The sequence below is a fragment of the Manis pentadactyla genome, chromosome 4 (assembly GCF_030020395.1).
Source record: "Manis pentadactyla isolate mManPen7 chromosome 4, mManPen7.hap1, whole genome shotgun sequence".
NCBI lineage: Eukaryota > Metazoa > Chordata > Mammalia > Pholidota > Manidae > Manis > Manis pentadactyla.
Window position 1 is genome coordinate 106,960,850 of NC_080022.1, and position 243,793 is coordinate 107,204,642.

The window sequence follows — 243,793 nt, forward strand, 5'->3', positions numbered from 1 at the left end:
TAGTAACTGGTAGGCATTCTGGAAAGAGACTAAAAGTAGAGCTAAGAGAATCTGTTAATGGACTGAAAGAGGGGTAAAGAGAGAGGAAACAAGAATAACATTTCTGGCCTGATGACTAGAGATGCTATTTCTTACATAGAAATGCAAGGTTCAAGAAAACCAGCTGAACTTGTTGTAGTTGACATGCCTTTTAGATTTCCAAGGAGAGATAGCAAGTAGATAAGTGGATTTACATCTGGACTTCAGAGAGATTTAGACTGGAGATATAAATTTGGTAGTCATTAGCATATAGATGGTGCTTCAAATTATGAGACTAGATGAGATCACTTAGGAGGTGAGTGTTGGTATAAAAAAGGAGAGGTCCAGGGCCTGACCCTGGGATATTTCAGATACAAATCTTGGCCTTATTGATGGAATTTGTTAGAGGATGAGTATGAGGAAGGTATTCTGGGACCACTGACCCATAAATGACTAAGGGGCCATTATGGGACATGACTATTTCCATAGATAGAATATCAAGTATATTAAAAGCAAGCTCTTATAGTCTCTAAATAATGTTATATTTATAATGTCTGCATGAAGCTAATTGGATAAAGAATTAAGTAATCTGTGAATAAGTATTAGACATTACTAATTTGGCTAAATTAAGTCAATTCACAGTCCTCACCAATCCATTTTTTCTTAATCCCACTTTTTCTTTTAAAAAGAAAATTTGAGAACTGAATTGCCTTAATTCCCCATTTCATTTTACCTGGTTTAGACTTAGAGTCTCTACAGCCAACATTAAAGGGTTGATCTGTTTATTATCTGGTTAATTTGAGTTGTTTAAGTAGAGAAAGCTTTTAACTAGAACACCAGATTTTGCCTTCAGTCTTGGTCATAGTAGTCAGGTACTATTTACGTATGTTTATAAATTCCTATAATTTAGGAATTTGGGTAATCAGAACATACAGCTTGAGACACATAGAAAAGTATTACTCTATTTGAGATGTGTTTGAGTGAATGAATGAGGAAAGAAGTAAAAATACACTGCTCAAACCATCCCTAATGATTAGTATGCATCAAGACCAAAGAAACTGAGGTACTTTCTATGACCTTAACTTAGTGAAAAGAACTGACCTTTCTAGTGCACACACTTTGCTATCACACATCTGTATCAGTATGCTTGTTAAAAAGCCCATAAAACTCATATTAGATAAATAATCAGAAACTGATTACAACAATATTTAGATTAAAACCCCATTGAGAATGATGTCATCATGATAGTGGAAGAGGAAACCCTGGACTCTCATTCTCTCCAAAGACATACCAATTCCACAGCAATACTTAGATTAATTCCCTTTGTAAGAAATACAGAAACTGGTTGATAGGCTCCTGCATCCTCAGTGAATGTGAAACCAGCCACATCAAAACTGGTAGGAAAGTTGAAGAAACTCTCTTGCCATAATCCCTACCGCCAGCACAGTGCCATAATGATCAGGAGGAAACCCCCAGCTCCCAGCTTCTCCAGTGTGACTTGGACCTCACATCCAACATCTCATCTTTTTCAGATGATGCCCAAGGGACTGGCTTCTATCTTGCCTGTCCTGGAGCACTGATGGAAGTCTGCATATGCTAGACCCTTGGGGACTACAGAGAACTAAGAGTGTAGTTTGAACTAGTGAGTAGACACTTGCCACAGGAGGAGACCTGGCTTAGTATAGAGTGAGCAGGTTGGGGGGAAAAACCCAGCTCCCAGCTTCTCCCTGGAGAGGGAAAGAGTTGGACAATGTATTAAACATTGAACCTTTTCTGGGGATTGCCCAAGGTATGGCTTCTGTTTTATTAACCTGGCATATTCCAGATGACTGGGAGCCACTGAAAACAAAAAGAGTGGTTTGAACTAGAAGACAAAACACTCTCCAAAGTCCCTTCCTCCATCCCAATATAGAGTTCTGACAGAACCCATCAAAGGCATAATCTAAGCATCTGGAAGCCACTAAGAACAAAGATGGCAGTTTAAACTAGCATGAAGATTTGAGAAGCCCACAGGAGCTCTGGCCAAGTTGACTGGTGAAAGTCTTTTGTACAGTCCAATGCATGAAAAAGGAAGGTAAAAGATTTCTGTAATGCATAGATACCACTACAGAGTCAAGAAAAATAAGTAATTGGGAAATACAATCCAAACAAAGGAATAAGATAAAATTCCAGAAATTGACCCTAATGAAACATCTGACCCTAATAAAAGAGATATATGAATTACTTGACAGAAATTTTTAAATAGCCATCATAAAAATTCTCAACAAGCTCAGGAGACAAAATGCAGGAAAAAAGTGAAAATATCAACAGAGATTTAAAAAAATTAAAAAGTACCAGACAGAAATTCTGAAGCTGAAGAAAACAACTGAACTGAAAAATTCAATAAGGGGTTCAGTAGCATACTAGGGCACAGAAAATAAACTCTATAAACTCAGATACAGGTAATTTGAAATTATCCTATTAGACAACAAAAAGAATGAAAAATAATAACGAAAGCTTAAAGGGCTATGATTCATCATCAGGCTAATATACATATTATGGAAGTCCCAGGAAGAGAAGAGAGAAAAAAGATAGAAAAACTTATTCAAAGAAACAGTCACTGAAAACTCCGCAAATCTGGGAATGAAATGGACATCCAAATCCAGGAAGAACAAATGATACCAAATAAAATGAACCCAAAGAAATCCATACAGAGATACATTATAATCAAATTATCAAAAGACAAAGACAAAAAGCAAATTTTGAAAACTTCAAGAGAAAATAAACTTGTTATGCACAAGGGAAGTCCCATAAACTGTCAGTGGACATTTCAGCAGAAATGTTGCATGCTAGAAGGAATGGGATGATATATTCAAAGCACTGAAGGCTAACTTGGAATCCTATACCTGGAAAAACTGTCCTTTAAAAATGAAGCAGAGAAAAAAAAATGAAGCAGAGATTAAGAATTTCTCAGATAAAATCTGAAGGAGTTCATCACCACTATGCCTGACTTACAAGACATATTAAAAGATGATCCTCAACTTAAAATAAGAGGACACCAAAAAACAACAAAATAGCATTACAAGATATAAAATTGGTTGGTAAAAATACATATATAGACAAACATAGAATACTGTTTACTGTAATGGTAGTAGGTAAATCACTTTTAATTCAAGTGCAAAAGTTTTTAAAAGTTTAAAATTAACTATTTCTAAAAAATATGTTAATGGATATAGAGTATATTATCTAAAGAGATATATAATATTGTATCATATGTATGATACAACATATGTAAATTTTGGCACCAGTAACAAAGTGTGGGGAGAGCATTAGTAAACTGTAGAAATTTTGTGTGTGATTGAAGTTAAGTCACTATCAGCTTTAAATAGATTGTTATATCTCTGAGGTATTTTATGTAAGCCCCACAGTAGCCACAAAGAAAATACCCAAAGAAGTTACACAAAAGAAAAAGAAGAATCAAAGCACATAAATACCAAAAAAATCAACAAATGCAAAAAGGCAGCAAGACAGGAAAAGGACAAGACAAGCAGAAAAAAATTAACAAAATGACAATAGTATATTTTTCCCTGTCAATAATTACTTTAAATGGAAATGGATTAAACTCCCAAAGCAAAACACATCAAGTGGCTGAATGAATTTTAAAAACTAGATCTAACTATATACCATCTACAAGCTTTCATTTCTGAAACATATAAATGAGGACACACATAGGCTGAAGGTGAAGGGATGAGAAAAGGTGTTCTATGCAAATGGTAACCAAAAGAGAGCAGAAGTGCTGTACTTACATCTGACAAAATAGACTAAGTCAAAAATTGTCACAAGAGACAAAAAAAAAGGCACTATATAATTTAAAATGGTCAATTCATCAGTAAGATAAAAATTATAAATAGCTATGCACCCAATATCAGAGTACCTAAGATATAAAGCAAACATTGACAAACTAAAGGGAGAAATAAAGAAAAATAAATACAGTAATAGTAGAAAACATCAATGCCTCACTTTCGATCATGGATACAGCAATCAGAAAGAACATTAATAAGGAAATGGAAAACTCGAACAAAGCTATAAACCAAATGGACCTAACAAATATATACAGAGCATATACCCAATAGTAACAGAATTCACATTCTTCTGAAGTGCATATAGAACATGTTCATTGCAGCATTATCCACAATAGCCAAGATATGGAAACACCCAAACATCTACTGACAGATAAATATAAAAAGAAAATATAGTATATTTATACAATAGAATATTATTGGGAAATATCATTTTTAATTTACAAAAAAGGAAAACCTATCATTTGTGACAATATGGATGGTTATAAGGGAAATAAACCAGTCACAGAAGAACAAATACTATAATTCCACTTATATGAAGAATCTAAGATAGTTAAATTCATAAAAGCAGGGAGCAGAATGGTGGTTTCCAGAGGCTGGGAGGAAGGGGAAATAGGGAGTTACTATTTATGGTCATAAAGTCACAGCTATACAATATAAGTTCTAGACATCTGTTCAACACAGTGTTTAAGGTTAACAGTATGGTACTGTACACTTAAAATTTTTTTAGAGGGTAAATCTCATGTTAAGTATTCTTACCACAAAAAAAAGGAAAGGAAATAGAAAAAGGACACATGGAATCTTTTGGAGGTAATGGATATTTTATTACCTTAATTGCAATGAAGGTATCATCAGTATATGCATTATTTCCAAACTCATCAAAATGTATTCATTAAATATGTGCAATTTTCATATTAAATGTACTTCAATAAGGGTGAAAAAATTACCAGAAGGAAAATTGCTAAATTCACAAATATGTGGAAATTAAACAACACATTCCTGAACAACCAAAGGATCAAAGAAAAGGGAAATTTAGAAAACATCTTAAGAAAAAAGAAAACACAACAACCTAGAAAACAATGGAATGCAGCAAAAGCACTTCTAAGAGGAAATTTTATAGCTATAAATGAATTCATTGAAAAAATAGAAAGATTTTAAATAACTTAACTTTATACCTCTAGCAACTAGAAAAATAAGAACTAAGCCCAGAGTTAGCATGAGGGTAAAAAAAGTAATAAAGACTAGAGCAGAAATAAATGAAATAGAAAATAGAAAAATCAATGAAACTAAGAGTTGATTTTTTTGAAAAATTAAACAAAATTGATGAATGTTTACCTAGACTAATAAGAAAAAAAAAAGGAGATTCAAATAAATAAAACCAGAAATGAAAGAGGAGACATTTCAACTGATGCCACAGAAATAAAAAGTATCATAAGAGACTACTATGAAAAATTTTACACTAACAAACTGGGTAACCTAAAAGAAATGGACAAATTCCTGGAAAAATACAACATACCAAATTGAATCATGAAAGGGAAAGTCTGAGCTGGCCTATAACAGTAAGTGATTAAGTCAGTAATCAAAAAACAAGTTAGCAAATAAAATTCCAGTACCAAATGGTTCTCTGGTGAATTCTACCAAACATTTAAAGAAGTAACACAATCCTTCCCAAACTATCCCAAAAAACTGAAAAACAGTGAACACTTTGAAACACATTCTGTTATCCTGATACCAAAAGCATTACCCCAATAACAAAGGCAGTCAAAAATATCACAAGCAAAATAATCATAAGCCATTATTCCTGATGAATATAGATACAAAAATCTTAAACAAAATACTAGCAAACCCAATTCAACAGCTCATTCAAAGTTCATATAATGATCAAGTTGAATTTAAATACTGGAGTGCAAGTATGATTCAATGTATGAAAATCAATTAATGTGATATATCACATTAAGAGAATGAAGAATACAAATTGTGATAACCCCAGTAGATTCAGAAAAAGAATATGATAAAATTCAACACCCTTTCATGATAAAATTGCCCAGTAAACTAGGCAGAAAGGAAATGATATAAGCATAATAAAAGACATGTATGGAAAGCCCAAAGCAAACATTACATTTAATGGTGGAAAACTGAAAATTCTTCCTCTGAGATCAGGAATAAAGGAAGTATGCCTACTCTAGACCCTTCTATTCAACATAGTACTGGAAGTCTTAACCATAGTAACAAGGCAAGAAAAAAAATAAAATGCATCCAAGTCATGAATGAAGAAATAAAATTACCTGCCTTTGTATACGACATGTTCTTATATGTAGAAAACCTAAAGATTCCACAGAAATCTGTTAAAGTGATAAATGAATTCAGTTAAATTACAGGATACTGATTCATGAAAAAATCAGTTGCATTTCTATAAAATAACAATGAACTCTCTGAAAAGGAAATCAGGAAAACCGTCCCATTTATAATAGCCTCAAAAGGAATAAAATACTTAGGAATAAACAACTAAGAGATGAAAGACTTGTAGTCTGAAAACTATAAAATATTGATGAAGGAAAAGAAGGCACAAACAAATGGAAAGATATCCTATGTTCATGGTTTGGGAGACTTAAAATTGTTTAAATGGCCATACCACCCAAATGGACATTTTATTTTAGAAAAAATAATTCTAAAATTCATATGGAGCCACAAAGGACCCTGAATAGCCAAAACAATCCTGAGAAAAAAGAACAATGCTGGAGGTGTACTCTTCATAATTTCAAAGTTTCTATGAAGCTATAGTAATTAAAACCATATGGTAGAGGCACAAAAACAGACATAAACCAATAGAATACATTAGTGAGTCCAGAAGTAAATCCCTACATATACAGTCAATTTATCCCTGACAAAGATCAACAATATATCATGGGGAAAGAATAGTCCCTTTAACAAATGATGTTGGGAAAACTGGATAGTGACATGTTAAAAATAAATTGAACCTTTTTTTGGTTTAAAAATGGATTTCTGGATTGCAGACTTAAATATTAGACCTGAAACTGTAAAACTCCTAGAAGGAAAGCTTCATGACATTGATCTTAGCAAAGATTTTGTGGATGGTACCCAAAGCCCAAGAAACAAAAGCAAAAATAGACTACATCAAACAAAAAAGCTCTGGCCAGTAAATGAAAAATCAACAGAGTGAAGAGGCAACCTATGGAATGAGAGAAAAAAATTGTAAGCGTATATCTGTACAGGGCTTAATATCCAAAATATATAAGGAACTCCTATAACATGGTAGCAAAAAAAGCTAGTAACCCAATTTAAAAATTGGCTAAGGACTCAAGTAGACATTTCTACAAAGAAGACTTACAGATGGATGGCAAGTATAGGAAAAGATGTTCAACATAACTAGTCATCAGGTAAATTCAAATCAAAACCACAATGAGATATCATCTCACACCTGATAGAATGGCTATTATCAAAAGAAATAAGACAAGTGTTGGCAAGAATGTGAAGAAATTGGAACTCTTGTACACTGTTGATAGAAATGCAAAATGGTGCAACAGCTATAGGAAAAGTATGGAAGTTCCTCAAAAAATTAAAAATAGAATTACCATATGATCTATCAATCACACTTCTGGGTATTTCTCCAAAAGAAATGAAATAAGGATCTCAAACAGATATTAACACCCCCATGTTCGCTGCAGCAGTATCTCAATAGTCAAGATGTGGAAATAACCCAATGTTCACTGATGGATGAATAGATAAATAAAATGTGGCATAAACATATTATGGGGTATTATTCAGCTTTTAAAAAGAAGAAAATTCTGAAATATGTGATAAAATGGTGACCCTAGAAGACATTATGCTAAGTGAAATAAATCAATCACTATATGACAAATACTGCATGGTTCCACGTATATGATGTATCTAAAAGAATCAGACAGAAGGAGTAAACAGAATGGTGCTCTCCAGGGGCTGAGGGGATGGAGAAATGGAGAGCTACTAATCAATAGCTATAAAGTTTCAGATATGCAAAATGAATAGGTTCTAGAGATCTAATATGCATCATACTTATAGTTAACAATGCTGTATTGCACAGTTAAAAATTTAAGAGAGATCTGTATTGTGTTCTTACCACAATAAAATTAAAATTAATTTTTAGAAAGAATCCATTGACTTCTTCCTACCAACCTGAAAAAAGTTTAGATTCTTTGACCTAGTGTTTAATGCCCTCTACAGTCTATTAATAGCTTTTCTCACTTTACCTAGCTCCCACTATTCCCCTAGATGACTGCCTTCCTGAAGTTATTGCCTTTTCATTTTCTCTGTCTCATCTTGACTTTTCCTATGTCTTTTCTGTTACTCATACTATTCTATGCTCCACTGAAATAACTTTCCTACTCAGCTCCATCTCTATATATTTATGTTGCCTCAAGGCCAAATCTAGCCCTTTTTTATCCACAAAATCTTTTTGGAGCACCAAAACTGAAACAACATTTCCCTTATCTGAATGTTGGTAGCAGAATAACTATATTCTTTTCAAGGCATTTTCCATTTTCTACCTTGTTCTATACTTACTTCCTCTACTAATCTCCCTGAAAACAAAATCCAACTCTAATTCATACTAAGTGTTGAAAGTATCATCTTGGTGGAGAAAAAGATGGTGGAGTAGGAAAGAAAGTCAGAAGCCTTCTCCCAAATACACATAAAAGAAGAAAATACATCAAATACAACTAAACCTGAAAACAACCTGAAGACTGCAGAACAGACCTATACCTTGGGAATAAGAGAAGACCACACAGAAAAGGGTAAAGCGGCAGAGCCATGATTGAATGGGAACTAAACCCTCCACCCATCCCAGCCCACAGGTGGGAGAAAGAGGAACAGATCACAGGAACACTGCACAACTGGCCCTGGAGACCTACTCTGGGAGCATGAGTCCACATTACACTGGGTTCTGGTGGTTAGCAGGGCTGGATACCAGGAACAGCTTGAATACTCTGAGAGGCTGAGACTCCAGACACTTGGGGAGGACAGTCACACTCCACTGGTCCTGAGACCCAAAGTAAAGCTGGCAGTTTGAAAGCTTTGCCAGCAGTGAGATGAGTGCCAGAGAGGAGAGGATTGGACAGAGATCTCTCCTCAAGAGAAAGGGCAGGCCGACAATCCCTCCCCCACCCTCCCTCAGCCCAACAGATTTGGAACTCTTGGGAGCCCAAGAAACTCCATTCCCCTTGCTGGCAACATAGACCTGAGGCTTCTCCCTGTGCTCTTCCTCCCTTCCAAACCACTCGGCCCAGCAGTAGTGTCAGACTTTGCTGCCTGGCAGGCAGAAGGAGACTCTTCCAGCTTTCTTGCCCCATTTCAGCACAACTGTGGAGGTGCCTTCAGGAGCCAGCCCCAAGAGCTCCCTCCTGCCGATGGGTGTCCAAGCCTGGTGTTGCACATCATGCTCTTACCCAGAGATTCACAACTAACAACCCACCCCATTAACCCTTCAGCCCCACCACTGCTGCAGGGCAGGCATAAGGCAGCCCCACCTGCAGCAACCCCACCAGAAGCTTCTGCTTGGATCACAAAGGTAGCTGAGACAAATTGTCAGATCTGCAGACAGACAGAAAACCCACTGCACATCAGCAACAGCTGGGGCTCCCAAAAAGTAGAACAAGGCACTGGAGAGTAAAGAGCCTTGAGTTTCTGGGCACCATAAGATACCTCCTTCATAAAGCTATTACTCTGTAGGTCAGGAAGCATAGCAGATCCATCTAATACAAAGGAAGAAACACAGAAATCCTGACAAAGTGAGGAGGCAGAGGAATATGTTCCAAACAAAACTATAGGACAAGACATCAGAAAAATGGTTAAATGAAATGGAGATCACCAATCTTCTTCATAAGGATTTCAAAGTAAAAGTCATAGACATACTCACTGATTTACATAAAAATATTGAAGATCTCAGGGAAGACTTCAACAAAGAGAGAGAAGAGCTGAAAAAGAGCCATGAAGAGCTGAAGAATACAGTAACTGAAATGAAACATACAAGGAAGGGATTAAAGAGTAGATTACTGCAAGTAGAGGAGACACTCAATGAGATATAAATTAGAGAACAAGATCACAGCAAAACTGAGGAACAGAGAAAAAAGGATCTCTAGGAATGAAAGAATGATAAGAGAACTGTGTAACCAATCAAAATGGAACAATATTCTCATAATAGGGGTACCAGAAGGAAAAGAGAAAGACAAAAGGATAGAAAGTCTCTTTGAGGAGATAATTGTTGAAAACTTCCCCAATCTGGGGAAGGAAATAGACACTCAGGTCATGGAAGCAGAGAGAGCCCCTAACAAAGGGAACTCCATGAAGACAACATCAAGACATATAATAATTAAAATAGCAAAGATAAAGGATAAGGAGAGAGTATTGAAAGCATCCAGAGAGAGAAAAAGGATAACTTATAAAGGAATACCCATCAGGTTCTCAGCAGACTTCTCAGCAAAAACTTTACAGGCCAGAAGGGAGTGGCATGAAATATTTAATGTACTGAAACAGAAGGAACTTCAAGCAAGATTCCTCTACCTGGAAAGATTGTCATTTAAATTTGAAACAGGGGTTAAACCATTTCTAGATAAAAAAAGTTGAAGGAATTCAACACCACTAAGCAATCCTTCCAGGATATGTTAAAGGGACTGCTGTAGATGGAAATATTCCTAAGGCTAGATAGCTGTCACCAGTGAAAATAAACCCACAGTAAAGATACGAGACCAACTAATTGCCAATCAACTATGAAATTCAAACAAAAGAAGCAAAACCAACTATACACAAAATCAGCCAAGGGATACACAAAAAGTGAAGATTATGACATCTAATACATAAAGTATGGAGGAGGAAGAATGATTATTAAATTACCTTTAGATTGTGTTTGAAATAGAGCAATCAGCAACTTAATATAGTTTGTTATATAGTAAGGAAGCTATCCTTGAACCTTTGGTAACCACACAACTAAAGCATACAATAGACACGCAAAAAAATTTTTTTAAGAGAAATGTAACCACAAAAGTAAAGAAAACCATCAAATGACAAGAGAAGAGAATAAGAGAGGAATAAAGGAACAGAGAGGAGCTATAAAACAACCAGAAAACAATTAGTAAAATGGCAATAAGTATATACCTATCAATAATTACCTTAAATGTAAGTGGACTGAATGCACCAATGAAAAGACATGGAGTGGCAGAATGGATAAAGAAACAAGTCCCATCTGTATATAAGGGCCTCATTTTAGACCTAAAGACATACACAGACTAAAAGTGAAGGGATGGAAAAGATATTTCATGCAAATAATCATTAGAAAAAAGCAGAAGTAGCAGTATTTATATCAGACAAAATAGACTTCAAAACCAAGAAATAAGAGACAAAGGAAGACATTACATAATGATAAAGGGGTCAGTCCAACAAGAGGATATAACCATTATAAATATCTATGTACCCAATATAGGAGCATGTAAATATGGGGAACAAATACTAACAGAATTAAAAAGGGAAATAGAATGAAATGCATTCATTTTAAGAAATTTCAACACACCAATCACTACAAAAGACAGATCAACCAAACAGAAAATAAGTAAGGAGACAGAGGCTCTGTCTCCTTGAACACTCCATCCAAACACAGCAGGATACACATTTTTCTCAAGTGTACATGGAACATTCTCCAGAATAGATCACATACTAGGCCACAAAAAGTTCCTCAATAAATTAAAAACACTGAAATTGTATCAAGTAGCTCCTCAGACCATAATGGTATGACACTAGAAATAAATTACACAAAGAAAACAAGAAGCCTACAAATATATGTAGGCTAAATAACATGCTTCTAAATAATCAGTGGAACAATGACTGAATTAAAACAGAAATCAAGCAATATATGGAGACAAATGAAGACAAAAATTCAACAGCCTGAAATCTGTGGGACAATGTGAAGGCAGTTCTAAGAGGGAAATATATAGCAATACAGGCTTACCTCAGTAAAGAAGAACAATCCCAAATAAACAGCCCAAACTCACAATTAAAGAAATTAGAGAAAGAAGAACAGATGAACCCTAAAGTTAGTAGAATGAAGGACAAAATGAAGATCAGAACAGAAATAAATAAAATCAAGAAGAATAAAAGAATAGAAAAAAATCAATGAAACAGAAGCTGGTTCTTTGAGAAAATAAACAAATGGCTAAAACCCTAGCCAGACTTATCAAGAAAAAAAGAGAGTCTACACACATAAACAGAATTAAAAATGAGAAATGACAAATCACTATGGAAACCACAAAAATACAAAGAATTATTAAAGAATACTATGAAAAATTATATGCCAATAAATTGGACAACCTAGAGGAAATGGATAACATCCTTGAAAAATACAACCATCCAAGATGGACCCAAGAAGAAAAAGACAAACTGGACAGACTATTCACCAGCAATTAATTGAACTGGTAATCAAAAAACTCCCAAAAAACCAAAGTCCAGGTACAGATGTCTTCACAGGTGAATTCTACCAAGCATTTAAAGAAGAGATAATACACATCCTTCTTAAAGTATTCCAAAAATTAGAAGTGGAGAAAATACTTACAAAATCATCCTATAAGGCCAGCATCCCTCTAATACCAAAATCAGACAAAGACACTGCAAAAAAAAGAAAATTATAAAACAATATCCATGATGAACATAGATGCAAAAATTCTGAACAAAATATTAGCAAACTGAATTTAAAAATATACTAAAGAGATCATTCAGCATGACTAAGTAGGTTTTATTCAAGGGATGCAAGGATGGCACAATATTCATAAATCAATCAATATCATACAGAACATTAATAAAAAAATAATAAAAGCCCATGATCATCTCAATAGATGTTGAGAAAGCATTTGACAAAACTCAACCTCCATTCACTATAAAAACTCTCAAGAAAATGGGGTAAGGATATGTACCTCAACATAATAAAGGCCATATATGTCAAACCCACAGCCAACATCATGCTTAATAGCAAAAAGTTATAAGCTTTTCCTCTAAGATCAGGAACAAGACAAGGATGTCCACTTTCACCACTTCTATTCAACATAGTACTGCAGGTTCCTAGCCATGGCAATCAGACAAACAAAGAGATAAAAGGCATCCAAATTGGTAAGGAAGAAGTTAAACTGTCACTATTTGCAGATGACATGATATTATACATAGAAAACCATAAAGACTCCACCAAAAAACTCTTGAAACTAATAACTGGATTCATCAAAGTTGTAGGACACTAAATTAATACACAGAAATCTGTTGCATCCCTATATGCTAACAAAAAACTAGCAGAAGGAGAAATAAAGAAAACCCCATTTACAATTGCATCAAAGAGAATAAAATCCCTAGGAATAAACCTAACACAGGAAGTGAAAGATCTATACTCTGAAAACTATAAGACACTCTTAAGAGAAATTAAAGAGGACAGTAATAAATGGAAATCTATCCCATGCTCATGGATAGCAAGATTTAATATCATCAAAATGGCATCCAGCCAAAGGCAATTTAGAAATTCAATGCACTCCCTAGCAAAATTCCAAAAACATTTTTCAATGAACTAGAACAAATAGTTCTGAAATTCATATGAAACCACAAAAAATCTCAAATAGCCAAAGCAATCCTGAGAAAGAAGTACAAAGCCAGGGGGATTACCCTCCCTGACTTCAAGCTCTACTACAAAGCTATAGTAATCAAAACAGTTTGTTACTAGAAGGACAGACCCATAGATCAATGGAACAGAATAGAGAGCACAGATATAAACTCATGCATATATGGCCAATTAATATATGAAAAAGAGCCATGAAAATGCAGTGGGGAAAAGACAGCCTCTTCAACAACTGGTGTTGCAAAAAACTGGACAGCTACATGTAAGAGAATGAAAATGGATTATTGTCTAACTCCATACACAACAGTAAACTTGAAATGAATCAATGATCTGAATATAAATCATGAAACCATAAAACTCTTAGAAGAAAACCTAGGCAAAAATCTTTTGAATATAAACATGAGCAACTTTTTCCAAACATATCTCCTCAGGCAGGGGAAACAAAATCAAAAGTGAACAAGTAGGACTACATCAAACTAAAAAACTTCAGCAAAGCACACCATCAGCAGAACAAAAGGTCATCCTACAGTATGGGAGAACATATATGTCAATGAATCATCTGATAAGAGGTTAACATCCAAAATATATGAAGACCTCATATGCCTCAACACCCAAAAAATAAATAACCCAATTAAAAATGAGTGAAGGACCTGAACAGACATTTCTCCAAAGAAGAAATATAAATGGCTAACAAACATATGAAAAGATGCCCCACAAAGTTAATCATCAGGGAAATGCAAATTAAATCCATGAGATATCACCTCACACCATTTAGGATGATCACTATCCAAAAGATAAGAAATAACAAATATTGGTGAGGATGCACAGGAATGAGAACCTTCCTACACTGTTAATGGGAATGTAAATTGGTGCATTGGCCATGGAAAGCAGTAAAGAGGTTTCTCAAAATACTCAAAAGAGAAATACAATTAGACCCAGAAATTCTACTTCTAAGAATTTACCTGATTCAAAAAGATATGTGGATTTGGATTAAAGATGAGACAGAGGCTTCCTCCAAAAACTGGATACAATTAGAAAATATAGTTGGTGCAACTAATCCTGAGAGAGCAACAGGAAAGAGGACGGCATCAGACTGCACACACCTGGAGAAAAGAGCAGACCTCACCGAATGAGGTAACGTACCAGAGCTGTGGGTCCGCAGTACCCAAGCCCCTCCCCCACCCCAGCTCACCGGCGGGAGGAAGAGAAACGGAGCAGGGAGGGTGTGGAAGGGTTGGTACTGTTGAATACCTAGCTCCAGAGATCTGCTCTGGGAGCACAAACCTACTTTTCAGGGTGCTTTCATGAGACTCGCATGACTACCAGGTTGGAAAGTTAATACAGGCAGAGTTCCTGGGGAGACTGGGATTCCGGCTGCTTGTGGAAAGCAGGGATCCATATCTGGCTGCTCTGGGACAAAAACTTATACCTGTGTGACCGGCCCACTGGCTCAGGCAGTGGAGACAGGCACAGCGGCCGGGAGGGAACAGCTCTTTCCTCCCCCCAGTACCGCTCCCCTGCGACCCCGGACATTGCTTCAGGGACTGAGCAGCTCCAGAATAGAGCTTCTGGACACTAGAGGGCGCCATATACAAACATGAAACGTCAAAGGAACCCTGTACAGAGTAGAATTATTAATACAACACCTGAGAAAGAGATAAGTGATATGGACCTCATGACTCTTCCTGAAAGGGAGTTCAAAATAAAACTCATCAACATTCTAATGGAGGTATGGAAAGACATCCAAGAACTCAGGAATGAATTCAGGTTGGAGATCAAATTGTTGAAGAGCATGATGGAGGGTATTAAAAGCAGGTTGGATACGGTGAAAGAGACAATAAATGAAGTAGAAACTAGAGAAGAGGAATATGAAGAAGCTGAGGCACAGAGAGAAAAAAGGATCTCTAAGAATGAAAGAATATTGAGAGAACAGTGTGACCAATTCAAGTGGAACAATATTTGCATTATAGGGATACCAGAAGAAGAAGAGAGAGAGGAAGGGATAGAAAGTGTCTTTGAGGAGGTAGTTGCTGAAAACTTCCCCAATCTGGGGAAGGACATAGTCTCTCAGGCCATGGAGATCCACAGATCTCCCAGCACAAGGAACCCAAGGAAGACAACACCAAGACACATAGTAATTAAAATGGGAAAGATCAAGGATAAGGACAGACTGTTAAAAACAGCCAGAGAGACAAATAAGATCACATACAAAGGAAAGCCCATCAGGCTAACATCAGACTTCTCAGCAGAAACCTTACAGGCCAGAAGGGAGTGGCATGATGTATTTAATGCCATGAAGCAGAAGGGCCTGGAACCACGATTACTTTATCTGGCAAGATTATCATTTAAATTTGAAGGAAGGATTAAACAATTTCCAGATAAGCAAAAGCTGAGAGAATTTACCTCCCACAAACCATCACTACAGTCTATTTTGGAGGGATTGTTACAGATGGAAGTGTTCCTAAGGTTGCATAGCTGTCACCAGAGGTAATAAAACCACAGTAAAGAAACTAGAACAGCTATTTATGAAGCAAATGCAAAATTAAATTAACTATCCCCAAACTCAAAAAAGGGATAGACAAAAAGTACAAAATTTGATACCTAATATATAAAGAATAAAGGAGGAGAAATAGAAAAGAACCTGTAGATTGTGTTTGTAACAGCATACTAAGTGAGTTAAGTTAGTCTCTTAGATAGTAAGGAAAGTAACCTGAAACCTTTGGTAACCACGAACCTAAAGCCTGAAATGGCAATAAGTACATACCTATCGATAATCACCCTAAACGTAAATGGACTGAATGCACCAAACAAAAGACACAGAGTCACTGAATGGAAGAAAAAAACAAGACCCATCTATATGCTGCTTACAAGAGACTCACCTCAAACCCAAAGACATGCACAGACTAAAAGGGATGGAAAAAGATACTTCATGCAAACAATAGGGGAAAAAAGCAGGTGTTGCAGTACTAATATCAGACAAAATAGACTTCAAAACAAAGAAAGTAACAAGAGATAAAGAAGAACATTACATAATGATAAAGGGCTCAGTCCAACAAGAGGATATAACCATTATAAATATATGTGCACCCAACACAGGAGCACCAGCATATGTGAAACAAATACTAACAGAATTAAAGGAGGAAATAGAATGCAACGCATTCATTTCAGGAGACTTCAACACACCACTCACTTCAAAGGACAGGTCCACCAGACAGAAAGTAAGTAAGGACACAGAGGCATTGAACAACACACTAGAACACATGGACCTAATAGACATCTATAGAACTCTACACCCAAAAGCAACAGGATATACATTCTCCTCAAGTGCACATGGAACATTCTCCAGAATAGACCACACACTAGGCCACAAAAAGAGCCTCAGTAAATTCAAAAAGATTGAAATTCTACCAACCAACGTTTCAGACCACAAAGGTATAAAACTAAAAATAAATGGTACAAAGAAAGCAAAAAGGCTCACAAACACATGGAGGCTTAACAACATGCTCCTAAATAGTCAACAGATGAACAACCAAATTAAAATGGAGAACCAGCAATATATGGAAATAAATGACAACAATAACACAAAGCCCCAACTTCTGTGGGATGCAGTGAAAGCAGTCTTAAGAGGAAAGTATATAGCAATCCAGACATATTTAAAGAAGGAAGAACAAACCCAAATGAATAGTCTAACATCACAATAATCAAAATTGAAAAAAGAAGAACAAATGAGGCCTAAAGTCAGCAGAAGGAGGGACATAATAAAGATCAGAGAAGAAATAAACAAAATTGAGAAGAATAAAACAATAGAAAAAAATCAATGAAACCAAGAGCTGGTTCTTTGAGAAAATAAAATAGATAAGCCTCTAGCCAGACTTACTAAGAGAAAAAGAGAATCAACACACATCAACAGAATCAGAAACGAGAAAGGAAACATCATGACGGACCCAACAGAAATACAAAAAATTATTAGAGACTACTATGAAAACCTATATACTAAGAAGCTGGAAAACCTAAAGGAAATGGACAACTTCCTAGAAAAATACAACCTTCCAAGACTGACAAGGAAGAAACACAAAATCTAAACAAACCAATTACCAGCAAAGAAATTGAAGTGGTAATCAAAAAACTACCCAATAAAAAAAAAACCGAGGCCAGATGGATTTACTGCAGAATTTTATCAGACATAGAGAGAAGATGTAATACCCATTCTCTTTAAAGTTTTCCAAAAAATAGAAGAGGAGGGAATACTCCCAAACACATTCTATGAAGCCAACATCACCCTAATACCAAAACCAGACAAAGACCCCACCAAAAAAGAAAATTACAGACCAATATCCCTGATGAATGTAGATGCAAAAGCACTTAATAAAATATTAGCAAACCAAATTCAAAAGTATATCAAAAGGATCATAGAGGGCAAGCACCTCAACATAATAAAGGCCATATATCATAAACCCACAGCCAACATTATACTGAACAGTGAGAAGCTAAAAGCTTTTCTGCGATTGGGAACAAGACAGGCATGCCCACTCTCCCCACTGTTATTCAACATTGTACTGGAGGTCCTAGCCACAGCAATTAGACAAAACAAAGAAATAGAAGGAATCCAAATTGGTAAAGAAGAAGTTAAACTGTCACTATTTGCAGATGACATGATATTGTACATAAAAATCCCTAAAGACTCCACTCCAAAACTACTAGAACTGATATCGGAATACAGCAAAGTTGCAGGATACAAAATTAACACACAGAAATCTGTTGCCTTCCTATACACTAACAATGAACTAATAGAAAGAGAAATCAGGAAAACAATTCCATTCACAATTGCATCAAAAAGAATAAAATACTTAGGAATAAACCTTACCAAGGAAGTGAAAGACCTATACCCTGAAAACTATAAGACACTCTTAAGAGAAATTAAAGAGGACACTAACAAATGGAAACTCATCACATGCTCTTGGCTTGGAAGAATTAATATCATCAAAATGGCCATCCTGCCCAAAGCAATATACAGATTTGATACAATCCCTATCAAATTACCAACAACATTCTTCAACAAACTGGAACAAATAGTTCAAAACTTCATATGGAAACACCAAAGACCCTGAATAGCCAAAGCAATCTTGAGAAGAAAGAAGAAAGTGGGGGGATCTCGCTCCCCAACTTCAAGCTCTACTACAAAGCCATAGTAATCAAGACAGTTTGGTACTGGCACAAGAACAGAGCCACAGACCAGTGGAACAGAATAGAGACCCCAAATATTAACCCAAACATATATGGTCAATTAATACATGATAAAGGAGACATGGACATACAATGGGGAAATGACAGTCTCTTTAACAGATGGTACTAGCAAAACTGGACAGCTACGTGTAAGAGAATGAAACTAGATCACTGTCTAACCCCATACACAAAAGTAAATTCGAAATGGATCAAAGACCTGAATGAAAGTCATGAAACCATAAAACTCTTAGAAAAAAACATAGGCAAAAATCTCTTGGAAATAAACATGAGCAACTTCTTCATGAACATATCTCCCCAGGCAAGGGAAACAAAAGCAAAAATGAACAAGTGTGACTCTATCAAGCTGAAAAGCTTCTGTACAGCAAAGAACACCATCAATAAAACAAAAAGATACCCTACAGTATGAGAGAATATATTCATAAATGAAAGATCCAATAAAGGGTTGACACGCAAAATATATAAAGAGCTCATGCACCTCAACAAACAAAAAGCAAATCATCCAATTAAAAAATGGGCAGAGGAGCTGAACAGACACTTCTCCAAAGAAGAAATTCAGATGGCTAACAGACACATGAAAAGATGCTCCACATCGCTTGTCATCAGAGAAATGCAAATGAAAACCACAATGAGATATCACCTCACACCAGTAAGGATGGCTACCATCCAAAAGACAAACAACAACAAATGTTGGCGAGGTTGCAGAGAAAGGGGAACCCTCCTACACTGCTGGTGGGAGTATAAATTATTTCAACCATTGTGGAAAGCAGTGTGGAGGTTCCTCAAAAAGCTCAAAATAGAAACACCATTTGACCCAGGAATTCCACTTCTAGGAATTTACCCTAAGAATGCAGCAGCCCAGTTTGAAAAAGACATATGCACCCCCATGTTTATCGCAGCACTATTTACAATAGCCAAGAAATGGAAGCAACCTAAGTGTCCATCAATAGATGAATGGATAAAGGAGATGTGGTACATATACACAATGGAATATTATTCAGCCATAAGAAGAAAACAAATCCTACCATTTGCAACGACACAGATGGAGCTAGAGGGTATTATGCTCAGTGAAATAAACCAGGTGGAGAAAGACAAGTACCAAAAGATTTCACTCAAATGTGGAGTATAAGAACAAAGGAAAACTGAAGGAACAAAACAGCAGCAGAATCACAGAACCCAAGAATGGACTAACCGTTACAAAAGGGAAAGGGACTGGGCAGGAGGGGTGGAAAGGGAGGGATAAGGGCACGGAAAAAGAAAGGGGGCCTTACGATTAGCATGTATAATGTGGGGGGGTGCATAGGGAGGGATGTGCAACACAGAGAAGACAAGTAGTGAGTCTACAGCATCTTACTACGCTGATGGACAGTGACTGTAATGGGGTTTCTTGGGGGGGACTTGGTGAAGGGGGGGAGTCTAGCAATCATAATGTTCTTCATGTAATTGTAGATTAATGATAATAAAATGAATAAAATAATAAAATAATAAAATAAAATAAAAAAATAAGATATGTGCACCGCTGTGTTTATTGCTGCACTGTTTGCAGTAGCCAAGATATGGAAGCAGTCTAAGTGTCCATCAGTAGATGAATGGATAAAGAAGACATGGTACATATACACAGTGGATATTATTCAGCCCTAAAAAGAAAAGAAATCTGACATTTGCAACAGCATGTATGGATCTAGAGGGTATTATACTCAGTGAAATAAGCCAGGTGGAAAAAGACAAGTACCATATGATTTCACTTATTTGTGGAATATAAAAACAAAGCAAAACAGGAGGAACAAAACAACAGTAGAATCATAGGCACTGAGAAGTGACTTGTGGTTACCAAGGGGGAGGGGTGGGGAAAGCTAGGGGTGGCGGGTGACAAAGATGAAGGAGCACAATAATTTGAAATCACAATGTAAGTTGGTCACAGGGAAGGTAGTACAGCATGGATAATACAGGCAATGATTCCGTAATACCTTGCTATGTTGATAGATAGTGACTACACTAGAGGGGATAAGAATTTAATATTAGGAGTAACTGTTGAACCACTATGTTGTATACTTGAAACTAACGTAAGATTGTATAGCAGGAATACTTAAATAAAAAAAGAGTATCATCTTATGTGGTAAAAATAGTGCTTGAATATAGTAGGTACTCAGAAAGACATTTGTTTAGTGAATGAAGCCATCTTGGAGAACTTAACATAAGGAATGCATTGAAAAAAACAATTTCTAGTAGAAAATAATTTATGCTTGGCTTTGGCAAGCATAAATAAGTATATTAGCCAAATTTGTGAGCAATACTTTTTCCTCAGAAAATTCCTTAACTTCTTCAACCATCTTCAGTCCAAAAAAACCAGGTCATATCTGCAGACTCTCTATTTAGCAGTTATGCTAGCCAAAAACAGTAGATAAACCATTTTAGGTTCCACTTTTGCTTTCCTATAGACACAGCCTATGTGTCACAAACAAAGAACTTAAATTCACACTGCTGCACCTTCGTTTAGACAGCCGTCAGCTCCACTTCATCCCTGAGTGCTGCCTCAGTCATAGGGGGTGGGTGGGTGTGTCTTCAAATTACTAAAAAATTAGTCAAGTAAACAGTCAATTCCTATGTAAGGAATAATTGACCATTACACATTTCGACAATGCACTGAACCATCACACAAAGCTTCAGTGTAAAATGTTTGAATGACTACTTATGCCAGTTTTTTCCCTTCTCTGCTCCTCCACCTTTTCCCTGCCCTGCCCCAGCACCTTTTCCTGCCAAGGAGGCTTGCAGGATTCCCTTGCTTCTATTGTATTCTATTCCTTATTTTCCATCTTCTCATTTGGAATAAAGGCTTGCTATGATCTCGTTTTAAACTTTGTGTTGGACCAAGGTGGCCATTGGTTGAAGTGGAATAAAGTGAATTCCAGTCTGGAAAATGATAATGCTGCTTTCCAGCTTCTCATCATCGTGTATTCTGCCCGCGTTGGCTTCAGAATATTCTCCAGTTATTTCCTTTTGGCAGCATCATCTTAGTGCACTTAATAAATCTGGACTTATGAGGGTGTAGAGTGGCCTTCCCAACATTTTTTTTTAATGTTATGGACATTGCTGTTTCCCTGAGGGAGAGCTGAGTCAAACACCTCCTGCTCTTTGTCATTTCTGGCTCTGCTGTCAGTTTCAGGCTTTGCTGCTCTTGGTGCTGTTTCAGGGCAGGCAGGGTATGTGTTCTTCTGCGTGACATAATTCAACAGGGTCCAAGGGAGTCTTGAGACCCAAAAATCTTCCCCCTCCTGTAAGACAATCAGTTTCACCCTTCAGATGTATTAGGTGCTTAAAATGCCCCCATTACTATTTATCAATATAGATTATTTAACTCAAATGTCACTTTCTCCATGAAGCCTCTCAGGCTTTCCTGCATGCATTCACTTTGCCTTCCCATTCCAGATGTAATAAATCAACCCCTTGTGTTGTTTCTACGATTAAATCTGATCATTTTCTATTATATAATTAGTTTTTTATGTTTCTGTCTCCCCTGCTGGACAATGAAAGTCTCAGAGGTTAGAGCGATAGCTCATTAATCTTTCTTTCCCCAGCATCTGACACATAGCAGAGTATAATGTTCCATGAATGAATATAGTGCCTGCAATTCTATCATACATCATTCTTTTGGATTCCTTTCCTACAAAGCTTCTTTTTAAATGCAAATACTCTTGGGTAGAATATCCTGGTGTAATACTAATTCAGTAATTATTATTGGTAAACTATTAAAGCATTCCTCTTGACAGGAACCAAGGTCAGGATTAAAATATTGGGGGCTGGGGAGTATGCCAACAGATGATTTAAAAGGGAGAGAAAAGGCCCACAAAGATTATCTACTTGATGATTTGAGTTTTTAGGCCAAGTCTCTCTCTCAACTCAAGGCTAATTTACTACAAAGAATTATGCTTTCAAAATTTTTGCCCAGGAGGATGTAGGCGTTCACTGTCACAATTTACCTAGAGATGCATTTGTATCTCCAGTATAACAGGGTACATGAAACCTTGCCTACAGCCAATATGCCCTTAGGCTGGAACCCAACAGTGATGAGCCTATAAAAATGTTCTAGCTCTTACCAAAATCCCTGGCAAGCTGAGAGGCTCTTTTCACAGCCAGCCCTCTGGGGGTCTCTGGTGACTCAGTACACCCCTGCTACACCCCAGCTCATTAAGCCTCTGACTTACACAGACAGACATTAATTACTCAGAATTTGCCTGTGTGCAAATGCTTATTTTGGATAACTCAGAAGGTTATTCTAAAGAAATACCATTAAGTTCCTAGTAATTTTGACTTGTGTTCAAAAAGCGTTACACAGGAAGGCCAGTCACTCCTTGACTGATTGGTTTGCTTTGCTCTGCCCCTCCTGGCTCCCCTCTCTTCAGGATCTTAGCATCTAAAAAGACTGTCTCCCCAAAGATTAACTTACTCACATATATTAGCACCCCTGAAAAAGGGCCCAATAAATATTCAAATCACTCTCCAATTGTCTCTTGTATTGCTGGCCTGATTTTTCTGAGCAACTACATTATGGTACTTACAACAGAGGGCTCACTTGAAGTAAGACAAGGGTGAAACTCTGTCCGTACTTCCCTCTTCACCACAGCTGCTGCTCTGGGTACCAGAAGGCTCCCTGGGACCATTGACTTAGGTATTTGAGCATAATCTTTTTTAAACACTAAATTCATCATTTTAATTTTTTGCCCCAAAGGGACAGCAGTTCTTCATAAATATCTGCATCAAATTTAAATTGTCCTATTAGGTGGTTGTCCTCACACTCACCCCTTGCCAAAATACTGGAATTAAGACTAATATTTGAGAATTAAACTGTAAAATCCACATATAATAATGAAGATCTGAAAAGTCACCTGATGAGATAACTTCTAAGACCATGAGATTGTACTTACACCTGATAGTAGTCATACGCACTACATCATTGTATCAGAGAGTTCTTTCGTCTTCCCTTCCTTTCCCTTTGGCATGTTGCCCACCTTTTTGTACCTCAGCTTCCTCCTCTTTAAAATGATAATAATATTATATATCTCATACGATTGTTGGGGGATGTATCAGTGAAAGATACACTTAACACAGTGTCTGGCTCATAATAAGCGCTCAATAAAATGTTAGGAACCATTATTATCATCCACTAAGAGACTATATGTTCAGACTGAAGCACCAACATGTGCCTCATACTATGAATAAAGTATGCCCATAAATAATCATGAATTTCAGAATGCCAGAGATAAAGAAGGGAGTCTAATAGAGAGGGAAAAACCCAGATAATGTGCAAAAAATTGGAAATCAAGATGATATTAGACTTCTCAACAATAACCACTGAATCTATAAAAAGATGGAATAATGCCTTAAAAATTCCAAGAGAGAAAGTGATTTTCAACTTGGAATTCTGTGTATAAACAATCTACCTATCTAGTGTGAGGTAAGAATGATATATTACCATCAGTATCCTCAGGAAGAAGAGATAAGATAATGCATCTGTAAAACAAAAACAGGATGCCATGAAAAGGGGAACTGAGGGAACAAAGGGTGAGAAATAGGAAGAGAAATAGAATTCCTGAAAAAAATTAAGATGGTTAATATTATAATTAAAAGTAAGTATTGGAAGATAAAGTGAAGAAAATATCTCAGAAAATGGTGGTGGGGGTGGGGGCGAATGTCAAAATAAAAGACATAGAAGATAGGAGAAAAGTAACAAATTTGTGGCCAACATTCAACTAATAGTAGTTCCAAAGAAACAGAAGATAGAAAAGGAGGGGAATAAAGTTATCGAACAGAAATACATAGCTTGCCAAAACTGAAATACATTCGCCTCCACATGAGAACAGTCCATCCTGTGTTTTAATTATGGCTGGGGGAAAAAACCCAATACTATGAATGAAAAAAGCATGTAGTCAGAAAAATTCAGAAGCATTCCAAGAGAAAAAATGCCCACATGACATACAAAAGGAAATCAGAATGACTTGAGACAACCTAATAGCAAATGCTGAGGAGCAAGGACAATGGAATAATGGAATAATGCTTTAAGCATTCAGATGCACAATCTATCCATCTAGTGTAGGATAAACATATTTTCAGACCTGCAGGTTAAAACCTTTATCTCCTTCATATGTTTTTAGATTTATCTACCAAGGATACAACCCAGCAAATAAATGTATGGTCCAATAAAATCAAAGCAGAATGAGATTTGGGATCCATGAGATAGGCTCTCTATTACAATTTAAAAATAAAGTAAAGCTCTCTTTGACAAAGGAGGAAAGTCCAGGCAGACAACAGTGAAGCAGGCCTGGAAGAAAAGGTAAGTGGGATGAAGAGGAGCCTGGTGTGTAAGGGAAAATGGAATGGACAGTTTGTATGAGCGTTTGAACTTTTGTAAAGAAAATTAATAAGAAGTTGGCACATCCATTGGAACATTTGGGAAAAATTAGTGATAGACACATAGAAAGCCAAGCAAATGAAAAATAAACCACATTCAGATCTTGATTTCTAAATACCATTCTCCAACAAAAGGAACCAAAGTCCTTGGGGAAATGGCTGATTCTAGAGCCAAGACACTGAGACGGGGCATCTTGTAGCTCTAGAAAGTCAGGAGGTGCTAAGAAAACACAAGCATGGAAGCACATCAAAGGCGTACAGCAGTCAACCTGAGCGAACTCCCAGCGGCCAAAGCTGGAACAAACTGAGAAATGAAATAAGTGTCCTAGAATAGGATTATAATCCAAAGTCAAAAATAAATATCTCTGAATTCACATTGATTTAAATAAATGAGAGAAGAAACATCTTTACAAAAGATGTTTATGGAAGAAACAAAAAAATCTCATGCGGACATATCCCCCCAAGAGATGAAGCTTCAGTACACCCCCTCCTTTATGTGAGCCAAACCTTATTTGCTTCCAGGAAGTAGAACATAGAGAACAGGGACAGTAACTTTACACTGAAAGATACTAGTAAATACGACCTTGGCCAGGTGATCAAAGGTAGCACAACCAGGGATAATTCGTGTTGATGACATGTATCCATGGACATGATGGCGAAAAGGGCAGGTCATTTTGGTGTCTGTCCTTCCCAAACACCAACTCCAATCTAATCGTAAGATAATCAAACAAATCCATATTGAGGGACATTTTACAAAACTCCTAACCAATATTCCTCAAAACTGTAAAGGTCTTGAAAAGCAAGGAAAGACTGAGAAGCTGTAACAAACTAGCTGAGGCTAAGGAGACATGACAGCTAAATGCAGTGTGGTACCCTGGATGGGGTTCCAGAACTGAAAAAACAAACACTAGGCAAAAGCTAGTGAAAACTTAATAAAATTTGAAGTTTACTTAATAGCAATGTGCTGATGTTGTTTTAAGAAACAACAGTGCTGATTCTAACAATGTGCTGTGATAATAAAAGATAATATTAGTGAAAAATAGGTGAAAGGCATATGGAAATGCTTTTTACTATCATTGCAACTTTTCTGGAAATCTAGAATTATTTCAAAATGAAAAGTTAACTTTTTTAAAAGCACTCATTAACTACAAGATATTGAATATCTGTATTAAAAGAAAATATAATTCAGTATACTACCTGGCTTTGCAGTAAGGAATACTTATACTGTTGTGATAAAATGACTCCAAATGCTGATTTAACCAAAATTGAAACATCACTGTGATGGAAGAATGCAGACGAGGTGTGTGAAAGAGACTTCACTCCCATTTACCACAGAGAGTCAATAGGTAACATGTAATAATAAACCAAGAGCAGTGTTAAGTATGTTATTTTCAAATATGGAAGTAAGTACCAGTAAAAATAGCTAAAAAAAATTGGAAGTTATTGGAATTAAGACCAAAGAATGGGATAAGAGACTGCTATTTTGTATCTATTGTTTCATTTGATCTTTAAAAATAAAAACAAAAACAAACCTCGACTCAACAAAACAACTTGGATTTTATCCCCTCATGGAATCAGAGAGAAGGGAGATCTAAGAAAGGAAATTATTTTCAAGTTTATCCAAGCAGTATCTAAAGAGTTATGCCAATCTGTGAAAGACATAGCCCTCCCATGCCCAGTATTATCCTTATTTTATGCCTAGTATTATCCTCGCATAGTAGGCCCACAGAAACATTTTAAACCAATGAAGTGAACATACGACTCGTGTATGTTTAGTGCCCACTGTGTGCCGGGCACTAAATATACATCATCTCATTCAAATTCACAGAACACTGAAATGTAAGTATTTATTTCCACTTACAAATTGTGGAATTGATGTTCAGCAATTAAATATTTAGCTTATTGTCACACAGAAAGGGCACACATGATATAAACACAGCTCCATCTGACACAAATCGCCTTAGTGTCCTTACCACCTGTAAGCCCCAAGAACAAGTAAAGGATCAGAAGGGAAGAACTCAAACAAGAAATAACCAAAAGGAAATAGCACAGTACTCATAGTCAACCCAAACAAGATGTGTCAAAGACCAGAGATGGAAAAGAGCAAGGCACACAAGAAATCATGTGGTGACTGGCTGCACTGAAGAATAAGAGCAAAAGGGAGAATGTTAATGATTCAAAAGCTGCCTAGTATCAAACTATGATGGTTGCCTTCACATTTAACCATCATTCTTTTAGCATTAAGATTAGAAGTAAGACTAAAGATAGGCTACCTGCTTCAGATCGCAGCTCTGCGACCTTAGCAAAAATACTGAATTGTTGTGTGCCTTGGTTTCATTGTTTGTTAAAATGAGGAGAGTAATTGTGTATTTCTCATAGCATTGTAGTGCAGATTAAATGAGATGATACATTACAATGCATAAAACTGTGTCTGGTGCATAAAGTACTCAATAAATGCTGACTAAGTTGGTTCATACTTGACTAGTTACAAAATAAAGTTGGTGCACTCTTCCAGCCTGGCCCAATGCATCTTTGTAGTGGAGCTGGAAACAGGAGCTATTGCCACTCTGTTTTCATGGAGTCAGGCTTAGCAACAAGAAAGGTAGGCTTTATTATCTAGCTGTCCTACAGCAAGCCCTGGTTGGTCCCCCTGAACCAATCCCTCTCTGTAGCAATGTGCTGGTGGGGGGAGAACAACAAGCCAGTATTGTACTACCACACATCCAAACACCAACTCTGTTACATTGCTTTTATTCATTTTCCACTATTTTATGTGGTCAAACAGTTTACCAGCACTTGCCATGAGCAGGGAACTCTGCTAAGCCCTGTGTCAAATATACAGATATAAACTTTGGTCCTCATTACCTCTTACTTGGACTTTTGCAACTTATTTCCTTATTAAATTTCTTATTTCCCTGCCTCCCGTCTCTTACCTGTATAGTTAAATTTATATTTTAAAAAAACTGTGTCTTTTTACAGTGTAAAATTTGGGTCATGTCACTTTCAGCTTCAAAATCCTTTGTAAAGGCCTTTTCCTTTCCAAAAAATGGTCAGACTTACAGACTTGTCATTTATGGTCCTCTGGCACCTACCCTGAATCCACAGTTTTTATCCTTTTTCATAGTGTTACTGTGTAACTCACATTGGCCCTGAATTGCACTGCCTCCAAGGATTTCTACACTCCATCTGAAATCCTTCCTGCCATCTCTACCTATTAAAATACTGTTTATCCTTAAAAATTAGCTCAAAAACCACTCTCCCCTTAAAACCTGCATTCATCCAATCCATCCATTCCACCAACAAATACCTGTTGAGCATTTCTTATGTTCCAGGTACCACACTAAGTGCAAAGGATTCACAGATGAATGAAGCAAGGCTCTTGCCCTTAAGAAGCTCACAGTCTAGTGAAGGGAGACAAAAGATAATCAAGTAAGAGTGATTTAAATAGAAATAAACTCTAGAGGAATCGTCCATGTGGCCTGGAGGATTCAGGAGTGATTTCAAAGAAGAGTTGGCACTTGGGCTAAGTGTTAAATAAGCAGGCATGTATTAGGCAAGCAAGGTGGTAACTGGCATGCAAGGTGGTGAGGACGGCATAAGGTGAAGAACAGGGCACGGGGCCACATGACAGCCTCAGAGATTTTCAATAAATAGGCTTGGCATGGAGAATGAGGAATGAGCAGGAGAGAAGAGCAGAGCTGGTCTTCTGTGCCACACTAAGGACACATACTCTTTTCTGAGGTCCATGGGAGCCACTTAAAAGCTTTAAATAAGGAAGTGATATAATGAAATTTCGATTTAAACATTCTCTGGCAGCAGGATAAAAGATGAATTAGAGAGGGGCATGATGAAGGAGGGGGGAGGCCTGGTAGGATTCCATTCCAGATTTCCAGTGAGATGAGAAAGGCCAGACTGAAGCAGTGACAGTAGGCATATGGTGGAGTGGACAGACTGAGAAATGGTGAAGGAAGAACTGTGAGGATTTGGTCAGAGTGTGGATGTAAAAGGATAATGAAAATACAAAGTAGAGGCTGACTCCCATAGCCACCCTCTCTTAGAATTCTAAGAGGGGAGGGCACGATTTGCTACATAAGAAATAATACAGAAATAAAAAAGAGTAACAGGTGCATATCAGCAGTAAATTATTGTAATTAAGAGGAGCAATTCACTGACTTCTTCAACCCAGAGTAACTACTTCAAGGCAATTTTCTGTGTCCACTTACACAAAGGACAGTAAGAGGCTTAAGTCTCTAAAAGGCTTAACTTTTGCTTCTCTAAATAACCTGTTAAAACATGTATAACTTAATAGAGAAGACTGTGCCTTATTCATTTTGGATCCTTCATGGTACCTCATTCATGAGTTTAATTGACTCCAAACAAAATGTGCCTGAAAATCCTGAATTACAAAAATGTCATAGAGTTTATTCTTTCCATTGGTCAAATGCACTGAATAGCCAAGGAATCTTTCATTTAGTTGTAGGTATCATCACTGCTTATGCCAATAAATTTGAGGCAATTTAAACACCAAATATTGTTTGATCAATATTTGACATTTATTGTGTCAAACAATTTCACAGTTGAAAATTCACCTCTAGAACACAACCACCTCTAAGATAGTTTTAGTGGTATACAAGGTTCAAAATAAGAATTTGCCAAGATCTGATAACAAGTAATTAATGGTGGCCTCTGAATCCAAAGCTGTCTAAACCAAGCTCCCAGATCTATATTCTGTTGGTATCCACACCACTTCTGAAGTACCAGAACCATTGCAAGAAAGAAGGGAATTTGAAAATCCGTACTGGACAGGAAGGCCATGTAAATCAGGTAGCAGATCACAAAAAGCAAGTTTTTTGTTCACTGCACATTTAGGCAGGAGGAGGGTAATCATTGCTTTAGGTGTTAGTACATAGATATAGTTGAAAACTATCTTTTTGCTAGAAGACAGTATTTGCAGCACCTAAAGTGGATGAAATACTAGTATCCAGAATAGCGGAAGAACTAAAAGAAAAGGATGGTCAACCAGTTAAAAAATGCATAAAAAAACATGAACCAGAATTTCATAGAATAGAAAGCACAAATGGCCATTGAACATACGAAAAGTTACTCAACTTCATTAGTCATCAGAAACAGATGCAAATTGAAACACTACATAGTATCAAATTTCAACAAAAATTTGAAAACTTGAAATCACCAAGAGGTAGGAAGGATATAAAGTAATTGTCAATCATTAGCAGAGGAAACACAAGTTAGTGCAACCACTTTGAAAAAGTTTGACATTACCCAATAAATGTAAAGATGCTTATATTTTGTGACTAGAAATTCGAGTCCTACATATGTAGGCACCCTAGAGAAGTTCTTGTACATGTGTCTATGAATAGACATGTACAAATGTTCAAAGAAACATTTATAATAAGAAAAAGGAAAGAAACACATATCTATAAATGATGACTGGATAAGTAAATTATGGCATTCAAATCATGGAGCTCTATATAACAGTAGAAATAAATTATCCATAGCATCAACATTGTTGAATCTCAAAAGCAAAAGTTTTAGAAAGAAGCAAGTCACCAAGAATACACACAATATGATATAGTTCATATAAAATTTGAAAGAAGAACTAAAGAATCTTTTAGAGATACATATGTAGAAAATTATATAAAAAGCAAGAAAATATCAACATAAAATTCAGGGTAGTACCTATTTCTGGAGTGTGATTAGAGAGAGACATTGTCTTGCCAATGGGTTTCAGCCCCAGGCAAGTTCACTATGGATTCAGTGTGACCAAAGAAAATGACACTAAAACTTTCACTGGGGTGAAAAGGTTATACCCAAGTTTATTTCCAGGTGGCAGGTCAGTCACTAGAATCCCGTTCACTCAGAGTGAGTCTGCAGGCAGCAAGCTGGTCTCTGCCTCTGGGCCTCTCTGTACAGTTGTCCTGCACAGCTGTCCTCTGGGCCTCTGTCCTCAGCACTGCCACCACTCCAGCCTCTGCTATGCTCTGCTCTCCTGCATCCTTGCAGCTCTGCCACCGTGTTGTGCCCAGAGCACTGGGCAGAGCTCTTTTTATAGAGTCAAATTGCCCACAGTTATGCAGTGGGCTAGTCAACCATGGCCAGGTGAGAATCCTGGCCACAGGAATTCTCATTTTATCTGCACTCCACCCCTCCAGGATTCTCTCCTCTCAATCTATGTGCCCTTAGTCCTCTGCAATCATCCCTGTGCAAGGAAGCTCGAACATTGTTCTCCAGCCTCTCCAGCAAAAAGTCTTGCAGACACACAGGCTGGACTCATGGCTCTGTCTCTGACCTCTGCCTCTTCGGTCTTAATGGCTGGAACTGCTGCTCTGGTTTCAGCTGTTGCCATAGCTCTAGTAAGATCCTATTGGACTTCCCATCTAATTTCCATTCATCTGCTCCTGCCAGTATTAAATCAACCCACATCTGGGTCCTCATAACCTTCATAGGGCCCTGTAAATTCTTCTTGTGAGTAACAGGTCTTATTTGTTTCCGGGTTCTCATTGCTTCAGCCTCTCCTAAGTCTGCTACTGTATGTGTCACCTCGCTTATGGGATGCCCTAAGTGAGGGGAAAGAATGGCCACTAGAGACCCAAAGAGTGATGTAGGAGCCATCTGAAGTACAATATTTCTCATCCCAGTAGTGAAAATCTCTTCATCTGGGCCATAATTGTCTGGACTATAGATGGCATTTCTTATGCCTAGCTCTCATAGCACCTGTTGGAGCTCAGCATATGTCTGCCATCTAACAGGACAGGATGGTAGATCACCCGGATTGGGCCACACAGCACAAAGTGCAGCCATAAGCCAGTCGAGGAGGGGATGACTCCCTGGGGTCTGATGTGCATTTTGTAATCGCTGCCTCATGGCAGGCTGCACTGTCAGGGAAGACAGCTTTTCCATCTCTGATCCCGACAGAACAATTCCATCCACCCCTATGTCCCACAGAGGCAGGAGCCAAGCTGATATTGACTCTGAGGGCTACTGCCTAAACCAGGAGCCCAAATCCACCAGCTCAGCCTAAGTATAGGGGCCGACCATAGAGTGCTCCACGACCTGGGGAGGGGGCTGCTCCTCTCCTTGGGGAACTTTCAGCTGATGGGTCTTTATTTTCTTTACAACCACTGGGTGTGCTTTCAATACAGGAGGGGCCAGTGCCTCCAGCATCACCCCTTCATCCTTCCCCAGCTCCTCCATTTCTGGGGCTGATGCCACTTTCTCTCCCCTCCCCCGAGTGCCTCCTCTGCTACAACCTTTACCTCTTCTATTGTGCCTCACAACAATGCCAACTCTGTCTTCAGAAGGTCTCTTACCTTCACCTCAATGCTTCGCAGCTGACGTTCTCATGCCACGTCCACCTGGGCTTCCCTCAGGAGTTCATCTTTTTCCTTGATGGCCTCTTCCTCCTTCAGAGCACCTGGCAGTGCTGCCATCTCATCTCCAATGACATCTTGCTGCCAGCACTCTCGTGCTACTGCCTCCCACATCAAGGCCATCTCCCTCCTCAGGGAACCCACAGAAGTTTGCAGCTCGCATTTCTCACACCACCATTTCTTGGGTCTCCTCTGTACACCTTTTTAAGACTGTGAGAAGCAGCCAACCCACAGTCCCCGCTGCCTCACGGGCATGATGCTTCTCAGAGGATCTGCTTACTATATCAAGAGCCACTCCTACAGTCTCAGGTGTCACCTCCACTTGCCTCCAGTTATGGGGTGGGGCCCAGTCCTCTAGGAGGCAAGCCACCTCAGACCACTTACCCACTGGGGGATGATCCACTGTCTCCCCATTCACAGGGGCAGCCCGCTGAAGCACCCCTCCCATAAGGGCAGCCTGTCTTTTTCCTTGGTGAGCACTGAACCCTGCCAATTTTCACCAATTGTCTTGCCAACGGGTTTCAGCCCTGGGCAAGTTCGCTATGGATTCAGTGTGACCAAAGAAATTGAAAGCAAAATGTTCTTGGGGTGAAAGAGTTACACCCAAGTTTATTTCCAGGTGGCAGGTCATTCACTAGAATCCCATTCACTCAGAGCGAGTCTGCAGGCAGCAAGCTGGTCTCTGCCTCTGGGTCCCTCTGTCCACACAGCTGTCCCACATAGCCATCCTCTGGGCCACTCTGCACAGTCATCCCACACAGCTGTCCTCAAGGCCTCTGTCCTCGGCACTGCCACCACTCCAGCCTCTGCTCTGCTCTCCTGCAGCCTTGCAGCTCTGCCACCATGTCACACCCAGAGCACTGGGCGGAGCTCTTCCAAACCGCAGGAGAGGAAGGTGATGAGCAAGCAGGAAGGGACTTTGTTCTCCCTGCTGACACACATGCCAACTGCCCATGACTACCTCAATTGCCATGAAAAGGGAGAAGAATTTGATCCAGACCAGAATCACACAGACATCCCCTGAGAGGGAACATGGGGAGATAGATTTAACTAATCTTCCTGAAAAAGAATTCAAAATAAAGGTAATAACCATGCTGATGGAGCTGCTGAGAAAAATGCAAGAGCTAACGGATAAAGTTGGGAGGGAGAATACAGAAATAAAACAATCTCTGGAAGGACTTAAAAGGAGAATGGACAAGATGTAAGAGGTCGTCAATGAATAGAAATCAGAGAATGGGAACGCAGAGAAGCTGAGGCAGAGAAAGAAAAAAGGATCTCCAGGAATGAAAGAATATTAAGAGAACTGTGTGACCAATCCAAATGGAACTATATCTGCATTATAGGGGTACCAGAAGAAGAAGAGAGAAGAAAATGGATAGAAAGTTTATTTAAAGAAATAATTGCTGAAAACTTCCCCAAACTGGGGGAGGAAATAGTCACTCAGACCACAGAAGCACAGAGAACTCCCAACAGAAAGGACCCAAGGAGGACAACACCAAGACACATAATAATTAAAATGGCAAAGATCAAGTACAAGGAGAGAGTATTAAAGGAAGCCAGAGAGAGGAAAAAGGTCACGTACAAAGGAAAACCCATCAGGCTATCATCAGGCTTCTCAACAGAAACCTTATAGGCCAGAAGAGAATGATATATTTAATGCATGATATATTTAATGCAATGAAACAGAAGGGCCTTGAACCAAGAATACTGAATCCAAAACGATTATCATTTAAATATGAAGGAGGGATTAAACAATTCCCAGACAAGCAAAAGTTGAGGGAATTTGCCTCCCACAAACCACCCCTACAGGATATTTTAGAGGGACTGCTCTAGATGGAAGCACTCCTAAGGCTAAATAGATGTCACCAGAGAAAATAAAATCACAGCAAAGAAAGCAGACCAACCAAATACTAACTAAAGGCAAAAAATAAAATCAACTACCCACAAAAGCAGTTAAAGGAACCACAAATGGGCACAAAATAAAACACCTAACATATAAAGAATGGAGGAAGAGGTATAAGAAGGGAGAGAAATAAAGAATCATCAGACTGTGTTTATAAAAGCTCAATAAGCAAGTTAAGTTAGACAGTAAGATAGTAAAGAAGCTAATCTTGAACCTTTGATAACCATGAATCTAAAGCTTGCAATGCCAATAAGTACATATCTTTCAATAATTGCCCTAAATGTAAATGAACTGAATGCACCAATCAAAAGACACAGAGTAACAGAATGGATAAAAAAGCAAGACCCATCTATATGCTGCTTACAAGAGACTCACCTCAAACCCAAAGACATGCACAGATTAAAAGTCAAGGGTTGGAGAAAGATATTTCATGCAAACAACAAGGAGAAAAAAGCAGGTGTTGCAGTACTAGTATCAGACAAAATAGACTTCAAAACAAAGCAACTAAGAGATAAATGAGGACATTACATAATGATAAAGGGGTCGGTCCAACAAGAGGATATAACCATTGTAAGTGTATATGAACCCAATAAAGGAGCACAAACATATGTGAAACGAATACTAACAGAATTGAAGAAGGAAGTAGAATGCAATGCATTCATTTTAGGAGACTTCAACACATCACTCACTCTAAAGGACAGATCCACCAGAAAGAAAATAAGTAAGGACACAGAGGCACTGAACAACACACTAGAACAGATGGACCTAACAGAAAACTATAGAACTCTACACCCAAAAACAGCAGGATACACATTCTTCTCAAGTGCACGTGAAACATTCTTCAGAACAGACCACACACTAGGCCAAAAAAGGAGACCCAGTAAATACAAAAAGATTGAAATTCTACCAACCAACTTCTCAGACCACAAAGGGATAAAACTAGAAATAAATTGTACAAAGAAAGCAAAAAGACTTGCAAACACATGGAGGCTTAACAACATGCTCCTAAATAATCAATGGATCCATGACCATATTAAAATAGAGATCAAGCAATATATGGAAACAAATGACAACAACAACACAAAGCCCCAACTTCTGTGGGATGCAGTGAAAGCAGTCATAAGAGGAAAGTGTATAGCAATTCAGGCATATTTAAAGAAGGAAGAACAATCCCAAATAAATAGTCTAAAGTCACAATTATTGAAATTGGAAAAAGAAGAACAAATGAGGCCTACAGTCAGCAGAAGGAGGGACATAATAAAGATCAGAGAAGAAATAAATAAAATTGAGAAGAATAAAACAATAGAAAAAAATCAATGAAACCAAGAGCTGGTTCTTTGAGAAAATAAACAAAATAGATAAACCTCTATCTATCTAGCCAGACTTATTAAGAGGAAAAGAGAATCAACACACATCAACAGAATCAGAAACAAGAAAGAAAAAATCATGACAGACCCCACAGAAATACAAAGAAATGTTAGAGAATACTATGAAAACCTATATGCTAACAACTGGAAAACCTAGAAGAAATGGACAACCTCCTAGAAAAATACAACCTTCTAAGACTGACCAAGGAAGAAACAGCAAATCTGAAAAGACCAATTACCAGCAACAAAATTGAAGTGGTAATCCAAAAACTACCCAAGAGCAAAACCCCGGTCCAGATGGATTTACTGCAGAATTTTATCAGACATACAGAGAAGACATAATATCCATTCTCCTTAAAGTTTTCCAAAAATCAGAAGAAGAGGGAATACTCCCAAACTCATTCTATGGAGCCAGCATCACCTTAATACCAAAACCAGGCAAAGACCTCACCAAAAAAGAAAATTACAGACCAATATCCGTGATGAATGTAGATGCAAAAATACTCAACAAAATATTAGCAAACTGAATTCAAAAATACATCAAGAGGATCATATACCATGACCAAGTAGGATTCATCTCAGGGAAGCAAGGATGGTACAACATTAAAAAATCCATCAACATCATCCACCACATCAACAAAAAGAAGGACAAAAACCACATGATCATCTCCATAGACTCTGAAAAAGCATTTGACAAAATCCAACATCCATTCATGATAAAAACTCTCAACAAAATGGGCATAGAGGGCAAGTACCTCAACATAATAAAGGCCATATATGATAAACCCGCAGCCAGCATCATACTGAACAGTGAGAAGCTGAAAACTTTTCCTCTAAGATAGGGAACAAGACAGGGATGCCCACTCTCCTCACTGTTATTCAACATAGTACTGGAAGTCCTAACCACGGCAATTAGACAAAACAAAGAAATACAAGGAATCCAGACTGGTAAAGAAGAAGTCAAACTGTCACTATTTGCAGATGACATGATATTGTACATAAAAACCCTAAAGACTCCACTCCAAAACTACTAGAACTAATATCGGAATTCAGCAAAGTTGCAGGATACAAAATTAATACACAGAAATGTGTGGCTTTCCTATACACTAACAATGAACTAGCAGAGAGAGAAATCAGGAAAACAATTCCATTCACAATTGCACCAAAAAGAATAAAATACCTAGGAATAAACCTAACCAAAGAAGTGAAAGACCTATACCCTGAAAACTACAAGACATGCTTAAGAGAAATTAAAGAGGACACTAACAAATGGAAACTCATCCCATGCCCTTGGCCAGGAAGAATCAATATCATGAAAATGGCCATCCTTCCCAAAGCAATATACAGATTCAATGCAATCCCTATCAAATTACCAACAGCATTCTTCAACAAACTGGAACAAATAGTTCAAAAATTCATATGGAACCACCAAAGACCTCAAATAGCCAAAGCAATCCTGAGAAAGAAGAATAAGGTGTGGGGGACCTCGCTCTCCAACTTCAAGCTCTACTACAAAGCCACAGTAATCAAGACAATTTGATACCGGCACAAGAACAGACCCACAGACCAGTGGAACAGAATAGAGACTCCAGACATTAACCCAAACATATATGGTCAATTAATATACAATAAAGTAGCCATGGACATACAATGGGGAAATGACAGTCTCTTCAACAGATGGTGCTGGCAAAACTGGACAGCTACATATAAGAGAATGAAACTGGATCATTGTCTAACCCCATATACAAAAGGAAATTTGAAAAAAATCAAAGACCTGAATGTAAGTCATGAAACCATAAAACTCTTAGCAAAAAACATAGGCAAAAATCTCTTGGGCATAAACATGAGCGACTTCTTCATGAACATATCTCCCCAGGCAAGGGAAACAAAAGCAAAAATGAACAAGTGGGACTATATCAAGCTAAAAAGCTTCTGTACAGCAAAGGACACCATCAATAGAACAAAAAGTCATCCTACAATATGGGAGAATATGTTCATAAATGACAGATCCAATAAAGGGTTGACATCCAAAATATATAAGGAGCTCACTCACCTCAACAAACAAAAAGCAAATAATCCAATTAAAAAATGGGCAGAGGAGCTGAACAATTCTCCAAAAAGAAATTCAGATGGCCAACAGACACATGAAAAGATACTCCACATCACTAGTCATCAGAGAAATGCAAATTAAAACTACAATGAGGTATCATCTCACACCAGTAAGGATGGCCACCATCCAAAAGACAAACAACAACAAATGTTGGCAAGGTTGTGGAGAAAGGGGAACCCTCCTACACTGCTGGTGGGAATGTAAATTATTTCAACCATTGTGGAAAGCAGTATGGAGGTTCCTCAAAAAGCTCAGAATAGAAATACCATTTGACCCAGGAATTCCACTTCTAGGAATTTACCCTAAGAATACAGCAGCCCAATTTGAAAAAGACAGATGCACCCCCATGTTTATCGCAGCACTATTTACAATAGCCCAGAAATGGAAGCAACCTAAGTGTCCATCAGTAGATGAATGGATAAAGAAGATGTGGTACATATACACAATGGAATATTATTCAGCCATAAGAAAAAACAGATCCTACCATTTGCAACAACATGGATGGAGCTAGAGGGTATTATGCTCAGTGAAATAAGCCAGGTGGAGAAAGACAAGTACCAAATGATTTCACTCATATGTGGAGTATAAGAACAAAGGAAAACTGAAGGAACAAAACAGCAGCAGAATCACAGAACCCAAGAAAGGACTAAGAGTTACCAAAGGGAATGGGACTGGGAAGGATGGGTGGGAAGGAGGGGATAGGGTGGGCAAAAAGAAAGGGGGCCTTACGATTAGCATGTATAATGTGGGGGGGGCATGGGGAGGGCTGTGCAACACTGAGAAGACAAATAGTGATTCTACAGCATCTTACTACGCTGATGGACAGTGACTGTAATGGGAGTTGTGGGGGGGACTTGGTGAAGGGGGGAACCTAGTAAACATAATGTTCCTCATGTAATTGTAGATTGATGATACTAAAATAAATAAAGAAATAAATAATTGAAAAATGAATAGTCAGTGAACACACATACATAACCACATCTAAAAAGTCAATTATTCAACAAATACATTCCATTTTTTGAGCCTATATATCAGGTGCCAGGCACTGTGCTTAACGTTTTTACAAACATAAACTAACTTAGTCTTCACAGCTAGCCTACCAAGTGGTTATTATTGCCAATTTTTATTTAAAAAAACTAGTCTGAGGGAGGTATGGAATTTGCCTACAGTCACAAAGCAAATCAAAGCCAAAACTTCAATTTAAGTTTTCTATCTGACTGCTAATCCCATAATACTCTTTTCTTTTTCTTTCATCTTCTCATCTTTCATTTAATTTTCCATCCTTCTTTTTCATTGTTTGAAGTTTTAATTTAACAATAATTTAACTCAAGTGCAAACAGTTTATAGTTTATACTGATTAATGCAACAAAATCAGCTTGTCCAGAATTGTTTGTGCTGTTTTTGGTAAGTGAACCACTGAACAAAATAAAGATTGAGTAGCTACAAATCCAGGGTGAGCTCCTCTAACTGCAAATGGGTCTTTCTCCGGCTGTGATAGATACTTACAAATGAGGCGTGTGTGTGAGATGGGAGTAGCAGATAGTGTTTCCTGTGCATGCAATTTCTTCTTCAGAGTCGGGCCAATCGAGTCTTAATTCCATCACTTCTGATTCCCCATATCGGAAAACAGAACTTCGAGAATTTTTAATCATTCATCATTCAAGCATTGATCGAATACTGATTGAACACCACTTTTGGGCGAGGAGCTGTATTAAGTACTAAAGATTAAAATAAAACAGACCCTTTAATTTTGTCAGAATGGCAGAGTAGGACCTGATTTCTCACAGTGCACATTATTTGTATTGGGATCGACAGTCTACTAATTGAGTTTCTTTTAATAATGAGGTTACATAATGAAAAATAAGTATTATGAGGGAAGTGGGATCTTTTTAGTGATGTAAATGTGGTAAATTCTGCTATGGATATTTATAAAAACCTTTATTCTTGTCATGTCTTCATGCTTTGAGAGAAAAAAACACTATAGTTGTTGCACAACTGAAACAGCTTCAAGCAGAAATGGATCCAATTGTGAAAATGTATGAAGATCAAAAAACTACAAGGTAAATGCAGTCAGCCAGGGATGGCTGGATGCTTTTCCACTGCCTGGCTGACGACAGGGTTTTAAGACAGGATCTGAGGTATGCAAACTTCCAAACAGAATGTGGCAATTACTCAGGAGCAGCAGGATGTCTTTATTTTTTTAGAGAGATTGTTTCAGTAATGGATAGAAATGCTTTGAGTTTACTCTGAGGAAAATGGGGGCCTCTGAAATCATAACATAGCTATGAAAGGCCTCACGTGATGAACAAAGACCATAGACAAAAATTATTTTATTCCTCCTCTCTTGCCTGCTCAGCAGTGACCATGGCGCTCATTCACTGGCCTCTGTGTTTTCTTCCACCAGACCAAAAGCAGTTAATAACATTATTAATTTCTTCTTTTACCAGGCATATTATCTTAAAACAATTCATATCGTGTGTGCACACATTCTCTGTGATTTGACTATTGCAGTCATAACAAAGATTTTGGAAAATTCAAGCAGGTGCTAAAAGAATTAGTCAAACTTATTCAATAAGAGTCTTTCACATATAAAGTCCCTGTTACAATTTATTGAATGTGTCTGAATACAGGGAGATGTGAGTAGGTGATCATTGGCAAATTCTTCATGGAGGCTGGTCTTGAGGATTTCCTTGAAAATGCTGCTTCCTTCATATTTGAAACCTCTGGTTGCATCCAGCAGTATATCAGCATTAAATATACCAGCAGAGAAACTGAACATGGCCCCAGAAGAAACTGAGAGGTATATTCTATATTTATTAGAAATGAAAGATTAATTCTAAAATAGGTAATGTGGTGGTGGGCAGTCTCACCTCACCCACAAATAATCATAAAGAAGAAAGTCTCTTATTTACAGATCAGATATTGGCCATAAATGGAGAAAAACCTTAATCAGAATGACAGATCAGTTACTCTCAAATGGACAACTCAGAACTCCGTCTCTGCACTACACTGAATGTGTTCCCCAAAACTCATTTGTTGAAATCCGAATCCCAGTGTGATTGTATTTGGAGGTGGGACCCCTGGGAGGTAAGTAGGTCATGAAGGTGGAGTCCTCATGAATGGGATTAATGCCCTTGTAAGATGAGGCCAGAGAGCTAGTTCACTCTTTCCACCGTATGAGGATGTAAGTTAGCCATCTGCAATCCAGAAGGTCCTCACCAGAACCTGACTATATTGGCACTGTGACCTGATTTCCCATCTCTAAAGCAGTGAGAAATAAATTTGGTATTGTTCATAAGCCATCCAGTCCAAGGCATTTTGTTATAACAGCCCTAACTGACTGACAAGCCCCTACTGAAGAATTATAAAAGAAATATTTACATAAGCAACATCATAAGCCCATTATTAAAAAGTGTGATATATTTTAGAAGTAATTAAAATATTCTGTAGAAATTTGGGGCCAAGGGAATAAATCAGACCTGGAACCTACCCCCAAATTATCTAATGACCTCTTAGGGAAGATAAAACATATAAATAACTACAACTCAAAATGGAAATTTTGGCATGAAAGATGATAGAGTTAAGCTCCATAGAATTTCAGGAGATGAGAAATTCTTTAAAGCTGGAGGAGTCAATGGAAGATTTATGAAGGAAGAGGCATTTGATCTGGGCACTGAAGGTTAGTACAATTTGGTATACGGAGAAGGGAGGAAAGAGGAAAAAGAAAATGAAGGTACAGAGGCAACATAGCTTTTGCAGAGCAAACTAGCTCTTTGAGTCTATGGAAGGCATACAAAGAACATTAGCAGGGCATTAGTGCAAAAGTTATGCAAAACTAAATCGCAAAGGACCTGAAGCCTGGTCACAACATGGTGTGAAGCAGTCGCCTCCAACTCCCCTTTTAGCCTTCCTCTGTTTCTGACAGGATCCTTTTCAGAAAGTTCCCATTTACGGCTCCCTACTCAATGCCATGGTCTTATTTAAATCAGACCTGACACCCAACACCTTTCTCCTTTCTTCCCCAAGATATTTCCCTTCTAGCTTTGACAGGACGCATGGCTACAGAGCAGCCTGAGCACCAAGTTCCCACTTTTGCAGATCCTACCAAGAGACTTGTGGTGTGGCAGCTTGCCAGGCCCTGATCACTTAGCCAGGGAAGCCCGCCATGGGGAAATGAATCCGACGGGCAGAATAAGCCACAAGCCTCCCTCTCCAAAGACACTGCTAGGGTGTCAGCGCTAAATTGTACCTGACATTTAATTCCAGCTTTGGGCAGTTCCGTTTGAAACTTGACTTCAGTGAGACATTGATCAGCCTGCAACTCTTCATGAGCTTTGACACAATCAATTTTCTCCAGTAGATTGGGCAATCATTAGCTGACTTACAGAAAGGCCTGGGTCACACACAGCTTTCTGCAGGCCTCTCGGAACTGCACACTGTGAGGAAATGATGAAAAATTTCTGCTGGCAAGTGACTGCCCCCCTTCTCTCCAGAATATAACCATCAAGAAACTATGAAGAGCTGACACACCTTCAGTCTCATCCCCTCAGAAATCTGGGTCTTTGAGAGGATTAAGAAAATCATCCAACTGATTTAGGAAAAGGGGACAAAATCGGATGAGACTCTGCTCACTCTAGGTGTCCCTCACAACCATGCCTTATTGGCCCAAACATCCTTAACCTACTCCCCACATCTTTACTTAGCTAGGACTGTCTAGAGAAGAAACAAAAATTAAGATACTTAACTGGTGAGGGTTTGTAGAGCTCATTGTGAAGTTTTGGTCAGTGAATGAAAAAGTACTCACTGGGTTCTTAGAAACAATGTGAAGACAAGGCAGGTTTTTAAGCCACTAACCTCCACCCTACCATGCAGAGCTGCCCTGCAACAAGACAGTATGGATAGCTTCCTGTATTATATGATTCATCAGATGCAAAAAGGGCTTGCTTCTCCCAAAACATGAACCACGTTATCAGAAACCGTGTCTATGTTTGCTCCCCACTTTGTACCCAGTGGTCATCTGAGTGCCTACCACACAGCACTCATTTAAAAAATAACGTTGAATGAATGGATGAATAATTCAGATGTCATAGTTCTGACGTGGGAGTATTTCCTGTGGTGAACATGTTACTAGAAATGTTTCTAGAAAGTTCCTATAAAAAATACTGGTTTATTTGCATACCTGTATATGTTAGTAAAGAATAGCATATGTTCAGTAACTATTTCCTAAGTGACTGAATCTTTATATTCAGTCATTTTGGATGGGAAAAAGGCAAATTAAGATAAAGAAGCAGTCTTAAAGCAATACTGAATCTGTGTCTCTTGAGACACAGGTCCAGTCAACAGGAAGCTAAGAATCACTTGGCTGGAGCTTTCTCAGTGAGCACGTGCACTCTCCTTCCTACCTGGGCAACTGGGGGCTTTAGAATCACACAGGCAGCCCCTACACACTGTCCACAGCTTGAAGAACTGTTACTTAGAGTGTCCACCCAGCATGCCTCCTGTCCTTCCCTACCTGAACCCGCAGGTCCTTCTGCAGCCTCATGAGACATTGCAGTTTTCAGTCCTTTGAAGGAAGATCTGTGGGGCCTGAACTAAATGGGCTCTGTATTACTTCCTCAAAGAAACCTGGCACCATCTGAGGAAGAATTAATGCACCAGAAACTGGCAGATGGTTCAGGCCAGGCTCAGCAGTACCAGGCACTTGGGATTCAAGAGAGTCTGGAACATAGCAGGGACTTAGTAGATATTCAATAAAACTTGCTGAGGGAATTGATTTTATTTCATTAGGTACTTAAAAATATAGTTTATTACTTGTAGAACAGATGTTCTCATAATATATGTCTTAAAGCAGCATGTCAGAGGGCATGAGCTTTAGGTTTAGAATTAAAAGACATAGATTCAATCCTGGCTCTGCCTTTCTTGTCCTTAACTTCTCTGGCCTCAGTTTCCTCAGTTACAAAGTGAACATGATGGTTTTGCTGCTTCTTTGCAGAGGTTTTGTAGGAATTAAACAAGATAATAAATATGAAAGCTCTGTGGAAAATGGTGGATGATGTGTAAGCATTTGTTAATATATAACTGGTAGAGTTTAACAGTACAAATAATCTGTATTTGAAGTTTAAATGGAATTGTTGGCACACAGTTTTGCATAAACTGCTGAAAGTCCCTAATTAGCATAATAAGCACACTGCTTAAAGATAAGGGGCACAGTAGTCCTGCAGACAGGATTCTAATCCCAGTCGTTCCATTCTCAGCATGATCTTGAAAAAGTCATTTAGATTCTTCAAGCCTATTCCTTCATCCTTTAAAGCTGATAATATCTGTCCTGTTTATCTCAGGTAATAATGAGTCAGTTCAGATGGTAGATAGGAATAGACTTTGAAAAGTATCAAGAAGAATAAAAATAATGAATATTTTGTGTTTTCTTTTAAAAATGTGGACTTTTCCCTTGACATGGTTCAATGGAAAAGCCATATATCCTCTGTGGATATAAGAATCTTCCCTGAATATGGATTCTGGTTCATAGACTGCTGCCTCTGAATATGGCTCTCTTTTTCACTTAGAAAGGCTAGGAAGCATGCTCATCAATATGGAAAATTTCAGCTATAAGTATTGGCCATGATTTATTCAAAGTGCTCAATGCAGTAGAAATAAATAAAATAACACCCTGTTATCCATGAGCATTCTCAGGACACCACTCAAATACAATGTCACCCTTAGAAAGGAACAAACTCACCAGCCATCAGCTACTACATCCATCAGGGTAATAATACCAGCAACTGGAACAACCCCAGCTCTTAACACAACTCAGGCTGGTTTCTTATTTACATCACAATCCAGTGCACGTTGGATGGTTCTCTCTTTTTTTTTCTTAATTAATTTATTTTATTTTATTTTATTTTTTACATGTATAGCACAGTGGTTCAACAGTTACCCATATTATTAAATCCTCACCCCCACTAATGCCACTAATACAGTTACTATCTGTCAACATAGGAAGATGTTACAGAATCATTCACTATATGCTCCATGGTGTACTACTATCCCTGTGACCAACTTATGTTATGACTGAGAATTTTTGTGTCCCTTTATCCTGCTCACCCTTCTCCCCTCTCCACCCTCACCCCTCCCCAAGGTAACCACCAGTCACTTCTCAGTGTCTATGAGTCTACTGCTGCTTTGTTCCTTCGGTTTTGCTTTGTTTTCAGATTCCACAAATAAGTGAAATCATATGTTATTTGTCTTTCTTCACCTGGCTTATTTCACTGAGGCTAATATCCTCTAGATCCATCCATCTTTTTGCAAATGGTAGGATTTCTTTTCATGGCTGAATAATATTCCATTGTGTATATGTACCACATCTTCTTTATCCATTCATCTACTGATGGACACTTAGGTTCCTTCCATATCTTGGTTATTGTAAATAATGAGGCAATAAATATAGGGATACATATATCTTTTCAAATCAGGAACTCCTAGAAGTAGAATTACTGGGTCAAATGGTATTTCTACTTTTAGTTTGTTGAGGAACCTCCATACTGCTTTCCACAGTGGCTGCACCAATTTACATTTTGGTGGCTTAAGCACCACTCATGGACATAGGTTGTCTCCCTTGTATGGCCCAGGCATGGTTCAGTGGTTAGATGGGAGGAAAAGAGAGTATGAAGAAAGGATATCAGATATTCACCATCTCAGCCCTGAAGAGACAAGCATCACCTCACAATTCATAGGCTACACTATTTACAAGGCTTACTGACTGTAGGAGAGACTGGGCAATGCAGAGGGCCACAGGGATAGTGGTGGGCACTAATAGTCTCCATAGGACTCCATGATTAGGAGCCCTAGTCCTGGTTCAGCAAACCACTTTCTGATCCCACAGGCATAACTGCCCCACAATCCACCCAGATGGAAGCACTCGGTGATGTCACTCTTCATTAAGATGGGATGCAGGTGGAAGAGATGGGATAGGCTGTGTGGACTGACCCATTACAAATGTCTGTATGCTACCAGCACCTGCACAGGATCTGTTTTATAACAAAGGAGCACTATGTATCTGTTGAATAATACAACAAAGAATGACAGGAGACAGTGACTATCCAAGGTGGATGTCTCTTTCAGCAAACATAGGCCTAAACTGTGTAGTTCTCAGTTAGCAGTCTAGGATTATGAAAGGGTCACTGGGGCTTAAGTATGGGATGAGATGGAGTGACCCTCCTCTTTTCTTGGTGGTTTTAATTTGGCTCCACAATATCTAAGCAGGTATAAACTACTTTCTTCATTGCCCTCCCAAATTTTTCATTCTTCTTCTTTCCTCTCCATTTCTGCTTCCCCTTTTAACCCCAGTTTTCTCCTTCATGTCCCCCCTCCTTGCTTTTCTTTCCATCTCCTCATTCTAACTGGCATAATGATTGGAGAAGATGGAGTCAAGGTTTGGCGTGTGGTTAATGTTGGACAAATGTGGGCAAAACAAAGTGTGGTCAGTCATTAAAGAAAATTCTTGTCCTAAAAGGGACTCTAAAGATTGTGGAATTCACAAATAAGTCATACAAATAGCAAGTTAAAGCATAATTACGATTTAAACCCTACCCATTTGTATTATTTCCTTAGGTATTGATATTTTATGTAAGATATTTTATTGATATTGATATTTTATGCTAAAAGGTCTGAAAAAGAATAATGCAGACCAGTCCTTTTTTTAATGGATGTTTAAAAATAAGCCATAGAAGAGAAATTGGCTTAGCTAAGGTCATACAATGAGTGAATGGCCAAGATAGTGTAGAACTGCACTGCCCAAAATAGTAACAGTAACCACTAGCCACATGTTGTATTGACCTCTTGAAATGTGGCTAATCTGAATTGAGATGTGCCATAGATAAACACACAATGAGTTTCAAATACTAAGAGGAAATAAGTATCCTTAGACTTCTCTGTAAACACATACACTTACATAAGAAATAAGTATAATGTTTCCTTCTAATTACATGCTGAAATTGTATATTTTTATTATTTTATGTTAAATAAAATATATTCTTAAAACTGACTTAACCTGTCATTTATTCTATTAATGGAGCTAGTAGAAATTTTAAAATACATTTGTGCTTCAAAACTTATTTCTATTGTACAGTGAACTAAATAAAATACAGGCCTTTTTCCTTGATGCAAGTTCTATTTCATGCCACAGTGCTACTTTCATTTGCTTTGTCAGTGTGTCCATTTGTTTGCTTGACCATTTTCTTAAGCACTTCATCAGTTTATCAACCTTAAATCAAAAGAAACGTAAGCAAAAGCAAAAGATCTAATCACTCTGTTTTACTCAAAGTATGGAAATGTTCTTCTAAACAGAAACAATTATTCAAGTGTACTGCTTATGTCGTCTAGTGTCTCCCAGTTAAGATTCACATGGCCTTAGAACATAAGCTCCATGTTTTTCAATCTTCCCCCCACGTCAAGGATTCTTCCAGGCCCAGTGTCTGCTAACTCAATAAGAACCCTTGCACAGGACCCCGCAAATGCTGGGGCTGACCACCTGGCTTCAGGAAGACCTGACCCATAGTTTGTGGAGTTTATTGGTATTGAAACAGAAAAACAATTGCTAGCCCAACTATTCAGTCTTTTTATATCATCTTTTTGTCAAGTTCCTCCTTAATAGGAATTAAAATAGGAAGGAGCTCATGGAGCTTGGAATTGGTATGTTTAGTCCACTGTTGAATTCTGAGGGAAATCTAAAGTAAAAGTTCCTCAAAATGGAAGGGGAAGAGAAAACAGAAGAGATTGCAGCTTTCTGCTACTGTTGTCTTATACTGTGTCCCTTTTCTTGGCTTCTTTATGCTCTTTTGTTCTGGCCTCACCCTCCCATCCTATTAAGTTCTGCATGATTGTCACTATAGGTTAGATGCTATAAAAGAAGAGTATCTATGGATGCAGCCCAAATCAGAAGCTATCTAGTATGCAAAGACCTTTAACCATTTAGGACTGTCTTGGAATCAGACAGAATCTGATTGGCCTCCTGATGTTGTGTGCTGTATTGTGGGGGAAAATACTGACCTCATACAGCCAGCCCTGTGGCATCATTTCCCAGTGACATTCAGGAGTATTCCTCCCCATCCTGCATTCAGAGTAAACAGAAAAGCCACCTTCTCAAAAAGATTGCTTCTGTGCACAGTATCCTAGAAACTTAAGCCTGGTCAGAGATACCTGATGAGAGACTAGCCTTTTTACTTTTATTGATTTCATCTCAGTAATCCTTGTTGTAATCCCTTAATAAGAGTTTCTCTGTGGTAAGGTTATGGGTTAGAGGTTTAGTTTCTGCCAAGGAAAATCAATATGTCATTAGTAAACTCCTCCCTTCTGAGTTTCTGCCTTATAGGTGTCTTTTGAATGCCCCTGTCAACTAGTGTTGAGGGCCCCTCTTACTTTTGCAGTAACTACAAATGGAAGAATTTTCTCAGGACATATGTTCTGAAACTTACAAAGGAAGTCGGGGTGTGGTACCTGAGAAGGCATTGACCCTCCTTCAGATGCGTCCAGTGGAAACATAAATGCTGTTCACTTAGCAACCACTCCTGCCCTTGAGCCAAGAAATGAAGAGCAGAGGTAATTCTGGAGAAGGGGAACCAGTCCTAACTTAGCTTTACTGCTAATCAAAAAGATTCCAGATTCTAAGGATAAACCAAAATCCTGCCCCCAAAAAACAGAACATATCTTTCCCGAACTGTCACCAAAGCCAAGTCATACAAACAACAGCAGCCACTTGGGTCCCTCCCCACTACCCCTGACTCCTCGTGCCATCTTGGGTATCATCAGCCATATTTTGGCCCAGACTCCAGGGGCTCCGGCACATTCTCAGACATTCTGCCACATAACTCCCAAGGGCAACTGTACAGGGGCTTTAATGTCTCCCTTTAACTCAATCACTTTATCAGTCCTTTACTTTGAAGAAAAACAAGAAGGAGGTGGAATGCGACAAGGTGTGTTTGTAGCAGGAAGCAAATGTTATGTCAGGTGACAGGCTCCAGGAAGGAGTGGGGAAGAAGAGGGAAGAACTGGTAATGAACCCCAACAAGCTGAATTACCAAAGTCAAGAATAAGTCCTGATTTTACAGAGGGTATAAAACACAGAATACAGAATATAAATCTACCTTTTAGGGCACTATTGTGAATTCAGCTCTCTTGTCCCCTCCATTGATTTATTTTACTGTGTAACAAATTACTCTAAAACTTAGAGCCTTAAAACAACAAATATTTATAATTTCAATGTTTCTTTGGCCTGGCTTAGATATAAATGTGGCTCAATTTTTTCATAAAGTTGAAGTCATAGGCTAGGCTATAGTCTCACCTGAAGGCTTGGCTTTGAAGGATCTACTTCCATGCTCATTCATGTGACTATTGGCAGGACACAGTCCCTCATACCAAGAATTCTCCTAGGCCCAGTGTTTGCTAACTCAATGAGAACCCCTGTGTAAGACAGGACCTGGCAAATGCCAAGACTCTCCACCTGTCCTCAGGAAGGCCTGGTCTCACTATTTGAGGTGTTTGTGGTTATTGAAACAGAAAAATAATTACTGGTCCAACTATTCAGCCTTCTCTCCAGTCACAATGTGCTTTTTATATGATCTTCATATTGAGGTCTCTCTGCAGGGATGTCTGATTACATGGCAGCTGGCTTCTCCCAAGGTGAGCAATCTAAAAGACAGCAAAAGAGTATTCCCAAAATGGAATGCTTTTTATAATCTAATCTTAGAAGGTTATAAAAGGAGGGTGTAACTTAGAAGTTATTCCAACACTTCTTCCATATTCTATTCAGTAGAAATACATCAGTCAGTCCAGACCACAGTCAAGGAGAGACAGTTACACAAGAGCATGAATACTTGAGCTCATTAAGACCATCTTGGAGACTGCCTGTCACATTCCCTATCATTGACCAATTCTAATGCAAAGGCTTTGGTGTTTATGGAACTTTATGGAATATGTTTCTTAAAGTTACAGATCAATTAGAGGTAAGATATAAAGAATACTACCACCTGATGATTTAGCCAAAAACAATTAGACTGAAAGCAATTTTGTTGAAACAGAGTGTTTCAACAACAATTTGGTCAAAATCCTAGTCACTTGAAAAAGAGAAATATAAAAGCAAATAAAAGTAACACCTCCCCAAATCCTAAAAGACAGTTGAAAACTCCTAAAGATTCATAAGGAGTTGCAAAAAATTATCTCCATGATGTACCAAAATAAACCATATGTTGAACCCAGATAGAAAGGCTATTTATAGTTCAACAAATTATTATGTTGGTCAAATTACTTCATAAGAAATTACATTTGGCCAAATTGCCAATAGCTGAATCACCCTATTCCATTAGAAAAAAAAATCATAACTTACTTTGTGGCAAGCTTGTTGCCAGCATTTAATATCGATTTCCAGAGTAAGTGATTAACGTTGGAAGACTAAGAGATGGTGCTAAGTAAAAAATTACCCCTAAAAACTTAGTGGTTTTAAGCAACAATAAAAATTTATTATTTGTCGTGGTTTCTGTGGGTCAAGAATTCAGAAAGGGCTCAACGGGTAGTTCTTTTCTAGGGTTTCTTGTGCAGCTGCAGTCGGATGTCAGCTTGGGCTCCACTCCTTTGAGAGCCAGAACAGTGCTGGAGCCACTTCTTAAGTGGCTTGATCTCATGGTTGCCAAGTTGGTTCTAGCTGTTGGTGGGAACCTCAGTTTCTCTCCGCATGAGCATATCCATGGAACTGCTTGAGTGGGGCATATGGCAGCTAGTTTCTCCTGGAATAAGAGATCTAAGACACGAGGTGGAAGCTGCAATGCCTTTTATGAGCTAGTCTCATAAGTCACAAGCTTTCACTTCCACCAAATTCTATTGGTCACACAGAGCCAGCTATGATGTGAGAGGACCCTACACGGGAGTGTGGATTCCAGGAAGTGTGGATTTGGGGGGCCTATCTTGGAGGCTAGCTATCATATAAGCAAAGAAGATAGTTTTCTACATATCCTACTCCCTAGAATTCTCTGTCTCATTACAGAGATAAGTACTCCTGTTATGATGGACTCTAAGTCAGGGTTAATTCAGGTTGCAGTCTGTGTTCAAGGTGGAAACTAAAGGTTGGTTTATGGGAAGAGCTAGCCTTTTTATACATAAAAACTGCTCCGTGGAATATTAGGGACATCAAAGAATGCTTTGCCCTAGTAAAATACTAATCCAACTGCTTGGTAAGTAGAGCTTAAATTCCTCTAGAAATGGGCAAAATGCTATTACATAATTAGAGGAAAATCTTAAAGTGCATACACCCCAGGGGGAGGCAACATTCTGGTTTAAATTTGCATCAAGGTGTGAATGATTGGTGACAGATCTTTTCCTGAGAAGAAACTTTCATAGAGGTTGGGCAACAAATAGAAAATGGAAAGACTCTAAAGAAAAAATGGGAGAGGCTTCCAAGGAAATGGAAGTCAAACCCCTGACATCACCATTTTTCCAGGACTCACACTTATCCCACAGCAGTTCAGAGAGAATTACAGAAAGCAGAATATAGTAGCCAAAGAAGTGTAATAGGTCCTAAAATAGAGTGCATTTAAAAACTGGTTTTGAAAGAAATGTAATATTTTAGGAAGTATAACTAATTTTTTTGCCCTTTCATGAATGGTCCTTTTACACATGCTATTCTGCTGTATTAGACCTTTAACAGCTCTCATGTAAGGCAGTATCAGTAGGAAGACAGAGATAGAGGAGATGGCATGGAGTTTTGTGGAGATGCAATCATAAAACCACACTTGGCCCAGATATAAATTACTGCCGCCATACTTTTACTGGTCCTTTACACCACCTGGAATTGTCCCAAATGGGCAGAAAAAGAGTACTAACCTTGGCCTGTATTTCCACAAATGATTAAAAGCTGGCTGTGTGAAGAGTGTTTTTAAGTCAAATCCCAGGACACTGAGCTTCAAGGAGTGTGGAGGGGCGTTCAAATGCTTCCAAGGTTCTGCAGTTCGGTGGCACCAAATATTGCTCAAGATCACTGAAAACCATTCCAAGGAAATAGGCCCCATTTGAATTAATTATGACTTAAGATATATAGCTCACAGACTATGATTTCCAAAAACATGGAGGTCGTAATACCTAATTCCTTTGCCATGTCTCCCTTTTTCCTGCTAGAACTGGCCACTATGCTACCATATTCTCTTTCTGCTAAAAGAACTGCTTCCATCTCTTTCCTCCGTGTCAGCCACATGCACAAGATGCCGTTTTTGTCATGACCGGTGAGTGCTCTCAGGAATGTCTTGCCCACATACTATACCAGGCAACCAAATGGTTTCATACTTTGACTTTAGATATGACATTTGTACAGTTAGAAATTCTACATACACCAAAAAAGAGAAAAGAGGAGGAAGGGGAAGGAAGGAAGGAAGGGGTCAGGATAGGAGGGGGAGAGGGAAGGAGCAGGGAGGGAGGCAGGAAGGGCTCTAACTGGGCAGAGAGCCTAGGGAATGGGTCGCAGTGCTTCCCTCAGCAAAGCCCTTCTCAGAGCAGGCCCTACTTGAGGGATGTTTGTGTCTAGCAAGAAACTACAGCATACGGAGCTTGGAGTGAGAACAAAAAATTTTAAATGTTGTCCTTTTGCCTTCTTCCTTCAACTAGGCTTTCAAGGACTGTATCTGTCTTGTTTACTGTTGTATCTTGGTAAGTAACAAAATGTCTAACCTTTGGTAAATACTCAATAAATATTTATGAAATGAATAAAGCTGGACAAGTAATAAATGAGTCAGTGGGTCAGTGAAACGTATTATGATTCTCCCTAACTGTGAAGAATCAGTTCTTCACAGAACCCTACAAATTCTCCGGAAAAGCTATTTTTCCAAACCCTAGTGTCCAGCTCTACACTGAAAATCCACAGAGATTCCCAGCATGCTTTCCCATATCCTCACTAACTGGCTCTGGTTCCCAGATACCTGGACACTTACCTTTTCCTTTCCCAACCTCGGATGATCCCCACAGATAAGACAGACACTTTCCTATCTCTAAGTGCAGAGCAAAATTAAAACATGTCTAAGAGAAACTAGAGTCCAGAAAAAAATACCTACTTACTTTACTATGCCCCCCACTCAAACCCTGATTTCAATCATTCATATATTCATGTATTAGTTCATTCATTCTTTCAACAAGTAATTGAGTGACTTCTCCATGCTATTGTCCATACTGATACAAAGACGCATCCACTACAGAACCTCCAGGAGTTATAATTTGGTAATCAAAATCTGGCAAAAAGGAATTTATTCCCAGTACTGAAGTGCCAAGTTACTCCTAATGCTGAGTTCCACTTCCATGATGATTACAGGGAAACCAACATTACAGTCTGCTATGTGCCAGTCTCTGTATTGAACACTTTCCATATGTCATGAAGAATCACTACTATGGAGCATGGATGATGTGCTTGGATACTGTTTTATTACATAGGGCCTGTGTGTCTGAGTCCTCCAGCTGCCCACGCTTACAGAGGCCCCTGGCTACTGTGAAGCCCAGAGCTGAGTCACAGCTAACAGAAACAACTGTAACTATCAAGTCACAGATTTTGCTTGTGTTTGCAGAATTGTCATCCCACCCAAGTAAATATTGATCTGGGATATTATTTAATGTTAGAAGAATGGACCCACATTATTCCCAGACTTTACAAGATAACTGACTTCAAGTTAGTCACAGGGGATAACTGAGTATCTGAGAATGAAAACAAATGAAATCAAGAATTAACTCACCAGCATAAGTCTTGGACTTCATTAAACTTTGACCAAATAAGTATATCTGTATCTCTTTTTCTTTTCTCAGCTGAGCATCTGACTTCCTTCTTCCCCTTTTCTTGCCCCATTTCCTCAGCTTTCAGTGTGGATGGTTGTTTTCATGCCTGAATTTGGGCACACTGTACACAGCTTACCAACCAAAATGCTTCTAGGTTTGGACACCTCCTTCTGAGTGTCAGGGAAGTTGACGTGGTTGCCTGTTGTGTGAGTTCTCAGTGTGCCAAAGTGCTGCACCAGATCACTCAGGGAAGAATATAAGATTTTCCAATGTCCAGATGAGCCAAAGAAATATGTTTGAAATTCCTGAAATACAAATTGACTACGTTTTGTGAAAAGATTCTCTGTTATAACTGAAACCTAGCAGAAGGGGGAGCAACCAGAGGGGATTTTCCCCTCTTTGACTTGAAGCCCCTGCGGAAATGAGGGTTCACCTTTAAGTCAGTCTGGTTGCCAATGAATTCAGCATGATTGTACTTCACATTTTAGATTCCATGAAATTTCTTTAAAAAAAAAAACTCTTGAAACTTGACCTTTGATGGTCATAAAATTTCACACCATTTAGCACATTTACTAGCACCTGAAATGATAAGTGAACATCTTGAGTCAGTTTAAACATAGTAAGAATCTGGTCAAACAGGACCCTTAGGAACATCACTAAGGTTTTATAATTAGCTTGAGCTGTCATCAATACATTATCTCTGTTGTCTTCCTGATTAATTATGGTTGTTACAGCCAAATCCACTGCCAATAAAATGGTGAAATAGAAGTATCTATCAAATGTTTATTTTGGATAGATGAACAGCTCTAAAAAGCACACATAACGTCTGAATGCTAAATTTAAGAGGTAGAAACAGGTTAGTTTTAAATTGGAGCCCCTCTAAACTAGTACTAACCATATCACAAAACCTATTCCCCACACCCTCCCTTCCAAAAGCACAAAAAGTCAAAAAGGAAAGAAGGATAAAAGAGTGATGTCAGAACTTTGTATGTTTTTTGTGTACAGATGGTGTGTACACCAAATAAAATCATAATCTCCCCATTATTTCAGAGTTTCAAACTATTCTTGTCCTATTTTTATCCCAACCAAACCCTGATGTACAAATACTTACAAAATCATAAAGCAAATCTATAAAAGGGTATTGAAGAACCGAAAAATTTCTCCAGATAATTCATTGTAGATTATTATCATCAGTAATATGTTCTAGCTCCTAAGCTCCTCTTCTACTAAATAAAATATTATATTTGAATGATGACGATGAGCACACAGCCCCAATCACAGTCTAGCTCTTTGTGCCTGGGACGATCACAAATAGAGCACTTCCTCCTTACTTCTATTCTTCAGGTGCATATAAAACCCTACGAGGAAATTCATCTAAGTATTAATAACAATTAACTATGGATAGTGAGCTGAAGGGTTATTAGTTTTTAATATTAAAAATTTTTTTATTAGAATAATGAATCATTTCTTAATTAACGGGGCAGAAAAGTCAAAAAGAATACACACACAAAAAAAAAACATGAAATTCAAGGAAAAATTCTAGACTCCAGAGTTCCCATTTGACTGGTTTTTTTTTTCCATCTAGATGTATGAGACTAAATTCCCTGGAACTGATCTACAGGGCTTTGTCTTCACACATGATGAAGGACTCCCAAGTCTTCATATGCACAGTCCTGAACTCTTTCCACCAACTGTCACCCATCAGGGCTCCTTGATGTGCTGTCTGTATGGAATCTGCCTCTGAATTGCCCTGGACCCACATACTTCCTCAGTGGGGATGAATGTAGGTAGCTCTAATCCCCTTTTCCCCATCTCCTACCAATGTGTGCAGCAAGGCCCCAAGTACATGACCTTGATCATTGCATTTATTCAACTTCTAGTGATTGGTAATATCATTCAGAAGGCTAGGCAAATTCCAATCTGGCAACAATATATTCCAGCTCTCTGTCTTTGAACTATAGAAAGAATAGGATACAGAATTCTTCATGCCCTGTCTTCAAGTCCTGGGGAGCCTCCCAGGTTCTACCTCTAATGTAGACACATGTAATATAAGGTAAAATGATTCTAATAATGAGCTTGTATTTGATCACAGAGAACATCTTCAAGTGCTTTGAAATCTTCCAGGATGGAAATATTCAATTATTAATAGCCCTTAAATAAAAGAGATAGGCTTTGTTAGATTTGAAAGTTGAACATTCTTCTTAATGGCCATACATGCCAGCTAAATGAGGTAGAAAGAAGTGACAGAAACAGACTCAGCAAAACACTGGATTTCAAAAAGACCTGTTCAGTTGGCTAGAGCTTTTTATTTTGTATTGTACTTGTTTTGATGTTGCTTATTCTAGAAGAAGTGGGAATTAACTTTCTCCAATGTAGGCTCAGGTCCTTTAGGACTTGATAAAGTGATGTGAATGACAAGCAGTGTTGCTGAAAAGGGTTCATACCCTAAATAATTTTTATATGGAGACCACTGGAAATAAAATTTTCTGTGCTTTGTATCCATGTTGGGCATCATGAAATGGATAAGAATATGAGATACCCTCTCCAAATTGCCTTCAGTCTTTTGTCTGATATGCCCAGTATGACTATCAAAGTATCTCAGAATATTGAAAGATCTTAGAAATTACTTTAGGATATTAATAAGCCTATGGATACTAAAACCAACTTTCAAATTTAGATGCCATAAAAGATGCATCTTAGTCTGGATCAGGAATGTTGGTCATTAGCCTGTGAACCACAGCAGGATTAAGACCTGATGATTATCCTATATTGAGAAAAATCCCAGTACGATGTAGGGTGCTGTGATTTTTTATCTTTTCTGGGTCTCGAATAAGGTGTTTAGGTTTCATTAAACATCAAAAGTAAATCTCTAATTTAGAATAGTAGCATCAAATGTTATATTATAAAAAACATAAATGCTACCTAAGACCAACCTTCAGGCTGCCTGGAGACCTTTCAAGACAGTGCTGCAAGAATCATGGCTCTAATGGAAGACATACAGAATGAAACACCTAGAAAACAGGTCTATGCTGGCCCACAACTTGTTTATGACCTCATGTAGGTCACCTCACCTCATTCAAATTGTCTGTACATGAATACCAAGGTCTAAGTGCTTATACACTGAATATGAGTATTCTACCTCTAATGGGTGACTCAGAGAAAAAAAATGGCCCTCTGGTCCCAAGTTACATATTTTGATTATGTGGTCATCCATCCCCACATTGAAGGGGAAGACAACTCAACACCTGGAAGAGTGTAAAAATATGTGTTTTATGATTGTTCAGAATTGGAGTAAATACCAACTTCTTATTTTTTAAAGATATTTTAACATAAGATTAAACCCTGCAATTTTTGCCTTAAAACAATTTCTTCCTAGTATTTAGCTTCAAGTATTTGTTAGATCATAAAGAAATATGTCTCTTTCTCCATCAAGAAAGCTCAGGAAAGAAGACTTCAGTTTCCAGAGTACAAGGCACCCACTTCCACAAATATTATTTGTGCTTTAGAAGTTAATGCATACAATTTGCCCCCAGATATTTTTTCAGAGGAAAACCCTGTCTCCATGGTAAAAAGAGAGAAGCCAGAAATAAGAGCAACTAGGGTTAATTCTGACTCTAGGTAGATTTTTGGTCTATACTGATAAGTTGGCCATCAAGATGGCTCAGATTTCTGTATAAATTACATATACTTCCACTAGATGGATGTAAGCCACATTTGGTGTAAATTAAATCATTAGCAAAAAGCTCCCAATAAAATATTAACTGAATAACCTTATATTTCTGATACTACAGCCAGAAGGACATCTGAAAGGATCGTACCATAAGGAAAGAATTTCTAATTATTAGCACAGAGCATCCTAGGCAACACTCAGCCAGGCATGTGTATAAAACCCTCCCACTCTTAAAGAAAATAACATTTGAATTAACCGTTCTACATTCAAGGAAAGACGCTTCCCAGAATTTCTAAATATGTGTATAATATTATATGTGTATATAGCACCTACTAGGAAAATAAATGACAGTTCAATTCATGAAATCCATGATGTTTTGATAGAAAATTCTATTTTTTAAAACTGATCTCTGCACTATTTTGAAGGACAGAATTTTTAAATGGCCTTGATTAGTAGATCAACTCTAGTTCAAATATTAGGCTTCCATGAAGCAGAGATCAACATAAACTGGAATAAAGCATTAAAGCACATCATTAGATTATGTGAAATTGACCTGAATGTGGAGAACCTAGTGTAGATGGGAACTGTTCACTTATGGTTAACAAAATCAAAGACAGGCCAATGGGACTGCAAATTGGTGTAGACACTATGGAAAGCAGTATGGAGGTTCCTCAACAAACTAAAAATAGAAATACCATTGTGACCCAGCAATTCCACTTCTGGAAATTTACCCAAAGAAAACAAAACCACTACTGCAAAAAGATACATGCAGCCCTACGTTTATCACAACATTATTTACAATAGCTGAAATATGGAAACAATCTAAATGTCCATCAATAGAAGAATGGATAAAGAAGAGGCGGTTCATATATACAATGGAGTCTTACTCAGCCATAAAAAGAATGAAACTTTGCCATTTGCAACGATATGGATGGACCTAGAGGGCATTATGCTAAATGAGATAAGTCAGACCAAGAAAGACAAATACCATATAATTTCACTTGTATGGGGGATCTAAAAATCAAAACAAACAAGCAAAACTGAAGTAAACTCTGTAGAGAACAGACTAGTGGTTATGACTGTCAGCTGAAGGTGGCTGAAATAGGTGAAAGAAAAAAATTAGAATGTTTGGTGTCTTGATCAGGGTGATGGTTACATGAGTGTATACATATCAGAATTCATCAGTCTTTACAGTAAGATTTGTACATTTTATTGTGTTGAATTAAAAAGAAATCAAAGAGTTCTGAAGGATGTGCTGGATAGCTAATATCAATACCACACAGCAATAATTATTATTTATTTAATCAGTGTGTGTTTGTATATACATATCATTCTAAACCATTTCCCAGTGACACTTTCTTCTTAATTACTCAATTCAAATGGACTCATGTTGGATTCCTTCCTGACCTCCAGCCAATATCCCTTTACTGTCACATTGTCCTTCCTTTCTTTCCCCATGCCAATTTTTCAACAGCCAGTATCTGATTTACCAACGCTATTCAGTTTCTTCCCTGTCTTGATCACTACTGATGACAAATCATAAGTTCCTTCTTTAATGAAGTTCTTCCTTTCACTGCTCAAAATCATGCAGAAGCTCACTAGTAAATACTGTTTCAAGGGCAGTCTTCTCTACCCTTCCAGATGTTTTATAATCAGTCTCACCCAATTCATCAAGTTGTACTTCCCACTAGCTCCAACATGTTTCCCCCATTGGTTACAAGTCTCTTCCAATAAATATACCCTATTTGTTTTCAGACTCAGTGGCTTCATTGTTGACTTCTGTCTCAATTGCCTCTCTATTCAGTTTCTCAACTAATTAAATTCATTCCAGTATACATAGATCATTCATTCAGCTAGGTAAAGAAGATATTCCAGATAAAAGAGCAAGAGTGTTTAGAGTGGGAAGAGACAACTGTTGAATGGCATAAGGTCATAGGATAGAAAGCTAGAAAAAGGTCGGGTCATAGTGATCACTGAGGTAAAAGCTGAGAGTGTATGTCAAACAAGGTACTTAAAGACTGTTATGATCTTTTCATCATTTAATTCTGTGCTTTTAACTTTGTAATTATATATATAAATTTTTTACATAAATACATAACTTGAGTTTTTTATGCACACTGGCTATTTTTATGGGAGTTTTTGTTCTCCACCCCCTTTTTTTGGACCCTTTTATTCCTATCTCTATCCAAATTTTCTTTACTCACACTCAAGAAACCCAACTATATAACCACTTTCTATTCATCTACTTTTCTAGCCTCATATGATCTTATGAATGCACTTACAGACCTATAAATTCACATACATACAAGGAATCTTTTAATTTTTTACAAAATGGGATCATACTAATCATATATTTTCTATATATTGTTTCTTTCTCATACAATTCTTTATTAAAAAAACCTTCAAGGAAACTGATAACTTTATTTTTTTTTATTTATTGCACACAATTACAGTTTGTGAATATACCACTTATTTAATTATACCTATAAGTATGGCTGTTTGTTTTGTTTCCAAATTTTGCCCATTCAGACAGTACTGAATAAATCTCCTTTATTTTGATGAGATAGATGTCCAGAACTGAAATTGCTAATTAAAGGAGTTTGTGTGTCTTTATTTTAATTTCTGATAAAATCATAATGCTTCCGACAGAAAAGACTACCTTTTTCCATACATCTCTTTCAGCAATTCTTACTATAGCTCTTTTTAAGATCTTGCCAACCTGATGGTCTAAATTAATATCTCATTATTATTTGAATTTTTATTTCCTTGACTCCTAGTGAATTTTAGTCTTGTTTCATAGGCTTGTAACTATTTGGATCTACCCTTGATTATTAGAATATTTAATTGTGAAATGTGGAACCATACAAAAAGTGAAAAGAAATTAACAGGCAATAATCTCCAGACTTAATACATTAACATTTGCCAGATTTGCTTCATATTTTTAAAATAAATAAAATTTTGCAAATAAGGTTGATGATTCCTTCCCTCCACCCACCTCACTACATCCATTCCTTCCCTTCCTTCCAAAAAACCAACAACTAGGAGTTGGTATGTATTCTTTACCTCAATGTTTTTGTATTTTTATCAAATACATTGGTTTAGATTTGCATTTAAAAAAATGTTTCTACTACTCTGGATATTACACCTCCTACCACTATTCTTTTCATTAGCACCTACCAGTTTTAACGTGTATATTTGACATAACAAAGTCTAAAGTTAATCAATACCTCTGTCCTCCAGAAAAAAGCAGGACCCCTAAGTGAGTGACTTATATATAGTACCTACTTCCCATACTTTGTGATTTTTCTTTATATATGTGTGCTTACTAATTCCTTTCCATTCTTTATCTTCTTACAGCTTCCCCTTCCTTCTAAGTCCCTTCTTTCTGAAAACCAATCTTCAGAAGTTCTTTTATGGAGATCTGTGAATAGTCAATACTTACTCTTGAATAAGACTTTTTAGAAATCTAGGTTGAAGGAATTTCTGGGGTTTTTCCTTAACTCTTAGGGTTTTAATCTATTGACTTCTTTATTTAATTTTTCTTTTGGGCAACTTAAAAATAAGAGTTGAAACTGTTCATTTTACTCTTTGTGATACAGTTTTACCTTCAGGTATGAGTATATTTTTCTTGGTCTCCAAGTTTCATTGCGCTTCTTCAAAGAAGTGTTGACATCTGGGATTTTTTGTTTGTTTGTTTGTTATCATTAATCTACAATTACATGAAGAACATTATGTTTACTAGGCTCCCTCCTTCACCAAGTTCCCGCTGACAAACCCCATTACAGTCACTGTCTATCAGCGTAGTAAGATGCTGTAGAGTCACTACTTGTGTTCTCTGTGTTGCACAGCCCTCCCCGTGCCCCCGCTCACACTATACATGCTGATTGTAATGCTCCCTTTCTTTTTCCCCGCCCTTATCCCTCCTTTCCCACCCATCCTCCCCAGTCCCCTTTCCCTTTGGTAACTGTTAGTCCATTCTTGGGTTCTGTGATTCTGCTGCTATTTTGTTCCTTCAGTTTTTCTTTGTTCTTATACTCCGCAGATGAGTGAAATCATTTGGTACTTGTTTTTCTCCGCCTGGCTTATTTCACTGAGCGTAATACCCTCTAGCTCCATCCATGTTGTTGCAAATTGTAGGATTTGTTTTCTTCTTATGGCTGAATAGTATTCCATTGTGTATATGTACCACATCTTCTTTATCCATTCATCTACTGATGGACACTTAGGTTGCTTCCATTTCTTGGCTATTGTAAATAGTGCTGCGATAAACGCAGGGGTGTATATGTCTTTTTCAAACTGGGCTGCTGCATTCTTAGGGTAAGTTCGTAGAAATGGAAGACATCTGGGATTTTTATTTGAAAAAAATCTTGGCTATTATTTATCTTTGAATATCACTTTTCCCTTGTCTTATGTAGCAATGGATGAATAATGCCTAAAAATCCCTTCAGTAGCAATGGATGAATAATGCCTAAAATTCCTTCAAGTGTGCCTATTCCCTGTAGCAAGAGGTCATCGTGCTGGTTTTCTTAGCTCACAAGACAGAGTAAGTGTCATTTAGACCCTCTTGAATCACTCTGGCACAGTAAGTTGAAGCAAATTTCCAAGAGGTTTAAAAACCCATTCACCCTCCCCTGTCTTTAATGACTTCAGTTTAGGGTCTTCTGTTTCCTTGACAACATACCTGACACTAAAACTGGTTCTCTCTTTGGAACTCTTATTATATAAACATTATCCTTTTAATTCTAACCTCCATGTTTCTTAATCTCTCATCCATATACCTACCCTTTTATATACTATCTGAGCAATCACTTCATCTCTGCTCTTCCAGGTATTCATGCTATGCAAAGTGCATTTCAGCTCTTCCCTTTCTTGGGTCTAGAGCTATATCTCCTATTGCCTAAAGCATATTAAAATTTTAACTTCCAGTTTATTGGACCTATTATTGAGTCTGTGCTTCCAAGCAGTCACTCATGTCAGTATGTACAAGGTGGAGATGCTCAGACAGCATGGGCCAAGATGGTGACCAGTATCAAAATCAGGTCAAGTGAAGGGCTTAGCTTGTCTGAAAAATATCTGTATTTCACTCAAACTAGTACTTTCCCTATGTAAAGAATTCTAGATTTTCAGTTTTCTGCCTCAGAATTTTGGGGAGTTTGACATGGAGGGAATATTAAATGTGAATAATATAGACTTTAGTTAAATATCTGAAGAGTTCCCCTGCAGGAAAATATTTGAATTCTTCATGCCACCTTGCAATAGAACTGAGGCTATGAGATGTCTGAGGAAAGGAAAAGGCTTCTGGGGCACTTGGGGAAGGGTCTTCCAGCATTTACAACTGACACAGATGGTACAGACACTCTTAAGAGGCAAAAAGATCCCCGTCACTGGAAAGGTTTTCATCTATGAAGAGGACGTTTATAGCAGACAAAGGTTTGTCTGGGATGTTTTAAAGGGGATTCAAGAATCATATAATTGTTGAAATGATTGAGCTTTCAGATTTCTTCCAGCATTGACAACTTCTAATTCCTTTACATGACCTAGATGTAATTCCATTTTATTTGCTACATACCAATGGTTGTTCAATGTTTTTGATTAGGTGAAGGTTTCTGTATTATTCGGTCCCCAAATTTCAGTGCCTTGTAACAGCAAACATTTATTTCTTTGCTCACTGTTGTGTTTTGTTTTGATGTGATTTCAAATCCACTTGTTTATGACTTAAATGAAGTTGTTTGAATCCACTTGTTTACAAAGACCAAAAAAAGTTATTTTGATATAAAAATGAAGTAAATCGTGTCAGAATATCATCATCTCCTGGATTAAGAACTCTGTAGCTCAGTTGCTGAGGGACCCCACTGGGGGCTTATTAATAAACAACTTGGCAAGGGGACATTTTGACTGTAAATACTGGGTTTGTGAGAACATCCCAGAGGGCTCAGTGTGGGCAAGGTAACTTTCTGCTGATACACAATAGCTCTCTCAAGAAGGGGGCAATTAGGTCCTGCAATAGTAAAAGCGACTTTGCCTGGTGAAGAAGCCCCTCTTCCTAGTCAAGACCAGCACCGTGATTCCCAAGAATGTGCTGTAGCAACAAAGGATTTTTACTTTGTGCTGGCAGCTGGATGTCAGCTCTCAGTTGGCTAAGTGTGTCTCCTGAATATCAATTTGTGCAAAGGTACACCTCAACACCTAAATTTGGACTCTATTCCTTTTATCTCCTTTTGCCTGGAGTAAGAATGTGATTGTTTTTTTATTGATTAAGCATATGTGATTTCTTTATTAGTTTATTAAAAGACATTATCCTGTTTGCTGTTGGCTTGTGAAATCCCCACCACAAACCTGTGTTAAACAGCTGGCAAAGACAAACTCAGTCTCAGAGCATAATTTTCCCCCAAACAAAACACTAGCATCACCCGAGGGTTGCAGTTTGGCTGTAGCTCTGCTCTGAGAACAACTCAGCTTTGGCGGCTCCACGGGTCTTCTCATTCTGGGACCCAGGCTGAACGATCAGCCACTAACTGCCACACGCTATTCTCAGAGTGGAGAGTAGAAGCTCAGAGAAGGTGGGGAGAACAGAGCCAAAACATACAACGTATTTAAAACCTTTGTTTGAATGTGGCTGTGTCATCTGCTTGTATTACACTGGCCAAAGAAGTTCAAATGGCCAATCCCAAAGTTAATGGAAATGGGAAATAACTTCCTCCTCCTATGAGAAAGCTTAACACTGGCAGGAAAGAGCCAGTAGTGTGTTGAAACCAGTCCATACTGGCTTGCAAATGCCAATTTTTTTATTTCAGGAATTTGTCCAGTTGGTTGTTAAGCCATCAGTATCTTGAAATTGACCATGTTGAAAATATTTATAACATGAAAGTTGGAAAATGCTGCAAATCAGACTTCTCTCTCCACCCAAGAGCCAGTTGTTAAAGGTTTACCAGCACACCACTAGAGGGAACCAATCGTTGTAAACAAACAAAACAGTCTACTACTGTTTTCTTGGCAACCAGTGCCTCTAGTAGCCCAACAGTAGCAATGGATGAATAATGCCTAAAATTCCTTCAAGTGTGCCTATTCCCTGTAGCAAGAGGTCATCGTGCTGGTTTTCTTAGCTCACAAGACAGAGTAAGTGTCATTTAGACCCTCTTGAATCACTCTGGCACAGTAAGTTGAAGCAAATTTCCAAGAGGTTTAAAAACCCATTCACCCTCCCCTGTCTTTAATGACTTCAGTTTAGGGTCTTCTGTTTCCTTGACAACATACCTGATACTAAAACTGGTTCCAGTTCTCACTTCTCTTAGTTACTTTGAGAATTTCCAGTAAAATACTTCCACACCTTTCTGTTTTCTTGGCACGCTCTTTGGCTGTCACCCCACATGAGCTCCCAGGATGGTTTCCAGGCTGGGCCCCCAACTTTAGCACATAGTCCCTTCCTGGGCTCTGATTGAGTCCAACAATTTCTTTCCTGCAGAATGGGCTGGATAGTGCTAAGTGCTGTCATTTAAGGAGCCCCAGGTGCAAAGGCTGGGCCTCCCCCCGGCCCCACACTGTCACCTGTGCGCCTCCCACACTCACCCCTTGGCCTATACCGTCAAGATTTCCTATGCCAGTGCCTGAAGTGAGGGGTTTGTGTGGATTCCCCCTGGAGACCATCCCACTCTAAGGACGATGAAAGGATTAAGGGGAAACCAACTTGAAAAGATCCCGATAGGTTTCGGCAGCACTGCCTCTGGGAAGCACCATGGCTGGGTTTCTGCACAAAATCTATGGCTATTCACCCCCTTTGTCCTTCCTCTATTGCTCCCAATTTCCCTCTCTGAGCCTTCACCTCCCCCCCAGCCTCCACCACCCCAGAGGGCTGGTTCCAATTGCAAGGCCATTCCCGCAACAGTCTCTGGCAACTGGAGTGAAAGGTGCCGACAAAGAGGCCCTCTCCACAGCTCCCTTTTCACAAGAAGCATGTATCCAATTAAAGGATTTTAATTAAAATGCTTTCTGTAGCATCCTGTTTCTACTCACTGTTATAAATTAAACTTGACATTCTCTGATTTAACAGGTGGGTAAGATTATTCTGAAAGCTGCCAGATGAGAGGAAATAGAAGCTAGGCTGAAGGAAACTGTGTGCCTGGAAGCATGAGCTTGTGTGTTTGAAATTGTGTGTGTGTGTGTGTCCGCACACTCACTGTGTACAAATATGCATTCATTCCTTTGCAAGTGCACAATTATGTGCACATGTGTCTGTCTTTAAATTCGTTTTAAATTGTTCAATTTTAAATGAAAGAGTCATGATACAAAAAGGGGGGACCAAAAGAAAACAGAACCTCTAAAATATTAAAATATCATGCAACGTCTTCAAAATTTGAGTCAGCACTATCCATTTGCACATTTCTCATGGATGACATTCTTTTCTGAGGATCATCTCAGAAAATTCTGAAACCTCCACTTGTTGTTTCCTAAAAGTGATGTTTTAATCCACACTACTCTTCAATGCAAGGGGAAAGGAGGAGGGATTTTTGGTGTTAACCATTACAGGTTCCAGCCATTACAGGTTCCACCTCTGCAGTGCTTCACAGTCAGTTCAAATTAAATGCTTCAAGTTCTTACAGATTGTGCATTAAACATTTGATTGCAAATTGGCCACTTCAAAAACGCCCTTTATCCAGCCAAAGTAGTTTACTCACAAACCCTATACATGAAGAGTATTACCTAAACTCCACCCATCCAGTTGCCTGTCATTCTCCCTGCCTAGACCTCTTCTCTCTGAAACTGCCTTTCAGATTCTGCTCCTTCTTGGCTTGCCCAAGACATTCTTCTTGACCAACTCAGACATACTTTCTGCTTCAAATACCCATCACACTCACTCATTTACTCAACAGGACCAAGCAACATTGCAGGTGCAACAGCAAATAATAAGAAAATAAGCAAACATAAAATTTGCTGCATGGTGGGTACATGTTGGGAAGAGAAAGATAATAAATTGAGGTAAACAGAGTGTTGGTGTTTTTATCTAATTCTGCTGTCATTGTTTAAAGTGTTATATGTTTATATCCCACTTTTCCTTCTGGATTGTAATTTCCTTGAGGAGGGGGGATTCTGTCTAACACCTAAGGATAATATTCAAAGTATTTAACAGCTAGTACAGCAGAGGAACAGATCGGTGAAAGTGGACCTCAGCCACCCTAGCACATCCAGCTGGACATCAGCCCTCACCTTGCTGGGTGAATTTCCTTGTCAATGTTGGGACAACTCATCAGACCTCCTGACCACCTATGAAGTATTTCCCAGGATAAAACAGCCCTTCAAACCTTATCTTTTCTGGGGAAGTCCTAAAATCACATCTTCTCCATGTTAAGCTCCTGAAGGAAATGTGCTTTATTGTATATTAGATCATGGAATTTGGATTTAAGTAGATCTGGGTTCAAATACTGGCTTCACCTACTGTTTGTCCCAGTTACTTAGTTAATTTAATTTTGTGAGGCTCAGTAACCTTAATTGTAACACGGAAAGCATAATACCAACCTTGCAGTGTTGTTATGGAGAATTCAGTGTAACAATGTGAGAAAAGTACATGGAACAGGCCTCATATAAAATTGATGCTTTGTGAATGACAGTGATTGTAGTTGTTGTCATTATCTATTGTTATCTAAAATGGTACAATCACATATTTGGTCATATAGTAAATTATAGATTCGCCTTCACATTTTTTGGTATTAAAAAGCAAAGTTCAAGTAAATGTGAAGATGTTATTGGCTTTATTAAATGATTCTTGAATCAGGCAGCAGCCTGTCTAGCAGGCAGAGAGATGATCCCAGTGGCTGTACAAAAGGAAGGCTTTTATAGGCAGGAGGATGGGGCAAGAAAGTTATGAGCAAAAGAAAAGAAAGGATTATTTCAGGCCAGAACATCGTCTTTTGGGGAGAAGGGATTGGCAGAGTTCTTGTCATACAGATTACCTCAGTGCCACGAATCAGGATATTCCATAATGACTATTAAAAGGTCACATTCTTGGGGTACGTTGAAACTGTAATTAAGTCTTAGCTATTGTGGGAGCAAATGACTCAGTTTCGTTTTTTTTGTTTCTTTTTTTTTTACAATGGAAATAAACAAATATATTTGTTTGGCTTATACTCCAAATACTCAGAGTTCCATTTTTACTCTGCTTCCACTACCTCCTATCCAGGAAAGAGAAGAGGTACCTACAACTCAAATATACAGTATTCTCACAGTACTGAAAACTCCTTGAGGACATGCATCTCATCTTCCCGCTCTTCTCAATCTTCACTTCCTCTCACTCCATTTCTATGCCATTCCTGGAATAAAACCCCACTCACAAGATGAAACAACGTCAAGATGAAGAACTGGAGAGGAGTAATCAGAGTGACTGAAGGAGCTGTGATGGGTGGGGGAGGGAATGATTGGATGAGTTAAGACTTTTGAGCAAGACTAAAAGGGAACATGCTAGAGCGTACTAGATCATAAGCCCATCCATCCAGTGAACACACACTCTTTCATTAGGAGGTAACTGCCTCAAGCTGGAAAGAGGGAATAAATAAATGCATCATTTTCCACGACATATTTTATGATTATGAAACTTGCAAGAGGTGATGAAAGCTGAAGTGAAGCTATGCAAAAATGAGAAAAGCCATGAAGGACTAATCTTACAGTACACTGAAGGGAATTAGAGCATTTGAGGTGTCATGGCAAAAAGCAACAAGCATTCCCTGAACTCCCTCTGTGCCAGGACTTGGGCTATGTGCAGATGGAGAAGAAAAGAAGTAAAGACAAGGTCCCATGCCTGAAGGATCTTACAAAACAGGAGAGGTGAGATGTGCTCACAAATGGCTACTGGGCAAGACAGAATCTGATCAGCAATAATGAAGTGTTATGGAAGATAAAAGGAGAGAGGGCCATGGCTTTGTTAGCTTCAAGGAAAAGGTTCCATTTGAGACGTACATTGAAGAAGAGGTAGAATCTGGGCAGTGGAAAATAGTTAAGAGACAGGCACACTGAAAGGGGACATAGGCCCTGTGGGGAAAGATTGAACGGAGGTAGATATTCAGGGTGATGAGGACCAGCCCCTTTTCTATTGCTAGGCTCAAGAATTGCTCCTCACTCACCCTACTTGGTGGAGGCAGGGGAGGGGAAGTCGTAGAAGAGCTAAGGTAAAGAAGAAAAGGTAAGTGACAAGGTTATGCAGCTACAAATAACAGGCGAGGGGAGGTTAAAGAAGCTGACATATAAAATCTCTGCCAACTCCAGAAGAGCCTTAATTTATTTTACATCTAAAGGAATTAACACCCTGCCCAACACACTCCTAAAACACGCTCAGACAGTAAAATGCCACTTCTGAGGGACTTAGTATCTGGTCCCACAAACAGGAAGAAACTAAATAACTAGCAAAGTAAAGGATAGCCAACACTGTTCAGTGAGTGAAGCAGGACAAGGGGATGAAATGAGGACTGAACATTAAACAAAAACACAAATAAATATATACTTAGGATCCATGATTATAGACTCTACAGAAAGAAATGGTGCAATGAGAGAGGGTGACGGACAGGTAACATAAGAAAGGCTGGTAAGGGTTTCTTACCCTTCGTATGGTGAGAGGTCTAAATTCACCTCAAATGCGACATTTAGGTCCTCAAATGCTTTCCCAGCACCAACCACCAACTCATTTTCCACCCCTTACAACTTAAAACACCACTTTCACATATATCACCTCTTTAAAGGAAATACAAAAGGATATGTAGAATAGCTTAGAAAACTGTTCTTGTAAAGCCTGAAACCAAGTTTTAAAGCACTGATGGTGTTAAACAACAAAAACTCAACTAAGTCCATTTGAAGATCTAATTGGCTTTATGAAGTAGTTGGTGAATCAGGCATGCCATCCAGCAAGTAGAGAGGTGCTCCAAGCTGGACAAAATAGAAGGTTTTATAGGAAGAGTGGTGGGACCAGAAGTTATTAGAAAAAAAAAGAAGGGATTTCAGGCAAGGTCACTTGGGCCTTTCCCTCAGAGAGAAGCACAGAAGGCTGTATCATGTAGATTACCTGTTTTCTGGGGGAGGTGGGGAGGGTTCATGTGACAGATTACCTCATTGCTGCTGACCCGAAAATTTGTGCCTTACGACATTTCTGAGGGAGGTTGAAACTGCTATTAGGTGAGGTATTAAGCCCCAGTTTGGTGAGGTGTCCTAGTAGAATTGACTCCACTTTGGGCCTGTGGTTTTCTTTTTAACACCTCTGTCTAAGCATGTTTAGCATGCACTGTCTAAGCACCTACCCTTTAAGTGCCTTTGGTGAAATGCATATATGGGTCAAAACATTTTCCCCCAAAGCATCCAAGGAGATAAACTTTCCTAAGAACTCTTCTAAAGATGGACAGTGTTTTTCATTCCATGGAAGTGTCCAGGTTTGACCCTTTGGTAAAAGATGAATTTGTTTAGCAATTACATATGACACCCTGTCAGTTCTTTTGGCCTTGAGAAAGAAAGACATAAAAATCTGTTTGTGTTTCCTCATGAAGGGGCAGAGTTGTTACCCATCAAAATCTTGCTATGAAAATACTGGCAGCAAAGAATAGAAATATAGTCCCAGACTATCAAGAGACAACAGTGAAGCTCAGGCCTGTACAAAAAACTTGCTCATCTGATGTGAAAGAACCAGCTGTTAAAATGCACAAGGAACTACAGAAATGCTTTGAAGTTAAAACAGAAAAGGTTTAACTACATATTTCATGCAGATACACACTAAGAAACTATTTTATTAAGGAAAAGAGAAGATCTTTTCAGGATAATTTCTTCATTTCTCAAATTTCCTTGCACCAAGCAGGCACACCACCAAACAGTGGTTTGCCCAAGCATAGTTTTAGCAACTGGTATTTTTAGACTTAGAATATGAACCTATCCTTACTCTGGGATCTCTGCTGACAGCTTCTCAGGAACACAGAAGGGAACAGAAATCCTTCCTCTGCTGGTCCTCTTGCTGTAATACAAGTAGAATGACTAACCGCCCCAGCCCTGGGACTGACCTAGTTTTAGCACTGAAAATCCTGCATTCCAGGGAGCCCTTCAGTCTGAAAAGAGCCAAGGTTGGTCATCATACTTATCAGAGGACCTCAGGTCAAGTCCTGACCCACCACTCGGCGGCTGCACCAGGGCTGGGGAGTATCATGAAAACGGAAACTGAAACAACAAAATAGGCTGACTTTGTCTTCACTACCATTTTGTAGGGACCCAGGTCTCGCCTGAAGAAAAACTTTAACCCAATTTTCATTTGAGACTAAAAAGTATGAAAATGACAAAATGGGAACAATATCTAAAATGTTTCCTTCTTCTACATCAATTAGGTATACTCTGACAAGAAAATATAAAACAAAGGACTCAGTCTTCATTTTAGTTGTTTTAAATGGAAAATGATTAGCCTTTCTGGTAAAATATTGGTGTATTGAAAATGTCTTAGAGAAATCTCGACTTTCTGTTCCTTGGGTAGGGGAAAGTGAAAATACAATTCCTCAACTGTAAATTGTACTTTGAATAAATGGAGAAATGGTGAAGAATAATCTAAACCAAATGCCAAAAATCAAATTACCAGATCCTATTAAGATTCTGTCTTATAATCAAGAAGAATGTCTGTAAACCAGGAAGGATACAACGAGCTCCCCTAAGAAGGAAATTTATTCTCAGAAGGAGAGAAGGCAATAAAAGATAATGCTAATCTCTCATTCCCAAATGTTGCTCCACAGATTAGATCCATCAGAATCACCTGGAAAACATGTTAAGACACAAATTCCAAACCCCAGTTCTAAGAGACACTGATTTAGATCTGAGTGGACCAGAGAATCTTACATTACCAAGCTCTCTAGGTGATTCTGATGAACAGCAAGTTTTGGAACCACTGACTTAGGCAATCAAAAGGTTGAAGTTGGCAAATTCACATGGATTATTTTCCAAACAGCTCATCTAGAGGCAAAAGAACTTGATGGTTAAGAAACTGGGTTCTCATGGGATATAATAGATCCTAAAGATCTAGAAAAAAATCGTGGCTTTGTAACTTGTTTAGCTACATAACCTTGGAAAACTAATTTCTCAATTTATCTATTTAAAAATGGAGATAATAGTTGCAACCTCTGAGAGATTTGTGAGATCTAAATAAGTAAATGCATGTCATGCTCCTAGAAAAGTGCACGCCCCATAGTAGGTGCTCAACATGTGTGAGTAGCTCTCATTAATGCTGAGGGAACTGGCAGGTGAGAGCTCAGAATCACCACCAGATTTTCTATCTGTATTCACACTATAAGAAAAGTGGCAGAAGATGAAAGATAGCTATACTAACTAATCTTCAAAAAGAGCAAAACAATGCTACCCAGAAACTCAAATGATTTCTAACAAAATTCTAGAGTAGATGTGTGCTTTGGATTATTATGAATACTTAGGGAAAAAAAGCACTAGAAGCCAGTGTAGTTTCATTCATAATAAGTAATGCATAAACTTCAATTACAAGGTATCTCAAGATGAACATATCAACAATGGAACCCTTAAAAAAAAACAGTGTATTTTATTTTATTTATTTATTTTAATTTTTATATAAGTGTATTTAATTTTACTTATTTTTCTTTGTTGATATTTTTTATTGCAGTACAGTTGATATACAATATTATACTGGTCTCAAGAATACAACATAGTGATTCAACAGTTACCTACGTTTTTTAAATCCTCACCCCAACTAGTATAGTTACTAAAGGGCCCCCACCCATAAGATGGCGAACCTCCTGCTTCTCTTCCGGGTCCTCGGTTCCCGCCGGCGCCACCTGAAGCCCAATCACCCCTCGCCCCCCTCCCAACCCCAGCACCTAGCCAATAGCCACCAGCCCCGTAGAAGTAACACCACAATCACCCCATGCCCCTTCCTATATAACCCAGCACCTTTCCCTAATAAAGCAGAATTCTCCGGTGAATTGCTGCTGTGTGTCACTCCTTTCCTTTCAGTTACTATCTGTCAACATAGAAAGATATTACAGAACTATTGATGATATTCTCTATGCTGTATTTTCATCCCTGTGACTAATTTATATTTTGATTGATTTTCCCCTCTACCATCTAACCAAAGTCTACCCCAGTCTTCCCCATGTCAGAAATGGTGCCACCATGCATGCAGAAACCTGGGAATCATCTTTCTCTAATCCCCCTCCTACACACACACCCATTCAGTTCATGAAATAAGTTCCATAAATTCTCCTTCCAAGAAGCATCTTGAATCTATCCACCTATCTTCATTCTCACTGCTACTGCCATGGTGCATCTAACCATTCTTTCTCGTCTAGAGCCCCACAACAGCCCCCCAAATGGCATTCTTATTTCCATTCTTGGTCCCTAGCAGGCATTCTCCATGCAGCAGCCAGAGCGGGCTTTAAAAGTATATTTCATGTCAGTCCCCTGCTTAAAACTCTTCAATGCCTTCCCACTGCACTCAGAATACTAAGTCTAAATTCCTTACTAGGACCTGTGAGGCCTTGCATAATCTGCCCCATCCCACCCACATCCCCAATTACTTCTCCAAGAGAGTTTCCAGCCACTCCCCTTTTCTCATACACACGGGCCTTCTTTCAGCTCCTCAGCATGTAAAACTCACCCCCAGGGTCTCTGGGCTTGCTGCTCCCTCCATGATCATGCTTTTCCCCATATTTTAAAAGGCTGGTCTCTTCTTATTTCCCCAGTGTCATTTTAAATGTCTCTCCACAGGAAAGCCTTCTCTGACCATCCTCACCACATTTAAATGTGACCATCTGTTATTCTATAGCTGTACCTGCTAATTAGCTTTGTACTGCTTGTCACAACTTATAATCACATTTGTTTAACTTACTTCCTTGCTTATCTTCCTGACAAGACTGCGAGCAGAATGAGAGCAGATACCATGTCTGTTGCACTCAGCAATACATCCCCAGCACTGTGTCTGCCTTATATTAGATTCTCAAATACATTTGATAAATTAAATGTATTAATGAAAGAGGTAAATTCATAGTCAAGGAAACAACCATACTTATACACTTGACTAATGGACATTTCTTTATAATGATGTCATGTATGGGGGAGTTGCTATATAATTAAAATATTTTACCCTTAAAGTACAATTTCAGGAAGCATTAAGGAACAGCGGCTAATGAGATGTCTCTGAAATCTTGCCATAGTTGCCTTTTACTTATTGTGAGGCCAACCCTATGAGCATTATATAACTTGAGTCTTCACTCTGACCCTGCACAGTACTTGGCCAGATCCACAAATGGAGTTAACTAAATTGGCCACCAGTGAAATGCTGACGTGAATAAAACAGTCACAGAGCAGGACAACAGTTAATGCGACCATTTAATGAACTTGGGATCAGTGTGGGGAGTACTGGGAGTGGGCGGGGCCGAGGTGGGTAGCTCAGCGGATGAAAATCCACATATGCTAGGGAGCCATTACCTTGTCTCTAAATTACTCCTCCCAGCAAAACCTACTTAAGAGTTGTTGGCAAAAAGCCAGCTGAACTGATGAGCATTCCACACCCACTCACAACTCCCCAAACCCAGGTTTTTGGCTGAGGTGCTAATGTGCAGTAAAAAGGCCAGAGGTGAGGAGGAGGAGAGAAAAAAAAGCCTGGATTATCCTTGACCTGTATAATCAGTCCCTGAAGATTTGGCTTAACTAGATTTGCAGAATCTCCTTTCCACCCAAGAGCATGTGAGAAATTCAGAGGAGATGGTAAAGTACCAGGAGTTGAGACACTGCCTTGTTAAGAGTGTGCAAACATCGACACAACTTCCATAAAAAGTGCTTTGTGGGAGACAGAGGATGGATATTGAGTACTTGTCAGTGGGAGCTCTCTAGCTGTGGAATTTTTTATAGCTCATTCAGTCACAAAAACTAGTATGATATATTTGGACAAAGGTTTCTGGAAACTATTTCCCTTCACCACTCCCACAGTTTAATTCTATGGTCTTCCCCTTCAGAGGAGTAGTTTGGCAAAGTATGATGCACAAAGTGGTAAAATCGGGCCTCCAAAGAGAGCAAAAGCATTAGTTTGTAGAATTTGCAGATTTCCACAGTGTAAATACAGGATTTCAAACTACAAGTGCGATGTCATAGAAGACAGAGTGGAGAAAAGGTGTGCAGAATCAGTAGTTGCAAACTGGTATGAGCCAGCTTCGTGATACCACTTAATGCACACATGGATTTTAGGAGTCAAGCAGCTTAAGCCCCAGTGCCGGGTCTGCCTCTTACTAGCTATGTGACCTTGGACAAATTACTTAACCTCTCTGACCATCAGATTTTTCATCTTTAAAACAGGGATAAAGCAAATAAAACACTGAGTTAAAAATACAGGTTTAAAGAAAGCAGTATCGAATATATGATAGACACTCACTGAATGGTAGAAGATGGTGGTATTACTGGTGATAATTTACTTCACCTAAAAGATCTGTAATTATTATAGAAAACTGATGAGTAGCCAAGGGTTCCTGTATTGGAAATACTCACACAGTAACTCCAAAAAATTCCAACAAACTTGACTGTTTTGGCACAAGGGCCACTAGATCTCCAGAATCTTTCCTGAGAATGAATTGAAGAAAGAAGGAAAACTATAACTCTTTACTAAAGATACAGTTTGAATTTTTAGAGCAAGAAATTTTTCATGTTTTAAATGTCTGGTTATTTTTAAGAAAATCTGTGGAGAGAAAATTCCAGAAGTAGCACTTTTAAAGTAGTAGAAATAAGCATTGAATGCTAAACTTGCCTGAAAATTGAAAATTCTACACAACTCATTTACCGTGATCTTCTAGTGTAGAACCAGATAAGATTCCTGGAAAATCTTAGTGGAACCTACGAACTTGGACAGTGGGATACAGTAAAGAGGTAGGTTCAGTGAAATCCGTAGAATGATTTAAGTATGTGTATAAAATCTTTCATACATACTTCATGCAATCTAATGGAAATCTAATTCAATCTAATGCAATCTAATGGAAATAGTGTAAATAAGTAAATAAAGATCACAGACAAATTGAAAACAAGATTCAGTTGAAAACTACGCATGGAAGGAAAAAATGTCAAGATAGGGCTCAATGAAATACATTAACCTTCATAAAATTACAGTTGGCAGATATCCAGGCTTATATAACAATAACACATGAAGTTTAGAAAATGACTGTAGTGTTTGCATAGAAGTCATACAAAAGTAAGGATTCTGGATGTTGAGTTTCAGTGACTGAGCAATGTGATCAGGAAAGGTTTACATTTCATAATTTCATTGCCCCAGGGATCTATGAACAGATATTTCACAGTAGGGAAATCAGATCATCTGCTCACTTGTGTGTGAATTCCCTGAAGGCTGGCCTGGGGCCAGAAGAGAACTTTGTGTGCAACCTCCAGGATGTCTGGGAATGAGTGTAAATGTCACTGAAACCCAGCTCCTTGGTAAAGTCCTGAGTGGCAGCAGCTCCCTTTGGATCAAGGCTGGAGGCAATGCCACCATTATGGTGTCTGAACATGTTTTGGTTCACACCTTGAAAACAGTGACATCAGTGGCCAAGACTCAGATGGCTGTGAGGTCCTCAACGCCTTGATCAGACACCTGAACAGGAAGCCAGAGCAGCAGAAGCTCTTTGGACCTGGCTTAGTAAAGTGCTTCAAAGCAGAAGCTCAATGACAAGAGAGGCTGCAAGAAGCCATGAAAACCAAGACTCAGCCTGATCCTGGTGTCAAAATGCATCTACATGTGTTTGCTGGTGAGGTCACTTTAAGAAAAACCCGGATACGGAAATCGAAATCGATTTAAGGATAAACCCGGATCCAATTATTCTTGTCACAAATGGAATCTTTCTCTATAAGAATAGCATTATTTTATTTATTTCATTCTCTGCTACTGTTACAAATAGTCTTTGGTTCAGGAAAACTAGATACATTCGCCTTTCATTGAACATACTTTCTGCATAAAATATGGTGTGGCTGTATGTAGAATATAATTAGTGGCTCCAAACACCTTAGTACACTGACTGACAGTGATCGCACTGGATGGGGTGAGGACTTGCTAACCAGTGTTGCGTATGTGAAGCCATCATACAGTTGTATATCAGTGACACTTCGAGAAAAAAAATTTGGTGTGGCTATGTTTAAATGACTTTAAATAAATGAAATACAAGTTGGTTAACATTCTATTTCAATAATATTTTCATCTAGGGACTCAACAGTTTTTAAAAATATGAGGATCAGTTCTATTTCAAACTGATTCATTAGGTGTGTTTTTATTTCTTTGGTGTGTATGTGCGTGTACAGGGGTTTTTACTATCATTAGCACTGTAGGGGAGGCTTCAATGCAGTTCAAGTTTCAGAAAGAGGTTCATAAGTGGTTTTGGTAATTGAGTTCGGTAATTCAGCCAGGGATTCCTGATTTAATTTATTTCAAGCCACTGTATTTGTGCATGTTATGTATATGGATGTGTAAGTATCAAGTGTGCATATGCAGTTATACATATCTTGATTTTTATGCAAGTTCATTTCACCCTATTACTAAGCACTCAACTTTGGGTTGTAGAAAGAGACTTCTGGCTGCACAGGGAAGTCTGAGGCTTCATGATGAGGAGAACAGTTCCCTGTGACTCAGACTTCCAAGGCAGCAGCCTGGGATGAGTGCCTCTCAATGGGAACAGAGCTCACCCCACCCAACGCTCTGGCAGTGAACCTGCTGAGTGGGCTTCTGTGCCCCCAATTCTGACTTCTTCCCGGGCTCCTTTTTGCAGCTTGAAGGGGGAACGCAGGGCAATTACCTCTAGCAAATTCATCCATTAATAGATATTTGATCATTTATCATGAGCCAGGCTCTATTCTAGGCTCTAATGATTCAACCCTGAACGACAAACACATACCCTGCTCTCATGGAGCCCACAGTGGTATCTTCACTAAGATACCAACCTCTTTAATTATAAAAATTTTCAGCAATGAGGAAAGAAAGATTTTATATACATACTTAAATTTTTGAATGATAGGATTTGCTAATATTTGAGGTTCATAGTTTAACCCTTGTCTCTCCCTAGTCAGAAGTCTATAAATAGCCATCTTACCTGGTGTTCATCATTAAATGAGATGATTTCAAGACAAAAGGAAGCTGGGATACAGACGATCATAGTTTAGGTCTACGTGACTTTTATTTCAAGTATTAAGACTTGCTTTCAAGAATTATTGTGTGTTAAAATCTATTAAGACACCCTGTGTGAATAGATAGCAGAATAGTAGATTTGGGGAGAAAAGTTACTTTTACTTTTTTATAAACCTATTCTTCCTCATTCCATTACTCAAAAATATTTCCTGAGCCATTACTCTGAGTTAGGCACTGTATCTCAGGTTTTATTACAAATGTTTTTGTATTCATTACCTGAAGTGATTCAGAGAATTATCCTGTGACATAGAGAAGACAATATTATTGCTGTCATAGTCCTGAGTTCTGAGAGTCAAAGGAACCAAATGCTTTCTCAGTATTGCACAGCTGCGAAGCAATGCCAGCAGGGCTGATGAGCACGGAGTCTGGAGTCCAACTCCATGGGATCAGATCCTACCTGCTGCGTGACCTGAGGCAAGGACATGTCTCTGTACCTTGGTGTCCTCACTGGTAAATGGGCACAATGATAATTCAGGTTGTGGTGAGAATTAAATCAAATGTTGCAAAGTAGACAGAACAGTGCCTGGCAGCTAGTAAGTGCTTATAAAGAGTTTGCCGTTATCATCGAACTCAGTCTTACGTTGCCAACACCTCTTCCTGCTGCCTCTGTCCATAACTCCTGACTGATTTCACTTTGCTCAGCATTTTAATTCCCTCAGATCAGAAGCACTTATATTTCACACCCCCAAATTCCCCTAATCAAAACCATTAGGACAAAAGCCTGAAGACTTGTGACCATGAACCAATACGGTCTAACAAATTTTGCTTCCCATAGGGAAAAAAAAAAGTTATATTTTCTAAGTCCATTCATCTTCCTTCATGGAAATTAAACCACCTGGGATTCTAGTAAGCATGATATTCTTTTCATTGAAGCACCAATTATTTTCTCTATATAGTAGAGGTAAATCTGCCTCCAAGAACTGATACATGCTTTAATATGTATTTAGATAAGGATCCCTTGAGAAGTTTCTTTTTTTAAAAGAAAGGTTTAGTTTACTTTCTTTTGGTTGAAGAGAACTTCTGTGATTTTTATTTTCACACACTGACCCCTTAGCCAGCAGTCAGTCAGCACACATTTCCTGAACTCTTATCTTATGCTAAGCCCTGAGATAAATACTGGAAATTCAAAGATAAGTAAGAAGTGGTTCCTGACATCATAGCCAAAGGGAAATTGCAGAGGCAGCTGCCCTCTAAATGGGTATCCACAATGTTCCTATGAGTTCCCTTATTTGAAGAAATCTGATTTGGAAGGAGCATTTGAAAATCGCCTGCTGAGCTCACTTCCTTTGGTGCTTGAAGCAAGTTGGAGGTGCCGAGAAACTGATCAATCTCATAGGTGTGACGACCTCCAGGGCCAACAGAAAATAGTGGATCCATTCTGCCTATAAAGCTGTAAAACTGAGGGAAACCCTGCAACCTCATTTCCAGGTGGGGAGCCCACGAGATCAGCTGGATATCCTGTAGGAGGGCTTTCAGGCCTGAGATCCATCTTCTCTTGGAAAAGGGCAACTTTCTGCTTCAAAGAAAATAGGCTTAAAAGGTTTTATGGAAAAGGTTCTGAAAGATGCTTGGCTATCCAAAAGTTCTTACAAAATAATGTTTCAATGAATTGAGTGTGAAAAAATCAGAAACAGATGGATTAAATTTCTCACAGAATACCCAGGGCTGAACAATTAACCAAAAAAAAAAAAAAGTTTTAAAAAGGCTAAGAAGGAAAACCATGTTTGACAATAGTCCAAGACCGAACTCTTAAAAGTGGATTTGGGTTTTTTGGCCTAACCCCCAGCTCCAGAACCACAACTATGGGCCCTGAGAGGAAGTGAAGTTTGTGTGCTGCGCAGCCTCCTCCAAACAGGAACCCTGGAAGATAGAGGCCGAAGCCCCTTAGTCGTGGAGGCCCGTTTCCCAGCATGCACGCCACAGACCGCCGACGCCGTAGGACTCACGCCTCCGTGCCTTTGTGCAGGCCCCCTCTCCCCAGGAGCCCTTCACTGCTGCGTTGAGCCCTCATGTCTCTCAAGGTGCTCCTCCAGAGCCAACTTCTGGGTGACATTTTCTCTGGTCCTTTTTCAACCAGGCCTCTCACACAGCCTGGCAACTGACTCCGGACAGCTGCCACCGAAGAGAAATCCTAGTAATCCACAAACCAAAGAAAGAGCCAAGACTAGGGAGCACCTCTGAGAACTAAGTCTGCACTCTAGGGCTACCCCACTGCACAACTCCAGGGACACTGCCAGCATTGTATTCTACAAGAATGACACCCTCTATGCAAAATGCAATTACATGATTCCTCCTGCGGTGCTTAAGAAAACACAACCTGCTATACTCATTCATGTCTCTCCCTCCTCACACTTAGTCATGTGCATTGATGGCCATGTTACCCAGGACACATCAAGGGCAGGAGTACATACCACAGTTTGAAGTGGAGAGCAAAGTAAGGTCCAGGAGTCTCCACTAAGAAGCCAAAATGTATAAAAGGCTATACATAGGTCCAAATTTTATGTAGGCCCATATTTCCCAAAGTATATTCTGTGGGATGTTTGAGTATTATACAAAAATGAGATTCTCTGGTAAAATTAATTTGGAATTTCTCCCAGATTTCTTATACCATAGAATATTAGTATTTTGTATTGTGAATTTCCAAAGTGAGACTGGAGAGAGAATTGAATAGGGAGAGAATGACCTTGTTTTCCAAACTCATTTCTCTGAGGAATCTATTTTTCTGTAAAGGATCGCTGTGGCTTTCTGAAAAACATAAAATGAGAAAAAGATGGCTTTCTGCCTTTTTACAGTAACCCACCTCAATCTGCCTGCCTCATTTTGATCCCATAATAGTTACTCTGCACCAGCTGTCCTTAAAATGAGGTGCATGGATTGGTTACAGGAAGTTTATGAATGCCCTGAAATTGCCCTGGAATGAAAAATTGTATTCATGTACACATTCTCAGCAGAGGGATCCTAGATATGAAAAGGAGTTCGAGACTCCAAAATAAGGCAAATTCTCCACCAAGCACCTCCCCAATATCTTGGTACAATGCAGGGAACAAAGTAGAGGAGTTCCTTTTATGCTCAGGTAAATGAACACGCAGAAACAAATGCAAGAACATTAATATTTATCTTAATATTATCATTCCCTGGTCTGAAACATTGAGTGATGTTCCTAACTTGGCCCAGACTCCTTTTCTAGCCAGAATGTGGAATTTTCACTTTGAAAGGATTGCTTTGGCATTTAACCTCGTGAGAACATCGGTTTCCAAGGCCCTCACCTCACTCTCAGCCATTTCGCCAGAAGGCTGGCTGGCAAGGGTGTGGATGGCAAATCCATTGGAGGGGCCCCCAGATGCCTTCAGTCATCGCAGAAATGGGCCTCATTGTACAGGAAAAGGATCCAAGAAAAAACGAGGGAGTTCAAAAGATCAAGATGCATTTTCATTGATCTTGGACTTGTAAGAGCTGTACCATCAATCACAGTCGTTTAAAAATTCCTATTAATGGTCCAGAGTGCCGGGGCTCCCATATGGTTTGTCTTTGTAACATTTGGTTTGGGCATCTCTTTGGAATCAGCATGAGAATCTGTCAGTGTCAGATTCAGACCTGTGTCTGCTGCCTCACTTCTAGGCCATGGTGTCAGGGAGGGAAGGAAGAATGTGTGCTTAAGAGCAGTAGATGCTTCAGAACAACAAGTATCGGGAAGGGCTTTGGGAAGGAACTAGAAGACTGAAAATCCCTTGTCCCACGGAGAAAACAGAAAGCTGAAGGGAGATCCAGCCAGGAAGAGGAGAAGGTCCTAGGACATGTCCTGGAACAAAGTAGTGAGGAAGCAGCATGCCTGGAAAGGAATTCTGCCCTGTCCCATCTATCCCAGATGTGCCGGTGGCACCAGGTGCAGGGCTGGGCCTGCTGATCCTTAGTAGGGAAGCACTGGCTCTTCGCAGGGCTGTGTGTCTAGGAAAAAGTCAGGTGAGAATGCAGGGGCACCAGGAGGCACAGCCCAGAGCGCAAAATCCTTCCGCTCTTGTCCCCTCCCCAGCCTTCCCAGGAGCAAGGCAGGGCACACCAGCTGGCAACAGGGGCAGAAAAGCCTAGCCCTGTGCTACCCAAAACAGAAGCCACTAGTCGTAGCTGTCAACTAGCCATTAGTTGAGCTGTTCTGTACCTGTGAAATACACATCAAATTCAAAGACTTGATCTGAAAAGAAGATTGTAAAATAGAGCATTAGTAATTCTGTGTCAATTACTTGTTTAAATGATAATTATGTTTTCATTTCTTTGGCCTGATCTTTTTTTAAATAGCTTTATTGAGATGTAATTGATGTATAAAATTTGCACACCTTTAATGGGTACAGTATGATGAGTTCGGACATATGCATGCCCATTTAACCATCACTACCACCAAGGTAATAAGTATATTCCGCACCTCCAAGTTTCCGCTTACCCCTTTCTTGTTTTGGCTTAGTTTGTTTTTTTTCTTTGTGGCAAGAACACTTAATGTGAGATCTACTCTCTCAACAAAAGTTTCAAGGGCACAATAATTGTTAACCATAGCCACAATGTTGCACAACACAACAGATCTCTAAAACTCATTCATCTTGCATAACTGAAACTAGGGTTAAATAAAATATGTTATGAAATTAATTTATCATTTTAACTTTTGATGTAACTACTAAACTTATTTAAATACATCACACACGTGAGTCACGCTGTGTTTCTATCTGACAATGCTTTTCCAGAGCATAACTGTATCAGTGCCCAACAGCTGCCATAACGAAATACTGCAAACGAGGTGGCTTAAGCAACAGAAATTTATCTTCTCCCAGTTCTGGAGGCCAGTAGTCAGTAATCACAGTGTCAGCAAAGCTGTTTCCTCCTGGAGGGCTCCAAGGGACTCTGTTCTATGCCTTGTCCCAGCTTTCAGAAGTTGTTGAAAATCCTTGGCATTTCTTGACTTGTAGATATATCACTCCAGTTCTGCCTTCAGTGTCATATGGCCTTCTTCTTTGTGGGTCTCTGTGTCTGTGTCTTTTCTATTCTTATTATGGACACTAGTCATATTTAGGACCCACCGCACTCCAGTAGGGCCTCATTTTAACTTATCAATTACATCTGCAAAGACTATTTTCAAACAAGGTCACATTCTAAGTTTCCAAGAAGAACATGAATTTCAGGGTCACCACTCAATATAATGGCTAAACCTGCCTTTTTAAGGAAACAGAAGCCTGTGTCTCCCCTCCATGAAGGATACACATTTTCTCATAGTGTGTGTAAGGTATACCTGCCATGTCACCTTCCAAACTCATATCATGAATCCCAAAAGAACTGCTATCTGATGAGGAGCTCGTTGAAGTAAAACACACTCAGAACTGGAAATCAGGAGACCTGGGTTCTGTTCCTGGCTCTATTATTAACCACCATGGTGGCCATCAGCAGAAATATTAAACCACTCTGAGCCTGAGTTTCCCTATTTCTGCAATGGAAATACAGCCCCTACACTCCCAAATTCACAAGATAGCTGTGAAGGTCACATGGGATAATTGTGAAAGTGCTTTTTATAGAGCTAATAATCTATATGTAAGCCTTTGTTACAGGCTGCTAACTCTGTTCCTTTCTCCATAGCTTTGAGAGCAATAGGAGACTCACTCTCAATGCTGGAGGATCTGAGATCTCTCAGCCTCTAGCACAGTTGGAGATGGAATCCTGCAAAATCCACCCTACCGAATTCTTTGCCCCAAGATCTGTCCCTTTCAGTCCAGTCTTCCCCCTGAGGCTAGACAGTTATTCATTTAAACATGTTTTAATTTAATCATGTCATTTACTCTTGCTTAAAAGCTTTTAACAAAAATAATATGTATTTAAATAAAGAATTAATGAATGACCAGGCTTGCAGGAGAGAGGGAGGTTGGGATGGTCTTCTCCTAGCTTCCTTCTGGCTGAGGCTCCAGGATTAGAATCAGGCAAAATAAACAGAAGATCTTAGTTGAAGAAAGATTTGAAAAATTGTCTGATGTAGGGAGGAGGGAATGGGCACTATGCTACATGGAATATATGCAACCATTCAGAGGAAGCCCAGGACAACTAAGCCAACTGTGAACCAGGCCCAATTGGCTGGGCAAAGAGCAGCAACTTCTGCAAGACCAGGTTCTAATGGCCCATCGAGAGAGGAGGCCCAGAGGGAGCCTGAATTAGAAACACTTGCTGTTTCTCATTAGGACTAAGAAAGTTATTTATTTTGTTTTTCCCAGACTGTTTTATTTGGCAAATCCTGGGTGAAATGGCATCCTCTTTTCCCAGGGTTCTTGAAGCTGCCTGTTTGTTTTTGCAATTGGCCGTTTTACAAGTAGGGGTCAGGGGCACTCACATGGAGACCTGATGCCACTGGTGAGCACGTGACTCTACTGAAATACAGGGCTTGGGTAGGGTGAGCTGAGCGGCAGAAGTACCTGGCTGAGGACAGCAGTGTATTTCTCACCTACATTACTGATTGCTGCTGTTTGCAGCTCTGCCAAGGAGCCTTCCAAAAGTCCTCCTCCCTCACTGTGCACTGACAATCTCTAAGTCAATTATGAATTTGTGTTGATGCCTCCCGCATCTCCAGCAATAGTCTCTACCCATACCACTTCCTCCCTAAAAATCCCAGTGCTCCAGAGCCAAACCAACCAGCCTGTTCTGCAAGAAGCTAAGCCTATGCCATCCAGGAAGGGTGACCAGTTGTCCCCAGTTTATCTGGGACAGTTCTGGTTTATATTTGTGCAGATATAATTGTGCCCCCTTTTCTCTCAAAGTTGTTCTGACCTGGGTAACAAGTTATAAGGACATTCTGTTTCCAAACTATGGTTTCTAAAGAGTGTTCTTTTGAATGATTATACCAGAAGATGTACAGAGCAATTAACTTTCCTCAAGCAATAAGTTTGTAAAACACCACATATCTTGTCTTAAAGAGTCACAGTTTGTTAGTAAATCAAGGGCTCTTGAGGAACCCCTGAGTAAAGTCCCTGTTTAACTTTGTTCAACCCAATGTTCCCAATATTTATTAAATCACAACCTTGATTTTTAATAAATACTTATTAACAGTTTCTTGGAAAGCAGTTTGGAAAATGCCTTTTTTTTTTCTTTTTTTCTTTTTCTATCATAATCTATTACTCCACTCAAAAGATCTGTACTAACAAAATATTTATAGCTTTGGAAATTTTTTTGCCACTTGTTAAAGGCTTGGTCATAGTCTCATAGATCATCTTTAATGTTCCTCTGAAATCTTAAATGGCAGCTAGGTTCTGTGCCAGCATCTGCCTCTTATAAAATGTTTCCCCCTTGGCTCTCATCAGAGAGAGTGAGATAGAATGGACTCTGAACATTTCCAGGTATGAGTAGTGGATGACAGAGGAACTGTAATCCAGAGATGAGCCTCTAACAATCCATAAACTATTATGATCTGCAGAATTATTTGATGACATCGATTCACCTTATTTGGGTCCCAAGACACAGTCCCCTTTGAACTTTTGGGGAAATTTTTCTTCTCATCAAAAGTGGACACAAAGTCATATACTACCCAGGAGAACTTTATAGAGCTGGACATTCCTTGCTGTATCAAATCATACTTACCTTCTGGCCTCCTGAATATCGAGGATTAAACTGGAAGAGTGAGCCCTGTTATTGGTATGAGTTATTCCTACAGAAATTTGTGGGAAGAACATTGGATGGAGCTGAAAGGTCCAAAAATAAGGCCTGCGTGGCTTTATTAAAGAGATAAGATTATTTCTCTGTGAAAGGTGAAGGCTGAGGATGGTCTATAGTTTGTTGTATAGAAATGATGTCTAAATTTCCACCAAAGCCAAAATAAGAGAAAATTGAAGTAGAAAACATTTTGTTTCTGTAGAAGGATGCTGGGAGAAACACTCTGGATATGAAATGATTCATTTGTTCACCAGTCACTTAATGAAAGTTCACTGTGGCTTGGACACTGCAGTCCACAAGCTTATGGAGACCAGGGAGAATAGTTCCATTTCTTTAGATACACACCAATTGGTTGGCAATACAACATGCAAATGAATGAATGCTGACTGTATGGGAGTTGTACAAAGAGGGGATTGAAAGCAGTGACATGTTGGGTCACATCTTAAAGGAGCAGGAGTTCTTTTTTGCAGACAGAGTAGACAAAGGCACTCTAAGCCAATTAAATTAACCAAGTATAAAACAGTGTAATGTTAGTTAACACAAAAACAAATGGGGAAGTGGTAAGAGAAGAGGCTGGTGCTAGATTGCCCAAAGGCACAGGGGTGGACAACTCAGGTCCCTACCATTCAAAAACTCTAAGATTCATGACTATTTTCCTCCAGGCTGTCACCAGCTTTTTATGCCATGGAATAATAGAGTAGCTCTATTAACCATATCAAAAGCTCAAAGTGGAAGGTCAAACCCAAGTGCAGATGAGAACAATGCTGATGGATTTCCTTGCCCAGTTTAAGAGGCTCCGTATGCTCACTAGAAACTAACTGCACCAAGGGCCAGGTCAGTGTGCACATACACCTCACACTGCCTTACAAAGAGGTTCGTGTAGGTTTTTCCTTACAAATGGATAAGTGACCCAACCAAAAATGCCCCCAGCCACAGAAGAAATCATACTGGTGTTTTGCCTGCCTGAAAGTTTCAAAATAATATGACACCTAGGCATCTTTAATGAGGCTGCTTATAATCTAAAGCCTCCAGAGGACCCTGGTGCTACACACTGGTTAAGCTAAGTGGGCATGAGTTTCTGCTAGACCAAAATTAGGGTTTGCCCCATGAAAGCAGCACTGCCCTCAAGAGAGCAGGTTGCCCCCAAAACTGAGCCCAGAACTAATTTAGCAGCCATGGCTTTATATAGTTCAATGGGGGAAGTGGCAGGCCCTGTGCTTTTCCATGAGCTAAGGTTTGGGACTGAGGCCCCCAGATGTTTGCAGAAGAAGCCTAAGCATCCATAAACACTGAAGTTGGTAAGGAATTGCTACAGGCCTATTCTGCCCTCTGGCCCATGCTTTCTCATAAACGTTTATGACTCCCTTTGGCTCAGAAGTCACTGTTTTCGTTTGAAATATTTGGTGACTTCTCCTAAAGATAGCCAGAGATCATGTCTGTGGCACTGAGACTCTCAGGGTTCTGGGGCTTTCTTTTCTACATTATGTCTCTGAACAGTTAATTTTTTTATTTATTCTTCCAGAAAATTTCTTACTAGCTCACTTTGATTGCCCCTGTATTGACAATTTGTCTGTTATGAGGGCTTGGCTTCATAGGCCCCCCACACTCAGAAAGGCCCACTGTTGGCTTAATTAGTTTTGAACAAGGAGCCCTACATCTTCCTTTTGCACTGGGCCTTGCACATTATGTAGTAAGTGCAACCAACAGAAATAATAATCTCTGGCCTTGGAGTAACACTTTTTTTACATTTTCAAAGTGCTTTCACATCTGTTATCTCATTTGATCCTCACAAGTAAAGAGCCAGAAAAGGAGATAAAGTGGTAAAGAAGACAATAACCTTTAAGTCAGAAGAAATCTGGATTCAAATCTGGACCCTGTGGTAATCTTGAGCTAGTGATATAATTTATTTGATCCTCAGCTTGCTCTTCTGCAAAATAGCAAAGTGCTATCTGCCACATTTAAGTTGCTGTCATAATTTTGTAAAATAATGTATGTGATAGTGCCTAGCACATGGTAGACACTTAATAAGTCCTTCCCCTCCTCTCTTCTAACTCTTTCTGTTGCCCAACTCCCCCAGTTTGCAAGACATAAAAATTGAAACTGAAAGATTTAAATGATCTGCCAAGTGTGTTATTCTGGGTCCTATGAAAAGCAGAAGTCAAGCTGGGATTAAATGTGCAAAGATTTTATTAGGGGAGACTCCTGTGTAAGTGAAATGGAGAGGGAGTCAGAAAAAACAATGAAAGTGCTGTCAGACCAGGAAGCCCTGAACCGGGAAGGAAGTCTGATTCTAAGTGAAAGGCAGAGAGAGAGGAAGTTGGGTGGAAGTGTCCTAAACTCCCATACCATCTACAGGAAGATCCAGCAAGGTCACTGGGAGTCCTTGAGGCAGCCAGAGTCCGCTGTCAGCTGAGTCCCACATGTCCCAGAAACTGTCTTGCCTTAGTATCTAAGCCACGCTCAGTCATTGGCTGGAACAGCTCATGGGAGGTGTGGCCTCAGTGTAAATGAGGTGGTGGATTTCAGGGTGCGGCCTTTGGTCAATTATTCTCCCTATGCTTGGAGAGCTGTGAGATGCATTTTCATGGCTACCACACTGGGTTGCATTCACACTGAGTTGGTGCCAAAGCCAGATCGGTCCTTGACTCCTATCTGTGAGGAATTCAGTTAGCCCAACATTTTCCTGGAATGTGGAAGAAATTGTTCTTGAGTCATTGCTTTCTCAAAGAGCAGGGCAGCTTTCTGTTGGAAACGGCAATTCTGCCTGATCCTGCACACAGAGGGTCTGTCTGTTGAAGATGCTCCTGTCTGTCTCTGTGAGGAAGCAAACTGTTTCCATAAAATGCTTCTGTTGCTTCTCAACTCAACTATGGGATTTTGGAGCCCAGGAGAGGAGGCTCATTCAGTCTGAGACATAACTCTTTGCATGCATTAAGGAGCATTCAGGAGAAATTATTCCAAAATTAAGTATCTTTTGACTGTAATGGTCCATGGAATAATTTTTAAAGAAAAGAAGGGAAGAAAACGAAAGCTGAAAATGGGCATGAGGAAGAAAGAAAGCAACTTCTTATTTACAAAGAATGTTCACACGCATTACAATGCTAACCCGTTACTCTGAGAAGTGGGTGGAAATAGGTTGGGTGATCTTATTAGTCCCATTTTTTAATGTGGAAATTGAGATTCAGAAAGGTTAAACCACTTGCCCAGATTTCTATAGCTCATGAAGAGCAGCTCTGGAACGTCTGCCCATCCCTAGTAAGACTGGGTCTACCCACCACCAACCAAGTCCTTCAAATGAATCATAGAAAATGTTAGTAATTTCAGCAAATGGCTTTTCTGGCCATCTGATGTCCTCCCCCAGCTCTGTACACTCCCTCTCAAACTTTCTTAGGGCTCTAGGGCCCAGAATATAAAATCACTGCCACTGTTCATGGGAGGGAGAAGGGAAGATCACAAGAAAGCCTCACAGTCAAGATTTATCAAGCATAAACAGATGGTAGGCAGAGCAGAAAAAGAAAGAAGGAGAGAAAATGAGGTCTAGTCCTAAGTAGGCATGAATCCAAATAAAAATGTTTTTAAAGTAAATTCAGTTTTACTTTGCTGTTTTCACCTAAGTAGATTTTAGTAGAAATTATTCAAAGGTTTGCCTTAAGAAGCAAAAAATTATTTATAATATAAGTTCCTCATTCACTCAAATGTCCCTAAAATGTCAGAATTTTAATTGCTTCGAACAAGACCTGACATTTGGTTTGCTTTTCTAGTACATTTTAAGATCTACCAATTAGTAGGGGTAAAAAAAAGAATAAAGGGTAATTTCTATTAACCCCTTAAATGAAAAATAAAAACAAATTACAATTTAGAAGCATTGATTTGTTTACCAAAAAAAAAATAACACACACAATAAGTTAGGCTTTTTCACTAAAACAAATGTAAAATGAGGTAAGGTTTCATCAGGTTGAAAAATACTAGAATAAAACACAAATTTCTTTTTTAAAATAGTATTTTATTTATTCTTAATTCAGACCAGCTCTTTTATATCTTACTTCCCCTTTACCATCACCCCCACAACTTCACACATACACACCCTGCTTAGTTAATCAAAATTAATAAATTTTACTGTGTTTGCATGGTAAATTTATAGAAGCCTGTTTCCATCATTGATGCCAAGTGAGAACATGAAGGCCCATAACAAAAATTTTAAATAGGCATGGTGTCTTTTTTCCCCACAAAATCATAGAACCAAAGCTTCTACAAAATTTGGGAGATCACTTAACAATATTCTTCAAAGATGCTCCTTCTACCTCCATAGGAACTCTCCTCTCCAGGGATAAGGAGCTCTTAGCAATGCTAGGAATCATGGCTTTATAAAATGACTAACTTCTAAAAAGTAATTTCTTTTACTTTAGGTTAAATCAATTCTCCACCTACTTAAAAATGTTATCCTAGCACCCATTTGTCTTCTCTGTTTCAAGTTATACATAAACAATTCTGTCAAACTCACATAACATCTACAGAGTTCCATCCCATTTCTTTAAACATGTAATTTGTCATTATTCTTTTTTTTTTTTTTTTAATAATTATTTTTTATTGAAGGGTAGTTGACACACAGTATTACATTACATTAGTTTCAAGTGTACAACACAGTGGTAGAACATTTATATACATAATTCTAGGTTCCAGCTATCACCCTACCAGGCTGTTACAATATCTTGACTATATTCCTTATGCTATACATTACATCCCGGTTACTAATTTATTTTACCATTGGAAGTCTGTCCTTCTTTTTTTTTTTTTTTTTTTTTGTGAGGGCATCTCTCATATTTATTGATCAAATGGTTGTTAACGACAATAAAATTCTGTATAGGGGAGTCAATGCTCAATGCACAATCATTAATCCACCCCAAGCCTAATTTTTGTCAGTCTCCAATCTTCTGAGGCATAACAAACAAGTTCTTACATGGAGAACAAATTCTTACATAATGAATAAGTTACATGGTGAACAGTACAAGGGCAGTCATCACAGAAACTTTCGGTTTTGCTCATGCATTATGAACTATAAACAGTCAGTTCAAATATGAATACTCATTTGGTTTTTATACTTGATTTATATGTGGATACCACATTTCTCTCTTTATTATTATTATTTTTAATAAAATGCTGAAGTGGTAGGTAGATACAAGATAAAGGTAGAAAACATAGTTTAGTGTTGTAAGAGAGCACATGTAGATGATCAGGTGTGTGCCTGTAGACTATGTGTTAATCCAAGCTAGACCAGGGCAATAAAACATCCATGTATGCAGAAGATTTCTCTCAGAACAGGGGGGTGAGGTTCTAAGCCTCACCTCGGTTGATCCCCAATTTCTCACCTGATGGCCCCCCTGCGACTGTGCCTGTCTTAGGTTGTTCCTCCCTTGAAGAATCTTACCCATCTCTGGCTAACCAGTCATCTTCCGGGGCCATACAGGGAAATGTGAAGTTGGTAAGTGAGAGAGAAGCCTTATTGTTTGAAAAAGTTAGCTTTTTACTTCTTTGCATATTTATGCCCTGTGGCTTCTATGCCCAGCATTTGTCTTGAGGTATCTTTACCACTTGGAAGAATTATGATACTCGGTAAATTTGATATGAGGCACGAATTCTATTTAAGGGTTGTAATTAGGAAGGAAGAAGAAAAGCTATAGAAGTAGCAGGCGGAAGAAAACATGGGAAGATTGATTATTTCTTTGATATATCTTCTTGTAGAGTAACTTCAGCATGTATAGGTTTTAAGCTACTACTTAAATTGCACACACACATTAACATAATAGGAGTATAGTTACATAACCAAAGCATATCTGTAATTACCAGCCATCTGCAGTGAAACCAAGAAAACCAGTTAGGCACCTTAGGCATTTGTGAAAACTTATCTATGATATGGTGGATATTGTCCAACTGAACTTGAACAGTCTGAGAGAAATCAGACAAATTAAAACAACCCATTCCTGGGGACTGTTAACATGACATATGTTCTTTTAACAGTAAATAGTTTGTAGTTGTAAGACTTTGGAGCACTACAATTTGCACTTCTCCAAATTCTTGGTTGAGTTCCAACAGTATAGATCCAGTCAAATTTGTTGTTTTACTGTATGCACAGGCCAGCTTAGATATCTCCTTCCTCATTCCCATGGCAAGTCCAGGAACTGGTGGGATGAGTGCATCTACAGCTGTAGCAGTGCGTGGATCTTTGTTGGGGTTTTTTGATGATCATTTTCTGGCATGAGTCTTCCAGAGAGTGCAGATGTTGGAAGTTCTTTTTCATATCGTATCTTAGTTCATTTTCGGGGTAGCCCAATTAGGCTTTGATCCTCTGTATAAACACAAACAGACCCTTTGCCTACACTTTTATATGCCCTTTATACCCTTGTGTAGAACTCGTTGGAGGTTACCACACAGGAACTGCCCTTTTTTTTTTTTTCTTTGTTTTTGGTATCACTAATCTACACTTACATGACGAATATTATGCTTACTAGGCTCTCCCCTATACCAGGTCTCCCCTATAAACCCCTTTACAGTCACTGTCCATCAGCATAGCAAAATGTTGTAGAATCACTACTTGCCTTCTCTGTGTTGTACAGCCCTCCCTTTTCTCCTACCCCCCCATGCATGTTAATCTTAATACCCCCCTACTTCTCCCCCCCTTATCCCTCCCTACCCACCCATCCTCCCCAGTCCCTTTCCCTTTGGTACCTGTTAGTCCATTCTTGAGTTCTGTGATTCTGCTGCTGTTTTGTTCCTTCAGTTTTTCCTTTGTTCTTATATTCCACAGATAAGTGAAATCATTTGGTATTTCTCTTTCCCCGCTTGGCTTGTTTCACTGAGCATAATACCCTCCAGCTCCATCCATGTTGCTGCAAATGATTGGATTTGCCCTTTTCTTATAGCTGAGTAGTATTCCATTGTGTATATGTACCACATCTTCTTTATCCATTCATCTATTGATGGACATTTAGGTTGCTTCCAATTCTTGGCTATTGTAAATAGTGCTGCAATAAACATAGGGGTGCATCTGTCTTTCTCAAACTTGATTGCTGCGTTCTTAGGGTAAATTCCTAGGAGTGGAATTCCTGGGTCAAATGGTAAGTCTGTTTTGAGCATTTTGATGTACCTCCATACTGCTTTCCACAATGGTTGAACTAACTTACATTCCCACCAGCAGTGTAGGAGGGTTCCCCTTTCTCCACAGCCTCGCCAACATTTGTTGTTGTTTGTCTTTTGGATGGCAGCCATCCTTACTGGTGTGAGGTGATACCTCATTGTAGTTTTAATTTGCATTTCTCTGATAATTAGCAATGTGGTGCATCTTTTCATATGTCTGTTGGCCATCTGTATTTCTTTTTTGGAGAACTGTCTGTTCAGTTCCTCTGCCCATTTTTTAATTGGGTTATTTGTTTTTTGTTTGTTGAGGCGTGAGAGCTCCTTATATATTCTGGACGTGAAGCCTTTATCGGATGTGTCATTTTCAAATATATTCTCCCATACTGTAGGGATCCTTCTTGTTCTACTGATGGTGTCTTTTGCTGTACAGAAGCTTTTCAGCTTAATATAGTCCCACTTACTCATTTTTGCTGTTGTTTTCCTTGCCCGGGGAGATATGTTCAAGAAGAGGTCACTCATGTTTATGTCTAAGAGGTTTAATTTGTCATTATTCTTAAGTATAAATACAAACCTGAACTGTGCCACCACTGTGGGATCTGTCTTTCCCTTCTTTAAAGTGGGGTTAGTGGGACCTACTTCATTACATGTGTGTTTACTATTACCAGGCATGATCCAGACCGTTGTGCTTACCAGTATCTATGTGCTGTTCACTTTCCTGGGGGCACAGCTGGACACATGTTCCAGTCTTCTTTGCAGATAGGAGAAGCCACGTAACCAAGTTCCAGGCAATGGAAAACAGACAGAAGTGGTATATACCACTTTCAGATCTTTTCTCTTCCCCAAAAAAATTTATTTTGTATGATCTTTCTTCTCTTTTCCCATCTGCCTGCTGAGTGGAAATAATTCCAAGGACCTAGAGGAGGCTGGAGCCACAAGACAGAACTTGAGTCTCCACATGACTGCATCCCCTCACTCCCATCTCCCTTCTGACCTACACAGGTATAACATAAACAAGAATAAAGTTTTATTATATAAAGTCACAGAGGTTTTGGAGTTATTTCAGTCATTAGCCTAATACTGCTATGTAGGTTAGGCTAATTCATTCATGTGAAAACATAGGCTCAGGTGCAAAATACTCAATAGATATTAGCTACTGTCACCACTAACAGCACCTCTATCACCACTACTGCAGTTACTCCTGCTGCAGAATGGAGTCCAGTGTATTATCTCACCTGATCTAGTCACTTCAGCCTGAAATTGAATCCATTATTGTAGGAGTCACAATATACTTTGAATTATATTGAAGTTCCAGTCAACAACTCTGAAAAGAAAGAGAACTGATATTTTTTCACAGTGCTTCTTTCAGCATAGTTCTCCCCCTTTCTGGGCTTGCAAGAACTGAAAATTTTGGATTTAAGAGTAAAAACAATAAGGACCACTGATAAGTTTGCTGAATTTCATTGTTGGCCCATTTTGAAGATTGGCAGTATATTTTTGAATCCTGATTCTCTCATTCAGTGTATTATTTTCCTCTCACAGCTTTTATATGAATGACACACAGTCCTGGGGTCCCTCAAGAATAGAGACCAGTCTACTCACTAACAGTATTTGAGTTCTACAAGCTTAGACTTTATTGTCATTCAATTCAGGCCTCACCATCTTATCCACAAAGTATCTTGAAATCTTTGTCAAATGTCACTTCAGTAGTATGATTAGCTAATTCTTAGCATTCTCTCAATCAGTTTAGTAATTTTGATAAAAATATTAAAATGGTATTTCTTTGGAATAACTTTTTTCTTAACAATCCTGGGCTGGCTTCTAGTAATCACTGTTGTTTTTTTAAACTATCTGCTATCTTTTCTAATCCATTTTGCTACCTTTCTTGCAAACCATCTGCTTATTAATATATTGCAGAATTTTGTCCAATTTTGACACACTATATTATTTAAGCTCTCTTTTTTCCAACTCCTTTTTCAAAATAATGACATTTGCCCATCTCCAATTTTTCTAGGACTTCTCTCAATATCCATGATTATTTAACCATTACCAATGACAGGTTCCTCATCTCATCTATAAATTATTCTGGAACCAAAGGTACAATTCATCTGGACATAAATAACTGAACTTAACCAAAGTCTGAAGCCTCACTCCCCTAGTCACAGAAAGCACTTGAGGCTATTAAATACTGTAACCACGATTACAAATATAATATGTCAGGAAACTTTATCTTATTTATGGAACATCTCCAGGCTAGCAAACCTGCCTGTCCATTCAGCTATGTGCTGTGAGTCTGCTATGTGCCAGGCATTTAACACATATAACTTATTTATTCACAACCATGAAAACTTTCAGAGAAAAAGATTAAAGACGGTGGCATGAGAGGTGAGACAGAGGCTTCCTCCTAAAACCGCATACAATTCAAAAATATAGTTGGTGCAACTAATCCTGAGAGAGCAACAGGAAAGAGAACTGCACCAGACTGCATACACCTGGAGAAAAGAGCAGAACTCACCGAACGGGGTGACGTACCAGAGCTGTGGCTCTGCGGGACTTGAGCCCTTCCCCCACCCCAGTTCACCAGTGGGAGGAAGAGAAATGGAGCAGGGAGGGAGTGGAAGCCTGGGACTGCTGAATACCTAGCTCTGGAGATCTGCTCTGGGAGCACAAACCTACATTTCATGGTGCTTTCATGAGACTCGCATGACTATCAGGTAGGAAAGTTAATACAGGCAGAGTTCTTGGGGAGACTGGGATTCCTGCCATTTGTGGAATGCAGGGATCCATATCCAGCTGCTCTGGGACAAAAACTTATACCTGTGTGCACCGCCCAATGGCTCAGGCAGGGAAAACAGGCACAGCAACCGGGAGGCGGGGAACAGCTCTTTCCTCCCCCCAGGGACCAGTACCGCTCCCCTGCAACCCCCGACATTGCTTCAGGGGCTGAGCAGCTACACAGATGACAGCTTCTGGACACTAGAGGGCACCACATACAAACATGAAACGCCTAAGGAACCATGTCCAGAGTAAAATTATTAATACAACTCCCGAGAAAGATTTAAATGATATGGACCTCATGACTCTTCCTGAAAGGGAGTTCAAAATAAAACTCATCAACATTCTAATGGAGGTACGGAAAGACATCCAAGAACTCAGGAATGAATTCAGGTCAGAGATCCAATCGTTCAAGAGCACGACAGAGGGTATTAAAAGCAGGTGGGATATGGTGGAGGAGACAATAAATGAAATAGAAACTAGAGAAGAGGAATACAAAGAAGCGAAGGCACAGAGAGAAAAAAGCATCTCTAAGAATGAAAGAATATTGAGAGAATTGTGTGACCAATCCAAGCGGAACAATATTCGCATTATAGGGATACCAGAAGAAGAAGAGAGAGAGAGAGGGATAGAAAGTGTCTTTGAGGAGGTAGTTGCTGAAAACTTCCCCAATCTGGGGAAGGACATAGTCTCTCAGGCCATGGAGATCCACAGATCTCAAAACAAAAGGGACCCAAGGAAGACAACACCAAGACACATAGTAATTAAAATGGGAAAGGTCAAGGATAAGGACAGACTGTTAAAAGCAGCCAGAGAGAGAAATAAGATCACATACAAAGGAAAGCCCATCGGGCTAACATCAGACTTCTCAGCAGAAACCTTACAGGCCAGAAGGGAGTGGCACGATGTATTTAATGCCATGAAGCAGAAGGGCCTGAAACCAAGATTACTTTATCCAGCAAGATTATCATTTAAATTTGAAGGAGGGATTAAACAATTTCCAGATAAGCAAAAGCTGAGAGAATTTACCTCCCACAAACCATCTCTACAGTTTGTTTTGGAGGGACTGCTATAGATGGAAGTGTTCCTAGGGTTGGATAGCTTTCACCAGAGGTAATAATACCAGAGTAAAGAAAGTAGAACAGGTAATTACTAAGCAAATGTAAAATTAAATTAACTATCCCCAAAGTCAGTCAAAGGATAGACAGAGAATACAGAATATGATACCTAATATACAAAAAATGGAGGAGGAAGAAAAAGGAGGAGAAAAAGAAAAGAACCTTTAGATTGTGTTTATGACAGCATATTAAGTGAGTTAAATTAGACTCTTAGATAATAAGGAAGTTAACCTTAAACCTTTGGTAACCATGAATCTAAAGCCTGTAATGGCAATAAGTACATACCTATTGAAAATCACCCTAATTGTAAATGGACCAAATGCACCAATCAAAAGACATAGAGTCACTGCAAGGATAAAAAAACAAGACCCATCTATATGCTGCCTACAAGAGACTCACTTTAAACCCAAAGACATACACAGACTAAAAGTGAAGGGATGGAAAAAGATATTTCATGCAACTAATAGAAAGAAAAAGTAGGACTTGCAGTATTTGTATAAGACAAAATAGACTTCAAAACAAAGAAAGTAACAAGAGACAAAGAAGGACATTACATAATAATAAAGGGGTCAATCCAACAAGAAGATATAATCATCATGAATATCTATGCTCCCAACATTGGGGCATGCACATAGGTGAAACAAATACTAACAGAATCAAAAGGGGAAATAGAATGCAATGCATTCATTCTAGGAGACTTCAACACTCCACTCACTCTGAAGGACAGATCAACCAGGCAGAAAATAAGTAAGGAGACAGAGAGGCACTGAACAACACAATAGAAGAGATGGACCTAACAGACATCTACAGAATTCTATACCCCAAAGCAACAGAATACACATTCTTCTCAACTGCACATGGAACATTTTCAAGAATAGATCATATACTAGGCCACAAAAAGAGCCTCAGTAAATTTATAAATATTGAAATTGTACCAACCAGTTTCTCAGACCACAAAGGTATGAAACTAGAAATAAATTATGCAAAGAAAATGAAAAATCCCACAAACACAGGGAGGCACCACAACATGCTCCTAAATAACCAATGGATCAATGACCAAATAAAAACAGAGATGAAGCAATATATGGAGACAAATGACAACAATAATTCAACAACACAAAATCTGTGGGATGCAGCAAAGGCTGTGCTAAGAGGAAAGTATATTGCAATATAGGCCTACCTCAAGAAAGAAGAACAATCCCATATAAGCAGTCTTAACTCACAATTAATGAAACTAGAAAAAGAACAACAAATGAGGCCCAAAGTCAGTAGAAGGAAGGACATAATCAAGATTAGAGCAGAAGTAAATAAAATTGAGAAGAACAAACCAATAGAAAGAATCAATGAAAGCAACAGCAGGTTCTTTGAGAAAATAAACAAAATAGGTAAACCCTTAGAAAGACTTATCAAGAAAAAAGAGAGTCTACACACATAAACAGAATCAGAAATGAGAAAGGAAAAATCACTACCGACACCACAGAAATACAAAAAATTATGAGAGAATACTATGAAAAATTATATGCTAACAAACGGGATAACCTAGAAGAAATTGACAGCTTTCTAGAAAAATACAACCTTCCAAGGCTGACCAAGGAAGAAACAGAATATCTGAACAGACCAATTACCAGCAATGAAATTGAACTAGTAATCAAAAACCTACCTAAGAACAAAACTCCTGGAACAAATGGCTTCACCACTGAATTTTATCAAACATTTAGTGAAGACCTAATACCCATTCTCCTCAAAGTTTTCCAAAAAATAGAAGAGGAGGGAATACTTCCAAACTCTTTCTATGAGGCCAGAATCACTCTAATATCAAAACCAGGCAAAGACACCACAGAAAAAGAAAATTACAGACCAATATCCCTGGTGAAAATAGATACAAAAATACTCAACAAAATATTAGCAAACTGAATTCAAAAATACATCAAAAAAGATCATCCACCATGAGCAAGTAGGATTTATGCCAGGGATGCAAGGATGGTACAACATTAAAATATCCATCAATATTATCCACCACATCAACAAAAAGAAAGACAAAAACCACATAATCATCTCCATAGATGCTGAAAAATCATTTTACAAAATTCAACATCCATTCATGATAAAAGCTCTCAACAAAATGGGTATAGAGGGCAAGTACCTCAACATAATAAAAGTCATATACGACAAACCCACAGCCAACATTATACATAACAGTGAGAAGCTGAAAGCTTTTCATTTAAGATTGGGAACAAGACAAGGATGCCCACTCTCCCCACTTCTATTCAACATAGTACAGGAGGCCCTAGCCATGGCAGTCAGACAACACAAAGAAATAAAAGGCACCCAGATTGGCAAGGAAGAAGTTAAACTATACCTGTTTGCAGATGACATGATATTGTACATAAAAAACCCTAAAGAATCCATCCACTCCAAAATTTCTAGATCTAATAACTGAATTCAGCAAAGTTGCAGGATACAAAATTAATATGCAGAAATCTGCGGCATTCCTATACACTAACAATGAACTAGCAGAGAGAGAAATCAGGAAAACAATTCCATTCACAACTGCATCGAAAAGAATAAAATACCTAGGAATATACCTAACCAAGGAAGTGAAAGATCTATACTCTGGAAACTAAAAGACACTCATGAGAGAAATTAAAGAAGATACCAATAAATGGAAACAAATCCTGTGCTGATGGATAGGAAGAATTAATATTGTCAAAATGGCCATCCTGCCTAAAGCAATCTATAGATTCAATGCAATTCCTATCAAAATACCAATAACATTCTTCAATGAACTAGAGAAAATCGTCCTAAAATTCAAATAGAACCACAAAAGACCTCGAATAGTCAAAGCAATCCTGAGAAGAAAGAAGAAAGAAGGGGGAATTATGCTCCCCAACTTCAAGCTCTACTACAGAGCCACAGTAATCAAGACAATTTGGTATTGGCACAAGAACAGACCCATAGACCAATGGAACAGACTAGAGAGCCCTGATATAAACCCAACCATATTTGGTCAATTAATAAATGATAAAGGAGCCATGGACATACAATGGGGAAATGGCAGCCTCTTCAACAGCTGGTATTGGCAGAACTGGACAGCTACATGCAAGAGAATGAAACTGGATTATTGTTTAACCCCATACACAAAAGTAAACTCAAAATGGATTAAAGACTTGAATGTAAGTCATGAAACCATAAAACCCTTAGAAGACAACATAGGCAAGCATCTCCTGAATATAAGCATGAGCAACTTTTTCCTGAACCCATCTCCTCGAGAAAGGGAAACAAAAGCAAAAATGAACTCATGGGACTACATCAAACTAAAAAGTGTCTGTACGGCAAAGGACACCATCAACAAAACAAAAAGGTATCCTACAGTCTGGGAGAACATATTTGTGAATGACATATCTGACAAGGGGTTAACATCCAAAATATATAAATAACTTACAGACTTCAACACCCAAAAAGCAAATGACCCAATTAACAAATGGCCAGAAGATATGAATAGACAGTTCTCCAAAGAAGAAATTCAGATAGCTAACAGACACATGAAAAGATGCTCCACATCTCTGATCATCAGGAAAATGCACATTAAAACCACAATGAGATATCACCTCACACCAGTAAGGATGGCCAGCATCAAAAATACTAAGAACAACAAATGCTGGCAAGGATGCAGAGAAAGGGGAACCCTCCTACACTGCTGGTGGGAATGTAAGCTAGTTCAACCATTGTGGAAAGCAATATGGAGGTTCCTCAAAAAACTAAAAATAGAAATACCATTTGACCCCAGAATCCTACTCCTTGGAATTTACCCAAAGAATACAACTTCTCTGATTCAAAAAGACATATGCACCCCTATGTTTATTGCAGCACTTTTTTACAATAGCCAAGATATGGAAGCAACCTAAGTGTCCATCGGTAGATGAATGGATAAAGAACAGGTGGTACATATACACAATGGAATACTATTCAGCCATGAGAAAGAAACAAATCCTACCATTTGCAACAACATGGATGGAGTTGGAGGACATTATACTCAGTGAAATAAGCCAGACAGAGAAAGACAAATGCCAAATGATTTCCCTCATTTGTGGAATATAACAATGAAGCAAGACTGAAGGAACAAAATGGCAGCAGACTCAGAGACTCCAAGAATGAACCAGTGGTTACCAAAGGGGAGGGGTGTGGGAGGGCGGGTGGGGAGGGAGGTAGAAGGGGACTGAGGGGCATTATGTTCAGTACACATGGTGTGGGGGACCACGGGAGAACAGTGTAGCACAGAGAAGGCACATAGTGAATCTGTGGCATCTCACTACACTGATGGACAGTGACTGCATTGGGGTATGGGTGGGGACTTGATAATATGGGAAAATGTAGTAACCACATTGTTTTTTCATGTGAAACCTTCATAAGAGTGTATATCAATCATACCTTAATAAAAATTTTTTTTAAAAAAAAGAAAACTTTCATAGAAGAAAGATGACCAAGGTCACACAACTAGAGGCTGAATCAGGGGTCAGGCTCAACTCTGTCCGCCTCTGAGATGTAGGCTCTTCCCACTGAGCCACACCTGCCTTCTTACCAGGACTCTCACTCTGCTTTCCCACCTATTGTGGCCTTCAATTATGTCATTATAATTAAGTACTTTATAATTTAATACTACTTTAGAGTGTTAAGACGCTTCTCTTTGGTGAAGAAAATAGGAACTTGTCAGAAACTGAGGTGCTTTCCTTGCTCTCATGTCTGTCATATGTTTTAAGCATTCACCAAATGATTGAGCATGTTCTAGCAAAGGAGCTTTGCCATTGTTTAACAAGCTTCACAGTGGCTTCTACTTTTATGTCAACCCCAATCTCACCCCCTATATTTTGCCTAAAATCTCCTTGATCGTGTTGGTGAGCCTTGATTCCTCTGGGTCCTTAGGATATGCATTATACTCTTTATGAGAAGTTCCTAGGTCTTGTATCAGCTCTGTTCTATGAGTCCCATCCTCCTAATTATCAGGGCTCATACCATGCCCTTCTTTGTGTGCAGTCCTGATGATCAACTGGAAGATTCTTCTTAGTGCCCTGCCCACCCTCCTTCAAGCCATTTTTATACCCTGTGGACTTACAAGCTAAAAACATAGCTGTCAAATAAGTATCCTTTGGCATCAGCTGATGAGCACTCTCAAGTTTCCCTTTACCTGGAGTTATCTTCATCTTTGGAAGGAACTGATGAAGTGAGGTACAGTGATTTCTGGCACAACTTCTGGATAGAGACTGCCTGGGCCCAAATACTGAGTTTACCACCTACTGCCTCTGTGACCTTGGCAACTTACTTAACCTCTCTGGGCCTCCATTCATTTATCTGTAGGAGGAGGATAATAATTCTGCTAGGAAAAAAGTTGGCTAGTAATTATCACCAAGTAAATCTTAATGTTGGCATTTTTTCCCTCTAAGTAAATGAAAGAATAAATATTTGAGAGTTGGGATCCCTAAAGGCTGCCATTACATTTGTACTATGGGAGTAGTTAGCTCTCCTGCTTAGCAGTAAGTGGCAACAGAGTTACAAGGTTGTAAATATTACCACATCAGAACCAGAGGCCAGAAGTTACAGACTCAAATGCCAGTCAAGCAGCCCAGATGAAGACTCTGTCAAATTGGAGAACTCATGGCCCTTCCAAAAAGAACAGCCCTATTCAGAACCCACATGAAACTGTGGCCTTGATATAACCAAATCTCCTTTTGCTTTTTTTCCCCAAGATATACCAAAATTCCAGACTTTTATGTAAAATCTGCCAATTTTTAAATATTGGCAAATTATTTCTTAAATATTTAACATTTCACGTGTTTACTAACAACATACCAGCAGTTTGCAACCTCTGGTCTAAAACCTGAAGTCTGAAGGCCCATGTGCCTAGTTACAGAAAGGACATGTAACCACCACATGCTGTAACTATGACTACCAGTAATCCCATAGACAGGTCAGGAAACTTTATCTTACTTGTGGAGCACCTCCAGGTTGGGAAACCTGCGGGTCTACTCAGCTATGTCCTAGAATCACCCTTTTTTTGCTGCAAGACGACTCTTGTTGGATTCCCCCAGAATCTCCAAGTCAAATTCCTGGCCCATCCCAAGATCCAGGCACTCACCAATGATCTTATTTATTGTGTCAATTACTGCTGGTGCTGAGATTAAGTAAGAACCTGGGGAAACAGATGCTGAACAAGCTGTTGCTAAGTCTATGTATGGTTATAGACATGGAGAGCCCCACCTTCACCCTGTGTGGCTACCAAAGACAGTGGGAGGTTACTGGAGCCAGCACCCAATGTGTTCATGGTCAGGTCTGCTGAAACCCACAAGACGCCGCATTTGGGGAAACCAGGGCTTGTGGCAGCTGTTGAGTAAGCCTTACTCTTCTGAGGATTTTGAGAAAGCTGCAGAAGCTTGGTAAGTTGCTAAAAGCCAAGTCTATCTTTGGAATCCAACACAAGTTTCCAGCAAACCTACCCATAAAGGCTTGAGGTAGGATTAGCCAAGATTTAATGCCTACAAGTGGAGAAATAAATTTTATTTCAGCAATGGTTAAAGTGACAAAATAAAAATATAATTAAAATGGAAGCAACATAAGTGTTTATCTATAGAGAACTAGATATAAATTCTAGAACATCCATCCTATGAAATAGTATACATTCAGCTATAGGATAAATGAAATGGATTTTAAAAAGCTATCTGTAAAGTAACATGTATGGTATTATTACTTCTGTGTTAAAAACAAAGAAAAAAAGGAAGGAAATAAAAACCTATATAAATGTATGTGTATGAGTGGGTACATGAGTGTGTGGACTGACTAGTCTTAAGAAAAGAATCTAGAAAGATACATACCAAACCATCAACAACAGTAGTATGTCAGGAAAATGTGTTTTATTTTTTTGACTACATTTTGGCATTTTACTTTGTTACAAGAAACAAGAAGTAATTTTGTAAATTAAAAAGTTAATATGTAAAGAAAACATTTAATTCTTATCAAATCATCTCATAATTAACTAGCACCTATTATGACTCCATTATTGTGCTACATATCATTGAGAATATAAAAGAAAAACTCCTCCTGTCCTAGGGTATTATAATCTACTAGGGGAGCCTACTATATATATATGAATAGTTTATAAACACTACTCAAAACCCAAGTAATTGAGCCATCCTTCCTTCATAAGTAAAAAAGAATTATCATTATTCCTATTTTACAGATGAAGGAAATTGAAACTCAGGGAAGCTGAATACCAGCAAGTGAGGGAGCGGGGAGCTGGGTTCTTTTTCTAAATCCAGGAATCTTTGTTACTGAATACTTACAAATAAACATCTTCTTTGGGGTTATTTCTCAGAGTGTCATGGCTGTGAAGAATGAATATTTCAATAAAAACTAATTTAAAATCATTTAAAAGTACTTGGGTGGAATTAAGACACTTGAGTTTTCACGTCTGATTTTGTCCACAAGTGGGATTTATCATCTTAGTACTGATCTTGCTTTTCACTTATTTCTTTAAACAGAATCTATTGCAAAGATTGACCAAAAATCATGGACAAGACTTAACTATCTTCCATAGGACATCAGAGATAGCAGAGACCCTAAAAATCACCACTTGTGACATCTCTATTTTTAAAACAGGAAACTCAAGCCTGAAGACTCTCATAGAAGAAAAGCCTGAAGGCTCTTTTACAGCTGACTTGTGACAGGGCTGAGACTTGAGTCTACTACCATTTCAGCATGCCCATGCCATGCTCCACCTCTTGAATCACCCAGTAAGACATCAAACTAGCATCCCTAAGTACCTCAGTTTATGACGCAGGGGTTCCCACCAATTGCAATCTGACCTAGACGAGATTCTCACTGTGTCAAATTTCCCAAGATCAGATTTAATAGAGCGCTAGCTGTCATGTTATTCTAATCATGTCTATTTTGAAACAACTTGTTATTTTCTATCAGGAAGACAGATGGACAAACACCATCCCAACCAACTTATTTACCAAGTAAGTGCCTATTATACAGTTCTCCTTGAGAGTAGGGCTCTTTGACACTCTAGGATGTGGATTATGATCTCCATTTTATAGCTAATAAATGATAGAAACAAAGGATCAAATCCAGGCCCTTTAAAAATATGTTTAAGACATGTTCCCTGTGTGCTGCTTTCCATGGCGTAGCAAGAAAAAAAAACACTGGATATGGCCCAAAGACTGCAGTTTCTTTAGAAGCCAAACATGCTAATAAAATCTGTGCTTCCAGGCAGGAGTCAATGGAAATCAGATAAGAGTACACTTCACTCTGTCATCTTCTGACCTATAAAAGTGAGTTCAAAGACTAGACTCCTGGAGAGTCACTACCTTCCACAGGAGTCTCTGCTCATTTCTCACTGTTGCAGATTTCTGGATCTTGTCCTCAGGCCAGCTTTACGCTATCCACTAATCACAGCAGCATTCCACTCTGTACTTGAACAGACTGTGAAATCTGTGCTCCCTTGGAACAGAAAATAGGTCTCAGACTTTAAAACCCTATACATCTCATACTCTGAGTTTCTTGAGGCGGACACTCAGGAGAGCTGAGGTGAAACAGATGCTCCTCACTTAAGTCAAAGGGTCGCTCTATCATCCTCCCACCACCTTCTTAATGTCTTCCAGCCCTGACCACGTCTACTGCTTCATGCAGTGGGAGAAAGGCCTGATGTTTTTTTGTGCAACAGCAGGTCCTGCGAGAAGTGGTGCTCCCAGAGTACAACTCTTTGCAAAACAGCATTTTCCGTGAGATAATGAGCTGAAATTAATATATAGCCCCTACTGTTTGTTCTTCTTTAATTATTTCTCTAAACAGAAAGGACTATGTCACTGATGGTATAAAATGCACCTAAAAAAATATTCTTCAGTAAAGCACAATTGAATCAAGGTGTGACATCCCCAAGAACAGCCAAGTCACAAAAGAGCTAGTCATGCTGGAGGCCAAGTTAAATAACTCATAACTTTGGGTCTCTGGGTCCTGCTAGCACTCTTGAGTTTGGGCTTATGAAATGCCTGAACAGGCAAGACGGCCCCTGTTGAATCTTGCTTGACTTGGCCCTCACATGGGTAACTCTTCTGTGACTTGGCTTTCCTCACACACCTCACACCTTCCCACAAGTGACCTTTTCACTCTGTGCTTGGCTTTTCTGTGGTGGGTTAAGTGTCAGCACATATTTGTGTCATTGGGTTCCTGGTGTGAAGATGACATGGTCATCCATGGTATTGCTGTCCAGATATGCAAGAGGGTTGAAGTTCTGGTTGGTTTTCGATAATCCTGTCTGGGATAATTATGGATGAAAAGGTTATGACAAGATGATGTGTGTCCTACCTGTCTCTGTGACACTGACTCCTGTAGCTCCTTGAACTGTCCAGGACATTTTATCAAACTGAACTTCTACTATTCAGTAGTTTCTGGTCCCTTGGACTCTGAATATTAGACCATATATTGTTATTTCCTAATATTCCAGATCCATTTCCTTTGCTATGAAATTTCCCAAAACTCCACAGGCATACTGCATCATATGGCATTGGGCTTCTGCATTTCCTTGGAGCTAACGACAGGCCACCCTGATTATAACCACTTGTAATCACCTCCATCATCATCTCCAGGAAGTCTTCCTTGGACTCTGGATTGACCCAACGGTTTCTTTTACATGCTTTTATAGCACTCATGTTTATCTCTATCACAGCATTTCCCCATTACAATAATTGTTTCTGTGTATGATCTGTCTCCACACCAGACTGTGAGCTCCTATATTGTATGCATTAGCTCTTGCTTATCTATGTATTACCAGCACCTAGCACTATGTCCTGTACAAAATAGAATACATATTGATGAGCAGTTGTTGAAGGTTTAGTTGAATGAGTTTGGGCATATATTATTTCCACACCTGTGAATTAATTCTGTTTGAGAACATCTTTTTATTACTAATATGACTTTGTCATGGTTTGTCAACACAAGTATGGTTTGTGTTGACACTCAAATAGAAGGATACACTTCCATCTGAACTTGTCACCACATAAAAACTAATTAATTTAATACTCCAAGGGTAACTTTATTTGCCAGGTCTGGTGAACGGCCATGTTGAGGGAGGTGACTGGTTTCCCCTACACTTCCACCTTACAAGAGCCAAGGGATTAGGCAGCCACTTTGGATTGATTTGTAGTTTGTTCTGTAGCTCAGTATCTTGTGACAGTATCTTCCTTAAATCTTTCCAAAAGGCTCTGTTGGGCTTCAAGGATGCTATCAAACCAAACTGTCCTCACCCTCTGTATCAACATTCCAGTCACACTGCAGCCACACAAGCATGCTCCTGTCTTACAGACTGGAAGCCCCAGAGATAATCCTTTCCAATCAGTTTGCTTGAGAACAGCTATATTCAGCCACGTAATAGAAGATGTCCTGAGTGATTGAGTCACCAGGAGTCATGTATCCTGGTGATCTGAGTAGAAAAATGAGGCTTTTCCTCTTTTTCTCTGGCATTTGTCCTGACTATTTTTTTTACTAGGGCCTTGATCTTCTTTAATCTGAGCATTTAAGGAAGCCCTTCCCTGGCCATATTTCAAGAGAATGAGCCTATGTTAGAATCAGGCTTAGAGAACTTTAAAGAGAATATGTAAGACCATATCACAACGAAGTGAAACCAGCATTTAGAAGACAGGCTCTCACGAAACCCCCTCAGACTAGCAGACTCTGGAAATGGGAAATGGGACCTGTAGCAGTCTGCTCAATGTTTCTGGGAACCATTTCTGGATGAAAAGATCGCTGACCTAGCTCTTCTCTGAAAAAAAGACTAGCTGGTAAGGGGACCTGAGACGGTGGTTGGCTTGTTGTACTGGATGCCTCACCCTGGGGGCATCCTCTCCGAGGAACCCCACCAGCAACATTCTGAGGTCAAGGCCTGCGCCCCGTCACAGGATTAGACGAAGCCTAGTTCCAGAAACCCACTTAAGAAGCGGTACAGGAATATTTGCTGGGTCTTTGAGGATTACATAGAACATTCCCTAACAAGGCTTTCTGTGCTCCTACTTTAGGTAGTAAAGTGTCATCTGAAGACCTGCAAAAACTACAGGCTGAGTAGAATGTTATCCTGACACTCCAGACATGGCTTCCATATGCATGTCTGTTTTTGTGTCAGTCTCAGCCTACTGATACTGATGTTGTCAACTAGAAATGCCTGGAGTACTCATCTAGGCCCCTACTACCTGTGGTGAGCCCCACAGACATTTCTCCTACCCAAGCTGATGTGGCTGGACTGACCCTTGTGGCTCCCATTATGATGGCAAGGTGCATCTCCACAACCATCAGGGAATTATGAACAAACAAGGTTTTTTCATACATCCTAGAGGGTTCACAGCATACCCAGAGTCACACAGCAGATACAGTGGGTAGAGAGGGCATGGACCTGAGCTCTGCCTTTATTGGGGTGCAGGGAGAGGGACCTAGGGTTTCGTGGGATCACTCTTTCTTTTAAAATATAAGAGCAGGAAGGGCAAAGCAGATGGTCAGTCTTGTGGTCAGTTACCTAGGTTACCCAGGACTTTCTAAAAGAGGCAACTTCACAGGTGGGAAGGACTTCTAATTGTGTTGTTGGCAATATGATTATTAAAGTTGGATGTCTTTGAAATGGATGCCTTGGCAATGAAAAGTTTAAAGTCAGGCACTTACCTTACAATCAAAAAACCTAATCATTAGGCACTTAAACTACAGTGTCATACTTGGGATTTTTTCTGGATAAAACCAAATAAGAGATGATTCCTTCCATACTATAGGCTTTCTTAGGGCAGGGAACATGACTTATCTATAGCATTCTCAGTCTTTCTAAGATGTGAATAAATATAAAAACATCAAAAAAAAAGCCTGCTGTAATTAACTAACTAACTTATAATGTAATATATTAATTAATAGTCTAGGCTCTGAATGAGACTGCCTGAGTGTGACCTTAGGTGAGATTCTTAGCCTCTCTGTATTTTTTTCTTACCTATTATATGGGCATGATAAGAATAATATCTATATCATTAGATTGTTATTAAGAATTAAGTAAGATGATGTATGTAAAGCATTTAGCTGGCATGTAATAAGCACTTAATAAATGTTTCTGGTTTTTATAGTCATTACCCCTTGAGAAAAGCTGATTCTGCACTTCATAAGTCCTCAAGATGTTTCAGGAGAATGAGAAGGAGGTCCTACTGAAAGATATTTCTTACTGATGAGCCGAATGTGCAGGGTAAAGTCAACTGCTCCAGGTTGCTTTGAGGAACATTCCTGAAGCTATGACTAGAAGTTAGCCTTACCTGTTCCTGATGGGTTTAATGGGGAAAGCACATTGTAGAAAAAAAGTGTAGATCAGCTCAGGGCCTTGAAGAAACTCCCTAAGGCCCAAGAGATGTGTCAACTTTTTTTCCTAGGCACTCAACTAGTTTCTCCACGTCTCCTGCAGGTAGGTGTGGCCCTTGGAGACCTAAGTATAAAATCAGGAGGGAGTCATGTAACTAATTCAAGATTCAACTTGTAAGTATCTCTCTTGTTCAAGTTTCCATTCTTTCTCCCTCTGCTACCTGAATCAAGAGGTACCAAGCCATGTGTTGAAAACAGTGGTGACTTAAGGAACCTGGTTCCTGGAACTACTGTAGAAGATCCACCTACCCAGGAAACCCATGTTGGTTTGTGAGATGAATGAGGAATAGACATTAATGTGTTAATATTTAAGGATTTATCTGCTATGTCATCTAGAGACAGCTCAGGTGACACTTACCAGGCGCGTGGCTAAAGGAAGGTTGTACACTGTGGCAAGAAGGTGGGAATTCCAAGAATACTCCTCATGGAGTCCAGAAACCTCTTCTAGAATAAGAACGGCTGGAGGGTTGGCATGGCAATCCTTTGGCACCCCCCTTTTGCCTCTTCAGCTTCACTGGGTGAAAATGCTGAAAAGGACTCAAATCTCTGGTTTTCTGTGCCTCTGCAAGGCCTGCCATAAAGTCTAATAAAAGCAGAAAGTGTGAGTAGGAAGCATCTGAAGTGGGAAATGCCGTTAGGCTGGCCCATAAAAGATGAGTGTTATAAGCAGTAAAATGAGCTAAGAAGGAAAACATGATGAATGTTTTCTAGGCCTTAAGAAGCAAGATCCCCTTTCACCATCCCACATGGCACTGCTGCCTGGCTGGAGAAAGCAAGGGGCTCTGTGCAGAGCCTGACTCAGAGGTGCAGCCGTGAGTTTACCCCCAGGGGCCCTGGTTTGTGGAGAGAGGTGGTGTGGCCATGTTGCAGGGGATGTAGCCGACTCCTCCACCACCTCCCAGCCCCCACTCATCCTTTCCAGAATGAAGATTCCCACCAGGACACTGGAGGGAATTCTGAACTGCCCAAGTTACAGAGCTGACACATCTCACATAAGAAAAGGGAATCCAGAATCATGGTGCCAGGAAAAGCAAGGAGAACATTTGATTTAGAGATTTTTGATTTGACTTAAGAGAATGAACATCCTCATCCCCAGCCCCACTGCCAGTAACTCATTGTCCCATAAGAGAGCCCTTGTCTTTATTGCCCTGCTTTCCACCCTCACACCAGGACACCCTCCTTTCTCCTTAGTTTATGCAGTTTCCATGAATTCTTCACAAGGCAACTCAAGTTCAACTTTCTCCATGCACACTTCTCTATTTGTTATAGTTCCTTTAAATATCAATTTTAGAAAAACACAGCAATGGAAAGGCCTGAGTTGGCGACTTATCTTTGATGCTTGCAAGCTCTGTGATTTTGTGCACATTACTAACTTCTTCGAGTTTCCATTTCCTTATCTATAAAATAGGGATTGAAATACAATCCTGTAGGGTAGTTGTAAGGATTATAGGACACCCTTGCATAAAGTATAAAATGTAATAAAAACTCAATAAAAATGTGCTTTCTTCTAAAATTCTGCAGCATATATGGTCCTTATCACAAATTCAATACTTTAATTATTCACAGTTTTATGTACATATATCTTGACTCTTTCACCAGGCTGAAATCTTGAAGGTAGAGATTTTCTGTCTCCACATTACAAAGACTAGTTGTGAGAAAATTGTAGAATACCAAGCTGTATTTCATATTTTTATTAATTATTGTTCATTATCAATCTGATTGCTATTCATTAATTGTTTTTATGATCATTAGTTCGAACCTTTTAACAAAGTCATGTGGAAGGGATGACTCTCATGTTCTCTCAAGGAAGTCATGAAAACAGAACTTACTGGGACCATGTGAAAAACAGATTCTGATTTGAGGAATCTCTAAATGGTTCCAGTCCCAGAAGGCCAGCAGTCAAGCTTCGTCAAATAAGGGTCAATGCTACAAAGCCCTCAGAAGACAAAAATACCTGGCCTCAGAGGATATAAGACTAGGAGAAAGTATGAGGCTATGGCTGCCTTCATCATAAACTGGAATAAGCAAATTCTAAGATAATATTTGAATTTGTACTAGCTCAAATGTCACTTTTGTAAGGTAGCCCTAATCTAAATGAGTCTTCATCCTCATTTCCTTATCATCTTATTATTTTTAATTTTCTTAAAATGATTTTTGCAATCTAAAATTGTAAGATTCGTTTTTTGCTAGCATGTTCTATATCAGTCCCCCACTAGCCATGAGGTCCTTGAAAGCAGGAACAAAACTAATTGCTCACTTCTATGTTCTTATGCTGAGGGCAGTGCTTGACACAAAGTAAGCATTAAATAACTATTTATTGAATTTAACCAGATGAATGGATGAAGCTAATCACAGGCATGTCTCTCTCTGGAAATCAGATCTCCAACTGACAATCATAAGCACAAAAGCATTGTGAAAATTTGTCTTTGTGGCTGGATTTCCTTTAGACTACTCTCCTTTAGCTTGTTGGATGCAAATTGGTACAGAAGAGACTTCTCTGAAATTCTCAGTGTACTTAGCAAAGAATCAAACATTTGGCATCAGCCAAACAGATCAGCCCTTCCATCTCAGGCTTCAGTGTTCCACTAATGATAAGACATTTCATAAAAGAGAATATTCGTCTTTTGTAAGAAGGTTCTAAATGTCTCCAGTTTTATTAAATTACTAGGTTTGAATTGAGATGCTATAACTTTCCTCCAAAACTTATTTTGACTTTTTAAATGTTATTTTGTTCTTAAACCACCATTCCTTCTATAAAAATTCTGAGCATCCTTCAAATATGCCCCTATCAAGCTCTACCTCTAATAAAAATAATTCCAGCCTCACCTTATGCTGAACATGTTCTCTGAATTTCAAAGCCTTTTATATCATTTGCCTCACATGTGCCTGACTGTCTGAAGAATGAACCCTTTCAAGAAAGTAACTATGACATGTATTGTTTTTTTTAACCCTCCATTATGTAATGGATGCTGGCAAGCTAGTACCTAATTAAATATAGATTAACCTGTCACAGAATACTATAGGAACTTTGTTATAATAAATCATTGTTAATTTGGGTCCCATTGATTTGGAGTGAATGATAATTCAGCCATGCAAACATTTTGCACTATCCTTGAAAAATGGGTTTGGTTGACAAATTCAACAGTAAGAATGAATATGTATTAAGATTCTATAATAGGCCAGGAACTTCCCTAGGCATTGAGGATGCAAAAAGGAACAAGATAGCCTTTCCTCAGGAAACATGAGCAAGGATGGAGCAGCTTTCTAATAGCCCTTTGTATGTAATCAATGAGCCAGTTATAATGAATTTTCATCATTTCATTAAAGGGAAAAGAGAAAGAGCATATTCTTTTTCTAGTTTGTATTAAAATTTTTTACTTTCTTAGTTACAGATAGAAACACATGCCTTAATTCAGATGTAGCTGACTTGGATTGTTCTAATTAATCCAAATTACCGAAATTTTTTGTACTTAATATTCTAAAACTATTATTGAGATTATTATCTTACTATTAAATGAAAATGTGGAAATATCTGTCAAGTTACTTGGCATATTTTGATTATCTATTACCTGAAACTTCAAACACTATTAGACTTGTGAACAGTATTTGGTATGCTGCTAAATCAGAAATACATAACCATAAGCTTCATATGCAGTTGTTTTTAGTATGCCATTATAAAGCCAATGGTTAACTGTGAGATTTCCAAACAGGAGTGTCTTATAAGTCTTGAGACATTTTCTGACCAAAGAGCCTATAATCCACAGAAGATACTCATCAGCCGTTGTCCCAGCTATTTTGGCAATGATCGGATAGCTAATGAAATGGACAAGCATGCCACTCTTTGAAGTTAAGTTTATAAAAACAAAGCAATGATCAAGGTTTTTGCTTCCCCAAACCAAGCTCTATTTCCAGTCAATGAGTGTGCTGGTCGATTACCCAAGTGCCCCAGATGAAGCCCTAAGTGAAGTGGGTCAGTGGGTTCCCAGGGTAACTGTCCATTAGGAAACACTCCAGGGTAGAGGTAAGAGCAAGAGATTTTAAATACTGGCTCTGCTGCTTCTCAGTCATATTTAAGTATCGCAGATCTTCCATTTGCAAAACAATACTTCCTGCCCTGCATCTCTCATGGTTATTGTGAGGTTCAAATAAGATAATATGGGAAAGTGCTTATAGATAGAATAGTGTAGGCACTTTATTAGTCTAAGAGCACATGTAGTGTGTAACAAGTCAAAATCACTCCTCCTGTGCTGTGATGGTGCATTCAAGGGAGAAGATAAATATTTATAATCAAACAGCCTCAGAGGCACTCTTACCTCAACCCCTTAGGATATATCTTCTTTCCTGATTGTCTAAATGCTTCACGGGACTACTGGAGCTCTAGCAGAATGACATACTAACTGCACAGACCCTGCGTTCAATTTACCAGCTCAGTCACTTACTACCTGAAGGTCATGGTCAAATACTTAACCTTTTTTAAGTTTTTTCCAGTTCTATAAAATGTTGATAAAAATATTACCCATCTAAAAGAATTGTGGGAGGATTGGATGAGATATTCATATAAAACACATGGTATATTGTCTGGCACGTAGATTTCATGAGGATTGCTATTAGAGTCATAGGTTTCTGCAGCTAACAGGAAAAGCAACATCCCAGTAGACTCAGATGTGGTTTCAAGACTTAGTTCCCTCTCTGACAGGTTCTATAATCCTGAATAACTTAAGCTCTCTGAAACTTGGTTACTAATTATAAAATGGGGATGCTAATATTTGCTTCATGGGATCTGTATAAAGACCATGCCAAGTAGTAGAGAAGACAGTGTTGTGTTCACTGTAGCCTAATGCAACTGCATAGGCTGCTATTTTACCCTATGAACAGAAACGCAGGAAACAATTGCAAAGATTTTATTTAGCGGCTTTCTGTGCTTGGCACTTAGAAACAGAGTTCCGTGCATAAGGGCAAATTTCTATACAACTTTTCTTCATACATATTTTACATAACCTTTTTATTGCCCCCTTTTTAATATTCATAATATTGGATTCCCCACTAGACACATAAATACAGTTATCTACAACACTCAAAACAAAAATCTTAATAATATCTGTATTATTTTACTTGGTATTATTTTCATTTCCACACCACTTAAAAAGTTTAGTTTGCACCAAACTTCACTTATTTTCTTAACATTAAAGGATTTGAGGGGGAAGGGAAAGATAAAGGAAAAAAAACCAAAACTTCAAAATGTAACGAACTATTTGATAAAAATGGATACCTAAAGGCAAGTGGAAGGATGTAGAAGGCCCGTCTGCAAATCCCCGGAACGTCACAGGATTTCTCCTGCTACAGGGGCTGGGGGGCAGGCCACGCAGGGCAGGGGTCTGGATGTGGCAGACGGCAGGCCAGGCCTCTCTTTGTCACCTCTGCTCCTGGTATCGGCCATCAGGATTCTACAGTCTTCCTTATGCACACTCCTGTTCCTGTCCCCTGCCGGGCTGCATGCTCTGGAGCTGGCCCTTTCCGTGTGCTGTGCCCCTCTTCTGGATCACAGCGGTCACAGCTGTGGGATCGAGATGCATTCCTTCCCTGGTCCCGGTCCCTCTCACCAGTGCCCTGACCCACAGCAGTGTCCCAGAGAGGTTTGCTCTTCCATAATGCCATGATAAAGCCGTGATTCTTTCTACAACCTGGGCAGGGGCGGGGGAAGTACAAACCAGAACCCGATTTCCTTGGTGAATCAAAACACATCATTGCTCACACTTCCTCTCTCAGCCTTGCTCTCCACCTCGCCCTTCTTCTTTCTCTTTCTCTCTTGTTCAGCTGCTCCTACTCCCTCTTTTCACAAGCACCACTGGGAACATCAGTGATAGCACACTGAATGAATAGGGCCAAAGTTCAAAAGCCTTCTTTTTTGGGGGGCCAATTCCAGTTGCAGTACTGATGTTTCTCCACCTTCATTGTTGGGAACAGGCTCCAGGATATATGGTTCATTCCAGAAACAGGGTAAGCTGCAGGGGAGAAAGGTCAGCTGCTTACGCTGGCCCAGTCCATCTAGTGTTGTACATAGACCAATTCCTGGTGAAAGCACCCATTGTGGGCCTCCCTCCACAGAGTTCGCCCAGTTCCAAATCCGTGTGCATGTATGTTCGTGTATGTATGAACCTGTATCTGAATATATGAGTGTGTGCACGCATGTATCTATGTATGGATGGATGGGTGTATAGGTAGCTCTGTATATGTGTATGGGTAATTTTTCATGGCTGCTACATGTTTGCATCTCCCTTAACATTGTTATAAAATGATTATTCAGTTTCTTCAAAGGCCACTCTAGAGTAGACAATGGTTTATGAAACTAAGGTTCGGGAAGGCAGGAGAATGGTCACTGAGTCAGAGATGATTCCATCGCACATTTCCTTCAGTGGCTTAAATGTCTTTTGGTTGTCCTTGGGCATGTGCTTTCCTCCTCCAGAAAAAACAATAATAATAATAATACACAGTTACTGTTTTTCAAAGATGTGGGGCTTCCAAAGAGGAAGATCTGTGCATGGAGACTCCGGAGCCTCGGCTGCTGTAGGCTCCATGGCATTTGGACTGGCTATTAAACCATGTGTACCGACATCTGGGAGGAGGAGCCTGGGACCGCCCCATACTGCCGGCCATCACAGGTGTTAGTAGCCTGCTGATTATTGGGTGAAGGGCTGATCATGTGCATGCCGTGCTCCATCCCGGTAGGCAGGTACTGCCTCTCTCCAAAGGCCCCATTAGAAGGAGAAGAACAGAGTAAAGTGCTTTGAGAGGCGCTCAGTTTCTCTGGGCTTGCAGCTAGCCTAGGGGAAGTGGGGAAATTGTATCCGTACAGATTATAAGGATTGTGGAGAGAGAAGGCATTGTAGGAGCTCTGCTGCATGTGGCTGCCTCCGAACATGTGCGGTGACGAGGAGGTGGAGGCTGCATTGCCTGCCTGCATCACGTACTGAAATTGGGAAGCGGGGAAGGACCCCAGCTGGCCTCCATAGGCTTCCATCTTGCTGTTGCTAGGCAACGAGGGAGGAGTTGGTATTCCTGAGATCAGGGATGGAGTCCTCTGAGGCATGAAGGTTTCGGAGGGCTGAGTGGCTGAAGCAGTGCCACTCTGCAGCCTGTTGTAACCACTGTCACTCAGCCCTGGGTAACTCTGCAAGGCAGCCATGTTGCTTCGGGCACATGGTGGGTAATCAGAGAGGTTTAGGTTGCACAGCTGGCTCTCTCGACAGCCCACATTGAAAGTGTTGGGGGCCAGATGAAATGTTGGAGGAGAACAAGATGGAGATAAAAGATGAGAAGATGCTGAAGGAGATGGTGTCCCAGTGCTGGAGGTGGTTGGGGAAGTGCCTGTGCTGCCCCCTGAAAAATAAAACATGAATACTATTGAGACAGGAGCCTTTCAAGATGAGTCTGTCTGGGCTAGATGGAAGCCATGCAAGAGACACCCTCATGTCCAAGATGGGCGGGTTTTTACGGAACCATTGCTTTCTCTTAACTCAGCAGATTTATGCTAAGTGATTCTACACACACACACACACACACACACACACACTCTCTCTCTCTCTCTCTCTCTCTCCAAAAAAAAACAAAGAGGGTGACAAACAGGAACACTAAACTCTTTGGGTTCCTATGTAAGAGCCTTATTAAGTCTTACATATTTTTTTTAACAAATCTTCCACTATTCACTTTGCCATTTCTCACCATCAAATTCACTTTCTAGTAAGACCTCTGGTAATCAGCATTCAGTTCACTAGCTCAATTTTTCCTACTCTCAGTGGAAATGCATTACATGTGTATTTTAACCTGGGTACTGTTGCTTACTTCACCATATTTAGTCTTTCAGCTAGAATTATAGGGCACCAATCTCAGTACCTTAATCCAAAAGGAAATGGGGTCCTGGGGCAGGGGGCCAGGTCCAGGTTGAGGCCTAGGAGAGCTGAGCAGAGGGGCCCACGTGGTAGAAACTGGGGTATGGGATTTAAGTTCTGTCATATGAAAGACATTATGAGCACAATTATAAGAGCTAGGTTAACATAAAGCAAAACTAACCCGAAACTAAATCATTATGATCCAGGGGCTCTGCTAATCTCCCTGTGTAAGAGCCTGCTCAGCCTCCAAGACTGGGGCAAAAGCTGTGCATGTAGTCTTTAGATTTCGGATATTTATGACAGCAAGAGGCTAAGAGATCATACAGTCAGGAGGTCCTTGTTCTATGCGGATCACTTACCTTCTCTGGGTCTCAGTTTCTTTATCTAGATGATGAGAGATTGAGTTAGATCAGTGGCTCTCAAGCTCGGAGAAGCTATGAGCCTTAAAAAATGCTGAAGTTCCAGGATCCCACCTCAGACCAATTAGAATTTCTGAGTATGAGACCTGCACATTCATGTTTTACAAGCTCTCCAAATGATTCTAATGTGCTTGTCGGGGCTGAGAACGAATGATACAACCCAAATTCTTTATTTCAATGCACCCAGAATATTAATTCTTAAATTTCTTTATGTATAAGGATCAATCACCTGGAGGGCTTGTTAAAACACAGATTGTTGACTCCACTCCAGAGTTCCTGATTCTATGGGTCTGGGGAAGGGCCTGAGAATTTACATTTCTGATACGTTCTCAAGTGATACTGATGCTGCTGGTTTAGGGGCCACATGGTGTCAGAGCACCTCTAGGTCCGTTTCATCTCAAGTCCCTGAATCTGTATTTGGGAGGGTTGCTCTTATGACATGTGAAAATTAGAACTGGACTGGTGGCTGATGTAAGAACACAGGGCCAGTTCAACACAACCTACTTCAAATGTGTTCTCAGATAGTTCAAGAAGGCCAAAAAGGACCTTTCCAACCCCCACCCTTTCCCAGGGCCAGGGAGCAACAGTTTCACAGCAACTTCCTGTCTCACCCACTTTAAATTAAAGATTGTGGTTAATGCTGGGGCTGCTGGATCTTCCATTTGAATTACAGAATGAGGAGCTGCTTTTCTTCCATAGGAATCCTTCCTGTGATGGAATTTCTCCTCCAGGGTGAGTTTGGGAGTTTCCCAGATTGTTGAGCTCTATGATTCCCCAAGGAGCATGGTACCCTTTAGGTCATCCACAACTCACGTAGGGACTCTTAGAACTTGAAATGCTCTAAAAGGGCAAAGGACATTTTAAATGGAAAAGAACAGAAATAAGGTTTCTATCAGTAAGGGAAATGTGAAGAAAACCAACAGGAATCCAGAGACACTGGGATACAAAGAAATCACCCACAGTATGCCAGGAAGGAGGGTCTAGATGTGCAGATTGAGAGGCAGAAACCTCAAAGAGGAACACAAAGTTAATTTTTAATAGGAAAAAAAGAGCCTCTGCCTACATCCATAGATACAGTAGGAGTATTGGCTGTAGAAGTGCAGATTTAGCTCATTAATAGTTTCTTCAGTTAAACTTTTACAAGCCCAACTAGTATCTCTTTCTTGGTCAAAAGAATTTCCCCAATGAACTCCCAAGGTAGAACTGGATTTAGAAGTAAATAGCTCCTGCTTTTAAAGTGATTTCAGGAAATTCTTCTTCATTGTTTCTTGTTCATGTCTTTAAGAGCAAGTAAAAAGATGTTTATTATACAAACTGAGATAAGGGCAACACTGTAAATAACTCTGGAAGGAGCAAACCAGAAGATGAGCATGGTAGGAAGAGCACCAATTCTAGGTCCATGGACCTCCATCCAGCTGGACCCAGGCAAGGCAGGCTACCTCTTACTTCTCCTCATCTGTGAAAGAGGGGCTCAAACTGTTAGGTTTCCATTTCTGTGCTCTCACAGTTATGCTTGTGTGTCCCAAGATCAAATTTATGCTAAAGTGTGAATGGCAGATAACAAGTACTTTCCAAGGAATCATTTTGATACAATGAAGGAGTTCTGGAAGGGGAAGTCTGAGGTTGGGGAAGAATATCTCATGCTTGTTTGTTGTCTTGGACCACTGAGTGGTTTAGCCCATAGGACCTTATAGGAATCCCAGAGATTCATTTTCCACAAGTGTGTGGTTCCTTTTTGAGGTATCCTACACATTTTCCTCTTCCATCCTAAATGCCATGAGCTTCAGTGAAATAAGTGCCATGGCACAAATGGAGAAACTTGATTCTGACTGTAAAAAGATTTGTGTTTTATGAGATATCTATCTGGTCCCCTCTCTCTGAAAGTCCATCGCTACTCTCCCAGATCTGGGGTTTATGCGGTCCCTGAGGAGATCCCCTGTTCAGCCTGCTGCTGTGCCCTGTTATAGGTGTATCCCATCAGGCACTGGTCCTAGCCCTGCAGTATGCACAACGGAGCAGATGACTTTCTACAACTCTAAATGGTTTTGTCGGGTGGCCCGAGATGGAATGAATGGTACTGATTTAAGGCCTCAGTTGGTTTCACTACAAAATACACACACACACACACACACACACACACATATATATATATATATGAAGGGAACTATTAACCAGTTACAGGGATTTCTGCTGAGCAGATGAGAGGTTCATATTAAAAACTTTGTAGTCAGCTTGCTTTGACTTTTAAATGACACTTACTGGAAATAAGATTTGGTGTCCTTCTGAGTTTCAGGGGGTGGGAGGCCCCCATATGAACTAGTGTTTGAAGGGGGAGAACAAGCCTGTCCAAGAGAAGGTCACATTACTTCCATTCACGCTGAAGAAATGTTCTTACACATCTGAAGTACTTAATACAAGTAATAGCTGTTTTTCAAAGTCCACATAGAGAGAGAAGACTATGGTAGTCACTTTGCAGAGAAGCAAACCAAGATACAGAGAAATCTTTACATTTACATTTTAACAGCTTGTTAGCTGTTAAAGAAGACTGAGTGCCAGCCAAGTGCTAAATAAGCATAAGGAGACACCCTGCCCTCCCTGTGCATTTCAACACTTGGCTGCCTAGAGGGCTCTCCTCACTGATACAGGGGTCAGAGCTGCCTCTCAAAGAAAAGCATTCCTCATTTCCCACATAGCACTTTTTTTCCTTTCACCCTCATCTCCTCTGCACCTGCCAGGTGCAGAATGCTCTAACGGTCTTGAATTAAACATTATTTAATGGATAAGCACGGACGATAGAGGCAGAAAAACCCAGTTCCAATCCCAGCTGTCTTACTGATTATGGGGCCTTAGCATATTAGCCTGTCCACATAAATGGAATTTTGAATATCTACTTTGTAGGGATATTTTGAGAAACAGGTGAAGTAATGTATATTACAAAGTGCAGAGTGCATATAAGCATTAAATATTTGTTTCTCTTTCTCTTTCTCATTGAGTGAACAAATGATGCGAGGAGAAAGGAATCTTGGGCATTTGGGTTTTCATGAGAATGGCTCTCAGGTGTTGATCTCTGTCCATGAAACTAGGCATCTCAGCCTCTCCACACCCTGGTAAGCAGTAGGTCACAGCTAGGTGCCGGGATGCGGGAGGCCAGAGGACCTCCACGGCTGAGAGTGGCAGAGCACTGGGCACACGTCCGCTAGGAGCCCATCAGGCTCATGTTCTCAAAGGCTGAACCAACTCTGTTTCCTCTCTGAACTCTCTTTCCTTCTTCCCTCACTCCTGGCCCGCTATGGAAACAGGATGTCTCCCTCTCCTCTTAGATCAGGCAAAGTGGAATTGAACACAAATTGGAAGGCTTGTACCTTTCCCACTATCCTCGGAGGTCTTAATGCACTTCTGAGAGGTGATCAGAATGTAATGCCCTAAGTAGCTGAAAACTCGCTGATGATCCAGGACTGGTTCCCCACCTGCCTCACCTCTCTGCAATCTATTTCACCTGTGGGCCAGAGTGGGGAGTTACTGATTAAAATTCACATTCAACATTAACTTAGCTCCAGTGTTCAAGGCTAAGAGCCAAGCATACATGTTTAGCAGTGATTCCATATGAGGACAATAACCCAAAATATACTTGTGTACCATGAAGGCAAGTTAAATGTGACCATGAAAATCTTGAATACCAAAACCTGCTGACTTTTGCATCTTTAAATTGATCATTTCCAGATTGTAACATGGAGGCTTTCACATACAGTTTCCTTCTGGGTTTATTTTGTTGTGTTTTTCCACCCCTCCATCAAATTGAAAAACAGTAAAACAAAACCCCATCTGGGCTAGTAAAGAACTAATTTCCATGTAATTATTTGGTTCTATGAGCCAGGCTCTCTGCTCATGTAACTTGATGGCATCTGTCCCTGAGGAGTGCTGATTCCTATGTGTCCTTGACTAGCTTCTTTGAGGTTTCCAAATAGGTAAGAGGTAAAATGTCAGCAACCTGTGGACTGACCCCATGGAATAAACCAGAGGCGGTGAAGTTTAGTGACCACAGCCCTGTTCATCCCAACTGAGGAATTACCCTGAGTTGAAAGTAGTACCTTTCTTAAAATGCAAATGTGAAATATGTTGCTCGTGGGAATTGCGTGGTTCAATCTTAGAAAGATCCTAGTGCATCTTTCTCCACAGAGTTTAAAGACTGCATAGACCTAAACCTCGTCCCTCTCAAATAGCCTTTAATATATTCACCCAGTTCTCATTTTTCACCCTGGTCCTGTGGGTTCTGCATCTCTCTGCCCTTTGTCACACCTGCCACCTTAGGTGGACAGCGCCCATGTTGTCACTTTCCATTAACCTATTTTCTCTGCCACTTGTTTTGCTGCCCTGCCTTGCTGCAGTGTTTGACAGTTTAATGACAGATGTTGGTGTCATTAAAACTCATCTGCATCTCTCCTGTCCATAGTATCCAGTCTTTCTACTGAGAACCACCCTCTGTCCCCCTCTACTCCTTCACCACTACCTCCAGGGAAGGCATGTGACTCAGCCCTGAACAATCCAAGCATCATATTCCCTGCTGCCCACCACAGTGATTGGTTCAAGAATAACCCAGTTAGAGTCAATGAGACGCAGTGAGGTTTTGCTAGGAACCTTAAGGGAGGGGCTCATAACCTTTCCCGTCAGATTAAAAACCACAAAAGATACAGGTCCAGGGCTGCTGGCAGCTACATTATCACCACTGGGAGCCTGAGAATGAAGTCAGGTGAGGGATGATGAGAGCCTGGAGTTGGGTGTTGGCAGGGAAGAGTAGAGTTGGGTAGATTCAAAACCTTGGTAATAGTTGGATATGAGGGGTGGAGAGGGAGGGAACATCCGGGATGATGGACGGGTGGTGGTGTCCTTCCCCCAGGAGAGGGCGCCAAGTCTGTGAGGTAAAAACCACAGGCTCAGTTTTGGACACACTTGAGCATAGGGACTTTGAGGACAAAATAGAATATGTAACCAAAAACTGTTTTAGTGGATTAAATTGAGATGCTCTCCAATCCCTGTCATTAGCTCCTCGTAGACTTTATCACTTAGCTCCATGATAAATGAGCTCTGCATTAATTGCCTATCTTTGAATCATTACAATGATCATACAGTAGTTCAAAGACTATTGTCCATTGAACTGTTTTCCTTTTCCAAAGTTTACCAGTATCAGTTTGCTGAGTATCTGATCTCTTTCACTGACCAACCTCTAATCAATACAAATCAAACTGATGAAAATCCCAGCACAAACAGGGACCTTCTTAATCCTAACCTTTAACTGCCTGACAGACACTTAAAGACCCAATGGTGTTGCAATCTGTCTTGTGATGTCTGCCACCAGTTGAGGAGAAGGCAGGCCTTCTGAAAAGGCAGGTCTCCTTATCTCCACAGATGGAGACATACTGTCATCTCTAGTGTCACCAGTCCAGGATGAATCCTTTAAGCACAACTTTCAGATAGATCACTTGGAGATGCTACTCGCAAAAACTCTCTCAGTTTGGCCCATACAAATGCCTTAATTGTGTATATCATCAGACAAACAGCAGAACATCGTCAGAATGCCAGGATTGAATTTAGCTATACATCAGTTACGGGCTCTTATTTCTTTTTTCTCGTGTGTCTGTTGCCTCAGTCAGCTTTCCCCAGCATTACTTACGTGGTTAGTTCACTGACATGAGCAATGTTCAGGCAGAAGCCATTTCTGAAATAAATTCCCATCTCCAGATGCATCAAAGGTATAAACTAATTACCTTTGGATTCTAAATGAAGATGCTGAATTATTCTGATAGCCATTGATTCTAAATGAAGATGTCTGACGATAAACCATACACTTACTTTCATGGAAGTGAGATATCGACCTATTTAGAGTTAATGCTCAGGTTGTTGACAATAAACTATGAATTGGAATATTAAACTAATTTTTTTGTGGAAAACTGAAGCTCTAGTAAGTAAGAATGAAGAAAGATAATGCGGTCTGGTAAAAGGAAACTGTCCTATCAAGTAGGAGATCTGCTCTGCAGGTCCCAACTCAGTTCTACCACCACTTAACTACAGATAAGTTACTAGACTGCTCTATGTCTTAGTTTCTTTTTGTACAAGGCATCCTTTTAGATAATGAAACCCATGCATTCTTCTCCATCAGAGAGAACAACTATATAATATATCCATTCAGTGTTTTTAAAAATAGAAGGATTTGGGTTTTTGCAAAACTGTGACTATTTCACCTAAGTGCTTTCTTTGAAGTTTTATCAAAAGATGGGTCTTAATGAAAGAGAAATAAAATGACAGCAAGGGCAGGATGAAAAAAATATCCTTAACTTCATCCAAGCAGAATGGTTGATGGGCCCTCCACCAGCAGCACAAAACTGTCCTAAAACCATGTATTTGACATGCCAGATATTCATGTTCGAAGCAGTGAGGTAATATGGACACCTGCATGAGTCGGTCCTTATTTGGATCTTAGATTTTATGCCAACACTGCCAATATGCTCTTCACCAAAAGGAAATTACTACAAAATCAGTCTGCCACTGAAGTTTCCATAAAAAGTTCATCACTTTCTCCTTCTTCTAAGACACAAAACAGCTCAACACAGAAGGCTCTGTCTCTTAACTTCATTTTATGAGTGATACTGTCCAGAGTTGCTGGCACTCTTAGTTTTTAAGGGAAGAGGGAATGGGTGTTGTTACTTTTATGTCCTTTGTTAACATCAAGAAACCAAGCCACATATTTTTTAATAATGAGAATCTGGATCAAGTTCAGTGTATAGTTCAGAAATATATTCCAATTAAACAATTTAATAGAGTCTTGGCTTTTCCTGTAGCCCCATCCCACTGTCATATGCATCCAATAATTCCTAACTTATTCTCCCCCCCACCACAATAAAAAAAAGTCACTTAATAAGGGTGACCTTTTGCTTCATAAGTTCAGTTTCTCTTAAAGCATTGTTTTCTGAGCATCAACAGTAAGTCTTCATATCAATAAATTGTAGTAGAAACACCATGAAACCTGCTATGCAGCACACCTAAGTGCCTCAGGCAGGTTCCCCATGCCTGCTCCTTCCCAGTGGCCCCACATGCCATCCCCAATCATCATCCCATGTCCATATCCACACACACATTAGGTGGCTGGGCTCCAAGATGTGATCTGTCTCCTTGAGCCACAGTGCCACCAAGTGCCTTCATTCATTGTTCATTGGGTGCTTCTGGCTGCCAGGCCCTATGGTAGATCCTGGGGACACAACAGTGAACACAACGTTGCCACCAATGCCTGCTTTCAGAAACTGACAATATTCCTGCCAACCTCATACCAGCCTCTGTGAAACAAACTCCTGCTTAGCTAGAGCTTGGGAAGTCAACAGGCAAAGCAGTAACAGATGAACAAAAAGCCACCTCAGAAATAAATGGGATCAAGTTAGTATTTCTGTTTAACACTTTGTCATTTATAAAGCATGTCTATGTAAAGGGCCTTACCAAAAATATTACCCCTCTTTGGTAGGTGAGGAAACGGCCTCAGAATAAACGCAATTTACCCCAGGTTATATGGAGAATTAGTGGCCATCCAAGATGAAGGCCCAGATTTCCCAGCTTTCATAGGACCTCTGCCTCTTAATGGCCATGTGGCCTCAAAGCAGTAGTAATGCCCTGAATACGTATTGACCCTGTTTTTCTCACAGCATTATGAGGAGAAAGTCACTTCATGTGAAGGGCTTCCATTTATCATCCACTGATAAAAAAGAGGTGGAAATTCTGGGTCACTTGCCTGACCAGATCCTTGTGAAGATGAATGGTCTAATCATGTTTGGAATAACTAATCATCAGAAAGGCAATATCCCTTGTCCCTGCGGCTTCTTCCTCTTAGGAATCCATATACGGGGACATAAGGGAAGGAAGAGGACAGTGATGACTAAGAGAGCTGGTGCATACTGAGGGTTCCTCTGTTAAATGCATTATCTCATTAAATCCTCTCAAGAATTCTACTATATTCTTCCATTTTGCAGATGAGATGAAAAAACTAAGAGTCACAAAGGGACTTGGCCACAGCCACCAAGCTAGGAAGGAACAGTGAGTGACAAGAGCCTAACCCAAGTTGTCTGGCCACAGAGTCTATGCTTGGAATCATTGTCTTCATCTTAAAACCTGGGAGAGTTCAGTAATTTAGGTTATAAAACTGAAATCAGTGTGCAAACTGCTAGAAAAGCCCCTGAGAAGGGAATGTAATATGATGTATTAAGTCCTAGAATGGCATCCCATATCACAGAGCCACAAATGCAAAAATTAAGATTCTATTAATGGCAGCCATGTGATAGAACAGAATAAGCTCTCTCTGTAACTTTGGCCTGTGTCACTTTGGGACAGGAGGAGGTTGGAGGGGAGACTCATAAAGCTGTGACACTTTGGGAAGCTTTCACTTGGGTCCCCAGGTAAGTGATGTTGTGTCTGGGAGAGCCACGGATGGGACTGAGAGGTGGAGTTGAAATGGGCACATGAGCTGTCTGTGCACATGGCCACAGGTTCCACAGCCTGAGCTACAAGAGAAGGGAAATTAGAAATTGGATGAAAAGCACACAGCAATGGGAGGAGAAGGTTGACCCGGTCCATCAACTTGAGAGGGGTGTTTCTTCACATAAGCAAAACGAGAAAGAGCACAAATTGATTCAAATGGGCTTGCAGCTGCCCCTTTCTCACTGTCAGTACTGAGAAATTAATTCTCATTGTCTGGAGCTAAGTTTTTCTCATCTACAAAGCTAGAATAAGAAAATTGGTGAGGCTGCCATGAGGAATAAATGAAGTTAGTGAAGATCTCTTTCAAATACTAAGAGCTATGTGAATGCTTAGTGCTAGAAATAATAATTTCACCACCATTGTAGTCATGAACATAGCCTTGCTTTTAGGACAGGAAAGAGAATTTTGGGTGCCACCTCTGGAACCAGGTTGCTTGCACAAATGGTGATGCCTTGGTTATTTACAGAACTAACAGTTCTCTTCATTCCAGGAGAACCCGTGTAACTGTGGCTTGGCTTGGGGACAGATGTGCTCTATTCAGCTCAGCTCCCAATCTCCTCCACTGGTGCTACCACAAAGCAGAGGCCTTGCCCCATGGCTTTACCTTGCTGCTTTTGCATGGTGGTGAAATCCTCAAAGGTGAGTGTGCGCACCGGAGGTCTCCAGAATGCATAGGTCTCCATGATGGCTTCCAGTCCAGTTCTGCCACAAAAAAAGGCCAACAAAGGAAGTTGTAAATAATCTCAAGAAATGCACTGACACTTTAAAGATCCTGAGATGTCTGACAAGTGGTATATACATAGGCCCTGAAAGACAGCACCACCAGGGAAAACTAGTCTGTAAGAGCAGAAGGTACAGATGACAGTGGACTGTAAGAGGAAGAAAAAGTTAACCCAATTCAGAATATGTGCAAGCAAGTCTTAACTATGTTGGAATTTCTCTCTGATCTTTCTTCAAAGGAGGTTTAGTCTGTATGAAAAAAAAAAGTGAAGTGTTAAAGGTCAACATCACTAATATCAAGAATAGAGTTGAGCAGAGTGGCATTGACTGTTTTTCTAGCACAGGACTATGTCCTCATCATTACCACGGTGCATTGACACAGCCTGTCCCAGAGTCAACTGCACTTCTGGGAATGTGGAGTCAATGAAACTGTCAAATTGCTGTGGCTTTAAAAGCTTTGTAAATCCACAGAGACAAGCAGGGCAAAAGAAATAAAAGAGGAGATAAACAATCAAATACACTTGAGGTTTTGTTGCAAAAAAAATACTTACCTGAAGGCAAAGAAAGGGTTTGGTCCCAGAAATTACACCTCAAGCAAAAAGACCAATGCATTTCTATAAATACTTATCCATATTTTGTAACCTAATAATCAAAGTTGGTCTTTGAGGGTCATATGCTTGGGAACTGCCAGATTTCAGGAAACATCCAATACTTTACAAATATGTTACATTAAGGTTTCTGTTCCATTGATTTTGGAAATTCCATGAATTTAACTATGCACACACTGTCTACTTTCCCCTTCAATAAATTTTCTATCATATATATGAAGTGCTAGTGGATGTCATTTTAACAAAATTATCCAGGTCATTTCAGAAATACTCTTGCTGATATTTGATGTCCTCAAAACAGAGTATTTGCTTGAAGCTTTGAATATACATTCTTATTATTGACTTTTCTTTAAACTGTTGCACTCCTACCTAAATTGAGAGAGGGAATTTCAGGGACAATGGGGAGTGTAGCAGAAAAAGGGTAGAGAAGAGTAGGTGGCATAAGTCCTTTCATTGCAGGTCACTCACTGGAAGGTAACATGGTGTCCTTTTCTGGAAAAGGCAAGCATTCCCTCTTACTCTGTCCTTCTCACCAGGTATACATTTCCAGAGTTCTCTCCAATCTTGTATACCAAGAATAAAGTGAGAAGTTTTATTTTTAACTGAGAGCAAATACCCTTTCCTTTATAAATGGCTATAATATCCCCTGAGGTTCTTCTCAGATGAGCTACAGATACACTGATAGGCTCTTTGTGTTGGAAAATTTCCCTTCTGAACAGGCCTTACTTGCACAGTTAACTTTCAAAAGTCTTCCCTGGAATCTTGGAGGCTTTAAATACACCAATGTTGGCAAATCAAACTCTGTATTTTTAGAAGAGGTTGAGAGGAGAGGGTGTTGCATGGTGTTTATTAGCTGTTAATCTGTTAAAAGTAGGAATAGAAGACATCTCCACATAGTCACCCACATTAATGCTGAGTACAGTACATGAAACTATTTGTGAAGAGAAAGAGTCCAGGCAATTAAGGAGTTCAGAATAATAAGGGGCTAGGCAGATAAAGCCATGCTGAGCCTTGATGACTATAAGAAATAGATAGGCCAGGCTTAGCTCTGACTGCCTTGTTTTGGAATGTTGGCGGCCCACCAGAACATGTTAGGATTCCCTTTAATGGTATGAGAGGCTCACTGCAAAAGGCAAGGTCTTTATTGTTCCACCTCCTATTCCATTCTTCCTTGGATCATGGACCAATGAGGGACAAAATATTAGCTCAAGACAAAAAATAGGCCCTTCTCATTTCATAACAAAGTGATAGAAGATTGTGAAATAGCATTGATACACTGATTCACTAGCAATATTACTTTCATTAAGGAAATAGAAAATGAACTTTGATTTCATTTTCCTAATAGGCAAAAAGACTGTGGCAAAAGTATTAATAATTTCATTTTAGCAGAATTCTATATAAGATAGTGACCATTTGTGCATTTATCCAAATCTAAAATTAAACTGAAAGACTGAGTTATAGAATCATAGATTTACAAATTGGGAGAGATCTTGGATATCATCTGCTTCTACTTCCTATGATGCCATCTTGGATGGTTATTCAGCCTCTGTTGAGTATTTCCCAAGGAAAATGCTCAGTTTTCTGATGGATCTGTTAGAAAGTTCTTGCTGACCCTGAGCTGAAATCTGTGATGTAACTTTTCCCTCTGGTTTCATGACCCACGGGTAGATGATGAGAGTGCCAGACATTTTCCACATCCTCACAAAGGAGACCTTCCTTAGATGTTAAGAATGTAAAATATGACAGTTGCATATGAACATACCCAAAGTCCTTCCAGCCCCATGGTCTGTCACAACAAGGGTCATTTTAGTAGTGGAGTTCTGGGGGAGGGGTTCGACCACCAAAAAATAATGGCTGAGACCACACAGTCCTAACCATGCTTTATTAACTGCTGTCCTCCATCTCTTGTAGAGTACTCTAGGCTCTTATTGAATCTATTTATATATTCAGAGCATGTCTCTTTTTAGAAAAATTAATTCCACTTGTTTACTATATTTGTCCTCAAACTCCTTTAGGCTTCATTGGGTAGATCTAATTGTTACAACATACTCACTTTATATATCATGATTTGGTGAAGCCACTGCAAGGTAAGTATTAAATGTTCTCTCTACCAATAACATGTGTACTTTGGATCCCATGTTTTTCTGTCCCAGAGCTTAGGACAATGCCTGTTTCATAGCAAGATCTCAACTGATAAGCATTGAATTAATATAGGAGTGAATTTTCACCCTATTTTTTATAACTTGAGTCATTTTTTCATGAACTTTAACCAGCATTCATTTTTCTAGGCCTAAAATGTAGGAAAACAATTTGATGTAAAATTGACATTCTGACACAGAAGGAATCCTCTTGTACTGGAGACTTGGGAATTGTTTCTATAGCTGTTTATGCTTTTCTTGACTCAGGTCTCAGAGAGCTTTCATTTTTCCTTTGGTTTCTTCTTCTCTGATCATAGATTGCTGACTTTCAGCAGAGTTGGAGCCCCCTAGCAGAGGCTTGTGCCTTCTACCCCCATCTTCTCTCACAAGAGTCCTTGCCAACTACCCATTTACATCTTCAGCCATTCTGGGGTGTATTCAGAGTTTACCCTGGGCCACACACTTTACTTTTTCATCATCACTAAACCCTAGTTTTGTAAAATTGTATCTCAAGGCGCTTCAAAGCGAGTTCATTGTCTAGTAGACCTTTGCAAAGCTGAACGTCATCAGCATGTTCCACATGGGGGACCTCTTCCTCTCCCCATCTTTCTCACACAGAGACCTGACGTCATCTTCGAGGTCTCCAATCAGAGACGTCACACCGGCAAGTGTCCCGCTCTTGCATACTTCTCCCTATTTGCTCCAGTAGCAACAGAGCTGATATCCAAACCCTCTTTGTTCAACCCACTGGCTATAATCGCCTCTCTGATATCAAGGCCCCTTCCCTTCAGACTTTTTCAGTCTGATCACTGCCAAACCAATAGAATGTGCCAAAGAGGAGAGAGAAAAGGAAGAAGAGGAAGCAAGCCAAAGAGCTGTTTTGCAGACTGATGATGCCTTGAGAGCAGTTGATTCAGAAAAAGAGCTAGGCTGTAAAGAAATACCCTTCCAATCTTCTCATTCCAAAAAATAAAATAAAATTATAGGACCACCCCTTTGAAGTTCAGAAAATATTTGATAATAATAACAACGTTACAACTACATTTATGAATCCAGCACACCAAGGTATAGTTTCTGCATTTTACTGGTCTTGAGATAGAGAAATGCTTTTTATGTTTCCTAAGTTTTTCTCTGTAATTCTGACTTTTGACTCTTCCCCATACATCTCGTGACACTGGAGCAAAGGGAACACAGGCCAGGAATTGACAAGGCCCTTGGTCATCTCTCAGTAGAAGACAGTCAAGGACTAAGGGAAGTCTACTGAGACAGGTTCTTAAAGTCATAAAGGAGTTAGCCAACCAGGAAAACAACTATGTGTTAGATTTAGGAAATATAAAGACAAAAAAGACACAGGATCTTTACCCTTTAGGAATGTCCTGTTCAACTAAAAGAAGACAGCATGTAAATTATTTATTGATGAATTGTGTGACAGATGCTACATTGGGGAAATGTAAAAGATGCCATGGAGCACTGAACAAGGAAACTTCATACACCTGGAAAACTCAAGGAGTATTTCACAAAAGGCCAGTTATTTTAAGTATAATATTAAAGGGTACTTGGCTGTTTCCACACAGACATGAGGCAGAAAGAGCTTTCCTAGTAGAGTTAATAGTATATACAAAGACTTGAAGATAGGAAGAGAAGGAATGTGTAGGGAAGTTAAAAGATTCAGAGTGTCTGGAACTCTGGGTGCAAGATGAGGCAATGGGGTAGACATCGTGGATATTTATTCCATGGCAGGTGCTTGGATTTTACCCCATGGGAGGTACTGTGCTTCTGATCTCATCCTGTTTCATTATTTGAAAAGACACAAAACCAGAATATATTGTTCTTTTAGATCTAATTGCCATATCTCAACTCTATAACCTGTTTTCTGAGACTACCCTTGTTCCGCTGAGGTGTGGTTAAACCTTTTACACATCCTCCTTCACTGGATCTGGAATCACTTCTACATCTAGATTCCTCAGAGTATTTGCTATCCAGGGGTATTCTAAAAGACCTCCCAATAAAGGTCTGCAAGTTGGCAAAAGAAAATAAGCCATCATTCCAGTGACTGTGAAAGGGTACAGGAGGGGACTTGGTGAAGGAGGGAGCCTAGTAAACATAATGTTCTTCATGTAATTGTAGATTAATGATACATACATAAATAAATAAATAAATAAATAAATAAATAAATAAATAAATAAATAAATAAATAAATAAATAAAAGTAAGCCATCATTCAAAGCCTGGCTTTAGATGGTACAATAAGTTCATCTATATAACGAACTTCCTGTCATTGATGTGCCTTACAATGATTTAGAAGAACAGGCGTCCAAGGGATAGATGCTTGGAGTTGAGTTTAAATTGTTCCTTACCCTGTGATTCCAACTTGGGAACCCGGTCCCTGCATGGAGTTCTGAACAGGCAGCAATGGTAGTCCGTGAGTTTTCACTGCCTCAAGAAGGACACTAAAATCTACGATAACACAAAGCAGGCTAACTAAAATATTAAGTTTCTTTGCATTTGATTGGAATGCTAACTTTAATTTGGTAATACTAAACCACACTAGGGGCAAATTAGCATAGTGGTTAAGAGCACCCGCTCTGGAGCCAGACTGCCTGGGTTCAAATTGCAACCCTGCTGCTTATGAGCGCAGCCTTGGCCAGGTTATATAACCCTTGCGTGCCTAAGTCTCCTTATCTGCAAAATGGAGATATTGGTACTACTTTTTCCTAATCATTACTTAATAAATACAGACTTACTAAAGACAAAAGACAAAAAAATAAGAGAGAAAACATAATGAAAGCTTGAGAACCATTGGCCTAACTCAAGCAAAACATCCTGCCATCTGCTCAGGTTGTAACCTATAACAAGAGGAAACATTCTTACTTCACTAGAATTCAAACCTTTGTCAGCCCTCTGGCTCTGGATTGATTGTGGAAGGACCTGGATGTTACCTAATTCCATCTCTCATTCTTTCCTCAAAGAAGCAAAAATGTGTCCTTCAAGCCTCTAAGGGCTCATTATCTTGCAGATATTTCAGACTCCAATATGTTAGCCATTAAAAAGACGTCACTCTGTTAGATGACACCACCCCTGGGCAAGAGCCATAGACAACAAAACAACTGCCAACTTTCCCTGGCAAACCCACATGGCCAAGAGGACAATGGTGGAAAGATTCACAACAGAGGAGGGAGAACAAATAACAGAGCAGAGAAAAATGTTAAATACTGGCTGAAAGACTGTAAGCTCAGGGACATGATAAACAGCTACGGCCTGAATGAATAGGAGGAGTCTGGCAGGATGTTACTGCCAGAGACCAGGACAGCCAGCTTCCCTGAACTACAGATGCAGCAGTGCCCAAGAGGGAGTCCAGCACTGATTGCTTCCATAGATCTGCTAAATGGCATCCATGCCAGGGATAACAAAAGGGTATGTAAAATCTGCAGGGGCTAGTAAGATTGCCAGGAAAGAACAAGATTAGATTGGCTGGAAAAATACAGTCAATGGCTCTAGGGAGGGCAATGAAAACATAGAAATTGAAAGTAAAGGAGATACTTGGAAAGTTGTGCTGGTTGAAAGGCAGCAAGTTGTCAAGTCATTGGCTCTAAGCTTGCTCTGTGAGCGTTCAAGAGTGACAGGGAACTGGAGGTGACTGAGGGTAAAGTTGTCCACTGATTGGCAAGCTGTGCCTAACAATGGAAAGTGACATCATTCTCTGGATGCTGTCATTAGCTAGATTTACAAATTCTAGACACTGTACTCAGTTTTACCACCAGTAAAATGGGAAACACTGTACCCATATCCACCCACTCAAGAGATAGAAAATGGACAACATGGACAACAGGTACTCTATGAAATCATTATTACTATTACTCATATACTTATGATTTGAATACCTTAAAATAAATATATGAGGTTTAACTGTATGAAATTGCTGATATTTTACTACTGTTGATCTACCAAATATAGTAACTTTATATGTTCTGTTTAATAGATAAGGGTATAATAAAGAAAAAAGAAATCTTTCCATTTGCAACAACATGGATGGATGTAGATCGTATTATGCTTAGTGAAATAAGCCAGGTGGAGAAAGACACAGATGCAGTATGATTTCACCCATTTGTGGAATACAAAAACAAAGCAAAACAGGAGTAGACTTACAGACACTAAGAAGTGACTAATGGTTACCATGGAGAGGAGTTGGAATGGGTGGGTACGGAGGGTGAGGGGGATAAAAGAACACAAAAATTCTCAATCATAATATAAGTTGGTCACAGGGATGGAACTGCAGAATGGAGAATATAGTCAATGATTCTGTAACATCTTTCTATGTTGATAGATAGGTAACTTCACTAGTGGAGGTGAGGATTTAATAATATGGGTACCTGTTGAACCACTGTGTTGTATATCTGAATCCAACATAGGATTGTACATCAACTACACTTCCTTAAAGAAAATAAAGAAAAGGGTGTAGACAAGAGTTGAGGGGCTTGGTTTTAGTAGAGATCTCTACCAACAGATTTTAACTGAGATCCACCCTGTACTGTCCTCCCCTGACTCACAAAGAAAAGTCATTTCCTTCAGATCTCTGTGGAGATGAACTGGCCCTGGGGCTAATGTCCAGCTGACTCTTCCTTTGCCCTTTTGTTTACTTGAGGCCTTCGGATTGCTCATCTCACAGTCCTCTGTCTGGCTGCACACACATCCTTGTTTGGTGTTGTGAGGAGGGGCTGGCCCTTGACAGGGGTTTCTGTTTGTCCCCAAGAAGGTGGTTCTTCACTCTTTGAACATGGCATTGAAACAACAGCTGCTTAAGGGGGGGATTACAGGGAAATTCTTTACTCCCAAATACTTTCCCACTACAAGTAGAGATTCCTTCCTTTGGGTTATGTATTAGCCTCAGTAAGCATCCTTCCCTAGCAAGCAAATATATACATTCCTGTAATGCAGTTAATGGCTCCATTTTTAGATCACTATCCCCCGAAACATTATGGAAAGGGACACTAGACAAGGACTGCCACCAGCCACATTCCCAGTAAACAGTACTGCGTGGTGGCTGAGAATCAGCTCAGACTCAGATTTCCTCCCACACCTCATCCTGTAGGCCCTCTTATTTTTCAGTCAGGGGCAACCTGTTAGAACTAGCTACCCATATCAACCAACTGCCCATGACATAGGGCCTGCCACTGGCTTCTTTCTAACAGTTCCTGAGTTGTAGAATTTGAGTGTCCTGGTTCAAGAGTCCAAGGGCAGATTCCATAGAGAAAAAGATACCCCCCTAAAAAGCTGCACCAACTCTCTGGACTGCAGAAGGGCTACTCCACCTGGACCTACTGTAGGACCAACAGCAGTGGCTTCTGGGTTTCCCCTCCAGCTATGAGTATCTGAAAAAATATCATGTGCATGGGGGAGTCTCCCTTGAAGCTTAGATGTGGTGGAGACTGGGAATAAGGGTAAAGCGCAAAGGCAAAAGCCAGGACGGAGGCTGCCGGCCTCGGAGGACCCAGAGTTGTGCCCTCCATGGAACTTTGAAAATACGTTCATAGGGGCTCCCACTCCCCAAACAGATCATAATTTTAATCCTATCCTTTTTATGTATTTGTTTGCTTTGGAGGAAGTCCCTGGGAATTATATAAAATTTCCCAAGCTGACTTGGGCTTTCTTGGCAGCCCCTGCAGACAGGAACAAGGCTTCACATTGGATGTGGACTGAGGGACCCACAGAGTCCTCTTTCCTTCTGCTCCTCTGGCTTTTCCCCCTTAAAGGGCAAGGTCTCTGTGGTGGTGATGCTCCCTCTAGCTGAGTAGAGTGGGCTCTCCAGGCATGGGGCTAATGTACCTCCCGAGGCTGCTGCTCGACTCTGAGACTCACTGCAAAGACTCTTGCTTCTCTTCAGCTCCATGACCTTTGTCTTCTGTTTGGAGCAGGCTGCCCATGGGGGTGGCCACCCCCAAAGACAACTTTACCTCTCAGTTCACTACTGAGTGACTTTTTCCAACCAAACTTCATCTGCTTGAGCTCAGTTTCTGGGACCTCTTCTTTCCTAGGCTCACAGCCTCTGACACTTGCTGGGCATCCCTCCCTGAGGGACCCAGGTATCACAGGCATGCCTACACTGTCCAGAGCCAGTGCAGATGGCCTGAAGGATGTGTGCCTAATCTACAGTTAGGCTAAATCAACATGTTACAGAAGCAGGCCATCTCAGGTCTGGATCCAAATCGCCCTTAGTCTTTCAAACTCAGCCTGTTTTTTGACTCACTCTTTTAGCTAGTGTCCCAGACTAACTCCCCTCTGTTGCTCTACCTCACTCACCCTTGGTCATGGTAAGGTTTTTCTCACTCCAGAGTTCCAGGTCTTTAATTCCTCTGTCACTCATGAACTGTTTATTGTTTTATAACTAAATGAACAACTATTATTTTACTCTATATACCTGCCACATATACAGGAAAAAATCTGAAAACAGAAACCTGAAAAAGGTACAGTCCCAGTCTTTGAGGAGCTGAATTCCAGCAGGGGCAGAGCCCATGAACACAGATCACAAGCAAAATTTAATCTGACACTGAGGGATTCTATTTTCCCCAGGGAACAGAAAGGTGTTACTGTCTCCTGGAAGGAGAACTTGTGTAGAAGTAAGTGGATATTGTGTGCCCTGGGGCTAAGTCTGATAAAAGGTAAACATATGCTGACCCCCTTACCTCCACCCAAAGACAGAGTCGAGTCACATAATTTCTGAAAAATCTGGAAGAAATCCCTCCCATGGCAGAGACAACACCTGGAAGCAAAGTCTGTCAGTGTCTCCAACTCCAAGAGGATCAGCGATCTACTACTCTTCCCCACAACACACACACACACACACACACACACACACACACACACTTCTAAAGAGAGACATGATCGAATGGGTATGGAAAGTCAGCAGCACCATACTCAGTTTGAAGTGTGGTGACCTCACATTGAAGTGTGTGAATGACATTCTAAAAAAGCAGGGAGAACTATGATGGGCTCTGATGATGGTGGCACCAGAGGGCCGACCTATGGAATCAATGGGCTCCTGCTGGGGTTCTGGAAGGTCCAATGAATATCACCTCGTAGCCTCTTTTGAACTCAGAATAAATTCTAAGAAAGACCTAGAAGTCTGATGCAATGAACATCAAAACACCAGTTTTACAAATTGATAAAGGAGTCTGGAGACTCTGGCACAGGCATGAGGGCTGAATGCATGGGTGAGAAATCCTCCAAAATAAGCTGAATCCAAAATTGCGGGCTTCCTCCACTGGGCTTATCAATAGGAAAAGCCCAGAGCAAGGGAAACAAACACAAAAATGAACAAATGGGATTATATCAAGCTGAAAAGCTTCTGTACAGCAAAGGACACCATCAATAGAACAAAAAGGTATTCTACAGTATGGGAGAATATATTTGTAAATGACAGATCCGATAAAGGATTGACATCCAAAATATATAAAGAGCTCACACACCTCAACAAACAAAAAGCAAATAATCCAATTAAAAAATGGGCAGAGGAGCTGAATAGACAGTTCTATAAAGAAGAAATTCAGATGGCCAAAAGACACATGAAAAGATGCTCCACATTGCTTGTCATCAGAGAAATGCAAATTAAAACCACAATGAGATATCATCTCACACCAGTAAGGATGGCTACCATCCAAAAGACAAACAACAACAAATGTTGGTGAGGTTGTGGAGAAAGGGGAACCCTCCTACACTGCTGGTGGGAATGTAAATTAGTTCAACCATTGTGGAAAGCAGTATGGAGGTTCCTCAAAATGCTCAAAATAGACTTACCATTTGACCCAGGAATTCCACTCCGAGGAATTTACCCTAAGAATGCAGCACTCCAGTTTGAAAAAGACAGATGCACCCCTATGTTTATCGCTGCACTATTTACAATAGCCAAGATATGGAAGCAACCTAAATGTCCATCAGGAGATGAATGGATAAAGAAGATGTGGTACATCTACACAATGGAATATTACTCAGCCATAAGAAAAAACAAATCCTACCATTTGCAACAACATGGATGGAGCTAGAGGGTATTATGCTCAGTGAAATAAGCCAGGTGGAGAAAGACAAGTACCAAATGATTTCACTCATATGTGGAGTATAAGAACAAAAGAAAACTGAAGGAACAAAACAGCAGCAGAAGCACAGAACCCAAGAATGGTCTAACAGTTACCAAAGGGAAAGGGACTGGGGAGGACGGGTGGGAAGGGAGGGATAAGGGTGGGAAAAAAAGAAAGGGGGCATTACGATTAGCATGTATAGTGTGGGGGGGCACGGGGAGGGCTGTGCAACACAGAGAAGACAAGTAGTGACTCTACAGCATCTTACTATGTTGATGGACAGTGACTGTGAACAGGGATATGGGGGGGACTTGGTGAAGGGGGAGCCTAGTAAACATAATGTCCTTCATGTAATTGTAGATTAATGATACCAAAATAAAATTTAAAAAAAAATAGGAAAAGCCCAGAATGCACACTCCTGCAGGAAGCCGGTCCTGAAGAGCTCCTTCCCCCAGCTGACCAAACAGCTCAGCCACTCTTGTTTCAATTGAGAGGAAAGAGAAGGTGATGGGGCTGGATGCCGGGAGTACTTCTCCATGGATATCTCTTGACATTAAAATATGAAGAATGGGATAAGTATCATCACCGCAGCTCCCGAATGTTCTTGTCTACCCTGAAAGGACACAGCTGTCGGCCCTGGCCACTCTCTGATGGCACTGCAGTGAGAGGTTTACAGCTTAGAGAGACTCATGAGAAGCATTTAAAAAGAGTGTGGTGGGTGGCTGTGTCTTCCCCCTCTTCCCTCTCACACTCCTCCCTTCCTGAGCCTCTGGATCACACTGGGATGGATTGCAATTGACAAACCTAAACATGTTTTGGTTTGAGGTTTGGCAAATTCTGTAACTCCAAAGTATTCCACAAATGTTTTGTGTTCTGCAAAACCCAAAAACACTGGCCAAGCACTTCCCTCCCTAATTTTTAAGCCCATGTGTTTTTAAAGGAAATGCAATCCTTATGTTTTGGGTACATTTATATGCAACTCATCAAACCGTGCTCATCTGTATGAGTTATTTGATGTCTAAAATGCATGGGGAGGATCACAGACTTAGAAGAACTGTGTTAGCACAAGAAGGGCAATAGGTGAGGCACTGTTTGGAAGGTGACCAACTGGACTCTGGTGTGGCACAGAACCTCCACTTCCCAGAAGATTTATGAATAATCCTCTATATCTTCACCCGTCATCCATCAATCCTTGCCATCTGTAAAACAGTACTAATTTGCACTCTTATCAGATCCAGCAGGCAGCTAGTAAGAATTAAAGTGTAATTATCAGGTAATTTTGAGCTTTGTAAAGAGAAAATACAAGGTATTTTATACTTGCCCTAACACATTTCTTTTAATCTGGCTTCCCAGAGTGCTGGAGGATAAAAATGGCTTCTACTTTGAAAATTCATCCTTGCCCCATCGTAAGAGAAGTGGCTTCAGTGTCATTATATCAGTTTCACCCACTAGGGAAGTTCAACCTGACTTCCTGTCCTCTACTAAAGAACTGCTCATTACAGAAAATAAACCCCATGTTTATAGGAAGTAGATGAAAACATCACGGGGAAGAGGCTACCAGGACAGGCAGAGAATATATAGTTTGGTTTGGGTGGGGTGGGGGCGGGGGAACAGAAGGTTCTGTATAGTCAAATAGTATCTTTAAGAAGATGAAGGGTTTTTAGAGGAAGAGTTCTATTCTCTATACCTGAAGATAAAATAAGTCAAATTTAAATTGTTAGCATAATAGAACACAAAGTATACAGGCTTGAAAGCCAGGTGGACTTAGATTTTAATCCCAGCCCCAGCTTTACTGTGTGATACTAGAAAATCTGCTTAAGCTCTCTGAGCCTCAGTTTCCTTACTTGTAAAATATAGGTTGTTTTGAAGATTAGGGAGATCGTTAGTGAAAGGTCCAGAATGCAGTGCATGTTCAATCACAGACAACTTCTATAATTACTGATATTACTTAAAATAGCCTGCAGGTTTTAATGGGACATAATAAAGAATCTCCATGCAATCAGAGAAATTCACAAATGAAACACTGAAATGGGCTGAGGAAGATCCATAGTTCCACTTTCCTGAAGTCATTCCAAAAAAGAGCAGCTCACCAGGAAGGACAGATAAGTAACTACCTGTCCTGAGCAGTAAGACATTCCCCAGCCTTAAGCCAGACACAGACCAGGGCCAAATGATGTGTCAAGGTCCCTTCTAACCCAGTGAGTCAGCAGGACCTTAGGACTTGAACTGAGATGTCATCACAGCTTTCTAATCAGAGGCAAATACTTCAAGATACATGGTCTATTCTCAAGATTAAAATGTGGCTTCAACTCCCAGAGCATAGTTCTAATGCTGGTCAATATAGCGTATCTATTCCAATTTTCTATTCTCTGAAAAACAAGGATTTCCATGGGGAAAAAAAAAGAAAATCTTTGGAATGCCAAGATGAAAATAAACAAATACTAAATGTCACTAGAGACACAGAAGAAAAGAAATGTAAATTCGTTGAATAATTATAATCAGTAGGGTTGCCCTCTGGAGACAAATAGATGTGTCTAGAGCAGAAATTCTTAATTTTTGGTCAGGGACCTTTTTGAGAATCGCAAGAAAGCTATAGACCTCTCTCCAGAAAAATGTACACTTACTCATCCACACACAGTTTTCTTTATAATATCTGGGAACTCACAGAAGCCCTGAACTCCACCCATGAGCTATTCATTTTTCATTGGCTGAATTCAGAAAACAAAGGCCTTTGTCTTACTTTAAACAATCACTGAACAATAAATTATTGAGCCTACAGTCCATGTGCCTGAGTTCTAGTGTGGTTATACCACTAACTAGTTGCTTAACATAGATAGAACATATTACTCAATTTTGTCATTTTCAAACTGGCAGTTTAAGTGAATTTTACCTTACTCAACAGATGTGACCTTAAAAAATGCTGACATAAATAGTTAATTTTTCTCAACAAAGGCCTAGCTCCTAAAGATAATACTCTCCTGGGAAAAAAAATTTGTTTACAATTCCTTGTTTCCTAATAATGAAAAATAAATGACATATCGCTGTAGGTTGTAGCCACCTACAGATACTCATCAGAAAACATAGCAATCTTCTGAGGATAATAAATCACCATAGAACTTGTTTTAAGTGACTGAATTGCCAAGTATGACATAGGAAGAAAAACATCACGGAGGATTTGATCTGCTGATTAACAGTATGTTAACAAAGAATTTAGATAATTTAACCTTTTGGGGCAGCTTTTGGATTCCTAGATCAGCCTTCCAGTCCTCTGTGCCCAAGGCAGCTCAGAGGCACAGCAAGCAAGTGTTCCCCAAAAAGGCAGTGGTCAAACCGCCACTGGAGCATGGGGAACAATGTCACAGAAAAGAAATGTCAGTGAGCTTCTTACCTGTTTCTTCCAGAATCTCTGAATCCCTTAGCAAAAGGGTTTCGGTCAATTTTTAATCTGGTGATCTGGATGGAAACAAACAAAAAAGCATGAATTATATTTATATTAACTGACTTTTTCAGTTCTTCCTCCTAGAAAATTAACAAACATCATTCTAGTATTAACAGCTATTTTCTTATTTAGTTCTCTTTTAGTTTCAGATTTAAATTGAGGTTGATACAAGATTTGGGCCTGGAACACCGATGTCTGACCCATCTGACCCACTTTCCCTAAAAACCATGGTTTTCCCAGTATGTGACTCTGTAACCTCTCTTCTCCTCATCTTTCTTGCCCCAAAATGGGGGATAAATCACTTGCCTGGACAAACAAAGGCATCAAAATGGAAACCTGGGCAATGGTCAGGTCCATGGTATGTGCCACAGAGGAAAGTGCTTCTGAATGAGTAAGTAAATGAATGAGGGAGCAACTAAGTGAATCATGAACAGAAGGATTCAGTCAATCCAAGCAGGTGGAATCAGACCATCAGACAATCCACCTCAGCCTGAAAGAACCAAATAATTGACAGCATTTCCCACTTCACTTAAGTTGTACCTTTCCCACCACTAGGGATTGTTCATTTAATGACCTAAAATGGACTTGTAAAAGACACAAAAAGCAGCCAGATTTTTGTCAGGGTTGCACCCAATCTACAAACATGGACTGGATGGGGCAGGATGCAGCACATCTCATCCAGTCTCCGAGGCTCACAAGCAAATTTAACGAAACAAAGGGGCAGCTTTGTAAGACTGAGCAAACCTGGTACAAACAATTGTGTGACCCAGGTTGAATGGGTCCTCAGGAGCCATCTGATTCGACCACCACTCAGTGCACAAGTCCCTCTCTGTTGCATTCTACCTTAGTCCCCTTAAGCTCTGCGGTAGTATATATTACCCTCGTGCCTCCAGACTACAACAAGCTTGACCAACAAATTCCACATGCACTCCTGAGCTTCCCCTTTCGGCCCTGGTCACAGGAGGCATTTTGATACCTTCATGCCTAAACCACATGTTAATGACTCACTACATTCAAGCAATGGAGACTTAGGGGTGGCAGCCAGGGAGCTCAAAAAGGAAGAAATTTCACTCTCAATGGGAAGTAATTCTAGTAATAAGGGAATCTCATGATTTAAAACCACTTTCTCATTTCTGATCATTGCAGAACTTATCACTAGGATTGCTAAAGTTGTTTCCTATGTTGCAAATATTTCCAAGTCCCTCTTCCATCTCACTTCATCAGAGCAGAGTTTCTCAAAGCCACAGTCTGTAAAGGTCTTTAAAATACAGTGTGAGATTCTGACAGACTCTGACTTGAAAGTACTGAAGTTATTTTTTAAACATTCTTTGCCTCTAGAATACACACTAATAATGTAACACTAATAATGCAGCAAAGGCAATTTTACAGCCATTTTATAGGCCAGAGCAGGAGCCTAAAGCTTTGGCTTTCTAAAGTCTAATGTCTGCCCTGTAAATACTGTATTGAGTTTAAAGACTGTCACTGGTTTTCTGTTTGTGACTTAAAATCAGTTTTTCTTCCTCCATAATCTACAGCAATAAACCACACACCATATTTTCTTTTCAAGTTGGAGTCATAATATTTTATTTTCTCTTTCAGGTTGGCTTATCCTGTCTGATTCATTTACGGTAGGGGTTTCTGATGTATGATTGTGCTGCCATATTTTGGGGGCCTCCACAGGCCCCTGTAAATATAATGATATTCTATCTCGTAGGTCTGGGAGAAATGGTTGAAAACCTGTTTCCCACAGCTCACTGTATCTCAGGCTAAGGTGTCTGCATGGGGATTTAATAGACAAATGCTACCAAACATTAGGAAAAACAGTACTTCTATACTTGTTTCAAAGCTTTTAATGTGAGATTTAGACAGCTTTATAAAGAGTATGGTTGTGCAGTCATATTTGTTTATTATCAAGTGCCTTTGTGTACAAAGCACTATGACAGGGAGCACAGGAGACAGAGTGGTGTGCAGTCAGTGTATGGCTATGTATCATCCATTTCCCCCTGAGGAGCTTATGATCTAGAAGAAAAGAGCAGGTCTGTACACTAATAATTACAATATAAAACAGAAAAATGATAAGGTTCACAGAAAAGACAAAATGCCGTGACAGCCTAGAGGGAGTAGTGATTGCCCCAGTTTGAAGGGCTCTGAGGTTTTACCTTAGAGGCAGCACATGAGCAAGGCCTTGAAGGGTAGGCAGGATTTTAAAGAAAAATGCAAAAAGGGTAGAAAGGAATAAAACAAGCTTTTCATAAGAAAGGTCCCATGTGAGCCAGAGCATTGAAGTGGGGAAGAATGAAGCACACTCAAGAAACACTGGGTTTTGACCAGAGCACTGGGCCCGGGCAGGTACATGAGAGAAAGCTAGGGAGGCTGCCCTAGGCCACACCATGGAAAGCCTCTATTACCCCACTTAGGCACTTGGATACCCTATGGGCAGAAGAGAGCAATTTCAGCTAGAGAAGCCAAACTATGATCCCAGTTAGCTTGTGCTGACGACTTCGGCTGTGCCTACAAATACCACGAGTAACACGGACAGTATTTTGGAGAAATGAACCAATGTATTCGCAATCTCAATAATCCTCAGTTTCTAATAGTCCCATGGTCCCCATACAAGGGCCAGCCTGGTAGACTCAGGTCTTAAGAGTATCTTCTATACTGTAGAAAAGGACATAAATGACAGCTGGAATATAAAGCTTGCTCTCCTTTGGAGGACAAGGATGTGATATAAGGTAAATTCTTACCAGGTAGAGAAAATCCTCACTTTCCACCTCAGTAGAGTATGACAAAAGAGGAGACAGACAACAGAGAAGCAAATAGTCAGACTTCCATGTCCCTTAGCTCCCCTGACTCAAACCAGAATCCAGACACACACATGGAGCTGACAACCTCAAAGTAAAACTGCTGCCTGGTCTGGTAAAGCAGGAAGAGGCTTGGGTCAGCACCTCCAGGCTTCCCATTGCCTGTTGTGGTGGGACAGGGACTCAGAGGTCCCTGCATGCCATGACAGGGAAGGCAGGGTGACCCCACACAGAGGCGCTACAGCTGAAGCAGGAGCCAAACAGAGGACCTGGATGAAACTGAGATGAGGCTGAGCTGGGGAGGCCTAGTTGGTCCTGCTGAGGCAAGAACACAGGCGCCCGAGTTCAGCAGTCTCCTGTCAGTGATGTGTCTCCACACGAGGGCCCCATGGGCCAGGCCAGACCAGATCACCCACGGCAGAGACAGTGAGGCCCAAGAACAGCTCATTTGAATAGTTAATAATCATGCTTATCAATTAGACCCAGATATAGCCGTCAATCTCCACCTCCCACCTTAGACCAGGTCCTATCATCTTTGACTAAACTACTCTAAATAACCTTCAAGCCGATCTCCCTCTTCCAGACTTGTGCCTGTCCAATCTCCTCTCTCCACAGCAACCAAACTGATCTTTGTTAATGCATAATTGGATCATGTTATCCTCTTCAGTGGCTACTACTGTACTCAGAATTCAAACACATCCCCTTGCCTGGCCTTGCAGGCCCAGCATGCCCTGGCTCCTGCCTACCTCTCCATCCCTACCCACAGTCCTCTGCCCCTGGTCCACAGGCTCTAGCCAAACTGCTCTCAGTGCTGGAATGTGCCAAGCTCTTTCCTTGCTCAGGCCCTTCACACTCACTCTACCCCAGACAAAGATGCTCTTCTCTCTATTCTTTACCAAACTGACTCTTTATCCTAAGTCTCTGTCGAAATGTTGTCTCCTGAGAGAGGTCTTCCTGATCATCCCTCCAAAACAGGATACTCCTGCTACTCTTTGTAACTATGCCCTCTTTAATTCTTTCTTTGCTCTTAACCCAGTTGGTAGTTAAACATTTATTTTGCTGTTTACGTATTTACTATCTGTCTCTTGACCTGCACTAGAGGTGGGAACCATGTCTATTTTAAATACCATTTTATCAATAACCTAAATAGACATGTTATTCATGCCCAATGAATATTTATTCAATGAATGAATAAGTGAATAAGTGAATGAATGTTCATGTGGGAAATAGGCATCACAAGTCCCAAAGCCATCACAAGCCTTAGAGTATATAGACCAAACAACTCTTTCGATCCTACTTGTGTTCACTGCAGTCATTACAGGCAAAAGTTTTAAAAGTCCTTCTAGTCAGAACAAGGTCTATTAGTAACTTCCTGTGTAGATAAATCTGTTCTACAGCAGTCATGTTCAAACTGCATCCAGTGATAATGAGGAGACATGGAACATGCAGAGGAATGGAAGTATTTTTCTACACTGATTTTATTTCCATAACCTTATACTGACTTGTGTAGTCTGAGTTATTGAAGAGGGGGTGGCTGCTGGCTTGCCACCATTAACTTTACTCATTTTCACTCACTTTTCTGCCCAGTAACATAGACGCAGTTAATAAAAGAGGACTGTCTCACAAAGCACAGTGCAGATATAGTAGCACAACCTACAAAGAAAATGAAAGTTGATCATCCTGAGTACGATTTTACAGTACCAAGGCTGAAAATTCTTATTTTTTTACCATATTGTTTGAAAGATATTCCATCAGGCTTTTTAAAAATATTTTAGCCCATATGAAAAAGAATTCTGTACTGATTTGATGGGAAAGTTCAAGCAAAACTACCTCAATAGTTTAGGATATAATGAGCAGCTCAAAAATCCTATTAGATTTGCTAACACAAACCTGGCTGTGGTTTCAGACTTCCTATCTGGTTCATGTAGCAAATTGTCATCAAGAAATAAGACTGTGTTACCTGAGGAGAACAGGGTGTGTCTTTCTGAAATCTAGTTTCCTGTTTGGAAAAAAAAATCAAAGATCAGCAATCTTTTTACCTTAAAGAAGAGAAAGATTCTGGAGGTGGAGCCAAGATGGCGGCATGAGTAGAGCACTGGAAATCTCCTCCCAAAACCACATACATTTATGAAAATATAACAAAGACAACTCTTCCTAGAAGAGAGACCAGAGGACACAGGACAACATCCAGACCATATCCACACCTGCGAGAAACCAGCGCCTCGCGAAGGGGGTAAGATACAAGCCCCAGCCCGGCGGGACCTGAGGGGCCCTCACCCCAGCTCTGGGCGGGAGGAGAGGAGTCAGAGTGGGGAGGGAGAGGGAGCCCAGGACTGCTAAACACCCAGCCCTAGTCATCCGCACCAAAGCGCAGACACAGTGCATGCGTGGGGTCCTGGATACTATGGAAACAGGGTAGCAAGATCTGTGAGCAGGTCACTGAGGCTGGCACCCTGGGGACAAAGAAAAGCAAGTGGCTTTTTTTTTTTTTTGCAAGTGCTTTCTGGAAGTCTTAAAGGGACAGGGACCCCAAAGCCAGACAGAAACATCCTGAGACACTTAGTCCAGCGGCAGGGAATTGGGGGAACTCTGGGCACTCTAACCCCCTGGGGAGCAGGGAGCACAGAGGCCCCTCATGGAGATAAATAGCCTCCCGGCTGCTCCCCCTCCAACGCGGCTCCACCATATCGGAGCCGCCGCCCAAGGCAAGCCACGCCCACAGCAACAGCGGAGATAAACTCCATAGCAGCCGGGCAGGAAGCAGAAGCCCTGGCTGTGCGCAGCTGCCCAGCACAAGCCACTAGAGGTCGCTGTTCTCCCAGGAGAGGAGGGCCACAAACCAACAAGAAGGGAAGTTCTTCCAGCCGTCACTCGTCCCAGTTCTGCAGACTATTCCTATCACCATGAAAAGGCAAAGCTACAGGCAGACAAAGATCACAGAGACAACACCAGAGAAGGAGACAGACCTAACCAGTCTTCCTGAAAAAGAATTCAAAATAAGAATCATAAACATGCTAACAGAGATGCAGAGAAATACACAAGAGAAATGGGATGAAGTCCGGAGGGAGATTACAGCCCGGAGCGAGATTACAGGCATCCGGAAGGAGATTACAGAAGTGAAACAAACTCTGGAAGGATTTATGAGCAGAATGGATAAGATGTAAGAGGCCATTGATGGAATAGAAACCAGAGAACAGGAATGCATAGAAGCTGACATAGAGAGAGATAAAAGGATCTCCAGGAATGAAACAATATTAAGAGAACTGTGTGACCAATCCAAAAGGAACAATATCCGTATTATAGGGGTACCAGAAGAAGAACAGAGAGAAAAAAGGAAAGAAAGTGCCTTTGAAGAAATAATTGCTGAAAATATCCCCAAACTGGGGGAGCAAATAATTGAACAGACCACGGAAATACACAGAACTCCCAACAGAAAGGACCCAAGGAGGACAACACCAAGAAACATAATAATTGAAATGGCAAAGATCAAGGACAAAGAAAGAGTTTTAAAGGCAGCTAGAGAGAAAAAGGTCACCTATAAAGGAAAACCCACCAGGCTATCATCAGACTTCTCAACAGAAACCTTACAGGCCAGAAGAGAATGGCATAATATATTAAATGCAATGAAACAGAAGGGCTTGAACCAAGGATACTGTATCCAGCACGATTATCATATAAATATGATGGAAGGATTAAACAATTCCCAGACAAGCAAAAGTTGAGGGAATTTGACTCCCACAAACCGCCTCTACAGGGTATTTTAGAGGAACTGTGCTAGACGGGAGCACTCCTAAAACTAAACAAATGTCACCAGAGAAAATAAAATCACAGTAAAGAAAGCAGACCAACCAAATACTAAATAAAGGCAAAAAAATAAAATCAACTACCCACTAAAAGCAGTTAAAGGAAACACGAAAGAGCACAGAATAAAACAACCAACACATAAAGATTGGAGGAGGAGGAATAAGAAGGGAGAAAAGAAAAGAATCTCCACAGACAGTGTATATAACAGCTCAATAAGCAAGCTAAGTTAGGGAGTAAGATACTAAAGAGGCTAACCTTGAACCTTTGGTAACCACGAATCTAAAGCCTGCAATGGCAATAAGTACATATCTTTCAATAGTCACCCTAAATGTAAATGGACTAAATGCACCAATCAAAAGACACAGAGTAATAGAAAGGATAAAATGGCAAGACCCATCTATATGCTGTTTACAAGATACTCACCTCAAACCCAAAGATGTGCAAAGACTAAAAGTCAAGGGATGGAAAAACCTATTTTAGGTAAACAACAGAGAGAAGAAAGCAGGGGTTGCAGTACTAATATCACACAAAATAGATTTCAAAAAAAGAAAGTAACAAGAGATAAAGAAGGACATTACATAATGATAAAGAGCTCAGTCCAACAAGAGGATATAACCATTCTAAATATATATGCACCCAAAACAGGAGCACCAGCATATGTGAAACAAATATTAACAGAACTAAAGGGGGAAATAGAATGCAATGCATTGATTTTAGGAGACTTCAACATGCCACTCACCCCAAAGGATAGATCCACTGAGGAGAAAGTAAGTAAGGACACGGAGGCACTGAACAACACGCTAGAACAGATGGACCTAATAGACATCTACAGAACTCTACATCCAAAAGCAACAGGATACACATTCTTCTCAAGTGCACATGGAATATTCTCCAGAATAGACCACATACTAGCTCACAAAAAGAGCCTCAGTAAAATCCAAAAGATTGAAATTCTACCTACCAACTTTTCAGACCACATAGGTATAAAACTAGAAATAAATTCTACAAAGAAAGCAAAAAGGCTCACAAACACATGGAGGCTTAACAACATGCTCCTAATAATCAATCGATCAATGAACAAATTAAAATAGAGATCAAGGAATATATGGAAACAAATGACAACAACAACACAAAGCCCCAACTTCTGTGGGACACAGCGAAAGCAGTCTTAAGAGGAAAGTATATAGCAATCCAGGCACACTTGAGGAAGGAAGAACAATCCCAAATGAATAGTCTAACATCACAATTATCGAAACTGGAAAGAGAAGAACAAGTGAGGCCTAAAGTCAGCAGAAGGAGGGACATAATAAAGATCAGAGAAGAAATAAACAAAATTGAGAAGAATAAAACAATAGCAAAAATCAATGAAACCAAGAGCTGGTTCTTTGAGAAAATAAACAAAATAGATAAGCCTCTAGCCAAACTTATTAAGAGAAAAAGAATTTGATGCAATCCCTATGAAACTACCAGCAACATTCTTCAATGAACTGGAACAAATAATTCAAAAATTCATATGGAAACACCAAAGACCCCGAATAGCCAAAGCAATCCTGAGAAAGAAGAATAAAGTAGGGGGGATCTCACTCCCCAACTTCAAGCTCTACTATAAAGCCATAGTAATCAAGACAATTTGGTACTGGCACAAGAGCAGAGCCACAGACCAATGGAACAGACTAGAGAATCCAGACATTAACCCAGACATATATGGTCAATTAATATTTGATAAAGGAGCCATGGACATACAATGGCAAAATGACAGTCTCTTCAACAGGTGGTGCTGGCAAAACTGGACAGCTACACGTAGGAGAATGAAACTGGACCATTGTCTAACCCCATATACAAAAGTAAACTCAAAATGGATGAAAGACCTGAATGTAAGCCATGAAACCATTAAACTCTTGGAAGAAAACATAGGCAAAAACCTCTTAGACAAAAACATGAGTGACCTCTTCTTGAACATATCTCCCCGGTCAAGGAAAACAACAGCAAAAATAAGTAAGTGGGACTATATTAAGCTGAAAAGCTTCTGTACAGCAAAAGACACCACCAATAGAACAAAAAGGATCCCTACAGTATGGGAGAATATATTTGAAAATGACACATCCGATAAAGGCTTCACGTCCAGAATATATAAAGAGCTCACACGCCTCAACAAACAAAAAACAAATAACCCAATTAAAAAATGGGCAGAGGAACTGAACAGACAGTTCTCCAAAAAAGAAATACAGATGGCCAACAGACACATGAAAAGATGCTCCACATCACTAATTATCAGAGAAATGCAAATTAAAACTACAATGAGGTATCACCTCACACCAGTAAGGATGGCTGCCATCCAAAAGACAAACAACAACAAATGTTGGCGAGGCTGTGGAGAAAGGGGAACCCTCCTACACTGCTGGTGGGAATGTAAGTTAGTTCAACCATTGTGGAAAGCAGTATGGAGGTACATCAAAATGCTGAAAACAGACTTACCATTTGACCCAGGAATTCCACTCCTAGGAATTTACCCTAAAAACACAGCAATCAAGTTTGAGATAGACAGATGCACCCCTATGTTTATCACAGCACTATTTACAATAGCCAAGAATTGGAAGCAACCTAAATGTCCATCGATATATGAATGCATAAAGAAGATGTGGTACATATACACAATGGAATACTACTCAGCCATAAGAAAAGGGCAAATCCAATCATTTGCAGCAACATGGATGGAGCTGGAGGGTATTATGCTCAGTGAAACAAGCCAAGCGGAGAAAGAGAAATACCAAATGATTTCACTTATCTGTGGAATATAAGAACAAAGGAAAAACTGAAGGAACAAAACAGCAGCAGAATCACAGAACTCAAGAATGGACTAACAGGTACCAAAGGGAAAGGGACTGGGGAGGATGGGTGGGTAGGGAGGGATAAGGGGGGGGAGAAGTAGGGGGTTATTAAGATTAGCATGCATGGGGGGGTAGGAGAAAAGGGAGGGCTGTACAACACAGAGAAGGCAAGTAGTGATTCTACAACATTTTGCTATGCTGATGGACAGTGACTGTAAAAGGGTTTATAGGGGAGACCTGGTATAGGGGAGAGCCTAGTAAATATAATATTCGTCATGTAAGTGTAGATTAGTGATACCAAAAAAAAAAAAAAAAGGGGGCAGTTCCTGTGTGGTAACCTCCAATGAGTTCTACACAAGGGTATAAAGGGCATATAAAAGTATAGGCAAAGGGTCTGTTTGCGTTTATACAGAAGATCAAAGCCTAATTGGGCTACCCCAAAAATGAACTAAGATACGATATGAAAAAGAACTTCCAACATCAGCACTCTCGGGAAGACTCATGACAGAAGATGATCATCAAAAAACCCCAACAAAGATCCACGCACTGCTACAGCTGTAGATGCACTCATCCCACCAGCTCCTGGACTTGCCATGGGAATGAGGAAGGAGATATCTAAGCTGGCCTGTGCATACAGTAAAACAACAAATTTGACTGGATCTATACTGTTGGAACTCAACCAAGAATTAGGAGAAGTGCAAATTGTAGCGCTCCAAAATCTTACAACTACAGACTATTTACTGTTAAAAGAACATAAGGGATGTGAACATTCCCCAAGAATTGGTTGTTTTAATTTGTCTGATTTCTCTCAGACTGTTCAAGTTCAGTTGGATAATATCCACCATATCATAGATAAGTTTTCACAAATGCCTAAGGTGCCTAACTGGTTTTCTTGGTTTCACTGGAGATGGCTGGTAATTACAGGTATGCTTTGGTTATGTAACTATACTCCTATTATGTTAATGTGTGTGTGCGCAATTTAAGTAGTAGCTTAAAACCTATACATGCTGAAGTTACTCTACAAGAAGATATGTCAAAGAAGTAATCAATCTTCCCATGTTTTCTTCCGCCTGCTACTTCTATAGCTTTTCTTCTTCCTTCCTAATTACAACCCTTAAATAGAATTCGTGCCTCATATCAAATTTACCGAGTATCATAATTCTTCCAAGTGGTAAAGATACCTCAAGACAAATGCTGGGCATAGAAGCCACAGGGCATAAATATGCAAAGAAGTAAAAAGCTAACCTTTTCAAACAGTAAGGCTTCTCTCTCACTTACCAACTTTACATTTCCCTGTATGGCCCCGGAAGATGACTGGTTAGCCAGAGACGGGTAAGATTCCTCAAGGGAGGAACAACCTAAGACAGGCACAGTCGCAGGGGGGCCATCAGGTGAGAAATTGGGGATCAACAGAGGTGAGGCTTAGAACCTCACCCCCCCTGTTCTGAGAGAAATCTTCTGCATACTTGGATGTTTTATTGCCCTTGTCTAGCTTGGATTAACACATAGTCTACAGGCACACACCTGATCATCTACATTTGCTCTCTTACAACACTAAACTATGTTTTCTACCTTTATCTTGTATCTACCTACCACTTCAGCATTTTATTAAAAATAATAATAATAAAGAGAGAAATGTGGTATCCACATATAAATCAAGTATAAAAACCAAATGAGTATTCATATTTGAACTGATTGTTTATAGTTCATAATGCATGAGCAAAACCGAAAGTTTCTGTGATGGCTGCCCTTGTACTGTTCACTATGTAACTTATTCATTATGTAAGAATTTGTTCTACATGTAAGAACTTGTTTGTTATGCTTCAGAAGATTGGAGACTGACGAAAATTAGGCTTGGGGTTTATTAATGATTGTGCATTGAGCATTGACTCCCCTATACAGAATTTTATTGTCGTTAACAACCATTTGATCAATAAATATGAGAGATGCCCTCACAAAAAATAAATAAATAAATAAATATAAATAAATAAATAAAAAAGGACAGACTTCCAATGGTAAAATGAATAAGTAACCGGGATGTAATGTATAGCATAAGGAATATAGTCAAGATATTGTAACAGCTTGGTAGGGTGATAGCTGGAACCTAGAATTATGTATATAAATGTTTTATCACTTTGTTGTACACTTGAAACTAATGTAATGTAATACTGTGCGTCAACTACCCTTCAATAAAAAATAATTATTTAAAAAAAAAAAGAGAAAAATAGAATCAACACAAATCAACAGAATCAGAAATGAGAATGGAATAATCACGACAGACTCCACAGAAATACAAAGAATTATTAAAGACTACTGTGAAAACCTATATGCCAACAAGCTAGAAAACCTAGAAGAAATGGACAACTTCCTAGAAAAATACAACCTTCCGAGACTGACCAAGGAAGAGACACAAAAGTTAAATAAACCAATTACAAGCAAAGAAATTGAAACAGTAATCAAAAAACTACCCAAGAACAAAACCCCCGGGTCAGAAGGATTTACCTCAGAATTTTATCAGACACACAGAGAAGACATAATAACCATTCTCTTTAAAGTTTTCCAAAGAATAGAAGAGGAGGGAATACTCCCAAACTCATTCTATGAAGCCAACATCACCCTAATACCAAAACCAGGCAAAGACCCCACCAAAAAAGAAAACTGCAGACCAATATCCCTGATGAATGTAGATGCAAAAATACTCAATAAAATATTAGCAAACCGAATTCAAAAATATATCAAAAGGATCATACACCATGACCAAGTGGGATTCATCCCAGGGATGCAAGGATGGTACAACATTCAAAAATCCACCAACATCATCCACCACATCAACAAAAAGAAAGACAAAAACCACATGATCATCTCCATAGAGGCTGAAAAAGCATTTGACAAAACTTAACATACATTCATGATAAAAACTCTCAGCAAAATGGGAATAGAGGGCAAGTACCTCAACATAATAAAGGCCATCTATGATAAACCCACAGCCAACATCATACTGAAAAGCGAGAAGCTGAAAGCTTTTCCTCTGAGATCGGGAACTAAACAGGAGTGACCACTCTCCCCACTGTTATTTAACATAGTACTGGAGGTCCTAGCCATGGCAATCAGATAAAACAAAGAAATACAAGGAATCCAGATTGGTAAAGAAGAAGTTAAACTTTCACTATTTGCAGATGGCATGATATTGTACATAAAAAACCCTAAAGACTCCACTCCAAAACTACTAGAACTGATATCAGAATTCAGCAAAGTTAAAGGATGCAAAATTAACACACAGAAATCTGTGGCTTTCCTATACACTAACAATGAACCAATAGAAAGAGAAATCAGGAAAACAACTCCATTCACAATTGCATCAAAAAGAATAAAATACCTAAGAATAAACCTAACCAAAAAAGTGAAAGACCTGTACCCTGAAAACTACAAGTCACTCTTAAGAGAAATTAAAGGGGACACTAACAAATGGAAACACATCCCATGCTCATGGCTAGGAAGAATTAATATCATCAAAATGGCCATCCTGCCCAAAGCAATATATAAATTTGATGCAACTCCTATCAAATTACCAGCAACATTCTTCAACAAACTGGAACAAATAGTTCAAAAATTCATATGGAAACACCAAAGACCCCGAATAGCCAAAGCAATCCTGAGAAAGAAGAATAAAGTAAGGGGGATCTCACTCCCCAACTTCAAGCTCTACTACAAGCCATAGTAATCAAGACAATTTGGTACTGGCACAAGAACAGAGCCACAGACCAGTGGAACAGATTAGAGACTCCAGACATTAACCCAAGCATATATGGTCAATTAATACTTGATAAAGGAGCCATGGACATACAATGGGGAAATGACAGTCTCTTCAACAGATGGTACTGGCAAAACTGGACAGCTACATGTAGGAGAATGAAACTGGACCATTGTCTAACCCCATACACAAAAGTAAATTCAAAATGGATCAAAGACCTGAATGTAAGTCATGAAACCACAAAACTCTTAGAAAAAAAATAGGTAAAAATCTCTTAGACATAAACATCAGTGACCTCTTCTTGAACATTTCTCCCCAGGCAAGGAAAACAAAAGCAAAAATGAACAAGTGGGACTATATTAAGCTGAAAAGCTTCTGTACAGCAAAAGACACCATCAATAGAACAAAAAGGTACCCTACAGTATGGAAGAATATATTTGTAAACAACAGATCCGATAAAGGCTTTACATCCAAAATATATAATGAGCTCACACACCTCAACAAACAAAAAACAAATAATCCAATTAAAAAATGGGCAGAGGAACTGAACAGTTATCCAAAAGAGAAATACAGATGGCCAACAGACACATGAGAAGATGCTCCACATTGCTTGTCATCAGAGAAATGCAAATTTAAAGCACAATGAGGTATCACCTCACACCAGTAAGGATGGCTACCATCCAAAAGACAAACAACAACAAATGTTGGCGAGGTTGTGGAGAAAGGGGAACCCTCCTACATTGCTGGTGGGAATGTAAATTAGTTCAACCATTGTGGAAAGCAGTATGGAGGTTCCTCAAAATGCTCAAAATAGACTTACCATTTGACCCAGGAATTCCACTCCTAGAAATTTACCCTAAGAATGCAGTACTCAAGTTTGATAAAGACAGATGAACCCCTATGTTTATCACAGCACTATTTACAATAGCAAAGAATTGCAAGCAACCTAAGTGTTCATCAGTAGACGAATGGATAAAGAAGATGTGGTACATATACACAATGGAATATTATTCAGCCATAAGAAGAAAACAAATCCTACCATTTGCAACAACATGGATGGAGCTAGATGGTATTATGCTCAGTGAAATAAGCCAAGCAGAGAAAGAGAAATACCAAATGTTTTCACTCATCTGTGGAGTATAAGAACAAAGGAAAAACTGAAGGAACAAAACAGCAGCAGAATCACAGAACCCAAGAATGGACTAACAGGTACCAAAGGGAAAGGGACTGGGGAGGATGGGTGGGTAGGGAGGGATACGGGGGGGGAAGAAGAAAGGGGATATTATGATTAGCATGCATAATGGGGGTGGGTGGGAGAAAGGGGAGGGCTGTACAACACAGAGAAGAGAAGTAGTGATTCTATAACATTTTGCTATGCTGATGGACAGTGACTGTAAAGGGGTTTGTGGGAGGGACCTGGTATAGGGGAGAGCCTAGTAAACATAATATTCTTCATGTAATTGTAGATTAATGATAACAAAAAAGAAAAGAAAGAAAAGGGGGATTAGTCCCTGATAGGATAAAACTAACTGCAAATCAACAATTAATGCATGCTTTAAATATCCTTAATTTTGATCATTTAAAGGGTGTCAGATGATCTGCTATGGAAGTACATTTTTCTGATAATATTCTTTTCTCTTAAAAAAAAAAAGCAGTTCCTGTGTGGTGATCTCCAATAAGTTCTTCACAATGGTATAAAGGGCATATCAAAGTGTGGGCAAACGGTTTGTTTGTGTTTATACAGAGGATCAAAGCCTAATTTGGCTACCCAGAAAATGAATTAAGATATGATATGAAGAAGAACTTCCAACATCAACATTCTCTGGAAGAGTCATTCCAGAAGATGATCATCAAAAAACTTCAACAAAGATCCTGGCGTTATTGCAGTTGTAGCTGCATTCATCCCACTGGTTCCTGGACTTGCCATTGGAATGAAGAAGGAGATATCTAAGCTGGCCTGTGCATACAGTAAAACAACAAATTTGACTGGATCTATACTGTTGGAACTCAACCAAGAATTAGGAGAAGTGCAAGTTGCAGCGCTCCAAAATCTTACGACTACAGACTATCTACTGTTAAAAGAACATATGGGATGTGAACAGTTCCCAGGAATGTGTTGTTTTAATTTGTCTGATTTTTCTCAAACTATTCAAATTCAGTTAGACAATATCCATCATATCATTGATAAGTTTTCACAAATGCCTAGGGTTCCTAACTGGTTTTCTTGGTTTCACTGGATATGGCTGGTAATTGTAGGTATGCTTTGGTTATGTAGCTGTATTCCTATTATGTTAATGTGTGTACACAATTTAATTAGTAGTTGAAAACCTATACATGCTTATGTTACTCTACAAGAAGATATGCCAAAGAAATAATCAATCTTCCCATGTTTTCTTCCGTCTACTACTTCTATAGCTTTTCTTCTTTCTTCCTAATTACAACCCTTAAGTAGAATTCGTGCCTCATATCGAAATTACCAAGTATCATAATTCTTCCAAGTGGTAAAGATACCTCAAGACAAATGCTGGGCATAGAAGCCACAGGGCATAAATCTGCAAAGAAGTAAAAAGCTAACCTTTTCAAACAATATTGCTTCTCTCTCACTTACCAACTTTACATTTCCCTGTATGGCCCAGGAAGATGACTGGTTAGCCAGAGACGGGTAGGATTCCTCAAGGGAGGAACAACCTAAGACAGGCACAGTCGCAGGGGGGTCATCAGGTGAGAAATTGGGGATCAACAGAGGTGAGGCTTAGAACCTCCCCCCCCTGTTTTGAGAGAAATCTTCTGCATCCGTGGATGTTTTGTTGCCCTTGTCTAGCTTGGATTAATACTTAGTCTATAGGCCCAGACCTGATTATCTACATTTGCCCTCTTACAGCAGTAAATTATGTTGTCTACCTTTATCTTGCATCTACCTACCACTTCAGCATTTTATTAAAAAAATAATAATAATAATAAGGGAGAAATGTGGGATTCACATATAAATCAAGGTATAAAAACCAAATAAATAATCATATCTGACTTGATTGTTTATAGTTCATGATGTGTGATCAAAACCGAAAGTTTCTGTGGTGACTGCCCTTGCACTGTTCCCCATGTAAGAACTTATTCACTATGTAAGACCTTGTTCACCATGTAAGAACTTGTTTGTTATGCTTCAGAAGATTGGAGACTGTTGAGATATAGGCTTGGGGTTGTTTAATGACTATGCATTGAGTCCCCTATGCAGAATTTTATTGTTGTTAACAACCATTTGATCAATAAATATGAGAGATGCCCTCTAAAAAAAAAAGAAGACAAAGATTCTGCAATGGAAATTTCCTGCTAACTCCATGAGAACATGTTGGCATCAGCTTCTTCCAAGAAAAAGCTTAAAATGTAGAGTCACCTTTATTCCCACTTCTACCACCTTATTCTCTGCAATGAGATTCTGGATGTGGTGTACCTTCCTCTCTGCCATAGGCCTGCCACTCCAAAAGCAAATAATAGTAATAATAAGTTCAGTATGCTAGCAGCCCTGGGAGTCTGTGGGTCAGTCAGTAAGGGTGGGAGGAAGGAATGGGAAAGAGGGAAAGAAAAGTATTAAGTATTTCCTGAAAACAGAAACTTTCTTCACACTTCACTACTACTTACATCCAAAGGATCAGAACCACAGATAAATAAGCAAATAGTAGTAGACGTGTGATGGCTCATCAGACATTAGGTCATTTTCCAAGCATACATTCAGTGCTGTACACTATAGGGCAGACACAGATACCTTAGAATTATGGAAATGGAAGAGTCCTTCTTGGTTAGTAGTTTCTGGTCTTCAAAATTCCATAGGCCAATTCAATGCCCCCATTACCACATTTAAGTGATTGACATTGACATTCCAATTTTTTATTCTACCAAATGAATAGAGTTCACATCTATCTATTATCTCCTGCCACCAATATTTCATAAATTGAATGCCATTTTAGTTTCAAAAAAGTAAAAAGGACAAAATAATGTGCAGTACATTAAAATCAATGTTTACATGTATAAAAAGTTCCTATACGGTCTTTATTTTCTCCTCTATAAGCAGACTATAAAAAGCTTCTCCATAGGCTGGTGACAGAGAAGCACTGATTCAGATCAAACTATCAGTTTGCAAATGAGAAGGAGTGATTTATCAAAGGCAGCCCAGTCCATCATCTGCAGGCTTTGTTCTAGAACTTAACTTTGACCTGGTGTTTTCCACCATATCACACTGGTTTTTGTAGAGGTACAACTTTTATTCTCAAAAACCTCAAAATATTGAGAGGAAGATTGGACACATGAACAGGTTAGAATATGATAAGAATCATGACAGAGGCACAGTGCACTAACAATTCCATGAGGGGAGGACCATTTGCAGCTGAAAAATGTAAGGAAACTCATAGGGGACTGTAATCACCCTGAACTTGAAGAAGAGAGGGAATCTAGACAGACAAAGATGAAGGTAAAAAGCATTCCTGGAAATACAGCAGCAGAAGACAAAGCAAGGCATTCATGGCATAGAAACAATGGTAAAACTCTAACCAGACTGCTGAGCTCTTGTGAATGCATGATGAGGACTGATGGAACAAGAACCTAGAAATGTAGCTGGTAATTAACCATAGAGGACCTTAACTTGGGACCCTGGACTTAAGTCCCTAGTGACTGAGGAGTGATTGACAATTTTTGACAGAGAAATGATGCCATCAGAGTTGTGCTTTAGGAAGATCCACCCAGCAATGAATATATGTGATGGCTCATGAGACATTAAGCTTGCCATCCAGGCAACTCAGCTGGAAGCTATCACTACAGTCCAAGGAGGGCAGGTCCAGGACAAGGCAGAAGCAATGAGACTACAGGGTAGAAAATATTTCATCAGTAGAAACAACAGTTTAGTGGCAGATTGGATACGGTGAAAGTGGGACATCCATCCTCGGTGACAAGATGGAAGCCAACAGGCTTTAACAGTAGAGAGGACTTGGGAGAAGTAACAAATGAATAGCATCTTTGAAGATTTTGTTTCCCAGCAACAAAACACCATGTTCCCACCTCTCAAACGTGGACTTGCTAAAACTGTACTGGTCTAGAATATTGTGGGGGTTAAAAAAAATGTGACAGATATGAACACTCTAATAATTTTCAGTATTTGAAAATCATGTGTCAGTGCTTCTGTTTGATAATAATACATTGCTCCCAACACTCACTGAAAATTGTGCATAAAAAAAAAAGGAGGGAAAGGAGGGAGAAATTATATTTTCAGAGCTAACAGAGAGTTAGAAAGTATAGGACCAACTGCTCATTTTCCTGAAAAACAAATTGAAGCCCAGAAAGACAAAATAGTTCAAAGTGACATTGGTAGCTAGCGGGATTTTAAGACTAAAACTCAGGTCTCCAAATATCTTGCCCACTGCTTTCTGGAATAAAACACTGTCTTTCCTTCAGAAGATTGGGTATCATTTTTTTCCAATTCTATTCCCTTTATTGCCCTTCCTTCATTGTGTTCTTCCAAACAAGTTCCTGAGAAAAATGAAACCCTACCATGGACATTTTTTTGCCTCTTTACTCTCTCATAGGCCTCCTAACTGGTCCCTTAAAAAGATACATATATATATATATATATATATATATATATATATATATATATATATAAATTAAACATTTTTGCCATAAAATATTAATTGTTCTCTTTCTGGAAGGCTGAGGGAAATAAAACACAGAACAAGGTGAATACAGCTCACAAAAGAGAACAGTTTGTGCTATCCGGCATCTTCAAGACAAGTCTGAAAATTATTGTTAGGTAATAGCTCTGACTTACAGGGTTCAGACCTCAAGATTCCTGGGAGAGAGACCTGAGGTTAGTTTGCTTTATTAGAAAGCACTGTATTCTATTAAATCATATCTACACAGCCAAAGAGAATGTTAAACAATCATGCTTATTGATTTTCCAAGGACTGGAGGCATGTTAAACAGGCAAAGGCTGTTATCTTGACTGCAAAATGGGCAGAATTGAGTATGACTCATCTATTTTAAATGTCAGCACATTATGAATTCACCAACATGACAACAGAACAGAGATCAAAGTAGTTATGTATCGATGAGAATACTTCAAGAGCCAAAGCAACTCCTCCAATACCCAACCATCCACTTTCTCCTTAATGAGCAATTTACTGCCCACTCTCCTTCATGCCTGCACAGACCCAGCCCTTTCACAATGTAGGCTCACCATTATTAAGTGGATGCCAGGCTTGTGTCAGTGACTTTATGCACATTCCCTCATCCAGGCCTCATAACAAACATTATGAGGCCAGGACATTTTCAGACCAGGAAACACAAGTTGAAAGGGGTTAAAAAACTTGTTCAGTGCCACACAATTTATCAGTAGAAAGGTCAAAAATCAAACTAGATGTCTGCCACCACATCCCATGACCTTATTCCTGGTATCCTGCTTCCACCTGACTGCCACTGCCCCGTCCAGTCCAGATATAGACACAATATTTATACCTGTACGATGTACTCAGACATAGAAACACTGCCTTGAGAGAAAGCAGAGGAAGTGAAAGGGATTTCGGGCACCCCTGTTTGGTTGCCTTTCATCATCACGGTGAATTGTAGCTTTCGAGTTTCAGTGTGGGTTATAAATGCTAATCCTCCTGGCCTCTAGAACTGATCTCAATGAAGCAGTAGAATGTTCATTTGTCAGTGTTCTAGTTTGCTCTACAAACTAAAATCTCAAGTTGTAATATTTATTATATCTCTGCCTTCATGAGAAACTAATGATTAAAATGGTGGGGTGGCCAGGGTAGTCTTGGGAAAAAAATCTAGTTGGTTATTCGAAGAACTCAGCCTCAGACTCCCCCCTCTTCTATAACACAGTTAATCTAACTACAGCTCCAGTTCCTTCAAAGGCCATGTCTATACTGCTGCTCTATTTTATATATCAGAGCTTGAAAAATCTTGATTATTAAAGTTTTCTGTAAGGACCCCCCCCATGACATCTGCAATTTTACTCTCTACAGAGTTTGAGAGGGTTCAATAGTTTTTAAATACTGTGTCTACCAGTGAAGTCTGAAATTAGGAACACTTTACACCTGCTAAGAAAGTCCAACAAATTTAACATTTAGTGGACTAAATGGTGGCCGAATTCCTCCAAAAGTGAAGAACATGTAAGGAATCTTATCCAGATGCACTATGAAAGATTGAAATACTTTCTATACGAACCAAAGATTATACAACATACCTTCAGGTGCCTGGCACATAGTAGGCACTTAATAAATATTTATTAAATGAATGTTTTTCCTCTATTTTCTCTGTCAGAGCATTAAGCATAGTATCTAACACAAAAGGTATTGAGTATTATAGTATAAGCTCATTTTGCTCCAAACAGGTCCAAAATAAAAGTATGCAGACTTTCAAGCAAAATAAACAAGGAAAACTCTTTGTTTCAGAAAAGGATTCGCTGCAGAATCCTATTAATTAGACAATTTTCCAAAAGAATGACATTTACATGCAACTTTTAGGGAACTAAATAAAGTGAGATCATTTGTAAATCCACCTAGTCACCCTCCTCCAAAAAGAACATTGTTTAGAATGCCCACAATAATTCTAGATTTGACCTCTCTATCCTCCACCATCCACATACCTCCTGCATTAGTCTGGCTCATTCATACCTGTATCTCAACATCAGAAAAAGCATTAACTCTTCTAGGAAAACTTCTGTCATTCCCCATACCAAGAAACACCTTGTCCACATCTCTGTCATTAAATTATTCCACTGTATTATTATTATGTATTTTCATGTCTTTCATTCAACTAAAACTTTTCTTGACTTGGGGAATCTGCTCAATTGCTCTTCCAAGATTGGAATATATTGTAAGTTTTCAATAAATATTTGTGGAATGAATGAGCAAATTACCTATATAAAAACAAAGAGATCTTAGGGTGTGGCTGGTGATCACATGGAAGTAAATTTAGATCGAAAGTGTAAATGGAAGCAGTGGGGCTTAAATAGAGTTTGAGAGGCTTAATGTCTTTGATGTAGCCTGGTGGAGGGAAACATGGAAAACTGCAGATAAGAGGGAAGGAATGAATTAAGCCTCAGTACTTGCAAAGGAATTGCAAATGATGAGGAACATTTGCCAGGATGTAGGAGAGAATATGAACATGGGTACAAGTTCAGAGACATGAAAATGACTTAGGAGGTTTAGTTCTCTTAGTCAAAGATCTTGTTTCTGATCTAAATCTAGACTATGCCAGTTGCTACTAAGCATTACCCCCTTGTCATCACCAATGCCTTGTGTGCACAGCAAGCCTAGTGTCTCTCATTCCAGCTCCTCAGTAGCATGTAGAAGGACTAAGCATTTCTTAACAAAAGCATGAATAAGCTCCTTTAAAAGCAGGTGCAGCAGGAGACTCAAAGGCAGCTGTTACCTGCTGGTTCTGATAGGCTGTGACTGTGGTGAACACGGTCTCAGGGAAGTTGAATGTTTTCACTCCATCCCCAACAGGGACAGGTTTGGTGGGAGAAAGGTCACTGCTGAAATCTTTTCGAATCACATGAACTCGAGGCTGGTATTTGTGCATAGAATGCAGAATGATCTGAAATGAGAAGGGAAAACATTGTGCCAGGAATCACTCTAAGGTCACTACATCTTTTCAAGTTAACATGCAAATAACATCATAGGATAGAAGCATTATAGAAGATAAGGGGTAAGATGTACAGGAAATTGGAAACCAGCATTCCTGCCCATGGCAGGAAGGACTAAGTGATTGCATAGCATTACATGGAACCATAATACAGAGTATTCCAATCATGGGTCGGGGGATGTAAAAAGTTTTTTTAATTGAATCAATACTGAATGACTATTCTGATAGAATAGGCCAGTAGTAGAAAACACTCCATTGAAAGGCCTCAGAAGCTGTGCTATGTGACAGTTGTTCCTTCCTGCTTCAAATTTTCAGCATGAGTTCATGCTGTCTTTAAATTCTACAAGCTATTATTTGTCCTTTGTTATTTAATTTATGGACATTTTCTTAGTCATGTGAAAATGGATGGCACACATATGCTCTTCCTTCCTCAGAAAATTGTCATTTCCATAAAGATAAGAACAATGGTTTTAGTTTCTTCAGTCTTCCCATTGTACTCGGTATGGATCCTAGCCTTTAGGGAAAATTTAGGATACATATAATTGCCAAAGATAAATTAAGAAAACCAGGGGCTCCAGTTATACCTGGGAAGACCTATTCTTCTAAGTTCATAAATCTCTTAACAAACCAGCCAGAATTGTCAATTCAGTTGCTTTTCTAAGTCTGTTACTCTGTGAGCTATTCTACCTAATACTGTGATTTGTTTCACCGTATTTTAATTGTCCTGCATTTCTGTCTCTGAATTCTCCCCTGCATAGAATGTGAGTGTCTAGAATACAAGAACTCTGATAAACATAACCTGATGCATAGCAGACATTTGCTAAATGTTAGGTTTGTAATGAAATTTCACAGAAGAAAAAAAACCTTTTATGCATACTTATTTAAAATAAATTACAGTGGCAGCGAGATGTTTATTCTACCTGTTGGCTCTATAGCAAAATGAGGAAGAGGGAGGGAGAAAGAGAAGAGATTCTTTGACTCACATGTCCTTGATCATCCAGTTCATTGTTGGTCAGCTTGAGTTTGTCGAAACTGACCACCTGTCTCATCCAAGTGTCTCCAGAAGCTAGAGAATCAGGGTGTATATAAACTCTTGGGGGGACAGGGGAATCAGCATTGCCAGCCACCATCCACTTGGAGCTATGATACACATATCTGATAGAGAGAGGGAGAGAGAAATCAGAGACAGGTGCAGAGAGGGGGTACAGCACCCAGAAAACAAGTAGAAACAGAAGAGAGAAAAGACAAGAAAAAATGACAAGAATGGAAAAGTAGTAGGGATTAAGCAGAGAATGTAACACAGAAAAATAGAAGGACAGATAAGCAGAAAAAATAAGATAGAGACAGAAATGCAGAATTAGTTGGAGCAGGGGATGGCAGAAAAGTGCTGTGGTTAATGATCAAAACTGCAGCTCTCACAAGGAAAACATTCTCACAGTTCTTTTTATTTCTTCTCCCTCTCCTTGCCTTACACTCATGTGTGCTCACAGACATCCTGAACCCATGTGTCTAGCTACGGAAAAGGTATTTTACTACAACCTTTCACCTTTCAAATGCAAACCATATAATCCATTGGCCACTTGTTCAGAATTTGGTTCCTTATTAAAAACATCTTCCATGTTGTCCTCTATAAAACTCAGCCATGTGCAAGACACCCCCAAGCCTCTCACTTGTTAACCATTTCCTCGCTAACATCTAAATTCTGAGGCGTTCTATGAAAATGGAGGGCGTTTGCCTTAGTGCAACCATACCCAGAAGCACCAAGTCTTCTCAGTTAGTGTTCTGTTTGATGAACCTAGTTTTGAATGTTATCATCTTCCAAATTATTTTCTGACAAAGTCACTGGAAATGACATGTTGGTAGCAAAGGAGGTCAGTTTCCCAGAGTCTGCCAATTGCTCTGTAATTTTAAAAAGTAATCTCCATGGATATGGCACTTCTCTACTTCTCAGTTCTAAAGGACCACATGGCACCTGGACCCTGGCAAACAGAGGCACTCAGTCCAAATCACAAGTCCCAAGATCCTCTAAAACAGATCTGAAGCATCTCCTCTCCTAAGTCCTGTATCCAGACCACTTCTCTTTTGACCAGCTCTCTGCCCCTACCATACTAGTCCTGGTCTTCCCCAGTCATCTCTCACCTCCAAATTCTCAGCTATTTCAAAAATGAGCTGCAATTCACTGAATTTATTGAGATCTCAAGAAATCAACTAAGCCACAGCTTATTTCAGATAAGAACTGTATGTAATCCATCCAAGAGATGTAAACACTATCTTGGCTTTTAAAGACTTTGAAGGAAGGTCATGTAACAAACTCATCCACAACCCATATTAATGGATAATTCCTCTTAACTAGATGTTCTTCTTGAAATCTTACCCAGTTCTCCTATTCTTCCCCTCCATCATCCACAAAGTAATCCACCAAATATATGGTCCACTTCTCCTTCCCCTCTCCAGAATAAATCACCTCAACCCATTTAGCATTTCGTAAAACAAATTGTTCAATATGTTAATCACTTTCAATATTAACTGAATTAGTTGTAAACTTAAGGTCCATTTAATTTTGCTACCCTGGCAGATGCTATACAATCCACTCTCTCCAGAGATATATGGGTTATTTCAAACCAAACCTAACCAAGTCTTGATTTCCTACTGCTAGCAACTACTTCCTGCCTGTTGCTCTGCCACAAATCATTGGTATATCCTCCATCTTTGTTTCCTATACAGCGCATTGTATGGTGCACTGTTAAAATGCTTCATCTAGTGAATTTAAAGAACTTTCCTGGAATTTTTTGATGCCCACAGTTTCACATCACAGAGTCATCATCACCTGTATCTTTTATTGTCCACAGGCACAATGTCCATCGCTATGTAGTACTGCTGATGTGGATCCAGGCCAGTGATTTTCACTCTCATGGCAGGAAACATCCTCCTGTGAAGGAGAACAAGGTAGTAGGTTCAGAAATCAGAGGGAGAGGAGTAGCAGGAGTAAAATCTCAGACAGTCTCTTCCTATTAGGAGCCGTAAGCATACCAAAGTCCAATTCCTCTAATTCTCAGAGTGGCTGACTTTTTTCACTTCAGAAATTATCATTATAAAATATTCTGAGAACTCTTATTGCTGATGTAAGCACCTCCTTTTAAAGAGTTCATACCACACCCTCTTTATATTATTAACTTTTAATGTGATTAGATAGATAAATCATGTGTGTGCATATCCACACATACATCTCCTACTAGATTATAACATTTTAAAATATACTCTATACTTAACATATTTGAACAATCTATGATACTCTTTTTATTACCAAGTTGCCAAGTTATACCGAACTACCAACTAGATTACCACAGTTAATTATAGGTGATCATGAAATATTGTTTGACATACTGAGTCTACTTGAAAATGACCACTCTAAAAATAATCTCTGAAGAAGAGAAAAAGAAGGTGCTACCATTCCCCAAACAAAGGGCCACCAAAGTTTTTTTTAATGCATAAAACTGTAAAAAAAGTACTGCAAGTTCTCAGGCTGTCAACGTGTATGTCAAAGGAAGGACACTGTGGAATAGGGAGCAAATACCAAATGAATTCTAGTGGCCTCTGGGCAATACCTCGTTCTACCACAATGCCTTGTTAAACTTGCCAAAGCAAATGAGGTCAGGATATGACACTTTACAACCACCCTCATAATTGAAGAGGAGGAGAGGGGGCAGCCCAAAAAAGGTATTGAGTTTCAGGGAGTCAAGAATAAAATTTTCCATTCTTCTTTAACCATAAGAAAGAAGAAAAAATCAAGCTCTTTTGTCATTCATTTAGGAACCAGACATAAAAAGTGCTCAGTTCAAAAATGTGGATTGCCCTGAATGTGCTATAGGATACTTGTACACAAAATGCTGCATTAAGCTTAACCATCTGGTGCCAGTTAGTCGAGCTGGGCAGAGCATGGTGCTAATGAGGTCAAGGTCACAGGCTTGATTCACATACAGCCTAATTGGCTTTGCTCCATTTCACAGCCATAGACCATACACTGACCCTAGACAGCCATCTTGCAAATATGCCCTGGTTGTTTACATAAGGAGCTTTCTATGCTAATCACATACTTCACTACTCACCAAAATCAACTCAAAAAGCAAATGTCCTCTGGTTGTAAGTCAGTGACATCATAATCATATTTGCGGGGAAAGCACAAGAGGAACCAGAGACCTTTAATAGGGATGATGGCTAATTATCAAATATTTACAAAGAATAATGCATAACCATTCCTTCTTTCCCACTTTATAACTCTTCAGAAGCTTCTATTAGTATATCATTTTAAATTTTCTCCCTCTAGCCTCACAAGTTTAATAAGAAATCCTTATGTTTTAGTCTTATTGTGGGCTAATGAAATTTGACAGTGGACTACTCATAATGACTAAATCTAACATTCACTATAGGTTAGGCACTTTGATTCACCTTAAATCTTTCCAAAAATTTAGGAACCTTCTGTATACATTTAAATGTAGATCAGTAATTCCCTTCTTAATAATTATTTATGTTTGTCATATATATATATATATACTTGAAGAGCATCTTCTCAGGGGCAGAAAGTCCTCTCACTTGCTATCTGAGGTAAGAAAATAGGGTCCCTCCCAGCCTTTTACAGAAGCTCTGTTCCATTGAAGGTGATAACTTTCTTTCTTAATAACTTCAATAAAAGGGGCTAGATATTATTTAATTCAACCTCTGTTTTGCCTGAAAATGTATATGACCTTAAGTGGAGAAGCTACCAGGCCCTTACGAGCACCCAAGTTCTAAAATGAGCTGTGTGACTTTAGGTAGGTTATTTAACCCCCTTAACTAAAAACAAGGAAAGGGTCTAGATAAATTCCAAGGTGCCCCTTGCTTTAAAATTCCATGACTGCCTTTGAATTCTCAATTTAAGAATTCATCAAAAATTGCTTTTCATTTTTGTCAGTATTTTAGCACAGAAAATCAAGTGAAGTCACAACACCCTAAAGAAAAATTAATCTTTCATATGCACAAAATAATATGTGTTTTCTTTCAATTTTATGGCTGAATTTAGGCCAATTCTTGCGTCTTCCAGACCCATTAATCCTGACAAGCATCTCTGTCCATGGTGCTGATTGTACAAATTATGTTGGTACTTCAGAGATTGAGGGCTCTGTAGACTGCAGTAGTTCTGAATCAACAGGATTACAGTTTGGGGGTATAAGAAGAAGTAGATGGTGACTAAAACCTTTTGAGTTGGACAAAGAACAGAGAGTCACACACAAGTAACATAATCAAGAAAATGGGAACGGGGGGTAAAATTGAAAAGGATACTATGTAGGCAGGAAAAGGAAATGAAAAGGAAGAAATCGACAGGTGAAGGGAAGGGAGTGAAGAAAATCCACAGAAAAGAAAGTCTTCTTTGTATGTTTCTACACTGTTCCAGAATTGCTTGAGTAAATTTACAAGTAGCAATGGCAACAGCTGAGGCAAACCAATACAAAATCCAATAAATACAGTCTCTAAACCTAAACAAACAGATATGTTTAAAGAACAAAATGTATATTTATGCTATAAATATCTGGATATATTCAGGGATCAAGTGAACTTGGGAAGACAGAGATATGGAAAAGAAAACACCGCAGAAGAAATCATGAAATGTGGCCACAGGAGAGTTGTTAAGAAGGCTCAGGTGAACTGAATTTACTGAAGTGCAGGGAACAAGGGAATGACATCAGGAACAAAGATGACTAGAATATACAGACTCGGTTCTAGTAAGTGAAAAACCCAAAGTAAAAACTGAAAAATATTATAGACAAAAAAAATTATACTATTTCCCCTCTCCCAACCAACCTCCTTGACAAAAACTAAGAAAAGAGTAAAAACTTTTTTTTTAATTGCTCTGTACCCTTCCAAACCATGTCATCTAAAAATGTAGGGCAGGAGTAGACAGAAACCAAAACAACAAAAAGGAGATGGTATTGAAAGTAATTCTCCTTCAAAGATGCTCCTCCTAAGAAGCCTTTTAATTATTTTATTCATTAGCAAAACTTAGAGGAGTAAAAAGGTTCCAAAAAATAAAGAAAATGAGCAAGATTTCAGGTCCTTTTAACTTCATGTTTTTGTGATGTCTTACTGTTTTGAGAGGTTTCTCTATATGCATTCAAGTGAGCTGGACCCAATCAAAATATTCTTTTACTTTAAATGTCCATGTTCATGAAGACAGCTGATAATCAATGATTGTGGGTCCTTTTGGTCTCCATGATGTAAGACTATGTCGATTTGCTTTGAAAATATGAAAGCACCATATTTGTTTTAATTTCAATTAACTATTCCTATATACTCAAAAACTAAGTCCAAATTTAATTTTATTTAAATCATTTTCATTTTTAATCCAAGGAGCAAAAACTACAACCATTTTTTTTAAATGCAGAGTTATAAATAGCTAAGACCATTATTTTAGAGGCAGACAGTTTTGTATGGAATTCTGAAGCTGCCCTTACCTCCCTTGTGACTTTAGTCAAGTTAATTAAATTTTTTCAGCCTTTGCATCCTCATACATATATGGGATTATCATATCTTATCCCAGAGGATTCTCATGAAGTTTAAATAATATATGTTGAGTATCCAGCACAAAATAGAGACTTAACTATGGAAAATTGAAGTACTCCAATAAAAGAGTAGCTTAATTATTTCAGGAGAAACTGTTGTTTGAAAAAACTTTTATCATCTTACATAAGTAGTTTTGCAAAAATTTCCACCAGATCACCATCAAAGTTTTGTAATAATTCCAAGCCAACAATAAAACACAATGGATCAATAAACAGGACTCAGAAGATGCACAAAGTCCAGCCTTACCAAAAACACAATTCTTACAAAAATGTCTGGCTGCTTGAAATTCCTTAGAAGATGCAAGCAGTTGTTTGGGGAACAAACTTTTTCTCTTAAAATCACTGGAGGATGAAGTAACATGTGCTTTGGAAATTTACTGTTTGGCTATTATGTACCATGGATCTCCAGTATTAGCTGCAATACATCTGTAGGCAGAAAATGTTTGCAAGAATAAGGTAATTTAGGTTTGAGTGGTCACTGGAGGAGAAAGCAAAACCATGAGGAACACAACAAGATCACTTTACCAAGATGTCCAGATGTAAATGCAAGTTGCTTTGACTTCACCAATGAGTCCTACCACCAATAAGTGGGGAAAAAAAAGACGTAATAGTCCTGTACATTCATTCTCCATTCTTTGAATCTGGCCACTCATATTCTTACCTGCCTGCTTTGGTGATGATCATCTCAGTTCCGATGTCATGGAACCTCTTCCAGAGGTCAGCACACTGCAGCTCCACCTGAATCTCCTCCATGGAGGACAGGGCCACAGGCACAGGGCCTGCAGCACCAGGGCCCAGGTCAGCGCGAGTGTCAAAGGAGCAGGAAGTCCGCTCAGTGAGCACCTCAGAGTCTGAACCAGTGCTCTGCTCGGAATCTGCAAAATAAACAATCAAGACTTGGGTGAGAAATGCTGAGCTCTCTACCACAGCCCTGGCCCTAAAAGATGGGGGGCTGGGTGTGGGGCACAGTAGGGTAGGGAAGGTGGGTGAACAAGAGGAGACTCAAGGCTGGGAAGCTCCAGAGCACAGCACTCAGGGCATTTTATGATTTTTTTTAATGGTTTGTTTTTGTGATTTACAATCTTCTTTCAGGTTTTGTGTTTCCAACATGACATCTGGCATTTTAGTAAGTTTTAGCAACAGCTGAAGAAAATTGGTCCACAGCAGGTAATATAAAAAGTACTAATGTCACCATGGTGAAGGGCATGAAGCCAAACGGGCAAGAAAATAAACAAATGCCAAATTTAAAAATTTATAATAATAAGTACAGACTATAGCTCCTTGTCTAGATTATACTGTTTCATTAGGCAAGAAAAGATTCAATGGTAACAGCAACAGGTTTTTTCATTCCATACCATTCAGCATCACTGCCCACCAGCCACTTATTTTTAAACACAGAACTTTTCCTCCATTTATATATCTTGGTCATCAAAAATAATGAAAAATTGTTTGGGATCTGTAGAAGCACTTTGTCATATATTTGAGTAAATGGCTTTTCCTAAGAGTCCAATCAGGCCATTTTGGATGAAAAAAAAAAATTGTGCTGTGAGGCAAGGATGTAAGCATATGGAAAAAGTTACCCAAGAAGGCGGTTGAAACAAAGGGAATAAATGAGTTCAGAGGACACCTTGATTGGTTTCTGAGGTCTGGGCAGAGGGGAGGGGCGATGCGAACAGGAAGGTAGGATTGAGAGCAAACAAATAAAAAGCTAGCATGCTGGGCCAGATGGTCCTTTTCCCCTGTGTGTTCTGTACTTATGAAGGGGTGAAGTGGGGGGCAGGTGAGGTGTATAAGCTGATAGAGAAGTCTGAAGTCAGATTTACTAGAGAATTTTTTAATTTAAGAAAAAAATTTACTTTTAGAAGCCCAGTGCGAAGAATTGCATCTTGTAAGGTTTCCCAAACTCTGATTAGCTGATACAGTTTTCTCAGGTCAAATGTTACCACAAGCCAAGCCTAAGAGCCTATTTCTCTTTGGTCTCCTTCAAGCATAGAAAAGTGGAGCTACTTATCTGAGATGAGAGCTGCTGCTGAGTGACAAATCTCCATCCCAGCTTGATTCTATACACCTTTCAGGAGCAGAGCCATTACATCATCACATACTTGGCCAAACAGCAAATCCAAGCTCCTGAGACATGGATCCCCAAATCCCACTTCATTTCTGTGATATGCTGAGTTCTCCTCACTTAAGGATACTGTGAATTTTTCAAAAACTTCTCAAAGCCAGATTTTTTAAAAAGTCTTGTCCTACCTTTGGGAGCAAAGTGTTATGAAACCTCGTGCCATAGAATGCTACAATTACAAAAAGTTGGAAATATTCATCCTAAGTAGGGCCCACAGAAACTTTGAACATATGATTTCTCCATTGTGTGTTTTGGAAGGGAGATGGGACAGTAAGATATCACTATACTAAGTGATAAAATGTTAATGGTAGCCAAACTGAAGTCAGGATTGGAATGCAGACTATGGCTAGAGAATAGGAAATAAGAGACTCTACTCCTAACTCACTAAGTCATCTGGAATAAAATACCTACACAAAATGTAACATTAAATGGATTAATAAATAATCTTGGACAAATCACTTAGAACAATGGACCTATTTCTTCCTCATACATCATGAAAATGTGTATACTCTCTTCCACTTCTAATGACTTGAAAAATGTAAGATTCTTTTCTAAGGCAACTTTCATTGGTAACCCAGGAACCTCAATTAGATGCATCAAACTTAAAACTGTTTGGGGAAAACAAGTTAAAGAAGAAACAAGACTTAGGGGCCCAGATTCACATTATCACAGGAGTTAAATAATCTTAGTGGGCATTCTGTTTATAGTTTCAATCCAATCAGTCAATAAGCACCTATCAGCATGTGGCCCTATATTAGGTACCATGTAGATAATTTGAGACAGAATCCCTGACCTTGAGAAGTTTTCCAGTTAACTTTGATTGAGTATGCATTTATTGAATGTTTACTATGTGACCAGCACTGTGATAGATACTGAGAAACAACCAAAATACACAATGAGGCTTCTCTTAAAGGTATTTACAGCACAAGTGGAAACTGGGAGCATTCACAGAAAATCGGAAACCAAGACAAATATTATCATGCAGTTTTGCACACCATCACATACTGCATATCTCATGGGAATACAGAAAAGAGAGTGACCTGAGAGAGCTATGACAATCCTGGGGAACCCATGGTTATTAGAAAAGATGAGGAGTGGAGGCATAGGTGATATTGCCATGAAGAGGATTTTCAGAGACAATCGCTTCCCTGGAAATACTCTGTGCTTCTGGATTCTCACTCCCTCACAAAACAGAGACTAAAATGTTTGCATACAGAATGCCAAGCACCAGCCCATATTTTCAATAACATGAAAGCACTATGTGATTTTCTATTTGTAATTATTTCTTAGATACCATAATTTGGAAATAAAATATTATATTTTATATAGTTTTTTTTAACAACTCCTAGGATAGGACTACCTGTGCTGCAAGCTACCCTAGAATATCCTTAAAATAGGAATCTTAGAGTCAAGATCTTGGTAAAAATAAAGCTTAATTATTTGTAAAATACATTTCTAAATCATACTTACATAAAATATTTAGGCTAACCAGATAAATTATTTCAGCTGTTAATCAGAATGCATAATCAAGTTACCAAAGTCATGAATGTATGAAATGCACAGCACGTTATTTCAATCAAATCCAGTCATCCATTTGGAAATATAATCAGTCCCTTGAAGATGACAAAACATCTCTTTGTTTTTAAGCTCTTTTATTCTTGGCAATTTGTGACTTCCTGCCTTCAAAAAATAACCATTAGGAACTCATGTGAATGACCTAAAAAGACTTCTTGGCTATCAGATGTCTCTGAATAGTATCCTAACAAGAGAAGGTTTAGTAAATCAGGAACATAAGTGATAATATTGCACATAACTAAGGAAGTTAAATGAGAAAACTCTGGGAAGCTGCACTGAGCCAGTTACAAGCCACTGGAGAACATCGTGCAACTCATGGGGTCAAACCAATATATCTATTATCGTCCCTATAAAACCCCTAAAAAATAAATTCTAACCATTAGTTCATGGTGTTCAATCATATTCAACCCCTGACCTATTTTGAAAGGATAAAATGGATACTATAACATTAAGTTCACACAGAAAGTTGAGGTTAGCTTAGATTGAGTTAAATTCTCCATTCATAACAAATAATAACAATAATAAAATAGTTCCTTAATTTTTGTTTTCTAATATATCCTTCCATTTGATGAGGTAGACATGACATACAGTTTTCCATCCATTTTGTAGATGAGGAAATTGAGACAGAAAAATTAGAAACAAATGGCCTAGAAGGTAGGTGGTGTTCTGCCTTCTTATCCAATGATCAGGTCTCCCCAAGATCACACTAAGTTCAACCACAGCCAAAGCAGCCAGCAGTTCTGTAACACCCCTCAACTATTTTGACCATCCTTAGAACTGAAGTGGTTTAACGTGTTTGATCTAGGCCACATAGGTTACATAATTATTTTGGACCCCGTTTTCCTTAGTCTTTATAACACATGCACATGTACATTTAATCAGGTGCTAAAAGTCCCTTTTAAGTCTAACATTTAATGAATGGATTAGTAGCACAGCTTAAAGACCACCAAGTCCAACAACACCTTTGATTGACAGGTATAGAAAATGCCTGAATTATGTGAACTTAGACTTAATATCAAATTAGGCATTATTAAAACATATTTCAGAGTCTGCCAGGTGATTTTTATCTCTCCTTAACTAATAATTTTGAAGAATAATTCATTACTACAGTGAAGAAAGCACATTTACTCCTGGGGCTCTGCTACTCATCACAGGTGGGGTCTTGTAAGTCACTTCATTTCATGGATGCTCAGTTTCTGTATCTTTATGTTTTTTTATCCCTTTATCTTTATTGTTAGGGACTAGGATATATCTTCCTTCTCAAAAAAGTATATTTATGTCCTTACAATAAAATAGAATCTAATGATTCTATTGGTAGTAACTTTGGACAGTGAGATGAATATAAGCTAACAAGAACTATCCCTGCCAAAGAGTTAATGGTCAGCATCTATTGAAATTTACTATGCACCTGGCACTCTGCTAAAACTTTATATACATAACATAATTTAAAATAACAAAGCTATTATTTCCATTTTATATATTAGTGCCACACAAATCTAGATTACATCAATTCTGTCTCCTAAGGACTGCAGGCATATCAGACTATATTTAATTCCATCTTTATTTTACCAAACATTTCTGCTTCTATGACCAGGTTATATATGAACAGACCAAGACAGATAAAACAGGTTCTTGCTCTGAAGAGCTCACAGTCTCGTAGGAAGGACACACACGCTGTTCCAGGAACCTATGATAGGTGTTCCAACAGATGGAGGAGCAAAGCATAAGGAGTACTGAAGAACAAGCAAGTCAACAAGAAGATCAAGAAGACTTTACGAGGTGACATTGAGAATAGACAGGAAATATAAGTTCAATATGAGCAAGGAAAGAAATTGTGGGGACAGAATTTAAGGTAGTAGGAATAGCATGAGTAAGGATTTGTCACTTTTAAAGAATTGGAAACACACTGATATGGCTAGAGCTTGAAATATACAGGGCAAGAGGGAGATGAGATAAGAGATAAAGATGGAAAGTCAGGGTCAACTCAAATAAACAACTATTGATTTAACATTTACTATGTACCAGTCACTCTTCTAGATTCTTGAGACATCAGAGAAGAAACAAAAATTTTTATGTTTTATATTGTAAAAACTATAAACTATATTTTATAGTTTATATTCTAGAAGGAACGTGGGTGTCATAATGTGGAGTTCAGACTTTATCTTCTTTATATCAGTTTTCTTTTAAATGAAGGTGGTAATAGTTCTGTCTTCCCTTCTAAACTATGAATTCCATATGCTGAGTTTAATGCTTTGCTACATGTCTTATATGAATGATGTATGTTAACCTGGTTTCAGTGTGGAAAATGGATGGTAAAAGACTACTACAGTCAGAAAAAAGATGTAAAATTTTCTGAGATTAGATGCACAATGCCATTTCCCTAAGACTAGGCCTCAGCTGTCATATTTTACCCCAATGAAGAAAATAGTTTGAAACAGAGAAGGACCCAACCCAGATGCTAGTCAATTGTGATTTGTTTTTGTTTTTCTTCCAATAACTGGGACACTGCTATAATAAGCGGCACTTCCTTTCTGATATTGGCAGGGCAGCCACTCGTTAGTCTACTTACTAAGCCTGAAGTTTCTAAAACCAAGGCTCCCACATTATCTCAGAGTCCCATTCACACCAGGGAGGACATCAGCAGCTCATAACTGAGCAGCATGCTCTGTACTGGGCTCAGGTGAACTCCTGTTTCCAGAGGACCTCTGCAGTGGAAATTGGTTCTTGGATGTCAGATTTTATCAGGTAGCTTAGCAAAACCTTGGGATGAAACTTTTCATATAGTAATTCTAAACATGGCAGAAACAAAGCATTTGGCACTGACCTGAGTATGGACTGAGCCCAAATTTGATACCCAGTCCCGAGCTTCAGGCAATGAACTATAACCCAGGTTGGATCAATCTAAAATTATGATGATAGCAAACACTCAAATTGGCCTATTAGATGACTTTAGTAATGGGATGAAGTCTCTGAGATCTCCATGCCCTCCAAGTTCTATTTGGGAAATGCAGGAGGTAACCTGAAGCCTACAAATCCCATGCCAATAAACCAATTAAGGCACCTAAAAGCACACATCTCTCAGCTGCCCAAAGCACTCCCCACCTGACAGCCAGCACCCCTCTCGGTGATATGCAGAACCGGAGGCAAGGACCCAAAATCATCCCTGAAAACTAAGCCTTTGAAAGTGGCTTTGCAAAGAGGTGGCAGCAGGAATTTTTATATTTATTTCTTATTGCTCAGACAAAGGCTCAGTGTCATTAAAGTTTCATCCTCTAGTGCTCCAGCATGTTTTAAAGGAGGTGAAAAGGGGGAAATAAGTAACAGGAATTACACTCTTTTATATGCATTATCTCATGCAGTTTTCACAGGAAACCCTGTGAAATAGGCATTGTTGCTACCATTTTACTAATGAGGAAACTGAGGTTTGGCAAGACACTTTTCTCATGTTATATAGCTTGGAACTGTCAGAGCAAGATTTTAGTTAGCCTGACACTGGAGTTGATGCTCCTTCCGCTAAATACTATTGCCCAGTTTTGAGTACCTTTCCACTCTGAACTTGGAAATGCAGAGCTAATGTTCAGGTTGATCAGTCCAAAGGTAGCTCTATGGAAACTAAAACATAGTCAGTTCTTCTGAAAGAGGAGAAAATTCAAACCAAGGTCAGATGGGAATTTTCCTTTCTCAGGAGCAGGGCAGTTATGTTCAGAAATATGCTACATCTCCTTAACAATTTAACATTATTTAATAAGTCATATACATGTAAAAGACCTTCTTTGGCTGTATTCCACTTCCTGTCTCCAGTCCCTCCTGGGTAAAACATTCAAATGGGACACAGAGATCACTGAAAAGCACTGTCAATGTCAAATCACTCCTTTGCTTTAGCCTAGACCATAACAAAATAACATTAGAAGGTCTTGGAAGATGTTTAGACCCTGAGAAATGTGTAATGACAGCACTGAAAGACAAGAGAAGGCAGCTGTAGTAGTTCCTACTTGTGCAGAATTTTGTTTATTTAGGCTTACCTCAGGTCAGAGATCAGGGCTCAGAAGATTCTCCTAAGGAGAATTCATCTGATAACAATGTATGTGAAAGCACTTTATAAACACTAAAGTATCAAATTAACATACAAGATTATATGCCAGTCAAGTTAATCAGGTCCTGGATTTTCTAGAACAGTCCTAACTTTAAATATTTAATTTCATTCTCCCCATAATATTAGAACTTTTGAGATTGACTTTTTGTTCAGAAAATATTCCTGATGAAAGCACAGAAAATACATAAATGGAATAATAAAAAATTGATCACAAGCCACATGGCAATATTCAGTCTAAAAAAACTGCTTGTGTCAGAGGTCCTCCAAAAGTTGACCCTAATTGACTGAGTGGTCTTCAAGATTAACCGATTTTTCTGGGTGAAGTGACACATTAGCTCACCCTAAGCCAGTGCTTGTTAGTCCTTTGAAACCACAACTACTTCCAACCAACCACCACCTCCCTGGCCACTTCCTAACACCATCAAACATCTGCCACAGTGGTCTTTTAATTTCCATGAAGTGAAAAGGAAGACTTCTCACAAAGGGCCTAGCAGAACTTGCCTTATACCTTGTTAGGATAATCTCACTGGGCACCAGTAAATAAATAAATTCATGCTAATACACTAAAGGGGATGAATTAAGCAGATAATTTCCAAATGACAAGTATGGAGCTATGACTTCCAGAGCCAGTGCCCTTGGAGGTGGCAATTTCAAATATATAATCTCAAATATATAATAGACATTTGAGTACAACCAGGAACATGTAATGTCCTTCAAATTATACTCAGGAGACCACCAGCTACACTCAGTTTAAAATCCACCCAACCTATCATGCTAAACACAGGGAACCATCCTGTTTAATAAGTTTAAAAGCTATATGGCTGGCAACCATACAACAATCTTCCCAGTAATGTTCTGAATTCATCTGTTCAGTAAATCATTTATTTATTCAGCAAATCGTTATTGATTACCTAGCCTAGACCTGGCAATGTGCCAGGTACAGTGAGGGGTACAAAACTGAACAAGATATGATCTATATCTTAGGGAACTTACAAAATCACTTAGGAGAAAGGACAGGTTAATAAATAATCTAATAAAAGTAGAATAGCCAAAATCCAGCAAGGCACATAGCACTGGGGATTGGAATTCAAAACATGGAGTTGTAAAGCTCACCTCTTTCTTTTCCAACTCTCTAATCCTGAACAAGTCACTTAACCTCTGTGAGCCTTAGTTTCACCATTTGTAAAATCAAGATATCATTAATACCTTTGATTTGAAAATTTTATCAACCACTAACAAACTATGTGTATGTGTGTATTTGTGTAAATACTTTATCAATAGTAAAAATAATACAGGAATGCAAATTTTCATATTATTATCTAAGACAAGTATCAACAAATGCCACAGGAGTTTAGAAGTGAGAACAATCTCTTCCAGCCCCGTGGTCTTTTCTCGTCCTAATGAAGAGATGTCTGCAAATGAAAAGACAGAGCTGAGGAAAAGAGAGGAACCTTCAGTAAAAGGGAAATCGATGGTAGAGACATGACAGTAAAGTCTACCAGACAGGTTTGGAGAACATCAGTTAATTCAGGTACATCTGTATTAGTCCTCTTGCATCCTCAGCACCTGAGACAGTGCCTGGCACCTATTATGCACTCAATGAGCTTTTTTGTTAAATGAATGAGTTGATGCATGTTTAGCAAAGCAGGAGAAAAGATATAGCCAGAGAAAAGCTGGGAGCATAGGCTGCAACCAGATGAAGAATCTTGAATGCTATTCAACTTCTGATCTTTTCAGGAGACCAATATATCTCTGGTAATGAGGTGTCTCAATTGAGTACCATGTTCCCAGGGAAATACCTGCAGGCTCACTTCCACACACCCTGAACTTTTAGAATCCCACCAGCTTTTCCTGCCGTGGCCGTGAGTTGTGGTAAACTGACTGTCTAGGTCTGACCTGGAACCTTTCAGAGACTTCAGATGAGCTCAGTGAGTTCAACACTCACACTCAAGCACCTAGAAAATTCTCGGAACTAACCCTCCTCCACATGAACCCAAGGTGCCTGCAATCATGAAGATAAAATGGGGAAAGGAGTAAGGCCTTCTACAAGTGCTAGAGCTAGTGATGTTGATGAGGTGGGAGTGCTAGGGTGGCAGAGATGACCTCCCCTTCAGGGACAGATGGTTCCTGCACACACAGCTGCTGTGCCCTCAGACCCCCACGCAGCTAGTATGCCCGCTGTCTGCAGGAAAGTGGTGTTTCCAGAGATGCTGGGAAGGCGACAGAGCACAGTTCTTCTTTAGAATCACACAGACCCAGATGGATGACTTCAGGCAGCGACTTAATCTTCCTGAGCCAATTTCATCATTGGAAACAGAAATGCCAATAACTCTCAATAATGCCACTGGCACACAGCAGGAGTATGTTAAATGTTAGTTCCTCCCATCATTTGTTAAGGAAGGTTTTGTGCTCACAAGAGTTATATCTTTTTCCAATCACTTCCCTGTCTATATCTGAGAGAGAGAAAGAAGGTCTGTGCTCTTTCAAAAAAAAAAAAAAAGAGGACCCTAGTAAACAAAATTTTAGGTGTAAAACAGGAAAAGATCACATTGTGAAGAAAATAAGTCAGGCCTTAGAACAAAAATTCTCAAAACTGAATGGTGTTAGAAGGAGAAATGGTGGAAAGGCAGAAAGAGTGAAAGCAAAGAAATAGAGAAAGTGACAGCTAAGAAAGCCTGTTTTTGTGTGAGTCTACTCAAGTGGTTCTCTCTGGTTCATGATGGCTGCCACACTATTTAAGAAGGAAAATGACTAGGATGTGAAAGCACAGGAAAATAGGACAGATCACTGGAAAAAAAGATCTGTATGTTGGATCTTCAGTAGGAAATAGGGCCAGGGAGGCAAACTCTAAGCCTTCAACAGAGAAGGGGCGAGATCACACTTGGTTGAAGTAGTTTTGTTCCACGAGAGGTGGGAAAGACAGCAAAGAGCTGGGAGGCTGCAGGATCCCCTGACTCCAGATTGACAGTGTTGTCAGGAGTACTCACTCTCTGGCTCGGGGTGAGGAAAATACACGCTGAGGAGGTCAAAAAGATCTACAGTCTAAGGGAGTCTTCCAGGGAGCCCGGGGGCAAGGTCTGAGAGTTAGGCATTATAATTCTACTTGACAAGGGAGATCACTGAGTCTCGGTTAAGGTAACATGCCCAGCACCGCCCACCCAAAAATATCAGAGAGAAGAAAAGGACCTGGGTCTCTCTTACTCCACAGCTCAAACTAACCCACCATCCCATACTACTTTAAAAAAACCAAAAATCCAACGCTTTGACAACAGAAAGAAGTACAGGGCAAGTACTAAGCATGAAACAAACACACTGGATTAAGTGCATTCCCATTACAGTTGTCCTTGTATTTATAACTCAACAACCCCTGCTTAAGATGCTTGCTGAACTTAGAATCTCACCCTCACATCTCAAGTTCCCAGATTCCTCCAGGAAAAGCCCATATCCCAAGTCTCTTTTGTCTCTCTTTTTTTTTCTCTCTAGACATTAAGTCATCAAAGGATGCTTACCCCAAGGCAGAAGTGGGTGGGGCAAGGTAAGGCGCCACCATACACTACCTGCTGTGTAAAGGCTGATGTGGGAATCCCAAAGTCAGCGTGTGCGGCATGACACTCCCAGCTCCATTCCTGACTCCTGGACTCGACTTGCTCAGGTCAGTCAACTCCCCTCATTCCTCAGCCAACATCTTGGCTGTACAGCATATGCCTCTGCTTTGCCCCAAGCCTACTACCTACCTTGAGGGTCAGAATGACCCTTGAAGAGATGGTGCCCTCCAAGTGTGTCAGCAATTCAGAAACTGACAACTTCTAAAATAGCTGGTGTGCTACTGGGTGTCTGTTGCTTTCTGAAGCAGTGCATGATTTCCTTGCCAAAGCTGCTCCTCCCTCCTCCCCACAGGGTTCTGCACTGCCTCTCCCTGTCCCAGCCCAGGAAGATGTGGAGCCCAGGAGCCGTGGCATTTAAGCGCTGTCAGAGTTCCCACTTCAATCCCCGTAGTGGTGCCAGTTCAGCATCTGTCATGATGACCCAGCGTGAACTGTATTTAGAAGCTTCGGACATGGCACTGTGTTCCAGCCCATCTCAGAGTGACTGGAGATTTCCTGAGCACCTGGGCTTGTGATTCAAGTGCTCCTCCTCCCAGGCCATAGGGGTCAAAATGACTTTCCTATGCTCAGTTTCCTTCTCGGGAAGGTGCCCATCTGCCAAGGCCTCTCTCAGAGAGTTGGACTATACTGATGCCATTATATAATGCTATTTAAAAATCCATACTTTTTATAAAGCTTGCAAGATATGGCAGAGGAAAGAGAGAATGGTGGGAAAATCAGTCATAAAGGGGGTTTAATTCTCTATACATAACTATTCTCACAAATTTACCAATTAATTAATTCCAGGTAAATTTCCCTAGAATTATATTCTGGGAGTGCTCAAAATCTACCAGTTATTGCCAATGAGTAGAGAGAGGCTGCATATGTTTCTTGATTTCTAGTGGGACAGTGCATAATAATTCACTTCGTTTTCTTGGCAGCCTCCATGCCAGTCTAGAAAGTAGCCTACTAGAGCCCCCAAAATTATAAATTACTCCTGATTAGTGGTAAAACAAATAAAATCCCATTTATTTACACTTTAATGTAGTCTCTGCCTAAACAGACTGGTAATGTATAACACTAATCAGGTGGGCTGTCAGTTTTGAGGTCTACTGCACTTGGAGGGGGTCCTCAACTTTGCTAGACCACAAGAGAAAGAAAGGCTTTTTCCCAGTTGACCCCCAACTCTGCCCCAGTGTCCCTGACCAGAGTCCCATGGATGTACCCTGTCATTTAAAAGGCATCAGAGTTTGGCCTCTCCCCATTTCTGGGCAAGGACCCAACACTCAGAGAATGTGGTTTTAGGATCATGGCATCTAATCCATTCAGGGATTATTTTCCCCCCTACTGCTCAGCTGGGTGTGTTAATCATCACCTCCCTTTGTTCTGTAAGAAATTCAGCCCATGGTTAATTCCAAGTTTCTATGCATCACTGTAGTTTAAAGATGGCGTTTTGACAAGTCAGATATTTTGAATCAATAGACCACCAACCAGTCAAAAACCTTAAGCAGTTTTAGGAACATGTGGAAGTAATTTTTTCCAAGAATTCACAAGTCTGGAGGATGAGATCTTCTTGACGGTGTGTAGGCTGTTGTATATATTAAAGTATTACTTTATACACCTTATTCTACGTGTAATCAAAATTGATTTAACAGTGAAGACAGATTTTCCTTATTATGCGAAATATTTTGTATTATCAGATATAAATTATAAGGAGTACACTCTATGCAGCACCTTTAAAATAACCAATAAAAGACTAATAAAATTATAAGTGGATGTGCAATGATTATATAAGTAAAATTCAAATGTTATAGGTCAAAGAATTTCATAGAAACCAGCATATTTTGTGTGACATTGACTATACATCTACATTTTTATTATAATTATCTCAACTGCATGCAGTGACTCTGTACAGAAAAAAATTATTCCACAAAATACTAATTTCTAATTTTTTAAATGAAGAGAGGTAAACCTAAAGTCAATGGATGGTCTTTTAAAGTTTATAAGTGACCTAAAATTATAACTAAAATATGTAGGAGCTTGCATTTTTCTGAGAAAACAATGTATGGTATTTATGGGATTCTCTGAGAAATCTATGACTTTAAAAGGACAAGGACCACTGGTTTGATAGGCTTTCTTAAAGTGGGAGGGAAAAATGTTCATTTTTCTAAGCTCGTTTCTGCTATAATGTAAAGCATTTCCCATTAGCCAAATATTTCCAATGGGAGAAATATTCAAAAGGGTACAACACAGAGTACTAGAGGTGCATCTTGATGCAAATATACTCTTTGTCTCCCTTATGAAGACGAAGTGGTTGTATTTCTCTTCAAGAGTTAAGTGGTCATGTGGGACCACCCCAGCTTTCTCTGTATGGCTCCTTACTTCCCATTTATCTTTATTTTAATCACATATATGTATATGTATAAATGGGTTTTATTATTATAGTCCATATCATTTTGCAAAGCAGGGGACTTAAAAATTATCCTTAAGTAAATGAAAGTAGGGCTTTTCCTTCGGCCTTGCTGCTGTCACTCTTGCATACTCTCTCACCTGGCCTCCCCCCACTCTCGGAAAATCCTCAGTGGCACAGGAACCCCTGTCTCGCTAGGCTGTCTCTCCTTATGTGCACCAAACTGCGGCAAGTTTGCTATCAAGGGACACACAGTATGGTCTCCTCCCCAGGGATGTGCTCTTGGTCAGTGGTCCCCATAGCTCTGAAGAAATCCTCTTCCCACTGCCACCTCCCACCCCTGCCCCATGTGCCCTAGGGCAGTGCCTGAGTCTGGCACTGGAGTCCAGAGGCAGCTCCTCAGGGAAAGCTGGACATAGCAAGTAGGTGACACTGCCTGGGGCAGGACTGCCAAGGCTTTCCTAAAGGCCAAAGCAACCAAGCCTGCCCAGGGAACATTTTGGTGAGCTCAGTTTGTCTGCTACTGAGAACCTCCTCGCCCTCATCATCTATTTTTACCACATTGTGATGCTGAAGACTGTGCTGTCATTAAAGTGAAAGATAAATGGAGTAAACTCTCCATTATCTGTCATTCTAGGATGAAAGGAACCCCGGATTCAGTGTCAGAAGGCAGGAGTTTGAGCCCTGGTTCTGACCTTGATATGACCTTGAGGAAGACACTTAACCCCGCCAAGTCTTAGTTGACACATCTGTGGAAAGTGTATAAGGACTCCTACTGCTTACCCAACTCAGTGAGTCCTGGAAAGGTAACATATGCAGATGAAAGCACTTTGTAAACTATAAAGTGCCTTAGAAATGTAAGTCATCAGCACTGCATGTAACCATTTAATCCACAGAGATTTCTCCCCATGCTAAATCCCCACTTATTTTTCACTGCCCATTAACCATAGGAAACTGAGACTCAGAAGCAAAGTAGTGAAGTGAGAAGAGCCTGCTTGCTGGGAGCCTGAATTCTCTCCTCTCATCATCCACGCCTCCCCTATTTGTGCATCCAGTTTACTCTCACTGAGCTGCTACTGCCTCCCTTTAAAATGGAGATGACGATTCCAACACCTGTGCGGCAAAGATCTGGACAAAGTGAGCTCTCCAGCATCCTGCTCCATGGCCTGTGATTCTGCTAGATATGACCAAGGTCACAGGGTTCTTGGTAGTGGAGAGGGGACCAGCATGCAGGTCTGCTCATCCATAAGTGCAATTCACATCATTGTTGCCCTGGCCTCTGAACCACAGCACCTGACCATCTCCCCAGGGATAAGCCTGTGGTGTGACAAGATCCTGAATTATCAATGAGGAATCACAGTACAGTTAGGCTGTCTCCCATGCTAAGTGCATTTTACTATATTCTGATTCTCTGTTAAACTATGTAGCATCTTTTCACTGATCAAGCAAAATAGCCCATCCCATAATGGTGGCAGGAAGATAGTTCTTCTTTAAATGATCAGATTGCAGTCCATTCTGGGAGATCTGCTCCTTCACACACCTCTTTAGATGGAGTCATTAGTCTACAGGGTAGTTATTGTAGCCAAACTGTTTTAATCATTACCAGAAACAGGCAGCTTGGTTCAGTCCAATGATATAATGGTTTGTGCACAGGCCCCTGGGGCTCCCAGACCTGTGGCAGAGCTGGCCTTCTGCTTCTTTCATGTGAAATGAAGGCTGATCCCAGTGAAACCTCAGGTTTTCATGAAGTCACTCAGCTTCTCCAGGGTCCTGCCTCTTTTCTCTCTGGGCCTCAGTGTAGCTCCTCTTCTCTCAAAGAATACCTCACTTCTTTGCCCACAGAGTCACTGTTCTAGCAGGACTCAAGAATGTTCATCAACTTTCTTTCACATCTGCAAGAAAATGCCTAATGCAACTGTACCAATTCTCATCTCTCAGAAGGACCTTTGGAGCATGCTGCTTGTTGCCTCAGAGGAAGTGACTTCCCTTCCCTCCAGAAAGACCCTACCATGGATTGGATAAGGATTACACATCGGGATTCAGTTCTTACAAAATGATTCGTCCCTGAAGACAGATGTTCTGCTAACTTGGTCCTTAGAATAAAGATGTGACATGTTCCTTGTCATGCTCCTAAACTGAACTACCTGTGAAAGACTTCCTTCTTGCCATCATTTACAATTTCATTATGAACCGATGCGGTCCATGATAAAATACATCCTCCTGGGCAAAAAGGCAAAGAGTTTTAACATATATCAACTCTGGTCATTTGATGGTGGCAGTTTTGAAAGAACAAAACTAAAGAATATGAGGCCCGATCCAGGCTTAGATGGGAAAGTTCCAGATCAAGTGTGATGTCTGCCATGGACACAGGCATAGGGGGTAGCAGCCTATGTGTTACATATTCTTCACTATAATATTGCTTCAAAGATTTCTACCAATATGCTGCAATGCATGAATTGGCACACTGTCCCTATAAACTGCTCTCAGGGAATAAAGGCTATTGTGTCATTGTTCATATTTTGTGTCATTCTTTTCAAGTGGGCCAGGTTTCTAGAGGCAGCAGATAAGCCGCTAATCTCTCTCTTCTAGCAATAAGGCCATCATGCTAGCAAACTTCTTCTGCTCTGACACAGTTGTGGTTTTAATGGAGAAGTAACGTCTTCATCAGTATCTGTGCTATTTTCACACTTCATTTCCTTCCCCAACTCTTGGATGAAACCCATCCGGTCCTGGTGATTTACTTTGTGGGAGTTTCTTTCAAGTAAGTTTCCTTCACTAGGGATGCCATGTGAGCATTTTCAGGACTCCAGCTGGGGAGCACCCAGCCTTGAAACATCATTGTGTGATCAAGTCATTCAAGAAATCCAAAGGCACTGGCAGGAACCCAGCAGGGAGGCCCTTAGCTGAGGCCTTCAGGTCTGAAGGTAACAGAAGCAATTGCTACTTTCTCTGCCTCTCAGCCGGCACTGGTTCAGTGGCTCAGGCAGTCCAGATCCTCAGGACTCTGAGAACTGGGAACAGATGAGAGGAAGACACAGACACTTTGATTGTGATCCACAATTGATGCTTTCTCCAGATCTCTCAATGAGTTTCACAGTCTCCAGATAACCTCAAGGCAAGAATGGTCTTAAACTCCTTTGGTGTGTCTTACAGTTACAGCAGTCACCCAGCTCAGATTCTCTAAGCTGAAATTCTCTAATTTCAAATACTCAATTCTGTGGTCCTTGGAATACATTTGCATTTAAAACGTATAAATAGGAAATAGTGTCCTAATATCTTGCTTGAAAAACCATCCCTTAGCATAAGTACACAACAAAATATTTTTAATTTGTACATTAAGCTGCTGGGCATACATGGCTTCTAAAGGAGAGATTCCTCTGCTGATTTGAGGCCTACGGCTTCATTGAGGCAAGGCCATGTGTGACTTGCTCTCCACTGGGAGGAGACAAAGAGAAGACTGAGGTTGAAAGTCTTATGATGAAGCCAACTAACACGGAGCCAAGACTCACTGGCATAAAGAGGCTCTCTTAGGTCATGCATCCTTGAGGCATAAATCCACATGAGGTGATCTCATTTCTGGCCTTGAACATAGTTTAAATGATGAGCAGAGTTGTGCTAGGCCATTGAAGCATCTGCCAATTGCAGTAGAAGAAAATAGATGAGCCCCTTCCCTCAGAACAGATTCCAAATATAGGGCTGGGCTGAGGCCTTCCCAGAGAGGCCTATTCAGGTGTCACTTCCCTGAGCTGCATGATCTCTATGTGGTTTTGTCATTACCGTTTTGTTTTCTTAAATGAATGTCTGATCCTTGTATCTTGATAACAATAGGCCACCCCTCCCCATTCTCCAACAGGTAGGCTTTAATCAAAATACCAGAGTTCAAATACCATTACCAAGAAAAACAAGAAAAAGAACAGCATCAGTGTCTCCAAGTTTGCTGGCATGAAAGCACAAGTGCTTCATATTTCTTATTGGAGAGCAGGTGGATCAGTCTCAACATCAGCACATGACCTTGGTTCTTTGCCAAATGAGTCAGTGAAAAGAGGAAAGCCCAGCATGTCACTATAGTGCTGTGTTTATGCCCCTACAAAGCAGCATGCAGGAGCAATTTTAATACTGCAACAAATTCAAGCTTTTAGAAACAGAATCATTACACTACTCAGATGCCATCTAGCCTTATACAATAAGAACAGAATACTCCAGAACACAAGTGAGTAGGAAAAAGCTACATCAGTAAGTCATAAAGACATCTAATTTGGAATAAATCTCCTTGACAGCAGAGAAAAGATTCTCCCTACCCGAAGAGTAGAAATGTCCAAATTCCAGCTGTCAGAGGATAATAAAATAATAAGGAAGAAGCTCATCTCCCAAGTGTAAGAGATACCGTCCCCAACAGGCTTGGCATTCTAATTTCATAGTAGAGTCCCACATTGAGTTCTGTGGAGTTCTACACACAGGCAGTTGCTAACGTGCAATTCCCCAAAATAAGAAGCAGGAACATCTCTCTGCTAAGAAATCGGAGTAACCTATGCCGCTCCTACTTCTCCCAGTTGGCACAAGGCCACTGGAAGGGTTACGAGTAACAATAATAACAGCCATTGGCTGAGAGCCGGGAGCAGATCTGTGGAATCCCAGGCCCTGGTCCCCCCCTGCTGGTTGGCAGGATCTCCAAGTGGCTCCTCAGCTCTCCTTGGCAGGCATTAAAGTTCACCTCTTGCAATCACAGGTGCCATTTTCTGCTCTGCCTCATGGCCTTGGTTGCGACACCCCATTGTTTCTGATCCCTGGTGGTAAAAGCTAAAGGTCACCATTGACCTGGGCCAAAATCACTTCCTGCTCCCATCCCTGCCAATTTGCACATACACTCCAAAGGTTACCAGCTTGATGTCAGTGCTCTCTGTCCCTACACGGGCCTTGCTACTCCTCCAGACCTACAGCCCCCTTCTAGGTTCTCTCTTTTCTGTGCCATCTCTTCTGCAAGCGCAAGAGGACCCTGTCCCCGTCCATGTTAGAAATCTGAATGGGACTCTCTAGCAGTGCCTTCTAGCTCATAGGAATATAAGTCTAGAGTACAAGATGATGCAAGTGTACTACAAGGAGAATATTTTTAAATTATTTCTGTGCTTAAAACCAACCTTGTCTTCAAAGGAAAACCAAGCTTCAGTTCTCAAATAAGCCATCACTGAGAGACAACAGTGTTAAGCCCACTCTTTTTATGAGACTTTTTACAATCCTGGAGCCAACTGTCAGTTCAAGGTGTTTGATCCCTGTGTCTCCCTGGCAGCCTGCCCAAAAATAGCCTTAAACACCCACAAATGCCCAGGTTAGGCACCCACATGAAGTATGGCTGGGCTTCCCAACTGTGCCAACCGCAGGAGGCTCAGCAAATGACTACTAACCTTTGGCTCCATGAAGGCCGACAAGGACTTTTTCCTTGGCCAAGAACCTGCACTAGAGCTCACAAAAGACAGAATCAAGTACTTCTTTTATTTGAAATTCTGCTGTCTCAGAAAACCAAGTGCAGGAAAACACCAGATAAAGGCTTTTAGCACTTTAAGGAATGGTGAATCCCGTATTTAGAAATACTCTCAGCTCAGGCCTCTCACAGCAGTATAGAAATTGAGAAAGCAACCAAAAAAGGAGGCTGGAGGAAAAGGAGGCATTTCGCTATTTAAAAATATATAAACCCAATCTTGACATTTTCCCATATTCCCAGGGACTGGTTTCTGGCCTGTGGCCAGCTGGGAGTATTCTCTTTAAGACTTGATTGTGTGATGAAATGTATTAAGGCCACTGATCCTAATTGTAAAACACATTTTAAAATGCAGTTTCATTATTTCACAGTTCACATGACAAGATTTCAGATGGGAGTAGAAGATACATAAGAAAGGCAGTATGCCTATAATATGTATGATACACATATGGGAATTATCTCAAACCTGCGTCTTCTTAACCCAGCACTAATATTTTATACACAGGGTTGTCTCAAGTTTTTCTTTCTTTTTTAAAGTTTATGGGCCTTCACACTCAAGAAAGTCAACAAGTCTCCTATTCACTACATGAAATTTTAAAATGAATATTGGTGAGTATTTTCTTGCCTCCAACAAAGGTAAATATTGTTTCAACAAATCTGAAAAAAAAATCATTCTAAATAAACACTAAAATTAACAGGCCAATATCTTGTCTTTATTTGGAGTGGGAATAACCTAAACGTGGGTTTTGTAAGTTGTCTATAGTAGGCCTTATCCACCCTTCTAAATTCTCATAACCAAGAAGACCAAATAAAGCCCAATGTTCTAGCCCTCGAGAATTGTCACATGACAGTCGGGTGATGACTGAGAGGAATACTAATCATCCCGTGGACACTTGGTAAACCATCAGTCTGATCAGCTACTTTCCAGTAGACTGTAAAAACCTTCTTTTTCTCCAATCCACAATCAAATAATATTGTAATTTGAAGAGTAAATGTTACAAATCAACAAAGTCAAATGAACCTTTGGGGACCAAGGAAAGCTAAGGAGTTCCCCTACTTGACTTGCTAAGACAAGGATCAAAGGAAACTTGGAGTGGGCGCAGTATCACAGACCCGGAACCAGGGTCAGGTATTTGGCCTTTTCCCGGCTTCCAATGACACTGAATACAACAGATAAATTAAGATCAAGGCACACAGCAGTTCTAAAAGCACCAGCCTGTCCCCAGGAGATGCCAGGGGGCAGTCATCATCTACCATGGCCCAGATCTTGTCGTCACTTGGAGGAACGCCTGTTAACATGGAGATGGATTACATACAACAATGTCTGATCAAAAGCCCTACAACATGATCACAGAAGGGGGCAAACTCATCAGGAGCATTTACTTGGCCAAGGAAGAGATCCTAATGTAGTACAGGACAAAGACAACAAAACTTACTATGTTCTGACTCCTGATGTATGTGAAGCAGTGATTACCCAAAATAGCAAGAGTGCTCAAGTGCTTACAGGAAAATCTGACCCTTTAACTTAAGGCAAGCATGGCCTACCAGCAAATCTCAAAGACAGGAAATATTTCTGGGCTTAATAACTCAAACTGATATTCATTTCAAATTGGAGGATTTTCCTTAATCCAACTGTTGGTTTCAATAATTAATGCACCCAGGCATCCTAGCTGGGAGCACTGCACGACTGACAGGGCCTTTATTCAGCCCTCAGGTTCCACCAGAACTACCCCTACCATTGAGGGCAGAATCCTAAGCACCTCCTTGGCTGGAAGAATTACAAGTTATCAAGCTTCAGGCTTTATCAGGCCCAAAAGAAAGACCCAAGAAGCAGAATGAAGAATGCAAACCACGTTTTCAGAGGACCCACCTCCCTTTTCAGAATCCATCTTCATAGGTAGCAGAGAAGTCACTTACATGGTGTCATTTTAGGGTTGCCAGGAAATCTTCTCTTGCCCTAAGTTTGCCTACAGCTCAACATTGTAGATCACCTAGGCCATGGTTTTATTTTTAGTTAAAAGAGACTTTTAAATATAGAGGACCCACACACACACTTTTAAAAGACTATCTGGTTTTTAAATAAGGAATGATGTGGTGAAAAAGATGCTTAGGAAAAGTAAGGTCTGGAACTGCTAGTGATTTTGCTTCCACATAGACAAGTCTAGAGCCATTCCAGAGCCATGAGGTAAAGCTAACACACCAAAATCTTTATATTTCACAAGTCAACAAATCTCATCACTGTATCTCCCATCTCATATGTCCCAAAGCAGTTCAGATTGTGTCAGAAAACCAATCAATCAATGAATAATTCCTAAGCACCTACAGTGGAGGATGCCAATAAATATAATGCAGGGGCCTGTTCCCCAAGACTTTACAACCCTCAATGTAGACAGTGTGGAAATATAAAATTGTTGGGCCATCAAAAAGCCCTGGAATGCTTTTCTGCTAGGTGATACTCTTTCTGTGAGGGTCCAGAAACACAGCTCATGGAGCAATTTTACAAAGAGTAAGCTCCCTGCTCTAGGACAAGCAAAGAGTAAAAAAAAAAGGCAGAGTGTCACATAAGGTCATACTCTCCTTCAACTCTATGACCCTGAACTAGGCTCCAAGGAATGCTTATGTATGGAAATTTAGTGAGGTCCAAGGCTTAGTTACAGCAGCCCACTCTTCCCTATGTATGTACCATTGGGATTTATAGCCCAGTAAAAAGGTCATCTATAAAATAGTTCACCTTTCCAGGCAAGGTAAATGTGCACAGAGTTCATCCTAAGTCTTCAAAGGCCTCCTGTCTTTATAGTTACGAGCTTGGGGTCTTGCCTGCCTTCTCCATTCTCATCCACAACCTCCTCCATGACTTACTGTGGCACCCATATAACACAGTAATGATTTATATACTCCCATGTGGTATTTGCCATGGCTTAGTGTATGATCTTGTCTTCCCTTCTAGAACATAAAATTTCTGGGATCAGGGTCCATGTTTTATGCTCTACAGAATCTGGAACTAAGCATAGAACCAACCATCACTAGATAGCACCATCATGAGCTAACTGGGAGATTTATTGCAGTTCCTAATAAACACACCAAATAAATCAATTATCAAGTGATTGACGTTCACGTTACAAAGCTGGATGTGTTCACTAAGCTACTGTGGTTATCATTTCATAATATATACACATATCAAATCATTACATTGTACCCTTTAAACTTACACAGTGTTATTTATAATTATAGTCAATAAAACTAGGGACAAAAAGACTGGAGGGAAAAGCACCTGGGTTATGCTTTCTCAGAAACAAAAAAGTTAACATCCCCCAAACTGGGATAAGCCAGTATCACATACTCTTGATGTGGTGTACTGAAGACACATCACTTCTGTGTATTCCTGCCAAAATGTATAACCTGAATCTAAACATGAGGGAACATCAGACAAACCCAAATTTAGGGACAGTCTATCCTATAAAATAACTTACCTGTACACATCTAAAGAAAAGGTCATCAAAGACCAAGAAAGGCTGAGGAACTATTTCAGAATAAGGGAGATTTTTAAAGGAATTTAATAACCAAATGCAATGTGTGATCTTGGCTTAGATCTTGGATCAGGAAAAAAGACTATCTGTAATGAACAACAAGACAAATGGTGAAAATTGAATATGCGCTGTGGATTATAACAGATTGTATCAATGAAGGAGGTCTTCCGCTCACTGACAAGTCATTCAAAAAACAATTAATATGTATGTGTGTATGTGTATACAAATGTATATGTGTATATGTGAGAAAACAAATGAAGCAAAACACAGATGATTAGTGAAACTGAATAAAGTATATACAGACAGAAGTTCCTTGTACAGTTCCTAAAGCTTTTCTGTAAATTTGATATTTTATCAAACTCAGAAGCTAAAGAATGTTTCATTTGGGAAAAATATCAAGAAGATCTTGAAAAAGTTACCACATAGAGAGCTAAAGAGATACTCAGCATCTTTAAAATTAGATTAAATCTGCTGACATGCTAAAATTACAGAAATCACAACAAATTTTGTCTAACAAAGCCAAAGATTCAGAATGGATTCTCTGGTTCCTGCCCACCTCCAATTCTATGAGAAATTTGGGAAATTAGACTTGATTATAGAATATTACATTTAACTAATTATTGCAGTGTGGAAGAAATGCGAAGTACTATAGAATAACGAAAACAATTAAGTATTGAAAAATGCAGCCATGTGCTTGACAATAATTAAGGTAAAAAAAGGAAATGAAGAATTTGGTCCATGCTGGACCAATCCAGTGAGTGGTCAGACTTTGACCGCTTTAGCTCAAGATGATGCTTGGCCCAACGCAGCCCAGCTTAGATCCAGGAGCTAGGGTTTCCTCAGGGCAGGGCCAGGACTAGGGTGAAGTGAATAAGGCACTGGCCTGGACTGCAGAAGTTACAGAGGCACAAAAAAATCCAGTAATCAAGATAAACCATACCTTACTGCAATATTTTTAAAAACCAAAATTAATACAAAAATCAGTGCTGAATAAAACATCAAAATATTAAAACACCATGTTATGAATTGATTATTTGTGTCCCCTGCCAAACTCATACACTGAAGCTCTAATCCCAGCAGGATGATAATTGGAGGCGGGGCCTTTGGGTTCAATGAGGTCATGAGAGCTCCGCCCTCATGCTGGGATCAGTGCCCTTACAAAAAAAGGCACCCGAGACCCTATCCCTCACACTGGCTCTCCCTCCCTCCTTCTCTTTCTCTCCACAGTGCTCTGACACAGTGGGAACATGGCCGTCTGCATAAGGGAAGGAGCTCTCACCAGAAACTGACTGCTGGACCTTGCTATGTGAGAAATAAATTTCTGTTGTTTAAGCCAACCAATTTATGATATTTTGTTATGGCAGCCTAAGCAGACAAGATCAGTATTACTAAACTGTCTTTTTGCTTCAGACCCCATATCACTCCAACACTTTGATATTTAGTTCACTATGAATTTTTTTGCTTTTACTTTGATTTTATAAAATATTGCAATAATATATTGTTTGTCCTGATTAGTGAGGTAATATTTGCCTCACCTAGTCCTAGCCCTGCCCTGGGAAACAGTGTAAAGCTTAACTCTGCTCCATCCTACACTACAATATCCTCACATGTTGCCTGTTACCAGCTCACCCTCCCAAAGTAGCCAAGTCCCCATGCTTTCTGGCCTATTTTACCAATGTCTTGCCTTGTTAGGCAGTGGTGAGGTGCTCATCAACTCCCTACCAACTCCATCTGGCCAGACGTGACTCTTCTGCTTCCCAGGGGCCTGGTTCCAAAGAAGGAAAATAATAAACAAATGTCTCATCCTAGGAGAGGCAAAGAGAGGGCAGAATAGTGAGATGGCAAATTGAAAAAAGATGTATGGAAGATCATGATTAATGTGCCAGCATTATAAATACGATTTAATGGGGAGTCTAACTGAGAGAGAAGATGCCTTATCAGTCATCAAAGAGTACAACACCTCTATTATACTATATATGCATAATATACTATATATACGCAATAGGAAATTAAACACATGTTGTGGTAACTGTCTTTGGCAGAGAAGATAGGAAGAAGAAAGAAAAGGGAGGTGTAATAGAGGTAAGAATGTCAGTGATTAAGTGCCTGCTCTGCACCAGGTTCTGGGCTAGGTACTTCCCACATTACCTCACTGAATCTTCCCAGCTGTGAATGCTGGGCTGTGAAGGATACACCCCTATGCCAGAAAGCTTTCAGGCAAATAAGAGTATGCATTTATAGACATCTGCAAGAGAGACTTCAGCTCTCCCTGCTGGAAGGCAGAAGGCAATGGTCTGCCAGGTGTGCAAGGCATCCGTATCTGAACGTGAAGTGTACAAGGTGTCTCAGGGCAGTGCCTGAAAGATGATGGTCCTTGACATTTTCAGTACCTGACCTCTGTCAGCACTACAGGGGCTCCAGTCTCTGTAGTTGGAAAAAACACACCATCCCTACCAAACTGAGCTGAGCCCTCCCTGGAGTTACTGCTGCTACAGCATCTGTTCCATTACTATTGTGTTTTCCCCATCTCCTAAAAATCACCTTAACACCCTGTGCACTGGCAAAACACAAGAGCATTGTTCTCCAGAACAGTGTCAGTCCTACTTCAGTCTCCCAATTCATCATTACTAAGTAGAGAATAAACTCGGTTCAGAGTGCAATGAAAGCTACCAATAGACCAAATGAGAGATGAAATCTGACTTCAAAACCAGAATAACCACCAATATCTGCAATAAATTCAACATATCCCAAAACACTGATTAAAACTTGAGTTAGGAGTCAATTTCCCCACCTTGTACAAACACCTGGAATATATTGCCTTTGGGTGGAACAGAGAAGCACATTTCCTGTGGCTTCCCAGAAAGGAGAAGCTTCTCTGCATCTCTCCTGCTCTCCAAGAAAAGATTCAGCAACTCAGAGATAGGCAAGATGACTGCAGCCCTGTCCCTGGAGCTGAAGAGTCCCTGGAGCAAAACTAAAGTTGGAGAGAGAAAGGAAAACAAAGAAGAGAGAGAGGAAAGGCAGAGCAAGGGAGAGGAATGTTGCAGGAACTGTGGGGTTTGAGTGAGGCAGCATGGGGGTCCCCCCAGCTATTTCTGCCTCTGCCTTTGGCAGCTCTCCATCTTGCTGTGTTTACGGACCTGATGTGGCTTTCCACCCAAGTATACACACTAGGCTTGCCCTAGAAAACTTGCCACCTTCCACACAGGTCAGGTTTCATCTGATTCACACCAGGAAGCTCTGGTTTCAAGAGCCCAAAGCATTTTTGCAACAGAATGCAAACCATCATGCACATCAGATGCAGAGAACACCTGAAGCTTTGCACTGCCTTGCACCTGCATCCTTGCAGCCAGCACCTCCTCACCTTTGAATTGAGCGAACAGATTCAATGACTGACCTTCCCCTTCCCCAGGCTTTGTTGTCTACACCTTCCCACTTTCCATGACCCCAGAAGAGGGAGCCAGTCTCCAAAAGCACCAAAGTTTGCATGACAAGGTAGGGTGACCAGACGGCCAGCCAAATTGGTGGTGCAGGGGAGGGCTGCAGGGATATCTGCCAGAGCAGGAAGCTCAGGATTGTGATTTACAGGGCAGGACACAGCCTCCCAGGCAGGCTGGTGTATGCACCAGCACTTTCCCTCAGGATCAGGCCTCATGTTCCAAAGCTGAGCAGGTGTGAGGAAATAAGGACAAGTGGCCACTCTGACTCTATCATACCAAATTTTTGCTACTTATTGCTTTGGAGGGAGAGAGTAGTGGCAAGATCCAAGGCCTGGTCACCACAGCAGTGGCTTAAAGTGCAATGTAATCAACCTGGACTTGACCCAACCCATCCTCTTGGTGTGAGAGAGGAACAATTTGCCACTGCAGCTGTCATGGACACTAGGCAACCGTAGCCAGAGACCTGCAGGCAGCAGTGGCAGGAGAGACTGCGAGCAAAAGGAGGAGGATGGCAGTGGTTCTGGACTGTGGGGACAGCAGGAGAGGGCTGGCCCCACAGGGACTGGGAATTCAGGCAAGGTCTTACTTCACACAAGCCCTGCTTCTAAGAAACCTGTTAAGAATCAGGAGACTAAAAAGTGACCTCCTGGTTCCTTCCCAAACCAGGCTGAGTCAGGTGTCTCTGCTCTGTGCTCTCACAGACTCTGTGCACACTCCTCTGGAGCACTCATCACCCTGTAGTATAGTTACCTGTTTACATCTCTGTCTTTTTGAGAGCAGGGACTGCGTTTATTCACCCTTCTGCCACCCATCACCCAGTAGTCTATCTGCTACTGGGTTAATGCTTATTAAATGAATGAATGAACTACTGCTCTGATAAAAGTATGATTCATTCCCTCCACTGTGATGTAAAGCAGTCTGTGTTTGCGCAGCCCAAGTTGGAATAAGGCAGCCATCTTTGCTGGAGCCAAGGAGCGTTCCTCAGGGTTTGTTCATCACTGCCATGCAGCCTAACCTACCCTGACTAAATTCTGACCTCCCCATCCTTACCATTCCCTTCCCACACTTTGTCATCTACGTACTATTGTCACATGAATCTTCCTAAGGCATACCCCTGATGACAATACATCTGCTAACATTTATTGATCACTAACTATGGATGACTTTCTGTAATCTTATAACAAAGCTTCATAGATAAGGAAACTGAAGTCAAGAGAAGTAAAGCAACCTGCCCAAGTTTTCAGAACCAGTAAAGAACAAAGTCACAGTTCAAACCAGTCTAAGCGCAATACCACTATTCTCCTCCAAATTTTGCTCCAAAAACCCACTTAATTAAAGCCTTTGTGCCTAGATTTTAAAGTCCTTAGAGCAGAGACTATTCCTCATCATCTGTATACCGTAAGTACTCAATAAATAGCTGTTGAATTTAATTGAATGGACTATTTGTCTTAGGCCTTTTATAAAATAACCTGAAGAGCTAGTGCATGGGTCAAAGAAAATATAAGCACTAGGACAGAATAAGCAACATGGATCACAGCTGTTTGCAGCCATTCTTCTGGGAAAGGTGGGAAGAGTCATGTAGGAACCATACTCTGGGCCTCCCTCCAGGCTTTTCCAGTGGTTCCAATTCTTTCCTACAACAGGAAGGGATAAACACCCTTCATATATTTCCTCTCACCCGCAAATGCTAGGAAAATAGTAACACTAATTAGTTGTAACAAGGTGTTCATTTCACACAGTTCTCAGCAGGTTGTCCTGCTGTTCTTTGAAATGGTCTGGAAACAGCCTTGATTTTAAACATCTGAAGATAATTGAACCAAAGTTGCACCCAGAAACCCTGAGTGACATACCTTTTATTCTCTCCCTTACTAACAAGAAATGTTTGCTGCCATTTCTTATTTACTCAACACCTTGAAAGCCTCCGGCACTGATGACTTGCACCCCAGGATCCTAAAAGAATAAGTTAAAGTAATGATTGGTAATAAGTGAGGAGGAGAGAAGCCTGGGAGACTAAACAAAACCCTATGCCTGCTTGAACTGAATAAGGAATTTCCCTACAGACTTATATACTTAGACTCTGTACCTGGGAAAAACAGGGAAACTGCAGGGAGAGCTCAAGAGATTTTATGACAAGATCAATTTGCAAACATTTTTCAAAGACAAGGATATCAGTTAGCAAAGATGGAAACATTTTCTAATATACTGTTGGAAAGTGGGTGGGAAAATAGCCTGTCATAATCTGTGGGTGGAAGTCCAAGTTGCACAACCTTTTTTGGAGGGTAACTTCGGAACACCCATCAAAACTTTAAATGACATGACTTCAACCATACAACTCTACTTCTAGAATTTATTCTATAAATCCTATCATAAGACTTCCCAAAGATATTCAAATGACTGAAAACAACCTAAAGTTCCACTAACATTGGTTCTATAAAAATTATGATAGATCTGCACAATGGAATACTCTGTGACTTTTAAAACAGCAGGAAGGGAGCAACCTGTATGTCTAACAATCTCCAGCATAACAGTTTGAAACTAAAGTCATAAAATTCAAAGTACTGTGTGTGTTATGCTATGCCACAATTTGTGTTTTAATTTTAAAGGCATATATATGTATATACACATATGTGTGCATGTATCTGTAATGACTCATATACATCACTCATGTAATGACTCACATATATCATACATATAGATGGAATGGTGCAAAAGAAACTGGTAATGGTGATTGACCCTGGGATGATTAACTAGGAAACTAAGGATAGGAGATTACTTTTAACTTTATGCTTTTCAGTGATTACTTTATGTGCTGTGGGAATTGTTGAATACATGCACAGATTATATCAATTCTTAAAAAATTTATAAGCAAAAGAAAAGAATAAGTAACAACTGTCATAGCCTGTTAGAGAATCTAACAGGTATAGAGGTAACCAGAGGCCCAACCCTAGAAGATGGTACATAATGATCACTGTCACTCAGCAAATTGGATTTAACAAATAGTGCAGAGCAGGTCCCCTGGACCTACTGGGCAGCAGCAGAGGAAACACAAAGGTAAACTTCTGGGCCCAGAAACACTGGCTTCTCAAAAAGAATGAATTAAACCCTCCACATGACTACCACATGCCTATAGGCTCCTCAGCCAGACCCCTGTAGAATATATGTTAAGCATTTATTGCAAGGCAGGGATGGTTTGAGGACTGGAGATACAGACATAAAGAAGACAGACTCCTGACCTATATAGGAAATGCCAGATCTCATAAGGGGATACATGAACAAATAATTGTTCTCCAGTATCATCATTACCATAGTCTACTGGAGGTACTAGCAAAGTGCCAGAGGAGAAAAGCAAAATGCTCAGCCCTGTGATACTTAGAGCATCAGCCTTCAAATACAGATTCACCAAATACCAAGGTAAACAGACTAACAACAATTGCTCACAACACTGCACATTTATTTGTTAAGGAATCTACAAGTGATTGGTAGAAGCTTTCTGTAACAGAATATTATCAACATATTCCTTTGGTATTGTTTTGATTTAGTCAAGCCTCTCATTGAATAATTTCAAAACTAAAGGACCAAAAATTACCCTATAATTGGTGGTCATTTTGGATTTCATAATAGTAACACTGCGTAAAAAATGAAATGCCAACTGGGTAAAAGAAGAAATGACCTGAAAGTAGCAGCATTATGAGGCAAAATTTCAATCAGAATAACTTCAAATAATATGTTCACCAACAAGCTCAGGTTTTATGTTCTCCATGTGTCTGACCAACATAGCTGTATTCCATCAAAAAAACCCTTCATCTTCTAATTCGGTGGATCACATCCATCAGTTAAGTGAAGGAGACAGACAAGTACAAGATAAAATAAACAAAGCACTTGCTTAAAGCCTGTAGACAAAAGAAAAGGTTAACCAAGTGTTTCACTTTTAGACCTGTGTTTTATTCAACTTGGTGTTTCACTCAAGTCTAAATATCATTCTAAGAGTTGCAAATGCTGGGCAAAGCTCCCTAAGTTAGCCTGCATAAAATTAAATTTAATTCTAATTTAATTCACTTCCAGAGTGGTATTCTGTTGCCAATGTTAAAACCCTGAAGGAGTTTCATTCTCTATGACCTCTACAATAAAAACAAGTTATATTTGCCACAACCAGAAAAACATCCTGAGCTTCATTTGCCTAGGGAGCCTGTAATCAGATATTACTTACTACCTCACATTATTTCAATAACCACAAGTTTTCATTCCTATTAAAACAAAAAGTAATTTTTCTAACCTTGCTACAATAATGAATGCTCTCAGTTATGACTATTTATTTGGGTGCTGATAGAACAATACAGTTTTAAAAATACAGGTTCACAGCACTCCTATCATATGCCAGACAGGCACTAACCAGTCCCTTGTCTCCTAGGCATTCCTAAGGAAAACAGTGGTTTCTGAAGGTGGTTGCCCATCAAAACCATCTGAGGCCTTCTCACAGACTTCATCTCCTCCTCCCTGCCCAGACCTCCTGAAAGTCTCCACATTGGGACTCCAGGATGTATCCTCCAGGTACATTGAGCAGTCAGCTTAGTACAGAATCTTGTTTGGTATGGGGGGTCCTCAGGAAGCAAATCAGAGGAGAAGAGTTGGTCACAGTGAGGGTTTAACAGTTTCCGAGCAAATCAAGGACATTTGCTATTCATTAGCTAAGATAGTATCAATGAATCAATCATGTTTTGGGTGTAATGGCATTGCATTTAGGTCAGAAAATGACCCCTTTTTGAGTCTACTCAATACTGAAGTACTTAGTAGTGAAATGACACAAAGTTTTTGGTTTGCTTTAAAATACTCCAGAAAAAAAAAAAAACAGTGGTGGGAGACAAGTGCACCAAAGATATTGATGGCACTAGAGGTAGGTTATGAGTTCATGAGGGTTTGTGGTACTTTCATATTGAAAGATTTTCATAATAAAATGTTTTTAATTGTCTGAAAGAGAACAGTAATACCCAGAGCCAGTTTTTGCCATACAAGGCTAGTTTCCACTGCCTCTAAAAGATAGCTGGCTGCATTCTCCCCCATTTACATGCAGAAATAAGGATGCAGGGAGGGCAAATGATTTACCTGTATTGCCAGTTGCCAGCTGCTGAAAGGTGCCTGACGTTTTTTCCTTGTAGGAGCCTTTGCACTCAGTGTTCTTCTCTGAAAATAGAATTAGGCCCTTTCCTTAGCCATGACTTAAACAACGTTTTCAAAGTTGACCTTTGTAAAGTATTTTGAATTTTTCTTCAAGAAATTCCCTGAAACTGGACACTTATATTATCAAGCAGAAATGCACTGAATCTGTGAGCTTAGCAATGCAGGAGGTAAAATCCAAGTCACCAAGGATACAAAATGAGTCCATTTTCAAGCACCAACAAAAATACAGAATCTGGCATAGGAAGATATGACTTACTTTTAATAAATTTGGTATATAAAAATCTGGCATTACCAAAGTAATAGGGATTTATTTTCATTTTTATCAATGGATTTTTTTTCCCCTCCATAGCATTTCACTCTAGAACACCTAAAAACAACAAACAACTTTATACACTGGAAAGTAAGTTTATCATCGAAAAATCCTATGAATGCATTTGGTGAAAATTCACCCACTTCCAAGTGTGAGGTATAGCAGTGCCCAACTATAAGTCTCCTGGCTAAAATTATAGTGTATGATTTATTTACTGGAACTATGCAGGTATTAAAAGCATTGGTACTGACAGTATTTGTATTCATAGGTAAACAGGCTGTTTTGTTTATAGGGCCAGTTGAAAGAAGGAAAAACTTAGGAGCTCTAAACATGGAAAATCGTTTGAAGGACTGGTGGCTCTTGTTCGGTCTCTGGAAAAAGGGTGTTGGTGCTATACTTCCCACCTAAAGAAAAGCCCATGATGTGGATGTTGGCTTCCAGTCTGCAATGAATGTGGTCCCTAAACCAGGCACAGGGAGCCTCTCTGTTTGCCCAGACTCCCTTCCAGATCAAGAGAACAGGCCTCAAACTAAATCTTGAAAACCAGGCACTTCAACCTTTTTTGGAAAGTATAAATGTGGGTGAGATCAGAAAGTTACTTTTCCGTATCTCCCTAAGATAGAATGTCCATTTATCACAATCAATGCAACACCTAGGAGAGATTGTTAACAAAATCTGGGTTAAAGAGAAGCTCTCTTACAAATTACGAAAGGCAGCTGGCATAGTGGTCAGAACACGTCTTTCCCCAGAGTATCTGCAGCTGAGTTCCTTAGCATCCTGGACAAATGTACTTACTCCCTGGACCTTAGCTCAGCTCAAAGGAGAGGCCTCACATGGAATCCTGTAACTCAAGATCCTCCCATCTTCTTCACTCAACAGGGCCACATCTTTGTGAAACAGCAAAGAAGGGATCTTGACTGGTGTGATTACTACAGGGGCCATACAGCAGTGACCTTGTGGGGTTATTGATCCTGGCCTAGACCATGAGAGACCGTAAGGGAGGCCTATCATTTAAGGGTCAGGCCTATCATTAGTTAAGGGTCAGGATGCCAATAAATGAAAAATGAATTTTTATACCTCTTATTGGCAATACATACTCCTTAAGATGCTCTTCAGCATCTAAAGAGCCCTGTTGTCCTTTAGAGCTGTGCAAATATGGTCCTTCATGACCTACAGCTGGATCTTAGTGAACTGCCACGTGCCCACTTCCTAGGTCTGAGTTCCTGAGACATATTCTCTCTCTAAAGGGGATCCATAATAAGAACTCTGTTGAAACAGTGAACTCCCAAAAGACACCAGGACATTGAACAATTCCTAGGGTCTGTTGGCTATTAACATTTAGAGGTCCACAAAGAAGCATCTTCATGATTCAGGATCAAAGATACTCAACTAGAGAAAGCCAGACTCACAATCAACCTGCTTGTTTACTTATAAAGTGCAGAGAAGCTCTGTTTTCCCACAACATAAAGCTCAAGGCATCAACTTGCCCCAGGTCTGTTGCTCTCCATGTAACTTTGTCTCTACTCTGCTGTGGTGACAGTTCAGCAACGACTTGGGAGCCACCAGCCCTGAAGAACCCATAATGACCCTGCCCTGGTCCCAGGAACCAGCCACTGCTGTGGGCATGGTAACTGAAAACCGAAACAAAGACAAGTTTGGAGAGACTTTTCCTCCAAAGCAAGTTCCAACTCCACACAGCAGTGAGGCAGGTCATAAGACACAAAGGATGAAAAGAAATAGCAAAGTGAGGTTCTTTTCTCCTTGAAGATCTGAGTCATACCCAGGAAAGTAGTAAGGACTTTACATATAACTTCATAGGTACCAAAAAGTACCTGGTACTTTGTGTATCGCTGTCCCTGACTCTTCTTTATGACAGTACTGGTTCTGAAATGCATTCTCACAGAGCTCCCTCAGCCTTCCATCTTGCTCAAAGATACCTTGTGTTTCAGAGTGTTTTCTCCTTTTTCCTCCTAACAACTTGCCTCCTCCCCCATCGTGAGACTCAGCCCTAAACTGGGACCTCCTGTCAGTTCACTCACATATTCCCACTGCCAGTCGAGGAACAGCCAGAAGAATTCTTATCATTCTGCTTCAGTTTATCCCAACTCTACTTTCTCAGGCAAACTCATGCAATCTGTCTTTGATTTAAAGATATTTTTACACTTCTGTTTAACACTGGGGATTTTAAGATCGCCTTTTATTCTATTTCTTTTTCTCCCTTGCTGGGCAGAAAACAGGGGCTGCCATGAACATAAGGCCTGAAAAAGATAGGGGCAAAATTACTCCCATGAACTAATTTTGCTTCTAATTGCATTAAAATTCTCCTCAATCAGGAGAGTTCTGAAATAGACTGCACACAGAGAGCATTCAGCAATTTCTAGCTACAAAAATGCCTTGTTAATAGTACAATTAGATACCCTTTCCTTCTTAATAAAACCCAGCAGCTTAGCTCCATTTGAGAGAGAGACTCCAGTGCATAGAGATATCAATTGACACGTCCCAAGATCACACTTAAAGGCAGCTGTTGGCAGATGCCTCATGCTGGGCCTCCAGGACAATATTGAAGCCAAATCATCTGTAAAGTGGCTGTGGTGGTTACAAAACCCATCAAAAACTCAGACTAAAGTTTGACAGCTACCAATTCAGTTTAACAAAGTTTCATGGAGTGCACACGGAGATTCAAAGGTAGTAAGACATGGTGCTCTCCAGGGTTTTCAGTCTAATCAGCTTATAAAACAAATATGTACTCGGAAAAGTTATCACTCAAGGAAAAATGTGTTAAATGTCATAAAAAAGGTACAAAGTATTAATTCCTATAGATTTCTGCTTTACCCCTTCTTCAGTGATCTATTTTTAAAATGTACAAAAGCTCAATCAAAAGCACTGTGTGTGTACACATGTACAGAAGTAGCCACAGAACAGAGACAGCCAAAGTCACCACCACCTCGACTACAGACATCAGTTGCTCAAGAGTCTTGTAACAGGACAATGTAGCAAGACAGTGAGAAGCTAACAGGTATATATCTTGCCAAGCAAAGAAAGGACTAAAGTCAAATTACTGGCCTGTTGGTAATGTGAAGTGTGCTGGGATTCTCTGAAGCTGAAGGCAGGACAGGAGTCTTGCTCAGAAATGGTTGCATCATCTTACTTGATGAAGACTTCCTCTCCGGAGGAGATTGCTGATGATGATGGTCAGTGGGGGACCCCTGTACTTTTATCATCTTGGCTCCACCTTTGAGAGCTGCAAGGTACTTGGGTGAGACTTCTTTGTGACTATAAAATCACAGAAGTGCCCTGGTGCCATTTTGAGGGAAAATCATAGGGAGATTGGTGAAAGAGGAGCTCCCTATAGCAGACTCCAAGTGAAGATAAAGCTTGTGGCAACTGAGAACCTTCTCCTATTACAGTACTACCCATACTGTATGTGAGCTTTGCATGGACATATGTAATTTTCTTCTGAAGTCATTGTATATTTGAATCTGTACATCATGTCAATTAATGTGTATATCAAATTGCCCTTTCTCGTCTTGGAATATTTGTCATATTACATGATTAAAATGGGTTTTGAAAGTAGGATGAACTTTCTTCCGAAGAAATTTTAGGAGGGGAGGAGGAGGAGAGTGCTGAAGACAGAAGGAGGAGCAGGAGCACCTGTATGGAGGGTGAGAGGAGGTCAACCTGTGTGCAAAGGGAAGGAAAACGGTCTCAAAAGGACATCTGTACTCTCACGTTTATTGCAGCATTAGTCATGGAATCTAAGATATGAAAACACTGAGTGTCCATCTATATGTATCTATATATAAATGCATAAAGGTATTATATATGGATGTCTGTGTTTGTGTGTATATATATACATACACACATACATATGAATATTATGCAGCCATGAGAAAGAAGGAAATTCTGCCATTTACCACAAAATGGATGAAACTTGAAGGCATTATGCTAAGTGAAGTAAGTCAGACAGAGAAAGACAAACCCTATATGATCTCACTTACATGTGGTATCTAGAAAAGGCAAACTCAGAAACAGAGTGGAATGTGATCACCAGGGGCTAGGAGTAGGGGAACTTGGAGATGTTAAAGAGTATAAACTTACACTTAGAAAATGAATAAGTTCTGGAGATCCATTGTACAGCACTGTGATTATAGTCAACAATATTGTGTCATATACTTTGAAGTTGCTAAGAGACTAGATCTTAAATATTCTCACCACAGAAGATAATCATACTGCAATATGTAAATGGTCAAATCAACACACTGAACACCTTAAACTTATGCAAGATATATGTCAATTTTTTTTTTCAGTCAGTCTGTGTAAAGGGATGTGTGCTATGAATAGGGTAGCAGTGGAGGTAAGCCAGGATAAGTAGAGATTAAAAGGGTGGTTCAGGATGCTCCTGTCTGACACTCATCAAAAGGTTTCTCATAAGGACACTGAAGAGTTTCTGAGCTACCCCAATTCACCAGAAGTATAATATGAGCAAGGTAGACAGACAATAATATCGAGCACATTCCATTTGTCTGGCACTGTGCCAAGCATTTGACATTTGTTCTCTCACTCAGTTCTTACAACAAACAGCCCTGCAGCAGGCTTTATTACCCTCATTTCACATGTGTGTAACTGAGGCACAGACTTACATCACTTGCCCAAAGTCGCACAGCCAGAACCACGTGCTTGTGCCAGGTAGCCCTGAACCCAGCCCCGCTTACTTCTTCGCTGTGCAGGGCTGCCTGTTTGGCTCCCATCTGGTGTCTTAGTTTCTCATACCAGCCAGTTTTTCTGCTTCCAGGATATGAAGGACCATCTGCTTCTATAACAGTCACCCTCACTTCCCAACAGAGACTATCCAGTGCAGTGAGGGTTAGTACTCAGCTGACAAGATGATGGACCAAAAACAACCCTTGATGCTGGGTTAAAACCTTTGAAAAGTCTACCTACACATTTGCCCAAAAATTTCCCTTGCAATAAAGCCAGATCTGTCATTCTCAACACTCACCAGAATGAGCCATGCAGCTGTGGAGGCCTAACAATTTGGGCAGGAAAACAGACAGGCAAAGAAAGAGAAGAATGCAGTCAAGCCCCAAGGAAAAAATGTTAACATCCGGAACCAATTCACCCACACAGGCTGGAGGACCGTTACACCCAGCTCTCCATAACACTGCTCAACAACTTCCCCACCTTCCCTACACACACACACACACACACACACACACACACACACACACACACACACTTGCCAGGGCTTGGTTTACTAAATGCTTACCCCTACAGCAGTCAAACTGTCCCATGTCTGTAGGAAGCACTTCCTGTAGTACCTACCACCCATTCAGAATATCACAGAGATACCTTAAATCCCTGTGACATCACAGTCTGATCTGGGTAGTGCACAGTTGCACCAGATGGGATATAATGTTCCCAGGATTAATGCTAGTCATGTAACCAGTGCTCTGAACTGGAGGAAAAGGAAATGGCCAAGGTCTGGCTGGTTTCATATCTTGCAGAATCTACACTTCTAATTGGATGGATCTCATGAGTGAGATCCAGGAAATCACCCTAGACCACAGCATTCATCTCATCCTCCGCTACACTCTGTATTTCAAGTATTTGGCTCCACTTGGGAAAGGAAATGGGCCCACAGATTCATGTGCTGCAAGAGCATATCACATCTTATCCATCGCTGTCTGCCCAGGGTGGGGCAGGCCATAGGAAACACAAAGCTTTAAAACAGAGATGGACTTTACATCTTTCTCTTTGGAGCTCCTAAAAGCCACATTTTTGTGACTGGGCACAACAGACAGGAATATGATAGACCTTACAGTTAAACAGCCGAGCAAAGTGTTAATGCTACAATCCACACACTTTAACCTGGGTGTGGTTTTCCTCCAAATCCCTGTTGGAGACATCAGACTTCCTAAGAGAGGAAGGCTCCTTGCAGAGGGAGAGAAACTGATGGAAAGACAGTGAACAGGTGTGCCAAACCCCCCTGAAATCCTGGTAAGTTCCCCAACACTCACTGCAGAGATCACATCTACTTACAGTGTGTTAGAAAAGTAGAGGAGCACAGGGTGTGTATTCAGGATGAGAGATTTCTGCAAATAACTGATACCAAACAAGGCTGCTCTAAATAGAGCTGTTACAAAATAAATGAATCAGAGCAGTCACTCAGAAGTTAAAGTTAAAGCCACGACCCTGAGAGCTGGTGTACTTGCTGTGGGTCCTCAAGGCGGTTTCCTAATCCTCGGGTATTAAGAAGAAGCCACTGTGGAAATCAGAACCTCTTCCTTTGTAAATTCAATCCATGGCAAAGGGATTTCAGCTGTAATTGCTGAATTTGAAAAAATCAACAGTACTTAGGATTGCACAAATTGCTCGTCACTGCAACTGATACATTTCTAAGCTGTTCCATTTTGAATCAATTACCAATAAGATTCCATCTATCCTATTATGAATGGAGAAAGGAATGGGTAAAACAGAGCAGCAAAAGGTTCCCTTGAATTTCACTGCATGAGAAGATTTAGAATGAGGACGTTTTAGATCAAATTGAATATGTAGCCACCACATTTCAGATACTGAGATTCTCGTGCATTAAAGTCAAAGAAAAGGAAGTAGTGTTGGGAAGGCTACACATGCCCCTTTCCAAAGACCATAGCTTAGAAATTCAACATCATAGCACTGTCACACAGATGCTTCTACTAGCAGGATTGGAGAAGGCACCTGAAGGCTAGAGAGACTAATAACAGTAAGAAAGGAAGAGAGAGATCCAGAAATTGTAAATGACTCTCATTTATAATTTAATAATTTCTGTCTGGGGAGACAGCAGGGGCAGCAAGCATAAATTTCCATCTATGAAGTTCAGAGTTCTCCTTAGAGCACTGAAGAGTCTTCTATAGGGGGAGGCAATTTAGTCTAGTGGTTAAGGACATTGCCTCTGGAGCCACACAGGGCAGGGTTTAAGTTCGGACAAGTCACTTATATAGACTGGAGCTGTGTGACTACTGGCAGGTTATTTAACCTGTTTGGGCCTCGATTTCCTCACCTGTAAAATGGTGAAACAAGTATTTCTTTTCAAGGACCACTGGGGTAAACACAATGAGAGGATGTGAATAAATCCATTAGTGTAGTGCCTGGCTCGGGGTAACCCTCAATCCATGACAGTTCTTATTGGTTAGTATTGTGGGCACTCTGAAATTAGAGGATGTTTATGAGATTGGAGAAGCATAGAAACATCTGTCTTGGAAATAAAATACAGGACAAAAAGTCTGTTTGGAAGACTGAGACCTAAACTCCAGCCAGAGCAGAGCAGCTCCCACCTCAGCCGGATGGTCAGGCAGGACCTGCGCTCTGCTGACAAGGGCACTGGGCTACTGAAGAAGGCCTCCAGGGGTTCATTCTTCTGTGCTTATTCCCCCAGGAATGCAACTTCTCCCTCTGCTGCCAGAAATCAATATAAACAAAGTCTAGGGTGTAATTAGCTTTTTCTTTTTTAAATAGTGATCAAATCAAGGCTTCTGTTTTCTGGAAGGAAGAAAACTGTGCAAAACTGTTCAGCCAGATGTGAGTTCTAACACAATGGCTGAGCTTCTGCTGTTCCCCTAAAAAAAGATTTTCTACTCCATTCTTCCTGACAGTCAGCTTAGTAATAGATTTTCCTTTAATTTAGTCCCTTTGCTCCCTTTTTTTTTAACTCAACAGCACACCTACCATTTTTTTTTTTTTATTGCTGCAGTCCCAACTAATTGGTGCAACTAGTTCATTTTGCCTGAAACACCTTGGGGATCATCAGAATACAGGCTTCATAAACAAAAACCTTATAAAAATGAATCTTCCTTACTTCCTGTACTATAAAAACCTGACCTCTTTGGGATTTCTGGGCTCCAGGTAAAAATACCAGAAACTAACCAGAGAAACATGGTTGTGTTATTCCACTTCCTGCATCCAGAAAGACGCCTCTGTCCTCTAACAGCTGAGCTCCTAGGGAGCTGGTAAAGCTGAAGCACCCCAACCCCACACTCTGCCCACCCACTCTTCCTACCAAATGTTGGCTGGCTGAAGCCTTTCCTCCCTCAGATGCTCACTCAGGTGCTGGCTTTTTGCCTCAGTGGAATCTTGAATAGGAACAGCTCTCAAAGTCTAATTTGACTTGATTAACCACTTGTACTCAGATTCTGTGCCGCTATTTCTAACCACAGATTATACACCAAGTGTGGATCCCACTTCAAATCCCAAACATTTCATTTAAAACAAAAGACTGGAACGGAGGGGTGGGGCTGATGTAGATTACAATCTGTAACAATTTCTTATCCAAGCTGGTCACTGAGTTGAGTAATCATTATCAATTCAATTGATAGCAATAATAAGCACTTCCATTGTTCCTTTATGCACACTATTTTATTTAATCTTCATAACTACCTTTTGATGAATATTTACTACAAGTTTACTATTACAATTTCACAGATGCAGAAACTAGGGTTGGGAGAGATTAAATAATTTTCCCAAGGTCATACAACTAGCAAGTGTTGAAACCAGGGTTGGAACCAGGAACAAGCTGTCTAACCCCCTAGAGCCTGAACTTTTAACCACTATACTGTATCATTCATTTATTCATTAAACCAAATAGATATGATAACATAATAAAAAGAATAACTATTTTACAACAATGTTGCAGGATATACATATACATATATATAGTTGTACATTATTTGGAATACATGCATTTTACACATATAATATATATACAGCTTAGCACACAGCTAAAACATAGTGTTCAATAAATGTTGCTACTTGTTATCCTTGTTCTTGTGTTACCATTTTCATTATATTTTATTATTTACTAAGTGTTTGCTCTGTGCCAGCTAAAGTCCTTGCTCTATAGTAATTTATAAGGTAGTAGTGAGAGGATGACCAGTAAATCCACACTCTCCTTGACTGAAGTCTGCATAGGCACTAGGGCTGCAGAAAACAGAGGCATCAAATAAGGGTAAGGAGCTGTCACTGGGGTTTGAAGCCCAGCTGTAGGAGTCTATAAGGAAATAAAGTAAAGTCCCACAAGATGGAAACATGAGAAACCTCCTAGGTGTGTGCTGGGCTGTTTTTTGTCTGACCCTGCCCTCAAGTTCAGCAGCTATGAATAGAGGTCTTGAATGCAAGCTGTCTTCTGATCTATCTTGTTGACAAGCGTTTTGCCTGTTACTAAGTCATCATTTTAGCATTCTCACATCTCTGCCAGATCAAGATCTCAGTTTAGCAGACTAGACATGGAAAATAGTTACTAGTGCTTTCCATCAGGTTCAAACAGTAATGAGGGGCCACCGAATTTTTTGAGGGGGGAGAAGGCTCTACCAATTCAGTTTACTAGTGATGAGGTTGCTTTACTCAGTCTTCACTTTCAAATCCATAGAGTTTTTCCAGCTATTTCTGGGAATGGTACAAAAATGTTCACAGCATAAATTACCTACATTTTCTGTAAATTCACTAATGCCATAGAATTCTTTAGGCAGGAGGGTCCTGAGGGTTCACACAAGCAACAACTGGTTACATCAAACACAAAGGACTAGAAATCACTGATCCAGGACTTCTGAACATGTGATATTAATCTAAAAACTTTTCAAGAGCTTTATGGAAGCTCTTAATTCTAGCTGTAAAAACGTTTTTTTTTTTCCTTAGGCCTTGTGCTATTACTGTTACTTTCTAAAACTGCAGTAAAACTTCCCATGTTCCAACGAAGTAAGAGATGAGTAAAATGATGGCCAGGGTGCATTTAGGAGAAAATGTTAATATTTTTAAGTTAGCAGGATCACAGAATCTTATAGCTAAGGGGGCCTCAGGTGTCATTTGAGCTCCTTTCCTTCATTTCACAAACCAAGAACTGAGGGCCTCATCAGTGGCTATGAAACAACTTTATTTTTTGAACATTTATGTGTCTGCCTTTAAAATAAATATCCCTAGTTCCAACATTAATAACAAAGCTAGCACTAGAATCTAGGTCTAATTTAAGCTAGTTTAGCCCTCTTCATACTAGAATACGTGCATATAATCTAGAATATGAGGGCTTGTGTTAAAAGCTTTGTAGTACAGTGAAGACTCATAGATATGCACGTAAGCAGTTAAGGTTTCTGAAGTGTTTTACAATTTATTATTCCTCGGCAAGCTTACTTGTATGATTAATTTCTAACGAAACCTTTTTTTCTTCCTAAATACTGCAGTGCATAGGTATATAACCCTTCCCCACTTTGCTGCAAAAATAAAGAAATCAAATTATTAGGCTTCTGAATTGAGGAAGCTTTATCAAATCCAGGGAAAGCATTGCTGTGTTCATAACCTCTTACTGGCACAAGTGTTTGCTCCCCACCCCACCCCCACTGTGAAAATCAGTTACTTATTTTGCAGGAACAAGAATGCAAGTCCTGAGCCACCCAAGTCACCTAACCCCTAGGTTACACTTCCGGGCCCTGGGGCCCGGTGCGATTGTCGCTTTGGAGCATGGATGCTTCAAGGCAGGACTATCCTTTCAGCTAACACTGAGCCCAATAAGGGTTATTCCCTCCTGCTTCTTACAGAACATAACCATTTCTCAATGACTAGCAGTCATTTCCGAATATACTTTGTAAAATTGGGTGGTTTCTTCCTCTTTTTGAAAATTTATTTTTAGGAAAACTATCACTTCATTGTATTTAATCTCCAAGAACAGCATGAAGGACAATTATTTGCTGTCCTTTTGTCTGGATGGGCAGTGCAGGGTCTCTGGGCTGGGTGCCTCTCAAAACGACAGAGTGACTTTCCTTTTCAACAGACTGGCTATGATATTTACTGACCCTGGAATTACCCATTTGGAAATGGTTAGGGATTAAAAGTTCTTCAGGCCGTGGGATTCTTGGTTTCTAATTGCTAATGTTTGAAGTCAGTTTGATTCCTTGGAAATTTGTTCAGCCTGATGAAAGCAAAAGCCCAAACTCCCCTCAGGGCGAGAGGTGTAAGATCCTTGGGTTCCGTTTGTTTGGGCTTTTTTCCCGGTTTTTTTTTTTTTTAGGTCTTTCACCAAGGCCTTCCCGATTACCCCTAAATCCCCACATTTCTCTAGGATGTAATTAGAGCTGAGAAGGACACAGACCAGCTCTCAGGATTCTGGCCTCCCTGCTTTCAAAGACCTCGCGCGCGGCAACCCACGGTGCACGCGGCCGCGCAGCCCAGCGGGCCGGGCCGGGCCCCGCGCGCGATAGCAGGGACTGGGGCAGAGCGAACCCAGGCCTGGCGGCCCTGACCCGGCTGCCGCTCCCGCCCCGAGGCTCCGCCAAGGCTGAGGCCAGGGCCCGAATGCGGGCAGACGCAGCCGCGGCCCAATTCTATGGCTTGTGAAGGTCACCCGGGCTGCCTTATTTTCCCAGGGGTAGTTTCACCGGAAGAGGTGCAATCCCAATTCCTCCCTTGGTGAAAGGTCCTCTGAGAATTGTTTGAGAGGGGAAGAATATGGTCGTTTTCAACGTGTGTGTAGAAAGTGGGGGAAGGAAACAGGATGTTGGGTTCAATCTGTTGAGAAATAGGCGCTATAACTCATGGCTCCCAGCTACTTATAGAATAATAATCTCTAACGATCCCCTGCAAGGGAACTCTACTGTTATCTGTAGTAGTTGGTTTTTTAAAGCAGGCTGTATTAGTATATTACTTGTGCAATTCAGAAAGAGGTTGTTTTTTTTTTAATCCTCTGAAGTGTGTGGCAATTTTTAAAGTCAGCTCATTTGAACCTTGGAACTATATTGAAAAAAATGTAAAAGAGAAGATTTTTGCATGTATTTTCTATGTTCTTAAATTATTTTCCCAAAATCAGAGTTTCTGTCATTTTTCTATTAACCATTATGATTATCCAGATTTCTCTTAAAAGTTTGCATAACTCTCTGCATAGAGTAACATGAAATTATCCTTCAGAATACAAGGTAGCACTCTACCTGTCCAAAATGAAGATGGCATTATTCACAAAATTAATGCCAAATTTAGTTAGAACAATTTCCACTCTCACTGTTCTTTTAAATTGCATCTGTACAGTCTTATTTTCTGGTGTTTTTTTCTTAGACTTTGGTCAAAAACATTAATTAATTTGAGAGTTAAGTGAAAACATCAATACTTTAGAAGTTTCACATCTGGGATTCTCTTGAATTGTCAGATGATAACTAAAGATAAAATTTCTGGTCCCAAAATTTTAGGTGTTCCCAATTTGTTAAACGAGCCACTCACACATAACACACAGCAGTTTGTTTTCTCAGAAATAATATCTATGTCCCATTCAGAACTGTGGTGTTCACACATAAATTTGTGTCTAAACACATATACTGGAATATGCTCTTTAACACACTTTATACACTTACATATAAAAGGCAAAGCTACATCTTGGCTAATAAAAAGAATACAGAGTAAAAAGTATCCATTGCAAGACCTATTTTCATTTCTGGTATCAAAAGCTTATCATTACTTTGGAGTCAGCAAAATATCACACTCAAAGTGAAGCCCTTAATGGCAATGAATAAATGTTGATTTGTCATCACCAGTTGCTTGAATTCCCTACCTCTTCCCATTTCACCGGTGGTCCTCCCTCCAGAGTCTCATTTTCCACCCTGCACTTAAAGCAAGGGCTTCACTTAAATTAGCTAATGATTATCCTTGCCCAAACAAGTGTAAACAGGTCCTAATTTATAAATTTGCTACTTGCAGCTCCCAGAGCAGACCCTGAGTATCTCAGTCATGCATTTAAAAATTCGAGGCTCACTAGAAACCAGAAAAAGCAAAGCAAAAATAAACCTCATGGATGAGAGAAAGAAGGGGGAAAGATTCCACATTCCACCAGTTCCCTGCTTTTCCCTGTGGAAACGTGTCCCAAAAGGTCAAAACTAGAAAACCACTTAAATATTTTCTCCTGCTGAGCTGCTTTGTCTTTGTCTTTTGAGAGTAAGAGAGCAATAACCACTGCACTCCCAGAATAATCATTAGATGGATTTCTGCATTTCCAGAAAGGAGAGTGAAATGCTAACTTGCTCTTTATCCCTGTGGAATATGCACAATTCAATTCAGGCCTGCTTTTCTTTCTTTCTTTAATCTACAGTCACCTAGAGAAGGAATTTGCAGATCTAAAGAGTAATCATTTTTCTCCTGGATGAGAGAACTAAACTTCTAACAGAGCCCATAATCAGAATCTCAAAAAAAGTGCTCTCATCTTATTAATATTATGTTTTGGGCAATAGAGATGGTTGTAACAGACCTGGAATATTTCACTCTTTAATACTAGCAATGCCCTTAGAGAGGCTTGGATGAACAAAACGTTTCAGTCTTCTGAGCTGAAACGTACCTGTCCCTCTCTCTTCATGGCCTAACTTGAAGCATTAATGATGAGGGACTTGGCTGCATTAAACTCATGTCTACACATGCAAAAGAAAGTATACAAATTAATGGGGGAACACAAACCACCAATAGCCAATCATTTTAGTTTTGGCTCCCATGTTAGGCATTTCATATCATTCTTCACTTGCTCCTCACATGCCATGTGTAATTAATTAAAGAGATTTTAAACTAATTTTCCCTCATAATTAAAAGATGTTTGTGATACCATTTGAAGTAACTGGGAGGAGGGGGACAGAAAGGTGGCAGCGGGTATGTGTCAATATAATTTCAGTCTGAACTCCACTGTTAGGAATTTAATTCTCCATTCTCTCTGTATTAACGTCACCCCATGAATCTTTTTTCTGGTAGTTTCACCTATAAAATAAAAAAACGCAAAACGGCCATGTCTGAACCCAAATAAAGTGATCAATAAGAAATGGCGTTGGTCGGGTGGAGTATGGAACATGTGAATCTAGAATGGCTGCGCCTCTAGGCTGTGAGCTGATCTGTCTAGAAAAGGCTTCGCCGACCATTAGGCTTGTGCCTGCTGGACCAGTCTCTGTGGAGCAGAGGTTGGTGGTGGTGGGGCCAGGAGAGCGGCCACCCTGCACCGCACAGACGTGACGAGAAACACCCTTCCCCCACACTCTGGCTGGTTAGCCGTGCCTTCCGCAAGCATGTCGGGCTTCTGCGGCGCAGCGAGCGTGGAGGTTGGCGGGGAGAACTGCCCAAGTGTAAACCATAGCCGCTCCAGCTTCCTTCCATCACAGTCCAACTCTGGGCAAAGGTTTTCCCCATTCCGCGTCCTCCCCACTGCCCTCCCACAGTTTGTTCCATCTATGGGACAGAGCAGGTCACATTATTTCCTTCTTCCTAGTGGCTTCTAGTGTGTCACTGCGTCAGGGCCGGAGTTTTACACAGAACTCCGTGACCCTCCTCACCGCCAGGGAGCCATTGTGGTGCGCGCTCCCTGCCCGGTACCTCCAAGGGACGCCTCATTTAGCCACCAACCGACCAGCGTGAGAAAAGGGCGTCTGGCAGTCGTCCCACAACGGTCCCCACCGGCCTGTGAAGAATTCAGATCTTGCTTACTCCCTCATTCTCCTACCCGCAAGGTCACTCACCAAAGGGGCAGGCACCGTGGAAGGCTGGAGCCTTACACACCTTACGTAGGCCCCACCCTTTGCTCCTCCGCGGGGCCCAGTGCTGGCACCGAGGTCCGCACCTCTGTACAGACGCACGCACCACCAAGGAACTAGAGGTCCTCACCCGGGACTCTATCCCAGGCATACACTTTGGCGTCTTGCTGCAAAGCACCCCCACACCTTCGCCCTGCGGCCCAAGCCCCGAACTGCGCCCTGGCTGGTGCTTGCCAGCTGAAGCACGTTCTCTACATGGGCCTTAAACTCATTGCTTTATCTCCTTTATTTAAAGTGTCAGTGAAGAGTCATTTCCTCCGTTTTGACCCTGTTTCCCTGTTGGGGGTGAAAGGTGGGCAGAGGAGTGATGTCAGGATAAAAACCGTGGAGTTTATGCAAACAAGCCATAAACTGGCAGATTAATTCGTGTGAACAGTTCTCCCTAATACAAAAGAAGTGCCCTGGGGGACTGAGCAGGCTTTTCCAGTCTCATTTCACCAGTGTGGCTCGGACGGGCGCGCGCGGGAGAAGGCGAGCTTCTGACGCATGCGACGTTAGCGCGGAGCGCTGCGCTGCCCGCGTGTTTGGGGGTAGGCCTGCTTTGTGTGCCCACCCGCGAGCGCTGCAACATCCTTAGGCCTCTGGAGCACCGCTGCTGCAAGGCTCAGGCCCGCGAGCTCTAGAAGGGAAATCCCTCCGCAGAAGGTTTGAATTATTTCGCTCCGCGGGAGACCCAGCCTCGGCCGCACTGGGCTGTGGATTTGGGCGGGAAAGGCCTAAACGGATCTGGGAAAGCCGGGTGGAGCGGAGCTGGGGTCTGAGCTCAGATGGCGCCGCCGGTGCCTGAAATACACTTCCAAGGCCTCAGCCGGAGCAGCTGTTGCGGGCGATCCAGGCTGGAAAGTTTTCTCCGTTGCTGCTTGGTGAGAGGCGGGGGCAGGCAGGCCCGAGAGCCAGGCTCCTCGGAGACCCTCCCCAGCTGGCGGCTGAGTCCTGGCTGCTTCTCCGAAAGAGAGGGAGTGCTGACCCGGGTGTAATAATTAGGGCACCTCACAGGCCTTTCTCCAAGGCTTTTCGGGCCTCGAGGTTTCTCAGGACCACCATGCTCGGTGGAAAATTTTGAAATACATATTGTGTGTCCTCTGATGTGTGAGTGCCTACGTTGCGCAGGCCGGGCTGGTCCCCCGCTGCTGCAGGTTGGCGCCCCAGGCTGCAGGAGCTCCGCGCCAACTAAAACCAGCTCTGTCCCGACTCAGAAAGAAAAACGGGCTGTGAAAAAGCAAAAGGCCACGTCTTTGAATAAAAAATAAACATTAAAATCTCACCTTTGGGTTGTCTTAGGATCCCGAGATTTTTGAAACTTGACTGGGGAGGGCTGAAAATGGGCGCACCAGTCAGAGAGAAGGGATGGTGAGAATGATAAATACAGTTGCTCTGTGCGGGTGTCCTGTGTACGTGTGCGTATTTGTTTAATCGTTCCTCAGTCCCAAGGCATTTTGGTTTTGTTGTCGTTTTGTTCTGTTTCTGACCTTTTCTCTGCGGCCTAAGGTCTAGCGCGCCGTGGGTTCTGATCGGAAAAAGACTTTATAAACAATCGTGAGGCCTAGCCCTGCAGAAACGTGGCCCTGGGCACAACTGAGTCGCCTGCGCCTCCTCTCTCACATCCCTAGCATACCCACACCTTTAAATGTGGCCCACTGTGTGTTTGTTAGAGCGCTATATTCAAGAAAAAAAAAATCAAGAAAGGCCTGCAGGGGACTCAGAGCCCGGGCCTTGCCTTCTGCTACCACCCAGGCTCAGAGTCCCGGCTCTGCGTCCTCCCGGACTGCTGCCGAGTCTCCACGCTACTGAGCTCTTTTTCTTAAATGTTTTCTCGTCCTACCTCCGGTTTGTAAGAAAGCCTTGGCCACTGCGGAGGCTCTAGTTTGGAGATCCCTTCAGCCTACGACGTGGCCAGGCCCCACCCGCGGAGCCTAGGTCCGCAGAAGGCCCGCGAGTGCTCTTTGCCTGTGACTCCTCCCGGACCTTTGCCCTACAAACATATTTCGTCTTCTCTAATCCAGAAGCATATCTCTAATTTTTTTTAAGCGATAAAGGTAATGGGTGGAGGTCAAGTGAACTCTCTGCTAGGTACAGGTCTATGTTAGAGCCTCATCCTACCCCTATCCTGCGGATGCGAGAGAACAGCATTCTGGACACCAGCTCCTGGCGTTCATATCCCTGGACTGATCTCTCCTTGCCCCAACCCCTCACTTTTCTCTCCTGATTTACGGCTGAGAAGATGGAAAAAGTAAACTTCGATTTGGGTGTCTGATTATGAGCCCCGGTGTTGGTCCTTTCAAAACATGCGACCCTAGACCGGCTCCTGGAGATCTGACCACTTCCTCAGAGAAAAGTACCCGCGGACAGGGCTCTGCCATGCGCAGTTGAATAACTTATGCTTTTCCTACTGCCGGGAAAATAGAATAACCTTCCAAATTGTGAGTTGTCATAAGGCCTGAAAGAACTTCCACTCAACTGTGTGAAGGCCCAAGCGAGATTCTGACAACAAATAAATGCAGTGAGGAAATAGGGTCTTGCCAGAGATGGGAAACACACATTAGCTACACAGTCCTTTCTGAATTGCCCACATAGGGGTCTGCGTGGACAGGCACCCACATCCAAATACAGGGAAAGACTTGAGCGGACGAAATAAATCTCCTTTTAATTTTCTTTTCATCGACTAATAAAAATAATTCCCCAGCACTAAACTCAAATACCGTAACGGGCCGCAAGAACACGGAGAATTCATAAAACTTTGTCTCCGCAAGTCATCCACTAATCGCGTTATTATTAGCCTCAGGAGCATGGAAATTGAACTGTCACTGCCGAAAGAGAAAATGTAAGCGACAGCTGTCCCTCCTTGGATCGGCCAGCTTTCCAGCCCCCAAGCTCCTGGGCCCAAGGCCGCCCCCATCCCGGCTTTCCGGCACGCTGACCCAGGTTTACTCCTCAGTCCTAGCTGGTCAGCAGAAGAACCTCCAGAACGGTTTTAGAAGTTGTGGCTGTAAAGTTTCTGAAACCGCTAAACCAAGCTGTGAGTGTGTGAGTGTGTGTGTGTGCGTGTGTGAGTGCGCGCGCGCGCGCAAGACTCTTCTGACAACAGCTGTTCCCTGGGGCTGTTTTGCACAGTTGAAATCTTGGCACTTAATACAAAACGTTAAGTTGTCCCCCGCCCTCCCAGGTTTCTCTTAAAATACAGACATCTACATCCGCCCCGTGTTTATATGTTGTGTGACTATAATCCGAGACAAAAAATCAATCTCACCGTTCCCCTCAAAGACAGAGATATGGGCCCTGAAGAGTGACTCAGGGCACGGGGAAGGGGTCTAACACATTCGTCTTTCCATAAATGCCAACGAAATTGAAATACAGTTATGCTCCCTCGTCGCTGGAGCAGGGGAAACACTACAATCTGAGTTCCAGAAAAGTTGGTGGGGGAAGGGCGAAGACCGACGTTGAAGGTTAAGTGGGAACTGGGCATTTCCCCAGACTGGGGTATGGGGCCGGGAACTCCACTCAGTCCTCCGCAGCCATCAGAAGCGAGACCCAGCCCCTCTCCGCTCCCGCTGTTGCCTGCGATCCTCATCAGTTCTAAACCCAAGGCCTGCAGCCCCTCAGCTGCGGGCACCATGAACCCAGAAGTGGAAGAAGGGATGCTAGCCAGGAGGGGCCCTCGCTAGAGGCTGGCGACGAAACTGCAAGGTTCAGGCCAGTTCCCGCAAATTGGTTCAGAAGAATTCAGAAAGGCTCAAGACATTTGCGCGAAGAAAAACAAACCCGCTCTGGAGCAAGGCAGGCTTCAGCGGCCAGGGCCTCTCTCCCCACCTTGGGCTCGCCGCTGCCGCCCGGCGTCCCTCTCCGCCCGCCTCCCGCGGTCTGATCCTACGCACTCACCGGGGTGAGGCTCCAGGCCGTGTGCGGCCGCGTCCTCCGCGTCTCCGAGTGGGCCCGCGGGACTCAGCGCCTCCATGGACAAGTCCAGCCCTTTCTCCTCCCAGTCTCGCAGTTTCCGCTTTTTATTTGAGCCGATCAAGGCTTCAACGGAGAAGGCATGTGCTCGCGAGCTCAGGGCGACTGCAGATCTTCTCCTTTCACTCATCTTAGCCGCCCGCACCCCGGTTCCCGTTCGCCCCGCTACTGAGGGAGCAGCCCGCGCGCGCCCTCACGCTCCGAGCGCCCGCCGGGCCGGCGGCGGCTCCGAGACGGCGGCTGCAGGGATCCTCTGCTCCTCTCCTGCGCCCTGCCCCGCCCTTAGCCACCGGCCCAGACAGGCAGCCCTAGATGCCCCAGCCGCTAGCAACGAGCGCCCAGAGCGTCTCCCGCTCGCTGCATGAGCGCCCGAGTCTTGCTTCCCACCCACTGGGGCAGGCGCTTACAGGCTGTGCAGGCTGGACTTCATCTTTTTTTATTCTGTCTCTCTCTCCCCTACCTCTCCCTCTTCCTCTCTTGGTCTTCCCGTCCTTCCTCTGATCCAAACTTCTGGGAAACTTTTTTTTTCTAAATTCCTCCTTTCCCGAGTTGCTGGGGGCAGGCGGTGCGCTCCTGTCCGAGGGGCGACGGAGGGAGGGGGGAGGAAGGGAAAGGCAGAGGGGAAAAAAAGCCGGCCCCCGACCAATAGCGAGGAGGGAACAGGAGAAACCCTGAACGCGCAGGCCAATGAGAGGTGGGGAGAGACTGAGGCTCGGGCCAAGGCTTCGCTCGGGTCTTCCTCAGCTTGGTCCTGGGCCGACTTTAACCCCTGGCTTCCCGGTCCCCCGTGGGCTCCCCGTTGGCGCAGGGAGAGGAGCTGGAAGTCGAAGTCTGACCTGTGCCATTACAAACTCCTTCAAGTCCCAAATCCTTACCTTTTCCTCCCAAATCTGCTAGGTCTCAAAGACGCTGCAAGCCAAGAGTCATTTAATTACAGATCTGGAATTTGGGGGCTGCGACCAAATGTCAACCTGTCCAAAAACAGGAACGACTCATAATCTCCGCGCCTGCCCCCAGATGCTTTTGGATCTGCTGGTTCCGTCCGGATTTCACCACACGGGTTCTTATTTTCCTGTTGAACGATTTCTAAGCAGCTCTAGTTAAAGCAAAACGAAAGAAACAAAAAAGCCCCGTCACTATCCAGGGTCTTGTAACTGAAAAATCGAAAGATCGCTTCCTCCTTCCAACTCTATCTGGGAGAGAAGGAGACCTAGGCGCCCTCAAAACAGGAGGCCGGCGGTGGGACGCGGAGCTTACCGCGCGCTCCGCAGGCGATGCCGAATGGGCCTGCTCGCAGCAAATGATCGCCTCCCTTCTGCGTGGATGCTGAGCAGAGCCTCGCCTGCTTGGGGCGCTTGTTCTGGAAAACCCACGGAGAGGGGCTGGGCTAGGGCAGCCAGGAACTTTGACAGCGGAAAGGGAGCTTTTTAAAATTCCCATCAAATCCGATCACCTCCCAAGCCCAGCTCTCCCCACCCGCTGATCCTCCCTCTGCTCTTCAAAAAAAAAAAATTCAGGACAGTGCGGTCGTCAGGGATTTCTAAGGAACTTAAAATCCAATACTGATGGCCATTCTCATTTCCTGCATCCCCTCGAGGTTATACTACTGGTCGCGGGCCACAAGAGACTCCAAGCGGAGTCCAGCTCAGAGCCAGTTCAGAGGGGCCGAAAAGTTGATCTTGCCAAGCTGGAAAAAGGTCTCGGATTTCGCAGACGACAGCCTCGCCACTGCCTGATCTTCCAGTCCCTGGTTGAGACTCCTGCATTCCCGCGCAAAGAGGCAGCATAAGAGCCAGCTTCTCGGTGCGAGCGACAGACCAAGAGGCCCAGCAAACAAGTTTCGCGAACAGCCGGGCCCTGAGCCCTCAAGCCTTGGGCAGAGGGGTCCAAGGCTTTTCATAGACACCCCAAGAATGAGTAACCATCAGTCCCCCCACCGCGAGGCAAGAAGGGAGGGCCTGTCGGGCCTCTCAAACTCTGCATTTCCCTCCCAACCGCGGAAGGCAGACCTGGAGATCAAGTCCTTGCTCTTATAGTTGAAAGTGCTCTGGCGCTGGACGCAAGGAGCAAATGTCATGAATGTACTTTGGGCCTCTTTGGAGGCTAGGGGAAAAGGTCACTTTTGACCTCCCTCAATTCCGCTCCGCCCTGAGGAGAGGAAGCTGGCCGCACAGCAAATGCAGAAAGAATAATGTTAAAGCCACCAGATGAGTGTGATTCAACCAAGCTCGGCCTCCCAGGTCTTCCAGGAGCCTGTGTCACAGTCTTAGTAGTCTTCCAGAAGCCCTCCAAGAACCCTTGGATCTAGAAGCTAAGTACTGAGCCCTTCAGCTTCTCCCTGCAGTGCTGCAGGGCAAACTGCCAGCCAGGGCAGCAAGTCATAGGGCCTCTCACCTCAGTCACCCCTATGTTTCTTCCAGGAACCTTGCAGAAAGTGACTGTGTATTCACCACCACCCACCTTCAGCAAAGGAGTTGGAGACAAAGCAGGCCAGGATAGGGCAGGTACCTTCACCAGTGGCTGGGATCTGTCCTTCAGCTCTGGATGCTGCTGTCACCACCTGGGGCTGGAGCCTGCCAGAACCAGGCCTAGTGGGTAGGGATGGAACTGGCCTGTATTTTTACTCAGTGCTGTCCTCTCCCACCTCCCAGTGCCTGCACCTCCTTTTTTCTTCTGGCAGCCTCTTGCCTTGGCTTTCTCTGCTAGATGGTTTGGATTGAGATGTAGATACATCACAGGCCCTATACCCTCCCAAGGCCATGAAATTTCTCAAGAAGATGAATTTTTGTCACCCAGGCACTTAGGTGTAGGTCCAGAAGGCCTGCACCATGTAGGTATCTACACACACATCCCCAAGAGTACATAGAGAAGTGAGCAATGCCTTCGGTGGCATGCAGCTCACCCCAAAGTACACTTAATTCTGCCCAGAGTTCTCAGAGGAGCTCTTACATCCTTCGTTCAGACTGCACATAGGTTGCCCCCACCCCCATCCCACATACACACATATCCTGGAAGTGTATGTTTGGCCATTAAAATAAATTCAGACAGTAAGTAATGAAGCCAGGCTGGTTTGGGACAGTGCTGAAAACAGTCATTTTCCTCTAGGTAAATGGGAGGGCCAGGGAGATTTCTTTTTGTGACTATAAGAATCAGTCATTTTTTCAGGGGCATGCACCCCCTGGCATGTGACCATGTACTGATGAGAAGAAAGTCTGGAAAAAGATTAAGCAGGATGGTTTAATTTCTGTGACTTAGACGTATAATTGTATGTGATTGAGAGAAGAAAAGAGAGAATTAGGGATATTAAATATAAGAATCTGGGAACACGCTATGCATTTTTTTCCCACTCATTACATAAAAAGGCCTTCAGATTTCCTTTTCTTATCCCAGTTTCTCTCTCCTTTAACCTTAAGGAATAAAAATGGGGCCCCTAATGTATGAAGCTAATTACTGAAGCAATCCCCAGTTTTCCCAGGCATGGGTTCCAGCCTGAAATAGTTTAGGTTTATTTGAAGCTGAGGATGACTGACATGGACCAAGCCGAAGGTCCCACCCTCCGTCCACCCCACCCCTACCCCTTTCCCCTACCCTGTCCCTGCAGGGCCCCAAAGAAGAAGAGATGGTTGCTTAGCACCTGAGAAGTCAGAAGAGATCTAGGGGTGGGATAGAGGCACCAAGAGGAACTCACTCACCCCCTGCAGGGACATATGTGAAGTGAGTGCCCACGCCTAGCTTTGAGAGGAGGTAAACCAAAAAGAGGACAGCAGCATAGTCACAGCTCATCTAAAACTGAGGGTGTCCATATATTATGATTTTTCACAGAGTTCTGCCACATAGAGACAAAAGTCCTAGAAATGGAACCCCTTACAGCCTCCATATACCTGTGTTTTCCTTCTATTTCTCCACACTAAATACCACCCTAAATACTACCACTGCCAATGCTTCATTCACCAGAGGTGGTAATTTTGCAGTTTTGAGAGAGTAATCGAAAACCAAGTTAAAAATAGTTGGCCAGCAGGTCGTGTTTAAACTGCCCCTATACACATGGGCAGGACACTCTTTGGTGGCAAAGATATTACAATGAATCGGGTCTGTCCAAGCAGGTAATAAAACATTATGAGGCCACTACAGGGTGGGAGGAAATCACGGGGACTCCAAAGCAGGTCCAATTCAGTTTCAAACTGTGACCTTAGGCATGTCAATTAATGGCCTGTACCTCAGTTTCCCTGTTCGCAGAGCGAACGGGCCCTAAATAGTTTACAACTAAACAAAACAAGCAAGATAATCAGAGGCAGGACAAACCTGAGGTTTTATTATTTGGTGTGACCGAATCTTCCGGGAATGTGAGGCCAAGGTACCCACTTTTCACTTCTTTTCCCAAATTGGCGCCCGTCACGGAGTGGCATGACTGGCCTGGAGCCCTCCGGTGGGCGTTGTGGTGGGGGGGAGCTGGTTTCTGGCAATGCCCGCCCAAGGCCAGTGGGCGGAGACAGCGAGGGTCCACTCCCCCAGGCTGCATCTGGCATCTCGAGTCGCCCGTGTCCGTTCAGGTTGCCGGGAGCTGCGGGACGGTCCTGTGTCGTTGACTATTTAACCACTCCCTCACACTATTTAAAAATAAAAGTCCGTGGGGGCGAAAGGTCTTTAATGATGTTTTTTTGTTTTCACGAAATAAAATCTTTTGTTTTTATTTTAAACTAGCAGCGTGCCCACTTCTTGGTCCTTCCAGATGTTTGCAATAAAATCGCAGGTTTTGCCTTTGGGATTGGAAATAAAATTTAACGGCCTTCACCCTGTAATTATTCTCTTAGCTCGCCCTTCATAAATTTACCTGCTTTCTACCGGCGTTGGGGTAGGGGGCGAGCGAAAGGAGAGAAAGCCCCGATTTTATATTTGTTGACTATAAAAAAAGCGCCACCCGGTTTCCTCGCCTTCGGCGGCCGCGGTGTAGCCGGGAGAGCCTGACCCGGTGGCAGCAACATTGCGCTATTGTTCGCTGACTGCGGTCTGCGCCGGAGGCGGGCCCCTCCACAAAGGGGGCCTTGTGCCGCCCTGCCCGGAGCGGCAGCGCCCAGGAGGTGAGGAAATCCTGTGCCCCTAGGCTTAGCTCCTCTTTCCGTTGGGCGTATCGCGCAACTGAGACAGTTGGACCTTCGCCTTCAGTTTGCACCAGCCGTGCAGGACGCCAGCTCCGGACCTGCCAGCCCGAGTCTTCGATGGAAACGAAACCTCCAGCCTGCGCTGAGCCCACTCAATGTGAGGGAGGAGCCTGCCTCTGGATACCAAGGTGCTACGGAAAGGCCGGCTGGGGGCGCGGGACAAGGGCCTACCCCTTTCCTTCTTGCATGGACTGGGCTGGAAGGTACATGCTGGCACCCCTCAGGAGCTCAAGGTTGCTTGGCAAATCTAAACAACCCAACCCAAAATCAGAGGATTTGGAGGCCACCAGCGTGCACCCTAAAATAAATGTGGGCACATCACTACTATATACTTGTATAGTAAGCTGATACTGTACAAGATGTATTTTGCATGACTACACAAAACCATTATTCTATCTATCCAGCAAGATAAACGTTCATGTATATACACTGTGTACAGCTACATGTGTGTACCCACATGCTTTTCTAGGACCAACCATTCATGCAGAAACAACACATGCTTGGGTACACAGCGTCACACACAGGGCCATATGGGGAAACATCCTAGCTACACAGTCAGCTGGCCCCAAAGTCTGCAGAAATCTACAGGCATTCTGCTTGCTGCATCTCTATTCACAACACAGCTCCCTCCTGTGTTGTGCTTCAACTATGAAGCTGTACCTCTGGATTCTCTCCTTCAGCTGCACAAAGCTACCTGCGTGTCAAGATCTCATAGATGACAAAAGAAAGGAAAAATGATGAACACCACCTTTGAAGTCTCACCCCTTGGGAATGCCACCCAATGCCTTGGAGAGATCAGGATGTTCCGCAAAGCCCAGGAGACCTAGCAGGGACTGGAAGACTGAGCAGAGAGAAGTGGTGGCACCAAGCAGGAGCAGCAGGGTTTTGTCTTATTTTGTTTTATTGACATGCAGCTCCTTTCACCCTCCAGCCAGTGGGCCTTGGGTCAGAAAGCCACACCATAGGAGCCAGGCACTTTCTAGGCAGAGAATTCTTTCCAGTTCTCCCTGACCTTTGGACTCCCAGCTCTTCCAGCTCTAAATGTGACTCCACTTGCCCCTTTCTGCTGGGGTTGCAGGTGCTTGGCTAAGAAGGTTAAGCGTTCCCTTTGTTTTTTCCACTGAGAGGAAGGGTTATCTAAAACTTACAGGGGTGAAGAAGGGGACAAGCACCAGATTCCCTGGGACCTACGGCAGGGGCTCATGGTGTGACCAGGTGGGGGGCTGCTGAGGCTGGCAGTAGTGAGGCCGGACAGAGCACCTAGAGCCCTGAAATGGTCTGCCACAAGGACCAGCAGCTAAAGGTGAACAAAATTTGAGGCATTAGGGCCTTGATGTGATAGCTTTGTCGCCAGAAGCACTTTAATTTCTCTTGTTACTAATAAAAATTGGCCATCCAAGAGCAAAATGTCTTCAGTAGAACTACACAAGCTAGCCAGGCCCTGAGCTGTCACTCGCAAACACGGACAAGTAGAATCTAACAGCCCCCTTACGGTCCATCTTTCCCTTGCACTGCTGATGGACAAATTGTCCGTTATACATGGAGAGTGGAAAAACAGCTCTCTGATCATGCAGCTCTGATGAGGCTGGGGAGTTGATACTCCTCGAGTGTGTCTCGAGGTCAGAGTAGCTGGAGTGGCCAGACAGGTGCTTGCCTCTAACACTCAGACTGGGAAGGGAAGGAAGGAGCTGGCTGGGGGCACGGGGTTGGGTTGTGTGAGCCAGATCATGGGAGGCTTCTTGTTCGCTTTGGTCCATAAGTCATAGGCCACCTCTTTGGCCCTTCTTGGGTGAAACCAAATTAAAGGGGATGAAAAAAAATCTGGAACTTTGTGGTAATATGTATTGCTTCCTTGGTGATGCAGAAACTAGCTGGGTTAAGGAAAGTACCATCTTGGGGAGCCTATTGTTGGACAAATGAGCCCTCAGAAGGTTTTTAAAATATATTTAAAATACTGTTTTATATATATATAATATATACCACATTATATGAAACCAATTATATATATAATTTATATATATGTGTAGTTGTTTTACAATTCCAACTGTCTTTCAGAACGAAAACACCTATACCTCTAGGTGGGTGTTTGTGGAGAGGCCACATTGCCGGAGTTCTAGAGTCTGCCAGTCAGAAGAGATGGGGGAGAGAGGCAGTTCCACACAGGTGACACTCAAACAGCAGCAAGAGGCATTGCACTCTGGCCCACAGCCAAGCACCCCAGAAAGCCAGGGGTGAGGAAGTTAAAAAAATTATTTTTCCCATAATCAGGAAAAATAATCACTTATCTTCACATACTTTCCAAGGATTTCACAGAACAGTCAACAAATCCAGGAAAAGGATGGCATTCCCAGGGTAGAAAAATCAATGACTCGACATTCTCCTGATTCGTAATGGTGTCTGCAGCACCAGAGGCCCAGGAGTTTGCAGATTCTGTGGCACAAGAGCCAGGGGCACACCTGCCCCCAAAATTGCTCTCCTTGGCTGCTGTCACTGGAAATAAGAACTTCTGACCCAGCTCAAAGAACAGTGGAAGGCAATGCCATCCAGAGGCCCCTGCTTCCAAGAAAATCAGAGAAAGGAAAGATAACTGTTTATTTCCGCAGCCTTTGTTTCTTGCCATCAAGTCTCATTCCTTAACTCCTCTCTTTCTGGTCTGCACCACTTATGAATAGCTAATATTTCTTGAGCATTTACTCTGTGCCATGCCCTGTGTTACATGCTAATTTAGCTGTATTAAGTCATTCCACCCACTTCAAGTTCTATGAAGAACCAAGAACTTGTGTTGCTGGTCCCATTTTAGAGAAGAGAAAACTGAGGTACAGATGGGTTGTGTAACTTGGTGGGAACCTACAGTTTTTCAGTGCAGGTTACCTAGATCTAGAGACAGAATTCTTAAGTCCTATACATCCAGTCGCTCTTGGTAGGAATGCACTTAATGCAATTGCACACTTAGGTTCTCCCTGCCTGCAAGTGACTCAGGCAAAGGAGGTGAGGAAACGAGGGAGTTACTGATGAAATTCTCTTATACAGGCCGAAAAAAGCCCACCGCTATCTAAAATACACGCAGAAGGCTTTCCCCTTTTGAGCGCAGCATCCTTGTGCGGAGAGGCGAGGGGGTAGATAGAAGGGCTGGAGGTCCATCTGGTCCTTCCTCAGGGCGAGGCGCAGCAGACGCTGAGCAGAAGAGATACAACGCCAGGAACCACACTGGTGACTTCCAGGAAGGGAAACTGAGGGCATGTGTTAGTCCCTGGCGCGGCTCATGCAATAACCAAGATCAAGCTCCACGCTCGGGTTAGGCTCCTGTGGCTCCGTGGTATCTTTCCAGGCCGGCATCTGCCCGCGGACTCGCAGCCCCGGGCCTTCCTTCGCGGCGCCGGTCGGGTCGGCCTCGACCTCGGCTGCTTCGTTTTAGAAGCCTCGGCTTTCCAGGACTCTGACCCTTTATTGCTTCAAACCCCAAGCCACCCATTCCTTAAAGGCTTCCTGTCAGGCCCCTGCCCTCCCTGGCCTCCTACCCTCCACAGCACACGTATAGGCTGGTTACTGGGTGATTAGAAGCACCTGAGCCCTCAGCGCAGTTTGAAGCACCTCTTCTTCTCCAGTGGAATTTGTCTCCGCGGTGATGGTCGGCAATCAGATCTCTCAGCCCTCAGTTTTGGAGCTTCCTGAGGACAGGGTATGTTAATAGGCATGGGAGGCATCTCCATGACTCCACGGTCCCTGGAGAAATGCTGCTCCCTGTGATGGGCGCTCAAATAGTTTGAGTTCTTTCGCCCACCCCACCCCACACACACATTCACGGGGATCGACTTCCCTGTCCTCTACGTATTTTAATCCTCGTTTCTCCAGCTCAGATCCGTTTGAAATGCAAGCAAGGAACAGGTCTCGTGGCCTAGCACCGATTGGTATCCTTCGACAACAGAGCTGAGGACTCGGAAATCAATTTGTTGCGAAAGAGAGGATAGGGACAAAAAATTAGGTCCTCGGGGGCTACAGAGAGGGCGAACTCCGAAGTTTCTAAGATAAACCTTGGTTTGAGAAGGAAAGTCTTTGGCTTAATTTGGCGTGAAAAGGGAGTAAAGCAAAAGCCCTCCGCGCCCAAGGAAGTCTCGCGTGAAGGCACCAACCAGTTCTGGGGAGCCGGCTGGGCAGGAGCCACTGACTCATGCAGGAATCCCCACCTGTCAAACGGTGCACGTCCGCACTGATGCCCCCAAATCCTGCGCAACCTCCAGCTCCGACGGGCTCAGGCTGAGTTTGGTTGGGTTCCTGCTCCCTGATGGCGGCAGCCTCCTGCTGTAGCCCAGGTGTAGGCCTCGCTCTTCCCTCCCACCCCATGCGAAGGTTGGCCTGCGGGGGGCTGTGGGGAGAAGAGTCCCTGGGCGGCCCCGGGCGCGGGCCCCAGCCAGCCGCTTCCTGCGGGACCCAGAAACAGGAGAGGTGAAACGCAAGAAGACCTTCCCTCCTCCTTTTCCCTTTTCCCCGATTTTGGTTTCTCGGTGGAATGTTGGCAGCCTCTTGGGCTATTTTTTCTCCCCCTGATGGCAAAACCAGTCTCACTGGCCGACTTTCTCAGCGCAAGCACCGTATTGGAACTGCTGTTCCAGGAGATGCAGTTTCTGGGGCCAGTGCCCCTGGTGTGGGTGTTGACGCAGGACTGAGTTCCGCGCGGCTCCTCAACCTGCTTCCGCCCCTACTCCTACCCTCCACCCCTGTACCCCTGGCAGGGAACTTCCTCTGTGAAGCAAATGCGTTTTTTTCAACTAACCCAGGGACTGAGTCCATTCTCCTACCTGTTTAGGACTCCTGCTTGCTATCTAGCCATCTATTTTTCCTGGATGTTTACACAATAACTGGAAAACATGAGTTTGCATGTGTCTTGTGGGGAACACTGGGGAGAAGGATCAATGAGTGGAGGTATTCATCTGGCCAAGGAGAGAAAAGGCATGTGCAGAGCGGACCCACTGAGCCCCTCTCCTGGGCATAAGCCTTTGGCCCTGGGAGGCCCCTTGGGCACTCTTAAGACCATCAGCTTCTGTTTTGCTCTCAGTTCCCTGCACTGGCGCCAGCAGGCTCTCTCTGGGTTTAGCAGTGCAGGTAGGCCGGTTGCTCAGAGCCTGAGAAATGTGGATGGGGGCTTTTAGGACCGAGAGGTTGCAGAAAGCAAATGCCAGGAAAACATGAGAGTGAAAGGAAGTACAAAAGGAAAGAAAAATTTACGGAAGAGAGAAAGTAAAGAAAGGGAAAATAACAAAAGGAAAGAAATGGATAAAGAAATCAAAGGGAAAGAAAAATTGAAGGAAAGAGGTCAGGACTTCTTCAGCTTGAAATTCCAGCCCCACTCCTAGCCTGGGAATAAAATCCACTCCCCAGCCCCCACTTCGACCTGCCTTTACAAAGTAGGATTTGGGGTGAGTCAGGACCAAGGATTAGGGAGGGGGTCTGGAATGGGTCTTAAGGAGTAAGTACCTCCTGCAGAGCAGAGCCGCTGTGGCTAACCCCCTAGGGTTTCAAGCCCTTGGCTAAGGTTCTTAGCACAAACCAGACAAACCCAGTGTCCTAGCAGGACCAGCCTGCAGACTGAAGGGCAGAGACGCAGAAGCCTCCAGCATCACTTCTTCCAGCAATGATGTGTTGGATACAAAGTCGAGAGAGGAAGCAGAAGTGATTACAATCAGAGAACAGAAAAAGCACAGTTTTGAGGAGAAGGGGCTCAGGACCTTAAGGAATCAGAGACTCCAAGGAGGCCCTACAGCGGTGGGAGTTCGGCGACGTTTGCTTAGGCACAGGCGAGAGGGCCTTTCTGCTGCGTGTGAGGGTGGGAGGAGTTGGTTGGAAGCCCGCAGTGTCTGACTGACTCCATACCTAGAGTAATATTCTCCTCAAATCCAATTTGAGGTTATTATGCAAAATGCCAGGAAAGGTTGCACGTGGGTTTTATTTCGGTAAATCCCTTTGAGGAAAAGACGGATGGGAACCAGTTGATACTGGCGCTCCACCACCTAGTCTGTAGCTGCCCTCACTCTTTTCCGGGCCGGAAAGAGGGTGGAGGGCAACGAGTTCTGAAGGCAAGAGGTAGTTTTTCTCCCGGAGCTCCTCCGCACCCCCTTCCAATTCAATTCACCGAACTTGGAGCCTTAGCCTTAGTTTTCCCATTGCATTCCCTCCCACCCCCCAACCTCTCCACACCTTCTCTCCTACATCTCAAGGTCAAAGACAAATAAAGCCCAGCTTCCTGCCTCGGGTGAATCACTCAGACCAGTCTGAGGGGAGAAGGGAAGAAAAAAGCCGGGGAAGAGGAATGCGCTGCAACCCCCGGCGAACAGATGTGTTTGGCGTCCCGGGCCCAATCCTGGCCGGACCCAGAAAGCCAATGCTCATTCGTGCGCTCGCGGAATTACATTTTCTCCCCGGTCCAATCATCTCTTTACAGAAAAAAAAAAATTAAAGAAATAAAAATTGCTGCTTTGCAAGATCAAAGTGCCGCTTTCCAGTGCATCTGGTTGAGCACGGAGATGGGGGAGGGGACGGGGAATAGCGGCAGAGTCACAGTGACCCAGCTTCAAAGTGTTCTCAACAGTGAATTTTGGCCGTGGATTTTAAATTCTCCCCTTCAATTTCGCGGTGTGCGCAGCGGGGAGGCGCGTACCTGCGCTGGTTCTGGGTGCGCGGAGAAACCTGGCCTTGACCACCTCCTTGCCTGCGCTAGATTCTAAGCCCTGAGGCTCCTGCTGAGACACAGACTCGCAGACCACACAGGGGGCGTGGTGAGCGCGAAGACGAGGGTGTGTAATCAGCAACCGTAGGGTCACCAAAAATCCGAATAAACCGTGGAGAAAACACGAAATCGCCTTGCTCCAACTCAGGTAGCTGCTGGAGGCGCCTTGTCAGCCTTCGCTGCTCTCAGGCTGGAAGGTCACTTCTGCTACGCTAGGACTGGGGAGAACTAGGTCAAGGTTCGGATTATTCGGGGAACCGGGTCATTCGTAGACTTTGCATGGAGAGGGCTGTCAGGAACTTGATTGCAGAGTTGTTTCTGTGTGACTGGGCGACACTGCCGGCCTGGTCAATTAGGCCAGAGCTCCTTCGGGCCCCCATGCGCTTTCCTTAAGCGAAGAGCGGGGCTGGCACCCGCCACGCCAAGTGCTCGAAATTGTGGCTGGGGTCGCTGGCGCAGGAAGCCGCGAGAGGTGAGCGGCGAGTTCGCAGGGCTTGAATTTTTGAGACCGAAGAAGGTAAATCCAGGTTGGGCTAAGTCCCGGGGAGGGGCCGGCTGCCTCTCCACTTTCGCTGCGAGGTAACTGTGGAGCCAGGCGGCAGAGATGAGGGCTTTTTCCTTGTGGTCTGCGAAGCCTACCTACCCAGCAAGGCGCGTAGAGGGACTGCCACGTCTCCACTAGGCTCTTTGCGCCTTTTCGGGCAGGCCCCAGGGGACAAGCCGGAAGACGGCTTCTCCCAAAACCCGGCAGCCTTTCCTTTCCCGTAAAGACCGAGTGCTCAATGTCACCTCGATGGCACTTGATCTGAGTTGACTCTAGGTGGTCATTTTTGATGTCTCAAATTTCAGATTTTCCCGCCAGAGCAGGATGGGTTAAAATAACCAGCCGACAGCGTGCCTGCCCCTTCCTGCCCTGGGTTCCGCGTCTTCCTAGCTGCCGGCATGACTGCAACTATGAGAGAGCTCACGAGGGAGGCGGGGGGAAGGAGGAGATGGAGGGTGGCGCGAGTGGGTAACATGGTATTAGTATTCTCATTTCTAGAGAAGACAACCAAGGTCCCTATAACTTCGTCGACTGGTCCTAAGGTTCCTGAGCAACAAAGTTAAGACTCTTTACCCAGGTCAACTAAAATGTCTCGTTCTTCCCACCCCCTTAGGGGTGATTCCACCACCTAACTCTCCCTTCTCCCACCCGTCACTCCGGGTCATCGCCCCGCATCTTGAGCAGCTGGGCGCGGGGCCTGTACGCACAGCCCTCACCGTGTACGCCGGGCATCTCACCTCAGCCAGGCAGGTGCAGAGGTGGCGGGCGCGGGAGCCGTGAATCGTCTGGCCGAAGGGCAGAAGAAGGTTGGCCGCCTCCTTCTCTGCCCGATAGCTAAGGGGGCAGAGAAGGCGGGGGTCACAGAGCTGGGGAAACCGCCGTCAGCAGGTCCCGGCCCCGCCTCCCGAACACAAAGCCCAAGAAACCTTGGAACTTTCCATTGTCTGTGGGCTTCTGGGAGAACACGTGTTCTTGGGAGACCAGGATCACTGACCCCAAGTGCCAGGTTTTCTGGATATTGAATCTGTAGCAATCTCAACCCTAGAGGGTGGCAGGTGGTGAAGCTTCCCCCTTTCTTGTTTTCACTGAAGTTACACTCCTGCACCCCATGTTTGCTTTCCTATGTCTGCAAATCTCTCTTGTCTCCGCCCTTGGAGATGGGATTCCCAAGAGGGCCAAGACTCAGAATGCCGATCTTCTATTCTCACCACATTGTTAAAAAAAAAAAAAGAAAGAAACGTCTGCCTTTTCTCAGGAAAGAGCCGAGTGTGGGCGAGAACCTGACTCACTGGGCCATCAAATGGCTAACTAACCTTGCAGAAATCTCTTGATCACCATGCTGCACTTCGTTTATAAAGTTAGGTCGATTGGGCAGCCTAAAAAGAGTTCTGTGGTTGCTGGGACATCAACTGTGGTGCCTCCATCTGCGAGCACATCTGACATGTGTGCACATCTACATTTGAGTCCTGCCACCTGAGACCCACGAACACCAGCGCACAGACCCACACTGTCTTTCTGCCCCTCTACCTACTTTTCTTCCTTGCTGGGCTGGTGTCTGTCAGGTGATTAACGACCCCAGGTAGTGCAAGGAATTCAGCTTCCCAAGCTCAGCGTTTTCAATTCCTTAATTTGTCCCTAGGTGACTGTTAGCAATTTGGCTGTAGATCACATAGGGGGAGGGTGAGCAGCTGATTCAACACTGTTGAGCTGGGATTTGGTTTCTTTTTTAAAGGCGATTCAGAAAGCAGCCCCCCGGGAGAACTTCAAGAAGGCAGGAGGCGGCAGGCTGTGGAGGTCCCTGCTTTGGACTAACCTGTGGGTTGTCACCACTCTCATTCTTTATAAACTGTAAAGCGCTAGCAAATCGCAAAGCCCCTCTGGGCCTTAGCCTCTGATGGGGTGGGGCAGACAGGTGACAAAACTGAGGATCACAGGTGTCCTGTTCCAAATCCAAGGCCTTACTGGAAGAAATCTGCTTTGGGTTGGACCTGTTCCTGGAACCTACTCACCACGGAGCAGCTTCAGAGGGAACCACAGTCTGACATCTTTCTACCTGTTCAAGTTAAAAACAAGTTAGATTCCCCACCCCACCCCCACCTCTACAGCAGGTTTGCTACCCCTCTTCCCCGACTCCATTCTGAGTCCTGATCACTGTTCATCTCATTTAAAGAGGGGATACTGTCCCTTCTAGGAAGCTGGGGTTAGGGTCTGAAACATTCTAGGTTGCCCCAGAGCACCACTGTTTCGACTTTAGGGGAACTTTTAAAATACCCCTTTCCTGTCCCTGCCCCACCGCTCCCCAGCCCTTCCTGATGAAGCATGCAGCTGCCCTGGGGGCAAAACGTTTACAGCTTCCTTCGAGGACCTCCTGGACTCCCAAATGCTAGACAGTATGAGGGGAAAGATGGGAGATGCGGAGGATGATGGCAGAGGGGAAAGGGAAGATTCTTTGTCCTTAATTTTCTGGGTCTTTCGGGCTGGGGCAGACTGTGTTCAGAGGGGACACAAATTAGTGCCCTGGTGACAAGGGCAATGGTTGGCTGCTCCTTCCAGTCTGCCATCCCTCAGAGTGAGTCTGGGGGAGGCAGGACAAAGAAGGTATCAGCATTTCCTAGCTGGCAGTCAGCAGGCTGGGGCACAGAAAAGGATCTTCCAACTCCCTCAGAAGGATGAGGACTTGGGCTCTACTAGATGGCAAGAGTGAGATCCACTGAGCTGAGAAGTCCTGGCACTGGACTCTCTTCTCCCAAGTACAAGGTTTGTAATTTCTGAAGTCACATTATTGGAGTTATATACATGTTTTTGTAAAACAAACTTAAAGCATGAAACTCATCACAGCTAGATTGTGAACAGTGGCTTCTGTCTTTCCTGGAACTGGCAGTCATCTCCCAAATTGAGACCTCCAAGCTTTCCTGGGAACTTTAGCCACTCTGTGAAAATGCTGATTGAGGCTGGGTCAGTTAACAGGGGCGACCTGTCTGTTTGCAGGCCTGTGAAACCCAAGCAGTATACCATGTCGAGAGAATATAAAGGAATGTGGGGCTCTGCAGGATGAAATTAGCTGAAGAACCTTTAGAGAAACATGAGTGTGATCTGTGAGGGAAGTAAGGACGTGACCAAAGTAACGCGTTTGCTTTTCCTGGCTGACTGACAGGCTTTGGTAGGGGATGGATAAATTTACCACCTAGTTGCAGAGACCAGAGCCTCAGGCAGAGACATGGGGGTGGGGGCTGCTCAGGAGAATAGGAAGGCAAAAAGAGGCAGATACAAAAAAATTCTATTTTCTGGGCACACAATTCTTTGTCACATATATATTACATATATACATATGTAATTATATAATATACATATATATACATATGTAATTACATAATATACATATATATTACATATGCATATACAAGCTTATTTAGTTAAAACTTATTTTGGATAGATGTACATTTAAGTTCAGTCATTCATTCACTCAACAAATAATCACTCTCTACCATGTGCAGGGCATTTTTCTTTTAAGTAAAGCTTAATTATATTAAGCTCTCCTCCATAAAAATGTGTGTCTGAGTACAAATTCATTCCAGCGAACTCTGACTTGGCATCATGGCAGGTTTGTGAGATTGTCAGCTCTGAACAGTGATGCGGCTCAGACTTCAGGATACTCACATACTTTGGTACATTGCCAGAGGTGATAACGAGTCTGCTGGCACCCTAGGAGTTCACACTTTTCCTCCTGTGCAGTTGTGGAAGTTGGGGAGCGACAGCCTTGAGCTCTAACTTCCAGTCCTACTACCGAAATGCAGAGAAGCAAGGCTATGCTAATTCCCTTTTAAATAATGCTTTCTATTCCTAAAGCCTGTTCTCCTTCCAAGAGTGTTCTAAAGGAGATGGAGAATCACAAACCCTTCAAGGAAAGAATTTATTTTCAATGCATATGTCAGAGAGAAGCTGAGATTGATATAGAGCAATTTCATAGGTGGCATAGTTCAATAGCATGCACACAGACACATGTGCACATAAATACACACATTACTATACAAACTAATTTACACAGAATTTAATTACACCTACACAAAAAGCAGAGAGGAGAGTATGTTCAGTTTTCCCTATTTCCCAAATTCAGAAATTCTACAAATAGGCTCAAAATATCACTTAGCTTTTTAACAGTCATTTTCATGTGCCCTTACCAATATATCTCCTTTATCAGTGCATGACCAGCCCAGCAACAATATCCTCGACATGTAGCAGCAAATGCACAAGCAGCCTGTGGCCTCATGGCATAGTCAATGATAATCAGATCTGTATCTAATGCCCAGACCGTCTGAGACCTACCAGAGCTGGTCAAGGAGGCTCAGCAGCCTTGGCATAGGCATTTGCATATTCAAGAATATTTTTGAGTAGTGACTTTAAATTCTAAAATCCAGGCCAAGCAGATACCAATATAAGAATCAGGTCCAGAAGTGCTGTTTTTTGGAGAGTGTGCATGACAAAGGGGTGGAGAGGAAGGTAAAACGACCCAAAAGATGGAAAAGCCACCCACAAGCTATGGTGGAAAATAATACCAATGGAGGAATTGGGGGTAACAGCGAGGGGAGGGCTGAACGCCACCAAACTCGTCCAGATGCGGCTGCGTTCAAGCACACCCCGCGCCAACGGCCAAGGCGGGTGCAATTCTTTCAACGCAAAGGCAGTGAAGAGAAGGCACTGCGAACCGGAGCCTTTCCTTTTACGGATTCAAAGAACAGTATAAACTGCATGCGACCTTGCTAGTTGCCCATTCTCCTTAGCTGCGTCTAGTGAAGTAAACAACGGAGAAAATCATCCAGCACTATCAAGCTGCAAACATTTTCACTTTCACCTTAAACAAATGAAGCAAACGGCTTTTCCTTTTCTGAGCATCGCTCTTATTTTCCCATCTGTAGTTTGGAAATGAAACCTCAAAATGAAACGCGCACAATCGTTTGCACCGCACCTGTACAGGTGAGATGCGCTCACACCGTGTGGCATTGGATCGCTAAATTACAGAGGCGGGCGGCTACCATCCAGCGGCAGCCCTGGCCGCGAGCTTCCCTCCCCGGCCCGGGTTCAACAGCAGGGCACGAAGTGGTGCGGACCAGTGGGGGAGCCCCCAAGTCTGCCAGCGGACCCGAGACGCCCAAACGCGCCGACGCTGGGCGGGAAAAGGAGTCTAGCCGCCCGCGGCTCTGGCGCAGGAAGCGGGCGGTGCAAACGCGCCCATCTCAGCCCTACGCTTTCTACACGTCGCATTAGAGAGTAGGGGCTTCTTTCTCAGGCCCCGTCCCCACGCAGCGAATCCCACGAACTCCATGCGTGACTCCGGCGCGTCCGCGATATTCCGACGCACATCAGGCTGCTGCCTTTGCCCCAGGCGGGAAGCCGCCGCGCGGAGCTCGGAGCTCGCCTAAGGCTGCAAGAGGAAAAGAAAGAAAAAATGGGAAAGGGGGTAGAGCGGCGGAGCTCAGCTCCTGGGCAGGGGCCTCTGGGAAGCCAGCTCTGCGTCCAGTTGCTCCTCTCGGTCCCAACAACTACCTCGGACATCCGCTTCCCCGCATTTCACAGGCTCGGGGACACAGAGCCCTGTGACCCCTCGCGAGGTTTCCGAGGGGGCTCGTCCCCGTCCAACCCAGCAAACTCTAACTCCCCACGTGAGAGGGCCCGAGGGCGTGTACGGCAGCCGGCGAGGGGGCAAAAAGGCGCCCTCTCCTTATTAATAGGGGCTGGAGAGGAAGAAGGGCTTGAGGTGCCTCATCCACCCTAACTTGAGTGTTGCCCTTTTCGCCGTCTTCTGGATATTAAAGAAAACAGGCAGTTTTGAGCTTTAAGGTTTTTTCTTTTCTGTTTTTGTAAAGCAACGTCTTCTCCCTTCTTTCCAACGAGGGCCGGTGCTGCAGGGCACACTTCCGGAGAAATAGGTCCCTGCAGTGAGTTCTACGGTCCGGGGCTCGTTACCCAGTTGGTGCAGCACAGACCGACATGGGGTCTAGGGCCTGAGGACTCCGAAATGGCCTCGAGGATAAGGCGGAGGCCAAGCCCTCCAAGAGCCCATTTGCTCTGAGTCCCCTGCTTGACGTTTTCTCCCTCAGGAAACTTCCCCTCGTCCTGACTTTTGAGGGTGCTCCCTCTTTTGCACGATGGACCTATGGGTGAAGAAGGTGAAGCCTTGAGGAAGTCCTGCCTCCCTGTCTCGTAAACCCAGAATCCCCACCGCTGTCTCTGAGAGCAAGGATCTGGCTGTTTTTACTTGACACTCTCACAGCTCGCGTGCCCCTCGGCACTCGCGCCGGGCTGCCGCAACACCCCTGCATACGAAGGGACAAACTCCTCTAGGCCCAGCGCTCCTGCCCTCGGCGGGGGAGTCCGGAGGTGGAGGCTGCGCTTGGCTTCCTTTTCACGCAGGACTTGACTCGATCACCTAAGGGCTGAGGTGCTTTTAATGTTAAGACATTAACCACTGAGTCAGCAACCAGTAGGCTGGAGCTCTGACTGCGAAAGATGCAACCGGCTAGCTTGGACCCAGCTCGCCCCAGTGCATCACTGCCCAGCTATGGTGGGAGACGGGCGGCCTAGGTCAGCTCAATGTCCTGGATGCCAGCTGCGGATGACAAGATTCCCGCCGCTGGGAAAGTCCCCAGAGCGAACCAAGGAGCGCACACACTCTTGAGGGAGAGCTTGTAACTCCTGTGGCCAAAGCTAGACTTCAGCGGCAGGCCTAGAGCCGGATCCGACGTTTCCACTGTTCTGTGGTTCTGTTCGAGTCAGCGAGCTCCTTGAGAGGTCCACGCCCCTGTCCCATTGCCAACAAGTCCGGTGTATCATAGATGAGAGCTGGGGGTGTCAGAACTAGAGAAGCTAGCTACGGCCTCGGGCCACGGGGCACGGAGGCGGGGACGTGTGTGTGCATACGCGTGGGGTCTCCGTAAATTCCTGGAATCTCGGGAATCCCAGGCCTCTGGCTGTCGCCATCTTCACTGCGGCCGTTAGCATCGCAGGATCCGCTGTGGCCTTCACCCCATGGCCTCAGCTTCTGAGGCTTTCTATTTCAAAGACTCAAAGGAAAACTTCTGTTACTATTCGCAACCTCCTCTACATTCTCATGTTATCTAACGGCAGACTGAGAAAGGTGTAAGGCTTAGTTTCTAAACTGCCTTCCCTCTCGCCCCTTTTACTCACTCCTTAACCTCAGAAAAAGAAACTCAGCACATCTCGAAAAAAAAGCAAAATACTATTCGCTGCAGAGGAAACTTAACAGTCACAAGACTGCCCCCAGGTGACAGTTTTCAGCAATAACATTTCTGGACAACTGGTCGCTTGACCTCTCTTTTGAACCAATGTCATCTGTGGCAGAAAAATTATGGAATCCAAACGTTTACCTTAATCCCCCAAGAAAAGGAGAAATGGCGCTGAGAAACTTCCTTCCCACGGACGCTGAGAAATTGTTCAATTTGTCTTTCCAGCCTCACTTCCATTAACATTTGATAACTGTACTTTCAAAATCAAACTCTCCCCTCCCCAGGGGGCAAACAGACCTGCTTCCACGCATACCCACCCCACCCCTCCCTTTACCCTTCTTTCTTGTTTCCTCCTGAAACAATAGCATGGGCTGCTGGAGTCAGTCTGATGATATAATCCTTAAGGCATTCCTGAGCAGACCAAAGGCCAAGCTATCAAAGGGTTCAGCGTCTTTTTTTTTTTTTTAAAGCTGTTTACTATTCAGGAAATTTGGTAATTATTTTTTTTCTTCATGTAGTGGTATTACCCTCTTCCTTTTGATATTAGATCCTCTTTGGGCCCCCAGCTTTATGCTGTAGAGAAAGGAGAAAGATGAAGGGGATGAATTCTGCATCAGAATGTAATTTTCCTTATGTCATCATTGCTGCTAAAGACCAGCTGAGGGCTTCCAAAAGAACAGGAACCCCCAGAGCAGACAGAGTCCTCATGTTTCTACCGGCAGAAGAGAATGCCAATGTCATTTTTTCTTTCATACCAGGAACTTGTTTTCTTCATACCTCCCTCTGCCAAAATACTTTTAGTACTTTTATAGTAGGATTCAAAGGGCACATCAGGAAGGGAAAGGAAAGATGTGACTATGGGGAGAAAATAAGTTCCCAGCCTGGGGCAAATTACCTATGAAGCCAAAATCAGATAAAGGGAGAAATAAAGTGGGAGAAACCCGTTTACTGCTTACAAGCAGTCGTCCACTTCTGTTCACCCATGTCTCTAGCTACCCAGCTGCAAAAAGGGACCCTACCAAACCTCTGGTCCAGATATACCCTTGCTTTCCCCACCCTTGTAATGACCTATTGATATGGAGATGATACTTCTCTCCACCCCTTGGAAACACCTATTGATATGGAGATGAACTAAGGCCAGGTGAGAGATTCTGGAAATATTGCAATTGTACCCACAGAAGATAACCAATTTTTTAAAAAACTGATTTGTTTAGAAGGCATCATAATGAATCATGTTTTTTCAGGGGTATTATTGATCAATATTAATATTAGTATCCTTGACATGTTATCACATTTCCAAGATTTCACTGTGCCCAGCATAGTGCCTTGCTCATTACAGACGACACTCAATAAATATTTGTTGAATGAATGGATAAGTTGTTTGATAAATAAGGCAAAGGAGCACACAAGGGATTGGATATTTAACTACATTTTCCTAAAAACTGCTCCATGGGCCGGACTCTACAATAATTTTCTCCAGAATTGGAAGTGCCAACAGGCACCATTTTTCTTACCTTCCTTCTACCTAGCTGGCCAGGCCAGGCAGGTTTCCCTTCTGACACTCTCCATCTATTTTGATAGCCTTGCTCCAGTGTTCCCTTGCAGATGCACTCCAGCAGGCATCCCTCCAAGGTGGCTCCCACCCTGCCAAACATGTAGGCAGCCTTGCCTGAGACTGGCTCCCCATCCCTCAGGCAGTTCGCATTTGGCAAGTGTCCTCTCCTGGGAAGAACAACCCCCTCCAGCCTCCCAAGCAGGTTTTGCCCTGGGAGTCTAGCCCCACTCACCAGTGAGCCCACAGTAGTCACAGCCCAGCTACAACAGGAGAACACAGCCCACATAGGACACTCTTGGAATGCCTGACTCTAGTGACCAGGAGAGATTGTGCTGCAGTGCCCTACAGGATACCTTCTACATAATGCCACTTCTTCAAGACCAGGAGATGTAGCTGATTGCATAATACTTAGAAACAAACATGGAGATTTAGAAAAATGAGGAGAGAGAGGACTATGTTCTAAATGAATGAACAAGATATAACCAGAAAAAGAACTAAGTGAAATGAACATAAGCAATCTATCTGATAAAGAGTTCAAAGTAAAAGTGTTCACTGGTTTTGGAAGAAGAATGGATAATCACATAACTTTAACAAAAATATAGAAAATATGAAGAATTGGAGCTGAAGAATACAATGAGTGAAATGAAAGATGCATTTGAGGGACTCAGCAGCAGATTAGAAGATGCAGAAGAATGGATCAGTGATCTAGAAGACAGAGTAGTGGAAGTCACACAAGCTGAACATCAAAAAGAAAAATAATTTTTAAAAATGAGGATAGTTTATATCTGGGACACCATAAAGTATACTAACATTCACATTATAGGGGTCCCAGAGGGAGAAGAGAGAGAGAGAGGGACAGAAAACTTATTTGAAGAAATAATAGCTGAAAACTTCTCTAGCCTGGGGAAGGACACAGCCATCCAGGTTTGGGAAGTACAGAGAGCCTGAAACAAGATGAACCCAACGAGGGCTACACCAAGACACATGATAATTAAAATGTCAAAACTAAAGAGAGACTCTTAAAAGCAGCAAGAGAAAAACAACCAGTTATGTACAAGGGAACACCCATAAGACTATCAGCTGATTTTTCAGCAGAAACTTTGTAGGCCAGAAGAGAGTGGCATGATATATTCAAAGTACTGAAAGGAAAAACCCTCATCCAAGAATACCCAGGAAGGTTATCATACAAAACTAAAGGACAGGGAGTTTTCCAGGCAAACAAAAGACAAAGAAGTTATCACCATTAAACCACTCTTATAAGAAATGTCAAAGGGACTTCTTTAAGCAAAAGAGAAAGGCCATAACTGGAAGTAAGAAAATTATGAAAGCAAATGTCAATGGTGAAAGCCAACATATAGTAAAGGCAATAGATCAACCACTTTAATGCTAGTATGAAGGTTAAAAGACAAAAGTAGTAAAATCAACTATATCTACAATAATTAGTTAAGGGATACACAAATGAAAAGACGTAAAATAAGATATCAAACACATAAAACATGGGGAAGGAGGGTGAAAATACAGTGCCCTTAGAATGTGCTCAAACTTAAGTGACTATCAACTTAAAATAGCTTGCTATATACATTGAGTGTTATATATGAACTTCATGGTAACAACAAACCAAAAACCCATAATAGATTCACAAAAAATGAAGAGAAGGGAATCCGACATAACAGTAAAAAAGTTGTGAGATTAAGAGAAGAGAGCAGGAGAAGAAAGGAACAGGGAAGATATAAAGACAACTGGGAAACAATAATGGCAATAAACACATACCTATCAATAGCTACTTTCAATGTGAATGGACTAAATGTTCCCATCAAGATATAGGATAGCTGATGGATTAAAAAAACAAGATACAGCTATATATTGCCTACGAAAGACTCATTTCAGACCTAAAGACACAGAAAGACTGAAAGTGATGGAATGGAAAAAGAAATTCCATGCAAATGGAAATGAAAAGAAAGGCAGGGTAGCAATACTTGTATCAGACAAAATAGACTTTAAAACAAAGACTACAACAAAAGACAAAGTAAGGCATTACATAATGATAAAGGGATTGATCTAATAAGAGGATAAAGCACCCAACATAGGAACATCTAAATATATAAAACAAATATGAATAGACCTAAAGGGAGAAATTGACAGAAATGCAATAAAAGTAGAGGACTTTAACACCCCACTTACATCAATGGATAGATCATCCAGACAAAAATCAATAAGGAAATAATGGCCTTAAAGGACACATTAGACCAGATGGATTTAACAGATATAAATAGAACATTCCATTAAAAAGAAGAGAATACACAATTATTTTCAGGTTCACATGGAACATTCTCCAGGATGGGTCACATGTTAGGCTACAAAACAGGTCTCAATAAAGTTAAGACTGAAATCATATTAAGCATCTTTTCCAGTCACAACAGTATGAAACTAGAATTGGAAAAGAAATGAAAAAACCCACATTTGTAGGCCAAACAACCTGCTACTAAACAGCCAAAGGGTCATTAAGAATCAAATAGGAAATAAAAAATGCCTGAAGATAAATAAGAATAGAAACACAACAGTTCAAAAATTTTGAGATGCCGCAAAAACAGTCGACGAATGAAGTTTGTAGCAATATAGGCCCACTTCAAGAAATATGAAAAATTTCAAACAATCTAACCTTACACTTGATGGAGCTAGAAAAAGAAGAACAAAGCCCAAAGTTAGTAGAAAGAAGGAAATAGTAAAGATCAGAACAGAAATAAATACAGACAGAAAAAAAGTTGACAAGATCAATGAAACTAAGAGCTGGTTCTTTGAACAGATAAACAAAATTGATAAACCTTTAACCAGGCTCATCAAGAAAAAAGAGAGGACCAAAATAATAAAGTCAGAAATGAAGGAGGAAAAGTTACAACTGACACCACAGAAATACAAAGGATTATAAGAAACTACTATGAAAAATTACATGCCAACAAATTGGATAACCTAAAAGAAATGGATAAATTCCTAGAAGCATATAATCTTCCAAGACTGAATCATGAAGAAATAGAAAATCTCAACAGACTGATTACTAGTAATGAAGTTGAATCAGTAATCAAAAAACTCCCAACAAACAAGTCCAAGACTAGATGGCTTCATAGTGCATTCTACCACCCATATTAAGAAGAGTTAAAACATATCCTTCTAAAACTATTCAAGAAAATGTAAGAGGAAGGAACATTTTAAAATTCATTCTATAAGTCCAGCATTACCTCGATACCAAGATACTATAAAAAAAGAAAATTGCAGGTCTATATCCCTGATGAGCATATGCAAAAAACCTCAATAAAATATTAGCAAACCCTATTCAACAATACATTAAAAGAATGATACACCATGATCAAGCGTGATTTATTCCAGGGATGGAGGATGGTTCAATATTCACAAATCAATCAATGTGATACACCACATTAACTACATGAAAGATGAAAGCCATATATGATTATTTCAATAGATGCAGCAAA

The 243,793-nt window shown here is 40.9% G+C and overlaps 1 protein-coding gene and 1 pseudogene across 5 annotated transcripts; one reads left to right on the plus strand and one right to left on the minus strand.

Moving 5' to 3' along the window:
* Positions 1-39,663: 39,663 nt before the first annotated feature.
* On the plus strand, positions 39,664-40,918 carry LOC118931669 (eukaryotic translation initiation factor 3 subunit E-like; annotated as a pseudogene).
* A 72,622-nt stretch (positions 40,919-113,540) lies between these two features.
* TBX15 (T-box transcription factor 15) lies at positions 113,541-232,324 on the minus strand. Of its 5 annotated transcripts, none has more exons than XM_057500596.1 (9): positions 232,250-232,324; positions 219,964-220,184; positions 169,526-169,739; positions 165,099-165,200; positions 163,255-163,426; positions 162,056-162,223; positions 140,397-140,461; positions 126,079-126,176; positions 113,541-116,032 (listed from the first exon to the last, which is right to left on the minus strand). In XM_057500596.1, the coding sequence occupies exons 3-9, from the start codon at positions 169,615-169,617 to the stop codon at positions 115,248-115,250; spliced, it is 1,482 nt and encodes a 493-aa protein (XP_057356579.1). In that variant the 5' UTR covers positions 169,618-169,739; positions 219,964-220,184; positions 232,250-232,324; the 3' UTR covers positions 113,541-115,247. The 5 variants fall into 5 exon arrangements, with proteins under 5 accessions (XP_057356579.1, XP_057356578.1, XP_036780338.1 ...); XM_057500595.1 differs by lacking the exon at positions 232,250-232,324 and adding an exon at positions 220,346-221,828; XM_036924443.2 differs by lacking the exons at positions 219,964-220,184; positions 232,250-232,324 and adding an exon at positions 219,014-219,927.
* Between the last annotated feature and the right edge of the window lie 11,469 nt (positions 232,325-243,793).

Coding starts and splice junctions, on each gene's coding strand:
- TBX15 (XM_036924443.2), bottom strand. CDS start 219,218: ATGAGTGAAAGGAGAAGATCTGCAGTCGCCCTGAGCTCGCGAGCACAT. Junction 165,201..169,525: donor ATCATCACCAAAGCAGGCAG/GTAAGAATATGA, acceptor TCTCCTTCACAG/GAGGATGTTTCCTGCCATGA. Junction 140,462..162,055: donor CAGCCTATCAGAACCAGCAG/GTAACAGCTGCC, acceptor GTTTCCATCCAG/ATCACCAGATTAAAAATTGA.